This window comes from Tricharina praecox (genome assembly GCF_024521635.1).
Source record: "Tricharina praecox strain CBS 144465 chromosome Unknown BZA05scaffold_19, whole genome shotgun sequence".
NCBI classification, from domain to species: Eukaryota; Fungi; Ascomycota; class Pezizomycetes; order Pezizales; family Pyronemataceae; genus Tricharina; species Tricharina praecox.
In genome coordinates, this window is record NW_026250421.1 from 132,240 (window position 1) to 391,094 (window position 258,855).

A 258,855-nucleotide genomic window follows, 5' to 3' on the forward strand; every position below is an offset into this window, starting at 1 on the left:
TGCTGCCCAGCGTTTCCTTTCCGCCTCATTCTCGAACCTCCCCCGCCTCACTACTCTCCCCATCTTGTCCTCTGCCGACCATTTACTCTCGCCGAGTCTCTGGACGGGGCTGTTGGAAGCCGCAATTCGAAACCTCTACGCAAGAAGCAAACCTCGTCATAAGAAGCAAACCTCGTCATAAGAAGCAAACCTCGTCATAAGAAGCAAACCTCGTCGTACCGAGCCTTCAGGATTGACATCGAGCCATCAAGAATGGCAAGTCCCCAGACAAATCCTCCTCCTCATTCCCCTCCTCCTCTACCCCAGCTCCACGGCTAGCGCCGCTGAACCTTCGCACAGGACGTCCAGCGTTCCCGAAAACTGGCTGGCGGTAATCTACGCAGACTGTGGAGAAGTAGACCAGTGTGCTCGGGCCGCTCGCTAGCTCGTAAAGTGACACATCCCGACCAGCTTCTCAGCTCCCTGTTTCAACCTTCGCATTGGCCCGTTCTGACTTGCTTCGAGAAGGGATGGAGACGTAGCGCTGACCGAGGCGGCGGTGGCGGCAATCCCACTAGTACGCTGCACTCCCGCCATTCGGACACCTCCTATCGTGAGATATCGGAATATCTCCATCGTCGCCTGTTCACTTGCTCGCAATTCTCCGGCCTCTAATTCTCCGCGGGGGGAGCCGTCGTTGTCGCCACCGCCTCTCACCGGATGTCGGCAAACCTGCTGCGGTTGTCGTGCGGGAAGGAGGGAGGTGGCTTCGGTATCCCAACCGCTGCCCCACCGCTGCCCCACGGCTGTGTGGGTTATGATGCGCTAGATGACTTCAAGAGTTGTTAGAGACACGCTGTTGAGGTAGACGAGTGCCTCTTAGTGCGAACCTAGTATGTAAGAGTGCTGCACCTTCAAATCTAGGGCTTGCGAATTACAATCTTCCATTCGCCTGACTTTGGTGGCGGCTCTACCCTAGCTGTCCCGCTGTTTCACCGCATCAACTACATCTCATAGCTGGGAGGTGCAGAATCATAGGTACCTTTCTTCCTTACGAACCATACAGTGATCCCCAATGCCAGACTTCTAGGTAATCCAGGCTCCACTCTACATGCGGCCCTGACACGGATCGGCAGCATCGTCAGCAGCTCAAGCACGTTATATTTATGTCCCATCTGTTTGCCGCGTCATACATATTAGTACTGCAGTGCGCGCATCTTCCACATTGCTTTCCCCCCCATCGACGAAGTGTGGTGGTGGGCATCATCTACATGGTTGAGTCCGGCCGTTACACGGCTACCGCCGCGGTCTGCACGCCACAGGCTTAGGTCTTGTGACCATCTCGACGTCTAGCAGAAATGCAGAAGCTCCCGGGAGGGCTCTTTTTTTGTTTCTTTTCGTCGTCGTTTTGGGCTCGATCCTAAGGAATGATATCCAAGGTAACTCCCCTGATTCGTCACAGCGTAGTGAGCATAGAGATAATTGTGATGCAGGCACGAACCGGCCGACGCATGAAACCAACATCCTGCGCGGCCATCGATAACTAACTATCGCCAACCACGAAAAGTGCACTGCATGTTTGAAATTCCACGGATGACATCTCCGAAATAATACTGACTGCCTATCAGTTGTCCCAGCGGCCCGAAGTCCAACGTCGAACACACAAACGCCAAACATCGTCATGCACGGTCACTCATCCCATCGACCGATCCTCCCCCCACCCCCGGCAACATGCAAGTTTGCGCAGCGCTCCTTACGCGAGCTTTTTGTATGTATTTTCCATCTACATACGCCTGCAACACGTTTTCCCTCTTTCTTTGTCCACGGAACGTGACAGCAGTTTGCCTGTCGAAGAAGGCTTTGAAGTTTGAAGTGTCACATCACATTCTCCGCTCAATCAATCTTGTACACTCACTTCCGTGCGCCAGAAGAATCGTCGGACTGGAGTATGTATGATATACAGTAAATACATATTCCATCGACATCGACCATAGCCGAACCCTCGGAAACGTAAAACAGCATCCATCCTCCCATGGTCCCATGGTTGGTTGGACAGAGTCCAGGAACCGGACTGCCGGGAAGAGGTGGGGTGCGATGGTGTTCAGACCTCCTTGTGGAGTTGGTTGAGGTGAATTTAGACGAGGGGATGGGGAGGGGGGTGGTGGGAACGTGGGGGGTTCGGTAAGTACTCTACTATACACAGTCATACGCTGCCTGGCTGCTATACTCGCGGCGAATATAGTAAATCTCGTCTCGTTTACGACACGACAGAAGCATCAAATTTCTGTTCTCGTTGTGCTTGTGCTTGTGCTCCGAAAAGCGGTTTGCCCGTACGCGTACTCTAGAGTAGAGTACATACCCGCCCGGCCGGCCCGACGCCACGCGGAGGAAGGAAGAAAGCCTCATCCACCGGCGCCGGCCCCACCTGCACATACTCTATGCACACAGAGAGAACTCTGTGGCGTTTGTTTTGTCTGAGGCAAACTGCTGCTGCTGCTGCTGCTGCCCACATGAACTTGTGCCAAGGTAAATCATCTATGTATGATGGTGAAGAACATGTTGCTGATTGGACAGGCTGGATCTAGGTTCTCGGATCATGTTGCTAAAATAAAAACGTGGGCGGGCCGTGCGCGCTGCGCATAAGCAACTCTTTACATACGCTCCAAGATATCTGCCGAATGATATGTGAGAAGTCCATGGCTCACCGCTACATACCTTGGGTAGATAGCCGCCCATTTGCATGCGCAAGTACATACTCTACCAGTACTAGGTATGGGGGTAATTTGCCTCCAAATCCAATATTACCATTACCATTACCATTACATACAGTGGCGGAGGCGGTGGATTCCAAAGGGCGGCGGTGGATTCCAAAAGGCCGCGGAGGTGCAATACATAGCAGAGTTTCCAAGCTGCACCTGAGTCCCGACAAAAGGGCACAGGGCGAGAATACTCTACATGTACTACATATAGAACGATGGAGTTGGAACTTGGGCATCCAATCAGCCGTCGCTGATCTGCGCGTTTGTCGATCTACATATGTGTGTACGCACCTAAGTTTTTGGCGCCCTAAACATGGTACCAACAAGAGTGATGATCTGTGATGGGGGTAAGTGGTTGACCGTATGTAGAGTATGCGAGCATGGTGTTGGGCGGTGAGCGGTGAGGCGGAATAGTGGTTGGTGGGCGGTTAAAGGAAGATATTCCGTAATAGCTAGATAACTGCAACGGAGGCTCGCCGAATAATATCTATTCGAGCTGGCTATTCAAGTCGTATGCGGCTTGAGTAGTATGGAGTCCTGGAGTTAGGACATCAATATCGTACTTTAGTCCTGCACAGAACTGTGTTTGAGTAAACTTTCAAGGTGATAAGTTACCAAAACTCCAGCCGTGATCCGTCCTATGTACCTACATCAAAGCCAATAGATACGCTGGAATCCCGTCGAGTATGAGTCAAGCCTACATACCTGCCCGGAGCTGTCCCCAGAAGTCGCCGAACCCGTGGAGTCCCAGGTCAGCGGGGGTGGATCAAAGTAGGTCCTATGTACGCAGAGACTCTATTCGACGAAAGACGTTCCCTGCGGTGCTGGGAATCAGGGATAGCTTTCGTCCCTATCTCCGACGACCTCTGGCTGTGAAAAGTCCGGGGGGAACGTATGGGGAGATTTCCGTTAAACCTGGGTTCAACCAGCCACCTACTTTGTACCCAGAGGTTGGGTCGAACCTGAGTGATATTCCATGTACCGCTGCCTACCTGCGATAACTGCCACGCTCGTTGCGAGCGGTGAGCTCCGGAGGGCGAGTAAATAGTAGAGATTGGTGCGATAGGTGTCGATAAGCCTTGGAACTCTTTGGGGTAGGGAGTATGTATGCGCGATTGGGATAATGTATCACTCGGGCTTGGAACGGTCTTGGATAAATGGCTGCTTTTTCTTTCAAGGACTTCTGCATTGAGGATAGAGCAGACGCTTAAGGATAAGCTCTCTCTGGGAAGATACCCATTCACGTTATGTACGATGTTTGGTTCACCCCGAATAAAGGCTGAGAGAGAGAACATCAATTTGTTGTCTCATACGACCTGGCCTGTCTAGACTATGGCGACGCCTTATCCAGCCTTTCCCACCAGCTGGCCTTGCAGAGGTCTGGATGAAGACCCCGCTATCTACTTTACAGTTCGTTGCTGTGCCTGGCTTCACTTTGTCCTTTGAGACATGAGAAGTCACCCCGCCAGCCGAGTGAGATTACGTGCGACGATCTACGACCGTGGTATGCGTACACTTAAGCCTTATACAATCAAAGTGAATGGTATGCTCACTACACCCGGACAATACATTTCTCTCCCCATCTTTTCCGGCGGGCTCATCACTGCTGTTATCACTGCATACATATACACTTACGCTCTGCCAGTGCCACAAGCATCATAACTTTACGCGCACGCGTCTTGTGTCACCCGTGACCCACAAGGTACCATGTACGGTAGTTACCGCGGTTAACCCTCGTGCAACGAGCTCACGCACGATGCAGAATTCCCAGCCAGCTCCACCACCTCCTCCACCACCACCGCTGCCGCTGAAAGAGATGACTACCAGCATCACCTCCCCCCGCCAATCCGCCAGCTCCTCCGGTACCTCGTGGCAAGCAAAATTCGCGCAGGGCCTTGCGGCTCGCGACCGCCGCGAGAAGGCGTTCGACGAGATCATCTCCGCTTGTTTGTCCCCGCCCGTCGCTTTCCCCTCCACCACACATATACACACACAGCTGTTAACAAGCTACAGACTCCACGCTCGCGATCCAGCTGCGGTCGTCACAGCCGGCGCGCGCAGACGCGGAACGTGCACGGCTGGAGCGGCGGTGTAAAGACTATGCGGAAGAGGCGCGGGAGAGAGAGAGGTTGCTGCAGAAAGCGTTGGATGAACAGGTCGCCCAGGAGCTGGAATTGAATATGGCGTATGAGCGCGAGAAGGCGCTGAAGGAAGATAACGCCGAGCTCCTCGATCGCTGGATGAAGCTGAAGAAGAAGGAGGCTGATGAGATGAATTTGGCTAGTCAGTGGTAATCTGGTGGGCCCGGTGGGTGCGTATTGTGTAAGTGGTGACATCCGGCGTAGATGTCGAGGGAATGGAAAGATGACTGCGGATCGGTCGGATACGATGCGGAGTGCAGTGCGCTGCGTGAATCATCTGTCTATCACCGATGCAAACTGTTTGCACTTAACTATCATCCAGTGTTCTGGCCACCGGGAGACGCGCCGGCCGCCTATGCCTCGCTTAGTTATTCTCGTCCGCCATGGTGTATAGTTGGTAGCCTTTGCCTCCACGTGGTTATGCTTCGTCCCAATTCTCTTGTACTTTACGCTGTCACCTCTAAACCTCACAAAGCATGGAGCTTGGTAGCATTATCTATCTGGTTGCGGACTTGTCTGACCAGAGCTTCCACTCTCAAGTCTAACACGGCCAAGAAGCTTGAAGTCCACATGAGAAGCTACATACGTAGCAAAAATCCGCGAGTGAAACTCCTCAAGGCTCAGAGACGACAGCGCTATGTATGACTGCTACCTAAAGTTGGAAGGTTAGGCTATAGCTAAGATCGGTCCCGTCAGATAGGTACAAGTGTGCCGTCCATACCAGTAGTATGTACAGGTTTCGGGGTCGGATGCGTGGAATATTCTAACGCCACTACCTATCGCCCGACGGTATGTAGCCTGTAGGGCTGAACCCATCAGCGGAGATCTTTGGCTCTTTGAGTACGGAGGAGGAGCTTGGAAAAGCCAAGTCATTGGCTTCTAAGTTTTAACCCAACACCCTCCCTCCCACTCACTCATCTTCGCCGTCGACATCAACAACAAGAAGAACATCCATCTTCGGACCGCAGCATTGGCCCATCAATAAACGCAACTCACACGGAACTGAAATGCCGACAAGAAGCCCATCCCGCTAGCTCACGTAATGCTGATGATGCCGCCGCCGCTCGCTCACAGGATTCTACGGACTGAGGGCGGGCCCGGCCAGCATCACGCCCGGCCGGCCGGCCGGCCGCCGAGGACCCGGTGGATCTTTCCCTAGGGAGATGGAGGGGGAAATGCCACGTCTCGTTACCATTGCGCAGCGAGGCTATTGTTGGCAGCTACGCACCTAGTCAAGCACGTCGAGATTTTCGTCCGCGACGGCTGTTCTCGCTCGGTGCTGGTCCATGGGACGAACTGCATGAACTCCGTCGAAGACGCTCACCGTGGATCACCTTCGGTTTTTGTGGCTCCCTCACTTCGAACGTACCTACTCCAATCGGAGAATGCCCACTACGGACATTGTATGTAGGAAAGATCAAGCCTTGTGGCCATGTGGCTCTGACGTTAATGATTACCTGCCTAGCTTCATTTCGGGCTTCTGTGGCTTCCACCCCACCCCACCAGCACCACATCGAAGCATGTATCGAGATGGGGGCACGACGTTAAGCAGGACTGCACCGTGTCGTTATGTCGTCCCCGGCAGTCACTTCGAGACGAATAAGCATTACCTACTACACAAGCTTCCAAACCCCACTTCACTCCGAGCCGCCCACTTTCCATCCCATCCCACATCAACCAATCGCTCACAAGTCCTCCAGCGGCCAGCCACAGCTCGCCTATCCGCTATTTTACTCTTGGATAGCCGATGTGGGGGAGCTTGCACTCGAAGTGGGGCAGCTGGGTATGAATGTGGGGTAGTTAGTTCCCTACGCACGTATCCAACATACCTCGTACCTCCCGCCCGAGAAGTACCGACCCCACCCCACATGGGCCGGTACGTAGGGCTGATGCGCTGATCCGACCGTGTCCCTCAGCCACACCCGTATAGTACCTACTCGGTAGGCGTAAAGATAGACGGCCCGGCGTGTCATCTGCGGCTGAGGGCTGAGCGCACGGCGTCGACGGTCGGGGAGTGAGTCTTCGAAGTTCGGCCGAGAGGTTCGGCCGTATCACGCTCTGTCACTCGAGCGGTCCGTATTTATAGTATGATGTAGCCTGCACTGCCCCCCGCACCCTTTCCTGTGGAAGCTGATAATCCATACAGCATGAAACCCTAAGCTTATGGCCGTACCGTGGAAGCTGAGACGCGCAGAGCCAGCCACAACGCAGGCACCCGGCTTGGTCTTGCACCCCCGGACCCATAGTGAAGTATGCACATACATGATGGAAATACATGCATACAAACTTGCATCGCTCAGTGCCCACTGCCCACTGCCCACTGGGCCACTGCCCACTGCAACGAAACTCACCTATCTCCGATACTCTACTCTACCCTACGGTACTCTACCGATAGGTACTCTATCTTCCCATCCGGCGATCCCGGCTCCAGAATCCGGATGGAACCCCTGGCGCAACGCAGAGTCGCAAACGATGGATCATGGATCATGGTACGGACAGCATCTCTTGTGCCCTCCGGAAGTGCCGGGAGTCCGGGACGGGCCCGGGACGGTTCCGTGGGTCTCGGCTCCCGAGTGCCCGGAATGCCGCGGCGATTCCATGATTCCACGATTCCACGGGCTTTACAAGTCTCCGAAGTTCCCACAATATATAGCATGTGTGATAGGGTAGGTACTATATGTTGTATGATATGATGGATATATCGGATGAAATTCAATCCAGCCCAGCCACCCAGCCAAAGTTAACAACAAACTAAACCAGAATATGACCCAAACCAATGTAGCGTAAAAGTGCCCCTCGTTCAGAACGTGTGTGTGTATCGAGCGAGAGAAGAACCCGTAAGGCTAAGTATCATAAAAGAAGAGTATGAAGCGAACTTTAAAAGTAAAGTAAAAAAAAAGATGAAAGAAGCAAATGCCTACGAAAACAGTTTGGAGACTCCGCCCACCTCTCCCGCCTCCCAGACTAGATCAGACTAATTGTTACAGCGAGATACGACTATATCTATCCAATCCAATTAACGCCCCTCCTTGTATGAAATGTGAAAGAAAACGGTATAGTGCGGCAAGTGGTGTTCATGACCACACGTCCTCCTGTAAACGCGGTAGGTTAGTACATGGTTACGTGACGGGTAAGAGTGTAGGATAGTTGAGGGAACATACCTGGTACAAGTTGCTACTCCGCAGCCTCTTGACCAAATCGTGGCCTTGCTCCTCCGTCAATCCCCGCTCAGCAGACAAGATCTTGCCGAGCGTGGAGTTGACCTCTCGCGCCATGTGAGCGGCGTCACCGCAGACATAGAAGAACGCGCCCTGCTTGATGAGCTCGTTGACCTCCTTGGCGTGTTCGCTCAGTCGGTGCTGGACGTAGACCTTTTGTGGTCCGTCGCGGGAGAAGGCAGTGACCAGCTGGAAGGCATCACCTAGTTTTTCGGCGTATTGCTGTCACATGTTAGCTCGAGCTCGAGCGACAACATCTCGGCACAACGGAAAGTTGCAACTTACTTTCCATTCATCCTGGTACAGGAAGTCTTCGCTCTCCTTGCGACATCCAAAGAAGAGAAGTGTCTTTCCAACCTTCTCGCCCTTCTCCGCGAGGGCGGCGCGCTCCTGGATGAAACCGCGGAAGGGGGCGACACCGGTACCGGGTCCGATCATGATGATCGGCTTAGAGGGGTCGCTGGGCAGCCTGAAGTTGGAGCTCCGGACATGGACCGGCACGTGAATTCCATCGTACTTGTTGCGGGGTCCAGTGATCGCGTAAGTCAGTCCGTGGGGATCGGGTGACGGGTCGCCTTCCTGCTTCTGCTTGAGTGCCAAAAGGTAGTTGGTCGTGACACCCTTCAGAACGTGAGGGGCGCCGGGCATGCTGACGCGCTCGACGACGGCGGTGATGGTCGGGACCTTGTTATTGACGAGAGACGAGGACGAGATCGAGTAGTAACGGGGCTGGATGCGGTTGAGACCTTCAATGATGATCGAGAACGGGACCGCCGACCAGACCTGGTTGGGTGAAACGATTTCGAGAACCTGGGCGATGTTGAGGTAGCGCTGAGAGATGAATTCCGAGAAGTAGGCCTTGTCGCCTCCGAGGCGGGTCATCTGCTCCTTGGCTCCCTCGGTGGGCGCGAAAGCGGCAAGGGAAGCAACGTACTGACGGGAGACGGGGGCGCAGATTTCGATGTGGTAACGAACCGCAGCATCGTACGTGGTCGGCGTGGGGAAAGGGACCTTGGAAGTAGAATCGAGACCCTTGACGTCGATGACCTGGTGGCGTTTTTCTTCCATTCCGAGGACCTTGAAGAGCCGATCGACCTCTGCTCCAGCATTGGTGGGCCAGACCGCCAGGTGATCTCCGGTGGTGTAGGTGAGGTTAGAGTTAGACAGATCGATCTCCATGTGAAGGCAATTGCGGCCCTTGACGGTAAAGCATTCCGTGGACTGCTTGATCGGGGCGATGTACGGGTTGTGCGAGTTGTAAGGTCCGACGGATTTGCCCTCGAGGTGGTTCTTGTTGGGTTCTCCGAGGTACACGATGTCGTCTTCGGGGGTGAGGTCGGGGCGCTCGGTAACGGAGAAGACGGCCTCGTAAACTGCTTCACGTTCCTCCAGACCCATCTCTTGCTGCAACTCGGTCCACATGGTCTCCTTCCACGACAGGAAGTCCTCCTCCATGGTACCCGCTCCATCGTCACCTTCTCCGGCAGGACCGATCCTCTTGGCGCCCAGCTTGGAGAGGGACTCATCGATGCGGCGGACGACGGCATTGTAGTGCTCGTAGGTGTTGTTTCCGAGTCCGAAGGCGACGTATTTGAGGTTGGTGAGAGGCTTTTCCGCGTTGTCTTCCGAGAAGGTGGGTTCGCCGTTGTGGATAAACTCGTAAAACTCGACCGCGTTGTCGGTGGGCTCTCCTTCTCCGTAAGTGGCCAAAACGAACACTATAACCTTATCTTCGGGGAAAGTATCGAGGTTCTCGTAATCGTAATCTTCGAGGTCCGCAACCATAGTCTTGAGTCCGAAACGTGCTTGTCCTTCCTTGGCTAACCGAGAGGCGTAATCCTCAGCGGTACCGGTCTGCGATCCGTACAGGATAACCATGTTCTTATCGGACTCGTCCATCTTCTCAATCAAGTTCCTCGTTTTGCCGGACTTGCCGCCGGCACTGAGAGCCTTGTTGTAGGCATCGGCGGAAGAGCCGCCCTTCGACCACAAAGTTCCTTTCGTGAAGTACGCGACTGTGCCGAGAAGAAGAATCGCGAGGACAACAATGTCCAGTGTATCGAGAGGTAGGTCTGCCATCGCTGTGTTTGGAGGGGTGTGAAACACAATGGAGGTGGGGAGGGGGTAGTGGGTAGAGATCAGCAAAGAGTTTTTCTCTCTTTCTGTCTCGGTAGGAGGGCGGAGGTTGTGGTTGTGATGGAGTGCTCAGAGAAAAGGAGAGACGGAAGCAGGAGCAGTCGTAGTTATGAAGACCCGAATCGGTCACACCCAACCGAGGAAAGATTTGAACAGATTGCAACAACCACCAGATGCGCAACCAACAACAACACAAGCCTTCAGGGCAAGCACACACAAATGTATGGACTTATGTACCGTGGAGCTAAGTTGAACCGGAAAGGAAAGGAAGCGATTCCACAGAGCAGGGGAGAAGGTGGGATGAGGGTTTCTCGAATGAGAGTGAGGCGAGGCGGCTTTAAGCGTACAGAGATCGGTGGCAAGCGTCGGGTTCCCGGGTTCGTGCAGTGGGGGGTTGCTGTGGGGGGATGGTTCCGATAGATAATATAGTAGTAGATATCTCTCCACTCACTCGCTCGTTCGCTTTCTATATATTTATTCTGAACCACCAAATCGAGAAGGATCGAGTAGTTATAGTTCTTACTTCGGGTGAGTGAGACGGGGAGGAAAGAAGCCTTGCTTGATGACATGAGATGGGGGCGCGGCTTCGACTGATGGTGGCTCGTGAGTGGCCATCTGCCACCTGCCATCCGCCATCCGCCGTATGCCATCGCTCTGTCTGTGTCTTTCTGGTACCATAGGCCCAAGTAAATATAGAACTGTTTGACGGCCGAGACAAAAGTTCTCATGAGTGCGAAGGAGAGAATACCTGTGCACGTAAAACACGTTCCGCACGGAAAATCCCACTGCCGGAAGAGTGATTCGGAGAAGGCTTATGCTTCCTTGTACATAGCATGCGGACGTGTGTATATAGTAGTAGGCCTCCACATGGTGTTTCGTGGGCCGGGCACAGGCCAAAATAGATCTGCTCGACCTGCTCGGTGGAGATGGGCGGCGTGTATGTAACCACTGCAGAGTAACTTCAAAAATCTTCTTGACCTGCTCGTTGGAGATGGGCGACGCACGACTTCAAAGCTGTCACAATGTCGTTTCAACTCCAGGTGCATATGTTCATACCTATGTACTCAGGTATCCCATAGGTACCGTATTTCTAGACGTTGATCGTCCTGGAATCCTGGATGCGCCGGATGTTTCCAAATACCCATCGCCGTCACAAGGCATCTGTTCTTCTCCCGCCTTCCGCGTCCAGAGATCCGAGACACTCGGTTATCTGGTTGTCCCCCGCCACCTGATGGTCCGATCAACTGTCGAGCTTTCGCCCTGTGTAACATCGTCGACCAATTCAACCGTCGCAAAGACAGCAACGGGCGTGTCGGATGTTTGCGCGGGACATCATCCGTGACCGATTGGTGGGGAATTTTGTGGGGTTGGTTTGCGGGGTAGCTTCTTGGTACTACATATTGTGCTCTAGCCATATAGCTACCGGTACTTGGGTTTGCCGAGACGGCGGTCGGGTTCTCCTCTTGGACGTGGGGATGGATATACGGTTTGATACCGATACTAGCTCACGTGCAATGGAGCCCGGAATGCTTCCGCTGCACTTTGGGGAAGACCCGCTGTAAGGTGGGTCTGTAGATTACGCTTCCTGCATGACAACAGGGCGCGTGCTCGATCTCCTCGCCTACCTAGTAGCTGACCACCGGGCACCGGCTGTGGGATCTTTTTGGTGGTGTCAGTAGCTCTCACTCGTTTCACAATGCCAAGTCTCCCACTACCTATAAAATCCTCCACCCTCCTCCTACTCTCCTTCTTTTCTTTTTCATACTTACCTTGACACGAGCTTGTTGGCTCACTAAGCAGTGAGCTCCGGAAGCGACGACCCCCATTGCACAGAGAGGGTCAAAGCCTTTGCGAAACGTCTTCGGATCTTTCGGTGTCGCAATTTTTGATTTCTTTCTCTCCTATGATGTGTATAGTATTTTTATTGTTGCTTGGGCGAGTCCGAGGCTGCGAGGAAGATACATCCATATACATACCAAATCAGGTAAGGAGGAGATGCACAACCCGTGGTAGATTTCGAAGGAGGCTATGGGTGATCAGTGATTCACTCGTCGTCATAGATGTCACGCGAAAGAGATAACTTGCCCCCGGTTTCAGGCGATCACCGCGGGCCGCTCGACGAGAGCCGGGTCGGACACTGGATGGGAAACGGAGTGTGCGTATTGCCATGATCTAGTTGGGTCGCATGATGCAATCACTGATCAAACAGAACCCGCGGGCCGGAGGTGTCCGACAAAATCACACCCCTTCACCGAGCGTCACCCCCGTTTACGTTGCATTCATCGAATCTTGTCTACATCTTTCCATCCGTACAATGGCAAGAATCGTGAGGCCATTTCCAATCCATCTGCATGTTTCCCCGAGTGACATCATGTGTTTACACTCGCTTTTGGTATGTACCACATACTGGAAACATCTTCTGGAAGCCTGCTCGTACTATATAGGTACTTACTTACCCAGCAGGCACAATCATGGCCTCCTCTGGGAAGCCCCCGATAACCAAGTAGATAACCCAATACTCTCCATCCCACGTGTCACCACTACCTACATCGGCAAACACGTCCCAATCCCTCCCGCCCACTCGCTGCCCCCAATCGACAAGCCCGTACGTATGTACTGGCCTCACTGTACTGGTACATAGCCCACCCACACTACAGTACTTCGATCGCCGGGTGGAAGGGGGTTCACAAGGAAGGCGGCCGGTCTACATACGATGCTGTTTACACCGCCAGAATCCACTGGAAACATACCAAACCCCAACGGAGTCGATATATACCAGAAAAGGACGGCATAGGGATAACTGCAAGATAAAGGGCGGTATCCTCGCTACCGACAACCGCTCGAACGGGCAGGAGTGGATCGCCTGTCTACTACATAGTTATACCGGTAGCCTGGCAACGTCCGACCGAGTGGCGCCGCATCTGGAGGTTTTATTACGGTGGATACCTAGATACCTACTCCGCGCAGGTGCGCGGTGCGATTGTGTCTCTGGAGATTAGGGGAAAAAACGAACCTCAAAATGACCATGTGGCATGAGAATGATGAACCCCCCTGCAATTGCCGTCCGTGCACCCAGCAGAAACTCAAGATTCGGGAGAGGCACCCACGGAAGAACAGCTGAGTGGCTATTATCAGTTACTGGAGTCTGGAATACGGGAGCAGAACTTTGTTGCTACGATAGAACGGCCCGGAAGGTTTTGGAGGGCTTCGATAAGTACAAAGTACCTACTTGCGAGGAGGTTATGGTACCAGTAGTGGAACGACATGTCATTCGTGGTCGTAAGGTGCTCAGGTTTGAATATCCGGCGGAGTCTCACCGTCAGTAGAGAGGAAATGATAGTAATAATGATGGTTAATGTCCACTTCCTACCGGCGGTATGTGTAGTAGGCCCAGGATTGTCTGGAATGTTCCATTTTATCGGAGGGAGTTCTATGAAGTTTGTACTTGCGCTGCACCATGACTCCATAGAAATCTAACAATCTTCTCTCTGCTTAAGAATATTCTAAAGGAATCACTCCATTTCCCTAACCTAACCGGATGCATGCTATAACAGAAAACATAAACGATTGCATAAAGGCATTATAAGAGACACACTCAAGTTGGTATGTACTGGTACAAGACAAGTAGAAAAGAGGGAAAGGGAATGATATGTAGAGCGGAATGGAGAGAAAAAAAGAAAAAGAAGAAAAAGAAAAAGCGCACTCGCGTTACCAGCCGGGACCACCATCATTTCCAGCCTCTCCTCTACAAACCACTCTCCCCCTCCTCCTCCTCCTCTTGCTCACCATCCTCCTCATCTGTAAGCTTTTCCTCCACATCCTCCACCGTTGGTTCCTCCTCCTTACACGAGCACAACGCCGCGATCTCCACCTCCCCCAAACCCGCCAACTTCTTCAATGCAATCTCCGCCGCGGCAACACGCGCAGCTTTGATTGAATCGGCATTTGCCCCTGCAAAGACCTTTCCGTGAACGACAACCGCTGCAAAGTTGGTCACATACTCGGCAGTCTTAACTTGGTCTGAGTCCCAACCCCATTTTTGGCAACCGAGGACCTCAAGTTTTTTGGTTAGGAAAGTGGTCGGATGCTGGCCTGCGAAATCTATTTCTTTGGATTAGTATATCGAAAGCGGAGAGGATCGGGGAAGACATACTATCGTACATGCTCATGTCCGTGAAGAAGTAGCGGATGTGATTGTTGAAAAAGTCTTGGACCAGGGAATAGTCGAACTTGGAGTCGACGAACAGAGCGCCGATGAAGGCTTCGAGAACATCAGGAAGAATCTCTGGAGAATGTATGGTCAGCTAAGCGGGTAGATTAGAGGGTCGGGGTGCCTACTGGGCGGGTCCTCGATTCCATTATCCATCCAGAAATTCAGTTTTGTAGATCGTTCTTTTGCTTCGAGCAGAGTGCTGGCATATTTATCGATTGCACCATCCAGCGAGCCACTCATCTTCCGGATCCTCTTGTGAAAACCGAGCAGGACACAGATGGCTCCTAGAAAACGATTCGAGACCATTGCCATCTTGTGCTCCGTGAGCCACTGGGGATTGGCCTCCGGATGGGCCAAGAAAATGTGGTCCACACACGCCAGGTCGAGAAGCGCATCGCCTATGAGTGGTTAGCGACAGCCAGAGAAACAATATATATGGGAGCAGTGATCACTTACCTAAGAATTCAAGCCTCTGGTACGAAGGCACCCTCTCGAAGGTAAACGGATTGGAGGGGTGAGTGAATGCCGACATTAGAAGCTTTGGCGAATCGAAGCGGTAGCCGAATTGCTCCGCAATGTCATCGGCAAGCTTCGTTTGAATAGCCGTGGGTTTGGCCAATTGATAGTCAGGAATCTTATATTGCTGGTAGTATTGATCGAAAGACTGCTGGTTGTGATGCTCGGTTCTCAGCAGCGAGGTGACCATCTTCGTTGCGCCATCGTGGCCAAGGCCGATAAGCGCAGCTCCGATCAGAGCCTCGCAAACATCAGCAACCGACTTGTCTCCGAGACTCACAATACGTGAGCCCACTGCGTCGAGTCCAGACTTCTTTCCGTGGAGCAGCCTCATGTGAGGGTACCAAGTACGCCTTGAGAAACCTAGAGTCTGAATGAAATCTGGAATGCCAATCAACATCGCTTTCTGGAAGAGATTCTGGTTGCAAATGAGGATCATGCGCTGAACGTGGAGCTGAAACTCGTTGTTCGAATGGGACTCGCAGTACAGACTGATTGATGTGGCGAGCTTAAGATAGCAGTCGCCGAGGAATTCGAGACGCTCGTAATTGGCACCTATGCCTCTACGCTTCTCCACAGTAATTATGTTTGTGTTCTCGGAATCCTTGGTGATAGCTTCGAGTGCCAGATTTAATTCCAGCTGGTCCAATCCCAATTTCATATCCGCATCAAGCCTCCTGAGCAGCTCCCAAGCGTGGAGGTATGCGTCGATGCGCGTGCTGACAGCGGGAAATATGACAGCGGATCTAACCAGGCTTGCGGGTAATATTGAGATCATGAAGTTGGACGGAGTAATGACTGCATCGTACACGAGTGACTTGTCTTTCTCGGTAGGAGGGTCCAAGAAGTTGAGGCGGTGCAAAAGGCGTTCTGCACGAAATACCGGCTCCTTTTCAGGAATATCCCACTTGACACCGCCCCACTTCTTGCGCTTTCCAGCATTGTAGCTGTAGTCTTGGATGCTGTCGAAGTAATCGTGGCCAGTGATCGATTCTGGGACTGCATCCTGGGAATTGAGCTCAGGTATAACCTCATGAGCAAAAAATCGACGTGATTTGTCAAGTTTATCCACCCAGTATCTGTCTCGGATATGGTGGAGATTATCAGCGGTCAAGTCAAGGAATAACTCCCGGTCAGCAGCAACCCGTCCAATCAGCTCCCAATCTAGAACATCGGCCGCCCTCGGCTTTTCATCAAACTTGTAGCCAATCACAGGCGCAAACCAGTATCGAAGAGTTTCATAGGACATTTCAAAGTGTTTGTTGAATACATCCGTGAATACCCGATTGGTGAATGTGGTCAGTAGTTCCACTTGTGCATTTGTGAGCTCGAACGGTTCTTCAAGTCGGGTTATCTTCACCTTTGAATTCCCGCCTCTGGTACCGTAGACATCGAAAAGAGACATTTTGGGTAGTTTTTCTCGGGTTCCGATGCAAAGTGGCTGCATTGCATCGCCTAGAAACATCTCATGAGGCTCCTCAACGGTGATTATTGCGATCCAGAGCTTTGTTGGCGCTGTTCCATCCTTGATGTCCCAAAAAGCGGGCTTTCGACGGAGAGTATATGTGTTTCTCTTTTTTGTGTCGACAGCAAGACGAGCGTTGGCATACTTGGGAAGTATCTTCCGGCGGACGGGGGGCAGAAAGTGCCCATTGATCGCTCTCTGTTTCCGAAGAAGCAGTACTGTCTCGAAGGCTGCTGCTCTCTTGGCGAGAGCTCTCGTCCTTTGGGGCTTGCACTCATACACTCTAATAGGGGAGCCTTCCGGTAGAATCAATTGGCAAGTAAATTGTCCACATCCAGCCGGCCGCACGACATATATTGGTGGTGAGCTGGCTTCGCCGTACCCAGTATTCTGGGTTAAGTTAGCCATCTAGAGACACGAGCGAGTAAGAGGAGGTGCCTTACCAAATGTGCGGCGTATGTCGAGATGAACTGCATGGCTAAACTGTGAGTCAATTTGGCTCCAGTTTCTTCCTCATTATAGTAGAGCTCGTTGCCTGTGTTTCCTTCGGGGACAGGTTCGCTCTCGTCTAGAAATCGATCTGGGGGAAGGCTCTTGCAGAAACTCTTCATCGTCTTCTCGAACGTGAGGACGTCCCTAATGAGGTTGCTATGCTCCAGATTTCCTTTCTCGATCATGTGGAGATACAGAGAGCTACGGTCACGAGCTCGTCCACGAGACTGCACGTACTGGATCATGGTGTTGTATATGTCGAATCTTATCACCAAGTTGCAATCCGGAACGTCGAGTCCTTCCTCGGCAACTGATGTCGCAAACAAACAGTTCAATATGCCAAGCTTGAAGCGATGCACATTGACCATCTGCTGCCGAATCGTGAAGGTCCCGTCACTATCAGCACCAGTCCGACTACCAAGGAGCACTCCTGCACGAAAGTTCTCAGAAACTTGATCTTTGAGGCATTCGTAGATAGTTCTGGCTGCTAAACGTCTCTCGATGAAGATGATGCATTTTGTCTCAGGGTTTTCGTTGTATGCCTTTTGGAGTTGTCTCCAGAGCAGCCAGACCTTAGGGCTGACGTCTCCTTCCAGCATCTTGGGAGGTCCGTATTCGTGTAGAGCAACATAATCCTGGGCTTCACGGATCATTTGGAGGTCTCGCTCTAGTTTTTCCCATCGCTCAGCTGGATCGCGGGTGCCAGCTGCCTCCTCAGATTCTCGCTCGGCTTGTCTCGCCAACTTCTGAGAATGTCGCTCAGACAGTGCAAACGACCAGGATCGATCCGCACACCAAGGGCCTGAAAACATCATTTAGCAATGGACCCATATGCCACTGTTGAATCGGGATAACCTACCAAGCTCGGTACTGGCCTGCTTTGCGAAGGCAAAGGCGCGTTGCAAGCAGGAAACGTTTCCGAATTTGTCGTGAAGCTGTCGGTAAAGATCGGTCTCAAAGGGCTGTTTTCTAGCCCCTTCATAGATCATCACCCTCTCCTGGGGACGAAATTCGCTCCGCTTGAGGAATGAGATGTGCTCCGATGTGTAGATACGACAATACAGGAGCTCCTCTAACTCCCTGGATTGTGTCAACAGTCAATTCAAATTGGCCGAGAAAATGGGGAATCACTTACGATGCCGCCCGATCAACTTTGGTCTTACTATTCGTGTCAATTGGAGATGCCGTCATCCCAAAGATTTTAGGACGGTTTTTCGCTGGCTCGGGGCTGTAAAAGTCCCTCATTATTTTGGCATACGCATGATTCTTCTTTGCATGGTGGGCTTCGTCAAAGCAGATCAGATTGATGTCCTTTATCAATATGAAGCCGCGACTGAGGCAGACGTTCAGCACGTCGGCAGTCATCACGATGACTAGCTCATCGTCGAGAATCTTGGACCAGGTCTCAAGTTTCCACATCTTCTCGGTGTCGCATTTGGCGCCGTAGTACCTTCCAACCTTGGCATCGAGATTGTTGGCCAGGACCGAAGATTGTTGAAACACCAGATTGACAGAGTCCACCAGGAAGAAACTGGCGCGACGATGTCCACCGGCTTTGCGGTTTTCCAGCTCCTCGCTGATCATGTGACGGATGAGTAGGCAGGCAATCAACGTCTTTCCAGAACCTTTGACTTGATTAGCACGACCGTTTGAGTTTACCCCAGGGTGGAACTACCGGTGTCGAGAACAGCCAGCACGTTCATCTGCTTGGCTAGCTCGAAGATCTCCAACTGATACTCTCTCGGCGTTGAAATGACCTCTGCAGCCCCTCTGTTCGCTAAAGCGGCCATAGAGAGCTTGTGATCATCCTCGTCGGCGATTGTCTTCTTGGGACTCTTTTCTTCGAACTTCCTAATTTCTTTTTCGAGCCTGTCCATGTACAAGTGATGAAATCAGTCCCCGACCGACACTTAAGATTGAGGCTGAGTGATTACCAAGCATTGAATCCGGCCTTTCGCTCGAGACGAGCTGCCGACATCTTCTTTTCCTTTCGCCGGTCTAGCGAGGTTTCGGACACACGGAGGGTGAGAATCTCTCGTTCGTCGCCGTTCGACCGAGCATCAGCATTATTTCCGATCTCATGGCCGTTATCTTGGTCGTTTTGGTGATCTTTCGTGAAAGTGTTCTCGTCTTTTGGATCGATCGATGAGGTCTCTCGATCCTGTGCTTCCTTCGCTAGGATGTGATCTAACAAGTCGCCCATGGTAGACATCGTGAATATGCGGTATGCGGTATGCGGTATGCGATGAGCAGTGTCAGCTCCACCTCCGTTGTCGTCTGGCGTGCGAAAGAGTAACTCGTGAGATCGTTGCGGGGGGAAGTCGAGGAGAATGATCGCTGCAGACTGAACCTGTTCAATGTGATGGGAAGTAGAGTGTTGGGAGAGTGAGCAAACAACTCACAGTATGGCGTTACTGGCAGCTTAAATATATAGAGGTTTGGAACTTCGTGTCTAGCCTCAACTCCACGATTCCTGGCGTGATGTAGTGAGAAGATTGCAATTGATGGGGTTGTTTGATGGCACGATAGGTCTACTAGTAATTAGGTCGCACCCCGCTCGCTAGATCCCTGCTTCCGCACTCACATCATCTCTAAATGTGGATGCAGATGTCAGATCAGGGTCAGCGATTCTGCAGTGTGAGTTTGGGCTTCAACCCGTTTGGCCTCTGTCTACTAGAGGGTGCTAGAATAGTTGTGAAGTCTATCTACGGGTTAGGGTTGTAGGGCTGAGGTACTTATTGATAGCTCCTCTAGGTTGAATATGGTTGGGGACTCTTAGAACCGATGGAAAATATAGCCTATTTTCTAGCTCCAACCACTTCACCAAAGAGCTTCTTTTCAACAGAAACTTGTTATTAACGGATGGAGAATCGCATGGCCGACATTAAAATAACGTCCGATTGATCTTGAGGAGTGTGGTTGTGGAGTTTAAGGATTTACAAATTAAATCATTCTGTATGGAGGCGTACTAATGCCCCCTGTTATCGACCAATTCACTTATGTTTGCACCAAATTTACCCATTTTGGGCCTATCTATAGGTAGCCAAATCGGGTAATCTAAGAACAACCATAAGCTGAGAATTGGACTAAATAGGCCTAAAATCGAATTGAAAATCTCTATTTCTTCTAAATAAAAGAAAACTCATAAATTGCTATTTGCTGTAATGTGTGAGGGGGGGGGGGGGTAAAAAAATACGCTTTTTTCCGTATCGGTACGGTCAAAAAGCGCATTAGTACGGTCAAACCACGTATTTTGACCGTATCGATACGGAAAAAGCGTATTTTTTACCCTCCCCCTTCACTATACAGTTACCCTTTTTGTAATTAATTCGATTTTTCAACGAATGTCCCATCTTTTGGTTCAAGGAGTCTCCAACCATGACTCCTCTAGGTTAGATAGCTCCCGGTACGATTAGAAACCTTTCGGGCAATGAGCTGAAGGACGTAGGGTGGTCTTGGGAGATGGGAAGTCACAAAGTAGATGCAAGTACTTTCTACGCCCAAAGGTCGAAGAGCCAGTTCTTTCGGCAGGACTGCTGCTGCAGTATTTCGAGAAAGTGCTTCCACTGAGTCTGGCTTTAGAAATTTAGAAGATTGGTGTAAACGTCTCTTAATTGGTACAGAGATCTATGATTCTCTATGAACGAAGAGCCGATATGACACCCATTTCCCATGCTCCATCACTGCAAAAACTTCCACTTCCTCGCAATTTCGAATCCCTCCGCCAACGTTCCCACCCTTGCATCGATAGCATACCCATCCTTCTCCAACCGCCTACATTCGGTGTAGAGATCCTTCAGTGGCACCGTGAAGCACTCAATAAACTCATTGTCCTCTAGCTGCGGCTTCGGGTTCTTGTTTTCCTCCTTGTCCAAATCAATCTTGACGTGGACCATGTGCAAATTGGTATTGCACATTCCAGGGTCGTTGAACATGAGGCAGCTCTTGTCCTGTTCCGCGATCTCGCCGCGATACCCCGTCTCCTCGTAGAGCTCTCGGAGTGCGCACTCTTCGGCCGTCTCATTGGCGTCGACGAGACCAGCGGGGACTTCGATAGTGATCTTGCCGATTGGCGGACGAAATTGTTTCTGCAAGAGAAGCTCGGGAGAGGAACCGGGGCGCTCAAGAATCGCGACGATACCGACGCCATCGTAGTTGACACCTACAGGACGTGTGCATCGCTCAGCGGACTCCCAGTCGCGCGTGGTGGAGTGCGGGTCAGTGTAGACGGTTCTGCAAGTTATCGACGTCAGCTCTGAGTTGCTGCAGGAGATAAAGCGACACTCACTTGACGAGCTTGACCCATTTCGCATCCCGGAGCATCAACGGCTCACGGGAGACTACCTCGCAGCTTTCAAGAGACATTCTGGTGATGGTTCGGAATGTGTGGTGCGGCACGAGGGGTTGATGTAGTGGTGGGGTGGGGTTGATCGTGTCATCGCTTATTTTAGTGTCCGCCGCAGGCCGATTATGTTTCTTCGCATTCCACACTCTGTTTCAACGTCATCTCATTACCCCGCCAAACCGCTATGGCCAGCTCCGACGACCAACAAAGCTCGATCTCCTCGCTCCTCCGAGAAGCCGACATACTGAAGGATCAGCTCAGTAGCTATCCAGATACCAACGGCGATGAGTACCAGACGAAGCTTGGTCTTGCCATCAAAAAGTACCAGCAGTGCAAGGATCTGGTCGCGCGAGCGTCTCTGCTGAGTTTAAACGAGTCGCTGGAGGATCTGGCGACTTCGGATATGCGGTGAGCAGCTACCGTTGGGAATATGCTGTCGTGTTGTCGCGTTATAGCTTCTGATGTATGCAGATAGATGTCTTGCCATCCCCTTCACCATCGCGGAACTCAACACGCGGGTCAAATCGCCGGATCGGAAGCCTGTCTTGCTGCGTTCGGTGGCGCTCTACAAGAAATTTATCTCGCTCTGCGATGCGTACGATCTTGTCTCGTCAGCGGAACGGACTGCCGCGGAGAATGCGGGGACCGGAAAGCCTGTCTCGGTTCTGCCGACGGATCCTGGAGCTCGTCGAACGGCGAAGATAGCTCAGTTCAAGGCGGAGAAAGAGCTTAAGGCCAAGATAGAGGTATGGAAAAAAATCCTCTCAGGATCGTCTGTTGCTTGGCCCAGCTTAAACTAAGGCTTCTCCGTGTGTGATTGATAGTCGCTAGCAAACCATGCGAGCGCGGACGACGAAGATTTACGGGAATTCCACAAGGCATCACTGAAGCTTGCAATAATGCAGACCATTCAATCACTGGAAATGATTATGATGGAGCTCGACATGTTAGCAAAGGCGCCTCCTCCGTCGTCCGAACCTCGCGCAACACAGGAGGAGGAGGACGATGCCCGGCGTCGTGGGCGCAAAAACGATGGATACAACGAGAAATTGGATTCTATTCCTAGCACAATAAAGGGAGGGAATTTGTTGACCAAGGACGGGAAACCACTGCGGCCTTTCGTGTTGCTGGACAAGCGACAACAGCTCAAGGATGGTGTTTTCGGGTCTGGGCACAATCTACCCACGATGACTATTGATGAGTACCTCGAAGAAGAGAGGAGACGAGGTGGAATCATAGAAGGCGGAGGGTTTGTCCTTTGATTCCATATTTCGCTTCTGCTTTATACTCACAGTGTATAGGGAAAAATCGGGCGAGCGACCAGAAGTCGATGAGGATGACTACGAAGCTGGTGACGCTGCGACCATGAAAGCCCGTGCCTGGGACGAATACACAGAACAGAATCCAAAGTACGTTGCTCCCATCCATCTATATGCTTCATGCACTCGCACCTGACAACGTCAATAGGGGTTCTGGCAATACTCTCAACAGAGGCTAATAGTGGTGGAACAATAATAAAATGATCTTTCCCCACGCCATGCAATTTAATTGAGCTGTGTTTACATACCTAAAGCTCGTCGTGATTCTCAGCACGCTTCTTCCTCTCGAACTCTTTGACTACCTCTAAATCCCCCGCCCAAGGAGCCTATGCCATCACGTCAGTATCAGGCCATGCTGGTCTAATGTGCAAGGGGAGCTTAACCATCAACGGGATATTCTTTGGTAATATCTCTGGCCAGTGGTTTTCCACGTGGACCATGAATGCTCCATAAAGCAGCTGATAACCCTGTCGTACAGCCACCGTATCAATCCCATTCAGACGGAGTAACATCATACTAGGCCACTCAACTCACCTTGGGCCCCAAATGCAGCCCATCAGTCAGGTACTCCCTCAGCGATGGCGATCCTTCGTCATTGAGTGGAGCATTCGCAACCTTCTTCATAAACACAGTATAAAAGTCGAGCACCCCGAGATGGCTGTCGTCCGTTCCCAGGTCCAGAATCAAGTCCTTGACGGCTGCAGCATATTCTGCGGTCACGTCAAATGACCTGTCAGCACCCTTTCGACGATGGTACTTGCCGAGCATCTCTCGATCGATGGGTGGTGGTGTGATGAACAGAATCCGACTGTGCTGGGAGCGCTCATTTTCGCGTATCATCTTGATCATTTTGCAAATGTTCTCCTTGTATCTTTCCAGTGGGACCTGGAAAGCCGAAAGAAACTCACGGGCTGACTATCAGTCTCCTATACCTTGAATATGGGGATTTTCGGAGAAGGAAACGGTGACAAAACGTGCGTGGTGAACAAATTCCGGTAGACAAGCGTCGTTCGTCCCAACCCACACGACCCATAGAAGCACCTCCGATATCTGTGCGGCCAGAACTCTCTCCAACCATGGCAGAAGCCAGTCCGAGTTGTAACCCGAGAGTCCTACGAACAGAGAAAGCCATTCCTTTAGTGCTTGAATTTTCTGGGGAGAGAGAGGATTATTCACTCTCCCCCCCGAGCTCTCTCTCACGTAGAAGCGGGGAAGGGGGAAGGGGAGCTTAAACCTCGGTTTAGAACATCCGCACGCCGGACATATGCATCCGCGAGGGTAGCTCCCGAGCCGTCTCTGCCCGGAGAGTAAGCTTGCTCGATGAGCGAGTCGCCAAAGAGGATTATTGCGGGGAACGATGCTGCTGCTGCGGGAGAAGCCATCATCAGTTTGGCCGACCGGGAGAGTTCGAGCACACGAGAAACGGTTTGGTTAGTGATGGAAGGTTTAGTCCCACTTGTAAAGCATAAGAGGAGTCGGGTAACGAGGGAATTATAATGACCCGTGACAGGGTGGGGGCCGTCTGCCGGAGCGGAGAGCTGAGACATCTTGCTTGCCGTGGGTCATGACTCAAAATATTGGCCGGGGGTTCGTCGGAGCACTCTATGGCGAGCTGGCGGTTTGAATCACATGCATTTGGCCTTGAGCTTGTGGATCGGATGTGGTGGTTCGACTACTCCGGAGCTATGGTGTACGATCATCGGATCAAAGCGAGCAGTCGCAACAAGTTCCTCTCAACCCATGCATCCACCCAGAGCCCCGTCTTGGACCAAAAAATATGACGAGTGATCGCCCATGCGCAGTCCAGCGGAGTCGGGGCCCCGTTCCAGGCACGTAGAGTATAGTGCCGCGGGTTCAGGGACTTCCATTTTGCTTCTGCAGCATTCGCCGGGCATCCATCAGCAATCTAAATTGACTTGACATGATGAAACACAATTTGGAGAAGCTGCCGGGCATTAATTGCAGTTGCTGAGAATATGGGTGGGGCATGGCTTGGCTACAGGGTAGAGAAATCTGAGAACGTCATCTCCACTTCCTACCCACACATTTCCGCGATACTTTCGAGCTCCCCCGCCCCGCCCAGCGTCAACAACCAAGCTTGCACCAATCCATCCCACCACTTCACACTCACTCCCGGGAGTCTTCGATGGCGTCGTCAGCCACTGCGAACCCTGACTCGCGTCCGGGAACTCCAGGAACGACCCGGAGCCGCTCCGCACAGATTCGTACATCGACCCTCCGTTCCACGAGCTCCACATCGTCGCTCAGCTCGCTCTTCTCCGCCTCCCCCCTGAAGGATGGATTGTCGGGAGGCCGAAGATCGGCGGATCAGTACGATGCGCGATCCCTTATCTACCGCGCGTTTGTTCCGCACATCGCCGTGCATGTCTCCGCCGACACCGACGAGCTCGCACGCGAAAAAGGATTTGCGAGCTTCCACGAGATGCTACGGCCCTACGGCGACGACCTACAGGGACGGCTAACGGTCAGGGACTCGGTGGGCAGCAGCAATAGCTTTGATGACTTCGGAGTGAGGTTCGTGGGATTACGGGAGATGGCTGCGTCGGGTGAGAATTGGGAGACAGGAATATCCGCCTGGGCGAATGGACGGGGCACTGCGTCGGCGGGGGAGAAGGGTTCCGCTGGGGGAGCAGGGTCGCAGAAGGTTTTCGTGGGAGGTAATATAGATGAAGTTGAAGAGCTGGCCAATCTACACCTGGAACGGAACGAAGAGGATCTTCTGGAAGCGTCCTCCCCCGTTGCAAATGGTGGTGGCAGCGGTAATGGTGGAGGAGGAGGAGGCGGTGCTGGTGCTGCTGCTTCTCCGCCGTCAGATCACCTGTTCTATCTCCATTTCCTCCGCAGGCTACTCTCGGCAATGCCGGTATCGCCCCACGAAACGTTTTCACATCCAGTAGCATGTGTCATTGCAATATCTTCACGAAACCAATCGCCCATCGAGACTCTGCGCAACCTCTACGCCTCCGGAAACGATGTGAACATGCCGCAATATGTAAACAATGACTACTTGAGATACTACGTTCTGGTCCACGATGAAGATAGGGACGACATTCAGAAGTCGGTTGCATCCACTCAAAACGCAGATCCGTGCATGGCTAACTTGCGGGTGCGCTTAGATCTACAACGTTATTCGACCAGATGAAGAAACACTTTGGCTTGAGCTGTCACCTGTTACGCCTTAGGTCGGGAGGGAAAACTGCGGTCACAGACGACGATGCGGTCATGGTGCCGACAAGTCAATGGCGCTCGGCGGCTGAGGAGCTTGCGAGCATCCGTGCGAAAGGTGGGGATCTTCGGGCTCGACACATCACTGCATTGGCTAACACTCGCTTCCAGATGCCGAGGACACCCCACCGTTATGCCTCCCCGAGACGGACGCATCAGGAATCCAGACGATGGTACGAGAGATGACACAAATGAGCGTAGTGCCGTTCATGGAGCGGTGCATTGCAACATGGAACGACCAGGTCGCATCCAGGCGGCGAGGACTTAGCGGAAGGTTTCTGTCCATGTCCAAGCGGTATTTCGGCAGTACTTCCACACGAAGTTCGACCTCATCTTCAAGTAACTACGATCCCGTGTCGGCATCCTACCCTCCCTCCACGCCCGAGGCTCAGATGCGAAAGTTGGCGGACTTCGCATTCATGCTTAGGGACTGGAAGCTAGCACACAGCGTCTATGACCTCTTGCGGACAGATTTTACAAATGACAAAGCGTGGAAACATCACGCGGCTGCTCATGTGAGGATCCTATCTGCATCACTATCGTACGGAGACTAACAGTCGACAGGAAATGACCGCAGTAAGCATGATCCTAACCGGCACACCCCTCTCGCACAAGGTCCGACAAGAAACGATAGAACCGATGATCGACCTTGCCTGTTACTCCTACGTCGCCCGCTGTTCAGCAACCTACTCCGCACTCCGCTGCCTCCTCGTCTCGGTGGAGCTCCTCCGCCTCCGCGGCGGCGGCGCAGTCGACGAAGCTGCCAAATGGGCGATGCGTGCTCGTGACTCCAGCTCCCTCGGTCCGATCGGCCATGCCCTTGTCACCGAGCGCGTCGGCGATTGCTACGTGATGCGGCAGGGGCGTGGATCACAAGCCCTTGGCAGTAGGAAGCGAAAAGCGGCCATGTGGAAGATGCTCGCAGCTAACGAGTGGGTCGCCGCTGGGAAAACCACACGCGCACGGCATTGTCTGGACGATGCGCTGCCGCGCTACGAGGACACTAGATTCGATGTAATCAAGGGGTTTGCGGACTCGCTGAAGGCACGGACGGGATACACACCCTTGTCTGGGCGAAATGTGGGGAATCTGGTAGATGATGACGACGACGACGATGAATGCCTCGAGCTCGGGAGCAAACGCAAGAGCATCGTCATGTCCCCCAGTGGTGTGGAGGACTCGAGGGTCGCGGAGGATGATAAGTTTGTCGAGAGCTAAGGGAGGCGGGTTTGTACTGGGGCGTAATCACTAATGTTGTTTTTTGTAACGTTGGGAAGTGGATGCTTAGCATGGCGTTTGGGCGTTCCTGGATTGAATGGTTGTCCGTTGGCTTCGAGAGGAATCATGTGTTGTGTATAATTTTCCTACACTAGATGAGAACGCTTAGGTCCAGACTTCGGAGAGGAGAGGAGGATGGAAGAGCGATATTCTGTAGTTATATTCGCAAAGGCAAGGAATTTACGTGCACCTCGTTCATCGTATCTACCATTCCGTCCGCGCCGCTCCACTGGACAACTTCTCTAGGGAGTGTCCATTCATCAATCCACCTGAGATAATATGGCGGATAGAGGTGAGATCATCAGATAAGTACATAACAGGCAAATACTCCACTCGGAGTCCAACGATAAAAATAGAGCTTCTATGTACCCTATGTCAGCGATGACTCCAACTCCATGAGTCGCGACTTGCAGCCGAGTGGACCACGTGCAAAACAAACACTAGCTTGGATATACATGAAGCTGGAGCAACCAGGAAACGCGTAGATAACAACACCAGCTTTCCACTCGAACGAAGCTCTCTACTCCAACGGGGCTTTCTACTCGAACGAAGTTCTCTACTTTACCGACGCGGATCCCCAAAGTTTGCCGGCCATGTCGGAGCTTCTCGCCTTCATTCTCGAGCACGAGCAATTCCGCAAGTGCGTCCCCCTCACAAATGGGTGTAGATAAGATATGTGCTAACACGCTACAGGGCGCGTCTTCCAAGCTTGTACTCCGACTTCCGCAACCTCAAGACCACGAACCTCAACGGCTACCATGCCAACGTGACCGCGTGGAAAACGATCCTCTCCGCCGCCCTCGCCGCGGGCAAAGGTCCAGATTCCAACAAGCTGGTGCTGACCACCAGCGACGACCTCGTATCGTCTCTGCAAACACGAGAATGTGGCCGGCCTCTGGCGCTGGGTGTCGTTATCGCTGAGGCTTTACACAACAAGGAGCTATGGAATCTGGATACATTCCTAGCGCGGCAGGAGAGCATCTACGCGTGGAGCTATACCGGCGCCGTGCTGAACTGGGGGTTGACGAAAGCGGGGATCCGCGGGCAGCCGGTGGATACTCGCGGGATGGTTCACGGCCGGTTCGTGATCGTTAAGAACGTCGAAGAAGCCGCCAAACAGATCACGAGCACGTTCGCCGGGCACAGCTCGCTCACCGACCGGATTTTCACCGCCGACCTCTTCGCGTCCGAACATGCACCCACGCTATCCGCAACCGACCTGAAGGTCCTCCTCCGCCACCTCTCCCGCGACAACCGAGTATGCGCCTACAGCGGCGCCACAGTAAAATTCCTCGCCCCTGGCGAGCCCGCGATAATAACAGAAACCGACACGACAATCGCACACCTCAAGTCGCTGCTGCACTCGCTGAGCACACGGATCGTGCAGCTGAGCACCGACATCGCCGCGTGCACCGCCCGGGCGCAGGCCGCCGTGGCGAATAAAAACCGCCCTGTCGCCCTGGCCGCGCTGAAGAGTCGGAAGACGGCGGAGGGGGTGTTGACTACGCAACTGCGTGCCCGTGGGCAAGTCGAGGAGGTGATGGCCAGCATTCAGACTGCTGCGGACAATATCGAGCTAGTGACGATTCTTGATCGCAGCTCGAAGGTGCTCAAGGGCCTGAATAAGGAGATTGGCGGGGTTGAGGGCGTGGATATGGTTCTAGATAAATTACGGGAGGAGACGGATACGGTGGAGGAGGTCAATAGGGCTATTACTGAGGGAGGTGTGGTTATTGATGAGGAGGTTGTTGAGGATGAGTTGGAGGCTATGATGAACGAGGTGAAGGATGCGGAGAGGGCGGAGAAGGTTAGAAAGGAGTTAGAGGAGATTCCTGCTGTCAGAGAGCCGAAGCAGGACGAGGTGATTGACAGACAGTTGTCGGATTCATTGGAAAGTATGAAGCTAGGGAACGAGGAGGAAAAGGAGGAGAACTTATCGGTGCACGCTTCGTAATTCCAGGCAATTAGAATATCGTAATTCATATTCATCCAAAAAGAATGCCCCGGCCTCAGCCCACCCAAGTGATTTTCCTTCCTTCCCAGCAATGCTTGTCTACTTGCTATATTATACACCAGAAAAAAATAGAACGCCCAAGTACACGAAAGAACGATGTTACTCTGGAACGTACGAAAGAAATAACTATTAAAAAATGATTGCAGTTCAGAAGATGCAACGCTAGGTAAATACAGCCCCTCACGTCGTCCCCGTTAGCGTAGACTCTTCAATGCTAGAATATTTCCGCTTCCCTTCCGTCGGCTGACTCGACGATAGCGGCGATGGTAGGGGCGGAGGCAAACGCCCAGTCTCAACTGACGGCGGTTGCCCATAAACTGGGAATGCGGAATGGAGATAGGGGTGGTCCTGCTGTGCTGTCGACTCGGGGTCCTGCGGACGTAGCATTGGTTGTATGGGGCCGGTTAAGTCTACTGCTGGCGGTTGCGATGCTGGGTATCGATTGACGATTGACGATCCGGCGGGAAACTGTGGCGAGCGTTGAGAATATGATCCGGCGGGAAATTGTGGCGAGCGTTGAGGAAACGACCCGGCGGGAAACTGTGGTGAGTGTTGAGGAAATGATCCTGAGCTGGACACTGCTACCTGGTGTACTGCGTACCGACCGACTTGGGAAGACGAGTCTCCAGTATTTGTCCAGCCGAAGGGTTCTGGCGACGGGGGTTTCTCCATGGGTTTCACCGGTGATGGTTTATCATCTTCACCGCCGCCGGTTTCTCCCTTTTCCTTCTCCTCTCCCTTCTCCTCTCCCTTCTCCACCTTCTGCCTCTTTACATTCTCTCTTGCCTGCTCTATCAACGATAGAAAGTCCTCATCATGCGTCTTTGCCCATTCCTTCGCCGACCAATCCGGCGCCTTGGATTTATCGTTCGCCGGCCTGGTATGTGCCGTCTCCCAAGTAGCCAGTCCCTTCAACAGCTCCTTCTTACTCTTTCGAGACAGCGGCGTTGCGTCACGGTTGGCGTTGTAGATACTGGTCCACTCAGTATGTCGCTCCTGGAGCAATTTTCGACTCCCGTGATCTGGAATACCGAGTTCACGTAGCTTCTGCCGCAGCTTCTTTTCGGAAAGAAAATTATAGGTGAGTTTCGGGAGAGGCTCGATATCTTCTGGAACGGCGGTAGCGGAGCGGGTATTGCTAGGGCTGGTGAGTCTATGACTTTTAAGGGTAGAAGAGGGGGGATGTGTACGTGGTGCGGGCTGGACGATTGGCTGGAGCCAGTGGCTGTGATGATGTCAATGGGGGTGTAGATCGCTTCTTATCGTCGGAAAAGTGGGATTGGTCTAGGTGGGCGTTTATCGAGGCTTCTTTCATGCGTTTCTGGCAGATCGGGCAGGGGACTAAGCCGTCGTCTGGTAGACAGGTGTTAGCATTCAGTTCCCGCCGACTAAATGAGAGGGGATATGCCTGGTGGAGGAGACGGGCTATCTCTATAGGCATCGTCATCATCCTCGCTGCATTCGACCACTGTTCTTTTTGGATGTTGGGGCTGAGGTGGCGGCCGATTTCGCTGCGACCTCCGTGATCTCTGCGAACTCATCTCGATATCTCCATCTTCCGCCTCCACTTCCTGTTCCACTGCCCTCTCCGGCACCTTCGCCTTCGTAGCAAGCTCTAGCAGATGTTGCCTACATCCCACAAACGCATCCAGCGCATCCTGTACAGTCGTATTCTTCCTCAGGTTGAACTCCTGGCTCTGGGCTCGACATATAGGACACTTTCCGTCGCGATGGAATGCCCGCCGGATACATAGCGAGCAAAATGTGTGGCAGCAGTGTGTGATCATAGGCGCGTTGTAGAATTCCTTGCAGACCTCGCACCGAAGCGCCGCATCGAGGTGTTCTAGTGCCTGGAGGGAGGTGCCTTTCCAATCGGTAGGGTCGGTGAGGGTGGTAGCTTCGGCCATGGTGTTTTTGTCGAGTGGTGGGGGTGTGGAGGGTTGTCGTGCGGGGACGCGCCTTTGAGGGGACGCGCTTCGCTTCTGTTCATTTCTCGATCCCGTAAAGTGTAGCTTGCTAACGTAGTGTCTCGCCAAGAACGTACAGGTACCCGTCACCTACATACAAGCTCAACTTCCGGTCCAGACAGCCGTCTCCAGCAACTCGTCTCATCAGCAACTGTCGCATTTCCTTCTCCGGCTCAATCACACAACCTCCATCACAATGGCCCAAGTCAACTACCGTCTAATCGATGTCGACGCTCTCGACCCAGAGAATGCCTTCCCCGCCGAGCTCCTCACCCCGCAGTTCGATCCGGTCGCCATAGGCGACATCCAAGCTCTCGCAACGCAGTGCCGACAACTGCTGCAGCGCGGGGACCAGGAGGCTGCGCTCCAAAGTGCGTTGGAGAATGTTCCGTACGGAGGGGATGACCAGGGGAAGGTAGAAGCAGCATCCACCCCCCACCCATAGCTCGGTGGTGATTGACCCTATCGCGTCACAGGAGCTCCACCTTTCAACCATCCTCGAGATCCTCTCCTCCATAAAGCAGGCCGAGATGACGCCAATCTTGACGCGCATCTACAGCTCTCCCGCGGGGACGGAGCTGCTCGACGTTCTCATGAAGTGAGCCACAGCACGTATGCAAGCTCGCGAGACTGCGGACTGACCGAGTCGGCATTAGGTATCTCTACAAGGGCATGGCCCGCCACAACGCCTCCAACACTGCTACGCCCGGCGTTTCCGTGCACGCTACTGGCGTCTCCTCTGTTAGTGGCCAGGGAGGGGGTGGTAGAGAGTACGGCGTTGCGCCAAGTAGGGGTGATGGAGGCGGGATGAGTGTTTTGTTGAGCTGGCATGAGAAGGTATGGAGCACCGGGGCATCATGTGAAAACCGGATTGACTGACTGACTGAGGGAATAGGTCGTGGATGTGGCAGGCACGGGTTCCATCGTAAGGGTCATGACGGATCGGAGGACGGTTTGAAAGCTGCGTGGACTATACCTTGGATTGTCTTCTTTCTCTTTCTTCTGCCCTGGCATTTTATAGCGTTGAGTTGTAGCAAAAAAGAGGCCGGTTTGCACATCATCTTCTTATCGAGTGAGATTTGGTGGGATAATCTAGACACCCACTTCTGCCCGCTCGAAATCAGGACTCATAATCCGCATTTTTGTGTAGCACCAGGTATCAGGAAGATCGTATAACGAATTAGATCAAATGTCCTATCGTTCGCTCTGGTAAGCTATTATAAAAGTCACTTCAAGATGATTCAAATTTCATTGGTTATTGGTCTAGTCAATCATGGGCGGGACAGATTGTCATGTTGATTTATTAACTGTCATTTAGGCAAAAGGGGATTGAGATGATGGGGATAGTCGGGGGATACCCGCTTTGACAATGCCTATGGGCCGCTCCTACAGACAGACCGCTCCTACTCCGTACCCGCACAAAACAAGGTACCCAACAACTAACTTATAACCCCTTCCCCCTCCCCCCATCTTTCCTAGATACCGGCTCCGACCCGAATTTTTTCTAAAAACTCATGCCGTACTGGTGTCCGTGGTGCGGTTGTTTCTGCGGTGGGTGATGTAGCTGCGGCTGTAATGGTGGCGGCAGAAGCGGCGGTGGTGCTGCTTTCAGCGATACATTTTCTCTTCTCAGGAGCCTTTACGCATCAATTAGTCCACCATTTGCCCCATAAATAAAACGACAGGAAACCGGGAACATACATATTCTCCCTCTTGAGTCTTCCCTGCTCCTCTCGTAACTGCCGCAGCATCTCCAGTACTTCGGCTTCACCCTTGCCCAGCTTGAAGCCGTTGGACATCTTCACGAGCTCCTCGTTAAAACGTTCAAACAGCACGTCGTTCTCGGCGACACAGTCATTCAGCAGCTTATCTGCGCCAGCGAGTTCCTTTTCCTTGCGTGCCAGCAGCGCTTTTAATCTTTCGACATCAGCTAGGCTGGGTGAGTTGAGTATGGGGAAGGGTGCTGCAGGGGAGGACGTGATGCGCGCCTCGAGAGCGGCAAGACGGGCGGAAAGGTCCCGGTATTTGGCGGCGTCAGCTGTTTGTGCCTGTGTGGGTGTGCGGGTACGTGAGCTCAAGTTCATAGCGGAGCTCAGTTCTGCGCCTATCAGATCAATTTCCCGCTGCAGGTTTGAGTCGACTGTTGCAGTGCTAAGGGCTTGTTTTTCGGTGTTGAGGCGCTCACGGAGCTGTGCGGAATTAGTCAGTTATGTATAGTCAATATGTACGATGGAAGTATATACCTTCTGCGTACTCTGCATCTTCAGTCTCTGGGGTACCGGCACCGCCGAAGCCGCACCAAACGACTTGCGGGCATTTTGCCGCCCCGATAATGTCGACGGTGGAGAGTTTTCGTCGCTCTGGTGGCTGTGTGATGAGCCCAGGCGGGATTGCTCTCGGGGGCTCGGGGTAGATCGCTGCAGTTCTAGCGGCGGCGGTGGTGGCGGTGGTGGTGGTAGTGGCAGGGGCTTAGGTCCATCATGGTAGACATCGAGATTTAACTCCGAGTTGCTCTTAATTGGTGGAGTGAGTGTGGGTGCAGGATGCAGTTGACGGTAATCTGGGTGGTTTGTCAGGTCCCCAAGACTACTCCTTCTCTTGCGGCGAGAATTCTGTGCAGGTTCTCCAGGTGGGACTAGATGGATGGGTGATGCGAGGATTGTTGACATTGGCCTCGGGGCGGTCTGAGTGGGAGTTATGGGTCCATTGGGTCCGCCCATGCCGCCATACCCACCGCCGGATCCCAACACTATTGGGCGGTCTCTGGAGCTGGGACGGAGAGGTGGTGGGATTACCCCGGCACGGCCATAGTCAATTGATTTGGAGCGTTCCATTCGGGTTTTGTTGTCCTTCTTGCTCAAAGTCCGCCACACGGAATGGGGCCTCGACATATCGAGTCTAGAGCCCTCACGCACCGATGAGGAATGACTGAGGCCCAACCGTTTCCGGAGCGAAGAGGGATTGGGCACAACGTTGACCGATTTAGCCCTTTTGACTGCACCGTTCTCAAGCCGCGGTGGCGGTGCCTCTGTAGAATACACCGTCAGATACTTTACAAAGTATATCCGTATGAAAGACAAGTACTGACCACTAAACAGGGTATCCATGTCTCCAACCAACATATCAACCAGACCCATGTAATCCAAAGCATTGACCTCCTCTCCCACCAGCAACTCCGTGAAAGCTTTCGTCAACATGCCCTTGTCATCCTCCGCCTCAACCTTCTCTTGCATCTCCTTCAGCAGCACAATGATGGTTCGGAAAGCCCTCTTGTTCTGAGGGGTCCAATCGAGGACGAAAATCCTAAAGAAGTCCTCGAAATCTCCTGGATAAAGTGTGCCGCTTTTGTCCCGTAGCTCCGCCAAAGCAGCTTCACTAATGACAGGGCCCATTTCATCCCTCCAAGGAGAGCTCAGGAATTTCGCAAAGGCGACAAAGACGACATCGATGCCAATGTCTTTCTCAAGGCGACAACTCCGGGGATCCGCCACCAGTTGGCCCAAAAGAAAATCAACCGCCTCGTGGTCCACTTTGTGAATCTCGTAGAGCGGTCCGAGATCTACACCCGAGCTTCCTATCATCCGCATAGTGTTGACGAGTGCCTCAAACGTATCCTCGAGCTTTCTTAGTGGACTTTCAATAGCCATAGTGATTCTATGACGGCCCTCTCCATCCGATGCCTCGCCCTCTCCGGCGAAGCCGATAACGGTTGTGCCGCGTTGGAACATGCTTATAGGCCGCAGTTCTTTGGGAGGTAGCATCTGACTTTGAGTTCGTTCCATCAAACCCACCCTCTGTTTGTTCGGGCTTCCAGGCGTGTTTAAGATGGAGTTGATGAGTTTCACTGGACTAGGTGGTCGCAGCTTGCTGAATCTTCCTTCACCCTCAAATGGCACGCCGAGGGCGCGCAAAAGCTTTCTGTTCGCGGAGAGGAGCGCAGAAGTCAATGGGGGATGTTGAGGTGAGGTGTGAAGGCGCAGTAATGAAGATAACCTCATTGTAAACGCCGGAAGGAGTTCTTCGTAGGAAACGGTATCGGTGGAGGCATATTCGTTCCAACTTCGGCATTCAAGTCTTAGCTGCTTCGCTTTCGATTCCTCAAGGCTGAAGACGATGTCGACACCATTCTTACCCACATCACCCACCAACTGAGATCGACTGGCCGTGGAGCCCGTGGTCCCGATGTCCAGATAGACAACCGTCGAACCTTTCTGTTTCATTTGCGAATACCCGGCTTGACTTCCCCAGACACAGCTCCAGAGAGTCAGTCCATCGCACTTGGTTTCTCGCAATCCGATAACGCCCTTCGTCTTGCGCCCCATCCGTTTCTCCAGTCTCGCCTTCGCAAATTCCTCCTCCACTTTATGGGCACGCCCTTCGTATTGATTCAATAGCCGCATTTTGCGCAGACTCGTACCGCCTGCTCTGATATCCCAACCGTCCTTCAGGTTACTTGCCAAAGTCATCCACAGAACGGTGCCAACATCGCTTCCGGCCGGCTTGACGTCAGCGATGTCAACCCAGCCGATGAACTGCAGGTCATGCCCGCCGCCATCCCTCCTAGCCCCGCTTCCGGCATTTGTAGCAACACCGCCACCTGGTCGATCCACTTCCGCCATGACTCCCCTAGCAAGCACGGATTTCGAACTTGGCCGCCGGAGAAATACCACGCAGTCTGGGAATAGCAGTAATAACGAGGATGCTGCTTCGGATGTGTTGTCGTTGTAAGGAGGCATAATATCCAGGTAATCTATTGCTGTAATCAAACGTCCAGCCGGTTGTAGATGGAGCGGCCACGAAGCGATGAACGACTGAAGCCGTTTAACGGTCGTCGTCCGTTCGGTCGTTTCCGATGATTGAAGGGAACATATCTCCGTTATTATTCCACGGGCGTCGTTGAGTGGCCCCAGCGAAGAATGATCACTTGGTAGGAGGTTGAGCATATTGTCTATCAAAAGCGAATACCTCGGGAGTCTCTGGACAGGCTCGATGATCAATGAACGCAGTTTCTGCTCTCCGGTTTGCTGAATCCTCTTTGAGACAGACGAGTCTTTCTGCTTCGTGAGCTTTGCAAGCAGTTGCGGGAACTCCGCGCTGGCCTGCATGTACTCTTCATAGGGTTTCTTGAAAGAAGGAAAGCTTTCCAGGCAGCATTTGCTCACGTCCTCGATTCCGCCGGTCCTAATGCCTTGCAGAAACCGTGCATTGACTTCGATTATGGTCTCTAAACATGGCGGAAACAGAGTATCCAAATCCTTTGGCGACAGAGTTGATCCCTCGCCCTTCCTCGATGAAGGTCGCCGTTGCTTTAGAGGTTTGGCAATATCTTCCAATAGCTCTCGCAATTTCGCAACATAGTTCTCCTCCGTGTGCCGCAGCTCCTCCAGCTCTCGCTCTAGAGCTTCGGCTGTATCCTTGAGGGACTTAGGTCGTATAATCGTTGACGCCGGTCTACTCGCCGCGCGCTTCAGCTTCGAAAACGGTAGGTACGTCGGTTCACCGAAGCCGCTCAGAATCTTCTCGACGTCCTCGGGAACCAAATCTGGATCGACCGCAAGGTTGCTTTCTGACGACCGCACAACAATGTCCAGATCCACAGCGCCGACGAACCGCTCGGCCAGCGCGCACATCAGATCGGTCGCCAGACTCTCCGTCTCCACCTCCTTAAGTCGTGCCGCCAGGTCCCCCGCATGCATTTCATCGAAGGCTACCGCCTGCGCCTCCCCCGGCGTAGCACCATTGCCCTGGCTCCTCAGCAGTGTTTCCTTGACAGCCTTCGATAGCTCCGAGAAGTACTTCAGCACGGCGATGGCGAATCCGCGATGTATCTCCGAGGTCTGCTTCTGCAGCGGAAGGTGGTTGACGGCGGCATAGAGCGGCGACGAATGTGACAGCGCAAGCTTCGGGTAACTCTGGAAACCCGCACAGCTGAAGATGTGGGCTTCGATCCTGCCGTGGGACACCGATGGAGAGGATGGATGCGACGGAGCCGACGACGACGAGGACAGCGAGCTGTAGAAAACGATGATGTGGCCCAGGACGGGATCGGTTGCGGCGTACGGCGTGCAATTGCTTAGGTTCGGAGGAGGTGCTGAGAGGGAAGCCATGGTCTCCGAGGGCGGCGAGCGCCAAGCGCGCAAGGCTACTCACTACCTGCTTGCGGGGCGGGGCTGCTTGCTTTGTTTCGCTTCTGTTCTAGAGTTGGAACAACACTTTGCAGGCGGGAGAAGCGCGGGGTGGGATGGGATGGGTACAGTACGGAGGTGTGGAGGTGACAGGAGAACAGCAGCAGCAGCAGGAGCAGCAACAGCAGCAGATAGCTCGCGGTGCATACATCCAATTAAGGAAAAGATAGAGTGGGCACCTGTGTCGAGTGACTTTAGTGTTTTTTCCTCAGCCCTTTGGGTTCTCCATCATTTGACAAAGGGCGACGTTCGTCGGACTGTCGGACTCGCGCTGCTTCGGTGGCCTGCTGGGAGCGAACAACAACGCAGCTTCGGGGCATACAGCAGGAACAGGAAGATGTGCGGGGGCGGGCTGGCGACCCGAGGAGAAGAAAGAAAGAAAAATCCCACTTTGTACATAAACCGTCGCCGACTACGGAAGGAACTGGGTGGTGGAGGATTGTCTATTTCGAAGGCGTGAACTGCGGGGCATACTCTATCTACTTGGCTATCCTCAGAAGCTGTCGCGCGGTGGTCTGGTGCGCCACATTGGATGTGGCTAGGTATGGTTGTCAACCCCCACGTTTCCTCATGAAAGCCTGGTTGTCATGCGTGCCAAAGTCGTAGATACATACCCTGTTGACAGGCCCTGCCAATCGAATTGGGGTTCTGTTGTGCTTTTAGTACATCGAGTGGCAAGCCGCAGAAGCCAGCGTGTGATTGGAGCCGCTGTGCCGTGCTTCGAGCTCAAAGGTCTGTTGCTATGGGGTTGTTATGCAGCAGATTGGAGAGAGAGGGAGAGGGGGGGAACCCGCAACGCTGTCGATTGGCGGAATGCTGGTGGTTGTGGCGATTAACGCGCCTCATGAGGTGAAGAGTTTAAACATTCGAAACCACCGCCTCGCTCATGAAGGTCCAGTCCAAGATCTACACGATGTTATCTCCACTGTGGAGTAACGACCCAACTGGAGCATTCGCTCTAGCTGCCGTCCATTCCTAGGCCTAATGCAACAAACAATGACATCAAAAAACGGTCAAACAACATGAATAAACATACAGAAACAGTGTAAAACAGCCAACATCCACATTCCGCACTGTACCTTATAAACCTCCGCACCTCCTCACCCCTTCCCCTCAACCAGAGCTCAAATGGCTAAACAACCCGCTCAACATATAAAATTCATCTACACAACCGTACCCGTATATGGCGTGGGCGTGGGAGTGGTCTCACCAGCGCTGTTTTCTGCCGGGGCAGAAGAATCACCATTTGTCTCCGTGGGCGCAGCTGCAGCTGACGGCCTATCCTTCCGCCTGTAGTAAAGCATCACATCCCCACTCGTCTTCCACACGTATGTTCTCATGGTAGCCAGTGACATAGTAGGCGGGACGACCTTGCAGATGCATCAGCACTGACCTATATGCAAAGACGGGGGACAAACCTGATCATGACAAAGAAGCTCCAACCAGTCCTCTGGTTTTGCGGGTTCTTCTCCCTCGGCGACGGTGGGAAGATAACCGGATGCCATGTACGGTGGTGCGAGATGCTCCGCCACGTATGACATAATCTTTTTGGCACGGAGCATGCGGTTTGCGTTTAGGCGGGCATTCTTCCCTTCGCTGTTGAATTATGAGATTAGGTGTACTTCCAGTGATGATGGGGATGGGGAAGCGCACCTTCCGGACTCGCTAGGGAGTACTGGTAATTCATCTTGCCATGGAACCAACACGAAACTGACCTTCATGGTTTCCTTGAACGGGATGCGGTTGAGAAGGATCAATTCTCCGAGCCACGCTGGGGCAACCCTCTCCAGGAGGTCCGCATCCTCGCCCAGACTACCCACCGTTCCACGGTATAGATCCGCCACGCCGCCAGAATCCGGTTTGTCCTCTTGGACTATTATAGTAGTGTTTCGTGGCGGCTTCAATACCGGTGTTTCAGTCGGCAGACTGGGAGTAATCGCCGTGGTGACCTGTTCTCCATCTCGGTCCTGATTTTCGTACATCGTTCGGATGCGTCTTATCACACCGCCCAGCGTCTCCTCGAGGATATCCGGCTTGTCAATTTCCTCCAAGACTGTTTGTTCCAGTGGCCTTTCGTCAGTGGTTGCCAGCGGTTTGGATCCGCCCATGTCTGTCGACGCGGACCGACCCATTTTCTTGCCCGCGAATGGACGCCAACCTCCGACGTTAAAGCGGGAACCTTTGTCTTCCTTTTCCTTCTCGGCTGAGGGCGACATGGGGACGGTGTCATCCAGATCACCTCCGGGTGTAGTACCACCGTTCTTTGCCGATGTCTGGAAAACACCGGCTCCTGATGAGAAGTAGTCGCCACTCTGTCGTTCGCCTGACCTGTTGCTGTTACCATCGTCCCAGGGAGTCGTAATGAAGGGAGCGGGCGTGGCAACGCCAATTCCCATTCCTGGCGTTTGGGGGAAAAGAGAGTATCCGCTGGGATTCGCCTTCCCTGTTGGGGTTGTTAGGGGACTACCGGCTGCCTCAATCATAGAGAAAGTCGGAGGCGGGAGCGTTAATACATTCTCCTTTCGTAATTTCTCACGGCTTTGGCGCTCTGATTCGAGGATCTTTCGGTGGTCTTCGTCGCGCCGAATTTCCTCGTCGATCAGGTTGCTGAATAGGTACCGCAAGACCCACTTGCCCATGTTGACTTGAATGTATTAGTGATGGAGATTGAATGGAGAGAAGAGATAAATGTACTTCTCTGATCGTCTCTAAACTCGAGCTTTTCCTCTATGGCCGCCTCGTCCACATACATCTCCGCATCAAAGCAGTAGTTCTCCTCCAATACGCATGCCAACCTCCCCGTACGAGTATCAAGCTGACACCAGTTCGCAATGGTGTCTGTGGTATTAACCTCCATGGCCACATCGTCCATGTGTCTTTCTCCGAACGATTTAATAGGCACACATTTCAGCAAGTCCCACATCACTACCTCTCCAGCAGTGTCGACAGTCAAAACCCGCCGTCTATCGTTGAGCAAAAAGTGCTTTACGAGACCCCGCTGGCCTTCGATGGTTTCGTCTGGAGATTCATTGTAGGGCACTGTGCCTCCCGCCTCACCCTCGAGCAAAGTCTCAGCCATCGACGCGTGCCGTACGCTGGCTGCCGAGTAAACGGTTACAGCATCTGGATCGCGGACATTCGATGGGAAGGAAGATGAGGATGACAGGCGCAAAAGAGAGCCAACCGGGATCGTACTCCGTGTTGGAGGCGATGGTGGCGAGACTGAAGTTTCGCTAATACTAGGGGCAGAGAAAGGAACCCTTGGACGAGAGCTTGCAGAGGAAGCCACCCGCGGCCTGCGGATATCTGTGGCGATGTCCAGGTCGGTATCGACGTCCAGCCAGCGGTTGATGCTGGAACTGGATGTTGCCGCCCACAAGTAATCACCTGCTGCAACGACTTTATTGATACCGTCTTTCTCTTGGCATACAGCGACGCATATCCCGTCTTCGATTTCGGCCACATTGCGGACATCCGTTTTGGCAACGAGGCCAGAGCGATCGCTGGAATGGAAGACCTCCAGACGTGGGTGTGAAGAGTGCAAGGACCACACACTGTCGTTATGCATGCTGAAGGTGTGCAGACACCGTCCTGCGGTCATGCTCCAGAGCTTGATGGTCGTGTCGGATGACGCCGTCAAAACCATATTGCCCTGATCACTGACCAAAATTGACCGGACATTGTCCGTGTGGCCGACAAACTTTGTGATCCGTTTTCCAGACCGTGGATCCCAAACCCGCACCACGCCTTCAGGCCCACCACTGGCGAGAACGTTTCCCCCAATTCCCAATGAGTAGATTGAACCTTTCGGGTTCTGGCCTTCGTCCCCGACATCGATCTGGAGCCGCTCTCCGCCTCCGTTCAAGTCCCAGAACTTGATCTTTCTGTCGAGTCCACCACTTGCTACCCATTCGCCATGTTCCTTCGGCGCCGCAAGACACTTGACATAGTCGCTGTGTTCTCCGATAGTGTCGGCCTGCTGACTGGTCGCGGAATGTGGTCTCCAGAGCTTCACCGTAAGGTCGGAAGAGCAGGACACAACAACTTCGTTCGAGTTGCAGAGCGCAAGGTCATTGACCCAATGCGTGTGCGCTTGAATTTGGTCGCGAAACGAATACGGCAAAGGAGTCGGTCGAGGAACGTATTCGGACGGTGGTCGCTTTTCCGAAAGGTCGACACCGAGATTCCATGAGCAGATGACACCGTCTCTGCCAGCCGTGTATCTGCATGACGCGTGAGCGACCCGTCAGTTCATCCCATTTGCCCACTGCTAACGCTTTCTTTCTTTTCCCTTGTCTGCGCATCCATTCTCTGCAGCTTTCCACTCGCACACGGCACTCGCACTCACAGAATACCCTGGCGCCCATCAATGGCAAGACTGTTGACACCCAACCTGTGGCCGCCCGGCGAATTCGCTAGAGGTAGAACTGCAGCGACGCGACGACTCGCGTGTCAGCCAGCCAGCGAGCAGCGATCGCAGAGTGCAGTTCGACAAACCATAGCTTATCCTCTGACGGGCTTTCTTGGCCATTGGGTTGTGGAATAAGCGCGGGGGGCGCGCTGTCAAAACGATAGCGATTAAGTAAGTGCGGAATCGACGGGGTTGACGATAGGGAGGATCTGGATCTCTTCTGCCGTTCTTCTTTTCCGTTGGATGGATGGGGTTTGACAGGTGGACGGTCAGCCCAGCTTCATGCGAGGCTCTGCAGGCTGATATGGTGCTTGTCGGTTCAAGGTTGCGTCCTTAAAGGTGCGACCACCGGTGCCAGTGCTATTTTGGAGTCGGTTAAGCTTGACTCCAGGCTTTAGGCGGAATGTTTGGTTTGCGGGGCAGCCCATGGACGAGGCAGCCCACGGACAGTGCAGACGATAGTGGCCGAGATTAGATAAGATCTGAACAGATTGGACCGAATGCACGAGAGCTCAAAGCCATCTCTTGAAGGTTTCCAGGAACTTCTACTGCATTCTGAACCTCTCTCTGACTTCTTGTTTTGCTGTAGACTCAGAAGGCAAACTTTGGTGCACGATATATCACTCCAATTTCACGCTTGGAGGCTGTGTATCATCTGGCTGATGGAATTTTGGCTGTGTATAAGTAGAAAACTTACCCATGAGCCTTTGGAGTACTTCACATATTGTGTACCTACCTCAGTACTTACTTGTTGCAACCAGGAATGAGGACTTGGAAAAGTGGTTTCCATCTTGGACCAGTGCAAACCGTACCTGGATCACGAAAGCACCGAAGCATGAAAAGCACAGCCTGTGTAATATCGATCACCCAAGGATCCAGAATCAGGGTCAACCATCCTCTTAATCAGTTAATTCAAAGACGGCTGTCGTTGATATCGACTGGTAATGGAGGCATTATGGTGGTCATAATAAGCAGTGATGATCAGCATACCGAGCTGGTGTGCGCTTTGCAGCATGAGGTTCTTCGATCCTCACTCGGATACAAGGACTCACAATCCTGAGATCTGCGGGGTAGTCTGGGTATCCCGTAGCTGCAGTATGTGAAGCCCGTACCAACACCGAACATATGAAGTTCGATATGTCACGCATACTAGAAAACCGCAGACGAACATGCTCTAACCGCCCTCTGCAAGCTGGCCCGTGCGCGGCCCGGGCGCCTATATCGTGGCGGTACGCGGTAAAATTGGAGTTCTGGCGGAAGATTGGTTATCGCCGCCAAGATGTCTTAGCACCAGGATGCCTCTCTAATTGGAGCTCTCTTTCGACACCACGCAAGGTCCCGCAGATGCTTACAAGGGGACGATGCTCGACGAGATGCCTCACTAACGAGCCTCTTCCTCGGTGCATCAAAGCTCACACCAAAAATGTTCCATAAGACGTATATGAAGGCAAATAAAGGGAGTCGCAATGCCTCGCGATAAACCTTCACGTGTGTTGAGAGGCACCGTTACATAAAGCTGCAGGGCAAATGTACCCTGTGCTCTTCTTTTGCTCTAACCCAAACCGTCGCACAAAGTGCCCGTTGCTCCCTCCACCACTTGTGAAATTGCTCCTCGCGCAATCTCCCTACAACACGGCACGATACTCTCTCCTATCACCACCCATCCAGACTCAACCTTCACCACTTCGTTCGATCGTAGGAGCTTCATACCTATTCGCTTTAATCAACCCACCTCGCCTTTCTTTCGACGCTTTCTGGCTTCATCCATGCTCCCAGATCCTACCATAGCTTGCTAAACCCCACCCCATTTCCACCAGCAAACTTACCGAACCGACAGCTGCAATCAAACCGCCGTCATGGACGGTCCGGTGCTGGTTCCCGCCAACAGTGGCCCACCCAATCCTGTGACACCGGGAGCTATGATCAGTGCATTCAATCCCGTTGTGCTTGCTGATTACCTCGCGGAAGTGCTTGCCGTAACTCTAGGTTCAAAGAGGTCGGATCTTGAAGCCCCCGGAAGCTTGTTTCACAGTGACAAGTACCCCGAGACCCTACAGAAACTCTCACGATATGCGACGGAGCCCGTAGTGGCGCTGTATGCTTCAAAAGATACTCTCGAGGCTGAAGAAGCGCTCAGTGATTCCGCTTGTGGGATTTCTCTTCCCGGCCCGCGCCATATCTCAAACTGACCCTGATGATGTAGCATCCCACTTAGGCGTTACGTCCATCCGCCATGCATACTCAATATCATCCGAACTATCGTCGTCAGCGTCGACGGTGGCCTCGGTGGCCTTCATCAAACGGCCGATCCCCCTCGACTCCGCCGTACCGCTACATGTACAGCTACAGATCATGAATCTTCCCGGAACACTGGCGCTCAGTGGTGGCGCGCAGGGCTCAGTGTCTCCTTTCGAAATTCTACATTCACTCGTACACTCGGCTCTTGCTCCGTACTTTGACGCGTACACCAAAGGACAGGAGAGTCAGATTACCGTGCGATCAAACCGCTACGCAGATGCAGAGGCCAAGACAGGTGTTCCGGTGACGAAGAAGAAGCTTGCCGAACTGGAGCTGTCGTTGCTGCATTTGCAACAGAACATCGATATTCCCGAACTCTTCCTTACATTACATCCTGTGATCCAGCAGGCTTTGGACGACGCTGCGGCCAAGGGCTCTCGGGCTTCTCTTGACCTGGTACCGGCAGAGTTGCTGCAAGACAGTTCGTTCCTCAACAATCTGCAGTCGACCGTCAATGCCTGGATCAAATCAATCCAGTCTATAACCAAAATGTCGAGGGACACGGAGAGTGGCTCGGCTACGCAGGAGATAAATTTCTGGCTGTCGATGGAGATGGCTTTGGAAAAGATTGATGAGCAGCTTCGGGGAGACGGCGTCCAGCTTACCCTTGACGTCTTGAAGCATGCAAAACGTTTTCTTGCCACCGTCAGTTTCATTGCTGATACGGGGCTCAAAGAAGCCACCGATCGAGGTCCACACTCCTTCTTTGTACTGCCCTTCTAGCACATACGTTGACTTTGTTTTGTAGTACAAAAATATAACCAGCTTATGCGGGATTTCCCTCTTGACGAACTCTTGTCGGCCACTAGTCTGCAGAAGGTCCAAGATGCAGTCGTTGGCATCTTTTTGCACTTGAACAAGAAACTCCGTATCTCGCCGTACCCAATCCGGCGCGCGTTGCCACTGGTGGAAGCTATATCTGGCGACCTCGACTCGCAATTGCACAGCCTTCTAAGCGGTCGCCGCCTCATGCACCTCGAATACCGCGACTTTGAGTCCCTAATGAACGTAGCCGAGGGCATCTTTAAAACTTGGGATGAAAATGTCAAAGAGTTCACTAACATCGCGAGAGATGTCACTCGAAAACGTTCGGAGAAGTTCATTCCCATCAAGATCCAATCCAGACATCTTAAGACACAGGAGAGATTGGCGTACATCCGTGCGTTCCGACACGGCCACGAGCAGCTGCAGCGGACCATCGCGAATGTCTTAGGACCTCAGAGCGGAGGTCCTGCTTCGGACGCTGCGGCTGTCATGGACGACATAGGAGATGTTGATGCGGTTGATGAAGTGGCTCAGGCTTATGCCGTGCTCAAGGATGTGGATGTTCTGGACGTGTCACCCGAGGGAACTGAGATCTGGATTGCAGCGGAGAACGCCTACAACGAGAGGACCTCCCGAGTTGAGAATTCCATCATCGCCAGACTGAGAGATCGACTGGCGACGGCTAAGACCGCCAATGAGATGTTCCGGGTGTTCTCCAAATTCAACGCGCTTTTCGTGCGGCCAAAGATCAGGGGTGCAATCCAAGAGTACCAAACACAGCTTATCGACAGTGTCAAACACGACATCGCCGCGCTACACGAGCGGTTTAAGCAGCAGTATGGTCATTCCGAAGCCCATGCCATGGCCCAGTTGCATGATCTTCCGCCGATCTCGGGTGCCATCATCTGGGCTCGCCAGATTGAGAGGCAGTTGGTTGCATACATGAAGCGTGTGGAGGATGTCCTCGGACGAGGATGGGAAATGTACCATGAAGGCCAAAAACTGTCAGGAGAGAGCCAGTCGTTCAAGAAGAAGTTGGATACCCGGCCTATCTTCGATTCCTGGTTGGCCGATGTGAACAGGCGCAATATCGCCATATCTGGGAGGTTGTTCAACATCAATCGTAACCGAGCTGCAGGCAACACCCTTGAGCTGGTGGTCAACTTCGACCCCCAGGTCATTGCCCTCTTCAAGGAAGTCCGGAATCTTACCTGGCTTAATTACCAAGTCCCACATGCTATCACCAACATTTCAAAGGAGGCGAAGCGGGTCTACCCTTATGCTGTGAGCTTGATGGAAACCGTCAGGACTCTGGCTCAGACAAATCGTACTATCTCGGAAATGTCAGAAGTTTCGGTCCTTCTCAGTGGCTATCAGAATGAAGTGCATTCCCTCATCATGAAGGGTGTACCGCTCAAATGGGAATCATTTGTACATTCATATGACCTCCATCTCAGACAATTGCAGTACTTGCCGAATGGCGGTGTTGACCCTTCGACTTCCTTGGCTGGTCGGGAAAGCAGGCATGTTCAGTTTGTTCGTGACTTCGCAGCAGCCGTCTCGATCCTGCAGGGCAAGACCGGTTCGTTGGCCACCATCCACGACACTATCCAAAAAGCCATGGCGGAACTTCGGACTTGTCCCTATGATAACAATGCATTCCAACACACCATCGACACCATTCAGGCGGCTGTCGATCAGCTGAACCTCGAGAACTATGTCAACCTGGCCCACTGGGTCGGTGAATTGAATCAGAAAATCGAGATGATATTCCTCACAAGGCTCCAGGAAGCCGTGGTACTGTGGATCGACATATTCAAAGGGGAGAGAGATGATGGTGTGGACAGTGATATCATCCGCAAGCGGATCAGTCGCATTGAGGACACTGGCATGGATGGAATTGTGAGGGATGATGGCGCATACAACCCCAAGATGAAGAGGCTCGTTCACGAAATAAGTATTCGGAACCAAGTCATCTATCTTGATCCTCCGTTGGAGTTTGCCAGGGCGAGCTGGTTCCTGCAGTTGCACCAGTGGCTCGGCGTGGTGTGCAATCTCCACAAGCTCAAGGCCAGTCGGTATGAAATGAACATTAATATCGATGCCAGCGAGGTGGAGATTTTCCATGAATTGGTATGATTCTTGCCCTCCCCGGTGGATGACTGCGACTGATGAAATTAGCCTGCACATTGTGCCCCAACAATTTCCGAGGCCTACCAGGCAGTGGAGACCAAGATCGGCGTGATTGCAGCGTATGTTGAGGAGTGGCTCCGCTTCCAATCCCTCTGGGACTTGCAGTCAGAGCAGGTCTATGACGCTCTTGGAGACAACCTTGGAAAATGGCTCCAGCTGTTGCACGAGATCCGCAAATCAAGGTCCACCTTCGATACCTCCGACGTTAGCCGGTCCTTTGGCAATATCATCATCGATTACGAGCAAGTGCAGACCAAGGTCAATGCGAAGTACGACCAGTGGCAACACGACATTCTCATCAAGTTTGCCAACAAGCTTGGAAACCGCATGCGAGAGGCGTACGCCGAGATTGGAAAGGCGAGAAAAGACCTGGAGGGGCAGTCCCTTGAGGCTTCATCAACTGCACAGGCCGTGGCATTCATCACCGTTGTCCAACAATCAAAAAGAAAGGTGAAGGCATGGGCACCCGAGGTGGAGATGTTCAAGCAGGGTGAAACAACCTTGACTAGACAACGTTATCAATTCCCTCAGGACTGGCTCTATGTTGATCAGATTGGCGGTGAATGGACCGCACTCAATGAGATTTTGGCTCGCAAGAGCAAAATCGTACAGGACCAGACCGGTATGTTATCATCTTGAATCCCAGCGGTGTACCGATACTTACAGTCTCGCAGATGCGCTTAGAGCGAAGATCGTCGCCGAGGATAGAGTTGTCGCGGACAAGATCAATAATGTCGTGGCGGAGTGGAACGACCAAAAGCCCGTATCCGGCACGATCCAGCCCGAGGATGCCTCCGCTACGCTCAGCACATTCGAAACCAGGCTGACGCAGCTCAAGGCCGAGTCGGAGATGGTCTCGAAAGCAAAGGAGGCGTTGGATATTGCTGCTGGTCCGGACAATTTGTTGACAGGCATTCTCGAGGAAGTGCAGGACTTCAAATCCGTTTGGTCGGCGTTGTCCACCATCTGGAAGAGCTTGAACGACCTGCGCGATACCCTATGGTCGAGTGTCATTACTCGCAAGATTCGACAGGGCCTTGAGGGTCTCATCAACATGACCAAGGAGATGCCCAGCAGAATGCGGCAATACGCTGCTTTCGAACACATCCAAAACGTGCTGCGGTTGCTCGTGAAGGTTAATCCACTGTTGTCCGATCTCAAGTCAGAAGCCGTCCGGGAGAGACATTGGACCAAGATCTTCAAGGCACTCAAGCCTGGACAGAGGGTATACCTCAGCTCTCTCAACCTCGGAACCGTGTGGGACCTCAATCTGGTAGCCAGTGAGCCCATCATTCGCGACATCATCGCACAGGCCCAGGGTGAAATGGCGCTTGAGGAGTTCCTGAAGCAAGTCCGCGAGACCTGGACCGGTTACGTTCTTGACTTGGTCGGATATCAGAACAAGTGCCGCCTTATCCGGGGATGGGACGATCTGTTTGCGAAGTGCAGCGAGAACCTCAACTCCCTTCAGGCTATGAGACACTCTCCCTACTACAAGGAGTTCGAAGACGAGGCATCTTCTTGGGAGGATAAACTCAATAGGGTACATGTGCTCTTCGACATCTGGATCGATGTTCAGAGACAATGGGTTTACCTTGAGGGAGTTTTTACCGGTAATGCCGATATCAAACATCTTTTGCCCATCGAGTCGTCACGATTCCAGAATATCAACTCGGAGTTCTTCACAGTTATGAAGAAGGTGTACAAGTCGCCGTACGTCCTCGATGTCCTCAACATCTCTGGTGTGCAAAAGTCTTTGGAGCGACTCGCAGAGTTATTGAACAAGATCCAGAAGGCGTTGGGAGAATACTTGGAGAAGGAGAGGGTTTCGTTCCCGCGGTTCTACTTTGTCGGTGATGAAGATTTGCTCGAGATCATCGGAAACAGTAATGACTCGGTGCGGATCCAAAAGCATTTCAAGAAGATGTTCGCCGGTCTGTCTGGCTTAGTTCTTGACGATGACTCGACGATCGTTGCCTTCACCTCCAAGGAGGGCGAAGAGGTCCGTTTGAAGAAGGAAATCTCTTTGATCAAGACTCCGAAGATTAACGACTGGTTAACGGCACTGGAGACGAACATGAAGTTGACCCTCGCCGAGCTTCTATGTGAGGCAGTCACGGAATTCAAGGCGATATTTGCTGCCAAGGACCTCGACATGGTCGCGTTCAAGGAGCACATTACCAAGTTCCCGGCCCAGATCGTGGTGCTGGCGACGCAGGTTGTTTGGACGACAGTGGTGGAGAAGGTGTTGGAGGAGGGTGGATCGGGGTTGCAGTTTTTGTACGAGCAGGAGGTTAAGGTCCTCACCCTGCTGGCTTCCATGGTCCTGGGTGATATGGAGGCTATTCAACGAAAGAAGTGCGAGCATCTCATCACGGAGTTTGTACACCAACGCGACTGCATTCAGAGACTGGCTGCCAAATCGGCTTCTACCGCGCAAGATCATCTCTGGCTTTTGCAGATGAGGTATCATTACTCGGATGAAGGGGACTTCATCAATCGCCTCTGTATCCGAATGGCAAATGCCGAACTGGACTACGGCTTCGAATACCTGGGTGTACCTGAGAGATTGGTCCGCACACCACTAACCGACCGCTGTTTCTTGACTTTGACGCAGGCGCTATGCCAGCGACTCGGAGGATCTCCATATGGTCCCGCCGGAACAGGAAAGACCGAATCAGTCAAGGCGTTGGGTGTTCAGCTCGGAAGGTTTACGCTGGTGTTCTGTTGTGACGACACGTTTGATTTCCAGGCGATGGGGAGGATCTTTTTGGGTATTTGTCAGGTTGGTGCTTGGGGTTGTTTCGACGAGTTCAATCGTCTGGAGGAGAGGATTCTGTCCGCCGTTTCCCAACAGGTTCAGAACATCCAAATTGGACTCAAGAAGAATATCGAGAATCCGGATGCGCAGATCGAGATGGTTGGTAGACAGTTGAAGGTGCACAAAAACACGGGTAAGTCTAACTTTATTGCGGATTTCTATGGTCACTGACATTTGCCAGGTATCTTCATCACCATGAATCCTGGATATGCCGGCCGTTCGAACTTGCCGGACAATTTGAAGAAACTTTTCCGAAGTGTAGCCATGTCCAAGCCGGACAAAGAGCTCATCACGGAAGTCATGCTATACTCCCAGGGATTCATCCAGGCCAAGGAGTTGGCCAAATCCACAGTACCGTTCTTCGACTCGTGTGCTCTCCGACTGTCAAAGCAAGCCCACTACGATTTCGGCCTGCGAGCTCTCAAGAGTGTGCTGGTCAGTTCCGGTGGTCTCAAGCGTGCAAAGATTACGGATGCTGGTGACAACGCTAGTGACGTCAAGTGGGAGGCGCAAATCATTGTTCAGAGTTTGAGGGAGACCATTGCTCCTAAGTTGATCCGGAGTGATGTTGAGATTATGAAGGAGATCGAACGCGAGGCATTCCCGGGCGTGGAGTATGTGCCAGGAAACATGAGCAAGCTGGAAGACGCCATCAAGAAGATAGCCGCGGAACAGAATTTCGTCGTCACCGATACCTGGATGACCAAGATCCTTCAGCTCTACCAGATTCAGAACATTCATCACGGTGTTATGATGGTCGGAAACTCCGGATCTGGAAAGTCTGGTGCTTGGAAAGTTCTCCTACAGGCTCTGCAACAGGTCGAGGGGCAGGAAGGTGTCCATCATGTCATCGATCCTAAGGTCATGTCAAAGGAGGCGTTGTACGGAAGTTTGGACTCCACAACAAGAGAATGGACCGACGGTCTATTTACCAGTATCCTCCGGAAGATCGTCGACAACCTCCGTGGAGAGGATACGAAGAGACACTGGATTGTATTTGACGGTGATGTAGACCCCGAATGGGTAGAGAACTTGAACAGGTACTGCATTTTCCTTTGTGGCTGGCTGGTGGACGTCTGTGCTGACATTTTCTAGTGTTTTGGACGACAACAAGCTCCTCACACTGCCTAACGGAGAACGTTTGAACCTGCCTACGAATGTGCGGATCATGTTCGAAGTCGAAACACTCAAGTATGCGACGTTGGCCACTGTCAGTCGATGCGGTATGGTGTGGTTCAGCGAGGACACCGTCACCTCCGATATGATGGTCACGAACTACCTAAAGTCTCTCCGCACCGTTGCGTTCGAGGATCTTGACGAGGACAACACTGTCAATGCTGGACAAATCTCGGCCAAGGCACTTCAGACCCAAGGACAAATGGCAAAACTGCTCACGCATCTACTCCAGAGTGGTGGCTTTATCATCAATGCCCTCAACGAAGCGCGGAAGTACAACCACATCATGGAATTTACGGATGTTCGCGCACTGAACACTCTCTTCTCACTGCTGAATAAAGTCGGCCGCACCATGATTGAGTACAACATCCAGCACGTGGACTTTCCCCTGGAGGATGAGCAGATCGAGGCTTTCGTTTCCAAGAAGCTTCTGACTGCTCTAGTCTGGAGTTTCACGGGTGACTGTCCCCTAGTTGATCGTGAAGCCTTCGGCCAGTATGTGAGCGGACAGTCAACCGTAGACCAACCCCCAGTCTTCGAAGGTGGCTCGCTCATCGACTACGACGTGACTATACCCAAGGCCGAATGGAGCAGGTGGCAAGACCAGGTTCCCAACATCGAGGTTAACACGCACTCTGTTACCCAGACGGATGTCGTCATTCCTACTCTCGACACGATTCGCCACGAGGAGATCCTGTACTCTTGGTTGGCAGAGCACAAACCTCTTCTGCTTTGTGGTCCGCCTGGTTCGGGTAAGACGATGACGCTGTTCAGTGCCCTTAGGAAGTTGCCGAACATGGAGGTTGTCGGTCTCAATTTCTCGAGTGCTACCACACCGGATCTCTTGATCAAGACTTTCGAGCAATACTGCGAGTACAAGAAGACACTGAATGGTGTTGTCATGTCTCCCAACCAAATTGGAAGATGGCTGGTGCTGTTCTGTGACGAAATCAACTTGCCCGCCCCGGATAAGTACGGCACACAGCGAGCCATCTCTTTCCTCAGACAGTTGGTTGAGCAGAATGGTTTCTGGAGAACCTCGGACAAGACATGGGTTACTCTGGACCGGATTCAGTTCGTCGGAGCGTGTAATCCCCCGACAGATGCCGGACGTACACCTATGGGACTTCGTTTCCTGCGGCAGTGCCCGCTTATCATGGTCGATTACCCCGGAGAACAATCCCTCAACCAGATCTACGGAACGTTCAACAGTGCTGTTCTAAAGATCATCCCAACGCTTCGCGGTTACTCTGAGCCTCTTACCAAGGCAATGGTGCAGTTCTATCTTGAGTCTCAGAAACGGTTTACCCCTAAGATTCAGCCTCACTACGTCTATTCTCCTCGTGAGTTGACTAGATGGGTTCGTGGATTGTACGAGGCGATTCGTCCATTGGAGACCTTGTCGGTGGAAGGACTTGTTAGGATCTGGGCTCACGAGGCCCTGAGACTGTTCGAAGATAGGCTTGTTGGCGAGGATGAGAGGAAGTGGACGGATGACGCAGCTCGTCGGATTGCTCTAGAGCATTTCCCCAACATTGACGAAGAAAAGGCGCTCAAGGGTCCCATCCTATACTCGAACTGGCTATCCAAGAACTACGTACCAGTCGACCGCGAGCAACTCAGAGACTTCGCGAAGGCCCGCCTGAAGACTTTCTGCGAGGAAGAAGTGGATGTGCCACTCATTCTGTTCAACGATGTCCTGGAGCACGTTCTGAGAATCGATCGTGTATTCCGTCAACCCCAAGGTCATTTGATTCTGATCGGAGTCAGTGGATCCGGAAAGGTTAGTACCCTCCTCCGACTTAATCTTGTATGCCCTATTCTGACGATGGTGCCAGACTACTCTATCACGCTTTGTTGCTTGGATGAACGGATTGAAGGTTTTCCAGATCAAGGTCCATGGTAGATATTCCGCCGAAGATTTCGACGACGATTTGCGAGATGTTCTGCGCCGATGTGGATGCAAGGGCGAAAAGATATGCTTCATCATGGACGAGTCGAACGTTCTGGACTCCGGTTTCCTCGAGAGGATGAACACGCTACTTGCCAACGCCGAGGTTCCTGGTCTTTTCGAGGGTGATGAATTCGCTGCTCTGATGACTGCCTGCAAGGAGGGAGCCCAACGACAAGGTCTTCTGTTGGATTCTCAGGAAGAATTGTACAAGTGGTTCACCCAGCAGATCGTCAAGAACCTACACGTAGTGTTCACGATGAATCCTCCCGAAGATGGTCTCTCGTCCAAAGCAGCTACGTCTCCGGCGTTGTTCAATCGTTGTGTTCTCAACTGGTTCGGAGATTGGTCGGACCAGGCGTTCTACCAAGTTGGTTCGGAGCTCACCCAATCACTCGACCTGGATCGTCCATCGTACCATGCACCCGACACCATTCCCGTGGCCTACAGAGAGCTTCCATTACCCCCGACTCATCGCGAGGCCGTCGTCAATGCGATGGTGTACATCCATTACTCGCTCCACAGGTTCAACGCGAAGCTTCGGAAGCAGCAGGGAAAGGTTACGTTCCTTACCCCACGTCATTTCCTGGACTTCGTAGCGCAGTATGTCAAGCTCTACAACGAGAAGCGCGAAGATCTGGAAGAACAGCAGCGTCACTTGAACGTGGGTCTGGAGAAGTTAAAGGATACCGTCGACAAGGTTCGGGATCTCCGTGTCAGTCTGGCGCAAAAGCAAGGCCAGCTCGAGAAGAAGAGTGCCGAGGCGAATGAGAAGCTGCAGCGCATGGTCGCCGACCAGCAAGAGACCGAGAAAAAGAGGGCCGCATCACTCGAGGTCCAGGCTGCACTGGAGATCCAGGAGAGGGTAGTGGCAGAGCGGAAGGAGGTTGTGTTGGACGACCTTGCCAGGGCAGAACCTGCTGTCGCGGAGGCTCAGCGCAGTGTCAAGAACATCAAGAAGACACATCTTACTGAAGTCAGGGTCATGGGCAAGCCTCCTATCAACGTCCAACTCGCCATGCAGTCTGTCTGCACTCTGCTCGGCCACAAGGTCAACGTTTGGGGCGATGTTCAGGCTATCATCCGTCGCGAGGACTTCATCTCTAGTATCGTCAACTTTGATAACGAGAAGCAGATGACCAAGAAACTTCGGCAGCAGATGCAAACCCAGTACCTGTCAAACCCATCGTACAACTTCGAGGCGATGAACCGCGCTTCCCAGGCCTGTGGGCCTTTGGTGCAGTGGGTGGAGGCGCAAGTCAACTACTCTGAGATCCTCGATCGTGTTGGGCCGTTGCGTGACGAGGTTACCCAGCTCGAGGAACAGGCTCTCCGGACCAAGGCCGAGGCGAAGGCCATGCAGGACACCATTTTCGAACTGGAGAACAGTATTGGACGGTACAAGGAGGAATACGCGGCGCTTATCAGTGAGACTCAAGCTCTCAAGACGGAGATGAAGCGCGTGCAGTTCAAGGTCGACCGCAGCGTGAAGCTCCTTGACAGTTTGTCATCCGAGAGAGTCCGTTGGGACGAGGGAAGTAAGTCGTTCGAGACCCAGATCGGTACGCTTGTTGGCGACGTTCTGGTCTCTGCTGCTTTCCTTGCGTACAGTGGCCTCTACGATCAGCAGTACCGAAAAGCCATGACCGACGACTGGCTCAACCACCTCCACCTTGCTGGCATCAAATTCAAGCAACACAATGCTGTGACCGAGTACCTGTCGACTGCAGATCAGCGTCTGGCATGGCAAGAGAACGGACTACCTGTGGACGATCTTTGCACCGAGAATGCTATCGTTCTGAACCGGTTCAACCGTTATCCTCTCATTATCGACCCGTCGGGTAGAGCTACAGAGTATCTGGCGAACGAAAATAAGGAAAGGCGTCTCACCATCACGAGTTTCCTCGATGACTCCTTCACGAAGCAATTGGAAAGTTCGCTGCGTTTCGGAAACCCCATTCTCATTCAAGACGCCGAGCATCTGGACCCGATCCTAAACCATGTTCTCAACAAGGAGTACCAGAAGACAGGAGGGCGTGTTTTGATCCAGCTAGGAAAGCAGGAGATTGATTTCTCGCCGTCATTCCGTCTCTTCTTATCGACTCGGGATCCCTCCGCTTCGTTTGCTCCCGATGTGTGTAGTAGGACGACGTTCGTCAACTTTACAGTCACCCAGAGCAGCTTGCAGACTCAGTCCCTCAACCAGGTCTTGAAGTTTGAACGCCCGGACGTTGATCTGCGCAGAACGAACCTCATGAAGCTGCAGGGCGAATTCAAGCTCCACTTGCGACAGCTCGAGAAGAGGTTGCTCCAGGCGCTGAACGAGTCCAGAGGAAATATCCTTGACGACGATCGGGTCATTGACACCCTGGAGACTCTCAAGACCGAGGCTGCGGAAGTCTCACGAAAGATGCAGGAGACTGACGGCGTCATGACGGAGGTTGAAACAATCACCAAGCAGTACCAGATCATTGCGAAGGCTTGCAGTTCGGTGTTTGCTGTTCTTGAGCAACTTCACCACCTGAACCACTTCTACCAGTTCTCTCTGCAGTTCTTCCTTGACATCTTCCATTCGGTTCTACACGATAATAAGAAGCTGGACGCTGAAAAGGATTACAACCGTCGTGTGGACATTATCCTGCGCGATCTTTACATTACAGCCTACCAGCGCACTTCGATTGGTCTTCTCCAAAAGGATCGAGTCACTCTAGCCATGCTTCTCGCTAAGGCGTCTACGTACGAGATTGATCAGTCGTTGATTGACAGGATCTTAGACGAGCAGATGCCTGGAGTCGACGTGTCGACTGAGACTGAGCGTAGAGATGAGGTCATGGTCCGTGCTTCACTGCTTCCAATCTTCAAGGACAGGCTCCAGGACGTGAACACCGCGGCGTGGGATAGATTCCTGGAAGAGGAAAATGCGGAAGAATATGTGCCGGTTATCTGGGACGACAAACTTCCAAACATCGAACAGCAGCTGCACAAGCTTCTCGTCATCAAGCTCTTCAGGCTGGACCGTTTCGTCCCCGCGGCCGAGCAGTTCGTTGCCGTGGTATTCGGAAAGGACATTCTCGACACCACTGGAGACTTGAAGGAGGTTGTTTCTCAGGTGTCTTCCGCTACTCCCATTGCTCTCGCCTCATCCCCCGGATTCGACGCGAGTTACAAGGTTGAAGGACTGGTGGAACAAATGCGCGTCAACTGTACAAACATTGCCATGGGTTCCGCAGAGGGTGTCACTGCAGCCGACAAGGCCGTCAGTAACGCTGCCTCGTCCGGATCCTGGGTCTTGGTCAAGAACGTTCATCTCACTCCTACTTGGCTTCAGTCACTGGAGAAGCGTCTCGATGCTTTACGGCCGCATCCGAACTTCAGGCTATTCCTGTCGATGGAAACCTCGCCAAAGATTCCTATCAACCTCCTACGTACGTCTCGTGTTCTCATGTACGAGCAGCCTGCCGGTGTCAGGGCGAATATGAAGGACTCTATGTCTTCACTGTCGACCCGACCTACGAAACAGCAGCCTGCCGAAAAGGCTCGTGTTTACTTGTTGCTCTCGTTCCTGCACGCTGTGGTTCAAGAGAGACTTCGATACGTGCCAAATCTGGGTTGGAAAGGCTTCTGGGAGTTCAATGACAGTGATGTTTGTAATCCCATAAACTCCTTTTGAAGTGTCACATGATTCTAATATCTTCTAGTACGAGTGTTCGGCATACATCATCGATACGTGGGTTGATCAAGCTGCACTAGGACGGACAAATATCGCACCTAGCAAGCTTCCTTGGGAAATGATCCGCACATTAATCACCGAAACATACGGAGGAAAAATTGACGATGAAGGCGATTTCGCGAAACTCCGGTCTCTAGTGCACTCGTTCTTCACTCCGGATGCTTTCAACTCGGACTTCAAGTTAGCCGATACCGAGACTCCACTATATGCGCCCGAGGGCGTCGGCATGGCGGAGTTTATGCGGTGGGTCAATGCTCTGCCAGAGAGAGAGCCACCCACGTATCTCGGCTTGCCGGCGAACGCGGAGAAGTTGTTGCTCGTCGATCACGGAAATGTCATGATCCGGAATTTGGAGACCGTTACCGGGATGTTGGAGGAAGGAGAGACCATGGCGAATGCGGCGTGAGGCGGTGCGTTTGATGCGAGAAAGGGGCAGAGTGTGGCGTGGTAATTCGGAAAGGGTTTCTTGTGCGGAGTAGTGGGCTGTTGGGCTCTGGTCGCTTGCTTTTGGTTCGGGTAGTTTTGTGCCGTTGCTTCTACTTCATTTCTTTCTCATTCGTTTTCTCGTTGCGGATGTACATCTCTTGCTGTAATTTCTTCACACCTTGGAGCTCGGCTGTAGGCACAGTAGACTTTCAAATGGAACAATTTCAGCTTGTAACTACCTCATCCATCCCGTGCCCGTTGTATCCATCATGTTCCATCGTATTCGCGCCGCTTATCTTTCCGGCGCCGGTCGGTCTTGTCCGATCTGGGTCGGACATTTGTCGGACCGCTGTTCACCGGGTTCATGTTTCGGGGGAAGTCGTGTGCTGGCGCTTGGCTTTTGCTCGTGACCGAAGACAAGGTCACTGCAGTATGAGGTAACGGGTAGGTATAGAGAGGACTCGCCACGCTGCCTACGCTATGTACTCTGCCAGACCTTCTTCCCAGAAACTAGACTAAATCTTCAACTTCAAGCAACACCACGCCTCCACCACACTTCTCCACTGCCATTACCAACCATCGACCCCCTATACCAACGAACTCGCCACTCCCATCAGCGAATCTACATACGCATACCACATATCCAGACCGCAAACATGTTGTCCTGGGTTACGAAAGCTGCACAGTCGACGTATGTAACACCCCTCACGAGCTATTGGAGGGGGTGGAGGGGTGTGGTGGCGACAGATAGGGTCGGACAAGATAGATAGCATTCTCTGACACTCGCCGGTTTTTTGTTTGTTGCTTTAGACTATCTGCCGTCGCCGGCACCGCCGAACCCATCTATGGCCCCGAAGCGCTCCAGTCAGTCGCGAAGCAGGAGGACCTGAACCCGAAATACGAGGTCACAGACGACGATGTGAAATGGCAGGCCCTCGAGAGCACATGTGCCGAGACTCAGACTTTCTATACCGAGACCGACGGCGGCCACTTTGTGATGCTTCAGATTATTTATTCAAATGTTTCGTGCGTTCTTCCCCTGCCTTGTGTTGAGAGGGCGAGGGCGAGGGAGCAGTAGAGCTTATACGATGGTGTATGTGCAGCAACATCCACATCAGCGCCCAACTCAACGTCAAGGTCTTTTTCCCCGATGGAAGGGTCCACTGGTCCGCGAAGACCATGACCGATTATGCCTTCGACCCGACGTTCCGGAGCTTCTTCGCCGGCGAGAACGGCGAAGACTTCAGTATTATCCTGAATGAGGCCGGTGACTCGTACCATATCAAGTCCAGGCTCGACCCGGAGGTGCTGGTCGATGTTACTATCGATCGTAAGGTTGCCGGCTTCAAGGTCGGAAAGGATGCGAAGACGAACTACGGAGATGATCCTGCCAACCCGTGGGGTTGCATCCGGCATATCTTCTGGCCCAAGAACAGGGCGTCCGGCACGGTCGAGGTCAAGGGAGAGAAGGTCGATGTCGCCGGAAAGAACATCTTTGTGATGGCACTCCAGGGAATGAAGCCCCACCACGCCGGTACTTCTCTCTCTCTCATCTGGCCGGAATATTGCTTATACTCTTGCCCGTGACCAAAAGCTTGCAAGTGGAATTTCATCACGTTCCAGAGCGACAACGTGGCGGCCATCATGATGGAGTTCACCACACCTCCGTCGTACGGCAGCCAGACGGTCACCGTTGGCACAATCTTCAAGGATGGCGTGCTACTGCAAGGTACCACTACCGGAACCGTGGCCCACACGGCTACCAAGATGGACCCTGTTACGCAGTGGGAAGAGCCTACCGCGTTTAAGGTGGTCTGGAAGGGGAAGACCCAGGACGGCAAGGATACCGAGTCCGTGCTAGAGACCGACCTGAAACCGAAGCTTGACTGTGTGGACATCATGGCGGAGGTGCCGACCATCATCAAGAAATTCGTGGCGGGTGCTGTCGGGACCCGGCCGTACATGTACCAGGTAGGCCCCTCACTTATCCACTCACTCACCCCACCCCATGCGATGTGAATGTGTGCTGACCGACTCTGTAGTACCGGCAAGAGGTGACTCTGAAGATCAAGGTCGGGGAGGAAGTGACTGAGGAGAAGGGAATGATGTTCTCAGAGGCCACTTTCATCTCTTAGATGTGCCGTACGATAGCGGTTTGAACTGTATGTACGTTTTGCTATTGCGTCTGCGCAGTGTTTGTTGTATTTGCTTGCTTTTGCTTGCCCGTCTTTTTAGTTTCCCTCGCTCACGATGTTTTTCTTGAATTGCTTTTTGCAGGACGATATGACGACACGAGTGCTCTACTTTGTTACTCGGCCAATCTAGGCTCATATGGCTGGCTTTGCTTTTTTTTTTGCTTATAGGCATTCTTATAATTGCTACTACACCACTCTTCTTTGTCTGTAACTTGGAAATAATAATTGGATTCATTTTTGCTTAAACTTTGAACAGGAGCGGGCATCGGGAAGTATCTGTCAAAGGCTATCGTTAGTGGGCGGAATGCGGAGATGCCGAGCCCGAAACTCGCTAGGACTCTAGGTTTCGCTCGCTCGTTCGCTCGCTCTTTCGCTATCGCGTCGAAAACGTGATGTTCGCTTAGATATGGTAGCCGGAATCCTAAGCACGTGATCCCACAGGGCAGCGGGACCTCGCGTCGCCTCCCATTTATCCTCTCCCTCCCCCTCCCTCCCCGCGCCACCCCGCAACACGCGACTCACGACATCCACCACCCATCACTCACCACCACCCACTACAAGATGTCCCAATACAAGCGTCCGACGGGCGGAACGATGTTCTCACGCGACCGGCCGGCCTCTGGTAGCGCCGGCGGCGGCAGCGGCCCGACCAGCAGCAGCGCGGCGAGCAGCAGCACCGGCGCGGGCGCCATCACGAGCGCCGGCGGCAAGGTCTTTGGTAAGGATATGGGCCGCGGCTTCAAGCGCGGACCGGTGCTCAAGAGGCGGCGCAAGCTGATGAAGGATACTATTCACGGCATCACCAAGTCGGACATTCGGTGAGTCTTTCCTTCCGTTGCTGGGACCGGTGGGAGATGGGGAAGGTGGGGAAGGTGCGGGCTGATATGGTTGTGGACACAGCCGTCTGGCAAGGAGGGGCGGCGTCAAGAGGCTTTCAGCGGAGATCTACGATGAGGGCAGAATTGCGCTTAGGGATTACTTGACCAAGGTAGGTGTGGTCGCATCGTTGGTTGGTTGGTTGTGAAGAAGGGAGGCTGATGTGCTCCTCCAGGTCCTTAGAGACTGCGTCATCTACTGCGAACACTCTAACCGCAAGACTGTGACGGTGTTCGATGTGATCCACTCTCTGCAGCGCATCGGCAAGCCCGTTTACGGTATGTTACTCTCTTCCTCAGCGAGTGAGCTGCGCTGACTTTGGGGTCGAAGGATTCGGTGCTTAGGTAAACTTCCTTTGTCCTTTCTTGTCTAGCGTTCGGGTCACTCCAACTGCGATTTCTCCTTTCCCCCTACCTTTCTTGAACGGTCCAAACATCTGGTGTGCGTTTTCCTAGGTCTCTACGTGTGTGTCTTTTGCTTGCTTTCTCCATGGTTGCGCTGTTTTGTGGACGAGTTTTCTTGTTCGGTCATTGGCGTTTGCGTTGGTGTAGGTATTGCTTCGATTTCGGGCCCTCCATAAGGAGCGATGGTTCATCTGTTCGCGCATCAGTATGCGGGTGGGTAACGATTGTGTTGGATGATGTCCGCTGCGTGGCCGAGGTTCCGAGGACGGCGCAGCAGCAGGATACTTCTTACCGTACAAATGCTGCTCAACGTGCTGTATGTTGTGAATTTAGCGTGTCACCGACTACGACTCGTGGCGTGGACAACGTTCCCGCAGCAACCTTCGCGACACCTCGCTGCCACGCCCACCATAATCCCGAGTCTCCGAGCTTCCAGTCGAGTTTGGATATCGAGCTCAGCTCAGCTCAGCCCAGCTCGCTATCCTTGCCCGTCAACCTTCCCCACACATACCTACCATACGATGTCCGCCCCACCCGCAGCACCACCCGCAGCACCACCACCAGCACCAGCACTCATCTCTCAGCACACCACAGCATCATCCTTCCTCCTGAGCGCGCTGCACTCTTCCACGCCGTGCACACTGCTAATCTGCAGCGCGCGCGATGTATTCCGACAGCGCCTCTCCCCCTCATTCGCCGCTACGCTCCCAACACTCGCCCACCTCCGCGGCGGCCAGCACACGGCCGTGGTCTTCCTGCCTAGCATTCTGCACGTGCGCACGTACCTCGCCTCCCTCTCCTCCTCCCTGGCACATGGGGCGGGGGAGTTAAGAGTCTGGGGCCTCATCTCGGCGCACGCGGAAACGAGCGAGTTCTCGGCGCAGGGGGTGGGGCGGACACTCGCGGCGCTGGTGGAGGTGGGAAGGCGCGCGGGCGCGGGCGTGGTGATTGCGGAGGAGGGAGAGGCCTGGTGGGAGACGGAGTTGTCCGTGTTGAATGCGAGTGCCAGTGGGAGGCTGGATAGGTTGGGGGTTGTCGCTGGGAGGACGGTGGGGCTGGGGAAGGTGCTGGGGAGGTGGTTTGATTTTGAGGAGGGGTGTGAGGGCGAGGGGGTGGAGGGGGAGGGGGGAGAGGAGCAGGAGGAGTGGGAGGGGGAGAGTGATGGGTTGTGAGGCGGTGATGTTCGTATTCGCGAATCGGGGGGGTGGGACACTCTACTGGTATCTAGCTGTGTAGTTCAGCTACCTAGAGCGATGCAAGGCATGGCGCATGGTTGAGACTTGAGTTCTGGGAATAAATCCCTACATGACCTACATAGACTCGACATAGATTCTCCATGGAGCCTAGAGTACCTGTCCAATGTCTACCCAGTCATGATGCATTCCCCTCCGGGCCCCTCGGGCAGTGGCGATGAATCATCATGAGCTCAGTACATCACAGATTAGGTCCTCCACCAGCCTTCTCTTTACGTCTTTACGTCTTTACGACGAAGTTCGAACATCCGGAGACTCGGACTCTGGGCATCTAGATGTCGATTAGCTGTGGGAATTCCTCAGATATAGTACTGACTTGGGCACCTGGGGCAACTGGGACACCCCAGGCACATGCTACCTATGGTATGTATGATACATACCGTATCTATCTGCGGAGAACAATCGATAGCGATACCCACCTAGATAGTTGCCTCCGCTCTAGTTACTGTTTACAGTAGGTATCTCCCGGCTCCGTTTCCTTTTTCTTTTCTTCACGTTTCGTTTCGCCGCGTTTTCCCCTCCCCCCACGTTACGCAAAGAAAAGAAAGGAAGAAAAGAAAGGAAGAAAGTGAATTTTTCCAATTGATCCGGGGCGGTACGGGTGGGTGGGTTTGCTGCCGGCATATCCGACCCGGTGGGTGGATGTGGATGTTCATGCAAGGAAAGCGGAAAGAATAGAATGCACGAAGCGGAGCGAAGGGAAGGAATATCATAGATATGATCTGTTTGTATGATGGGTACATATAGGTGCACTGCGCGGGCTTGCCCCTCTTCTTCAGCTGCTTCTTCAGCTTCTTCTTTTTTTCGGAGTATTGGGAAGGGGGGAGGGGGGAGGAGGGGAGGGGGATGCCCCACCCTCCCTCCCTGCGTAATGTACCTATGGTAGGTACCTGCTCCATGCGTACATCAGATGTGAGGTCACTACTACTCTACACACCTAGGTGAAACGAGATGGAGAGGGCAGAAATGAATTGAATGGAGATAACTGTGAAGATTCTGGAAGCGTGGCTGATAAGAAGAAGAGGAGTTCGATATCTACGCACGTGTGTGAAGGAAGGAAGGAAGGGAGGAGGGGGCGAAGGGGCGAAAGGAGAGCACAGAGCTTGCGCACGAACACACGCACGAGCTAGAGCTCATCTCTGCTCCCATCATCATCAAACCGTCGTCGCCGTCGACGTCGTCCGTACTTACATTATTTACTGCACATCGACGCTAAGCTGAGCAGCTTGCTCTAGAATAGATATCGTAGCTCTGCATTTTTCATGATTTTTCTTGCTTTCTGTTTGCGGATGATGATGTCTTCTTTGCGTTTCGCCTGCTGTTGTGCTATCCGGAATTAAGGCGGATATAGGTTAGTAGGCAAGAAGGTATTCTCGACTCGAGACCGTTTCCCGCACCGGCAACGGGACCGGAACCAGTAGCGGCAGCCGCGCGTCAATAGGCACCGGTAGTGTGTTCTGGCGTCTGAGTGGTGGGCCGGCGGAGAGAGTTCAGTCCGAGCTTCCGTAAAGTGTGCAGTGCGGTGGCTGAGAGCTTGTGCCTGTGCCTGCCTGTGCCTGTGCTTGTGCTTCTGCCTGTGCTCATCGTGCTCGTGCCATTCCTTGACGGCTGCTGCGATTGCGTGGACTGATGATGATGGACGGATGATGAACGGGTGGAGGGGATGAATTCGGCGCTGGGTGAATTGCAATGGAGGATTTCGAGGGGGTGGGTGGGGAGGGAGCGAAGGCTTTTCTAGCATGACAGTGGTTCGGAGTCGGCGAGACAGCCGGCCAGCCAGCCAGGCGAGGCGAGGCAGCGCTGCATTTCGTATCCGACCCGTCGTATCCGTTCTCCTTCTCAGTTGCGTTGCGTTGTTGCGTTGCGTTGCTTGACTCTTCTCCTCACAACCTCGCCGCCCACCCACCCCCCAAACACCCACAACCTACCACTCCTTCCCGACCCACTCCCTTCGAGACACCAATCTAACCAAACCAAACATTTCCCTTGCTCTCGCCTCCTCTTCTCACTATTCGCGACGATCAGCTCTCCAGGGAACATCCCATCCCCACGCTCCACACTCCGTCCGTTTGTTCATTGGGCCAGCGTGAGAACTACCAGCAGCAGCAGCAGCCCTCTCCTCCCCCCCACACTCGGAAGAAACTGGATCCCTTTCCACCCGCACTTAGTCACATCGATATCACCATACTTTCGCACCTACATACCGAATACATGAACACCATCTTGCATCGCCCCCCCCACACTCCTCACGCATAAGGCTTCCCGCGACTGCAACTGCGACTCCGACACCAATCGGGGATCAACCGCCTCCGCTACTGCCACCACTACTGCCACTACTGTTACTATCACTACTACTACCGCTGTCACAGTCTGCTCAAGACGCCGATAAGTCAGGGATTATACAGCGGGAAAAGCGCGAACGATATTAGAAACGAAAGGAGAAAAGATAGAGAGAGAAGCAATGGCATCTGAAATGAGCAACATCACGAATGGAGGGAGGGAGGAGCTGGCGGAATTGGGAGGAGCTCATAAGAAAACAACCGTCCACTTCAGCAGTGGAGAGCCAGTCCGGATTCCAGTTTCAATCGTTTCGTCGGAGCTTGAACCGGGACCAGATGCAGATGTTTCAGCACAGCATCATCGACAACAGCTAGACAGACTGACGGATAGTTTGTCGGCTTCGCTGCAACAGCAAAGACTCACGCACCCGGACTTTCAGCCTTTCTCCCTGCCGCCGTCCCGGGTGAGTTACTGCACCCCTCATCCCCCTCCACCCCCCCCCCCCCCCCCCCCGCGCCCCTCGTGCTCTCGTATTGCATCATTCGGTGCCGCATTATGCCGGTGACCCATGTGCGTGGGTGCGCGGCGTGCGTGAGCCGGAGTGCGGTCCGGAGTTTGCTATAACATTACCTCCCCCCCACCGTCATCCTATTTGGGATGACTTCAGGCTGACCGTTCGACTCCTCAAAACTCTAGGCTCCCTCAAGAGACAATACCATCACTCCGGATTCACCTCGAAAGAACATGAACTCCCCGCCATTGACGCCCGCGTCGACTCAAGATCGTCCGCCGTTCCGCCAGTCTCGGTCCGATGACTATCGTTCGACGCTCCAACCATCACGGCACCCTGGAGCCGATCCGAACACAATGACCCCTCAGACCTCTCCACCACGGTTGGGCACCGGGACGCTGACTCCCAAAGGCCTCGTGTCTGGCACAAATTCACCTGCCTCTTCGAGACCGGTATCGGCGCATTCCGTGCAAGGCCGAACCCCCACATTCACTATAGGGCCGGCGGACTTCACTGTATCGTCGCCGTCGGAGTACGGAGACAGCCCGGGGGGTACGCCTACCGGATCCGGTTCTCGCTCGGGAGCTACCACGCCCATCCACCATCACCCTCCTTCGCGGCCATTCACACCGGCACCGGACCCAGATGACCCTTATGCGCGACACAAGAGGCCCCCTCAGTCCAAGAGGGTGGAGGATATCGAGCCGCGGTTCAAGTTCTCTAAAACCCGTCAGAGTCACTCCAGCACGAATCTGTCAGCGATGGGCCATGAAAAGGACAAGAAGCATCACCACTCGCACCTATCCCTTACCGCGCTGGCCAAGGGCGAAGACCGTGGTCTCGGATCGAAGAAGTCGTCGATGGGCGATCTGAGGAGGTTCTTCAAGGGTACTAAGAAGAGGTCGTCGTCACCGAGCGCTAGCTCCACCCATAGTTCGAAGAGCTCGACGCCTGGGGGAGCTGCCCCGTTCGCAGACGACCAAGGATTGAACAAGAAATACGGAAAGTTTGGGAGGGTGTTAGGATCGGGAGCTGGAGGCTCGGTGAGACTGATGAAGCGGTCGAGTGACGGTGTTACGTTCGCCGTCAAGGAGTTCCGCCCCAGACACTCGTACGAGTCGGAACGGGAATACGCCAAGAAGGTCACTGCCGAGTTCTGTATCGGCTCCACACTGCACCATGGAAACATCGTCGAAACGCTGGACATTATCCATGAGCGGGGACGTTGGTATGAGGTCATGGAATACTGCCCGTTCGATCTGTTCGCTACCGTCATGACGGGCAAGATGTCGAAAGAGGAGGTGGCTTGCAGTTTCATGCAGATCGTGAGCGGTGTTACATTCCTGCATTCCATGGGTCTTGCCCACAGAGATCTCAAGTTGGACAATGTTGTCATCAGTGAGCATGGCATCCTCAAGATTATCGACTTTGGCAGTGCAAGTGTCTTCCGATATCCATTCGAGAACGGTATCGTTGAAGCACACGGTATGTTTCATCCGTCCACGAGTGCTCGTCAGATACTGATATGTTTCGATAGGCATTGTCGGCTCCGACCCATATCTTGCGCCCGAGGTGTGTAACGAGCTCAAGTATGATCCGCAGCCAGCCGATATCTGGTCCCTCGCCATCATCTTCTGCTGTATGACACTACGCCGCTTCCCGTGGAAAGCTCCGCGCCAATCCGACAACTCGTTCCGCCTGTTCGCCGCCACGCCCGATCCGGTGTCCGCTTCAGCAACGCCTGAGATTGAAGGAACTGCCGCAAACCCGTCGCCGAAAGATGTGCAGGGTGCCGGAGCCGGACCCCATGCGCCCAAGGGCCCCAACCGCTTGCTTAGGATCCTGCCGCGGGAATCCCGGCATATCATTGGACGTATGCTGGAGCTTAAACCGGAGAAGCGGGCCACGCTGGAGGAAATCTGGAACGATGAGTGGATCCAGTCGATCGACTACTGTCGGCAGGAGCAGGCCACCATTATCCGCGCCGGCAACCACACGCACGTCCTCGAAAGCCAGCCTCAAGATACCAAGGAGACTGCGCGCAAGAAGAGCCAGGAGTCTCGCAAGTCGACGAAATAGAATAGCGTTCGGTATTGTGTGAAGGCTCTTTCTCCTTTGTCGTCTTAGAGTTGCAGCGGGTCTCCTTCTCGTTCTCATTTGTCGCTTTCTGGTATGGTCTGGCTGTTTTGGGACGGGGGTTTAGATAATTTTTTCCTTCTCATTTCTCATTTCTCTTGCGTACAACATCTTTGGTATTAGATGATTGGTGCAAATGATGCATCATGGTGGGGGTTTGGTATATGGTACACATTCTTCACTAAGATGAGAACTCTTTTCATTGCATTTCATATCCTAGTGTTTCTGATATCAGTTCTTCTTTTTCTTTGCTTTGATTCTACCACTGTATATGCCGTTGCTTGGGAAAGGGATTTCGTTTTTGTATGTAGATGTGTGTGTGGGTGGGGTGGGATGGCTCGGGATAGAGGAATCTACTATTAGATGGATGATTTCGTGGCGTGGATGTCGAATCATGGAATATCACACTTAGCCACGACCCATTGCCGAAGCAGACATTGGGCCGAACCAGGATCGAACACCAACCGCGACCCAACTGTATCCAAGATGACCTCTCCGCCGCCACGACCACGATCCGCAACACCAGAAGTACAATCGCAAACATGGCCGCACATCACCTCCCCGCCCCGTCTAGTCGCCAGCACGGGCACCACCTACAGCGGCAGCATCGCCGCAACCTCGGACTGTCCCACCCGCCCCGACGCGTCCGAAAGTAACCTGTTCAAGTCGCTGCAATGGTGCGCATCTTTCCCCCGTAACAGCTGGCCGATATAGATATACTGACTTTCCGGGCCACAGGACCTCCGACGGCAGCACGCTGCTCACACACTCCGAGGACGGCGGCCTGCGGACCTTCATCCTTCCACCAGACATCCTCTCGCCCACCCTCACGCCCCTCACCCCCTACTGCACCACCTTCCTCCCGCACCGCATCTACGCGACCGCTCTCTACCCCTCCAGCAGCCTCTCCACGCCGTCGACACTCCTCTACCTCGCCTCTTCTCGCGGGGGTCCAATCCGGCTCCACTCCCTCCTACACCCCACCCTGCTCGCCTCCTACCCGCTAATAAACGCGCACACGGAATCCTACCTCACGCCGCACTCCCTTCTCATCCCGCCGCACCGGCCACACACATTTATCGCCGGCAGCGCCAGCTCCCTTTCCTTCTTCGACCTCCATCGCGCGGGCAGCGCGCCCGTGCGCACGCTGCGCACGATCCCGACGCGGAGAAGCCCGGCGACGACGGTTACTATGAAGGGGCTGATTACAGCGCTGGCGCTGGGGGGTGGGGGTGGGGGTGCAGGTGGGGGCGTGCTCGCCGCCGCGACGAATACGAGGCAGGTAGGACTGTATGCCGGTGATGGCAAGGGGGAGGTCGTCGGCGTGTTTGGCCTGCCCAAGGAGCCGAGGGGGGAGGCCGGTGGTGGCGTTACCCAGCTGGAATGGAGTAAGTGCGAGAGGTACCTGTTCATTGCGGAGCGCAGGAGTGAGGTCGTTACGGTCTACGATATTAGAAACACCGGGCGGCGAGTGGGGAGTCTGATGGGCCGTGGGGCGGCGACGAATCAGAGGGTGGGGGTTAGTGTGGCGCACGCGCTGGGGGGCGAGGTGCTGGGTGGTGGCATGGATGGGATGGTCAGGGTTTGGGAGGGGGAGGAGGGCGGGGAGGCCGTGGGGGGGTGGAGGGCGCATGAAGATGTCGTCACTGCTGCCGTCGTGCATCCGTTTGGTGAGGTCGTCGCTACGTGCTCTGGGTCGAGGAAGACGTTTGGGCTGGGCGGGGGGAGGGGTAGTTGCGGTGGGGGTGGGAATAGTAGTAGCAGCAGCAGCAATGGGGATACAGATACAGACACAGACACGGATGCACCGCCGTGGGACAACAGTCTCAAGATTTGGGAGGTTCCGCGAGCACACACGCACTCGTCACCGGAGGACAGAGAACCATAGCCAGTCGGTGATGGTAGAGCGGGGAAACATATTGTACAGATCTCAATCCAACCCTCTCGTCTCAATTCCTCATCTCCCCCGCCGTGATTTTCTGTACACCCTCCGTCGTCCATCGTCGTCCATCTTACATCGCAAAAGAAACGCCATTCACAAATGCTTTTTTTCCACCTCGTATCCGGTCTGACTGAGTGTGCGTGCGTCTACTCGTTGATCTTGGCCAGGAGCCTGTCGTGTCCCATCAGCCCACCGCACTTCGCCGCACCTCGCTGCACAGGAAGAAGAGGGTACTTACTCGTGGTCCCGGAAGATAGTGTACTCCTCATCCCCAACCTTGACGGGGCTTCCACCGTACTGCCATCACACACACACATATCAGCCTATGCCCTTTCCCACGCCCTTTCCCTTGTCCCATCCCCCACCCATCCCCCATCCCCTCCCCATCCCCATCCCCATCTGCGCCCCAGGAAGTACTCACAGGCGGAATCAACACCCTATCGCCGGGCTTGACGGAGACGTCGATGCGCTTGCCGTCCTTATCGGTGTGGCCGGGGCCGACGGCGAGCACACGCGCCTCGCTCAGCTTCTCGACCGTGCTCTCCGGCAGGAAGATTCCCGACGCAGTCTTGACGTCGGCCTTGACGCGCTGCACCAGGATGCGGTCCAGCAGCGGCGCCAAAGACTTGATGTTGCGGAGGGAGGTGGCCTGGTTGCTGGGTTAGCTGCTGAATGGTGGGAGTGTGAGGCGGGGAAGCGGGGGAGGGGAGGGGTGTACCATTGTGTGTTGCTGTGGGGTGGTGGGTTGGTGGTGGTAATTGAGTTGTGAAGTTAGAGTATGGGAGAGGTAGAGTGCAGATTGGGAGAAGAAGAAGTAGTAGTTCGCTCGCTCTCTCGGACCGAAGGTAGGATAACCAGAACCTCGCATCAAAATATTCTAGATTCTTCCACCTTGCATCCGTGCCAAGACGCCAGTGCATTGCCGAACTCCCCTCGCACTCGTCTCCTGCCGCCGCCCGCCGCCCGCCCACAACATCTCACCACTCTGTTAAAATAAACAAAAACATAAAAGCAAAAAGCAAGGTATCTCATTGCGCATTAAAAATAAAAAAAAAGAGTTGCTCCCCGGAAAAGTACAATAGCGAATCCAGCTGGCCATACATTAAACCCATATCATCACCGAAAGAAGGTACAACCGTTCACTGCGACGCCGTATGCATCATCTGCTCCAGCTTTGTCATGTACAGGTCGATATGGGCGCGCAGTCGGTCGTATTCCACCTTCGCCAAGGAGTACTCTTCCTCCAGCTTGCCCTTGAGCTCTGCCATCTGTGACGGGACCACACGAGTTAGAATAAACAAGTAGTACACATCAGAGAGGCACTCCCGTACCTCTTTCTGCTTGATGTCGGTCTTGGAATTGATCTTGTCGATCTGTCGGTTTGTGGCTGAGCGCTCCTCGGAGAGCGCAAGGTACTCTGCCTTCAGCTTCTCCATGTCCTCTTTGGTTGCCTCCCGCCGAGCAACCGCTTGGTTCCTGGCCCGTGTAAGCTTCTCCTCTGCATTCGCGAGGGTTCTTCGCAGACGCTGGACGGATGGTGGTTAGCCTCGCATGTCTTCAGTAACGTCGGATACAAACACCTCTACCTCTTCGTTCCTTTCAATCTCCTTCACCTCGGATTCCTTGTTGTGAAGTTGTTCCTGATAGCGTTGCAACTTGCGTTGGCACTCCTCCATTCGGATCAGTTCCCTTTGACAATCCTCCATGAGCTTGATGCAGTTCCCAACATCCACCTCGACAATCGAGAAACTATCCGACGACGTTTGTAGCGCGCGGCGCTGTCGTTCCGCCGCGTCCACCGCCTCCTTCTCGCGGTGGAGCGACTTGACGAGATCTGTGATGACAAGCTGCAGCTGTTCCGGTGAATCAACAATGTAAGGCTGAAGCTTCTGACATTCTTGCCGGTTCGCCTGGATCAGGTACTCCTGGTCCTGGAGAGCCTTGACGAGCAATTGCTTCTCGTCCTTAACCTTCGTGACCTCATGTGCCAACACGTTCTGCTTCCGCCCGAGTTCCCGGAGTTCTTCCGTGAGCTGCTTGTTCTTCGCCTTGGCCTGGTCGAGTACGGGCTCCTCCCGCTTCCGCTGCGCCTTCATGTCGGCCACCCGCTTGGCGAGCAACTCGTTCTCGTCGTGCAAGCGCTCGATCTGTTCCCGCGTCTGTTCTCCGCGCAGCAGCAGCGCTTCGGTGTGGTCTGTCTTCCCGCCGCGGTACCTCAAAAAGTTAATCACGTTAGAAAGGATAAACTTCAGCCGCTCGGTCTCGGGCTTTGTCAGGTCGTTGAACGAGAAGTCGCGGACGCCGCACTCGACCATCAGCGCCAGCAGCGACGAGTAGAACGCCGTGACCATGGCCGAGTCGTAATGCGCCTCGGGGTACTCCTGCTCTCCCGTCGCCGCCTGTATTATCGGCTCGACGGACTCCCGGCTGACGCCCATAAGCGAGTTGACGAAGCGCTCGAATAGGTACTGCACTCGCATCGGCGTCGGCTTGTTCAGGTCGTCCATCGTGAAGTTGATGCCGAGCTCGGCGAGACACTCGATGATGTCGTTGGTTTTCTGTAATGGTGAGCGTCCACTCCTCAATGCACTACCCCGAGGAAGGCTTTTGGTCCCTACGAGAATTAGATCGTGCTCCAGCTGCTGCTGCTGCTGCTTCTGCTTCTTGTTCACCATTGACCCCGGCGTCTTGGGATTGTTCCCCTGTGACGACCGGAACATGTTGCTCTGGCGAGGGTTGAAAGCCATCGCTCGTTACTCTCCGCGAGGGCGGCCGTCTCAACAACAAAAGATGGTGGGGCTAAGATTGCAAGGTGCGTTCGGTGTCTTGATTTCGCGGTGTACGGTGTGTAGCTACAGGCTGTCCGTGTTCGCGTTGTCTCTGTCGTGGGCGCGGTAACTATGGTGTAGTGGGGGTCGATCGATTGCGAAGCGTCGTGTCCGGTGGTTGTCCGTTACACACACCTGCACGACCACGCCAAGCGTAAACAAAAACACCAAACCCCCGTCGCATCTGCCATCGCAACCGCGTCGCGGCTAGACGGTCAGGTGACAGCCGATGACGTAATTCGATAACAAGCGGCGACTTCACTTGTCGCATGCAATGAACGACGAGTACCGTAGGTGCCTACCCGCAACCACAGACACGACGACCACGCATTCTCCTTGCGAGCGGGTGCGGACATGGCTACCTACCTGAGTACTTGCCGGTATCGTCGGACAGCTATATGTATGAGCGTCAAAGTGAAGCCGTGATCCTCAGTGGGAGTTACCGGGCGGGGGTTCCAACTTCCGCCTCTACACTAGGTGCATGCGAATACAGGCAGAAGTGGAGGCCGATCTCCTCGCGGCCTTCCCCGCAGATCGCTTCGTACCCGCATAGGGGTGCCTGGTTGGGCTGGTTTCTCTTCTCCACTCCACTCTGTCTAGTGCTGCGCTGTGTCCGGACTGTGGAGTTTGGCTCCCCCTCGGGATCCTGTAATAGATCACCACAGGCACCGGCAACGACAAGGGCTGGACTCGACGGGAACCAGAACTATGCGGCTTCACTCCATTGTGAACACTGAAGCCAACTGCCATGTACCTACTATATGCATATCTGCGGAAATGTCCGGGTCCAACGTGAGGAACAATCACAACGCCGTGCTCTGGGGATTCGGGCTTTGTTCGCTGCAGCTGGCCACCATCCACCAGACACAGCCGAGGCGGCCCGGCATGAGTTCGCAGCGGCCCTTGCTTAAGCGGCGGGATTCGCGCCGTTGATTCGCTATCGGCTTCCTCCGGCTCTCCACGGATGCAGGAGCACTGGCGCGGTGGTGGTGGTGGCTGTGGCCTAGGTAGGTACCGGTATGTATTGCACATAGCAACCCCATGTGGCACAAAACTCCACATGTGGCACAAGAGTGTCCTCCCCAAAACACTGGCACCGGCACTCACATCGAACTGGCAGTCAAACGTTGCACGGAACGTCACGAGGATCAATACTAGCAGTATGATGACCCACCACATAGTAACGATGATGCTGTGCTCTGCTCATCCTGGGAGCTTTCGATCCCAGTCCCGGAAGACACTTACCAGCCTGGTCGGCCTGTGAATGATCAAGGCAAAGGAGGGACTAATCCCCCAATCCCCCCAGTCCTTTCTCCCCTCCCCGTCCCTTCCCTCCTCGTCTGCCCTTTGACTTGTCACCAGCCCCTGCCTGCCTACATCTTACCTCTATCCCGCTACTACTACATACCCCCCATCAAGCCCTCAAAGCCCATTGTCTGCTGTCCTCCAACTACATTCCTCATATTACCTCCTACTGTTATTCCCATATCCCACCTATCCAGCACCTGACTGTCCTTCCTCGAGTCTGACCCACCACCTGATCGAAATGACCGGCTCTCACCTCATCCTCCGTCCCGCCACGACCAAGGAAGTGCAGTACATCCACGACCTCAACTCGTCCGCCTGGGCCGGAGATCTAACCGTCGAGGCGTACCACGCACGGGAGCGGACGCTTGCCTCCACCCCGCTGACCCGCAACGGCGGACTGAGTGCCTGGGTCCTCGTGAATCCGGAAGCTCCGCAGGAGGTCCTCTCGTCCTGTGAAACCATAAAGAAGCATGCTTTCGTGTCGAGGCTGCCGGTCAATGAGGATGTTGTCCCGTCGGTGAAGCAGTGCACGGTCCATGGCGTGGGCAGTGTTTTCACGCCCGTCGAGCATAGGGGGAATGGATATGCGGGGACTATGTTGCAGCTGCTGGCGGAGACCCTGAAGAAGGGGAATGCTGAAGGGTTCAGTGTGCTGTACTCGGATATTGGGAAGGTTCGTTTCTTTGGTTGACCGGGTGGTTGACTGGTTGGCTGGTTGGTTGGAGACGTGCGTGCTGACCGCAAACAGGAGTTCTATGCTAGGCTCGGATGGCTGCCCCACCGTTCATCGCATCTCGAGTTTCCTGCAATTGAGGAAGCCGGTGCCCACACCACCGGTGTAAAGTCCTTGCGGTCGACGGATGTGCCCTCTCTCTGCGTCAAGGACGTTGCAGCCCTCACAGAGTTGCTTTCCCGGCCACACCCCAGCGTCGATACACGGATTGCGTTCGTCCCAGACTACCAGACGATGGAGTGGCACTGGACACGCGAGGAGTTCGTGGCGCCTATGCTTAGAAAACATATGGACATCAAGCCCGAGATCAAAGGAGCCATCACTGCCGACGGTAAGCGATGGTTCTTATGGAACAGGGACTTTGGGAAGGGGACCTCGCAACTGTACATCCTACGCTACGTCAACCTGTCTCGTAGTCTCAGCGACGTGGACGAGGAGAACCATGTGGCAAGACTATTCCGAGCGGCCGGTATCGAGGCTCAAAAATGGGGCCTCCAGAAGGTGATCATGTGGAATCCGAACGAGATCTGTGTCCGGGCGGCGCGAAGGGTGGCTGGGCCAGCTGCGCGGGTCGTCGACAGGGAAACGGACTCGATCTGCTCGGCGATGATGCACTCCAGACAGCAGGGCAGCGGGCCGGAAGAGGTGGATTGGGTTGCCAACGAGAAGTATGCCTGGTGTTGATATTTCGGACTTGCCTCGTCTTTTCCACTGGATGTTCCTTCTTTCATTGCCCCATAGGGTATGGTGTTTTGGGTATCTGGTGTTCTCGGTGTTTGTATTTTGATTCATACCGGTAGATTCATTCATCGCCATGGATCCGCGCTCTTGATCTGGGATCTGCCTGAGCGGGGGACGGGTGGATAATGTGTTCTATTATACCATACTTGCACCGGCGTGGGGTCGAGCGGCGTATTGTAGGCTTTATTTTTCGGGAGATGGATAGGATTGGATGGCGACGGATGAGGGAATGCTCTGGAAACATTGATGCAGATGCAAAGAGTGGCTGATAGCTGAACTTGAGGCAATATATATGAGTACATGTGCCATGATATTGGCTTTATTTGGAGTGTTTTACTGTGACTCGCACTCTCTGCGGTGTTGGCCATGGTGGATAGTGATCGGTTCGATACGACGAGTGGTAGTGGCCGCTGGCTGACGCGGGCTAGCTGGCTGAGAGAAAAGCAGGTGACCAGTGAGGTGGCGAGCAAAGCCGATTATGCCATGCGGGCCCTATATCTTGCAAGGGACTTCACCGCAGATAGGCCGCCCCTCCGCTCTGGACCTCCGAGGTGGCGTTTCTGCTGCTGCTTTAGTGCGATGCCACGCTGCGGCTGCAAAGTCGGCGAGTATTGCGTGTGATTAAAAGCGGTTGTTGGGGGCATCGAACACGAAGATGTGGATGAGTCCCGTCGGTAAACGAAGTCTGCAGACTCCAGAGCAATCTGTTTGGTGGTTGTTGATCCGGCCCTTGCGGCAGTGTTTCTGCTTCTTCTTCTGCTGCTGGGATTCGTCTCTTCTTCTCGTCTCTTCTCATCGTATTTTCTTTTTTCTCTTTTTTTTCCTTTTCTTTCTCTTCAGAAAAGAACGGTGGTTGCGTCTCACTCCGAGTTCGACTATTCTTGTCGCGGAGATTACTATCACTCAGTCACTGCGACTCTATTACTCGATTCCCGGACTCGACACGACAACGACAACCCAACCCAGCTCAGCCCAGCCCGCCCGCCAGACCCAAAAACCACCACCACCACTCCCACCACCACCACCTATTCTGCGTACTACCACTCCACCCAACACCTAAAACTCACTACCACCCCCAAATTTCAAGCTCAAGCCACTCCAGGTTGAGGACGGGAACACACCCCCAAGAAACTCTACCACCCTACATACTCCTCCACACCCTCCCACCCACCCAACCCAAACTCAACCCCAACGGCATCTGATACTCACACTCGTCGCCTTATCGCGCGGCGTCTAGAGTACAGCCGCGTTACTCCAGTCCATCCGCTTCGACGAAGGCATGCCGGGGAAGATCCTTCTTCCTTCCGCCGACGACAACTCAATACGCGATATGTCTTCCACAACCACGAGTACGGCGGCTATGGCCCAGTCGAATCCGCCCACAGATCCGGCGCTGTTGGCGCCGCCGCCCCAGCAGCTCGCAACGTCGGTCGACGCGCAGGATCACGATCGGAAAGATGTCGGCGCTGCCGATTTGGCCGCTGCTGCAGCTTCGTCGGCCGAATTGGTCAGCCGCACCGTCGCTGCTTCCGCCAACGACGAGTTCCTGCAACAGCTTCAGCAACAGCAGCAACAGCAGCAACAGCAGCAACAGCAGCAACAGCAGCAACAACAACTGCAACTGCAACAGTCAGAACCCACCCAGCAGACAGCGCAATCCCATCAGGTCGTGTACATGATGCCACAAGTCCAGAGTCCACAACTCCAACCGTCGTCGCAACCCATAACCCCTTCCGGCGGCGGCCAGGTATGCAGGTAATATAATTTCCCTCACCGCAATCCTCCAAGTCGGGCTCGTAGGTCTGACTTTCGCCGTTTAGTAACTGCGGAACTACTCGTACTCCACTGTGGCGTCGCGCCCCCGACGGAAAGACCATCTGCAACGCCTGCGGCCTCTACCAGAAGGCTCGAAATCAATCGCGACCGACGAACCTGAAGCGACCGCCGCATACCTCCACCATCGCTGCCATCCAGGGCTCCAATGGCGCCACGTATGTTGCGGCTGATCAGGTTTCCTCGGGAACGTGTCCGGGCGGGGGCAGCTGCAACGGGACTGGTGGTGCCGAGGGCTGCAACGGGTGCCCCGCTTACAATAATCGCGTGGCAAAAGCCGCGCAGCTTACGATTCCGCACTCTGGTGGCTGCGGGGGCGGTGGTTCCGACGGAGGTGCTGCTGCTCAGGCAGACACTACGATGCAAGGCACGACTCCAGCGACTGTTCCGTCCCCTTCGCCTCAGCCGCAACAGGTGCAGTCTCAGGTACAGACGCAGCAACAGCAGCAATCTGGCGGAAGGGGCGGATCGCCGACTACCACGGTCGTCGTGGCTTGTCAGAACTGCGGTACCACCATCACCCCGCTTTGGCGTAGGGATGAGAGCGGTCACACGATTTGCAATGCTTGCGGTATGTCCACTTTCTCGACTTTGACTGGTTGCTCTCTTTATTGGTATCAGATGCGGTGCCGTCACCCTTGTTATCGGTCCATAATCAGATGATCGGATGGTGTGGTGATCCTCGCGAGTGAGTTAGATTGCTGACAATTATATCGCGATCCCACAGGCCTGTACCACAAGCTCCATGGAGTGCATCGTCCCGAGGCTATGAAGAAGACCATCATCAAGCGCCGAAAACGGGTTGTTGCTCCCGCCAATGGAAACTTTCCGTCCAGACCGGCCACTGCTGTCGTTACCATTTCACAGCAGGCCCATCAACATGGTCCTTCCGCCGACGGATCCCAGATTGACACCGAGATGGGTGGGATGTCCATTGCTTCGCCCACTCCAGCGCACCGTAGTCAAATCGCTGTGGATTTTACGACCCCACGTCCTTCGGCGTCGACATCGGCGGCTCCTGTGGCTCCTATGCAGCAAAACAAGGAGCCAAACGCGGCTGGAACATACGAAAATCCCCAATCCAGGCAGCGCAAACGCTCCCTGTCGCAAGCTATGGACGCTGATTCCCCAGATGGAAGAGGCCACCAGTCCATCAGCTCGATCCTGAACAACACCCATGCCGGCACTGGTGGGGATGTTCCCATCGAGCCGAGTCTACTTGCTCTCGGGATTGTTAACAGTGCCGAATTGAGCCCGGACCAGAGGCGTCAGCAGCTGTTGGAACGCAAGGCTGCGATCGAAAACGAGGCAAATAAACTCCAGAAGGCGTTGGAAATCTGCAACGCCGAAATCCAGAAGATTGAAGAGAGCAAAGACGCGATCACGGCAACAAATAATGAGATAGTGGCCAGAGCGGTCGCTGCAACTGCCGCTGTTGAGAATTAGGGGTTCCTTGACCTCTGGTATGAGCATCTGCCTGAAAATCTAGGCTACGGAGATGACCATTTCCACCGCCATGCTTACTGATCTCCCACTACCTCTTTTACATTGCATATCTTACTTTTTCGCTCTTGCTCGATCTTCTTCGTTACGTGTAATGGATTGGCGCAATTGCAACCTGACACCACTCTGGATTCTGTTTCTGTTTCTTTTATTGCTTTTTCTTGGATCAATCAGAAAAGAAATGCGGATCGATGGAGGATGTGGTGAAGGCGGAGTTGGCTGTGTTTTTTGCTCTCTTTTCTGCTGGGTGTAATGTTTGTTCTGCGTCCACGTTGCTCTTTTCCTTTGGCGTTTCGAATGCACTTGATATGGGGATCAATCATTTTTTTTGTTTATTCTTCACTTTATCCCCTCATGTTTTCTCGACGATTATCCCTGTGTTTGATCATCCTGTATGTACATACAAACGAGATATTCTTTCTCGGCCGGATAGATACACTGCTGCGACAGTGGTGGTCGCAAAAGACTGCATGGGATATCACTCGCCGTGAAAATCCGTCCGAGACTGGTCTTCCGGCAGCAGAATTACTCTACTCCTTCTTTCCACCCTTCGAGACTTCCATCAATACCCTCCTAGCAAGCTCTTCGTTGCTCGCAAACGGCGCATTAAAAGTACCGGGCAATCCCTTGATCCTGTACGAATCTGTTCCATCATCATCAGCACCACCCTCGCCATCCCCAATTTCCCAAAGAAGAAGAAGAAGAAGAAGTACTCACTCGCATTATCCTTCGCCACGCCCTTCACCCCTTCCTCCCCCGCCTCCTTGACCACTCTCGCGAGCAAATCCCTCCCCAGCCCACTGCGCCTATACCTCAGCAGCACCGTCCACGCCCACAGCTCGCCCTGCCTAACCACAGCGACACCAACAACCTTCTCACCCCACGTGGCCACAACCGTCTTCGTCCCCTCCTCCTCCTCGTTTAGCACCTCTATCCCCTCGCGCCCCATCCTCTCCGCCTCCTCAAGGTACTGCGCGCCCTCCATGCGTATAGCGCTCAGGATCGCGATGCAGACGCCCGAGAGCAGGATCACGGCTGTGGGGATGTTGGTGCGGTTCAGGTAGAAGACGAGAGAGAGCAGGCTGAGCGAGGGGAGGAGGAAGACGGGAGAGGACAGGATTGAGCGGGATAACGTCTGTCGCTGCTGCGCGATCGAGTCGGTTATTAGATGCAGTGCCGCGGCGCGCTCGCTAGCAGGGCAGGGGTGGAGGGAGAAGGCGGGGAGGTTGGACATTGTTGAAGGTTGGACGGTGGATTGGGGAATGCCGGAGCGTAGATGGGAGGGAGAAGAGAGAGAAGAGAGAGAGAAGTTTTCGGTGACGACGTATGGATGTAGAGTAGAGTATGTGTGTGGCCGGCGGTCAGGATCAGGACCGGAGCCAATCCCAGCTGCAGCCTTAAACACAAGCTTTCCAGCCTACCTGCCGGACTCCCGGGATCTTAGTTAGAGTAGATACGGTTGATACACACATACGAAATTCACGCGCGCGTGTTTCCGCCATCCCCCACCACGCTCCCCCCTCCCCACCACCCCACTGCACCACAACCGCCGCAACAATGGTCCGCTACAAAGCCCGCTACCTGCTATTCAACATCCTGTACCCGCCGAACACCATGTCGCCCTCGACATCCACACACATCGACTTCCTCGCGCCGACGCCCAGCGTTTCGCCCAGCGAGCTTGCGGCGCTGATACGCGACAGCCTGCTGCGGGAGTTCGGTGACCACGGCGCGGGGATCGCAGGGAACCTATCCGGTATTGTTTTGTTCCCCCTCCCCCTACCGTACTCTCTGCAAACCCTCCGCCGCTGGGGGCTAATGAGAGAATGAATAGTGAAATACTTCTCCCCCGTCACATCCACCGGCATCGTGCGCGTGTCGCGCGAACACGTCCGCCTGGTCTGGGCGGCGCTGACGTATCTGCCCGAGGTGCGCGGGAAGCGGGTGGTGGTGCGCGTGGTGCACTGCGCGGGGACGATCAAGAAGGCGGAGCGAAGGGCGGTGGGTAGGGCGGGGAAGGAGGTAGGGGTCGTGTTGGAGGAGATGGAGGAGATGGAGGGGCTGGAGGACGGGTGGGATCAGGATATAGAAGAGGAATAATAACTAAAACACCCACACCCACACATACCCCATTTTTGGTGGTGGCCGCGGATTGAATGTCACTATGCGCCAACGTTTGTAGTCCGAACTCCGGACGGCTACCTTCGACCGAGGCCAGCACCTTGATCTCGACTCTATAGATCGAGCATAGGCTTTCCCTTGTACTTTCTCCCCGCCCTCTCCGCCGCGCGAAACATCAGCTGCGACCCGTGGAGATCGAACACCATATCCTTCCCCTTCCCCTTCTCCCCGCCCATGTCGACCACAACTCTAAAAACCGTAAACTCCTTCGGCACCGCTGTTGACCATTAGCCGTATTCACCCCGCATTCACCCCATATTCGTCCCGGGGGTGGGGGTATACATTTAACCGCATCCCTCTCCGTGACTATAACCACAACGCCCCTAGTCTCCTTCACCACAGTCCCCCGAATCCCAACACGATCCACCGCCCTGGACCTAACGATCTCGACAACCGCGCCGTGCAGATCCGCGCCCGCCAGCCTCTGCGCCATGACCGTAGAACCGCTCATGGCCAGCCCGCGCGCATACCCCGTCCACAGCTCACGCAGCGGCGCGAACGTCGCGTGCTTGAGGTCCTTTGGGAGGGCGTGGACGGCGAGCGCGCGCTTCTCGCGCGCCGTGAGCGGCTTGATCCTGTTGGTGTTGGTAGGCTTGGGCGCACGTCGGAGGTCGCGCGCGGTAGGTGTGCTCGTCGTAGGCGTCGGGTGCAGGGCGAGCGGCTTAGGGAGTTTTTCGGTGAGGATTAGCGCTGCGATCGAGGGCGGGTTGTGTGCGACGAGGAGCACGTGCGCGTCGGCGAGGGAGGCGGGGATCGTCGGCTTGGGTGTGGGCGTGGGCGTTGACATGGTTGTGTGGTGGTGGTGGAGGAGTGGAGGAAAGCGCCGGTGGAGTGCTTAGTGCACATGAAATGAGCTATCGTCGGGGCTGACGCGAGTTCACGTGCCCACCTTTATTCTACGCGAAAGGTCGCGGACTCGTGGCCGAGTCATTCGTTGTGAAAAGTTACAAGCTCATATTACCACCATAACCCTCCCTCACCACCACCACTCCGTCCAAACACCTTGTTCGCAGCCCACTCAATGCAAATAACTAGCCCTACAAAAGAATAGGACAAGACACAGTGAAGAGGCATTTTAATCTGGAGTAAACGAACAGAATCGAAAATCCGGACCGTAATTGAAAATGAGAACGCCAATTGAAAAGAAGAAAGAAGCCAGAAAAAGACCACAAAGAACACGGAACCTCAAGCGTTATGGTACAGTACAGTAATGACGGAAATTTGTGCCGTAGCCGGTTATAACTCTTCGTAGTCCATGACTTGGACAACGGAGGTCTTGGGGCTGGGAAACTTCTCTTTCTTCCAGTTCACGTACTTGTCCAGCAGGGCAGGCCCTAGATAAATTAGCAACCCCGTATTCAGCAGTATTGGGGAACTCACAGGCACTCTCCTCAGAGTGTTCCTTCAAGCTCCAAGAAACACCCATATTGAAGTGGTAAAACTGGTCATATTGGTCCCTTGTGATGACAGCCACCGGCCTAGGCTCCGTAGTGATGAACTCGACGAAAGCGTTGACATGTGGGAACTCGCCGGGCGTGGGCATGCCCGCGGCAACGGCTTCGCTCGGCTCCCAGTCAAGATTGTAGCGTTTCTCGTCAAGCAGGACCTTGAACAGCTCGCCGGCAACCTCCACGTCGATGTTCTTCGCGTTCTCGGGGCGGAAATGCTCAAAACACCACTTGTAAAATGGCTTGAAGGCGGGGTTTGGCTCCGGTTTGACGCGTGGGCGGACGGTGTCTAGGAGGGACGGGAGTTGAGCGAGGAGTTGTCCGTTCGACTTGACCCTGTGGCAACCATCGTCAGCAGCAATCCACCCAAAGAGAGGGAAGTGAGAGAAACGTACTTGATGGTATTCATGAACCTAGTAAACTCCTCCTTGGTGATACTCATGGGCGTAGATACCTGGCACTTGTACATGATGAAGTAGAGAAACACTCCCTCTGGGTGAATGCCTAGATCGCTCATCCATTTCTGAGCAGACTCCGGGTCGAGTTGGCCAGAATCCGGATCTTTCGCGCACACCTATCGTCAGCGCAAACACTCAGCAGCACCACCAACTCAATAGATCATTCATACCAGCATAAGTGTCAAACCACTTCTCAGTACTGTTCCCCTTGATCACCACCTTCTTCGTCGTCGTCGACTTCTTGGCAGGCGTCGACTTCTTAACTACTGGCTTCTTGACTTCTACTGCCTTGTCCACAGCATCCATTGTAGCCGCCGTGCGTTTCCGCTGTCCGTTCGTCGCCGTCTTCGGTGCTGTTGTCGGGGGAGGAGTAGGCGGGGGAGCTTCTGCTGCCTTGCGTGCCGACGCTCGTGTGGTGCGGGCCTCCCCAGGCGGGGCGGTCACCTTCGCTTTCTTCTTGGGAGGCATGCTTACGAAGCAGCTGCGGAAGAGGCGGAGGCAGACTATTTTGCCGAGCTGGAGGTGGAGGAAGAGAGGTGTGTAAGAAGGTGCACAACAGAGCTGTAGGTCGTGCTGTGAGGTGAGATGAGTATGGGAACTAGCGGGTAAGTGAATAGCTTGGAAGTCGGAGGAGGGGTCGAGCTGAGCGGAGGGAGAGGAGTTGGGAGCGAGTTGTCGGTGGGCGGGAGATACGTCGTGGTGGTAGGTAGTGGGAGTGCGTAGAGGATGTTCGCGCGTCTCAGAGAAAACACTTTCTACGTGACTGGTGCTCGGAGCAAGAAAACTGACGGATTGGAGGAAACCGAGACAAAAAAGGAAATTATCAAACCGATCAAACACCAACCCAGTCCCATAGATCGCATTGCATACTCCATACGCCAGGTCGATCCTCACGACGCGCCCCGCGAGTCACCCCAGTAACTAGCCTCGGGAGCCGAATCACCTGACCTCGAAAAATCCAGCAGAGCCTCGCTCACTCCCAGTCTCCCACCATGCACGACCCGAAAGCAACCTCACTCACCTCTCACAACCACAACCACCACAATGGCAAAGAAAGCGATCCAAAAGAACCAGATCGTTAAGCTCATCGTCGGCGCGGGACAGGCCAGTCCCTCGCCGCCGGTCGGTCCAGCTCTTGGATCCAAGGGAGTGAAGTCCATGGACTTCTGCAAGGTCCGCTCTCTCTCGCCTTGCCTCGATTCGGGAGTGCTCACCCGCGAATATAGGAATTCAACGCCCGCACAGCCCACATGACCGCCGGCACTCCGATACCCGCGCGCATCACCGTGCGGCCCGACCGGTCCTTCCACTTTGAGCTGCGGACACCAGCAACCTCATGGCTTCTCCTCAACGCTGCCGGTGTGGAGAAGAAGAAGGGAAAGCTGAAGGGCGCGAACACTCCCGGAACCCAGATAGTCGGCTCCGTGAGTTTGAAACATGTCTACGAGATTGCGAAGATCAAGAAGACGGTATGATACCCGGGGAGACGAGGATGGGTCGAGAGAAGGCTGGGTGCTGATACGTGAGGATAGGAACCGAGGTTGGCGGGGTTGTCGCTTGAGGGCCTCGTGAAGAGCATTCTGGCACAGGCGGATACGATCGGAATTGAGGTCAAGCCGTGAATGTGGACCGAAATCGAATGTATCATAGAATATCTCTACCGTACACATCATCATCACCACTCACTCTCAGCTTGAAAGGGCTGGAATGGTATTGGTCTGAGATAGTCTTTATGTTGGCATTCAAGCTCCAGCACAATGTTCCAGCCTGACCTACAGGGCCACAAGTGAAGTGCCCACCCACCCACCGGTACTCCGAGCATCCCCCACCGCTCACCGGTACTCCGAGTACTCCGAAGCAAATCTCGAGCCCCATCTTAATCCGCAGCCCAACACTGATCGTGAGCAACATGGCACAGGAACTCTTATGTCCTCCCTAAATATATCCCGGAAGTCTCTGAAGCCGGTGGTCAAGACGATGGTGCAATGTAACGTATAAGAAGACCATCGTATCTGGTGGGTTTCTATAGGTCAGGGTGATCACTAAGTACGATGTCGAAGACTACTACAGCAGGTATGCGTGAAGAGATCGTGCGTGCAGATGCTTTGTGCGTCGAAGTTGTCGGATCTGATAATCCGTATATACGTCTTTTTTTGTGGGGGAGCGGGGACCAATGTGGTGGGCTGTGGGGTAGAACTCCGATGGCGGATGGAGTACTACTGTACTAGTGAAATCCATATTCACCGGAATCAATTCCAAAGACTAGCATTACACCTTGCACCTATATATTACATTTACGAGTAGAATCCCGGTGACGACATTGCCAGTATCGTCGCCGCGATGAGGGAAGATGCCTACGAATGTGCTATTCACCTCGTCCTCTGGACCTATTTCACTGATAATTACCGTAAATATACTCTAAATTCAAGAATGGAGATAGAGTATAGTAGTACCTAGACCTACACGCCAACCGGGTGGTACCTAAACCAAATAGGTACATCATCGCACCTGCTCACACCACCCTCTACACCCCCTCGCACATCTGTGACCTCGCCATCAGAAGCTTGTACACTGTCACTGCCTGGGGCGGCTGCAACACTGACGTTGCACTAAGAGCTTGGGTCACGCCGTCTGGGGCTAGTTGACTACTGTGGTCTACAATTATTCATCAGCCGGTGAGAACATTCACCATTAAACTTGCAAGGTTATCGGGCGTGCAGTATATGATTGCTGTTGTCGATAGGGCTGGGAATTGGCACGCAGCCTTGGGGTTGATGCAGTTGCTAATTACCACACTAGTGGTGCACTCGCCGCGGTGAAGACTGCTTTCGGGAGGAGTGAAGTGCTTCCGCACCTTCGGTGACATTTCCGAGAACGGCTTGTACTGAGAACAGCTTGTACTGAGAACGGCTTGTACTGAGAACGGCTTGTACTGAGAACGGCTTGTACTGAGAACGGCTTGTACTGAGAATGTGGAGGAGGGGGAATGGTACATAACAGTTATACTTCCAGCCGGGAAGGCGCGAGTGGAATGAGAGGTTTCAAGCCGACATTTGGTGTTGGTTAGGAATGTGATGACTACCAAGATGACACCTGGAACAGTGATCACGGAGAAGAATGGTAAGGACTTTGCGTGTTTTATGACAAGTTTTAAGGTGGGGTGTTGGAGAATAGGAAGGGAACGTGATGGTGTCGGTGAAGGGTTGATGATTCTGATGAAGGGTAGGTAAGTGTGAACAAGTTCGTGTACAAGGTGAAGGAGTATTATGAAGGATTTAGGGCCCGAGGGTATGATGGATTTAGGGCTTCGTGTTGGGGCTTAGGGCTTAGACATGGGGTTCGGATGGTGGTTCTCACGAGGGATGACGGATGTTTCATAGGTGGTGGAAATATTAGGCATCTGCAGCAACAATCTCGAGCGGGATCGACTGACCTTCTTCTACTTGTACTTCATCTCTTCTTGTTGCTGTCGATAAGGTATCGGGACGCCGCAGCAGCGCTGAAACAGCGGATGACAACAATGACAATCACCATCGCCGCTACCGGTACCGGTGACCGCTCCGACAGATCATCGGATCGTCTCCAGAACATCGTTGCCGAATATCCGTTCTTGTACTTCGTATAATAGTGTATAAGTGAGCCTGCCGTGCGCAGAAATCTCATTCTTCAGCTTCATCTGGTCTCTTCCGGGCCCGAGATTCCCTCGCAGGTGATCTGATTGTCGAGTAATGACCAAAAGCATCCTCTTCGGCAGATATAGGATGTGCCTGTATGATATCATAGCGTGGCAGCGATATATTCCGCAGTGCAGTGGGGCATCAATATCAAACCGAAGTGTTGCTGCTTGCACATGGCTACGCTCACGCTCACTGGCCGTGAGAGTGGGGATATGCGGACTGCCGTGGGTGGGGAAGAGCGGCGCGAACACGGTATCGATTACCGCCTGCTATGTGTCGGGTCGGGCCATGTCATGTCATGTAGTCTCCCGCGTGGAGAGGTATAGCGAGTGTTCATGCAGTGGTACCGGTCAGTTATGAAGGTGTTTCATGATATGTGGAAATTTTGCGCCATTGGAACGAAGTGGATCCTATGGGCCGAGGTGAAAATGCCGCTCATAGCTGAATTTATACTGAGAGAATTTGTACCGTAAACACGGATTTGAATGAGCCCAAGCAAACGTGTCCCGTTCCAGTTGTGCCATGCGATTGCATGCGAAGTGGCATTGCTATATGCCCCTTGATATTGTACAATTAACGAAAATATGCCTTGCCCTAAGCACCCTCGACCTTGACCTTGACGTCCATCCTCAACTCACACTCCTCCAAATTCAAAAACCAACTTCCTGCCACTCATTCTCTCTCTCCCCCCTCTTTATCACCCTCTGTTCTCGCCGCTCCTTACTCCCTCAAACTTCTTTCCACTCCACTCATCCTTCCTCCCACAAATTTTCGATACCCAAACCTCCCAGCCGACAGTTTCTCTTCATCTACGCCCCACATCTCCCATTCTGTCCCCTCTTCAAGTCCCCGGATTACAATCGATTGAAACTCCAATCTTCAGTTGAGCTACTGCCAAACTCCAACGATGAAATCCCAACTTCTCTTCGCCCTGCTGGGAGCCACCTGCACCTTGGCCCATCACATGGTCTCCAATGTTTGGATCGACGGCGTGAACCAGGGAGCCGGCACCTGCATGCGTACTCCCCTCGATACTTCTCCCATGACCGATATCACCGCTTCCACTATGGCCTGCAATGTCAACGGCAACAGGAAATTCGAAATCACTTGCCCTGCGAATGGTAGTCCCCACCCCTCCGAAATACGTCCCCAGAATTTCCGACCGAGTGAGTGCTAACGTATCCGTTCAGCTGGTTCGACTGTCACTATCCAGTGGCGTACTTGGCCCGACGGCAGCAATGATAGCCCCATTGATGTCTCTCACCAGGGCCCATGTGCTGTGTACATGAAGAGGATGGGTGACAATGGTGACGGTGAGGTTGCTGGAGGTGGTATGTCTCTCAATTCTTTCCTTCTGAATGATGAGATTCTGATGAATGAGCAGGATGGTTTAAGATTTGGCAGGATGGATTTCGCGACGGAGAGTTCTGTACCGAGAGACTGCGCAAGAACGGTAACAGGATGGTCGTCAAGATTCCCGAGGACTTGGCCGGGTATGTTATTCTCCTACCTGGTTGCAGTGGTGATCTGAGCGTTAATGATGGTGCAGAGGTTACTACACCCTTCGTGCCGAACACCTTGCTCTTCACCAGGCTCAGAGTGTCGGTGGTGCTCAGTGGTATGTTGGGTATGTACATCGAATCTATCCAACCCGGTGGTGGATCTGAAACTTATGAACATAGATGTGCCCAACTCTTTCTCTACTCGACCGGCGGAAACACCAAACCCGGCAACACCGTTTCTATCCCCGGATACGTCTCTGCCCAGCACCCCGGCGTTCACTACGACTATTGGCTCAAGAAGGGTGCTGGTTATAAGATGCCTGGACCTGAGCCATACGTCAAGACCAATAGCGGTGGTGGCAATCCCATCAAGGTCCCCTTCACGCCCCACAAGTACGGCGAGTGCTTGGTCAAGAACGCGAACTGGTGTGCCGTTTCTCCTCCCGCTCACAACAATGAGGTTTCTTGCTGGAAGGTCAGAACCCATTTCAAAGTCATTCATTGGCCATACCGCTAATCGAGGCAATAGGCTTCCCAGAATTGTTGGAAGCAGCTTGATACTTGTTACGCCGAGGCCCCTATCACTGGTAACAAGGGCTGCAAGGAATGGGAGAAGAGGTGTGAGAACTATCTGGTAAGTGAACTCGGTCCTCTTTGGCGTGCACGAGCTTACGTCCAGCAGACTGCCTGCCATAAGTGCACCCAGAATGGCTGTCAGGGCTCTAAGGTGAAGAGGGTGAGGCGTGCCATGCGTGGACACAAGCGTCGCCATACTCACCAGATCGACACCCTTGTCGAAGCCCTTTGAGCAGTCAGTACCTGCATCTCGGCGGGGAATATTGCGAATGTTCTAATCTTACTATCTTTGTTTTGAGTACTTCTTGCCTTGCTGGTTGCTTAAGGGATTAGGGAGGTGCAGAGGAATGGGGATCACGGAGTTTGAGGGATTCCTTTTTTTGTTTTCTGTTTTTCCTTTTCCTTCTTCCTTTTACCCTTTTTTTCTGTGTTTCGTTTGGCAGTGGTTTAGTGCGCAGACTGGACTGGGCTATACGTTAGGGAGAATCATTTCACATTTTCATCCAAGGGGCCCACTCAGGTTGTGATACTATCAAATTGGGCTCCGCACCGCCGACTGTAGTGAGATCACCGGAGCACCGGTACACTATCCATGGCTCCGCAGTTTAGTCCAGAACTTGGTGTTGATAATCATAGACATTGCGAGGTGAGGATCTTTAGATTACTTTTCTATCTCACAAAGCATTAATCCGCAGTAAAATCACAATACTTTGCCAGCCCAAAAATATACGAATACAATATCCCCCATCATCACCTGTCCTGGGTTCATTCCATATCCTGATCCTCATCATCCTCCTCACTTTCCTCCTCGCTCTCACTTTCCTCCCCCTGAGCATCCACCTCTTCAACCTCCTCGTCATCATCCCCCAACGGCCTCTTAGCAAACAGCCCCAGAACCTGCTCAAACGCAACGTGCACAGCACCCTGCTCGTACGTCTCGAAGGCATCGAAGACTTCTTCGAGCTTTTCTCTTGCCACTACCTTCTCAATCTCCGCCTCTCCGTCATCAACGTCCATAGCGTCCACCTCGCCGTTAGTGTCCGCAATGTACATTCCCGAGAGCGCACGTGCAGTTTCCTCATCAGCCGCTTCAACAGTTTGGCCGGAAGCAACGATCGAGGCGACGCTGGCGTGGGAGGCGAAGACGGGGGTGAGGTACTGGATGCGGGCCTGGGTGTCCACAACAAAGAAGCCTTTTCCTGGACCCGCGGAGCGGAGAGCAGAGACTGCGGACTCGAGGTTGTGGATGCAGGCTGGCGTGGGGTCGGCGACATCCTTCCAGACGAGTATTTTGCCGTGGTTGCTGCGCTTATTTGAGATTGTGGCTGCGACGGCGATTGTGCGTTCCTTGTGGTCGACTGCGAGGTGGAGAGTGGGCGCGAACAGGGCGGGTAGGAGCTCGGTTATGGTGTAGGACCATTCCACGCGGCTGTGCACGAGGTTCCAAACTAGAAGCTTTTGGCTGCCGGAGGCGACGAGGTAGCGGTCGATGATGGCGAGGCCGGTGGTACGTCCGATTTGCAGTCCGCCGAGGGTTTGGCGAATGCTGCCGGTGGTGGGGTCGATGAGGTGGATTAGAGAGTCCTCGTGGCTGCCAAAGCCGGCGTCTGGGGAGGAGACGGCGAGAACGGAAGAGTCCTCGGAGAAGGCGACGTTGCCCCAAGATTTTTGGGGTTGCTCGGCTTCGCCAGCGAGGACAAGGGGAAGGGACTCGCCTTCCTCGTGGCGTCTTTTGGTAAAGTTGATGGATTTGCGAAGGCCCCAGGTAATCTGGTTCTCCGGGGCTGCGGTAGCACCGGGTCTGGCACGAACCTTGGGTTTCCAAATCTTGACGCAGCCATCGGCACCGGCGGTAACGAATGTATGGCCGTTCGGTGCAGCGATCAGGTCGAAGATGCTTTCGGTGCCCATTTCTTCTGGAGAGGGATGCGGCGAGTCGACGCGAGTAATCAGTTCCCATTCCTTGCGAGCTTCACTCCATCGCCAGAACCTGAGGAACACCTCCCGTTTCCGCTCCATGTTTAGGCTCTGTGAAACTTCGTCGCGCTTCGAGGGTTGCCACTCGTCCACCGATGCAAGCCAATGGCCGTCACTCGTGGCAGCAAGGAATGTAATGTCCGGCTCTGAGATGAACGCCTTGTCGGGTCCTTGGTTGAGGATCGTAGCATTGGTCCTTGTCAGCGCTTGCCGCGATACGTGTCGGTCTGAGTATGTATCAAAGGTCTGGAGGTAAGGTGACGATGCGTGCTGATCAAGCTGATTCGACGGAGTGGCTATGAGGAGGTTGTTGGCTTTGGTAGGGTGGAGGAGACAAGGAACGACGCGAGACTCCCGGTTCCGTCGTGATTGCGCATGAGATTGGATTCCGGCAATGTTGGCTTTCGGTTTCAACTCTGAAGTCGACAGGACCATGACTGAGTTGTCCGACAAATTGACGGCGTAGGAAGCGCCCCGTGGAGAAACGACGATGCTATTGATACCTGCGCCCAGGTGGGGGAGGAACTGCTTGTGCCCAGTCTCAAGTTGCCAGATAACCAAAACGGTCTCCGTGCCTCCAGAAACGATGTACGCTCCTAGAATTCATGTCAGCGTCAAAAAATACATCGAGTGACTGCCAATGACGGAACAGTGGGGGGGGGGGGGGTTCGGGACGTACCGTCGAGTGCAAACTTCACCGACGAGACCGCCATTCTGTGCCAATGGAGCTTCCTGGGAGTGTGGTCCGTTTCTACTTTACTGTACTTGATTACATCGTGCAACACATATAGGGCACCCGCGTTGTCACCAACGACGATGTCGCCTCTGCGTCGTCCACCATTTTTCTTCGGCTTCTTGCTCGTTGCCATATCCGAGACTTGAATGTCCATGCAAGTCAATGGATTGGCCATCTTGTACACTCTCGGCGCATGCCACTCAGTACCCTCCCTATTGAGAACTACGATCTCTCTCGCGGCAATAAGACAGACGGCACGTCCAGCGTCCGCAGCATGTAATCTGGTAATATTGTTTCTGGTCGAGTAGATCATCGCCTTCCCGCCGACCTTAGGCCCAGACAGCGTAACACGCCAAACGGAATAGCTGTCATCCAAGAGTTGCGAAACCGCGTAAACAACCTCCGATTCGGATGACTCCAGCTTCTGGTCCGGGCAAACACACACATGCCGGAGGGGGCCCAATGCCAGCTTCCACGGGTTGCCGAACTGCTTGCCAGTCGTCAGGTCGTAAAGGTAAAGCTGCGAATTCGAGGTTGCGATATAGACACGGTCATCCGACTTCGGGTCGATGAAATACGAAACAACATGCTCGGGTGTCGTATGGGCCGAGTTTGATGCCTGCACCGTGATCGTGCGAACTAGGAGCGATGTTTTTATGGAGTATATTTTCAGCGACAGCGCCTGGGCCACCAGCAAGTGCCTATTTACCGATTTTATAAGCATAGATTCAACTCAATGACGGATTTAACTTACTTCTCATCTTTGGTAAACACCGGATCGAGTTTCGCATAGCGACCACCAAGAAACGGTGAGAGCTTCCAGTTGGGTGCGGGTGTGGGTGCGAGTGTAGGAAAGCTTTCATTCTTCGTCGCGATCTCTCCGCTCCCAGCAATACCCACTTTCCCTCCTGCTCGAGGGAAAACCTTCCTCTTTTTCTTCTTCTCGCCTATCGACTTCTGTGGTACTGTCGTAATAGGCCCTGTAGGCGCAGCGCTCGCCGAGTTTCTGTTCACAGCCTTGGTAATCTCTGGCTTTGAGCCTACACCGTTGGGAACCTGCGGCTTTGATTTCGACTTCAGCTTCGGCGATTTGGCGGGTACTGCAGCATTATCGGAAGGTTGCTTCTTCTGTTTCTGCTGTTTTCGCTGTGGGGCGGCATCTTTCGTCCTGATCGCCAAAGCCTTTCCCTCTGCCGGCGCGGATACAGGCGTGGTCATTCTGGCTGCCTTCCCGTAGAGCGACAATGAGGGCGGTAAGTGAGAAGCAGTTCCTGGGTTGTGATGGTTCGTCGGATTGGGGGTCGCCGAGTGGTTATAGTTGGTCGCTCAAGAAGGGTTTCAACTTTGAAGGTTCCTGACGACTTGAAATTTTTCGTAAACGCGCTAGTGGGGGGAACGAGTCGAAGACCACGCTACTGCAGCCAAGCCCCAATCCATCCGCCGCTTTTTGTGGCGGCGAACACCAACAACGCCAGAATCGTTTCTTGCAACGAACATCCTCAATTCAACCCACCGAGCGACGCGATTTACGACCCACCACCACGACAAAAACGAGAGAAGACTATCGTTACGTCCGTACCGTATACCTTCGTCGTTCGCCGTATTTCGCCAGCTCCAAAATGATCATTCCAGTCCGCTGTTTCTCGTGCGGGAAGGCACGATATATCCTACCCACCGCCGCAGTCACAGCTTGTGCTAACATGCCGCTCAGGTCGTCGGAGACCTGTGGGAACGCTACTTGAAGCTTCTGGAAGACGGTGTTGCTGAGGGGTTCGCTTTCCGATCCCATGCGACAACGGCGCACTGACTGAACTGAATCCAGCGATGCGATGGACCAGCTGGGTTGCAAACGGTACTGTTGCCGTAGGATGTTGATGACTCACGTCGATCTCATTGAGAAGCTACTTCGGTTCGTACAGCCCCCCTTCAAGCTTTGGAAAGGACAGACGGGTATTGACGTTGCTGTAGTTACAACCCTGCCGACCGAAACCGCAACCGGTGATCACGCACCGGACCGATTTGCTGTACGTTGTTTTACAATAGATGAAATGTCCGAGCGATCATAATGCAATACTAGCCATTGGCTGTCGTTTTCACGCGTGGGGAGGGAAGGTAATCCGGAGGCTAGACGGCATGCACACGATGGTGCTGGGAGGATCCGGTGTTGACAATTCGCATTGTGCCGGGTGATTTGAGCATGACACAGCTACTCTTGTTTTCGGCTTGACTCTAAAACTTCGTACTCCGCTGCAAGAATAGTGGCTGGCAGGCTTTATGGATTAATGCTCCGTCTTCGAAGTTGTGATGCTTTTTGCGAGTGCAAGAGCAGGCAATGGAATGCTCGCAATATGGCCTTGACTCCGCTGTCCTGATACAAATCGTACACCACTTCATGAGCCTGACCCTTTCGAACTACCATCACTCCTTGGATTTCCGCCGATCCAGAGATTCGAGGCTCCCCCTCGCAAAGTCCCAAGCACCCAGGAAGATCGCTCCACCTATCGAGATCCAAATGACTCTCGGAGTGATTCCCTTGAACAGCGCTCCAGTTCCTTCCTCGGCAACGATGTTCTTGAAGGTCCATAAAGCCGATTGTTTCTATTGACGTGCATCATTGGCATTGCGATTATTTCAATTGGAGTTTAAACATACCTGTTTTGCCAACATCAACCTCGTCTTGAGCACGTCCAGCGGCGTGGTGGCGGCAGCTGCGATAGCTCCCGACACGCTCCCAAAAACGGCACTCTCGGCGGGGTTTGCCTTCCTGCCTTTGGCCTCCCCTCTCCACTCTTTCATGGCCTCCCACAGTGGAAACTGAATGACCGTGAACGGGATCTCCCTCATGATCGTGACACCCCAACCCCTGTAGAGCTCCTTCCAGACCATGACTGCCGAAGTATTGGCGGTGAAGATGTGTCGCAATGCCTGCCACGAGCTCGCGAACTGCGACGCCTGTGCTCGCTGCTTGATCACCTCCGTAGGGACTCTAACAGAGCATGCTGCGATCTCACCGATTGATGCGGCAAGCATGTGGGTTACCGCGGCCGAGGATCCGGTTTTCTCGCCGTGACGGAGAGTCGTTTTGACGTGCTCGTAGGTGACAAAGAAGAGAGCTGCGCCCGGAGCCGAGCCTGCTATCACCGAGCCAACGCCTTTGTAGACTCCTGACCAACCGCCATTCTTGAAGAATCCTCCTGCTGATTGTAGCCGCGTCTTGAGGGTGTCGAGGGGGTACAATGACAGATCGACGGCGGTGCCGGCGAAGCCACCAGCCTGCCCCACTAATTTCAGAATCGTGCTCCGGCGGGCCGAGGCGGGGTAGACTTACAATCAGCGAGCGGACGTACGGCGAAGCAAGGATCGAAGCCGGCGACGAGCTGGCGGGGGCGGTCGAATAGTCCATCTCGAACAGGCGAGCAGGATATCGGTGGCAGTTCGGTTTCGTCACAATCTTTTTCTTCAACGGGTCCTGCTCGTGACTCGGTCCCGCTGCCATGCAGGGATCCCAGTTGACATTCGCTTCACCACCGCCGCACGGCTTGCCGAAGCCGGACCTAAAAAGTGACGACCCCGGTTTTTCGTATTTCAAACCCTTCTACCAAGCAATGAAATTCTCTGTGCGACGACGAAGACTACTACCTCTATCCCAGCAAGACGCCTCTCCGACGCATGAGCTTTCGGAATCTCATTCAGCGATTCCTTCTGCCAACAGGGAAGCACAATTGGCAGCAGCTGATGGTGGGAGATGAAGAGTTCCGGCGCCGCTTCTACCACCTGTGGAAATGCTATCCTCCAAGGATTGGTACCTCCCCCACCAACATTCGACCTTGCCTTTTCCTTTTTCCTCTTTACTTAACCAGCTAACAATGGCTTGCGTATGATAGGCATTGCTGTGAGCGGCGGCGTGGACTCCATGGCACTCGCGTGGCTCACAAAATCGCTTGCGGAGGCCGAGAACATGAAGGTCCACGCCTTCATCGTCGACCACGGTGCACGACCGGAGAGCGCAGAGGAAGCACAGAAAGTTGCCGAGATCATGGCCGGCTACAGCTTTCAGCCGCACGTACTTCAGCTATCGTGGGGACCAGAGGGACTCCCAACTGGTGGATTCGAGACGGCGGCACGGACGGCTCGGTACCAAGCGCTTGCGCAGGCATGCGTGGAGAATGAAGTACGACACGTGCTGCTCGGCCACCATTCGGACGATCTGGCGGAGACAGTGATGATGCGGATGATCTGCAGCAGTCGGGCGGAGGGTTTGCGGGGGATGAAGCACATCTCGCGGATGCCCGAGACTTGGGGGATTTATGGGGCGGACGAGATAGAGATCGGACGGCCGTTCCTGAGCGTGTCGAAGGTGACCGACCTTTGCTTCTTGGGGGAGTTTCTACGGTGGGCGAGGACAGCAGCAAACTGACAGCGCACGCAAGACGCGGCTAAAGTGCACCTGTAAGGTGGAGGGCGTTCGATGGTTCGAAGACCCTACCAACAACGACCCCTCGTATACCAGGCGCAATGCGATCAGGAAACTGCTGTCTACTATACCGCCACGACTACCGAAAGCATTGCAGAAGCCGGCATTGGTGGAGATGGCGCATCGGGTGGCTGCTCAGGACGCCGCTGTGACGAGGAAAGCGAGGGAGGTTCTGGCGCTGGATTGCGAAGTCAATGTCAACCAGAGTACTGGCACATTACAGATGATGCTGCCGCCTACCTATACAGGTCTTGGGTTGGGACTGGGTCCGAATGATCCTGCTGGTGCTAGGATCATGCTCCGAGTGTTGACAGTAATCGCGGAACGAGTAACTCCCTTACGGAAGATCAAGCGGAAAAGCATGATCAACGTGCTCGCAAACATCTATGAGAGAAGCCCCCGGGAGCCCATACATTTTACAGCGGCTGGCTTGTCCTGGACGAGAGGAGCGAACAAGTTAATCTGGAGCCTGCGGCGGGTACCGCACACACATCGGGCTAGAGCGGAAGCCACAGTGGAGTTCGACACTGAGCCGCCGAATCAGTGGAGCGAGTGGAAGTTGTGGGATGGGCGGTGGTGGATACGCGTTCAGTCGCTGCGGAAGGAAATTAGAAAGGTGGTGGTGCGGCCACTGGCACCAGAAGACATGAAGCAGTTGCGTGGTAGGGTCGAGCAGATCGGGATGCCGTGGATAATGGAGGAGTTGGCGAATATGGGGCCAAAAGCTCGGTTCACTGTTCCAGTCATTGCAATCGAGGAACGTAGCCCTGACGACTGGGAGGTCATCGACGACTGGCTCCTGATCGGTCTGCCGTCTTTTGGCGTAGATCTGATGAATAGAAACGGGCCATATGTTAGTGATGGAAGGTTGGTGAGATGGAAGATATCATTCAGGAAGCCGATGTGAATCGGGTGGGGAGTGTGGGAGGGTAGGTCTCTCACGCCAAACATTTACACCAGAGCTTCAAATTGTACATAATACCCAGTACTTACTCGAGTACCTACATGCAAATATGGAGAGGCAGGGGAGGTTATCTTGTGATGTGGAGATGTACGATAGAGGGTAAAAGTTGGAAAGCATACCCGGTGTTTCTCGAGAATTGAAACTGCTAGGACATCTTCAACCGAGACATGAGGTGCCAGGCTAGATTCAACGAAAACATCATTGTGATGGTTTATTTCTCGTATGGTATCAATGGAACGTACTTTAGAGTAATCAAGGAAACCCTATTACAAGAGGGGTAAATCTCAGGGCTCGTTTGGATACGCCCGGTTTTTCGAGAAAAAAAACTGAGCAAACAAAACTAAAACTGTACGGCTCCGGCGATGAAACGGGAACTGACCTCTGGTGACCATAGACTTCCCTTAGATGCGGGAAAGAGAAGAAGGCGGGGCTACAATGTGTACTATTAAAGTTCTGGTGAAGCCTATTATTCAGACTTATGGCTGAGCATAATAGTGCTGGAGTATCGTGACCAACGCATTGCTGCGACATAAAGTACACCGTGAACGCAAGTCTTAGACGAGTGGCTGATGTAGGTAGTTATCCATTTACAGTGCACCATAGTAACTGAGTACTGAAACCTCACAGTAAACTCCCGGTATTCGTCTATCATGAAAGCTATCGCTACACACAGTAGATTTTACCCTCCCTTGTTTACCCCACAGCTACAGAATTTAGGTAAGTACTTTCTATTCAGCCGCTTCTGGGAACTTTGAAACGATTGGCAATCACGTGTTGGGCTAGTCCCCGATTGACCTGCCAAGGCGCTATTGCTGCCACAGGGCGTGCCTCATCTTGCCCAAGCTCGCTTCGTCGCGCCAAATGACAAAGACACCTCCAACTTCCTTCAACTCACTTAACCACCTCATACCACCACGCTTTCTGCAACACAAATATAATACGACCCCGTCGCCACCAGAACAACGCAAGTAAACCATCTACATCCATCAATGTCATCGTCAGATCCAGTCAATCCCGACTTCGGCTCAGACGAAGAGGAAGATGGCGATCTTGACACCTCGCGCGACGTGAAGGAAGCCGAAGGTCAACCAGCCGCCACCGCCGCCGCGCCTGCGGATGAAGACGACGAAGAGGATGAAGATGACGAGGAAGACGAAGAGGACGATGAAGAGGACGACGACGTGGTATGCGCGCCTAACTCGCTTTGCTTGTTGTCTATGGTGGTCTTGTCGGGCTCTGCTAATCGCGATTTATTTTCTGTATCTTACAGCCCCAGCGCAAGCGCCGTCGCAGATTGAACCACTTCTTCGATGACGAGGCCGAAGTAGACGACGATGAGGAAGAAGTCGACGAGGAGGAAGAAGAAGGCTTCATCGCCGACGAAGAGCTTCCAGAGATCAACGACCACAGAGAGTACCGCGAAGAGCACCGACACCGCGACCTCGACCGTCAGCATGAACAGCAGCAAGCCGAGGACTTAGAGGCTATGGCCGAAGAATTGAGGAATCGCCACGGTCGATCTAAGAGAGGTCGTGGTCCTGACTCCGGACTCGTACCCCGTCGGCTGTTGCTGCCTTCCGTCCAGGATCCCAACATCTGGGGAGTCAAGTGTCGACCCGGAAAGGAGAGGGAGGTCATTTTCTCGATCGTCAAGAAGATGGAGGAACTGGAAGGAACCAAGCGCCCGATGCCCATCATTTCGGCTTTCGAACGAGAGGCAATGCAGGGATATATATATGTCGAGGCCTATAAGCAGAGCGACGTTCTGGAATCACTGACCGGTATTTCGAATGTCTACCCACGGTCTCCCATGATTCTTGTGCCGATCAAGGAAATGCCGGATCTACTGAACGTCATCAAGTCTGTGGAAATTATGCCTGGTGCGTGGGTTCGCTTTAAGCGTGGAAAGTACCAAGGTGATCTAGCCCAGGTCGAGAACGTTCTTGCGAACGGCCTCGAAGTTCGCATTCGCATGATGCCTAGGCTCGATTATGGCAACAACCTGGACAGAAATCGAGAAGACCCGAATCTGCCGCCTGGCCAGAAGAGGAAGCGAGTGGGTAATTTCAACAAGGCCAATACCGTCGCTGGTAGACCGCCGCAGCGCCTCTTCTCCGAAGCCGAAGCCATAAAGAACCACGGGAAGCACCTGAGCAAAGGAACGACCTCTAATAATGGTCGCAAAAATTTCACGTACATGGGCGACGAGTATGAAGATGGTTACTTGGTCAAGGATGTTCGGCTCACCTTCATCACCACCGACGGCGTCAACCCGACACTTGAAGAAGTTACTAAGTTTGCTTCGACCATTGACGAGGGTGCAGAGACGCTTGATCTTAATGCTCTGGCGCAGTCTCTCAAGACCTCCGTCTCGACGTACCAGGTCGGTGATACTGTTGAGGTCTACGATGGTGAACAGCAGGGTATGATCGGAAAGGCTGTTAGTGTGCACGGGGACATCGTCACCATGGACGTTATCGAGGGCGACCTGAAGGGTAAGAGGTTGGAGGTTCCGTTCAAGGGCCTGAGGAAACGTTTCAGGGAGGGAGACCACGTCAAGGTGACTGGAGGCCGATTCCGCGACGAAACTGGTACGGTTGTTCGCATTCTCGAAGACAAGGTGACCTTGGTCAGTGGAGAAGAGAACATGGAAGAGATCACGGTTTTTTCCAAGGATCTCCGCGAGGCCAATGAAGGAGGAATGTCCACGTCGTCTAAATACGATTTACACGACCTCGTACAGATAGAGTGAGTCGCAATATCCTTTATATATATGCTGCAACTAATAATGTGTAGTACATCGACCGTTGGGTGTGTCATCAAGGTGGAGAGAGCTTCTTTGCGAGTTCTCGATCAAAATGGCGACATGCGTGTTGTTATTCCATCACAGATCGCCGACAGGATCTCTCGTCGTAATGCGGTTGCCACCGACCGCAATGGCTCAGAGATCCGCCTCGGAGATACGGTTAAGGAGGTTGCCGGTAACACTCGCACGGGAGTGGTCTTGCACATCTATCGTTCATTTGTTTTCTTGCATAGCCGCGAGATCACCGAGAACCACGGCGTGTTTGTTTGTAGAGCGTCAAACGTGGCGACGATCGTTGCCAAGGGAGGTCGTGTTGATCAGGCCGCCGGGCCGGATCTTTCGAAGATGAATCCCGCGTTGTTGAGGAACGGAGCTAGTGGTGGTAGCATGATGCCCCCTCCGAAAGTGGGTGGTAGAGACAGAACGATTGGCCAGACCGTCACAGTTCGGCTCGGTCCCTACAAAGGCCTCATGGGAATCATCAAGGACGCCACGGACCATACCGCACGTGTGGAACTCCACACCAAAAACAAGACCATTACCATTGAGAAGATGAAGTTGGGCTTCAGAGAGTATGTTACTATTTGAGCCCTTATTGTAGATGCTGGCTAATGTGAAATTTAGCTCCATCACTGGCTCGATCAAGAGCTACCAAGACTTTGCTCGTCCAGGTGGTCGTGGCGACGGTGGTGCTGGCAGTGGTGGTGGTGGATTCCGGACCCCAAGTGGTGCAAGCACACCTAGCTGGAACAGTGGAAGCAGAACCCCCCAGATCGATCATTCAGGTGGCAGAACTCCTGCTTGGATGGCTAGTGGCGGAAATCGGACACCCGCGTGGATGGCCAACAATGATGGAGGACGTACGCCCGCGTATGTGTCTGGTGGAAAGACTCCCGCTTGGGGTGGCGGTGATGGAAGCCGGTCGGTATACCAGGGCAACCGAACTCCTGCGTAAGTCTCGTCTGCTCCCCTCAATCCTACTTTTTCCCCTAACAACGGTGATAGTTGGAACCCGTCGTCTCGAACCCCATACATTGCGGACTCGGAGCGCAGTGCCTGGGACGCCGGATCCAAGACCCCTGGTCGACCTTCGGTCATCGATTCTTGGGCTCAAGAGTCCAGTAACTCCTCAAGCACCACAGCCCGCACCCCAGGTGCCTATGGAGCTGCGTCTCCAGAGTTCCTTGCTCCGTCGTTTTCGGCCCCAACTCCCGGAAACCCGCTGTCCGCGCCCACTCCAAGCGCACCCACCCCGGGCCCGATTTCGGCGCCAACGCCCTCTGGTTGGGGAGCTGATACGGCCCCCACTCCAGGAGCTAGCGGCGGATATGGACGCGGCGGATTCCCAAGTACTCCTGGTACTTGGGAGATCGACGACGAGGAGTAGGTAGTGTGTGTATGCGCGTGTGTGTGTTTGCTTGTGTGTGTGTTTGCTTGTGTGTGTGTGTTTGCCTATGCCCTGGGCTAGAATTGGGGCGCTTGTTTTCATATTCTTTTTTCTTACATTTTGTTCATTTTCGTGATTGTAAAGTTGGCGCATAATTTCCTACAACCAAAATTCTCTTCGATACGCGCATGAGTCAACATAGTCGTTGGTTCCTATTTCTGCTGCCTGAATGACAAACACACATTGATTATTAACCAGTAAAAGCTTATGGTCTAATGAATATGCAGCCAGACGATGGGGAAGTATAATCATGAGAGGCATAAATCCAGTCCTCGCTGATGTTCGGTCACTTTCACTCTTACTCGGGAGTCAGAATTGGCTTGTCTGTGTCGTGAGACGGGAGGGTTGATGTGTTCTTGGTGACTTGCATCCACATCGTGCCATTTGATTGTAGATGCCAGTCAGCAATTTCTCTCTTCCACCCACTTTCCTTATCCTCCTAACAATATTCACCAGGCTAGAGAGGATTACGACTGATGAGCAGTGAATGAGTGGTTTCTAGAACGGGTTAGTTGATGCTGTTTGTATAGAGACACATGAGCTCGATGGTGAGGTGGGGAGGAGATGGGGTATGATATCAGGGTTTCTAAGGGTCTGTGGGAGATAGAGAACTTGTAGACGCCAGGGAAGAAGGCTGTGAAGACTGGCGAAGATGTAAATGTGAAGAGGCAGAAATGGGCCGAGTGAATGCTCGTGGCTGTCAATTAAGGGCGAGTTTCAACTTGCAAATACACGGTACGGGGACAATACGACGGGGTCAATGGGAAATAAAACGATAAAACACTCAAGGTGGCCATGAAGAAAAATCATACACCGGAGTTCGAATACAGAGGGAATGGCATCTCTCCGATATCCCAATCCTATCTGACCTTGAGTTCCTGGTGGTGTTTTGATCACGCTCCATTGTGGACGTTAGACGACCGTTAAGGCCCATAGATGATAGCCATCCACATGGAAATCACTCGGGTAATCATCACAAACCCCTTGTCTCGGAACAAGCACCAGGGCAGAATGGCAGAGTACTACCATTGAGGTTTCAGAACATCTAACAGTGAGATTTAAGAATGCTTGGGAACAGGCTTGCACTTCACCCGATATACAGTTGACAGTTTCTCCCAGCCGATGATCCGTCGTAGAATGACCTTCACTACCAAACACCCCAGGGTAATCTGTAGATTTTAAGGGTTGGGACCGTCGGGTGATGTAGCATGTATGTCTGTCCCCCTGTTGTGCCATGTATACGTAACTCCATTGACAAGCAACAGTGCCATAGCTATGGAATGACCTAGTCGGCTTCCGAAATGCATGAGGATCTACAGGTTGACCCCAGATCTCGGCAACACTATGCGGTACATATTCAACTACATATGTACGCACCGCAAATTATTAATATATCGGTGACGACAGCCGTTTGACGCGACGGATGGGATGACTTATGTAATATCGACGGTTTGGAGTTGAGGTTCATATTATGGATCGTTTTTACCGGTGCGCTGAGAACGTTGGGACTTGGGAGTTAAATAGGCCCTCGAAGTCGCTGGATTTGGGTGTGTGCAGGAGTGATGGGCAAGTGTTGAAATATGTCGGTCATTTCGGTATTTGTGTTTCTCTCGCTGGCGGTGGGTATCGTGCGTGGTCATGGCTTCATCTCTGGTTTCTATATCGATGGGAAATAGTTGGACTTCTCCCTCCAACATTTACGGTTATTGGCGACTGGATTGCTAATGTTGAGTTCAAACAGCTATCCAGGCTTCAGTCCTTACTTTGACATCGTTGGAAACGAAACAGTACTCCCTCCGTCCCGGATCGCGTACTCGATCGCCGACAACTGGCCAGTCTACGATGTTCTCTCCTCCAACATAACCTGCAGCTTCAATCCCCTGCCAGATCCACCATCACTGGTAGCCCCGGCACGTCCGGGCTCGGACGTATGTAACACCCCCTCGTTCCTTCCTCCCGCTATGTATACTCGTGCACATTCTCACACACACCGGCAGGTAACAATGATCTACACCGAATGGCCGAACAACCACTTCGGCACGATCCAAACCTACATGGCCTCGTGCGGGACGTCGTGCACGTCTCCCACCTTCAACGTTAGCATAGCGCCGTTCTTCAAGATCGCCGAAGACGGTCTTCGCAGCGACGGCACCTGGGCCTCTGACGAGTTCCTAGCCAACAACAGCACGTGGACCTTCAAAGTGCCCACAGACCTGAAGGACGGCTACTACGTCGTGCGGCACGAGATGATCAGCCTCCACGCGGTGGAAAAGTACGGCGCGGAGCTGTATCCGCAGTGCTTTCAGATCCAGATCGTCGGAGGGACTGGTACGCGCGAACCGGACGGAGTCAGGTTCCCTGGTGCCTACGCCCAGAAGGATCCGGGCTTGACGTACAATAGGACGACGGATGCGGGGACGCCGTATGTGAGTTGTGTTTTCCAGGGCCTCTCGCCGGGAATTATGCTGATGTGGGGTAGGTTTTTCCGGGGCCGTCGTTATATAATGCCCCCAGCTGATGGGGCAATCGTGGAGGAAATGCTCGGCACGGACTTGCTGCGCATGTTCACCGAGAAGCTCGTAATGTCACATAGCTGTGTCGCTACATATTTGAGCACTCCAAATTCTCCATTCATCGATAAGATGGATTGTTTGTAAATTCATGTGAAATACATACCTAGTATTGGTTCATAGATCAATACAGAAGGGAAACCCTTCCACCATACACATGACCGTCATGGAAAATCACACGGCCTGTTCGGTGTTCACTATTGTATGGAAACTCACGATACCAACAATAGCATGCCAAATTCTCCGACCTCATCAAAAGCATATATACCCGGTGACTTTTGCACACGTACGTAATCTCTTTATTCCCGACAGCCACTGATCGTAAGTATGCACATATATACGCATTCCGCTCCCGCGGCCTTCCTCAAGCACCTCCCGTGCCGCATCCGGCTCCGGCTCCGGCTCCGGCGGGATCGGAGGGGGTTCGTGGGGACTCTGGGAGGGGCCGGGGCGCCGCCTCGCAGGCCCGAGAGCCCGGATCGGCGGACGACCCTACTATATATGTGTATTACCGTTGATCCTGGGTCGCTGACGGCCAGTGAATCGGGATACCTACGGTCCGGCTGGATTTTCAGCATTTGCTGGAGGCAGGATAATAAACCAACGTACCGGTCTTTGCTCTAGGTACTAGAGGGGAGCGAGAAGCTTTGAGCTGGGAATTTGGAGGTTGGACTGTTTTGAGATTGCTGCCACTTCATAATTGAATTCAACTCCAAAAGGAGAATACATAGGAGAGAGCTCGATGTGCAAGCGGTATGTAATTAGCAAGTTTCCCCAACTCCCTCACCGGAAGGGGAGAGAGTGGAGACCCTCGATTCAACCAGCCGGCTATCCAAGTGGCGAGTGTATGTATCCTTTGAGCGTCTTCTCGAGTGAGCCTGCCTACTTTTTCCATACATGTAGATGTAGCCACGTTGCAACGAGTGATGTGCGTGTGCCGATTCTTAGTCCCTATCATGTTGCGTCACTCGACGGAATTCCGTGTGCGGCCTTCTTCCATCGGATTTGCATCTAATGTATAGCCATGATCTAACTACGTCGCATGCAACTAATTAATGATTAAACGAAAACAAATGATTTGCATCTGATGTTCTTTTTGTTCGCTTAGTGACGACCCTATGTGCAAGCGATGAGTTGGAAGCTGTGGGCGGGGGGAGATCGATTGGATGCAAGTAGCAAGGGTTTTAAGGTATCTAAGGACTTACTTCTTACATACTCCATTCCAACAGTTGATACACAGCGTTTACGCATGATCTAAGAGCATATACACACACATATGGCGGCCAGACTTCTCAACCTCCGACCTTGCACGGTGCACCATCAACCTACATACCGCTGAAGTCTGCAATCGAGTCTCGACTCCACAATCGCAGTCAACGCAGTCACACAGTTGTCGATCGCGGCCTTAGAGCTCCGAGCGGCCGGTCGTCGAGGGGTTGAGGGACCCGACGAAAAGCCGATTAGTCTCTACTAGTACTTCCTGTGGGGCATGGTGGGGGTGTTCTCGATCCGTCTGGCCGGAACCAGGACTCGTGCTGAACTTCCCGTCTTGGACATCACTCTCTCTCTCGAGTTTCGTCGAACTAGACGGATCGAAGGCCGGTCTCATCCGTTGCAAACGCTTCGGCCGCAAGGAACTATCCTCTACATACATTCGACCTACCGGTCTCCAGAGAGCTTCCCTCGGGTCTGTAGGCGATGTATCGAGGCGGATGTAACTATGCAGTTACTCAACAAGATATCGGGATCCACGGCAATAATTTTTACATCGAGCATCTAACCACCTATTCCTTGCGGCGTTGAAATAATCTCTGCGTCTCCATGATTCGGCACAGGCTTGCTGTGAAGGTGAGCCAGCACGCAGGTGCAGATTTTAACCTTGGGCTAACGACAGGATTTTCGACAGGCCTAGTTCTACTAGTACATGGGGAGGCGAAAGATGGCGCACATCTCTGGCTCCGATAGCCACTCTACCGAATCACGACATCGAAATGGCTCGAACACTGCGGTCGAACCAACGACGCTGCCTACGATACATAGCGGCCGACTTACACGGTCACGTTCATCAGACCCAAATGCCCTGCAGCCGGCCGTCGATGTCCCGCGTACCTGCTCCAGTTGCCCTAGGCGTGCGTCGACACGGTCCACTTACTGGAGCAAGCAGCTTCCGACTGCCCACAAATGGCATGTGCAGCACTGTCGGCTACCTACCTGTGTACTGGCCACGTCACGAACATAACGGCTTGCAATAGGTACTACTTACACATGTGTCTACCCACGATAACGACGACGCATCTCGGCCTCGGAAACGGATCATCTTCCCAGAACCAACTACCGATATTGTCGGTGAAAAGTTGCACAAGTACGCACGACAATCGGAAGTCTGAATGCTTCGCTGCAAGGGCACAGCTACCTATCAGCAAATACCCATACCTATCCCTACACAGAGTACATTCATCGCTCGGTTGTGGCTGTACGTAACTGAAGTGCGGATAGTGAAGATACATACATCTCGACTCTAGATAAAGAATATGAGATGCCTCTGAGACAGCACCTCGGCAGCCTAGTAATACTAGTATACATGATTGGTCGCTTCAACTACACTCAAATCCACCACTAGTTACTGCTGGTCCCCAATCCTCTAGCAGCCGGGACAGCGGACGATCACGGTCACTGATTGATGCTGCGGGACACCGTTTTTTTCTCCGTGCATGCGTTGTGGCGAATAACACCGTACCGTCGACCGATGCTCGTCGAATGGAAGCCCTAAGCGTCAATCCGTACACGCTATCTGTAGATATCCAAGGGCCGTCCCGGTGTCATGTGGGCACAACACAAAGGACTCGCGCGAACTTCCTTTCCTTAAAGCTGTCGCAATCGTCCTGACTTTCACGACCTTCTTTTCCGTGTAAGCCCGGTACCCGGATAGATAGTTCATATCCTCCGCACCCCCCCCCCCCGCAGCTCTGCTATCATCAATCACACCTTGTGGAGAAGAGACCGCACCATAGTCCATCATGGCCCCGTCAATCACCCTCGAGAATTCGCCGCCACAGCCGACCGAATCCACAAAGAATACGGTGCCCTCCAGTGCAAAGCCTCGCTTTACACCGGGTTACACTACCCCCGAGCCGGTTCCAGAGAACTACGAGTTTGAGCACCTCACTCCCAGCTTTCCGGATGTCTCGTGGCCTGCGTTGGAAGAGCTCCCTTACACCGACAAAGGTCTCCTCGGTGATCCCGAATACAAGGACCTCCTCGCGGACGCAGCCGACTGCTTCGACTACAACCACAACATCGGCACAGAAATCCACGGCGTCAGTCTCAAGACGTTGACGGATGCGCAGAAGAACGATCTTGCGCGGCTGATCGCGTTCCGGGGGATCGTGGTGTTCCGCGATCAGTTCGACTTCAATGAACACGACCAGCTGGAACTCGGGCGGTACTGGGGCACGCTGCATAAACATCCTACGACTGCGATTCCAAAGTCTGGCCTGGAGGAGGTGCATGTTGTCTATGCGGATGAGAAAAGTACCGATCAACGGGCGCTGTATACGCCCGCCCATCTTTGGCACTCGGATGTGAGCAACCTTCTGCAATCCTTAGAGACTAAAAAAAAGCCTGCTAACCTCACCCTAGGTAACCTACGAGATCCAGCCACCCAGCTACACCTCTCTCAAGCTCTTGACCGGCCCGCCTCGCGGCGGAGGCGGCGACACTCTCTGGTCAAGCCAATACGGCACCTACGACCTCCTCTCGACCGGAATGCAGACATACCTCAAAGGTCTGACAGCACTGCACACCTCCACCGAGCAGGTCAGAGACTCAAAAGCGTTTGGCCGGGCGTGTAGGAGGGAAGCCATCACCACCGAACATCCGCTCGTCCGGACGCATCCAGTCACGGGATATAACTCGTTATTTTACTGTCCGGCATTCATCACGGGTATCAAGGTATGTAGATGGCGTTGCCAGACCCAACTAGTATATGGGTGTGCGCGGAACTGACTAGGTATTGCAATGAAGGGAATCCCGAAAATAGAGAGTGACGCCATCCTGAGGCATCTCGATAACGTCATCGTGTCCAACGTCGACATCCAAGCGCGCGTCCAGTGGCAGAAGGGAACGGTCGTGTTCTGGGACAATCGCAGCATGGTAAGCTAGCACAAGCTCCTCCTCCTCCCACCAGCCAGAACTGATGCTTTCGCACCACCAGAACCACACGGCAACATATGGCTTCGCCCCGCATCGTCGACATGCGATCAGAGTAACTCCTCATGGTGAGCGCCCAACTCTGGATCCGAATGGAAAGTCGAGACAGGAGGAGATTAATAAGGCGCTTGGGAGAGCGCCAATCAATAAGGATGGAACCGGGCAGTCGAACTTTAACGATTGAGATGGACAAAAACGGGGAAGGTACTTATGTAGGAACTTACCATCCGTACTTTGGAAATGCGCTCGTTTTAGGTCATATGGAGCTGCACACGTGCTTTGTTGAGTTTAAACTGTACAACCAAGCAATCGAGGAATGAAGCAAATGAGATGGGAGATGATGGTGACCGCGAATGCGATCGCCGGCTAGTAGATCGGTACATACGCCATACCTTCAATATGGCCAAGTATTTAAACGCAGGTAATACAACAACGAAAACTGGGAGTGCGTCCGCCTCTTCGAAGGTAGATTTACCCTAAGCCAGTGATCGATTATGATCGCAAGAGACACAAGTAATCACTCACGGAAACGTCTAAACACCTTCAGACTTCAGTTATTTTACGGCAGTCTTCGATATGAAATGAAGAAGCATCGCCATACCAGCGGGTCATACTTTCCCATGCCATCTTTTGCACTCACGGCCATGGCGGCTGCCAGAATTGCCCGCAGAATGCTATGCGCGAGTTACAGCTAGGCATGCATAGGATCGGAGTCTGGCAATGGTAAGGTTTGCCTATGTACTTACCGAACATCAAAGTTATGCATATTCCGGACCGGGAGAGGTGGTTAGAACGTGTCCTGGCTCCTCGTTACTCGTAAGCTTATACTTCAGACGGACCTCGTCGTGCAACCATACCGGTATCCCACTGTGGTGAAACTACAGGTATGTAAAAACGCAGGAGAAGTCCAGCGAAATGGAGATTGGATCCTTCGTTCATGTTCTGTTGTCACCACAGAAGGAGGTTGGGTTCATGGTGACTGCCCATAACTCAGTCAGCCCATGGAAGGACTGCAGCTGCAACTATTGTCATGTACCAAGGTGGTATCTGTTTTGTAGCCGCCGCTGCCGCCGGCCAACTCACAGCCCTAACGTCAGAAGAGGGCAAAATTTTTGTAGACATTAGCTCATGTAATTCCTCGAGAATTTTTCCAGGCAAGCGCTGAAAGGATTTGGTTGGTTGCGGAAACAAGAACACCGCCTTCACAAACACAGAAAACACACCGCTTTTGCACCGGGACAACTACCTCTGGGAGAGCGCAAAACCTATCCTCCCCCACCGCTTCGACCTCTCCAAGGAAATCCTACCAGCACCGCAACAATGCCCTTCACTGGCTCGATCCCCCGCCGCCCAACCGAGCTCCGCCTCACGATCAACGACATCCGTGTCGCTCCGGCGATAGACATGACCTACAAGCCGTCCAAGCTAGTAGCCGACTTCTCCGCGCTGTTCAAGAAGCACTACTTCAGCTCCTCTGGGCACCCAATCATCTTCAAGCTGCAGTACACGGCAGCGTCGGGGCAAGGTCTCCGGCGGATCCCCGTTCCCTTCTCGGCGCTCGCCACGTCCTCGGACACACGCACCAGCTGGGCGGAAATGAAGACGGAGATTACGCACTTCGAGAGCCGCAGCGAAGCGCACACTGCGAACCCCGCTACCAGGCGCTGGCTGCTGATCATCTGCTTCCGCGCGTGCAAGTGCTTGGGCTTCGAGGGCTACCAGGTTGCACTGAAGATGCCGCTGATCCTGGGCGGGAAGGTCGTCGACCTCACTGAACTCGACGAGCTCGAGTTTATCAGGACCGTTTTGAACCGGACCCCCATGGGTGGACAACCAATTCCGTCGCCGCCGGTGTTCGCTGGGAGCTTGGTGCGTCGCGCGCCGGTGGCGAACGGAAATGGTGCTCATAACGGAAATGGTACTCACATTGGAAATGGCACTCGCAATGGAAATGGTACTCACCACGGCAGCGATGGAGACGTGTTCATGAGCGATCGTTAGGATGGGGAATAGGGTTCTTGGTGAGATCATGCTGGATGGTACTTCGATAGGATAGTGAGAACAAAGCCCGATTACCTACCATGTGCGGTGAATATTACAATCTGCCCTGATGGAAGCCTTCTGTGATACAGTGATGTGTACTACCTTCAGCGAACGAGCCCCAAGGACAAGAAACCTGCGCCAATACCTAGAGAATTCTATCAATGCTCTAGCCCGGGGATATATACCTCGTACTCCTGTAAATATACATACACCTACTCTTGTAGTTAATCACAGAAAATCAAGAGACTGAAGTCCCGAGATAACGAGTGATTGAAAAAGTAAACCGAGTGATTTCCACTGGCACATGCCGACCTACCTAATATGTACTGCAGCTGTTCGCATTTCAGCGGAACCATAACCCCACACCCCACCACGGCCACCACACCACCCACCATGCTCCCTCTCCTCCGCCGGCGCCATTCCACGCTCACCACGTCGCTCGACCGGGCCAAGCGGCTCGCAGCGACCCGCGCCGTCCGCGAAAACTTCTCGCCCGCGCACAACTACATCGGGATCGGCAGCGGCAGCACGGTAGTGCACGTAGTGTCGTCGCTGCTGCAGGTAGCGACGGCCAACACGACGTTCGTGCCGACGGGTTACCAGTCGCGGAGCCTGCTGCTGTCCGCGGGGCTGCGCGTCGCGCTGATTGACGAGGTGCCGCCGGGGGCCATCGATATCGCGTTCGATGGCGCGGACGAGGTCGACCCGGCTGGAAACTGTGTCAAGGGCGGAGGCGCATGCCTGCTCATGGAGAAACTGGTCGCTGTCAATGCTGGGAGGTTTGTGGTTGTTGCTGGTGAGTAACATATCTATGAACCGGGGAGATGAGGGATGCCGCCGGCTAAAAAAAAATACCGCCCGCGGGGCGGTAAGTAGACTGGACGAAGATCTCAACAAAGCTCGGGGAGAGATATGCTCCTGGCGTGCCGGTTGAGGTGCTCCCTGCCGCGGCATCGTACGTGATGTCGCGGTTAAGAGAGCTCGGCGCAACGCCGGTGCTCAGAAGCGGCGCTAAGGCGAAGGCTGGTCCATGTGTGACCGACAACGGGAATTTCATCCTTGATGCCGCGTTTCCTGGGGGCATTGAGGTGGCTGATGCCGCAGCACGAATACGCGGGATTGTGGGCGTGGTTGAGCATGGTATTTTCTCGGATGCAGATAGAAAGGCGGACGTGGTGTATTATGGGATGAAGGATGGAGAGGTACTCGTTCAAGGAATAATACAGTAGGTGGCTGAAGAGGGAGACATTCAAACAGTAGTAAATGCCTAAACTTGAAGGACGCTCTATTCTGCTGGCGTATAGAACCACAAATATATATAGATATATCCAGTCCAAAAAGTCCAAAAATTAGCCGTTCAAACAGCCGCTTCGAAAGTCTTCCGCTCCTCCGCCAGCTCTCCAGAAACCCGCGCCACAATCTCTTCCGCGATCCTTTTTGTTGCCTCCACATCTTCCCTACTGGCGCCGTGTCTCAGTGCCCCATCGACATGCCACCCCACCTGCAACGGCGACTGAATCGCAGTGAGAGCTGCAATCATTGCCAGCTCGGTTTCCGCAGGCCCCAGGATCCCATCGTAGGCATACACAGGGCCGTAGATGAGTGTCATACAGAAGTAGTCTTTCATCCTCCTGTATCAGTAAATCATCCACACCCAGCAGAGATAAAAAAATGTTTACCGAAGTCAGGATGAAGTCCCTTCAGCAGCGACCTGACCTCTTGTGCCTTGTCTCCATACGTCTCGTCGAACAGCTTGACGCCCTTGTCGTTCAGCGTCTCTGGCGACAGGGTATGTGATCTATCCCCCGTCGCTCCACCCCTCCATCAGCGAACCACCCCGCAGTTCCCCACGAAACCGTTCATACTCACCTCCACGGCTCAGCATCCTTCCCTCCTCCCTCCTCCTCCGGTATAGCCTTCACCACCTCCGCCAGAGCGTTGATCATCCTCGGCATACCGTACAGCACGCCGGTTTTGAACAATGCTTCTCTGAACGCCTTCGTCATCGTCGTAATGCCCGTGCCGCTATTGGAGGAACGGGCGTGCAAATATACAGCCAACACATCTTGTGGTCTACTCTGCGCGGCGAACGCAATGCCGGCTATGTACGCGTACGGACTGTTCTTTGCGAACGCCGAGGCGGCCGGGAAGAGTGAGTGGAGGTGGGATAGGAATTTCGAGGAGGCCATTATGGTGGAGGGGACTCGAGAGCGGGGATCCATCATTCAAGTGATTGAAGGGATGTTTTAATACGGATAGCGGTCGGTTGATAGGCTTACTAAACACGAACCTGGTTACTGACTACGGTATGGATCGTCATTCATGATCCGGGTTTCGGTTATTGGAATGGTTACACAAGTCATATTGGAGACGTGCTGATGAATACCGCAATCACTTATAGTAGAGGCATATCGCGAAGCTTCTGCTTCATATCCATCGCTAAATAGTTCGTAGAACCCGATGTAACACAATAGCATGAGCTCCCATGCTGACGCCCTAGTACTCCTATAAACATGAAGAAAATGGCGATTCCTACCACCTTCTCGCACCGCGTCCTCGTTGAGGAACAAAAGCTCCGGGGCCCCTAGCACCCTGCATCATGTTTTGGTCATAGCCGCCATACGCTCCCATGGCGGCAGAGGGTCCCTGTGGTGGCCTACAAGATCATTAGTCAGCCGAATGGGGCTTGTGGAAGATGGAGACTCACATTCCGCCTCTGCCCATCCCATAAGCTGCATCCTGACCTCTCCCGTCGAATCCCTGGCCGCCCATGTACATACTCGGATCCCCCATCATGTCCATACCCTGAGCGCCCTGCTGGCCACCAGGACCTTGTGGCGGCACTCCTTGAGCGCCAGCACCCGGGCCGCCCGGCGCCTGTTGCATTCCAAACCCGCCCGCGCTCATCATCGCACTCATATCGCCCATCTGACTTGGATCCATACCGGGCATCATTCCCATACCCATCCCCGACATCATCATCATCTGTTCCATCATCTTTTGCGGCGAGAACTCTTCCCGCAACCCCTCCTGTTTCTGGCAATACGCCGTCCACGTGAACTCGTCAAAGCCATAGTTGAAATAGTCAGTAACGTCGGCGCCGGGTTTCCGCCACGGCTTGTCGGTCGGCAATAAGTCTGACTCCATGGGAATTTTGTTGATCGGTGTACCGTTGTAGTTGGGTGTCGCATTGATGTCGAGTTTTGAGGTCGCCACAGCCGGCGCAACGGGTACTGCCGCAGCCGGTGGAGCGGGGGAGGTCGACGGTGAGGGTTTTGCGATGGCGGCGGCAGCGGAGGAGGGTCGCGCTGATGCAGTGCGGATCTGGTTGTATCGTTCAGGTCGTGGAGGAGGCTCCGGCCGACTACCATCTTTTCGTTCGATCACCAACTCGATATCCTTGTCTCCATGTCAGCTCCGGTTAGTCGCATTGGGAGGAAGAGCGGGCAACACAGTACATCCTCGTCATCAGAAACCTCGACCTCCTCCTCTTCGTCCTCTTCACCTTCCTCTAAGTCATCCTGATCGGCTTGCACCGTGGGTACTGGAGTTGCAGTTTGTTCTGGCTGTGCTGGAGGGGGAGCCGCAATGCTGAGCCCGGGAACTGGTGTGGAGGTTTGTGAAGGTATGGTCTGGGCGGGTGTTGACGAGTGATCGCCGTAGAGAAACTCGTCGTCATCCTGATCCATAGCGCTCATCATAGTGTGGCTCCGGTGGTAGTGGTGTTCAGTGAATTGGATGTGTGAGTTGGATCCGTTTTCGTTCTGTTCTGTTCGTATATCGTTCAATGATGTGCTGTTGTGGTAGTTGCAAGGTTGAGGAACGCGTTCTACCCAGGTGGGTTTAGAGCTGGCGTTAGTTGGTTTAGTCAGCCGTTCGTCGCGTGTGCCCATGGCCCGCCTTCTCACTTTCTTCCAGCCGCAGCTCCGCGAAACGCCGCCAAGCCGCTAGAGCCGCTCGGAAAGAGAGACTGACGCCCATTCTTGTCTTGCAACAACACGACCACACCACCACCCAACTACATCCACCACTCTGTCCAGGAAACTGCGGTCCTTGACTGAAAATCAGCCTGCGCGTCGCTCTCTTTCTTCCCCTCCGGATTTTCTAGCCGATTTCCCCTCGCCAAAAGTTCTTCATAGTTAATTATGTCTCTATTCGGAAAACCCGCCGGCACACCGTAAGTACTCAGGCACGAAGCGCGTAAGCTTCACCAGCTAACACTCATCTCAAGGGGGACTCCTGTGGGGAACCTATTTGGCGGGGCTTCGACGACTCCTACTGCTGTACCTACCGGCGGTCTTTTCGGTTCGACGACTCCAGCAGCTCCTTCTGGCGGTCTTTTCGGTTCGACGACTCCAGCAGCTGCCTCTGGCGGTCTCTTTGGTTCGACGACTCCTTCAACTGCGCCTCCTAGCGGCGGCGGTCTGTTTGGGTCTGCGACTCCGGCAGCTCCTTCCGCTGGCGGCCCTGGCGGAGGACTCTTCGGCTCGACGACACCTGCTACTACATCGGCACCGTCGGGAGGACTTTTCGGTGCTGGCGCAGCAACGACGACTCCCGCAGCTCCTACGACCGGGGGTCTCTTTGGCTCCACAACGCCCGCTGCTCCAGCTCCTTCTACCACAGGCGGCGGTCTCTTTGGATCGGCAGCTCCTGTTGCTGCCGCTCCTTCCACAGGGGGCGGCGGTCTCTTTGGGTCGGCGGCTCCTGCTGCTGCTGCTCCATCGGGTGGACTTTTCAGTCCCTCCCAGGCCACCAACACAGCTAACACCGGAAGGCCGGGACTATTTGCTGGCGCTGGAACGACGCCTGGTTTGGGCGGCACCCAGCAGCAGCAGCAGCAAAATATGGTACCCGCGGCAACGATCGACGCAAGCAAGCTCACACCCACCACGCGTTTCGGTGATTGTCACCAGTCGGTGCAACAGGTGCTCGAGCAGGTCGAGTAAGTTTACATGCGCACACCTCCTCTGACTACATTCTAACACCATGCAGAGCAGAGATTGAGAGCCAGATCAAAATGTCGAAAGACCTCGCTGATCGCTTCTCGGCCCACCGCGACGCGCTCGAGACTATCCCCGTCGATGCCAAGGTCCTCACCCATCGCCTCGAGGCCACAATATCATTCCAGACATCCGATCAAGCCGCAGCCGAGCAAGTGCGGGCACAGCACGAGGCCGATAACAACGCCGCACAGCTATCTATCCGCACATTAGACCTTTTCCGCTTGCCGCATGCCCAGCGCTCACAGTACATTCAGCGCGCCTCTACATACTCTGCTCCGCAGCGAGAAAACGAGATCACCGGCAACAAACCAATGGTTGCGTACTTCAACAAGCAGGCGGATGATATGGACCACAAGATGCAAATGATCACTAGAATTGTCAAACAGGTGGAGGAGAGCCTGGGCAGTGTGGAGGCGCAGGCTCTCCAGGGAGCGATGGGAATGGGTGTCGATGGGCGAGACATCACTGCTGTCACTGGTGGTGTGACTGGTAGGCAAGATGCAAGGAGGCTACACAGCACTCTCAGGGAATTCAATGATGCTCTGCGTGGTGTCAGTGGTAGAATAGTCGATGCTCAGGAGGCACTAGAAGCTCTCAAGGGAAGGCGATGAAGTTGTTACATACTGGTAGAGAAAGGGGATAATGATGTTGCCCATGCTGCAAACTGCGTACCAAATGATGGCAGAAGTTGTGCTGCTGCAGTTTCTTCTTTCTCTGATTCTCTTTTACCGTCTTCAGCGTTCCTGCATTTTTTGTCTGTTTACAGCTGGGGTTTCGCATGTTATTTTTCGTATATGGGTTTCTTTGTCTTTATTTGAAGTTTCCTCATAATGTATGACTAGTCTGGAGATGTACAGTACAGTATGCATGTATGTACTTGCTCAGGTACGTAGGATGGTCCGGCAATGTTGCATGGAGATAATGGCCGACTCACGTCACGGGCTGTCACTTCCCGCCAAGACGGCGAAACGCGTAGTCCAGTCCGTCGCGTCTTCCTGTTGAACTCGTATCTCGATACAACCATCCCACGAAACCATAATGTCTTCACAACCCAATTCCACAATCATTCCGTTCTCCATCGCGCACGAGCAACAACCCGTCCGTCTAATAGAACTACCACCTGCAATCCTCTCCCTCATAACCTCCGATAATCCACCAATGTGTGTACACCTTTCATCCATTCATTTCCCCATCCATTCTCATACCTTTGTAGCCTAAGAATCAAAGCCGCGCCCACCTCCATAGCCACCACGCACACTGGTGCAACCGCAGACCATGCCGTCCTCTGCACCGCCGACAAAACCTTCGCTCTCCGTCAAGTCCACAGCTCCAACACATCATTCCTCCTGACGCCGTCGACCTCCGACGGCGGTGGAGTGACCGCCACATCCACCGTAACCTCATACCTCGAACTCCTTCCCGTCACACCAGACACGAAATCCCTGCTGCGGCCACTGCTGCTGCCGTACCCCACCACCAGCAGTGGCAGCAGCAGTAGCGAGGGCAAACCCGGCATGTCAAAACACCAGCTCCGCAACAACCTCCCGGTATCCGACGCCGAGTTCGAATTTGCGTGGGCGGAGCTCTCGGCGTTCGAGTACCACAGCTCCTCGTACATTTCCACAGCCGAAGGCCTCCTTTCCGCGCTGAAGGAAGCGTCCACCAACGCCGCGGCCAGCGGCATAAAGCTCTGCGCGCCGTTCCAGCTCACGGCGCTAATCGACGAGGAGTGCGAAATCCCGCCGGCGCTGGTCGAAACGGTCGTGGCGCGGATCTGTGAGCGGAGGGACGGCGGCTGGGTGCTCATGCCGGAAAAGGCCACGCCGGTCGTGGGCCGCTGGGTCCTCGAGGAGTGGCATGCTAGTGGTAAGACCGATATGCTCTATGTCTCGTTCATGTCCAGGTGGAAGGCTGCGGTGCCGATGGAGTGTAAGACGCTCTGTAAGCTCGATGTCTTGGAGGTCGGTCCTCCCCTCAAAGCGTGAGCGTAACAGGCGGTGCTGATACCCAAGTAGGATTGCCATGAATTGCCGACAAGAAATACCATCCGCTATGTGCCCGCCGGTGTGGTGGCGGCGGAGGACGTCAAGGCTTTTGAGAAGGCGGCGGCACAGGCGGCGGCAAAGAATAAGTGGCATGAAAAGTTTCGGAAGGGGAAGAGGACGTGATGAGCTTTTTCTGCACAACTTGATATTTCTAGGCAATCCAGCACAAATCCTTGGTAACTTACACACACAAATCAAGTAAAATGATCAATTATGAGCGACCCTTGTGTTATGGCCAACTATTTGGTTCGATCGGGACACCGTAGTTATGCATTACCTATACTCATCTCAGCAGAAGTGTATAGCTCCAAGAAGTCCAGCACCCAAGAAACCCCTCCACGAAGCTTCTTGCGTGACGGTGATGAACCACTAAATCTGAAGGACCGACAGTAACGTGAAAACCCTCTGGCCTGTCACAGGTATCACTCGTATGATACCTTCGTTTCGTAGGCTTGAATGGGGTATTGTCATTGATTAGCGCCTTCGAACCTCCATATAATGGGAATCTCAGACATCCAAAGACCCACGTTTTCTGGCTGGTGGCTGACGCCGGTCACTTTCTCGACTCAGTTGTACTATCCTCATTGAGGTACCTACATTTCAATCATTGTTGAACCTAAAAGCTCTTCGTAATAGCTAAGATGTACTTACTTTCACTGGTATGAAATTCCTATGAGCCACTCCAAATTATGTGTCAACAAATTGTTCCTGCACCATCAGCCTATCTTTAACCCTAGCCAGCACCCTCTCACCCACCAGCCCCGCAAACCTGGCCCTCCTCTCATCGTATCCCATATCCAGAAACGCCTGGATCCCTCCTAGAGGCCTACACGTTTGCAGCAACACTTGCGCAGCCATGGCATTGAACCCCACCTTCCTCAGGAACACCTCCCAGCCACTCTCCTCCTCGAACAACCTGTGGCCGTGGCTCTTCATGGCGGCAATAATCCACCGCACCGCTTCCTCGTCAGAATCGCCCACAAGCCGGTGCTCAACTCTGCACACGGCCTCAAGGGAGACGGCGAATTCCACAAACTTGCTGAGCCCCTTGGCCTCGTTGGCACTCTGCGTTTTGGCCGGAACGCGGATCAGCAGCTGCAGGTGCTCGTATCGCTTACTGACCTCGATGATGCGCGTCTTGATGTCCCGGCCGTACTCGATTGGCGGGTTTCCGCCTGGAAGGGGTGAACTTATGCTTAGGCGTCGGAGGGTTGTGAGGATTAGGCCCCTCGTTGGGGACAGGATCATGTCGGCGTCGGTGACTACCATCCGTCCGCGGCTCTGGCCAAGGGTGTGCACGTCACCGATCACGGCTAGGAAGTCTCTCTCGATAAAGCGAGCTGCTGGGTAGAGTGATTTGATGGATTTGAAGATGTTGCGCTCGGAAAGGAGCGTGGTCGAGACTATAAAGTCCGCTGGAGGCAGATTAGCAGGAGGTATTGGTGCTGCTGGGTGAGATAGCTGCGTTGACTGCGGTGGTGCCGGGATCAAAGGTGTCATGGCTTCTGGACGGGGAGCCATTTTGACTGGACGAGGTGGTGGTGGCATCTGTGCGCGAGAAGTATCCACGAGGGGTGCCGGAGTCATACCTCGGGATCTCATGAAAGCGTCCAGGGCGCTGGCAGCAGAGAAGCCATCGAACGTAATCGTATCTGCTGGTTGAGCATCTCGCGTAGCAGCCACTGCTGGTCGATGCTTCTTCTTCTTCTTGAGCAGATCTTGGAACGAATAATCTACTGGTGGTTTCCGCTTTCGCTCCGGCGGGGCCATGCTTTCGACTTCAGCCATCTGATTCTTTTCGAGCACCGCATAGTCCAGTACTTCAACGGTATCGTCGCCTAGGTTCAGCTCCACTAGCGAGTCGAGCAATTCCTGTTCGGCGGATGCACAATCTTCAGTGGTCACCAGGAGGTGCTGTATAGATCCCTCAGTGTCCTCGATGTTTTCACGAGGTACCGCAGCATTTTTTCGGGTAAACGGCGCCCAAACCATGTCGATCTCGATGATTTTGATGCCGCGCCATTTTTTCTTCGCAAGGCCAGCCCAGCCGTCCAAATACCGCATATTCTCCATGTCGTCTCGCGAGATCGCCCACGGCAGTTTTGGGATCGAAAAGTCCATCACAGGCACTTCGATCCGCATCGTCGTGTCCGCTTCCTGCAGTTGCTCTTGGGCCAGCTCTCGCTGTAGCTGCTGGACGTCCGCATGGACAAGGTCCTTAAGTTGAGTTTGGGATGCTGAATCTTCTTGAGAGGGTGGCGGCAAAGGCTGGATATCGGTTTCGAAATTCGATGCGAGGCAGGTGCGTCCCACGGTATGCGGTGGAGTTAGGGGTACTTCCAGCTTGAGGGCTTCGAGACTCGGAGGAGTCTTCAAAGGCGATGAGTGGATTGGCGATTTTTCGACGAAGCGAGACGGTGACGGACTGTGAGGTGTCCTCAGTAGAGAGTCCTCATCCATCATTTCCTTCGTCAAGGAATTCACAAACTCAGCATTGGTCTCTGCAAGGAGTGGCTGAACACCAAGGCTCACCCAATCTAGAGCCGGTAGCTCTTGAATTCCTTGAGCTGGAAGTACAACCAGAGGTGGGCTGAGTGGCTCGAGGATGGGTCGGCGGATACTGGTGTACTAAAGAGTCAGACAAACGACGGCAGAGGAGGTACATGGGTAAATAATCTCACTTCCGAGTGCAAAACATCGTCAAATTCAAGCTGCTTCGGTTTATCACAGCACTTCTTCAATAAGTTCCGTACTTCAGCCGGCATATCTAACTTTTCGGCGCGCAACTTCTTCTCGAACTCCCTCACATCGCTCCGAACCTGTGTTGACCACTTCAGCCCTTCGTCGTTCTCCTCGCTGACCTGAAGTGGCTCGAAATCCTTGATGTCATTTTTGGGCTTGGGGAGGACAAAACCATCCCTCATCAACGGCTCTTCCAAACGCAGGCGCTCCGAGCGACAGAAATCCTGCGAGAGAAACTTCTCGCCTTCGGCCAGACCGAGGGTCGCAAGCTTTAGTGTCGAAGCGATGAAAGACAGCGTCTGGTTTTCGACAGTGATCTTCTCAACAAGAGCACCATCCGGAATCCGGAGCGACTCGATATCCGTTTCCTCGGCGGACGAGAAGTCGAAGGGATTGCGGATATCGGTGACCGGAAGAAGCGGAGACAGCTTGCGGCAGAGCAATTGGGGATCTTGGTCCAGGTGGTTGATGAGGATTTCCTCGTTCCGACCAGCTTCTAACAGACCCTCCACTTCCGCCCGGTACCTTTCCAGCTCGTTGCTCATCGCTCGCGACATTGTGTTTGCGATGGCTTCGGTGACGATTGCAAGTTGAGGGTGCGTGCTGGTAGTGTAGCCCAGCGGGATGGATCGACACGGCTGCTGCAAAGCAGATCTGTGGAGGTGTGTGACTGTGATGGATATCCCCATTACGGAAGAGCGTACAGCGATGTCCGATTTAGTCCATCGTCCCGCAACCCATCTCAGCTTTCCCGTACGCCGGCGAGCACTCTTTTCCTCGGCGTATGGAATAGTCGATTCATCCCCAGTGGTGACACTGCCACTATCACGACGACTATCGCCCGCCCCGTCTGTGTATGTAGAGTGCCTATTCCCCATGGGTACCCCAAGATGAGATCAGAACTCAATATAGTGAATTTACCTACTAAACGAACCAGTACAGCGGATCCGCTCGTTAGACGAGGCTTTCGCTTTGCCTGGGGAGCTACATAGACGATCAGATAGATTTCGTGTCTCTGACCGGTCTGGTGCGATGTTACAAGAACGTTCGCGAATTTTCAAGCAATTTTGTCATCCACGCACCGGAATTCGGCTATGTAGATCTCCCATTGCGCTAATTATGCCGGAAACGGAAACTTTCCGCCTCAAACGTCGCACTAATTACTCGACATATCTCGAATGTTCTAGAGATCCCTGTCACAACACAATATTCCAGCAGCCTCGAGAATACTCCAGTACCACTCGAACGAATTACAAACACGAGATATCACGTCACCTATCGTGACTCCTACGTGCCTTCCGACGGGCATAAATACCCCCCGTTGAGGTCCACAGTTCCATCCCATCATCATCGAAAAACACAAGCATCTCTCGAACGAACAGCGAAAAAAAAACATCCACATCGATTCCAAACCCAAACCAATTCTACAACCTCTACTCCAAATCAATCGCAATGTCTTTCATCAACGCTCTCAACGATCCCCTCTTCCGCCTTCTCCTCGACCAGGACTCCACCAGCAACCGCAAAGCGTTCGCTCCCAATTTCGACGTGCACGAGACGGCGTCCGCGTACATCCTCGAGGGTGAGCTCCCGGGCCTCTCGGACAAGAGCGCCGTCAACATCGAATTCACGGATAGCCAGACCGTGGTCATCGCCGGCAAGGTCCAGCGCTCATTGCCATCCGGCACCGCCACCCCCGAACAGCAAGTCGAGGAGAAGAAGTCCGACGAAAAGAAACCCGAGAACGGCGAGGGTCACGTCAAGAAGCCCGCGAAGAAGGATCTCTCCCCCAAGGTCTGGGTCAGCGAGAGGAGTGTCGGCAGCTTCAGACGCGTGTTCAGATTCCCGAGCCCTGTGGATACCGACGGCGTCAAGGCGAGCTTGGAACATGGAATCTTGTCCATGACCGTACCCAAGAGGAAGGCGGAGAAGAAGAGGATCTCGATCGAGTAAATTTTGTGCGGGACGGGTGGAGAGAAATGTCTTGGACGTCCTTTGTCTGTCTCTGAGGTGGTTGCATGCTGGGTGTTCTTTTGTGCATTGATGGGTTCGGCGTAGCTCAGTATGGTGTTCTATTTTCTTATCTTCATTCCTTAATTGTTCTGTATAACATTAGTATGATGTAGGTACTTCATTCAGAGTACTCTACTGGTGGTGCTTTAATGGAAGCAGTTATGTATCAAAATATGATTTCTACAACTGTGACCCATTGTGAATATAATATCTTCACTTGTGACGCCCTATTCTTCTTGACCAGGCTCAATAAATCTTTTCCTAGCCATTTAATTAGGTCTGCATACATGTTGTAGCCTGCCAGGAAAATCTACTGGTTTATAAATGGGCCGGCCCCTTGGCTAAGTGGCTGGTTATCACACGAGGAGACCTCAAATTCCTGCCGAAAGCTGCACGCCAAGATCTCGCCACATCAGAATCACTCGGGTAGCACGTCATGGATATAGGCAGTTAAGCGCAGACCGGAACGTTTTGCACATGCAACGCGCTCGAGTGCATATACATAGCACTTCTCCACAGCTTCCCCAATATCAACCATCCAAGCCACCTTTACTGCTACCGCCAGAAATGCGCCGATCCGACGAGGCCCAGGCGTTCATTTGGGGCGTGTACATGGCCGTGCAGGTTGGGCTCACCAGAAGTCCATGTTGCTGCTGCTGCTGCGCGCGCGCGATCGGTTGCTGACGTTGGGAAACTCAGGAGATCCCGCATGGTACCTATCCGCGCGCATACACGTATAGTACGCAATGGGATTGATCGCTGAGATGCCTAAAGGCAGAGTGACGACGTACGGCCACATCGCGAAGCTGATCGGAAAGCGTGTGTACTCTACTCTACATACTCCATCCCACCACACGGTCAAGCGGGTCACTTAACATCTACGTGTAATCTGCAGCTCAGTGTCCTCGGTGGGAAGAGCCCCGCGCTCCACGCGCTCTCTTTATTTCGAGGCCGCCACAATCGAGCCGAGCCTAACGTGTGAACCCGCTGCAGACAAGTCGGCCAAGCCCTCAAGCATCTGCCGCCGGCGTCCACCGCGGCCGATAATACGTACCATACGGGCAACGTGCCGTGGCAGAGAGTGATCGCGTCGGATGGAACCGTGCCGAGGCGGTCAGTTGGTGCTGTCCGCTTAGGCAAGGACGAGAACTGATACCTATGAGTAGAGATGACCCCGGCGGCGCAGCAAGGCATGCACAGGTACTCAGGGACGAGGGAATCGAGGTAGGCACGAAGGCGGATGGTAGATTCATGGTCGATTTGGAGGTCGTGGGATGGTTCCCTGAGGTTCTTCCGAGCGAAGAGGACGAGGAGGAGGAAGGGGAAACAGCATGAGGGAATCACAAGCGTCAACCTTAACATACGGCGGGAATAACCCCCAGTGTCCATCCCCGCATCGCGCGGGAATCCTTGGTAAATTGGCCAAACCTGCCTAATGCGCCCACCACTCGATTCCATCCCGCACACACACAAAGACATAAGAAAGCCTAGGACTCGCAACAGAAAAATAACAATTATTAGCCTGCCACTCCACTTCTCGATCGCGACGTCAACCAGTGACCGACGCTGCTTATATAATGCCATGCCGTCCGCGCTATGCTTATTAACTAGCGGCCGTTGAGCGAGTACCTACTCTAGTTAAGCTTATGTCGACGTCGAGTGGAAGCTCTAGCCTTCAGGGAGCTGTGTCTGCAGCGTGTTTCGGCGTGGAAGGCCTGCAGGTATGTAGAGTATTGGCACGCAGTGGGCTTCGGTCGCCGTTTCGACGGCCTCTGTCTATCTCCCTAGGGTACAAGGAATGCGAGTCTGCATGTGAACTGGCTATTAGTACAAAGTGCGGCTCATTTGCACTAGTAATTCAGGCTTCTGCTTGTAAACCGGCCTCTTTTCCTCATGACATACAAGTTGCAGTATTTATTTGGACGAAGCCGGGGCAGTAGGCGTTTAGCAGGACGTGGATTCTCGCCTCCACGGCCGGCAGCGTAAGGCTTGTCACGTGAGACTACCGAGTGATATCTAACTAGTGCTCCCTCGGTCACTCCAAAAACAAAAACAAAACAAAAACCATCACCACCCCCGGTCGGTGGCTTGGAAACCCCAAGAGCCGAATACAAAGGTTTTTCACCCGGGTTGAACCGGGAACTTCCCTTCAACTCCCCTCGCCGATTACATGGCCTAGGTAGACCACTAGACCACGCGGGGTTTTTTCCGTGCTAAAAACATTAATTCCATGCTTATAATCCTCAGTCTGCATGCCAGGAGCAAGTTCTTCGGCCGGCTCTGCACCCCAGATCATATGATGGTATCCGTCCCGGCTAGATACAAAACCATAAAAACCGACGTCGACCATACATACTAGGCGCATTCGGCCACACTGCTCCACGTAAACAAAATTGATTGACAATGCAGGAACGGTCATACATACATATGACGGATCACCGGAGTTGAAGAAGTGATTGCGCACCCATGGGTTTAGCAATAATTATGACCACTGGGCAGGCGGTTTCCTACAAAACCAATCCGCCCACCAGCAGCAGCCAGTCAGCCGTGTTGCGTCCTGGGGAATCACTTCAAGCGAGTTGCAGTAATTTCCTAACTTTCGTTATATCATTCGGAGGCTGTATCTTCCGTCATTATTCTGGAGTCTGTTTTGGAATGTGAACACTTCCCATTTCTGGTTTATTTTTGTTTTTGTTTTCATTTTTTTTGTTCACAAATTCAGTGTGAACATAAGCTGGGGCCTATTTATATCTCTCTTTACATCCCCCTCTACTATATATCTACTTTGCAACTATTAGTTCTAGTTGGCGTATATCCCTAATCACTGTCAGGCGCGCTGGTGAATGCGGGTGCATACCCTGTCACTCGCACGTTGTTTGATTTTTCATGCCGATATCGAACGCTAAATAGTCGGACCTTTCCCTTCTCTACTTCCGTTCTATCACTTTCACTCGGAGGGTTGGGCAGAGAGCAATAACGAACCCGTATCGAGCTCGCAGCCAGTGGTCGGTGACAGCGGGATGAAAACGGATATGTATCTGCGATGATCTACCTATTGAGGTCGAAAGCAATGATGATTAAACAAAAAACAAAAAACCAGTCCCGCCGTAAAAGCTTCCTATTACACATGTGAAAGCAGGATATACTTGGTATTATATTCCCCTGAACCAAAAGCCAAAAAGCATCAAAAGCATCAAAAGCCCAAACTGCATCTATGTAATCGCACACAAACTCCTCAGCATGCTGTCTCCATACATAACATTACGCACCGTCCCTCATCCATCCATCCATCCATCCATCCATCCATCCATCCATCCATCCATCCATCCATCCATCCATCCATCGATATCTACCCAAAAACTGTCCAAAAACCTATATCATCAATCTCCTGAGGCCCTCCGCGCCGCCGAGCAACCTAACACCTGTGACAGGACACCTGCCGACCCTAGCTTCGGCGCCGTCCTCCAGCCCATCCTTCCCGATGCCATCCTGCACCCACCTAAACACGCACGGATAGCAAAAGACGTAGCCCGTCTGCACAGCAGTCGGGTTCGTAATCTCCCGTTCGCACACGGGACACGCGCCCTCGGCCTCGGGAAGGATCTTGACGAGGCTCTTGGCGACGGCGTCGTCTTCGGGGATTTCCTCGTCGACGTGGACCGGTGGGCGCACAGGTTTTGGTGGGGGAAGCTCGATGGACGCGGCGGTTTTGGCAGATAGTTGCCGTGCGAAGTCAGAGGCGTGCCACCATTCGAGGAATTTGAGGAAGAAGATGGATGTTGGGAGCAGGACTTTGAGAGAGTCGAGAATCTTGGGGAGCAGGATGCGCGTGATTATTGACGGCGTCAGGAGCGACCGCGCTGTGAATGGGGCGTTGGAGGATTTTTTGCGTGGGGCGGTGGCGGCTTCAAAGGCGCGCTGTGGTGGGTCAGCATCATGGTAGGTAGTTAATCAGATGGGGGGTGTGCATACGTGGTCGGCTTCGGTCAACCGTCGCATTCGGATGCCGACCAGGAAGTCTAGAGGACTGTGGTATTGCGATTTATCGAAGAGGTAGGCCATGTTGAACACGAGATTGGACCAATAGTATATCGCATTGATGTGGGGGTATACGGCTCGCAGGAGCGCCTTGAGGTAGTAGACGAACTTCTCGCGAGGTGTGGCCTACATTTCCCGTCAGACATCGCGTACACGAAGGAGAATTGAAGGGGAGAGGGGGCAATACGGTATCGGAGAGCTCATCTCTTCGGTAACCCGAGCCCAACACGTTTGCCGCCGCACCACCGGCAAAGTTCTCATACGCATCGTCGAGCTTGCGCTTCAGATACGGCACGCCAACCTACCCGCCCATCAGCATCACCACCACGCACGACGCGTCAAAAGGGAGCACACGTACGACAACGAAAAGACTCTTCCAAACATCGCCCCTCTTCAACCTGGTGCTCTCTGCGACAAGCTGTGGCACAACCCTCTGCGCCCTCGGCACCTGCGCAGCAATAACCCGCTCCCTCTTCAGCCCGTAAAAGTTCTCGGTGAACGACCCGCCCCAACGCGCGAGGTAATGGCGCTCCACGAGCAGCATGAGAAGCGCGTACACCTCATCGTAGCGATTGAAGATGCGGATCAGGTATCGCGGGTGGCGCTGGGTCACGACGCCCAGGAGGTAGCGTAGCGATGGTTCTAGGAGCTCGCGTAGCTGCGTTTCCGATAGTAGCTCGAAGAGCGAGGGCTTTCCCTCGTCGAGGCCGCTGATGTTGGACATGAACTCCATCGTCGTGAGTAAGGGGGACGATACGAGGGGTGGTGGATGGGGACGCGGTTGGGTGTGAAGTGGTCGGCAAGGTCCTACGGTACGAGACTGGGCCACGGGTGCCGAGGTAAGTTGGGGGGGCGTTGCTTGCTTGCTGTCACGACGTGGACGGTGGAATCACTAAAGGCAATGGGAATACTTGGCGCTCAACGTTTCCCGGCGGCACGAGGGACAGACAACGACAAGAGGATCGGAATGTATTGTGACAGGTTACAGCGGCATTCGGGAATTTTGATGCTGCCGTGCCAATCATCACGGGTAGTCGACATGTGTTACGTACAATCGAAGGATTTCCACAACAGACTTACCGACTGCACGCGGCACGTCACTATAGGTAAGTATCTAGTATGCGGATGCCCGGCTCAACCGTGCACTCCTTTCTGCTTCCCAATCCATCAGCCATCACTTTTACGTACCTGTCTGTGTTTCTCCGAACTCCATATCAACAAGATGCAAACAACACTCAGGATTCCGCAGCGATCGATTTAGCCGGCCATCCAACTTCTACACCACCTCTCTGTTCGCCATCCCTCTTTGCTTCGAAATTATTGACTTATGATTTATGTGCTTATCACGTACATACACTTCTATGTAAAAAAAAAACTGAGAATAAAAAGGAAAAAATAAAAATAAAAAATAAAAATAAAAAAACAAGAATTTTTAAAAGTGAAACCAGTTCCTTCTCCAATCCAAAGACGAAAATACGACTGTACAAGAAGTAAGCTCCCATCCCTTCGTATGACTGGCCAACTCCATCTAAGTCACCCCCAATCCACCAATAATCGGATGGTGGAATGGTATCCCCGTATTCTTACATACGCCAAAAAAGACCCACAGAGCGAGTATACCAGACTCACACCAGCATAGTACAGCCGTGACGACCAAAGAAATAGTCAGAGATCTCTAAGCCAGCACTGGCAATTCCTTCTCCCAGCCGTGGTAGGCAAGCATCTCACGGAAGTACTGGCCGTACCACTCGAGGGGCTCCCATTCGTTGCATCCCTTGTGACAGTGTTTGGCCGGGTTCGGCGAAGGCTTGCGCATCGTGAAGTGAATCAGCACTGCCTCATCCCAGAGCTTGTCCCATGTGCTGCGGTGGAATTGGTACTAATCCGGAAGGTTAGCTACAATGTCTTCGCATGTGAATACGCAGGGACCGTCAGGGAGCGGCTTACCATGACCAAGTTGAAATTGTACTTGTACGGCAGACCAAAGTACCTGAACTTGTAGTATGCGTTTAAGAAGGCCTGATCCGCATCGTTGGGCGAGTGGTAGTTGGGATCCGACATTTTGGGGATCATGTCGTTGAAAGTTTCCATGGAGGGCCTGAAGACGACCACACCCGAGTTGAAGCGGTTATCGGTGAGAATATTCCACCAGACGTCGGGGGCCGCAGCGAATTCTCCGGGCATGTCCCACAGCTCGGCCAAACTTCCCTTACACACCACGTCGGCATCGATGAACAGGATCTTCTCGTATTCGGTCCAGCTCCACAGGTGCAGTTTATTGAGATTGTGTCTGTGCCAGGGCCGGATCTTGCCGGTATCGACTCCTTGAAATTCCAGCTCCTTCGCCACACGCACCGTCCACCCTGCCTTCTCCAGTCGAGTCTTGTTCTCCGCCGTCACGCCGTCCTTCTCGTCTTCGCGCACCAGCAGCACCAGCTCCGCATCCATCGCCTTCAGGTCGTTATGCTTCTGAATCGAGTACGCCAGCATCACCGCCAACGACGTGAACGAAGCCGTCTGCACCGATGAAGTGATCGCATATCTCGGCTTCCGCGTAATCAACTTATTCTCCTCGGCGTTAAAGATCTCCTTCGTCCGCGTCACCGAACCAGCGCCATAGTCCGCGATCGACTGTAACGTATTGGCCGAAGATGGTCCGCCTACACACATGACATCCGTTAGAGTTCTTCTTCCTTGCAAGCTCACAACCAAACCAGACCGAGAGACTAGAAGACCGGAATCACGAAGTGGGCGGAATCTCACCGAATACAGTATACAGGCCAAAAAACACTACGACCAGCAGCAGTGCTGGAGCAATGATCCGTACCCGCGCCATCCCTTATGTGTTTCGCTTTTATCGCTCGGCCCACCACCAGCAAGACGGACAGGATCTAACTCGGCCGTTCGTGCCGTGTCGCAGCGGTATAATCTATCGATCGGCCGCACAACGGAGGGGTGCGTAGGTCGTATCGGTGGTGGTGCTTCGAGAGCTTTGCTGTACAGTACAGTACAGTGCGGACGACCCGGTGAAGGAAAAAGAGCGTGGGTTATGGAGTCGAGGTTGGGTGCGAATGAGGTCCAAGGAGACAAGTGTTAACAAGATGTAGTCTAAAACCGGAAAGAGGGAAAAGATAGAGTCAGTCAGTCAGGTCAGTCAGTTGATTCGTGCGGGAAGAACGGCTGTACGTACGTGTAAGTTCCCGACAACGCCGAGTCGAACTTCCCAGAACTTTGTGTGTCTTGGTGGCCAACCAGAAAGGGGGCACGGCGAGGCGCGGCGCGGCGGCGGTTTCGAATGCCTGGATGGTGCAGATCCATCCCTCCACCATCCCCCACATCACTTCGGAATCGCCGCACGACCACCTCCTTCAACCTTGCCGTCGTACCGACAACAAATAAGAGAAAAAGAAAGGAGACTTCTCCTTCGCTCCCGCGATCACCATCGTCCAATCGGACAGCGAAGATTCCCTCACGTTTCGGATAGGTACTATCAATTCTCTTACTTACTCACCTACAACTGCAGCACCGCAGCTTGGCTAAGCGAGGTGACGCGGCTGAAATTTGGATGCCCGATTTGTAACGAGAAGCAACTTCCAGGGGAAGTGCTTATGTGATTACTACACATAGTAGATAGTGCACTTGGCTCACTGCATTCACCATCACTCGAAAGGGATGGCTGGGCACGAACGCGCGCAGGCGCATGAATTCAGAATCCTTTTACTCTACATACTCTAACTGGGGCTATTCTGACTCTTGATAAACATGCTTATCAAAGTACATATCATAGGTAGATCGGAGGATTAAACCTTGATAAGCTTCGCTAGAATCGCTACGGATTCGGACCAGACTCCAAAAGACTTGTGACGATTGAAGCATCCGTTGCAATACCTAGTTTCGTCCACTCTAAAAAGTGCAATACGGAGGGAAAGCTTATATGTACGAGAGTGGGACAGAAGCAGGTAGAGTAGACAGGTTGCGACTATCACCATACTAGGTTATTCACGGGATATCACTCACTGATCCGTACCCTTGTCGATCAATCGAGAGTCGCGATTGAGGAAAATCGACGTTGCGGACTCGCCGAATCACTTGATAGCCTAGTTAAATGAGGCTGTACAATGGGTAGTGGCAGTACCCATTCGCATCCCCTCTACCGGCCTTCATTGCCATCGGTGCGGGTTTGGTATTACCTAGGCGGGCGAGCTTTCCGCCTTGCGATCACAGTTGTTGGCATCATGTCCACTGCCACGATTCATTTTGAGTAGTCGCATACAAACACCACTTGGAAACTATCTGATCCCGCAATATCGAAGTATTACCCCCCCTCAGGCTCATCCTCCCCAAGCCCTCCCACCTCCAATCCCCCATCACCCATCACCCTCCACCGACCCCCATCCTCCCAAAATTCCTCCCCCTTCCCGTCTCCCTCCCCGTCTCCCTCCCCCTCCCCCTCCCCCCACCGCCCTCCTCCTCCTCCTCCCCATTCCCTCCCCACAAATCCTCTCTACTTTCCGCCACGCCCACTCCCACTTCCACCACCACCACGTCCACGCTCCCCTCCCCAGCCGCCCTCCTGCTCCTCATCCTCCCCCTCCTCCGTATCCCCCACCAGACCGCAAACGTTGCCGCCACGCCCACCGCCACCCCGCCCAGCATCACCGCCGCCCACATGTACATCCCCGAGCCCGTGGTTGGTGTTGGCGATGTCATCGTTTGAGCTGCCTTCTTTTCTGGCTGTGAGCTACCTTGAAGTCTGGCTGTGAGGACTCTGGAGCGGACGGAGGATAATTGGGCGGTGCCCCGGGGAGCCTGGAGGGGGGGACGGGGTTTTGTGTGGATGGGATGCGACGGGAAGGGAAGGGAAGGGGAGGAAGAAAGCGAAGGAGATGGGGAGGAGAGGAAAGGGAGGAGAAGTGAGGAGAGAAGGTGTGGTGATACTCACGGACGGGAACGCGCTTCCCCGACACCGTGATGCCGCTATGCCGCGGTAATGGTAGTGGTAGTGGTGGTGGTGGTGCGGAGGCTGCGGTGGGGGAGGTTCCACGCGGCGGTATATTGAGGGGGGAACGGCTTGATTGAGTGTTGGAGATTAATCATGTCTGCAGTACTCTATTCTACCTACTGCCCACACGGGTGGACGGGGAAACTATCGACAGTATACAAACAATACTCAAAGCATGTGGTCTTGGAATAGGGAACATGTTTTATACAGACAGGACGAAGACAATAATGACTGCTTGGCGCAATGGTAGCGCGCGGACCTCCTACTACTGGACAGTCCGAGGCTGTGGGTTCGAGTCCCATGGTGGTCGATATTTGTTTTTGGTGGCCTTGTTGAGCCCGAGCTCTTGGAGGTGACAATTTTTGAGGACGACGTCCCTGATCGATCACTCCGCGGCACCAGTGGGTAAGCTATGGTATAGTATATGGCCGCGAAGACCACGCAAAGTGCCATTTCCAATGTCCATGCTGTTGCAGAATGTGGAATCGCGAAGGGCAATGGCTCTGATTGACATACACGCCGCGCTCGAGTGAGACTGAATCCGTCCACATCAATTCGGTTCGCTACCATCACTCGCCAATAGTCAGAGCCAGAGCCAACGTAAGTACTCTAACTACGGCGATTCGCAAGGCAAGCTTGCACAGCTCCAGCCCCAACTCGGAAGATAAGTAACTCCTGCACCTACCGTAGGTTGGTGGAATCCTCCCTCGCCACGCGGGTGCTGGATTTCGCAAATAGTCCAGAGCCTTCGAGCTCTCGCTCTCGCTGGTGAGTTGTGACGGGTTGAAATTCAATCCGTGCCGATCGCACATATCTACTTTCGCGGGGGGGGGGGGGGGGGGGGGGGGGGTGACTGGAAGTTTCTTTTCTTTCTGCTCTCGCTCGCCGTGCGATTGAGCTCCAGTCTCCAGATCGATCGATTGTTCAAGTTACACACACAGGTCGTCACACACAGGTCTCGTCTCACGAGTCGCATCGGGTTCTCTGGCTATGGCTGGCTATTGCGCACCACAAGGTTTTGTGGCTTTTCCCCGCCACCACCACCACCGGAACGAATATGACATCAATCCACGTTCCAATCCAGAAAGAAGAACACCACGAGCGGCATGCATATTTCGTGGCTCCAGCAGAGTGATGTACCGAGTATGGTAACAAATTCTTCTTACTTACATTAAGTACCGTATCCCCCCCTCGAGTCTCGTCGCCCCCAACGCCGAGAAAAGAACAAAAGCAAAAAAAATAAAAAAATACTGGTAGGCAGCACTGCACTGCACATCGCCCAGAGGGAACGAGGCCAGAAAAAGAAAAGAAAGGAAAAAAAATTTATGCTTCCATCAGTCCGGCAAAAGCAAGCAAGCAAAAACGAGAGAGCGAGATCAGGAATACATCCGGACCACGACCAGCTCCGCCTCCGCCATCAATTAAGTAGAGTACGTGAATACCGGTACATATCACATCACATCATATCGTTGCGTTACTTTCCAGAGCCCACGGCGTCACGTCATGTCATGTCGTGAGTTTGGTTCCGGGCGTAACTATATGCCACCACCTTTCGTCACGCCATCCATCCAATCAGCTCAGCTCACACATATCCCCGTCGACGTCCACGTCCACGGTCCCCACCACCACCATTGAAGGAAGGAAGGAAAAAACATACCACTGCGCTCGGGACTGCCCAAGGCGAAACTCGGGACCGACGCTGCGGCCGCGTTGTTCCGAGGTCGGGTCAGCTCGATGGTTTTCGACAGGACTGTGACGGTAAATAGCCCTCCTGCCAGCGCGGAGAGGATGGGGAGGGTTTTGGAACTGGGGCGCGTGTGAGTTAGCGGAGGTGGGATGGGTGGATGGGTGGATGGGGGGAGCCCGGGGGAGCCCGGGGACGGGGGGAAGCATACGCGAGGGCGGCGGCGGCGGGCATTGCGTTGGGTGGATTCGTGGATTGAAGGGATGGAGGATATGTCAAGTGAAGTTGAGTATAAAGGCGTCTGATCGTCAAGTACTTCTTAAGTATGAGTACGGTGAGTGTGATGTGATGTGATGTGTTGAAGACGTCGAGGACGGCAACGGCAGCGGCCGGCGGCCGGTCTTTAAAGCAGTGAGAGCCCTCGCCTTATCCCGCCCCACCACCGCCAGCAGCCAACCAGTAGTTACGCCAGTACTCTACGCACGGACGCCAACCGCTACATGTATTCATGTAGGTGACACGAGACTTTTTTTCCCTCCCAAACCTGAAATGGTTCTTCTGGGATTTGTGGAGGCGGGTGTGGAGGTGTGGACGAGGTTGAGGTGGTGGTGGTGGTGGTGGTGGTGGTGGTGGTGGTGGTGGTGGTGGTGGTGGTGGTGGTGGTGGTGGTGGTGGTGGTGGTGGTGGTGGTGGTGGTGGTGGTGGTGGTGGTGTGCCGCCATGGTGATCATGCAAGAGCTTCGTCTAGAGCACTATGTAAACTATGCTGCGTAGAGTAACTGGGAATTCTGCAGCCCAGAGTAGAGTGGCTCTGCTTTCTGCATAGGTAGAGGTGGTAAGGTGATGGACGGAGGGCCGGGGAGGTAACTTATGGTGCTTCACACATCCCAGCTGCAAGCAAAAGTACCGACCGACTGCCAGCCTGCCAATGCGCACACGACTCACGCTCCAGGCCCTGCCCCCCTCCCCCCTCCACGAAAACCAATCCGCCTCCATCGCACCGTTCTCGGGATTAGCTCGCTCACAGCGCATGTCCCACCGTCCAGTCACCACCGTCCCACGAACCAGCCATGGCGAAATGCCTTATCGACGTCGACGTCGACGCTCCGTTTCAACATTCCGCCGCAACGATAAGCGATATACAGCACTCTAACTAGGGACGGAAAGAAGCGGCTGGGATCGGCTAACGCTTGTGCGTGCTCGTTTGTTTCCGGACCGTGGTTTCGTGCGGTTATGGCTGCCGATAGTGTGAATATCTAGAGTAGTGTGGCGGGGAGGGGGCGAGCATGGCGTGGACTTGGAGTACAGGTACGGTGGCGCAACCAAGTGCCTACACACAGTAGGGAGGGTGCTAGCCAAGAAGCAACGCCCCATGTGATCGCTGTTGTATAGAAAAGTAGACCACACGAGCGGGCTGCGAGCTGCGCCATTCCTCCATGCATGCAGGTTGCTGGCGCGGAAACAACTTGCAAGTGCTGATTCGGAGGTGGAGCCTCGTTCGTCGAGTCTAATCCGTTGTGATTACTGGCTTGGGCTGCTGTGGGTTAGGCTATGAAGTATATGAAGTGTACCTGTGGCAATAGGTATGACACTCACAATGACAATGCCAGCTCGTATGTAGAGGATTCTCGGGTTCGCCGTGGCGGCTTGGAAGGTCCTTCGCGAATTGAGCGACTACTCTACCGACTGCCGTGCGAGCGGGGAATGGTAATGCATGCATGGGTGAAATGAGTGATGTCTATGATCGTGGGACATTAATGGGTATGTCCGGCCAAAGTGCCAGGCGAAGCGAAGAGAAAAGCCATCAAATGCTCGATTGCAGACTCCAACATACTATGCATCCTCCCACCATAAACCCCCCCCAAGTGCTCAATTACAGACTCCAATCTATCCTATGCATCCTCCCACGGTCCCGCCATCAAACCCCAACCTACACACCAGTACTTCAACTACCACCGCTCATCCCAGAAATAATCAAGATCTGATGGGTCCTCCTGCGATCAACCTCCTTCTTCAACATGACCAGGACCGTCGCAACGACGAGCGCCTCATCGACGCCATCACCGATGACCAGCGCGCCACCATTCCCCGCCCACGTCCCTCCACTCCCCTTCGTCCTCGTCTCCCTATTCCTAACCAACTCAGCGACCTTCCTCCTCGCGGCGCCCTCACCAATGTAAAGCACTAAGACCTTCGTCTTCAACAGCACGCCATCACTACTGGTAACCGCAGGCCTCATCTCCTTCTGGTAGACCCACTCGCAGCGCTCGCCCTTCCACATAAACGTACAGTCCCTATTCATCGTGCAAAACCTGCCCACGCGGAGCGCGCGCACCGTTTCCTCGCCAATAGTGAGGACGGGGGACCTCCTTTTTCCGGGACCAAAGAAGTACGTAGTCCGTGCCACCTCCTCCGCCGCCCCCGCCACCCCCGCCGCCGTCATGGCCGTCAACACACACGACCCCGACGACCGCTTAAACCTTACGGACTGGTATGCGGGCACGGAGTCGCGCAGGATCGTGGTGGTGAGCTCTTTCACTGTCAGCGGGAACCGCAGCCAGGGGATCCCGAGCGCGTTCACGGTCAGCGTCGTGCGCGGCGTGAAGAAGTGCGGGCCGTCGTTGCCGCCGCTAACGGGTGGGTCTGAGGGTGTGCCCGAAGATGGGAGCGTGAGGGGCTTTTCGTCCGTGGTTACGAAGGCGGGGGTTTTGGACATTGGTGGGGGTGAGGGTGGGGGTGGTAGTGATGTGGCTGTGGCGACGATGCTGATGTTGATGTGACTGTTGATGTTGCAGTTGCTGCAGATGTTGCAGTTGTGGTTGCAGTTGCTATTGCTGTCGATGTTGCTATTGATGTCGGTGTCGATGCCGATGTCGATATTGCTGTCGATGTTGCTATTGATGTCTGTGTCGATGCCGATGTCGATATTGCTGTCGAATGTCGATGTTGCTGTTGCCTTGCCGTTCGATGAAGTCGAGATTGCGTTTACCAGCGGCCGGGGAGAGGTGGGGTTTTATCTTTGAACAGCAATGCGGAGTTGTACCAACCCAGGTTACACGGAAGCTGAATAGGAATACGAGAAAGCTGAAGGGAGAAATACGAGAAAGCTGAAGGCAACGCGAGGCAGTGCGAGGCAGGCCGCCGTGTGCGGCAGTGCCAGTGCAGCGAATTGGATTTCGGGAGACGAGATGTAGAGTACTCTACAGTACAGTCAAAGTACCGTACCGTGCCGCGACGATCATTGCGATCATGGCGATCGTGGCCGCGCTCTTTTCCACTTGTTCGCTTGTACAAATGGTGACACTGCTGTTGATATTATACCATATCTCGCAACACGGGGTCAGTATAAGCAACAAAATTAATAACACATTGGCCAGGCTGCCAGGCTGCCAGAGCAATCATGCGGCAAGGCACCTCGCAAGTCTCCGGGCTCCAGTCTGTAGCTGTAGTTATCAGCCAGGTGGTGTATGTAGGAGCCATATGTCTAGAGTAGGTATCGGAGAATCAGTCGGTCGTGTGCATATTCCGATCTCGACTCGCTAATCAGCGTCACCATGCACAAATCACACCCAACGTCGAGTCACTCTGTGTGATCCACATGATCCGTGTGTAGGAATATACGAATCACACATCCCACGGCCCGGGTACCCGTAGAATCTTGGAAAAGAAAAGACACACACACCCGCCAAACGAAAGCAGAAGCAAGAGAGGAAGCCATCCACCGTCCTAACCGACCAACCCAACGCCTCTATCCCATTTCAAAAATTCATCAAATCTGCACAGTCGTAGGTATCAGCATTGTTTCCAAGAACACATCGTACTTATGTAGCGACTTACCTCTCCCAAACAACGCCCTCTTCCCCCAATCCATCGCCAGCAGCATGCGCGTGCGCGCACTCACAGACTGCGCGAAATAAACGCTCCTCCAGAGGTACAGAAAGATGAGTCCGCCGCCGAACGACAGCCCGCTGATCCCGGTATCGAACACGGCCGCGTTCCCGACATACGCCAGACTCCCCAGGTGCTTATACACGAATGCCTTGTATACAGCGTCGTCCACGTCTCCATCAACGATGTCGTTCATTTCCAGTCCGGGCGTGGCTTGCGCGAGCTTGTTGAGTTTACGCGCGAGGTACTGGCCCTGCTGGTGTGCGCGCTGCGCAGTGGCGGGGAGGGAGGTGAGTTTCGAGTCGATTTTCTCGAGTAGCTTTTTGAGCTCGTCGAACTCGAGGGTACCCGAGTTGTCCTCGTCGTATGCTTCAAAGAGCTTGTCGAGGCGCCGCAGGTGGTCCGTGGTCTGCGGGAAGCGCTTGCGGATCCGTGGGACAATCTTGCGCCATTGGTCGAATGTCAAGCGAATCGACTTTTCGTCTTTGATGCCTTGTTCCCATGCCACGTGCTTGAGGAACTCGGTGATGTGGCTGGTGATGTTGTTTTGGACGGTGGAGCAGTCGCCAATCGCGTAGACGTCTCCCATGGGAGTTCCCAGTAGCCTCAAGTGAGAATCGGTCTCCAGCGCGTGCGAGTTCTTCTGCACATCCAGTAATTCGGCAATGCGTTGGCAGAAGTCTGTCTGAGCTACGCCTGTCGACCACAGACATAAACCGAATGGGAGCTCCTTGGTGATGATTTTTCCTCCCTCTTGCTGGGTGAATATCACCTTGTCCTCCTCGATCTTTGATACCCGTGCATTTGTCAGGACGTCGATCTGCTGGCGTGAAAACCGGTCTTCGGCATATCTGCTGAGTGCCTCGTCGTATGTATTGAGGATGTGTGATCGAGACTGCACGATATGCACTGATACCTCGTTTCGGAGAATTCTTGGGTACTATAGTTTACGTCAATCAATAGACACACTTAAGGAAGCATAGGAGACCGTACCCTCAATGTGAGATCCTCGTTCAGCATGTCAAAAAGCTCTGCAGCAAACTCGACTCCGGTAGGTCCACCACCACACACCACAAACGACAGCAGTCTCCGCCGCTCCTCATCCGTAGTTGTCGGCAAGCAGGCCTGCTCAAAATTCTCAATGACCTTTTTGCGTATCATCCTAGCATCATTGACGTCCTTGAGGAAGTTGACATGCTCCAATCCCTCCACGCCGTGAGTCCTTGTCTTAGAACCTGAGCTTCCATCAGCAATAGATCTTTCGCACTAGCATTCGCCAATGTTACCCACCAACTCCAACTATTAGCTTATCATACGGCACGTAAAAGCTCCTGCTCTTCCCATCCGGGCCTATCTGCGAGACCTCCACGAGCTTCTCACTAAAATCCACGCTTTCCGCATTCGCCTTCAAAAAGTGTGCGTTGATCTTGCCCGTGATTGAGCGAATAGGTTCTATCAAGCTACGAACCTCGAGCGTTCCCACCGTCGCACTGGGCAACAGCGGCGTGTAGAGAAAGTAGTTACTCGGCGAGATGACGGTGACATGGTAGTTCTCAGGATTGATGTTCTTCAGTAGCGCAACCGATCCCCACCCGCTGCCCAACACCACCAGCCGCGGCTTATCCAGTAGCTTCTGCGCCTCGTCGCCATCGTCATCGACCTATAATGCCCCGCATCAGCAACCACAACACGGCAACCATCGAAGCACGCTCACCAAAATCTCCGCAATGGGCAAATTCTTCGGGCCGCCCCTGCGCGGACTCAACGCCAGCTGCGGCACCGCAAGATCACTCTCGTCCGCCTCATCCTTGTACGTACTTGCATCGTAGACGAAGAACGCAACGATGGCACCACCGATCGTCAGTGTCGCGAATCCGCAGAACGCAAACGTTTTAAAAAGTGCACGCGCGAGTTTCGAGCGTCGCTTCAGCGGTTTCTCGTCCCCTTTGGTCGCTAGAACTCGAAATTGCGGCTTCGGAGTGCGGACGGCGCCGAGGAGTGGGCTGCGAACGATCGTGGGGCGCAGAGACGACAGCGTGGTTCCGCGGCCGACTGTCGTGTGCACTCGAGCGACTGCGGGCGCTATTACGCGACGGGTGGACACGGTCGTTAGTAGCCGCTGTCGTAACATCGGTGATATCTGCCGCTGTACTGGTGAAAACTGGCAGAGTAACAACGAACGGGCTCAAGCGATTGAATGAACGAGGGAGGAGGAAAGATCAGGTAACTTTGGGCGGGTGGGCGGTTGGACGGCAACAAGCAAGCAGTCAGCAGAACGTGGACGGTGGGACATGATCCAACGTGTGACGTAGTTGGGTTAGTTATGCGCGACAGGGCCATCCATATTCATTAGGTATTCTTCCTTCATGTGCTGCCCTGATGTTGACAACATGAAACCAAAACAGATATGCCGTTCATTTCACTGACCAGTAGAAACAGCGACTGGTAGTAACCAGTGTTCAAACAGGATAGAATCTAGATACTGATTCGCGGGGTTTCACCTTTCCAGCTCAAAGTTCAAAGTTCAAACAGTGGGGTGCCTCTATTTATAGAATTGCTTATGCCCTCGCTTCCAGCTTGGCAATTGGCATGATACCGGTATTCTACTATGCCAACTGGGCTAGACAAAGTGCTTGTGTTGGAATTCGGTGACGATCTGCTGTCCCTAGAGTAGAGCCGCTTTTCTAACTCGTTATTCCATCCAGTGGATGAGGCAGCTGGTGTGGGTAAAGGCGAGTGCATTCAATGGCATGTTCTAGCCCAGTGGTAGAAAATATCAGTCTATATGGGCTGGTCCATCTACTGTCGTAATCCTATGTACCCACTGGATAGAACACATGTTTTATCTGCAACATGACGGGCTATCAGAGACTATGACTCCTAGTAACGCATTTCGATTGAGCGGACACGATTACATAATCTGACTGATCGGCATTGTAAAGAAGTTGTTTCTAAACAACGTGGGCGTCTGAAGATATGTGGGATTAGCGGAGGAGTCTACTCTGTGCAACATGAGTACTGTATAATCAGGAGAAGGGGGCAGGGTCTATGGTATCGATATAGCAGATAAATGGGACTTCTCGGCCCGCACATCAAGAATTATCCATTCGGAAATGCTCCCGAAAGCTTCACAGATGACATTTTTCGTTGACCCCAATGATCTAAAACCCCGCCAACCATGCTTGCTTTTCGTACTCCAACATAAACATCCAAGTATTATACAAATCCAGTCAATTCATCTATCAAGCTTGCTTCGCCTTTTTCTTCAGACTCCGAACAAGACTCTGTAGCTCGTCCTTCTTCGCTACTGGCTTCGCAGTCTTTTTCCGTTTTCTCTCCCGTCCATCCTCGTCTGGTGGCGCACCAGCGGCATCCGTTGTCGCCGAGTTGCTGGCAACCCTCTTCCTCTTCTCCTCCATCAACTGCTTCGTACCGTCTGTCTTTACGAACCGAGGATTGGTAGGATCGATTGCGAAGGCATGCCTCTCAAATACAGCCTTGAAACGCGGGTCCTTGACGTCCATCTGGAAGTCTTCTTGCAGACCTTCAGTCTCCTTTAATGGCTTCCTGTGCTTCGCCTTCTTGACCTTCTTCATCTTGTCCGCCTTGACAATCTGCTTCATGTCAAAGTGGCTGAGCTTTCTGCCGTCAGGACCAAGTACGTCCTCCTCCATGAGAAGCTCCAGCTCAGCGCGCTTGGTCGCCTTCTCTGCTGCCTCCTTCTCCTTCTCTTCCCGACGCTTCTGCTTCTGCGCCTTCTTGAGGGCGGCGTTGGACTGCTCAGGCTCGTCGAAGAATGGATCATTGAAGCCCAAGTCCACTGCAGCCTGATCTGGTTCTGCTTCGGCGGCAGGCGCAGCGGCCGGCTTCTCTGCAGCCCCGTCCTCACCTGCTCTACCGGCTTTCATCTTCTCCTTCCTCGCTTTTCTGCGCTCCTTCTCCTTCCTGGCGTAGGCTTCGATCGTGGTTTCCTGAAGCTCAATCACCGGTTTGCCCTTGTCGTCCTCATTGAGTCCAGATGTAAAGGTGACCTCCACCTCGCCAGTCGGCTCGCTCTTGCCCTTGCCGCCGAATGTGAGGCCGCCTAGTAACGACCGGTATTTTTCTTTCTTGCTCTCTCTCTCGTAATCTTCTGACTCGGAGTCGGAGGACGCAAGGTACGCCTTGAGCTCATTATCCTCAATATCGCGCTGCGAGAAAGCCTTCTTTGCGATTTGTTTCCGCTGTTGGTCGTCTTCGTCCCATGTCAGTTTGACCTTGGAGTGCTGGAGAGCCTGTTTCAACTGTCAGCACTGAGTCGGACGCTATAAAGTTCGACGTGATCTTACATCCGTGACGAATTCGGCAGGTGTGTACTCGGTCGGGTCTTGCGAGCACTCATCGCGTGGTTTGTCGTCTTCGAAAGTGGTCTCATCCGGGATAAATCGCAGGTCAAAGAAATTCGCCGTGGCCTCATACTCGGCGCCATCACAGTTGTCGTAGATGTGTTTTGCCGTACGCTCAGAATCGCACTCGACTACTGCATAAAAATACCTATTCCGCACCTATAATCAGCGCCTCGTCATCCGAATCCGTGAACAGCATGGACCCACCGCAGCCGCTCTAATTGATACTGCCGTAACTTGGTACTATCAAATTCCTCTCCCTTATCCTCCTTGACGATATTTTTCTCGGTAACCTCCTCATCATCGTCGGACACTTCCGCCTGCTTGTCGTTCCGGAAAATTTCCTTCGGCGGCCCTTCCAGTTCCTCGCGCTCCATCCGCTCCTTTCCAAACTCCGAAGGAAACACCGTAACCCTTGTGACTCTTCCACCGGTGGGAGTAAAGCTCGCAAACGCCTTCATGAGATCCACCGCGCGCACATTATCCCAGTCCAAGTTGACGCACGCAAAGCGCTTGCTGACTTCTCCAGTCGGCACCTCCGCCCTCGCCGCCGCAGCAACATCCTCCTCCATCTGCACTTCCAGATCCTCGTCGTCGTCGCTCTCGCTCTCGCTGGACGAGGTATCGACCATACCCTCACCACGCGCTGGATCGAACCTAACGCCGCCCTCCTCCTCCTGCTCATCCACCTCCCCCTCCTTTCCTTCCCCCTCCTTCCCCTTCCCCTCCTCCTCCTCCTCCTCCTCCTCATCCTCAAGCCTATAAAACCTCGACAGTTCCGCCTTGGCATTCTGTTTCGGCAGCTTGCGCCCATACCGATCCACGCGCGCGGTGGAGGAGAACTTGGGATCGCTGAGCACGCGCTTGAAGCGCGAGTCGAGGGCGACAGAGGTGTCCTGGCGCTTTGGAGGGGCGAACCGCGGGTCGTTGTGGATTACGCTGAAGCGGGGGTCGTTGGTTACTGGCGCGGTGTCGCGCGCCAGAGGCCGCGAGGATGAGCCGCGGGGTTTGGATTTGGGCGCCATGTTGTGGTGTTGTTTGTGGAGGAAGTTGCGCAGTTCGATCACTGAGGGATCAGTTGGTGGGTTGGATGAGGGCGGCGGCGGGCGAGGAAAAATTTGGAGCCGCATGCAAACTACTTTACCAGGGTCGGGATTGACTATCGTTAGTTCATTCATAGCGCGGCACTCGACTCTTAGCTCCTGCACGAGCCGGCTTCTTGGATGCTCCCCCGAAGACGGACAGAGGGCTTATAGAAACTAAAAAAAAAATACTCTTTAGAATAGATAAGAGATGCGAGGATGCCATAGAATGATGAGCTTGCGTACAACTTCCATGTATGTACGACTTTTTGTTCCGACTTCGTAAATCTGTGGCGTAAGCAAATCCTATGGTACCCGTCCTGGATAGGATGAATGGGTAACAGAAATTCAATGGAGTCTAACCCCTCTTCCTCCGCCAGCCTCATGAATAGGGAGTGACGAACATCGATAGCCCTTGCAGAGTATGCTGCCGTCTTGATAAACTAACTCTAGGGTAGGGTTAGACTCCGTCACGGACACTAGATTCTTAGAGTACTCTACGATATATTCCACACAGTCCGGTTACGGTATCATTCTTTGAACCGCTTGGCATGTACATAGGGAGGGCTCTGCAGTGTCTCACCGTTTTCGTCGTTGAAGCTGAATGGCGGCTCAAGCTTCACAGAACGTTGGGGTATCCATTGTGCTTCAAACTTTGCAACCATAAAGTGACCGGAAGTGAGAGGGGGAGGGAAAGGGAAAGGGGCGGCAAGATGAATGGCAGTGATCTCGTATCACCCTGTAATAATATGTGGTAGCGATACATACCACCCAAGTGTGTTGGCGTGGATTGTGATATATTAGCTCGTCTCAACGCTGATTCCAGTTGAATATTAACGCGGCGTCACTCCCATTTTTCGGGGTTGATTCCAAGTATGTGTTCCGTCACAGGACTCTGCCACTACCATTCATTCTCCCTCCTTTCTCATTATACAAATTACAGCAGCATGAATGGAACTCTCAAATCCGACTCACACTCGCATCCATTATTCACCCCCACCCCCTTCCAATTCTTTCCACTAAATACCCAAAGCTAAAGCTAATATACACACATATACGCCACACCCAAGCACACCTAAATACACACTAAACACACAAAAACAGACTAAATACACAGATACGCCACAACCTAAAGAAAAAACGCCACTGAAAGAAAAACACCACCCTAAAATAAAAGCCCCACGTAACGCCACACCACCATAGCAAACCATAGCAAACCTTACCCACCCCAAAAAAAAAACACCACACGTATACGCCGACGGATTACGCGGATGAAACCCTGATTTTGTCTAATCTAACGAGTAGGTATCCGGAAAAAAAAAACTCATGGTCACTACCGTATATACCGTCTTTCCAAAGACCGGAGTGAAAGAACAAAAAAGAAAAAACCCAAGTCCATGTACAAAAGAAAACCCCATAAGAAAAGAAAAAAAGAAACCAAGCTTTTAGACGATATGAAAAAAAAGATCAATACTCCATCCAATCCACACACACACTTAGAGCAGGCGGGACATGCCAGCCTAACCCAACACCAAAGCGAGCAGAGCCATGCGGCAGTACAAGCCATAGCGCATCTGTCAAACACCAGTCAGTATGTAATGGACCAATCCGGGAAGTGGAAGGAACTTGCCTGTCTGAAGTACGCAGCCCTCTGGTCAAAGTCGACCTCCTCGCTGATCTCGGTGGTTCTGGGGAGCGGGTGCATAACAATCATGTGGCTCTTGGCGTGCTTCATGACCGAGTTGTTGACGATGAAAGCGTCCTTAAGACGTTCGTACTCGGCCAGGTCCGCGAACCTCTCCTTCTGCACACGGGTGCAGTAGAGCACATCCGAGCGGGCAATGATCTCCGGCGTGAGCGAGCTGGACTCGGCAACCAGCGAACCGCTGCTGACCAACTTGGCACGGACATCCTCGGGCATTCGCAACTGGGGAGGAGACACCAATTGAATGCGAACGTTGTAGAGCTGGAGGAGCTTCGCCAGGGAGTGGACAGTACGACCGTACTTGAGGTCACCCATGAAGGTGATGGTGAGGTCGTTCACGGTTCCGAGCTCCTCACGAATCGTGAAGAGGTCAAGCATTGCCTGGGTGGGGTGCTCGAGACTGCCGTTGCCTATGATATTTGATTAGAATACTGCTAGAATCATTGCGAGAATACCACTTACCACCGTTGATGACCGGAACAGGCGAGAACTTGGCAGCAACAGCCGCACTAGACTCCTCAGGATGTCTGAGCACAACCGCATCACCGTAGCAAGCAAGAGTGCGAATGGTATCCTGCAGGGTCTCTCCCTTCTGCAGGCTCGAATGGGCCGCGGCAATTGCCACAGTCCGTCCTCCCAGACGCTGCATGGCAGCATCGAATGACGCCGAAGTCCTGGTGGAAGGCTCGAAAAACATGGTACAGAGAAGACGGCCCTTCAGGACGTCAACAACACCCCAGCGCTCAACGCCAAGCCTGATCTCGGAAGCCACAGTGAACAGGTGGTGCAGATCACGACGCTCGAACTGGTTGACGGACAGGATGTGCTGACGCTTGAACTTCGAGTCCTTGGAGAGGAGCGCAGCGAGGGCAGGTGACACAGTGGGGTTGACAAACTCCGGGTGCAGCTGCAAGTTGGGCAGCTCCAAGGACGGGGTGAAGCCAGCATCGGCCTGGGCCTGGAAGCGGGTGCTTGCACCGAGTCTGGGGCTCAGAAGAGAGCGGATCGAGGGCAGCTCGGTTTGCGTCTGCGCGGGAGGAGACGAGATCTGGACCGGGAACGAGGCCGACCAATCCTTACCGAGAGTTCCATCGGAGGTGAGGCGTCCATCAAGGGAAACGGTCTTGCCCTGGAAAACAACACGCTTGACGACAGCCTTGAGCTGGCGTCCCGCAAGAGGAGACCAGTTGGCACGCTCCTCCGCAGTGAACGCTCGCCCAATCTCAACCTCGACCGATGAGTCGGGCTGGTCGTGGAGATCGAAGATGACCTTGGGGTTGTCATGAAGGCGGGCGGTGATGTCCTGGAGCGTCAAGCGGCCCTCGGAAACTGCAGTGAACAGCAAAGGAAGGGCATCGGCAATTCCGACGGTTGGCGAGGGCTTCTGGTCGGTAGCGTGCGACAGCTGGTAAGGAAGACTTCCCACCGAGAAACAGTCGATGGAAGCCAAGTTCTTCCAGAGCGCGGCCTGGTCCTCCTCAGTCGGGAGCGCAGTGCACTCAGGATAATCCTTCTGGCTCAAGAATAGAGAGTACACGGCAACATCGCAGGTAACCTTCAGTCCCTTCTCCTTGGCCAGGGTGATCAACTTGATATCATCCTTGGTGGTAACGCTGGTGACATGAACGTTACGGCTGTGGAGGCTGGCAAGCAGCAGGATCGAAGCAAGATCAGTGGTCTTTGCGTCGGTCATGATGGGCTTGTGATCAGGCCAGACGTCGAAGTGCGAAGTGACAGCGGCAACCTTGTTGATGTTTCCAGACAGGTGGTTGAACGGAATGAAGAGAGATCCGACCTTACCGGTAAGCGCGCCGAGCTGCTCCGAGTTGGACGAAGTGGCAGCCACAGAGAAGTTGAAGTCAGAGTGAGCAACCGAGCTGTTCTCGAGGGCAGTGTTGAGGGCAACTGCATCGGTCAAGCTGTTCTCGACACCCATAGGAAGGACTCTGATCATGGTGAAACCCGAGGCAACGGATTCCTTGGTAACCTCATCAAAGTCACGGCTTCCGTCAATCGCTAGTCCGGGCACGAATGCGGCAATGTTAACAAGTCCGGGAAGGATAACAGTGCGGTGGCTCGACTGGGCATCAATGGAAGAGATATTCATGGAGTAGTGTCGGGAGATCGCCTCGATGAGCAACTTGGCGTTCTTGACGTTCGTGACCAGCGGAGTGTGGTAGTCGACAGCCATACGTCTGGTCTGGTAACCTCTGGACATGTACGAGGCCGGGCGCCTGAACCGGTTGGCGGAGGGCAGATTGATGTAGAGATCGATCAAGTTGTTGGCCAAATGCTGCGTCAACGAGTACTCGGACTTCTGGTCATCATCAGAGAGAACCTCGAGGTACTGGACCGGAACTCCGTGCTCCTGGATGAAATCCGCAGTTCCGGCAGTGGCGAAGAGCTTGTATCCGAGCTGGTGAAGCTTCTTGATAGAAGGAAGCAGCTCCATCTTCTCCTTGAAGGAACCGATGGAGAGCAAGATGTTCTTCTTGGGCAAGCGGAAACCGGTGGAGATGAGCGCCTTCATGTACGCCTCGTACTTGTCGCGACCGAAGCAAGCAACCTCACCGGTGGAAGCCATCTCAACACCGAGAACGGGATCTGCACCAGACAGACGCGAGAAACTGAACTGGGGAACCTTGATACCGACGTAGTCCTTGGGGATATCGACGGTGGGGTAAGGGTCAACGGGCAAGCCCATGATCGCCAGAGTAGCCATCTCGATAAGATCAACACCCAAAACCTTGGACACGAAAGGGAAAGATCGGGAAGCGCGGACATTGCACTCGATGACCTTGATGTCGTTGTCCTTGGCAATGAACTGGATATTGTAAGGTCCAGTAACGTTGAGGGCATTTCCAATCTTGCGGGTGGCTTCCTCGATCCTGCGGATGGTCTCCGGGTCAAGATCCTGAGGGGGCTGGATCAAAGTGGCGTCACCAGAGTGAACACCAGCGTTCTCGACGTGCTCGGAAATGACATGCATAATCATCTGTCCGTCCTTCGCAACAGCGTCCATCTCGATCTCCTTGGCGTTCTCGATGTACTTGCTGATGACAACGGGGTGCTCCCTCGAGACATCGGCTGCCTGCTGGAGGTAGCTGGCAAGATCGTCGACGGAGTAGACAGTGTTCATGGCGGCTCCAGACAAGACGTAAGACGGACGGACCAGCACAGGATAGCCAACCTTCTCGGCGAACTCCCTAGCCTCCTCGAAGCTGGTAAGCTCCTTCCAGGCAGGCTGGTCGACCTCGATTCTGTCAAGCATGCGCGAGAACTTGTAACGATTCTCAGCAGAGTCGATCATCTCGGGGGAAGTTCCCATGATCTTGACGTTCAGGCGGTGCAGCGGCAGAGCAATGTTGTTGGGAGTCTGACCACCCATGGAGATGATAACACCGCTCGAGTTCTCGAGGTGGTAAATGTCGAGGACGGTCTCGATGTTGATGTTCTCGAAGTAGAGCTTGTCAGCCTCGTCGTAATCGGTCGAGACGGTCTCAGGGTTGTAGTTGACCATGATCGTCTTGATCTTTCTCTCGCGAAGCGTCCTGACGGCGCGGACAGCGCACCAATCGAACTCAACCGAGGATCCGATTCTGTAGACACCAGAACCAAGAACCATGACTCCATGGTCGTTGAAGTCAATATCGTGCTCGACACCGTTGTATGTCAGGTACAAGTAGTTCGTGTAGGCAGGGAACTCGGCGGCAACGGTATCGATCTGCTTGACGAAAGGCATGATCTTGGATTCAACCCTGATGCGACGAACAGCGTTCTCGTTCGAGCCCCAGAAGTTGGCCAGCTGCTTATCACAGAAACCAAGCTGCTTGGCCTGGACGAAAAGGGAGCGAGGAATGGTCGCATCGGTGTACTTCGTCATCTCGTTTCCGAACCGAGAAAGACCCATGAGCTTGTTCAAGAACCACTTGTCAATCTTGGTCATCTCCCAGATCTTATCCACGGAGTAGCCCTGCTGCATAGCGTTCGCGATGGCGAAGAGACGCTGGTCCGAGGGAGTCTGCAACTCCTGATCGATCGACATGAGAGCGTCGGTAGCGTTGAAGCCAGCATTGCTGGGATCGGTCGCTCGGATGGCCTTCTGGATAGCCTCCTCGAAGGTTCGGCCGATACTCATGACTTCTCCAACACTCTTCATCGAAGAGTTCAGCAATGTCGAGACACGGGTGAACTTCTTCAGATCCCAACGGGGGATCTTGACAACGACGTAGTCCAACGAAGGCTCGAAGCAAGCGACGGTCTTCTTGGTCACCGAGTTCTTGATGTCGTTCAGGGGGATTCCGAGACCGAGCTTCGCGGCAATGAAGGCAAGGGGGTATCCAGTGGCCTTGGAGGCGAGCGCCGAAGACCGGGAGAGACGGGCGTTGACCTCGATAATGCAGTAATCCTTCGAGTCGGGGTTAAGAGCATACTGGATGTTACATTCACCGACGACTCCGAGGTGACGGATGACATTCACGGCTGTGGTCCGGAGCATGTTGTAGTCATCGTCCGAAAGCGTCTGCGAGGGTGCAACCACGATGGAATCACCAGTATGGATACCGAGAGGATCGAAGTTCTATTGAACGAGTGAGTAACTGTGCCACTGTTATTCAAGGGGGAGTGATGAACGAACCTCCATATTACAGACGGTGATGCAGTTGTCCTGGCAATCGCGGACAACCTCATACTCGATCTCTTTCCAGCCCTTCATACTCCTCTCGACGAGGACCTGGGGACTGGCGGAAAAGGCCTTGTTGCAAAGATCCACAAGTTGCTCCTCGTTGTCGGCGAAACCACTGCCCAGACCACCCAGAGCGTATGCAGCACGGACAATAACGGGATATCCAATGTCCTTCACAGCAATAACAGCCTCCTCCACGGTCGAGGCAGAGGCCGATTTGGCGCATTTCTCACCGATCTCGTCCATGGCTCTGGCGAAGAGCTCACGGTCCTCGGTCGTGATGACAGTGTCGATAGGGGTACCAAGGACCTTGACACCAAGTCCCTCAAACTCATCCTTAAGCTCGATACCGACCGACAAGGCAGTCTGACCTCCGAAAGTGACGTAAATAGCGTCGGGCTTCTCGTGGACGATGACCTTTCGCACAAACTCTGCCGTGACGGGCAAGAAGTACACCTTGTCAGCAAGACCTTTCGATGTCTGGATGGTGGCGATGTTCGGGTTGATGAGAATGGTGTAGATTCCCTCCTCCTTCAGCGCCTTGATGGCTTGACTGCCAGAGTAATCAAACTCTCCAGCCTGTCCGATACTCAAACCACCAGATCCCAGAATCAAGACCTTGTTGACCTTCACCCTGGGGTTGACCTTCCTGTTGTGCTCGACCTCTCCTCCGGGAATCTCAACAGGCTGCTTCAAGGCGCTCTTGTCCACCAGTGTCGCGGCGATAGCATTCAAGAACACATTGAACAGGAATTCGGTGTCCCGGGGTCCTGGTGTGCTCTCCGGGTGGAACTGTACACTGAAGAAGGGTCGCTCGGTGTGGTAGATACCCTCGTTCGAGTCGTCGTTTGCATTGACGAAAAGCGGTTTCCATCCGTCAGAAAGACTGTCTGCATCGACCGCGTATCCGTGGTTCTGGGAGGTGATGTAGCATCGGCCCGAGATGATGTTGGTGCAGGGGATGTTGTGTCCACGGTTACCGAACTTCATCTTGGATGTCCGAGCTCCAGCCGCACGGGCGAGCAACTGGTGTCCGAGACAGATACCAAAGACGGGTGTGTTGGCCGCCTCCATGCACTTGCGGAGCTGCTCGACCGTTGTTGACAGTGTGGCTGGGTCACCAGGTCCGTTGGAGACGAACAGTCCGTCGTAACTACCGGCCTCGGAAAGAATATCGTGATTCCAGGGCACAACCTTGACTTCCACACCGCGGCTCAGGAAACACCTGAGCTGGTTGTACTTCATACCGACATCCACACACAGAACGCGGACAGTCTTTCCGTCTGGCCGCTTGAGCGCAATGTTCTCCGGTGGTGAGAATACCCGGGGTTCCCGTATCGACACTTGTTCACCTTAGTCCACAGTCCTGAGCAAGATGAAGAGGAATAGCTGGAATTACCCTCAGCGACGAGATTTGTCTTGTTGGGATCTATCCACTCGATACTCTCAAAGTCCTCACGCCAGTCGCCCACCGGCGCATCGCCAATCTCGAGACTAGTGACCGCAGCAGGCCTCTCTTCCTCGACTTCCTTGCCAACTTGCGGCTTCTGGATCAACAGTTTTCCAAGCATCGAACCCTGCTTCCGGATCCTTTTGGTCAGAGCTCTGGTATCGACACCGTAGATCGCCGGCACGCCCTGCTCCTTGAGCCAAGTTCCAAGGGAGCTTGTGGCCAGGTAGTGACTGAACTCCTCCCCCGCGTACGACGCCGTAACCAGTGCCGCGACATGAATCTGGTTCGCCTCGAAGTAGGCCGGGAGTGACTCGAGCAATTCGTCCCGAGCTTCCCGCGATGGCACACCTGGAGCAACCACGAAACGCCACGGTCAGTCGCTATTCACCCTCGCCCCACCAATCTACCAGGACCGGAAAAAGAATCCCACGAACCATAGTTTCCCACCAAGGGAAATGTGATCACCAACAACTGCCCACGGTACGAGGGGTCTGTAACGGACTCGGGGTAGCCGACCATTCCTGCGTAGCGGAGGAGTAGGAATCAGCAACCCCACACACCCATTGAAGCTTATTACATCGACAGCGAGGAGCATATACCCGTCTGGAACACCAGTTCTCCAGATACGCTCTTTTCCGCGCCGAAAGAGTATCCCTGGTACGCGCTGCCATCCTCCAACTCCAACGTTGCGAGGCGCTCTACTACAAGCTTTCCGTCGGGTCCCACGGGCCTGGCTGTTACGGGTGGGAAAGGTCTCGCCGCTGCCACCGCCGTCTCCGTAGGCTTTCCAGTACTCAATCCGGCCATCGTGGGTTTCAGAATGCGCGGGGGGGGGGGGGTTTCTGAAAGGGATTGAAGCGGAAGGAATGAAAGGTGGGGGAGGAGGTGGAGTTAGGGAGGAGTAGTAGTAGTAGTAGAAGGTTCCTGACAGCGGGGGACCCGGGAGTGAAGATGCGAGAAGGAAGGACCTTATAGCAGCAGCAGGACCAGATCTGCGGTGCACCACGCTCAAGGAATTCGAAGAAGGAATATGTATGGAGCAACCAGTCGGCAAAGGGCGGGGGGCGCAGCAGGTTTGAGGAGAGAGAAAAAAAAAACTACGAAACGAAATGGCGAAAAAGAAGGTATAAAATTTTCTGGTGGGGCAATGATGCCAAGCTCTATGCAACTGGGGTTCCCTTAGTGGCTGGCTGCACGGGTCTCACTTGGGCTTGAAATTACGGCAAACTGCCAAACGCCATCGACGAGCGAAGACATTTTGCCAGGGGCTGTACCAGAAGACGGGGTGGAGATGGGCGATGAGGACGTGAGGTGCGATCTCACGTCCAGCAAGGAAGCGTGGCGTCACCCTAAGAAAATAAAGGTGGAAGTGCAGGCTTGGAGGGGAAGAGTAGGCTGAAAAGATTTGATGCAACGCGATAACTAATGCAAGGGGATCCATCTGATCAGATCCAAGATCTCTTGAGTGATTCCTGGTGAAGCACCAGTCATTGACCGTAGAGGGTGGAGGCACTCGAGCAAGTACAGATGATACTTCTTGGGCGGAAGTAAGATCCCCAGATGTACATACTCTACACCCGGTTGCATTATCCTCTTTACCGCGACCATCACGCAGTTCGGAAGCAAAGGGGTTTCACAGACGCCGCATCAAGTTGGTTTTTCTCACCGTTTCTCAACTTCGTTGGTGTTGAAATCATTGTTGGTTTCTCGAGTCGCCCACTGAGGAGTCACAATTTGTTGCGCGAGTGAGTACATACTACCTAGAAAGTCTAGGTACTCTATTTTGGAGAGAGGGCTCTGGAGTCGTACATAGCCTGTAGGCCGCTCGGTAGGCGGTGCGTGGGGACGGCCCAGATCATGAGCTCCAAGCTTCTTCCTAGATGGCGCTACCATGCCCGCGTACTTCAACGTTACCGTGTGCCCTCAAGTGTCCACATGAACTCAACTGCCACCTGGGCCGCCATATCGAGGCCTTCCTGATTCCTTCGGCGTTTTATATAAGAGCACTCATACATGAGGATGAACCTTGGGGAAAGGTATCATCGGTAGTAATAGCATTTCTCGTCATGTGAAACGGTGTGTAAGTACATTCAGTGGTCGACCACGACAAAGACTCAAGAGACGAAAGCGACGAATGAACGGAGGAGAAAGTGGTGCGGCAAACATGCAGGCGGTTTCGATAGGGTCCCGTGACTCACGTTTACGCCCACGGGCCACAAAGTCGCGGTCGTCCTACTCCTACTACCGGTAGTAGGCACAGTCGGCGTGGATGCCGCGCCATGGATCCATACCTCGACAGCGGAGTCACGACGGCCTTAGTTACATACCTCCGGTTCATCGGAGCAATTGTGCGGGTGCGGCCGCCGATAACTATCCGAACCAAGTATCGACTGCAAGGGCGAGGCTATGTAGCCTGTTGGAACAAGATGTGTTCCTCCGTCAAGCGAGTACCTGATGCTCCCAAAAGTCAGCAGTACCATGTGTGTACAATTCGACCGTAGATTCCGAAACCAGCATCAGTTCAAGGTGTTCCAACTTCCATAGGAGGCTGCACTGCCTTCGCAAGTTCACCATGCCCCGAACTCGAGCAAAGCGTAGGTATCCGGTCTCGAACCGCTACTCTTGGTGTGGATGTACATAGGTGCGGGATGCGCGGAGGTAATGGACGAGGTGAAACCTAACTGCCAGTGTCGGAATTTCGAAAACTCCACATGACAGAATGGCCGCACGTTCTGCTGCTCGCACACGCTCCAAAGTTAGGAGAAGAAGAAGAAGAGGAGGAGCAATCGTCAGGAATAGAGGATGGGTCACGCCGGGCGTTCGTGGGGACGGAGGGGCTCCGACAACGGGGCTTGGCTCCACGGCAGCGCAGAGAAGGGTGACTCGTGGGTAAGACTTGGAGGAGACAAGATTTGGATGTGTGATATGATAGGTAGGTGCCATGATACCATCGATGTTACAGCCATGACCGGGCGGCGGGAACGATCGAACGATCGAATACCGAACACCGAACGATGAAACAAATCTCCAAGTAGATTCCACTGCGAAACGAGGACTCGCTTTTCAGTGATGGCGTGCACATGTAAAAAAGTAAATACCATACCATATGATAGGTGGTGGGGCCCGGGGTGGGGCAGATCCACCAAGCGGCTTCGCGGCTCTGCGGGGCGAGCTGCGAGCTGTGCGCTGCAGCGAGCAAGGAGTGCACAGACCACGCAGCTGCGCTTCCCCAGGACGCATACATACGAATACTCGATACCGATTGGTCACTGGCACACCCGAAGAGTCACTCCCTCCCTCCTTCGCGATCGATATCTAAACGCCTATCTACATACCGTACTCTATATCTATCAGAGTCTGGGGTGGGCCCCGATCAGAAATGGAGATGAAGAAGAAGAAGAGGAAAATAAACAAGGCCGCCGCGAGGTATCGCTCGGAGGCCAGAATGATCACTTAGGGACGGGGTTTCCGCAGCTATGTGCGCACGAGCGGACGAGAGGCCGGCGGGGAAGTACTATACTAAATAGTGTGCTTCGAATCAAGAGAAGCTCGTGGTGGCTGCTACAGTTCAAGAGTAGAGTAGAGAAGCTGGCAACGGGTGAAGAGAAAGAAAATAAAAACCTATGTAGAGAGTGCTGGCCAGGCTCGCCATCGGCAGGTGATAAATCGGTAGTACTGTGGACTTTCTCGAGAAAGAGGGCGGGCGGGCGGGCGGAAACTGTGATACAGTTTGCGAAAAGAGAAAAGAGAGGGAAAAATTGTTGCAAGACCAAGTATTGTCTGTTGGCGAGATGGCCAGCGACAGCAATAACTATCGCAAAGCTGCGGCTCCTGTTCGCGGCCTTGGTGGGTTGGTCGACATATATCGCTCACCGTTGAGCTGAGCCGAGTCGAGGCGCGGGACCACTCGTTTTCGAGCTCGTGAAGGGGGATTCCATCATCCGTAGCTAACAGTTAGGTACATGGCAGCTGCTCTGCCAACGTCTCGAGATCAATATACTTCATACCGATATAGTTGTTAGTTACTCCACACGGTCGAGCTCGCGAAGGCAATGATGTACCTAACTACCACAGGTGCCTATTCCACCCTTGAGGAAGCTGGTTATGATGACGGACATGAGACTTCATTTACTCATGTATGTACTCCGCCTCCGTGATATCCGGGAGCGATGGACGAGGACGAGGGGTGTGGGGGAGCGCCATCGCCTCCGTTGCGGCGACATCTTTCCTTTCCGTTGATCACGGCCGCAGTCGAGGTACTCTAGGTACCCACATGGTCTCGTATCCCTCGAGCTTCCCGTGTTGGGCGGCGGCGGCGGCCATACCGAGGATGTCTCCGGTCGGGCGGTCTGCTGCCGCTGCTGTGCGTCCGCGATACCTGATTTTGTGGTTTTGATTATATGCACGCACGTTCCTGATCTTTGGTTCCGGTGAGTGGAGGCGAGGCGAGCGACAAGGGCTTGTTGCGTGCGGGCGGAGGAGGAGGACGGGGATGAGACGAGGACGAGGGGGAGGGCGTGGACGTGGACGTGGGTGATGGTTGAAACGGCAACGGCAAATGTCGACCTAATGGACTACATCCCACAGCCAACATCTGCAGATGACGCTCACAGCACGCAAGGCGAGAGAAGGAGGAAGCTGCTTTCCGTTCCTCCCGTTGAAGCCGTTCCACGCGCACCAACAGCAGTCCGGCCCACGTCCGTCGTCTATCGCCCGCTCCCACGCCCTCCCCCATGCCCACGCCCCACATATCCAATTAAAGCACAATCATAGCAACAATCATCAACGGCGATCCCCCTTCTTTGCTTTCTCTCCTGCTTTCTTGCTGCCTGCCTGTGCCCAACCATCCAACCCCCTCCGAGCACAGTCGAGCTCCCGCGTTGGTGGTGCGACCCAGCGGCAAGGAAAAAACTCTCAAACTTTCCTTATCGCTCTGGTGGAGTTACCTGTTTCGCTACTCTTCTCAGCGACATTCTTATCGCGGCTACACCGCGCACACAGCTGCAAAAAAGATATCAGAGGAAATCCAACACCGCGGGAGAGAGAGAAAGCAAAGAAAAGAAAAAAGAAATTTGCATCGCCACAGCCTGCCCTGGCCATGGACCAGGCACAGGTACCTACATGGCGTACGTCCTGCCGGTGTGCCTGTAATGGAGTCGAGTCGAGGAAGAAATAAATATCTACAGGAGGGAGGCAGGATATAATCCACTGCTTTTCTTCATCCAGGTCCCCCAATTCATAGCTCTTACATTCCAATATCTCTCTGCTTGCCTGTCTCCTCTTGATATCTCTTCTTGCACCCTTTGCTGTCGTCGCCGTCGTCATCGTCGTGCTTCTCGACAATGTTATCGGCACTTCTGCACCCGCGGATACGCCGCCAACGTTCAAATTCCGCCTTCTCGTCGTCTGGCTTCAACTCTCCAAACGTGAACCGAAACGACTATCAGTCCTTCGGAGAGGAAGAGGAAGAACATTCGGCCGAATATGAAGACAGCGAGCCCGAGCATTCGACAACTCTCTTACCCATCTTCGCTGCCGATCTTGGTATGCATATCAACGGCTACATGATGTACCCCAAACAATCCCTGCAGGAACTGATTGGCTCCGCTTCGCAGAGTCAATACCAGTCTACAACCTCGTGCACACCATAAGGGACGACGTCCAGAGGACGCTGGATACCTCGCTCACATGGGACCAATTGCGGTCGCCGCAGGTTTCGAGCTTCATCGTCAAGCCGGTCTTGGGCCGCCTGCTGCAGATAGAAGGAAGGCTCTCGAAGGGAATCATCTACAGTCTGATGGCCAACTGCCTGCAGTTCAGGAAAGAGGCCGAAGAGAACCCTAGGAATGCCGCGACTTCGAAGACCAGAGCTCTGCTGTGTGAGCTGCTGGCCATCAAGTTCTTGAAGGAGTTCTCGGCGAGAGAATTGGTACATTCGACCAACCGATCTCTGCAAAACGAGGTGCTTCTGGCTAACACGATAACCCTCATAGATCGACGCACTGAGCTATGATTTCTATCCGTTGCAAGGAATGGAACAGACTCTGTCCGCAGATCAAAAATCCGGGGCGGCGGCACAAAAGCGATCACAAACCGCAACTGCAAGTCGTATCTCGGCCTTGGAAATCGCAATACGCGCTCAGGTAAGCCCCAGAACAAGCCCTTCAACGCGAGAGGGATCGCACTGACATCGGACACAGGCAAAGAAATTCATCGCCAATCCGGTGGTCATCCAGCACCTTGAATCCATCTGGGCTGGGAACATCGTATTCCATTCGGCGTACGACCAGCTGCACCGTGATGGAAGGCCCATGGAGCGGAGAACCGCCACGATTTATGATGGCAAACATGCCAGCCTCTTCAAGCTTTCCAGACTGAGGATCCCCCGATATCGACACATCTTCTCGACTTTTTCTCTGGCCATCTTGTTGATTCTGTGAGTAGTATTTTTTGGAGTTGATGAGATATCTGTATCTGACTTTATGCAGCCACCTCAAGGTCCTGATTGAACGATCTTATACCATCACTCCACTAGAAGTGTTGTTTTGGTTATGGTCGTTCGGGTTCATGATAGTATGCTAGCCAAGATCCCCCCATCAGCCGTGAAGGATACTTACAAGTTTTCCAGGATGAAATTGCAGACTTCAACGAGTCCGGGGTCACACTATATTTCCTGTCCATGTGGAATGCCTTCGACTTCATCATCTTCTTGCTGTTCATGACGTAAGAGGCCTCCCACAGACAAATATCGAGGGTTTTGGGGTTTTGACGCTGACATGACTACAGTTTCTACGCACTGAGGATCGTCGGGCTTTTCATGCCGGACGAACGGGACTATATCACCGACTGGAGCTTTGATATTCTTGCTTCGTGCTCGATCTTCTTGTTCCCACGAATCTTTTCTATTCTGGACCATTACCGCTACTTCAGCCAACTGATCATTGCGTTCCGGTTTGTGCTCTCAAATAGGCTAGCTAAACATACGGAAGCTAACAAATCTCCAGTATTATGGCGGCCGATATGATTGCTCTATTGGTATTGATAGTCATCAGCTGCTCAGGTTTCTTCGTGGCCTTCACGTTCAGCTTTGCCAGGGAATATTCGTCGGCACAGGATGTGTCGTACGCTCTATTCCAGATGGTGATGGGATTCACACCTGCTGTATGTGTATACCAGTGCATATTCTCTGGACCATCACTGATATTTTGTGCTCTAGGCATGGGAAACTTGGGACAACTACAATGTAAGATTCCCCATCATTAGACAGCCACTCGGACATTACTGACATGGACCGCAGGCGTTGGGCAAATTCCTTCTGGTGGCGTTTCTGATCATCTGTCATTTTTTGATCGTCACCATCCTCATCACTGTTCTCACCAACAGTTTTGCGCAAGTGGCTGCCAACAGCGTCGAAGGTAGCCTGTCCAGCTCTCCCTGCCACGTGCAATGCTGACTCTGGATTAGAACACCAGTTCCTTGTGGCCGTGAATACCATCACGCTGGTCAAAAACGAGGCCATATTCACCTACCTTGCACCCACAAACATCATTGCCTGGCTTCTTCACCCACTCCGCTATGCCATGCCATTCCGCCGCTTCGTTCGGATGAACAGGACCGTAGTCAAAGCAACACACCTACCTCTATTGGCCGCCATCTACTTCTATGAGCGCACAATGCTGCGGAATTCCACCTTTGTACCTTCGGACGCAATCTCAGGGAGGAACACGGGCTCCAAGCACACCATGACCGCCTTCAAACCGCGCGATGAAACTACCAGTCTTCTGAACCCTGCGGTGAAGCGGTTGCGCCGTAAGCAGTCGGTAGCCTCCAGTACCCAGCAGGAGCGTATTCTCGAGCAGGTGTTTGCGCGGCCATTCCGAGGGACTACGCTGCAAGGCGAACAAAGCGACGTTGACGGACAGGGCGACAATGTGGATTCCTGGATGAACACGGTTCTTGCAGCTTCCCCGCCAACAGAAGCCGAGGGCTTCAGTCGAGCGAACATGTTGAAAAGGGGACTCCGACGAGGAAGGGGAGGTCCCCAACGATTCAACAGCATCCGTGACTATGGCGCCATGGTCCAGCGCACCCATCTTCCTCCTCGGGATTTCTCCATGTCTCGGCCAAAGTCAGATCCCGATATTTCCAAGGGAACCTACAAGGAAACGCTCGACGTCCGCACCGAAGACGATGACGCCGATAATGAAGCCAACTCCGTGGACGGCGACGCCGACGGCAACGAAACAAACGAGGAATCTACGCACGATCGCGACCAAGATCACGACGAGAAGTTCGACCTCTACTCCTCCGAACTTTACAGTATCGACATGCCCTCCAGTCCCCAAGTTTTGGCCCCAGGGCCAGCGGAACACATCGCCTTCCTCGCGCCGCCCCGCAAGCTCCGGCCGAATCGCCATCACGAGCGCACGGGATCCAACAACACTATCCTCTTCAGCCCGACCCCGCTCCTCCGCCGCCGCGACAGCGCCTCCTCCTCGTCCCCCTCAGACACGGAATCATCCTCGGCAGTGGCACAAAAGCGGAAGGCCAGCCCATCGGGCCGGAAATCGCCACCGAAGCTTGCGGTATCGCGCCCGCGCCCGATCCCGAGTTCTTCTAGACGCGATATCCACTCTACGCCTACGCTCACGAACATCGACGCCGATGAGTCGCTGCGCATGGTCCCGTCTAGCTTTGCAACGCAGATGGCGATGGCTACAGGCGCAGACGCAATGCTGAGCAAGCTCGTCCTCGCGAAGATGGCCGCGCTCGAGGAGACCATGAAGGATCTGCTCAAAGAGGGGAGGAAGGCGAGGAAAGCGGGCAGGAGGGACGATTAGATTTTTTTTTCTTTCTTTTTTTTGCTATTGTAATATGTATCTTGGAGTTAGGGGGAGGGGGGGGGGTGTTTACGGGGTTTGATTTCTCCTTCTTCATGCTCACTGTACATATGACTGTATGACTGTATCTATGGAATCTTTGTGGCGTTATCTTGGGTGGGCCGGTGGCCGGTGGTGATAGATGGGATGGGATGGAGTTGTCGAGTTTGTTTTTTCCTTTTCCTTTTCCTTTTGCTTCTCCGTTCCGTTATGTTCCTTTGTTTTTCGGCTGTTTCTTCCGATGATGGTGATGATGATGATTTGTTTTCCTTTGCAATAATTTGTACTCTCGATACATTCTCGCGTGTAAATAGAAGCCGTCCAATCAGTGTCTACTAGAAAGTGTAGAACATCCGTATCATACTTCCTCAAGTCCAGACTCCAGTCCAGCTCGAAATCCCCCAGACGTCCCCAGCTGCCGGTCTCCTCCGAGACGTCGAGCTGTGCAGGATGTCTGACCACCACCTCACCACCTCACCACCGTCGGAAAAAGGGAAAAGCAATATCCGTCGTCCGTCGATATCCCTCCTCCTGCTCCTCCTGCTCCTCCCTACAACTTCCGCGTCCGGACGCCTGGACTGAACTCTACGTCTGAGGAGGCCTCGCAGCTGCCGCGAGAGAACAATCCACTCTGCATAGACACTCTGCATAGATACTTTACTCGGTATACTATCGTATCGCCAGCGCAGCGCGTGCATGCAGATAAAGAGCCAAGAGTGAAGCGGACGGACGTCTCTGACGAAATGAACGACCGACCCAGACCTTTCTTCGCCGCCTTGCATGAATGAACAATCCTCCTCCCTTTTTATGTACATAGACAGTAGACGCTTAGTTCGTTGGTTATTCATATCCCTTATCTATGCTGAACTTATCCTTCCAGAGTCGAGTCAAGAAAGAAAGACCCGCCGCCCTCCCCGCATGGTTATTACATATCCCAGCCCTGCATATGCACCCCGCACGCACTGCGCACCCCGCGCACCCATACACACATCCATACAAACATCCATACCAACAGCAACGCCAGCACTCCGCTTCCCCGCTTCACTGACGGGTGGCTTCTGGCTTCCGTGATAGGCGTGGAGATTGCGGGGATGGGATACGTTTGGAGGTGGGCGGTATGGAGGTGGAGGTGGGCGGTATGGAGGTGGGCGGAAGCGGGTTGGTGGTTGCAATGGGTGGGTGCGTTGGAACAGAGGGATGGAGAGAGGGAGGGAGGGAGGGAGGAGGATAACTATGGGAAGGGGGGGGAGGACGGATGCGCGATGACGGGGTGAGCTAATTGTTAGAGTATCTGGCTCGTTTGTACTATGTAAGATGTAGGTAGGGAGTCTGGGAGTCTGGGAGTCTGGGACGTCGAGCTGGGGATCAGGAGCAGGAGCAGGAGCAGGAGCAGGTTCGTCTTTCACATGTTGAAGGTATGTAGGTAGGTGGTCCACTGCTATCGACGCGGATTTGGATGGTGTCGTCCACCACCACCACCACCACCACCACCACCACCACCACCAGCGTCACTGCGGCCTTCAAAAAGAATAAAGACGAGGAGGAGGAGGAGGAAAGAGGCTGGCTGATGGCTGCTGGCCGAAAGCAACATTCCTTCCACGACCAGATCGGTTCTCCGTCCCCAGACTCTGGGGACGGTAGAGTAGGTGTGGTTCAGAGAAGTAAGTATCTAGTACACGCACTGTGCCCAACTCCAGAGCCACAGATCCGTTAGGTCACAGAAGTCTGAAGTCTGAAGTCTGAAGTCTGCCGGAGAGAGAGAGCAAGAGAGGCATACCTCCCCTACTATACATCCAAATCAAAAGCAGCACCGGCGACAAGCCTTGCCTGCCCTTCTGGCGCGACATCTCCCTGTCCCTCTCCCTCCCCCATCTCCCGCTCGTGTACCCAATGCCCCTCCCAATTCCACTTGATCGCCTCATCGCCAACCGTGTACCACCCCTCGGTCAGCGCGCGCCCAAAGATCTCCGCCGCCCTGTACCCCACAGGTAACACCTCCCCAAGCAGCGCCTTCACGCACGGCTTGCGACTATGAAAATCCGGCACGCCGACGAGGACCCTATCCCTCACTATCCCCTCCCCCGCGCCTACACCCCCACCCCCCCTCCGCGCAATAACAAGAACTTCATACGGCCTCCTCTCCCCCTCCCCCGCCGCGTCCTCCAGGTTTACAACCGGCCTCCCCTCGCCGGTGACCTTAACCCACACCCACTCCGCCAGCTGCGTGCATCCCCAGCCATCCAGCAGCTCGTTTAACCACCTCCTCACGGCAGTCGCATTCGTGATCCACACCGCGAGCAGCGCGCCATCGACGAGTGCGTCCTGCAGCCTTAGCCCGCGCAGCAGCTTCACGATGCCAAACCGGTCCGCTGTGCTGTAGCGTCCCGAGCGCTGCGCGGACTTATTCGGCCACGGGGGGTCGAGGAGGATCAGCTCGCGAGGACCGAGCGCGGCGGGGAGGTCGATGGATGAGAGCGGGCCGAGGAGGAAGGACGAATGGGGAGGGATGTGGAAGCGCTTTGGAGGGGAGGGGTGCGAGAGGGTTAGGGTGGTCCAGGAGGAGTGAGGGTTCGTGATAGGGACGAGGTAGAGGTCCGATACATCGGACAGGATCGTCTCCCCGGCGGAGAGGAGGAGGGGTGAGCCGGGGGCGACGGGGGCGACCGGGGTGAGGTAGCAGAGGTTACCGTGGAAGTCGAGTTCGTGTTGAGGAGGCGGCGCGGTGTGCCGTGGGGCGTGGAAGGTGCTCGAGGGGGGGAGCGCGGCGAGCGCGGCGCGGAGCCGTGGCAGCAGGCGCTGGTGCGTTTCGTCGGGTTTTTGGGGACGTTTGGAGGTGGGTTGCGGGAAGGGATGCGCAGGTGGTGATGAAGACCGTAGGATGTGCCCCAGTGGTGAGCTGTGCGATCGGGGGATGTCGATTATCGTGACCGTCGGCGGGGAGCTGCTGGACATTGCGGAGTGGGGGGCTTCGGCACGTGGGGGATGGCGGGGCAGGGGTGTGCTCCAGCTCTGTTAACTCAATTCTAGATACCCAAAGGACAGGGCCCCAGCTTAATCACAGGGTATCACTATAGTACACCCAACAAGTCTATCCCAACTCCGAACAAAAATACAAAACAAAACAAAGCATTGCAAATGCCAACATCATCCCTCTCCTTGTGGTAGCTCTCTATTTCTTGGGTATCTGCTGGCCCCTCTAGTTCTTACAGCCCAAGCCAAGATCATGCATGATGATTCTGTGTATGGCATGCATATCGGGGACTATGCGGCGGCGCGGAGCAGGAATGGCAGGACTGAGACATCAGTAACATGATCACTCGGATAGGCACCAAAGGTAAGACATTATCATACCGTTCGAAATCCTGGATGTCCAGCTCGGCGAGAGCCTCGCGGAGATCGTCTTCGTCTTCGGTGGCCGTAGCGGCGTCCTGGGGAGGGAACTGGGCTCCGTCGTCGTCGTCGTCGTCGTTGTTGTTGTTGTTGGCCGTAGGCGAGTCGGCGGAGCTGGATGGAGAAGTATGTACATATCAGCAGCAAGGGAATAGCAAGATGGAGGGAGAGAGAAACAGAGATGCCGACCTCTTCCTGTACTTGTCAATTTCGTCGATCTCGGGCTTGTCGATAGCAGTAGCCGTAGTACCAGCGATCCCTCCACAACCCCTCTCACCATCCTCACTCGCCGTAGCAGTATCCACGGCCTTCGCACCTTCGCACCTTCACAAACCCACAATCAGCCATCACCATCACCGCCTGCCACAAAAGCCGGATGCACGCACTTCTCTCTCGGGGCCCTCTGCACATCAGCTTCCGCCAAGGCCACCTGTTTGCGCTCATACTCTCTGTGCTCACGCAGCCTGCGCTCGAGCTGCTCGCGCAACGCCTGCGCGCGACGCAACTTGTCCTGGAAATTGTCCTGGTAGATCGGCTCATGTTCGGACTGCCTGGAGGAGATGTGTAAGCAATAACAACAACGACGACAACGTCTCGGGCTGCGGGCTGTGGGCTGTGGGCTGTGGGCTGCGGGCTGCGGGGCTGTGGGGCTGTGGGGCTGTGGGGCTGTGGGCTAAGGGCGCACTTCTCGTCGGCGGACTTGTCGAGCTCCTGGGGGGCTTCGTTGGCAGCGTCCACACGAGGCGGCGGTGCATCTTCGCACGTCGTGTCTTCGTTTGCTTCCGTGGGCGGCATCGTGGTGGGTAGTCAGCATGAGCTGTCGGAACGTGGAAGTATATACCAGGTATGTATGAGGTATGAGGTATGTAGCGGCTTGCGTGAGAAGTGGGTCTACGTTCTGGAAGGCGGCGGACACGGGAAAATACCTAGCTAAGACGAAGTTGCGGACCGCACACGACTCGGCGGTCCCAGGACGGCAGGAAGTGCGGTTCTACCACCGTCCGCCGTTTTCCAACACCGCGCATTTTTGCGAATGTGTAGGACCCGAGGTGTTCCTCTCTTGTTTGATCGTTTGGGTAAGTGGGTCGATCTCAATGCACCAAGTTCTGGTATTGGAGTTGGGCATTGCCAGCAGAAATGGCGGCGGCGGCGGAGCGGAGGGTCCGAATTCATGTGATATGCGCAACTGTACTATACTCATCGGCCACACGTGGAAAGCTCCTGCTGCGGCTGTGCCATGCACTGCGGCTGTGCCCGTATAGTTATGCCCGGCTACGCTACACCACAGTGAGGTGACGAGGCAGAACGGGCGAAGCTCAAGCGTATGACAAGGCCCGCGAGCCTTCTCGCTGCTCATTCATTGTGATACATACCTTGAATTAAACCCAATGCTGTACTTCCAACCCATACGTTCGGAATCACTCAACAACTTGTGCCTCTTCCAAAGCTGGCCGCGCCATTGATTGAATTCTGAGGAGTTCTGCGCCTCTCGGTCTCGGATCGAGTGATGCCACATATAACTAGGAGCGTAAACATCGCCTCGCCGAAACAGCCGGCCCGAGTATGCAGAACAGACTTTCCACGGCTGTGTGTAGCTCTCAGTCAGAGAACTTTCTCGTCGGCCCTCCTCCTTCTCCGTGCGATGTGGTGGCTTAAGTGAGATGCACACCACTGTGTCTCAAGTTGATGTGGCTGCTGTGACGGAACTGGCATTGCACAATGCACCGCTTCAGGCTAATGCGATCTTCTTTCATTGCTCCTCTGGCTGGCTGGCCCGCGTACCGTTCATCGGCGCAGAAGTAGTCAGTATGATATTACATACTTCGTGGAAAACATGACCGCTCCTGTTCAGTCTTATACGATGCAGGACGAGTGCAGGATTACTATCACCGTCAATCACCCGCCGATCACCCCGAAAATCCCCCCCGCCAGCCCGGAATCAACGGAAGTTCTACTTCTTGTTTATACATTATTATGCACACTTATACACATTAACCCTACCCTCACCACCTCGGCCGCTGCATTTCCGTCACGTTTCTTTGCGGCAACATAGCTCCGACAGGCCTCTGCATCGCCTCCAGCTCCAACGGGTTTACATCCAGCTCATGATGCCAGGTTTTCGTTTCTAGCTCATGTCGATTCTGCACTGGGGTTCCCGCGCACTCCGAAATCGCCACGGGCGGCCAGCCCTGGGGGCTCATCAAGCCGACTGACGGATCGCCGCCCACGCTGCCGCCCGCGACCTTTTCGCCGCCGTCCTCCTCCTGCCGCCGCCGCCGGCTCCGTCGCATCAAGCAGAATACCCCGACCACGATTGCGATGAAGCCGAGCACGCCGCCGACCCCGGCGCCGGCCGCGGCCCCCGTGCTGATCCCCGGCGAGGCGGCCGCGCTCGCCGAGGCAGCTGCGGATGTGGCGGATGTCAATGTTGGCGCCTCGGAGGACGCCGGGCGCTCTGTCGATGTTGGGCCGGAGGAGCGGGTGATGGTGGAGCGCGACGACGCCGTGGCGTCCGACGGCGCGACCACCGCTATCGCGGTCACTTCGATGGTCGCCGTGAACCTGGTGGAGCTCATTGTCGAGTCGAGTGTCGACGGCGAGGCGCTCAAGGGGTTCGCGAATAGCGCGGTCTTCAGGAGGCACAGGCTCACTTTGTTGAACTCGAATTCGCAGTCCTCGTACACTTCGTCGCAGCACCACTTGATGGTGCCGCTGTTGCACTCTTTCTTTCCTGTCTGGCACGCTTGGCCCCAGCCCCAGCAGGAGGCGTCTGGAGGCTGTTAGCACTCGCTCACTCGCTGCCTGTGTCGAGGATGGTATGATGAAGGGGCGACATACCGCCTGGAGGACAACACCACACCATGGGATCGGCGGCGTTGGGTGCGTATGCACAACCACCGTACGTATCGTCCTTACCGCCTACAAAACGAACAACGCACACGCCGTCAGTGCCGATCGCTTTCGCATTTTGATTTTCCACCAGCAGGAGTGAGAAGTGGGGAGGGGGGAGGAGGGGAACCAACAATCATTCCGCGTCAGATTCAATCCTTCGTACTCCATCTTGCACGTGTACTCGGAGCCCGGTTGGGACCAGTACTCGATATTCTGTTTCTCTGCTACGGTGATCCATGACCACCACAGTATCGCGGCCGCTGTCGTGGTGTAGAATTTGAGGAATGCTGGCATCGTTGGGCTGAACGCAGAACGCAAAACGGCAGAACCTTGGGTTCGATTGTTGATGACGGGGGTGAATAGCGCTTTATAGCGACGGTACTTTCCTTCCTTCCTTCTTTCTGTCTCTGGTGCCTGGAGAAGGGGGGGAGGATTCTGTGTGGGATCGATAGATACAGTAGGGAGAACTAGGTAAGTAGGTAGGCAAGACATATGTAGGTGAGTGGTTAGTAGGTTATTAATATGCAGTTCATTTGCCGCCGTCCCAGACTCGCAGCACGAAGGGACGAAAGCACGAAAGCACAAAAAGCCTTCTTTCTTTCTTTCTTTCTTTTGTGCACTCCAAGGGATCCCTATGTCTCACCGATGCGATGCGCATGTGTAGTGCGATCGTGGCTGGAGACTGGGACTGGAGATGGGTAGAGTATTCCGGGTATGTATGATATGTACCACCACTGAGAATTTGATGTTGATTCCGAGCGCACAGCCTGTCACTGCCACTCCCCCCCCCTTAACCCACTGCTTGAAGTCTCATTTTGACTTGGATTCCTTCGCGTATGATATTACCTAGCTTACCGCGCAGCATCTCCTGCTTCATGTCGCGAAAATGTTCTCGCTGTGTCGGTAATTACTCTAGCCCACAGCCGGGGGGGAGTTCCCGCCATGAGTGGGAGTGTGATGTGAGTGTGTTGGACCTTGGTACAACTAGTAACATAGTATCTACATACTACCTACCTACATAGATGATAGTACAGACATACTTACAGGCCTCTTGGATTGCTATAAAAAGACTCAGGGCTTGAGCGTTTCTGCAGCCGCCGCTGTGTCACAGTGTCACTCTGTGGCTGCTCTGCGGCATGGCATGGTCGGTTGGGTGCAAAGTGCAAAGTGCAAAGTTCAAACAGTGCAGTGCAATGCAGTGCTTCCCCCACGATGAAGTTGTCCGGCTCTTCGCCACGAGGACAAACAAACTACATATCCCGTTGAATACACACTTACCCGCAGACTGGTCAATTTTCCTACGTGCGGGGCGGGGGCGGTCACGGTGGCTGGCTGACCGCTGGCTCCCCTCCTTATCGTGGACGGTGGGACCAAGACTTGAGGATGCAACTACAGAACCCCTCCAGAGTCTAGACAGCCACGTCGATCGGCTGGCGAACATCACTCCGCATGCAGTCAAGCGTTTCAGCATTTTTCTGCTCGCGTAAACTGCTAGAGCGAGTAGCAGGTCCTTGGTACATGCTAGGTACATACCCTACAGAATCATAATAACCACCACTGGGATCGCAGGTAAGCGTATCTAGAATTCTAGGTAGGTACTTGGTTAACCGTGAAGAGGAAATGCCATGTTTAGTATGTACATTCTGAGTATAGTACTTGGGGTCTTGGATCATAGTAGTAGTGCCTTGCAAATTACAAGCAGCCGAAGTGGGCCAGGCCTGGGGGATGTGTAAGGGATATCTCATATTTAGAGTAACTTCAGACATGTTATCGGGAAGCAGAGAATAATAGTAGCAGTAGCAGTAGTATCACGTCTACTCCAGCACGGCGTACAGTACTATACAATAGTAGATACTTATAGTAAGTAGTACGGTACTAGGAAGTATCTAGGGTGGTACAATGGTAAGTAAGGTACTCGGCTCCCGATCGGCCGAACGCATAGCAAACCGCCCGCAACTGGTGTCCAATCTTTCTCATCGCATGACGAACGAATGCCCGCTCGGCCACCAAATACGGTACAGTCATCCCGAAGTATGTACATATCTACCCGGAAGCACATGCCTATGTACCGTACGATGTCGTCCTTCCAATTCCCACGGCATCTCCACAGTAATCCTGCCGTGCGCGGCGTGCATACATATCCACCTACATATGCTAGTATGCAGTACTAGGAGTACTAATGCCGAAGGTGCTCGCAGGATATATATGTAGAGTATTACCGTAGGCAGTAGATATCTCGTGGAAAACACGGCACAAGCCGAAGTGCCTTCCCTCCCGACTCCGGCAGTGGATGGGATCGATCAGGCCTCCCACCATATGTATGATTCCACCCCTAATTCCCAGCGAAAGACATTTTCACCCCCCCGTCCCTGTCGGCTTGGTTGAAGTGGGTGAGTGGGTGAGTGGTTGCCTGAACTACTAGTAGGTACTGCGTCTGGAGGCATTTGCTTTTTTCGCCTATGAGTGGAGGAATGGAATTGTCCTTTGTACATAGATACAGTACTTACCAAGCGCCTTATGTTAGGGGTCTGCTTCAGCCATCAGCGCGTGCCTGCAGCTATAGTAGAGTACTGGTACACCTAGTACACCTGCATACACGCAGACCTTACTCTAATCTAGCCCCCGCCCCATCAGGTTCCCACTCGCTGGGGGTGGAAGGGATCGAGTTGATCGAGTTGTGGTTACCACTGCCGCCACTGCCACCAGTGCACCCCCACCGGGCGGTCGAAGAAGGAGGGCGGCCGGCCACGATGGACGCCAATATGTATTGTACATAAAGTGCATTGCCGCCGCCTTCTGCCTGCGTGGCCCTCTGCTCGACACAAGCAAATAACCAACCAAGCAACCAACTAGTAACCACTCTTTACCGAATCATGTACGCCAAAACAACCTTTTGGACTGCGGCCGCGGCGGCGCTCTTCCAGCTCGCCATCGTGAACGCTGAGAAGCAGACGATCGAGTACACCTTCACGCCCGGCGGCGAGTTCGACTGCAATGCGGGAGCTCTGAACAGAACCTGTACGTGTACACCGTGTTGCTCGAGGCCTGTTCTCTGACTGACTGACTGACGTGGTATAGGCGGTCCAGGAGATCCGTACGGAGGCTGTGTCTACGCCCCTGAGGCAGAGACCCCGAGCTTGTGGTGCTGTCCTGCTGGCGGTATGTCTTCCTCCCACCATCATCCGCACATTTTTTCTCTTCCGACAGCCGCTAATACTGACTGACTATTCTAGACCTCTCCTGCTGGGGCTGGTCCACCGACTGCAAGTCCGGATCGAAACAATGCAAATCCGACGGGAACAGTAAGCCCTCCCGTCCTTTCCCTCCCATCCCTTCCCATCCCTTCCCCTCCTTCTCCTCCGGCACTAACCCCCCTCCCCCTTCAGCCTGGTGCTGCGACGCGCAATACGAAGAATGCGAATACACGGGGGGCAAGGTAAACCTGTGCCTTCTCCGTCAGGACGTATTCCCGAACCCGCAGGCGGAGCTGCCCGCCAAAAAGGAGTTCGGCGACAAGCTCGACGCAGTGTCCACCAAGATCGTAGTCGACGTCGCCGCGCAGACGTCGAAGCCTTCGGCGAGCTCGGCGTCGAAGGGGAGTTCGGCGACGGCGACGGCTACGAGGTCCGGCGCTGTTGCGAGTGCGAGTGCGAGTGTGAGTGTGTCTAAGGGGGACGATGAGACGTTTACGAGGACGCGTTCCACGTCGTCGGCTCCGGGCAGCGCTGAGGCGACGACGGAGGATGCGAGCTCCACGGCGGCTGAGGCGACGAATTCTGCGGCCGGCGAGGTGACTGGATCGGCGGTGCCGGAGGTCTCGACTGGTGCCGGCGGCAGGAACGGTGCGCAGATGGCGATGCCCGTGGGTGGTGTGCTGGTCGGGTTTGTTGTTGCTATGCTGGGTTGATCGGAGCAAGTACGGCCGAATGGCAGGACTGGACGGGACTGGACGAGTATGTAATTTGTAATTGAGAGATGTGTACTTAGATAGCGGTTGCTCTGTATTCTACATTCTGATACTTACTATACTATATACCTATACGTCCGCGCAATGGCATACCTAGGATGCAGTTACCGGTACTGCTCGCGCATGTTCCGAGTTGTAACACGCATAATGATGCCGATGGCGCAGTTGGGCCGATCCCCATCCCATCCCATCCATCTATCTACAAAACATCCAGGCCGACCGTCCCAGTGCCCACAACTCTTTTCCCGATCCGGTCTTCGCTATCACATGCGGTAGTAGTGGACATCAGTAATCCCATACATAATGTATCACTCGTCCCCACCACCACCATCACCACCATCACGAAACAAAAACAAAAACTAGGTAAGTGACATCTACTATAGACCGAGCTCCATCGAAATAGAACAGATGTTTGCGGCGCTCGAGCATCGAGGGGGAGTTGAGATAGCTGCAGCTGCAGGATCGGAGTGGGGTGTCTTCACTTCACTTCAACGGACAAACCCAGGCGAACTGATTGATGTTGGAGCTGGTGGCCGGGTCGGGTTGAGATTATGTGCTACATCACTCACTATAGTACTCAACAACCAACCGAGCACGGCGATTTGGCACTATGTATGTGCGGCTTGCATCTTTGCCCCCCCTCCCCCCCCCCCCCCCCCCCCCCCTCAGGGTGATGGAGCCGGCCTGGGGATATAATTGGTGGTGGTGGGAGGAGAAGTGAGCTTACAGTGGCAAACGACTCACCACGGCCTGGTTGGGTCTGACAGATGGAGGTATGTAGCCACCGTGAGCGCACTGTATGTAGTGTGTGTAGTGTGTATGTGCGGAGGTTCGAACTCCTACATACATACAAGCCGAGATAATAGTTGAGGAACGCAGAATTGCCAAAGATGGAAGCAGAAACTCCAAGAGACTCTGGGGAGGGGGTAACCCTGTGGACCTGAGATGGAATTCACGTACGTACGTACCGAGGAGGAGGGTGCATGTAGCTATATATGTGGCTATGCTGTCGCATGGAACAACAATTCCGGACTGCGGAGAATGGAAGGGACACAACACAAACACAAAGTACATTTGGGATACATAAAACCAGGCAGGAGGAGGCCTATGCACTCTACGATGCAGAATGTGCTGCTCATTGGATTGTAAGGGCACTACACTACGTATTTGTTGGTAGTGTTGGCAGTGAACGCCGGAAACAGCATCGAGTGTTTAACGGATGCGCACTGTGGCTGCAATCAAGACTCAAGAGGATGGCAAACCCAAACTCTGGCCACAAGTCGGCGGCCCCCCTCCCCCCCCCGGGCAGATCTTCGCCCTTCCGGCAGGCAGGCAGGCAGGCAGGCAGGCAGGCAGGCAGGCAGGCAGGCAGGCAGGCAGGCAGGCAGGCAGGCAGGCAGGCAGGCAGGCAGGCAGGCAGGCAGGCAGGCAGGCAGGCAGGCAGGCTACTATATATAGACGTATTCTAGCAAAAATTGACTAGTCTAGTTGGTTGAGTTGAAATCCGGTGGTGCCCTCAGGCCCTGCCCTGCCCTGCCCTGCCCATGAAGGAAGGAAGGAAGGAAGGAAGGAAGGAATTGAAGGCAATGAGAAGGCAATGAAGGCAATGAGACTTGAAGGCAGATGAATGGGCGAAACTGGCAGCGGCGGTTGAACTTGACCCCCCACCAGCCACCGGCCACCAGCATGGCGGGCGTGGAATGGAATGGCTTATGTACTGTACCATTGACAACCCACCACCCCACGACACATGCTCACCTATATACCTGTCTCATTGGGCTCATCTGATCTGTCCAGGCATCTGGATTGCAGAGAATAAGAAGACGTGGAAGGAAGTAAATGCTTGCCTAGGCATATTTACGGATAACCAACCCAACCCAAATTCCAATTTACAATGCCAAGTCAAGTTGCCGCCGCGTGCAAGTGGCGTAAAAAAAACCCGGCCTGACCCCACCCACTATAGTCGCATCAAAGTCAAGTCAAAGAAGTTTACTGCATCCATATAGGTATTGCATACTATATTTGGTGTTCGCCGTGGTCTACAATGGCTCATAGATGCGAAATAAAATTGATGACCCCCCCCCCCCCCCCCTCTACATCGAACCAGACACTTACAGCGTTCGAGCCTCAAATGAGAGCCTTGATATCTGCAATTGCAGGATCGGGATCGGGATCGGGGTGTCTTCACTTCACTTTCTTCACTTTCTTCAACTCATCAAGAATCAAGATCTCAAGATCGGCCATGGGTTCGGGGCCCGGGGCCGAATGCAAAACGATGAAGCTCCACCTGAAAAGAAAAGAAAGATGAAAGGAAAAGGAAAAGAAAGGAAAAGGAAAAGGAAAGGAAAGACGAGACGTCGGGATACTCTACCATGTAATACCGTGTCGTACTTACTCAGGTACTAGCTACCCCATGCGCGGATGCTGCCGGAGGTGGAGATGGAGCTGGAGGTGGAGGTGGAGGTACTCTATCCACCCCTGACCCAGAGCTTGAGGTCCGGGACAGCCCATCATCGTGGCGGTTTTCTCCGCAGCTCCGCATCTCCGGTCGGGTCTCCCGAGTCCCGAGTCCCGTATGTAGTATGCATCCTCCGCCCCGTATCCTCTGCCCGGTATCCTCCACCCGATATCCCGAAGAACCGCTTCCTACATAGGGTAGCAATCGCATCTTGAAATGCTCCGTATTCAGACCATTCAGTCGTGTCGATACCTGATCACCACCACCGTGATACTTACCCCGAGTGCGAGCCTGACGGATTGACAACTACTCTGCTTACTTGTAGTGTTCAGATCACTCAACCCACCTTCATACCTTCATACCTTCATACTACATCTGTCGTAACCCCAACGAGCGCCACAACACACAACACACCACGACGAAATCACCATTCACCAGTCACCAGCACCCGTCATCCACAATTCGAAAAAAGAACGCCACACATCCATGAATTCCGCGTGCCTCCAATCCTCAAATCGTCGGCCCCCCTTCCCCGCCCCCTCCCCCAGCCGCCATATAATATAAGTAATTTTCCCCTTACACCATCCATCACACCCCTCCCCCCTCCCCCCGCGCCCCCAGTCCAGTCCAATCAAATCCTCATCCTCGCCGGAACAAAAAACACAAAAAAACAATGGAGAGAAAGAGAGAGAGAGAGAGAGAGAGAGCGAGCTTCATCATCGACATCATATGATAGTAAAGTGTGAGTACAAGGAGCAAGATGCAAAAGGAATCACAATCACATCATGTAAAGTTGTTAGTAACAGGAAAAAGAAAGAAAGAAAAAGAAGAAAAAAAGAAGCAAAAGCGTAATATAGCAAGCAGTTTGCAAACAGCGCATCCAAGAAATGCAAGTTAAACACACACAGCACAACACACAACACAACACACAAGATACACGGAAGAGACGAACAGAATACCAAATAGTGTCGTATCATGTACATACCACCGTCGCTATCCGCTCAACTCTTGACTTTCTGGCAGCCCATCAAAATAGCAATACTTTAAAACGAGATAAAGCAAACGATTTAACGCTACAGGCCACTTGTCAGTTCGCGTTCGCTGCTACGCCAGATGGTCCTGCTGGTAGCACTCACCCGTCCACCCCGTCGACCACCACCGTGTCCACCACCGCCACCCTGCTGCTGTTGCTGCTGCTGCTGTTGTACTTGCTGCTGCTGTACTTGCTGCTGTTGCTGCTGCTGTTGCTGCTGCTGAGGGAACAACGGCATACCGCCGTATCCATATCCGTTCATCAACTGTTGAGCGACGAGGGGATTGAATCCTGGCGTGATGCCCATTCCTCCGAGCATTGGGCTTCCCATTCCAGGTGGCGGCATGGGCGAGTTTCCTTGCGCTCCCCGGAACTGATCACCACCCTGCTGACCGTTGAATCCGGCTACACCCGGCATACCAAAGAACCCAGGTCCTCCACGTCCGGCCGCCATCTGCTGCTGCAAGAGCTGGTACTGGAAGGCCGGTGATCCGATGCTAGGTGCGGCAGCTCCATACATGGAGTTGAGGTTGATCTGTTCCAAGGCCCTCAGAGTTTGCTGATCCAACTGCGAAGCCTGGGGAAACTGTCCGGCCGCGGCCGAGGCGAGAACGGCAGGATCGTACATAGCCGGAGAACCACCGTAGAAACCCTGTGCCTGGACGCCATTGTCACCCATGGTGCGATGAGTGGGGGTATTGGCGTTGCTGCTGGTCTGCTGAGAGTGCTGCGAAGAGCGGCGTTCACTGGGAGTACCATTGGCGCTAACATCACGCTCCTTGCCAGGAGTGGCGTTGTTGGCGTTACGGGTCGACAATCCAACTTCATCCATCAAGCGCTTGTATCCCTGGGGCGGGGAGGCCTTCAACTTGAGCAAAACATTTCGAACGTTCTGTACCACTTCCGTGCGCATCGATTCCTCGAAGAACGGCGTGGTGAGAACCTTGAAGATGAGGGTCGCTCCGCATTGATGGTCCTTGAGAATGTCCTCCAAAACCTTGTCTCCGGGAGAGAAGAAAAGGGCCTTGAGGATGGTATCGCGAGCCTCCGGTTCGTTCTTCTGGTTGATCACCTTCAGGACGGTCAGGTAGGCTACCTTGTGCGTGCAAAGATGGACCAAGTGAGGGACCAGACGAGGCGCAAGCACGGTTCGACGCTTCGGGAAGTTGCAGGTGTCCAGGAACCAGGTCAACAGCAAAGCACCGTTGGCGTTGGTCGCCAACTGGACACTGTGCAGGGCGATGGCGGCCGCGAGCATGCGTTGCTGAGTCTTATTGGCATGGTGACTCTCCAGACAAGCGCGCATGGCCCTGGATCCGAATCGGCCCTGAGAGATCTCCCATATGCGACTCAACATGGTCTCAAAGATATAATCGTTGTACGGAGTACCAAAACGGAGACAGCACTGAAGAACATAGTTTCCATACTGGTCGAGGAATAGGGCGACCGTGTAGGGCCTGAGGCAGTCGGTAATTTTATTCATCTGTGCAGGCGTCTTCGCGACATCGATGATCTTCTGACCAGCCCAAGTACCATTCTTGTCTGCAGGGAAAGTTAGCATCAGACACTCTAGGAACAATATACAGAGAAGCACTTACGAACACCTATTTCAGCTAGATGGGGGCCAATCTCGACGAGCATCGTCTCTTTAATCTCCTCGGAACAAAACTCAAAGAGCTTCTGAACCACAGTGTTTCCAAGGTAGTCGCTAGACAACTCTGCAACCTCCGGCAGCATGGCAAGGGCAATTTCCTCAATCTCGGATTGAGAGCAGTTGCCGTTGTCGATTCTCTTACGAATCTCGCGCAACTTGGGTGCATCGTGTATGCGATTGTGGCTGGGCTCGGGGATAGTCGGGATCTCGGGCGCGAAGTCGTTGAATCCAATGGCGTTTTCGATGCATTGGGCGATCTTATCGACATCCTCCTTCTCGGCGCCAAATTCCTCGACAATCTTGAGGATATCCTCCTTAAGGTCCTGAAGTCTCGGCAACTCCAACTCCATGGTCCCGGAACCACCATCGGTGCCGTTGACGCCGGTGCTGCTAGCTCCCTTCGACAACGGGATTCCGCCTTCGTTCGAGGCCTCCGCATTGGGGCCCGGACTCGGCGATCCATAGGCTCCTCCATTGGGAGTAGGGGTTCCGTTGCTTCCAGAAGACGACGGCTTCGCAAAACCGATACGAGTAGGTCCGGCACCGGGGAAGATTTCTTTTCCGTTCAGCGCAATACGGGCCTGAATGGCGTGTTCAGTGGTGGTATAATTGATAAATCCACAGTTCTTATGGGTCAGGACACGAGCCGACTCGACGGTACCGAATGGCTGGAAAATATGGACGAGCGAAGTCGTAGTCGTGGAAGCCGGGATGTTGCCCAGCCATAGAGAACGAGTAGGTCCCTCGAGCTGAGATTCTTCGATGGAAGCAAGTCCACCTTCTCCACTCGACGGCCGTGGGTTCATGGCAGCAAACTTCAAGGCCTCCAAGCTGCTCGAAATATCAAAGTACTCGTTCCGAAGATCCGAGGCACTCGTCATGGAGTCAAGCTTTGACGGTGTAGCGAGGTAGCTCTTCAGACGGTTGGCGGGTGGCGAATCGAGAACACCGGCGGTACGAGCTCTGGGTCTGCTTGGAGTCGGCAGGCTGTTCATGCTGTTCATACTGTTCATGCTATTCATGCTGTTCATGTTCATGTTCATAGCGTTCATACTTTGCAAGTTACTAGCATAAGCGGCGACAGCCAATGCATGTGCATGCGCCTGGGCTTGAGCGGCCATGGCCCCAAGGTTACCACCCTGAGGAGTGGCAGTGCCGCTGTGCTGACCGCTGTACATGTGTCTCGATTCCTCCTCTTCCTCTTCGTCGGCAGCATACTTCTCCTTCGCATTGACGGAGTATGAACGCATGCGGTTGAGCCGCTGCATTCCCGTGAGGTCGGTAAGGAACGGTTGCATCGCTGCCGCGGCACGCTGGCCCTCCATCAGGATATCCAAGCCGGTAGGTCTAGCCATAGTAGCCCTCGAGGTCTGGGGGGTATCGACGAGTCCAAGATAGTCCAGCGTCCTGGGCGCCATATGAGAACCTTCGTCATCCTTGGAGAAGGACGAATGAGCGGGCGATGATGGAATTTGCGGCAATCCCGAGTTCGTGTGGCTTCGTTCGCGGGTCTGGGACCAAGAGCTGGCAAATATCGAGGGACCGAACGGGTTAACGTAATTAGTACGCGGCGGGATGTTGAGCGATCCGGATCGGAGCCTCGACTTGGTCTCGGTGACGGATGGCTGCAGTTCATTGATATCGGTGGTCTGCGGAGGATTGGCCTTGAAGGGACTCGGCGCGGGCGACGGTCGGCTCGTGGAGGGAATGCTTGCGATCGACGGGGGAGTGGTAGACATGCCACCGGGAGAGAACCTCGATGGAACCGTTCCGGCGCGAGCACGGCGGATGACAGGTGACTGGAATTCTGTGTTCGTTACGGGGGTTGGTTCGGGGAAGCCATTAGACTGCGGGGACTCGGGTATGATGTTCTCGCGATCGCGGAGCGACGAGGACGAAGTCCCGGTTGACATTGGTCCCCAAAGACTCGGAGGCGCGACACCTTCTTCCACCTGGATCTCGCGAGCTCTATTGCACAATCCAAAATCACGTCAGCACAAGTCTCGTCATCCGCGTCGGACCGCTGGCGCGGAAACCCTACCTTTTGGAGAATAGCCGACTGCCAGCCGAAGCCTCGTAAGAAGGGGAGCCTGCCCCCATTCTTCCGTTGTTCGCCGTGTTGCCCGCGTTGCCGGCGTTGCTCATGATGCCGTTCGAATTGTAGCGCGAGGGGTTCGTCGAGGAGGTCTCGGTAGGGGAGGAGTTGGCGGTGTTTCTTCCGGAGGACGGAGCGGAAACGTTCTGTGGTGGTTTCAATTTACCCGAACTGAAATCAGAAGTAGTCGACATTAGGAATTACACCTGTTTTTTCGTTGGCACGGCCTCAAAGTCAGCACAATGACATTCCCGATATTGTCGCCACTTTCACATCCACCACCACCGCCGTCTTTTCTTCCTTCCTTATCTTTTCGACTCTCGTGAGGGAAGCGATGACACGGGGCAGAGGGGGGAAGTGTCTGGAAGGGAAGAGGGATTGACAGACCAGTAGTAGCCCCGCCAGGAGGGAGACTTGCTCGTGGAGCAACGATAAGATCGAGTACCGGAATCGAGATGTATCCCCTTAAGAAGAAGGGATATGTGATTTTGTTCGAGCGGGAAGGACAACCTACAGCGCCAAATTCGGTTGGGAAATAGAGAAAGAGAATGGAGATAGTCGTAGATAGTCGGGAGGGGAGGAGGAGGGGATGGCGGTTGTTGTTACGTATGGGAATAGTGTGTTGGGGTGGATATTGGGTAGCGGTGGTGCGGGAGGGCGAGAGAGGGAGAGTTGAGTTTGGCCTCGTTGCTCTCGCTACTGTTGCTGTGTCCGGAAGTGTCGCCGCTTTTCCTGGCAAGTACCGAAGTCGTGCGTTGGGTTGCGTGAAAGTGAATACCTTCTGACTTCGAGCCTCTTTCTCTTACAATGGGGCCTCAACGACTTTTTCGACAACCAATCAACGGTCAGTCTATCACTCCGACAATAACCAACCAACAGTTCAACGCTGGCTCTCCTCTCGTCGCAGATTATGTGAAGGTGGATGTGTGCTGATTAGATTCCGTGAAAACGCAGCTAGGCGTGTGACGCTGATTGAACGATTTCTTTAGTTATTACGGCTGCGGTCGGGGCAAAGGTCGTAGAGATTTGGCGCTGAGCGGAAGTAATAGAGTGAAGGAAGCAAGTAACTACGCAGCCGATGCGGGATGGACCGTTAGACAATGATTGAGGCCCGGCAGATGTCTATATTGTGCGCGAATATGGAATAGAAGGAAGGAGAGGAAGCGGAGCGGGCTTGAGGAAATTGATGGGGGGAGGTGGGTGGAGGGGGAGCGAAGAGGGGGGCGCGGACGGGGGGAGGGAGGGGAGAAGAAGAAGAGGGAAGAAGAGTGGAAGAAAGTGATGGGCAGAAACTACCCATCTACTTTACACAAATCATCTAAGCGGCCAAGGGTTCTCCGCGTGTCGAGTAGAACAGGTACAGTAGAGTAGAGCACTGTACTCTACTTCCACTGTACTCTATCTACAGTACGGTACCGCAGGTACATACGAACAAGCCACTTTCAGGTACGGGTGGAGCACAGACACAGTGAGGATCTTTGAAGAAGCACATGTGTCCCCGGGGCAAGGGAGGAAGAGTGGGGTGGACAGCTTATGCGTCGATGGATATGTATGGAGGTATTGTTGCCGGGACGATGCGCGTGACTTTTGAGCAGGAACGACAGCAAGACTCACCTAGCAGATTCCGGGCTCTGTCGAAGATAGCGGGATCGGGTTCCAGAGAGCCGATAAAGAAGGGACGTCGTGAGTGGGGCAGCAGGAACGATACGAAACGGCCGCGGCGTAGGCGGAGGGAGGAGTCACAATGGTTGCGGATTGAGCGGGGGATGTGGGAGTGCGACTGCGACTATGTAGATATACACACAGGGCCTTTAACGGTGAATTAAAAGGGTGCTTTTCGTGTGGAATGAAATGCTCCGCCGAATATGAAGAGACAACTTGAAGGTGTCAACGGCAACGCACAAGATGGCACTGCTGCTGAAGAGACCTGGGCCGACGAGAAGAACGGAGAAGGGAGAGGGAGGGAAGAAGGGAGGGAGGAGGGGAGGGGAGAAAAGAGGACGGAGTTGAGGCTGGAGGGGAGGGGAGTAGAGTAAGAGGGGAGGGGGTGGAAGGGGAGGAAGGGAGGGGGAGGGGAGGGGGCCGTCCAGGAGTTCAGGGCCGGCGGAAAGAGATATGGTGGTGGTGGGACGGGGGCGACGGGGATGAACGGCTGCACCGTTTCGGGGTGCCACTGATTGCAGAGTACTGGTACTTGACTTCCACCCGGTCGACATCCCCCTCCCATCCAAGACAAATCATTCGCCTTCTAGAGCATCTCCCCACCCACCGCAAGACCGCCGCTGCGGCCCGCAATGATTGGGTTGCATCCAACCCCCTGCCGAGAGGGAAAGAGACACCAGGCCGAAGAACATCGACGAGAGGTAAGCACAAGCCCGTTGGATTGGGTTGGATTGGATTAGGTTGGGCTGGGTGGAATTGGGTTGGGCAGAATTGGGTTCAGCAGAACGCTGATGTCCGCCTCGCGGGGATGGAAGTGGAGTTGCTTTGCGTGCCCCATGTCCGTGGGATCTGTCTGGTTGCCGATGCACGTCGTCCGCCCGTGTCAGGGCGCAGGGAGCGAGGCAGTGGCGTCGGCGGCACTGTACCTGAATATGTAGAGTACGTACTCCGTTTCCTCTGCGAACGTTTATTCCTTCTGACTTTTCCCGCGTGGCGATCCGGAGACTTTCCGTGCGGAGCAAAGTATATTATTGTGCGGAGTAGGTAAAGCATAGCATTTCACGGTGCGAAGCATAGTTTCCACCCATTTCACGGTAGTATTGCCTTCTACCGTTCGGAATCCAACCCTGACCTGCATAGAGTACAGATCGAAGGTTTGGTCCACCTAACCCTTCTCCACAGCCCCCATTCGAAGCTTCAATACGCATCCAGGGTCTTCCTGTCAAAATTCCGAAAGTTTAGCCACCGGAAAAGGTGCAATGCCCAACCGTCTCGCGCCGAATGGCGTAGCGGAAGCTGTATGTGTCCCTCCGCATCGTACTCGGGAGCCGCTCGGTCGAGTCGTCAAAGCTTGAATATAGTACAATACATAAAGTGTCCCCGCTCCACGGCCGGCCATCCACTACCTCGCATCCGAAAGTTTGACATTTCGATGGGCAGGCTCTGACTCAACCGTGCCGGCAGTGGCCCCATCCGCCCGGCGCCCGCCCACGTGGGGAGTAGTACCTGGAGTTCGAGATGGATGGATGCGCGTATCATGTGTTTGGATGGATGGGTATCCCCAGGGAGGAGAGGAGAGCTCTGCTCCCCAAGCAGAGTACCTCGAACGGTGAAGTACGTACCGCGTACGCACACTTACGCCAGCGCACAGCGACGGGCGAATAAGGCTGCAAGGAGTGCTTCGCAGCCGCTACATACATAGTAGAGTCCTTCTCCAACTGGGATTTCCCATTCACCCACACCCGACCCCGAGCGAACACAGAAGTTCTGGCGTTTCATTGGTAGCCAACTGTGGACGCGGGGATGGTGGCGGTGGTGCAGGAGGTCCTCAGATGTTTCAGGTTTCAACCAGAGGGGAGGGAGGGAGGGCTCATGGAGGGAGTTCCCTCGATTCCTCGAAGCTCCTCCGAACGAAGCGGATAGCCGCATTGCCTGATCCTCGGCTGGCTGGCTGGCTGGCTGGCGGTGTGGCTGCGCACCCAGCGTTCGATCGACCGTTCGTTCGTTCGTTCGCCCAAGCCAGCCAGCCGGATCAAGCCGTCCTAAGTCCTAACCTCTGCTTGAAACGCAAGTGCTCGATCAGCCAGAGTGGCCCCTCGTGTGTTTTAAATAAACAACTGCCCAATCCAATCCCTCAATTAATTGGCTGTAGGCTGTCTGTCCGTATGTAGAGTATGCTGAATGGTAGGTAGAGTAGGTAGCACCGCCCTGGGACGTTTCCCTCCCTTGCCCTTCCTTGCCCCACCCCGTACTCTAGGTACCTAGAGCACCAGTGGTGGTGGTGGGTCGCAAGCCTCGCTTCCACTTGCATGCTCACTCGGCATCGCGAACCGGCAGGTCCCCCGTCCCAGTCCCCGTCCCCTTCCCCGTCCCCCATCCCCCGTCCAGCAAGCAAGCGCCCACTCGCCGCAGGATCCGCAGGGCCCGCCGTGTCTCACAACCTTCCTTGTCGTCGTAAGCTTTCTTTCCCGCACGAATGAACGCAGGCCCGGCCGGTGAGGGTTCCGTAGGTGAGGGCTCCGTAGGTGTTCCGTGAGGCTTCTTGCAGATGGGGGGTTTGTTTTGTTTTGTTTTGTTTTGTTTTTTCGACTGCGAGCGAGCGAGTGAGCCCGTTTGGTGCCTTACATAGAGGTACATAGAGTAGAGTAGAGTAGAGTACTACATGGGGGTTGGCTGACATGCATTTTTTATTCTGAGTGCCCCACGGGCAAGCAGGCAAGCAGGCAAGCATACGCGTCCCAACTCCCCAAGCTCCCAAGTTCCCAACCGTCCAACCGTCCAACCGTCGCGAACTTGGAACTCTAGAGTCTATGTACGTACATAAGGTAGTACGTACCGGCGACCGCTGCTAGTTATGCTAAACTGTCCGCTGCTAAACTGCCCGCGCCGCCGCCGGATCGATCGGTCCGTAAATAGCCTTTTCCCTCCCTCCCTCTAGAGTTTAGATACCTAGGCTCTGAGCCTGAGTCTGAGTCTGAGTCTGAGTCTCTGCACTCTGCAACTATGCACCTCGCAACTCTGCAACTCTGCAGCCGGAAGTCAAAGTTGGAGGTCAAAGTTGGAAGTCAAAGTTGAAAGTCAAAGTTGAAAGCTCCCACCCACAACCACTGCAATCGAGCCGGAAAGTGCCGGCCGAATGCCGCAGTCACGGTGTTCACTCACTATTCGTTAACTTACCCTGAAGTTTGAAGTTTTAACTCTGCGCTGAGCTGATCCGCGCAGGTCACCGGCTGGCACTCGCGACGACTCGAACTGTTCGGGCCAATTTCCAGCGAGCGAGCCGGGAGGATATCTGGGTAAGTATACATATACAGGTAAGTATAGGCTGGATCACCCATGCCCCTGCAGTAAATCATCATGGTCCTACAGTTGGCGAGTAAGCGGAATTGAAGGTGAGGGCTGGAGGCAGATCGGTGGTTTTGATGGTATCGTGTGGGCCCGAACCTGGCGGTTATACAGGTACGTATGCCTCTCGACTTTGGCCCGTACACAAAACATAGGTAGCTCCACACTTCCAGTCTGGTTCGTGTCCTGAACGGAGTACGTACCTGAGTTGCCAAACATAAGGACTTGCCTGAAGACAGAAACCCCGTCTTGAAACTCGAGATGGTCCCAGGAGCTCACCACCATTACCACCATCGCCCCAGAAACGTCTATGTATATCTATATGATTTCGTTGCAATTGGATGGTTCTTGAGATGCTTACTATTCGTAGGGATCCTGCTGATATATGAGGTAGGTAGTACCTACTCTAACCCTGGCGATTTCTCGCGGCAAAATGTGAGCTACTACGGTAATAGAGATGGTGGAGATAGTAGAGATGGTAGAGATGGGAGAGATACAATCCCTACATAAGTACCGAAAGTTTGACTCCGTTCTATAAAGTAGTAAAGTCAAAGACTCAAAGCTTTGCAAGCAATTCGTGGATGGATGGATTTGGAGGCTGATGTCACGTGAGTAGAGTTTCGTCTGATCTGTAGATGCTCAGTGGCAGTACATAGACGGGGTTTTCAACGAGGAGTTACGAGGCAATTAACTAACTGCTATGGGCGAGTGACTTTGATATGTCATAGTAACCCCAGGGCGCCACAATTGACTCCACATTTGCGGCACAGCGGAGCAGGGTTCAGCTTTGAGGACATCGAAACGCCTGGTGCAAAACAATCCGGCCTCGTGTGTATCATAACTACCCTTTGATTACTATTTCGCACCTACCTACTCCAAATAAGTAGGAGGTATGTAGGAAGGTAGGATGTAGGTGGGATGTAGGTAGGATATAGGTAGGATGTAGGTAAGCTCCTTGTCAGGATGGAAATCGGGACTCGGGAGTCCTACGTATGTATGGAAGGTATTTTGCTCAGTCATAACCACGGCTCGAGGATTTTTCGAATAGTGTGTTTCCATATCAAGGTGGAAGTTGGCGCGCCGCCGCCGTGATGGGAGTTCAAGCTGGGACCTTTGTGTACATAATCCCGTCCACGGGCTCACACGTTTTTTCAGGCTCAACTCGTTACTCGATCCCGTTTTCGGGCCGGAGGTCGCAAGCCAGTTCCGAAAACTTTCGTATTTCCGAGAGCCAGTCCGCGAGATGAGCAACAGGCTATTGGGCAATACGGTCAGAGCGAAACCGCGAAGGGCTCTGAGGCTCAGACACGGAATTGCAAATACCTATCGTCATTGAAATTTGGAACAGCTATCGATTGAGGAAGAAGCGATGGCAAAGTGTATTGCTATTCTATCTGAGAGTTAAAGTACAAGAGAATGGTTAAACATTTCCGGTCTTGGTGGGAGCGGTGGGAGCTGTAAGAGTCCCGTCAAAACCAAAATTCAAATAATGACCTTTTCGCCGATTTAAAATTGAAGCTTTAACGATGATACTATGTTAAGTCGCTATACATGGAGGTTCAAACTTCACAGGAATCTTTCGAACGTGTGTATAACTATCCGCGAGACGGATCATCGGCCAGTTGAAGGTACGCCGCAAACGCGTGGCTTATTAGAGTAGCCTTTCCTGATAACGGCGAGAAGCAGACTCAAAACTTCATCAGTAGGTTTGATCCTTTAGAAGGGAAAGGTCAAGAGACGCACATATATATTTCGTCAGTTGGACGAGACTCATCCCCCGGAAAATGAGAACACAAGCGGTACTTCTGATTGACTTTCTCAAGGGATGATATGGCTACTTTCTCCGCCGCCTTCTATTCTTCCCTCCAGAGTCCCTACTAGGTCGGTAGTCCTATGTACGGCTACGGAGAAGCCCAGCCTTCGCACGTTCCAGAGCAATGCGCATCTGAGGTGTGGAAACGACCAGGGCACCAGGGACTGGTAGCTCGATCTCGGATTTATATGTATAAAAGCTCTCGCGACCAGAAAACGTAACCAACGCGGACCAGGTTACCGTCGTAAAACGTCTGGACTGCAGTGCTGGTAGCACATCCCATCAAATCCCAGCAGATGAGCGGGTTTCCGGTGACGGCAACTCTCGACTACCTCTAACTATGCGGCAACACCAATGCGGAGCGCCCCGTCGGAAAGCGCAAATTACTTTTAGACGGCACTCACGGGCAACTGGGACTGGATTCAGTGTTCGCCATAGTCCAGTCCGGACTGCAGTCGGGACTGGTCGGACTGTTAACTTCTAAGATCTGGCCCAGTCCGGTCCCTTGGATGAACTGCGTAAAAGTAGTCCGTCCATCCGTCCTGTCCATGGATTTCGTGGACTGGGTACGGATTGCAATCGACTGCAGTCCGTCCTGTCCTCGGTTTTTTTGGAATAGTCCGTCCGAACACCGCTCCCGGATGGGCTGCCAAGATACAGTCCAATCCAGTCCAAGGCTCGGGACGGAGGGACTGGACGGGATTATGGCGAACACTGACTGGATTTCAGTGGATAGGTACATCCGTGTGGTGGAAGTGTTTGGCGGCATCGTCTGTCACTCGACACTTTGGGGCCTACGTAGCCCGTCAAGTCCTGTCCTGGTCGCCGGAGGACTACCGGTAGTAGGTAGTCCATCCGGTCAACAATACAAATCTCTGCCCGATACTTCGCAGTCCAGTCTACATAGGGCGATGCTGAAGACAATGTAGCGAGGTAGCGCGAGCGGGCTTTTTCGTTCGTACACTGTGTGTACGCATCCTCTGCTCTCCAAACTCCAAGGTACATAGGTAAGTAGCGAAGGTAGCACCCACCCGGCAAGTGCGACAGATCGTGTCGAGCGGAAGGCGGCAACCGGCAGCGGTATATAAAGCAGGACAGTTTCGTAGGGCTGGACGGTATGTACATGTGTAGGGATGTCGGAATGCGGCACCCAATCGGGGACATAATAGGTGGTGCTGAAATATCGGTACTTGTTGGACTTCCCGGTGGCGTTGGGCCTAGGTCTGCATACATAGAATTGAAAAATCCCGTGCATGGTGTTCGTGGTTTTTTCCGCTGACGAGAGGAGGGTTTTCGCGATGAGCGGCGGCGGCGTTGCAACGTTCGGCCAGTATTCTACATAGTCCGGTCCAGTCCGTCCAGAGCCATAGACGGGGCTGGAATACATACATCTAGTCCGTCCGGATGTGTGTGTTGGACGGACCAGTCCAACACACCAGTAAGGTCGAACGGGACGGACTGCAGTCGACTGCAGTCGGCTGCCAAGACTGGTACAAGGCGACAGGAATCACAAGAGAGAAAGCTCCGCGGCGGATTATCGGTGGTTTTAGTGGTTGATGGTTGAGGGACGTATGAGTATAGTAGGCACACTGGATGAAGATGCCGCGGCGTTGCTGGTTCTAGAGTCTAGACGAAGATTGTGGCGTAGCTTTGCTGGTACTGCAGTGGACGAAATTCAACACACGATAGTGGGAGATACTGTCATATTTGATGGGGTAAGTGCTGGGAAGAGTGGCACTTTTTTTTTCAATACCTGACTGCAGTCGACTGCAGTCTAACCCCGTCCAGCAAATCGGCGGACGGGACGGACTACTTTCATCGCATCCTCCAAAAGGCATGGGCGGGACTCGGTCTTGGCAGCCCGGCCCGTCCAGACTGCGGTCCGGACCGGACTATGGAGAACACTGCGTACGGCTCGAGCTAAACAGTACAGATCGTTGGAGGCAAGCGAGATATCTCATCCATCATGCGGTAGTGACATAACCACAGATATCACTCGGCGACTACCCATGCTACCTAGAATGTGGTTCTTTGAGTTTGGATCTTCCGTGCCATTACCGCCCGCGATAGTGTTAGGGCTAACAGTTCTCCATTTGATCAGGCCATTCTCGACAATGGCCGGGAGATCTTCAGACAAAGCCGTTCTATCTCCCCTCGCACCGACTAACCCCCGGTACCGCATGTTTCGAACCAAGCAGTTTGAGAGTGCATATGAATGTCTTCGGGATACCTTAGGCGATATTTACTATAGTAGCAATTCTGCAGCAACGATATTTGAATTCTGAACGCTCCCGGTCGAAGATAGCTCAGGCCCTATGGTCAGCGGTCACGTTTCCGGTTGTAGTCAAGTCACTGTCATATCACTCGCTCGCTTCTCGACCCCCGCTAAAGTTGCAACTCCGCCCAAAGCCAATCTCACTCAGTCTCTCAGAACGTATTATGCATCGAATTAAGTATCGAAAGCCACCCAGTATAAGCCATACGCAAGCCCGCAAGGCGCCAATACTTTCGTTGGTGCATAGTACCAGAACCTCCTCCGAGCTCCCGATATACAAGATACACAAGTACGCATGAGCCTAGACCATGCCGGGCCTCCTACAGATACGGATCGTCAGCTGCCATTTCATTGCATTCCCACCACCACCAGCAGCACTCGCTCCTTTGACCGTGCTGGGTGCAATGCTTATGTATATACATACCTCGTCGAGGGTTGGACCTTGAAGATAGTCGAGGGCTGGACCTCGAAGATAGTCGGCGGCATCCAGGCTGTGGGCGGAGGCGGAATCGCGTAGGCAAGCTGAGCCGGAGCCGGATCCGGAACCACGCAGCTGCAGTTGGTGGAGTCGCTGATGCTGTCGTATTCCATGGTCTCCTCGTAGACAATCGTGTCGCGGACGGCGTTGCGGCAGGTGCGAACGTAGCGGATGGCGGCCCACAGCATGAGGCCCACAGCGATGGTGGTGAAGAGCAGGATGAGGAGGATGCCTTGGTTGGATTTCATGGTCGTGGTTGTTTTTGGGTGGTATATATCGTGAGGGGAGATCGTGGGAGTGTAAAGCGGGATGATGAATGTTGCGGACGGAAGAAGAAGAGTTGTCGATGGGGTGGGATGGGGGAACCTTTGTGTTTGTGGATTCTTGTCCGTGCGGCGTCTTCTGTCGTTCCCCGTCACAGACTTCTACCCAAAGTGTTGGCACTACCGTACCTCCTCTCACTAGCCCTCACCGTTTTCCATTCGAAATATTGACGTTTCCGAGGAATGATCTCCGATAGGGTAGGGCATGAAGTCACACAGCTATCCATCCAGATTTCACGTGCTCATATTCTCAGCGTACACGACAGAAGACAAGCGTGGAAACAACACAACATACTCGCTATCTAGCATAAGTCTCCCGCCGGCAGTCGATACTAGTTAAGGGCGGTGACGAGAGACCTAGCACGTCTCCATGACTCGGTAGTCCGGTTTCCTCGTGGTTTCAAGTTTGCTTCCATCCTCCCCGGACGTCGTGGACGTCGTGGTTTCTTGTCCGCTAGAAGCTTCGATAGCGGCGAGAGATAATAGCCATGTGTTCCTGATATCTGCCAGGCATATCCCACGTTCCAAGCTTCTGTTTCTTGTTTGATCAATAACTACATGACACCCGTCTAGATCATGGCAGTATACCGCATTTCAAGCGATTTTTGGTTTTGATCATCATTGAATTCGACCTTAGTAAATCATGGTAGATTACATATCTGTTTCCACCCAGCTTCCACGAGGTCAATACCGATTCCCCATTGTTCTCCGTCTCGGGTCTGAGTCTTATAGCGGCACCATGCGCAGCGGGCGTCTGGGCGGCTTGTCGTCCACTGGAGGCACTGGTCTGTCAGGCAGTGTCCTCTCTTGAGTTGGTTGAATGTGGAGGCTAGGCGCTTGGGGGCCATCGCTGGAATTGGGTCAGGTCTCGATTGTTTGCTGGTGGTGTTGAGGAGTGATAATGCATGATATTACTACACTCAATGCGTCTGCCAAGCCCCGCGTGAGCACACAACCTGGCAGCTCTAGAGCTTTTCTTTCTCGTCGTTTACACTAACTCGACACACCTCCAACACACAAACGAAGAAAAATGTCGATCGCCTCCTCCCTCGATGACGATGATGACACTCTCTCCTCCGTCCCGCCCTCATCCCCACACTCCCCCGCCTCCCACGCCTCGCATCCACCCTCACAATCCCCAACAACAGCAACACCACACATCTCCCCCGCGGCGCTCCCGGTGCAATCCCTCGTAGCCGGTCGCGAGCGCCGCTCCAACGCCGGAAACCTCCTCGCGAAGCTCCTGACGCAAGAAGCGGACGCGGACGACACGCTCTTCCTCGAGGACGAGGACGACGTCGAGTTCTCTGTCAAAAAGGAGGATCGCGGGGACGACGACGATGTGCTCATGGACAGCAGCAGTGACTCTGACGAGGACGCGGCTGAGGGGGGGGAGGAGGGCGAGGCGGAGGGCGAGCGGGAGATTGTGCTAGCCGAGAAGGAGGCGCGCAAGGCGCGCAAAAGGAAGGCGGACGATGCGTTCATGAAACCCAGGAAGCAGCCGGCGCCGAGGAAGGAGCGCAGAGTTACGATCCGCGAGGGCGTGGCAAGAGTCAGGCTGCAGGATGAGGAGCTGGAGGAGGCTGCAGCGGAGGACGCGGATGAGCTCGGCGATGCGCTTTCCCGCCCGCGGAAGAAGAGTGAGCGCATCTCCTGGGTGCCCGAGTTCGTGGCGACGAGGGCGTCGTCGCGCACGCTATCGCTACAGAACAGGAGCGAGACTATGCGGCGCTTGGAGGAGAGCGAGAAGCGCCGGTTACATACGATCGCGCTGATGGAGCGTGCGGCGGCGAAGAAGGAGAAGGTTCGGCCGAAGCGGGAAATGACACAGGAAGAAAGGTTGGAGGAAGCGAAGATCACGGAACGACGGAATCGCAGGAGTCTCTTTTCTTGGGAGGAGACCGAGAAAGCGAAACTTGAGGAACAGCGGGAGAGATTGGCGGCACTACAGAATAGGAAATTGGCTGGGCCAGTGATTACATATTGGAGTGGGGCGGCGGAGTGGAATGCGGAAACAGGGCGACTGGTCAAGGTTGGGAGAGGGCTGGTGCAGGAAGTTGTCGAGGTTGAGGCGCCGGTGAAAAAGAAGCGGCTGACGAAGAAGGAGAAAGAGGAGAAGGAGAAGGAGAAGGAGAAAGCAAAAGTACAGGCCGGGGACGAGAAAGTTGCAACACGGACTGATGCTACAGCATCGTCCGAAAGTGCAACAAGAATTGATGCTACAACATCGTCCGAAATTGCAACACGGACTGATGCTACAGCACCGTCTGAAAGTGCAACAATAGTGGTGAAGGGTCCATCATCACCGATGACATCAGCACCGCCGATCATAAGGGCGCCCGATCCGGCTGCGAGTACAGTTACGGCAACGTCTACAACTACAATATCCCCGAGAAAGGCCGCCAGTAATTTCCCTGTATTTGTTGACGGCGTTGCCGAAGTTGTTGTTAAAGAAGATCCCGCCCTTCCGGAAGCGGTTCCTTCGGTCCCTTCGATCCCCCCTCTGGAAACAACCACCCCTCTGGAAAAAACCACCTCTCTGGAAACAATCACCCCTCTGGAAACAGCCCCTTCAGTGCCCGATGGTAAGACTCACCAATCATCACCACCACCACCACCGCAAGGGATACCCGGAACTCCACCACCGCCTCCACCACCCAACCAAGTATCGGCGCGCAATTTGATAGTGCTCGAGAACTTTGAGCCCTCAACCGTAAGAGACAAGGCCAGTCTCGTCAAGCTCCTCTGGGGCGAACAGACCAGGCGACTCGGTGCGTTTAGCTCTTCCCTTCTCTTTTTTTCCCATCCATAGTTGCTACTCCGTCTCCAGTGCATCTCCTCGCTCTTTGATCCCTTCCGTGCATCTCCTCACTCTTTGATCCCTTCCGTGCATCTCCTCACTCTTTGATCGGGGCATCCCATCACTCTTTGATTCCCCTTCCATGTCTCATCGCTCTCTGTCCTCACTGTCCTCCTGTTCCTTGCAACACTCCTTCCCATTCTCTCCGTCGCTCTTCTCCCTCATCACTCTTCTTCCTCCATCACTGTGCCCTGCCCACACCCGATGATAGTTGCTGATTCGATATATGATGTGCAGCCACGGCACGCCCCTACTGCTTCATCTCGCAACAGCCCGCAAAGTTCCGCGACCCAGCCACGGGCATGCCGTTCGCCAATCTCCACGCATACCGAGAGATCCGACGGCTACTGCACGGCGAGGTACGGTGGAGCCACCTTCTGGGCGCGTACGTCGGCGAGGCTGGGGCCGCGGCAGCGGGAGTTCCCGAGGGATTTTGATCGAAACGGGGATGTTGTTACCGGCAGGGCTTGTGTAGGAGGATGAGGAGGAGGGAGGTCCTTGACTTGTGATGTGCTTGTGACTGACGGACTCGATCATGAACCATGGGGATCGTCGATCACAGCGTGAGGCAGCGACTGGCAGCGATATGCAGCTGAAGCAGGCGGAAAGATGGTGTACATGAGATCTGGATCCGAACTGGAGCAGCGGCAACATATCATCAGCAGACAGGCCGGGATTCGGAGGGCAGGACAGGGAGTGAAGCAGCGAGCGTTATATTTGTGTTTATTCTTGGAAGTGCTTTTGAGTTCGTTTCTTGTGATGGGCTAGGAATTTTCCGATTCGCCCTGGAGCTTTGGTGGTGGGGTTAGGTATTAGGTTTAGGTTGAGTACAAGCGAAAGAAGGAAGGAAGAGGACGGAGGAGGGCAGAAAGGGCGAAGGGGGCATGTTTAATATCCATAGTTAACCCGAAGCTTTCTTTGGGGGAATGATGCCTTGCCCGTCGGCGTTGCTATCTGCTGCTTTCTCTCTATCTTTGGTGGTGGTTGGGGCGCGGCAACAGAGATCGAGGATTGATGGGTATCATCGGTGGTAGGACGTCGATGATCGAGATCGCAATACTTCGAGCGACGTTTCGATTTGACTTCCCTGGAACTCTGGCATCTGCCAACTCTACTCGACCAGGCTGAGCTGATCTGACCCGCCAGTTCTGATCACATCCACATCCACATCCTCTCCCCTCCACCCCCATCTGTCACCGTGTGCCCGGTGCGGTTCGGCAATCTTCCAACGATGGTGCTGCTGCTGCTGCTGGTCCTCGCTACCTACCTTACAGAGAAAAGCCCGATTCTACAAATTCCTGGATCAGATCTGTACGCGTAAGATGTCTGATGGAGAGTTATTTTGGGTGCTGGCGGTTTCTGCCTTCTCCATCCTGCTGGGTGTGCGTGATAGAGTACATAGCAGTTAGTTGGGTAGTTGGGTATTCCATCGCATCAAGTAGCATAGGCATGTAGGCAGCATAGCATAGCATAGCTAAGATGTAATTATGTAGGTATTTCGCGCAGAGCTCAGCTCGAGCTCAAGCTCTTTCCTTTTTGTCTGTTTCTTTTGTTTCTTTTGTTTCTTTTGTTTCTTTTGTTTCTATCTACAGAGTCGAAACGCGAATCCCAAACCTAAACCCATAAACGTATGCATGCAAGCACGCGCGCGAACGCGACTTGGAGTTGAGCTCAAGTTGAGGTATTTCGTTTCTGTTGATGCTATGCTATTAGTCCCGCCCCACCACCTCCACCACCGCCACTACCACAACTGTTTAGTGAGCACCTAGTGACTTCCCAGTCCCAGTGCGCTATTGGACAATTGCCATTGCCATTCGGCCTGCGCGAGATTTAGTACAACGTGCGCGCGCCGTGCGCCACAAGGCGCAATGGCGGGGAAGGGGGGGGGGGGGGGGGGTTCATCCTGTCCAGCGCCGAGCGCCCGGCGCCGGCTCGTTGGAACTTGCGTGTTGCTATTCTTGCCACCCCGCTCCGTCCCGGTCCCGGCCCACGCCGTCGAGCTCGAAGGTCACGATGTCGGCGGTCGCAGTAGTACCTAGAGTAGTAGTAGTAGTAACTATTACCTACTAGAGTATAGTGGTAGTAAGTTGTAACTACTGTGGCGCCAAACCAGGACGGTGAAGCCCTACATGTGTTACTACGTTACTACTACCGTGCGTACGTACGTGAGTACATACGCAGCGCTACTAACTACATAGTAGGATGTAGGATGGCATGTGCGAGAGCTTGCGAGTCGCGATAGATGTACTCGTACATACAGATAGACGGATATACAGATGTACAGACAGACAGACAGACAGACGGAGACGAGCAACGTGAATGTGAACGTGAACGTGAACGGGTATCCGCAGCCCCCAGTACAGCCCCCAGTACACAGTCCAGTACACAGTCCAGTACAGTGCGCCCCCCCTCGTTCGTTTGTTTCGCCACTGCCACTGACACTGGGGCGTTCGTTTGTTTGGCGGGAGCAGCGGGGAGAGAGGGGGGATGGGGGATGGGGGGGTGAAGGGTGAGGGGTTTTGGCCACACACACACCACCAATCCCTCCCATCCCTCTCATCCCTCCCTTCTTACTCACACTCACACACCACCCTTTCTTACTCACATTCACATTCACTCTCTCACATATACGCCATTCACTCTCGAGTAGGTATCACACTCTCGAGTCTCACACTCACACCACAGCTGATCAGTAACTCTAGTCTCCGGATGGACCATCTGCTTCCGTGAAGTCGTGCCTCCCGTTCTAGTGTATAGTATTCGCCCTACGCAGTTAAACCGGACGCCTCAGGAAGAGTGTATAGTAGACAGCAGTAGACAGCCACGGAGTTTGCGGAGACCTCGCGGGTGCTCTAGGATGGGATGGGATGTGGTGGGAGCCTGGGGAGGGGAGGGCAAGCTGACTCCTCCTGCTTGCTGCTGCTGCTGCTACTCCTGCTCCTGCTGCTGCAGAGGTCGGGGCGGAGGTCGGGGCGATATCCCGTATCCCGGGTGGTGCAACTACCTACATACAAACCGTACATACATGAAGTACATACACACATTAGGTACATAAATGAAGTACTCTACTCTCTACATACTCTGGCAGTCTGGGGGCGGCGGTGTGGAAGGAAGGAAGGGAAGGAAGAGTCATGGTCACCATACCGGTACCGGTATGTAGCTATCACGGAACTCTTGGTCGCTCGTCGTGCTTGCTTGCTTTCGTGCTTTCTTGCTTCCCGGGAAAGAAAGAAAGGAGAAGAAAAGAAAGGATACGACAGAAGATACTGCACTGCACTGCACTGCATTGCACAAGCACAGACACAGGACAAGCGCAGGACAAGAAGGACAAGATGTGACATCGCCCCTCGGCCTGGGACTGGTCGCGATAACCAATAAATCTAACCGACTGACCGCCTGCCCGCCCGCCCTTCCCGGAGCAGGAGGAGGACGGGAATCTAGCTTCTCTTACCTAACTATCATGCCTGCCCGAGTACCCGGCTGTCCATCGATGATGAAACGTGCGCGCGCGCGTACGGTATATCGTGGACATTATACATATATTATACATGTGCACTTACTTACTTATGGTAGGGTACGGCGCGGTACGGTACGGCCACATAGCCGAGGTCTCTCGACGGGATGGAGAGGGATTGAGTGTACCATATGTGTCGCGGTGCTGGTGGCAGTGGTGTTACTGGTGGTGTTACTGGTGAATTGTATCTTCGTATCTACTCTACAAACCTACAGCATCTATCTACTATCACGGTATCACATCACGGTACCGTACCTATCACGGTCTTTCCGTCCGTTGCGCGCATCACTGCCATGTACACACAGACATACATACATACATACATCTACCCTACTCTACTCTACTCTCTACTCCGGAGTACTCTGGAGTACTCTCCCAAGTGAGGTTCGCCTCGGATGATCCCCCCGGCTGTATCGTGTGTATCTATGTACGTGGGTGAGTGTGGAGTGACTTTCCCGGTGTTCCCACGTATGTACGGGTTGTCATATCGCGATTGCGGATGTGTCGCTGATATAATGTGATGTGATCTGACGGACATCCCCCGTCCCCCGTCCCGGTCGTACCCATCCACCCATCCCTCATGTATGCCGAGGTAGCGTGACTAGGCGGGTGTGCGGGTGGAACGGAACCAAAGAACGTCACAGACGCGCTCATTCGGCGGCAGCTTCGGAGCTTCCCCCCTTCTCTCGCGTATATATCTAATCGTATATGATCCGATCGTGCGAGCGATCGTGCACTCTAATAGACGTCTAGAGTAACTAGAGCCAGAGACGCACAGACGCACAGACGCATCGCGGGGTACTGTATATAATAGTTACCTGGCTTATGTAACTTATGTATGCACTGCTCAGAGATCCCCAGGCCCCAGCACCGGCAAAATAAGGGATACCTGTCCTTACGGTTATTGCAAGTACTGCACGTACTACAAGCACTGCAACTATGTATATAGTAACGCGCCGTGACGTCGTGACGTCTGACGTATCTGACGTATGTATCTAGAGCCCATACATACATACATACCATATATCTGGCTTTAGGGTACATCACACATCATACATCACACATCATACATCACACATCATACATCATACATAGCCAGGTATGTAGGTGCGTAGGGGCGATAGATGTGACGGATGTGCGATCGACGCCGCATCCGGGAAGTGCAGAAGTGCAGACGTCGCATCCCTATCATACATAGATGTCGCATCCCTAGGCGTCGCATTCCTAGGCGTCGCATCCCCAGATGTCGCAGATGTCGCGCGTATAAATACATCTGCCTCTGCGTCGACGACGTCTGCGGCGCTGCGTGTGCGTCTGCCTGTGCTTGTGCGTGTGCGTCCCCCGCAAAATCGGATCCGTGGAAACGTCTCGAGATGCGTCCGTCCGCCTACATATCCATGCCATCCATGACCATCCTTGACCATATGTACCTACCATCGGCCATTATTTTTCCCCAGACGTTACCATAGACACATAGACGAAGGAGGAAAGACGTGCGGTGCGGTGCGATATCCTCGCATCGTATCGTATCGTATCTACTCGACTCCACTCTAACGCGCATGTCGCATCGAAGCAATACAAGGCAGGGCGTGCTGAGTTTAGCTCGGTTGGTTGGTTTGCTTGGTTTGGTTTGGTTGGGATAGGGTAGGGTAGGTAAGGTGTTCCCGGTACAATCCCACCACTCACCACAGCATCACCAATCTCCGCCACCAGCGTGCCCAGTGCCAGGCAGTCAGTCAGCTACATACAGCAAAGAGTAACAGAGCGAGAGAGAAAAAAAAACTTGATACATATTACTCGAGGAGGGAGGGAGGGGGCGAGGGGAGGGGGCGAGGGGGGGGGGCCTGTCAGAAAGGAAAGAAAGAAAGAATTGCCCAGCACAGGACGAGGCCCCCTCGACCTCGACCTCGACCTCCTTCCCTTTGAGAGGGGGATAGCGAGGGCCCTGGGAAATGAGGATTCCACATGGTTTGTACTGTATGTACATATCTTCGACGAAATTTTTTTGCGCGCTGCGACCGGAGTAACTATCTTTCGTTGCGTTGCGTGTCTCGGACAGAAGAGAGGGGGGGGGTCGAGGGGCTGTGAGAGCGAAGTGAAGTGAAGTGTGCGCTGAGCTGCATTACGCCTTTGCTTGCTTGCTTCCTGCTGTGTTCTCTTTCGTATCTTCTGTTGCAGTTCTTCGATGTGCTGTTCTCGTCATCCGTCCATCCATCGAAGGAAGAAAGAAAGTCGGGGGGGGGGTCGGGGTCGGGGGGAGTTGGGTGGGTATCTCACAAATGTCCGGTCTCTTTCCTGTACTGTAGAGTCGACTCTCTCTCTCTCTATCTATCTTCCACCATATCGATGCAATGCAATGCGCGCCGATAGCCCCACCATCATCCAATCCCCGTCATAATTTTCCGCCGCCGCCGAGCCGACAACGACAACAGCAACAACCACCACCTCGAGCACCACAACCACCCAACGACCAACGGGTGTCCCATCCGAACTTTTATGGGATACCCACCGCACTCGATCTCCACCACTTTTCAGGCACCGGGAAAAGGAGGGGTCATGTTTCTGTTTCTAATCCGGAGTTGTGATGCCGGATGCTGCTGGAAAATAGAACAGTAGTAGAAGCAGAATCAGCAGCAGCAGCAATAGAAGCAGCAGCAGAAGCAGCAGCAATGAATGAAACGTGTATGTATGCATATTGATTGTGATTGAGCGTGAGCTGTATGTGTATGTATCAACAGCCGGCACCGGCGCCTCGCAGCAGCTGAGAGGTGGAGGTAGGTATGATATGTAGGTGCGGTAATGATGAGCAGAGGGAGCGCGAGAATTGCGCCTTCGCATCTACCGTACCCAATGCGCTGTCTGCAAAGTGAGAAAACACGGGTGGGCCAGCCAGTCAGTCCAGTGAGTCCAGTCAGTCCAGTCTCTCTCCCGGCCGGTGTATGGCGGTATGTTTGTACATATCATATGTATGTACGAGCGTGCGTAGTAGGTAGTAAGCTGTAGATATGTAGTGTGCATATTTTGCCCTTTTGCTTCTTCCTTCCCATTCCCCGGATGTTCGTTTTTCCTTCCCATTCCCCCGATCACTTGGCTTGCCCTCCACCATCTTCTTCTGTCTATTCTTCCTTCCTTCCTTCTTTCTTTCCTTCGCTCCGTCGTGCCACCCCAGTGAAGGGTGGGTGGATGGATGGGTGCGGTGCGTTCCGCTGTGGGTTGTTGGGGAAAACCCGGGTGCGGTATGCAGTGGAGAACGGGAAGATGGACGAGGGGGGTAGGAAGGAGGGGGGGAAGGGGGGGAGGGCGTGCGAGCGGACTGGGTGATCAATGGCCGGTACGGTAATCACCTACAGCGCTTGTTCGCCTGTCTTTACGCTACAACAACGCATCTGCGAACAGAATAAGACCTAGGCAGGAAATCTGCCGACTTGCATGGTGTGGGCATGGGGATTGTAGGCACATAGTTCGCAGCGCATACACGCCTAGTAGGTGTGTCTTGGTCGCTCGTTGGCTCGATGGGCCGCAGCTCGTTTGTCCCATGCCTGGGGGAGGGGGATGTAGAATGGGGGAATAGATATCTAGCGGGCGAAGGAAGGAATGGACGGGGAGGGGGGGTGGAAGAGAAAATAATATGGTGCAGGAAAACCGCGTAGCGTACATACAAGAAACGACAGAGTGATCATGAAAAACGTGCTGCAATTTATCCGGAGAGTACCCCAAGTAGGATTGTAGGTACTTACATGTGAGCGAGATGATATGGTGATATACCGCATAGCGTGTACTCTCCTCGAGCGGGACTAGGTGTAGGTGTAGATAGAGTAAAATGTGCAGACTCTGCGCCAGAAAAATTCCAGACTATCTTTCGCTCGCTCGGTACCTCCTCCGGTCGGCCCGCAAATAACTAGGGCCCCGGGTGAGCAGATTAGAGGCGCGCTCTAGGGTGGCGGCCACTGGTCATGGTGCGCCAGAGGTGAGAAGGAAGCTGTGCGAACCACGTTGGACTATTTTTTTTCCCGTTCGTTTGTGAAGATTAGTCGTGCGAAAAGGTACGAACGAACTGCCTATGGCTGGCCCCCATAAATGTACCGGCTGCCCACGATGCCTATCACCTCCGACTTCATCGTATGTAGCTGGGATAATAATCAATAAGCCTGGGCAGGCGCCTCGTACCGCAGCTGCATACCGGAATAACTTTCGGGATGTCCTAGACGAGGAAACGCATAAGCACTCGGAAGGAAGATACCAGCCAGCAGCAAGATAGCAGCGTTGGCGGAAAGAAGGATGTGGAAGGATTTGATGGAGTGACATTACCCACCCACAGTACCCACCGACATCCTCTCGACGGAAAATTCCTGCTCCCTCCCCCCCCTCCTTTTGCGGGTCGTTCTCTCAGTGGCCATTTTCTCCCTCTCCAGTTCCTCCCGCCTTCGAATCTGATTCCCATCGTCCGTCATTGCTGCTTGTGGACATCATAGCGACGATTGCTGTATGCACTCCGCTTTTCCATCAAGCCGCGCAATCGTCCCAGATGTGAGCAATAGAAGGCCGAGACAGATCCATCATATAATTCTCGGCAGGCCCCGGTGGGTAGGTATGTATGATATGGTACCACACAACGTCTGACGAGGCGTTTAAGGTACTTGTACCACACACGCACCCACACACCCACACATCCACACGCCCGCTTTGTCTGGCCGAGGTCGTCGTCGTTGTCGCATTAGCTTCTCGGCCCCCGACGAACCAGCATCCAGGGCGCTGGCACATCTGTCTTTTTAGTATGGATTTGTTTCGATTGCCGCATGGGGGAACTCCAACGCCGCAGGCCTTGACAGTGTTTCCCCCCGTCTGTCCGTGCGTGCGTCGCGGTTCGAAAACTCGCTCGACAATTCAATTCCACCATGACCACCATCGGCCGCCGCCACCACGGCCACTGACCACCACGGCCACCACCACAACCATCACCGCCAATGTTGCTACCCCCTCCCCACTTCCGACTCCCACCCCACTACCCTACCCTAGGGTAAACGCCCGCCCGCTCGCCCACATTCTGTAACCAGATCCGAAGCGAGCGAGTCCGAGTCGACTCACTTGCAGCGGTGCAGACGGTCGAAAGTGCGTTGCCAGATCCCCACTCCTTCTGTGCATCCGGACGGGCATTCCTTATCGCAAGCAAGCAAGCTCCGTTCGAGTTTCATGCCCTCCCTCCCTCGGCAGGATGCTGTAACGTTCCGGAAGAGTCTATCAAGTGCAAATAGGTATGCAACCGCACACCACCATCCGTTCGCACTGGATGAAAGAGTAAAGTAAGCACATGTCGCGATAGCGACGGGCGATGAGTGTGGAGGTGGCGGAGGTGGAGGTGGTGGAGGCGGTAGAGGTGGTGGAAGTAGAGGTGGGTGGTAATTGCGGAGAAGATGGTGGTGTTGGTGGGTGACGATAGTACGGTGCGGCCCCTCCACGACCTCCGCCGCTGCTGTTAATTGCTGCTGCCGCTTGGTTGCAGCTGCATAGTAAAGTACAGGCTATGCTATTCGAGCAGCGTCTCGTATGTCCGATGATGATGACGATGAATCCCAAACACATTCCGTTATCAAATGCACGCCTTCTTTTCTTTCCTTTTGATTATTTTCTTTCTTATTATCTTTTTCTTCTTGGGGGGAGGGGGGGTTGAACTTATCGCCACGGCTCCGAGCAATCTGTGTGTGTGTGGTGGTGTGAGTGGCCCGGGTCACAGCCTTGCGTGCAGGCGAAATGTATTGGTGTGACGAAGACCCAGGGCGGTTTCGAGGGCGAAGAGGGCGCGCGCGCAAGGCTGGGGGCTGGGCTGGGCTGGGCTGGAAGGGTAGGGCGCGGGGGGTGAGAGGGGGATATGGGCGTTATATGGGGAGAGGCAACAGCTTTCGAATGAAGGAGGGTGTGGGTGTGAGGATTGCGGATTGCGGATTCCTTTTGTGCCATTGATGTTGATCGAGATCGCGAGATGGGAATTGGACGGGTACTCGATGGATCGATGATCGATTCAATCGGCCTTACGCGGCTAACGGGGGGGAGGGTGTTCGCTTTGGCTGGATGGCTGGATGGCTGGCTGGCTGTGGCTGGCTGTGGCTGGCTGGATGGCCTGGTGCTTGGCGAGGGTACACTGGGGAAAAAGGCACAGGCTGTTGTGCACATGACGATGTCTCGATCTGTCAACCATATGCGCGCATATTAAATTTCTGTGTTTCAACAGAGGCTGAGAAGAACAAGGTTCCCCCGTTCCTAAGCGGATTGGTAAACCAAGGATTTGGAGCTGTATGTAGCATCCGAGTCCACTGGCCGCTGGTCGATACGGGCTGGTGACTTACCACTGACCAGCACTGCGGCGGCCGCCGTGTTCGTGACCCGCCTCGGAAGTAGGCTCTCTTCGTTCCCTTTGACTCTCGGAGGAGCGCCGATTGCAGCACTGTTCGGAATGTCGGAGCTACGGGCTCCATCGTCCATTCTCCATGCTCCATCGATCCATCCAGGTCAGTGCTTGTGGGGGGAATTCCTGGGACTTGCGGAATAGAGTTCACGCTTCACGCTTCACGCTTCACACTTCACACTTCACACTTCACACTTCACAGAGCACCTTCGCCCCGGAGCCAAGTGCACTACTACATACAGGTATGTGCTCCAGCTATTTGCGGAAACCCCCAAGTTTCCAACTCTACCACTACTGACGCTCTGACCATGATGCTGTCGAGTTTGAATTCGGACTTGGAATACCTGCCTCAGTACCTTGTCTGGTCTTGGAGGTTTTCTGTCTGTCTGTCTGGGAAACTGGAGCCCCCAGGACCTGGTATGATATGGCATGGCGTGGGCGGAGTGGGATGGATGGTGGATGGATGGATGGTGGTGGATGGATGGATGGATGGGCCGTGGGCGCTAGGCTGTCGGAGTCGCTCGTCAAAGATCCCTTCCCGCCAGTACTAACTGCTCTACTCCAATTCCTCTGTCTGCCCTACTTGCTAGCGAAGACTAAAATCCGTTGGATGGTCACTGGTGAGCATTGGCGTAGGCAAGGGGCCGAGTGGCCGACCAAGGTGCAGGCGAGAAGTACACATATCACATCTCCATACCGGGCTCTCGCTCGCTCGCTCTCTCTCGGCTCCGTCAAAGTGCAGAATGGAACGTCAGCATTGGTCCCAGAGGGCCAGACTATGGGGTGTAGTTACTCCTCAAAGCCGTGGTGTTTCGCGTTTGCATATCCGCATAAAGGCTGTCGACAAAAATCTGGTTTTGAGAGTCGGGGGCGGTTGCGAGCAGGATTCCGCAACTCGTCATGGCTGCCATCACCGTGCCGGAACCTTGAGGATGTGTAGTGGGAATGTACGGGTACCGGTATGCTACTTGAGCCGAGAAGGTGCGACGTGAGTGCCTGGTCTTTACGGCCAGAACCGGCGGCCCGAGAAGGCTGGGATGGTATGGGCCACTGATCACTGGACTACAGCCGGTCGGCCAGCCAGTCACAGCCCGGCCGAGAAGGCTATGGTACCGGTAGAATGGCCACTGGTCGGCCAGTCAGTCAGTCAGTCAGCCCGCCACCAGCCCGCTCGCCAGCCCGCTCGTGACTCCCACAGAACGTGACAATAATGAGTGGGTCTCCATTGCCGTGGCGCTTGCCGATGAACACTAAACGTCCGTTCAGCCCTGCCTCCACTGCAGTCAGCCTGCCTTTTTGCTTTTTGGGCTGGCCTTGGCTACGAGCCTGCGAGAATCTTGACCTTTTTTTCCGAATCACAACACCCGATAACTGATCCTGGGAACATTGGCCGCGTATTGCTTTTTGGACCCCCCCACCAGTGACCACCACCACTCTCGCTCTCACTCTCGCTCACAGCCGGCGTTCGCTGTCATGAAAATCTCGGGACTCCACTGAGTTTTTTTTCCTTGGACGGCCGGGGGGTTTTTCCTCCTCCTCCTTCGTTCTCTCCATGCATCACACCCAGAGCAGAGAGCAGGTACTATCCGGGGAACAGAAGTGTCCAGAGCTCGCGCCGGTAATATAGACCCGGAGGCTACTACGCACCGACATAAACCTACAGCTTTGGTGCAGCAATCGCCATGCACGTGGGGAATGCCGACAAGATGGTGAAGAAGTAGCAGCTACACCAGCTACACCCACCCTCGTTTCTCGTGGCTGGCTGCCGGTCGGCCGTTCTGTCTGTCCCAGCCAGGCGGCCGTTATGGTGGTGGTGGTGGTGGTGGTGGTGACCGCGCAGTCTGCACCATTCTGCAACCAGTGCTCCCACTACACTACCATGGCCGGCCACCACCACCATCTCCACCACCACCACCCACACACCACCATCCCACCCCCGCGAAAGTCAAACAAAAAAAAAGAAGGTCTGTAGACGACAAGCACGAGAGAGGGACAGGACACACCTTCTCTCCCACTCACACACCCTCCCCCGACACCCCCCGGCAGTTCACCAATTGCCGGTCCGTCGCGTTATACTACCTACTACCCAACGCCTACACTATCCAACACCTACTACCAACTACTCACCCACCGCAATTCGGAGCTTATGGCGATCCAACTACAAAGACCCAGGCCCCTCCACACTCCTTCGACTTCCCATTCCTAGCATCTCGACTGGCCATCAGCATCGGACACCTCGAATTCAAATCACCATCAGCTTCTCAGTTTCCCTTCTGCCTCCTCCCGTCGCCAATCCCACCACCCCAGCAGTCTCACTCAACCCGCCGGCCTCCACATTCCAACGCTGTCTCAATACATACATAACCAGCCCGTTCCCGCAACACCGTCAGTTCGCATTGTCAGCCATATCGCCACTCTCGTGCCCTCCACCCCCCAGCAGTCTCACCAGAACTCGTCAACTACCGTGCAATTCAACCTGGCATCGTTCAAACAATTCTCCCGGTTCCGCCTACGCCCCGCTAGCTGCCACTTTCGGATCGGTTATTTCCCAACCTTCTGGAAGGCCTCTCCCCAAACTACTCCGTCAACCAGAGTCGGAGCCACGAGTTTCAAGCGAAATCCACCAGGCTTGCAAGGAAAGAGGATCACACTACGACACTTTAGAACAGACTGAAGGGGACCGAGGAATTGCAATCCGCTTCTTTGGCAGCCTTCGCAGCTCCCTGGCCCGCTCTACCTAGCTCTTTCATATTACCCCCCGTGTCAGAGACACCAAAACAGAAACAGAAAGAACCGAAGCCCCCGACACCAACGAATGCCCGCGGCATAAGTCTGAAAAGTTACCGAAGGAACGAATACACTAATTCTTTCCACGGAGCTTCGAGAAGGAAATTAGTTGGTTTTGGCTGTATATCAGCTCGGACAACCCCCCTCGAAGAACGCAATAGTTGGCTTCCAGCTCTCTCTCTTCAACTTCCCACTTTCAACGGATTCGTTATCTCGTCCCAGCTACGATCACCGCACGGAGCCCTTATATTTCAAGGAACCCGCAGCTATCTATCCACCACCGCCGCCTATCCGACCGCCGACCGGCCTCCAGCAATCCGCCGACCGACCAATTATAGAACCCGCTTGAGGCTTTTTCTGGTCTCGACTATTGATTGAAACCGCCCAGTCCATCCGTCCCGGATTATTTATCTACCTCCACGTCCCCGTCCCCTTTCCAGATGGCGAACCACAAGAAACCGAGAGGCAACCGTCCTCAGTCCGCTCCCCGAAGCAACAGCAATAGCTCCCGACCGCGAGGCCTCAAACCACCGCGCGACAACAGCAACGGCGCTGCAGCAGTTAGCGATTCGGATCCTTCGATGGCGCAGAGCTTCCTACCCTTTTGGTATGTACCATCTCCTGTTCTAATCCCGTCGCTTGATCTCGCCACTTTCTTTTCCCGTCGCAACACCACCACTACTGCCCCATAATCATCCCTTCCTCCCCGCTCTGTCGCAGGAATGTGTGTGTACTCTATATTTATTTATTGCACACCCTCATCGCGTCCCCGTTTTCCTTGCCTCTGGCTGCGTTGCCTTGCGCTTCGCATGTGCGCCAATGGCGTTCTCGTTTCGTTCTAGGCTCGTTATCTCCCATTGGTGATAAGAGAGTTTAGCCAAGCAGACGCGCAGCTGGTTGCTGCTCTTTGACGTTGCTCGCTGCATAACTACCCCCCATTATTGCTTTTTAGCAGTAGCTGGCTGCAGCTGCCATGCAACCATCAATCCTTCATACTGCCTCGTGCGAACAATTTGATCGACCACATCGCTGACAATGATTTCCATTTGCAGCGCGCATTGCGAAAAGCAAATTGTTGTGCCAAACACCAGCATTCTGTTTTGCTCCGAGAAGTGCAAACGCAAGGACGAGGCCAAATCCCCCGGCCAAGGCTACAGCTACACTTCGTTCGGCATGACCCCTCCCTACTCTGCCGACCCCATCGAGGGCACCGCTCCCTCGAGGAATTACGTCCAGCCCCTCAGCCCCACTCGTCCCGTGCGGGGCTTCGACGAGGACTCGCTCTCGAGATCCATGGTGTCGATGAACATCAACACATACACCCCCGAGTCGTCACGACCAAACTCGGGCACGACGTCGCCAGTCGACTGCACTCCTGGTTCGCCCACCGGCAGCACCAATAGCTCCAACATCTACCAGCCTCCCCGCCGACCACAGCACCTGAGAGCTATGACCTCAGGCGCCATCTCCACTCTCAGCAGCATCTCGACCACGTCTCACGCCGTCCCCGTGCCCACGCAGTACCAGTACGGAGGACAGCAACGCCCCTTGCCTCCCCTGCACCGGCCACACCCCTTCTCCACGTCGCCACGATCGATCGATCTGGTCACACCTTACATGTCGGGGCCTGTGTCGCCACGAGCCGAGCCCATCACCACCCAATACCGCCGCAGCTCGCACCACGGAGAGGACGAGCGCGCCCACCGCGAGAGGAAGAACAGCGACGTGGCTGCTGCTGCTGCCGCTACGGCCCCACGTGGCAGTCTCCGGACGCTATTCAACTTTGACGCAATCCGCGGCGAGCCATACGTGCCGGAGGCGGCGGCGACGAGCCCAGAAAAGTACCTTACGTACAGCAATGGCACACCGATACTGGCGAGGATGAGTCCGACTGCTGTACATTTCCGATGAGCCCCTCAGCCCGATCGCTCGAGAGGGGGTTGGATGACGTTTCGCATCCATCCATCGGGAGATCCGCATTGGCCGGCCGCCTGGTTTCGGACTCGTGACACTTGCGGATCATTGTTACACTACTACCACACACTCACAACCTGACATCTGCCGAGCGGGGGTCACGGCGGGGAGCTGGACTTTTTCTTTCTTTTACTCTTACAACAACACAACAACACATCAATCATAATGGATGGGCAATAGAAGGAACTGGATGGGGATACGGCACGGGCACGGGTCTTTTGTAAAGGAGGATGAGCAGGAGGAGGAGGAGGATGAAGGGGGGGGTGGGGGGGGGGGGGCGTGGGATCAAAAGTTAGGGGAAGGTCTAGACTTCTCGGGTGTTTTTCGGATTTTGGTTATTCTTTTTTTATTTCCTTTTCTTTCTCATTTTGTCTATGGTGTCTTTCTTTCGGCCTTGAAAGGAGTCATTAGGGGTTTTTTTTCTTCCTTCTTTCGTTCATATCCTACCTGCACATGGCTTTTTTTTTATTTCGTTTTATTTTATTTTACTTGGGAGCGGGATGGGAAAGGAGTTTGCTTTTCTGGGGGTTTTTTTACGGCTGGTTTTTTCTTTCTCTTTTGACGAGCGTGATGCCGTTTTTTTCCTTCTTTACTTCTTGTATAATTTTGCTTTTTTGGAAGGCTTCCTTTTCTGTTTGGGTGTTGGGTGGTGTTGGCTGGGGGGGGGGAAGGGAAAAGGGTTGCCGTGCCATGCCATGGTGGGATGGATTGGATGTTTTTTTTTGTTTGTTTGCTTTCAACGGGGCACACACACACATACTTGCATATTTGCACACACAGCAGCGCAGGATCATCATCATCATCATCGTTTCTTGGAGTTGGCAACTTTCTTTGGGTTCACTGTACTCTGGTCACTGGTTACTGGTCGTTGGGAGTCTGTCTGTCTGTCTGTCTGTATCATGATACTTCTTTACTCTTCTACTTCTACAAATTCTACATAACATAACTTAACAAAACAAAACAATTATTCAATACTTGCTGCGAACGTGATGGCTTGTTAACTGGTTTGGGTATCGTACTTACTCGGATTTCGGATTGAATAGCTCGCCTCTCTCCCTCTCTCTCCCCCTCTCCATCTCTTGCTCCCTCTCTTTCTCTCGCGAGCGTGAGTGTGTAGATCAAACAGTACCCTACCTCCGCTACCTCCCCGACACCAAGTGCGAAATTTAGGATTTAGGCATTTAGGAATTTAGAGTTTTGAACGGTGACTCTATTTGTTCGATCGCGATCTGTCCGCACTAGTCTAGTAAGGGTGCGACTCACGAGTCGAGATGGATGGATGGAAGGGAGAAGCGGAGAGAGGGAGAGGTGATGTGTTGCTGCACTTTTGATTTCCTTACTTTTTTGAGGGAGGAGGGCTTCGAACTTGTTATTTCGTAGGTTTGGAGGTAGCTGGACGGGTAGGTAAGGTATGGACGGAAGGGCACTTGGGGAGGTAAAGGGAGGGAGGGAGGTATGTAAAGGGAAGTAAAGGATTGGCCAGTGCTCGGTGATGCGGCGTGGGTGGGTGGGTGATGAGATGCATGATCGGGCAGTGGGCTGTGTGAAGGGAACGAAGGAGGAGGGGAGCTGGTGATGTAGCGAGCGAAAGAACGTCATGTGGTATTGTTTTTTCTCTTTTCCTTTCTTTTGTAGAGTTATGTGGGTTCACGGCGATGCTATGCTATGCTACGTACGTACGGTCTCGAGTTGGGGGTTGGATATGTTGGAGGGTTGAAGGTTGGATGTTTCCCGGCTTGGGATTCGTTGGATGCGATTCGGGAGTAGCTGTTAGAGTAGAGCATGAGGTAGAGGTGAGGTGAAGGTAGTTGACGATAGGTAGAGAAGGTAGGTATAGCAGCGGTAGCTTGCTTGTACCATGCATACCACCCACATACACACATACATCCGACATACATGCATACATCTTACATAGCTCTTACACAGCTCTGCTATGCCGAGCTTTCATTCAGCTCACGAGTTTTCGAGGAATATAACAGCGCTCCCGAGTCCCGCGAGGATCAGGATCGATCCGTCAGGCTTCGGGGGGACGACTGTAGTCTATAGCTTCCCTTTGTGTTTGGTGTTGTTTCTCCCGCACCACCCAGCCCTGCCCCGCGATATCGATATCGATTCACTCGGTATATAAGTGTATAATTCTATAGCTGTATAGGGATATAGGGATATAGGAAGCATCGAGACGATATCCACACGCGTTAAGTAGAGTGGTTAACCCAAACGCGGCCCACCCCCCCTTCCTCCCCCCCCCTCTCCCTCTCCTCCCTCGAAGCCCTCCCTCCCTCCCTCCCTCCATTCCTCCCGTACATAGAGTAAATTACGCTCGCTGGCAAACCACGTATCCCCCCCCTCTACCCATCCCTAGTAGTTAGCCCGTGAGTGGGTGTGTGGGTCCGCATTCCACCCTCCCTCCGCACACGCACAATATTTCCGGCTCCGACTCCTAATTAACTATTCTACATACCTACTCTACATAGGTAGCGATTTCAGTAGCATCGTGAGATCTGGGGTTGGCGGTGCATGAGGAGAAAGTTGGGATCCCTCCCCCTCCACCCCCTCCACCCCTCCAACAAGCTTCCGGTGTATGGGGCATGCGTTATGAGGTAGGTATGGGTTGGCTGGGTTGGCTGGCTGGGTTCCCGTCTGGGGTACGTAAGTAAGTGGGTAGGTAAATTGTTTAGGCGGGCTTGGGGGCTTGGGGGCTTGGGGGCTTGGAGGCTTGGGGGCTTGGGGGCTTGGGGGCTTGGGGGCTTGGGGGCTTGGGGGCTTGGGGGCTTAGGGTTGGGTGGAGTGGGTGGAGGGGACGGAAGCGGTTATGATAGCTATGGTGCTGGTGGTGCTATTGCTGGTGGTCGATACGTAACCAAAGCTCGAGCTTAGAGCTTCGGAGAGGTCGCGTGCAACGGTGCAACGGTGCAACAGTGCATGGTTTTGGTTTTGGTTTTGGGGCTGTATAGTACCGTATACTCTACATAGAGTATGTAGGAGAGAGAGGCTACGGTATGGGCTGGTAATGATTGGATTGTAGGTATATATTGGATTGGATTCGATCGGATTGCTATTGGGCGGGAGTGTGCGTGCAGTGTGTCGTGTGTCGTGTGTCGTGTGTATATTGTGTGTATTGTAGTGGGGGATTACGATGTTGATTACGATGATGATGCTGCTGCTGATGCCGCTGGTGGTTGTGTGTAGTCCTCGACAGGAAGGGGACGGGGACGAGACGGGATCGGCTGGGGCTGGGCTCAGTGGGTTCAGTGGGCTCAGTGGGCTGGGTGGGCTGGGTAGGCTGGGCGGACCACCACACCCACTGCCCAACTGCCCAGTCTCCCAGACGAGACTCCAAACTCCAGACTCCAGTTGACCGCTGGCGGACACCCCAACAGGACCATCAGGACCATCGTGATCATCAGGATCACACCACAGACCACCAGCATTCGTCTAAACCTCCCTCTATATGAGTCCCCCAGTCCCCAACACTTACTTGGGAGTTTAGATACCGGTATTCCTCCTCCCCAGGACCCCCCTCCCCTGCCCTCCCCCCGTCTCTCCCCTCCAGTTTCACCCCCAGTCAATCGAACATCGAACATCGAACATCGTGAAATCCCCCGATCTCGGTCATCTTTGCCGGCGAGCGGCGAGCAGCGGCGCGCTTGAGACGGTGCGTACCGTACCGTGCCTACCTTACCGTGCGTACCGTGCGTACCGTGAACCTGGACACGGCGGGGGCCAGCATGGTTAGTTTGGTGTAGTGTACAAGCTGCCGCCGCCGCTGATGCTAGTTGCTGCCGCCGCCGCTGATGCTGCTGCTGCAGTAGTTAGCGGAGGTTAGGTGAGTGCACTGCAGTAAATGACGATGGCATCGTCGGCATCGGTGGTTTTGTCGGTTCCGTCGGTTTCGTCGTCGCTCTCGTCGTTGTCGTGGTGGTGGTAGGGTTTATGCCTTGATTTTTTCTCGAGAGTATGTAGGGTGGATGGGACTTCCTCTTCACGATGCTTCAGCTTCACCGGGCGAGGCGAGGCATGACGGCGTCGTCTGCGTCGTCGTTGGGGTCGGCGTCGGCAGCGGGCGTATGTACAAGACATAAAATACATATGATACACACATAGGCGCGGCAACGGGCGCGGTAGTTACATACTTGTCACTTCCGGGGGTGCACCCGGGGGAGCTTCCGGAGGGGAGGGGGACATCATTGAACGTCATGTCTCGTCATTGTCACAGATTTATGTCGGTACATTGACGTCCAAAGTACAGTATTTTAATGTTTTTATTTTTATTTTTATATACAAAAGTCCTACTTGTGTACTCTACATACCTCAGTTGGTTGGAGATCAACCAACACGACGGGATTGACAACACATGAGCAAGTTCCCGCGGCCATCCCTCGACGGAAACCGCACGCGAGCAGGAATACCGTAGATATGTAGCTAAAGTAGAGTAGAGTACGATGGGATACATACGGTATAGGGGACCCAAAAAAATAATGAGGATTGTGAGTAATTACTCTACCTGGGGAGGTTAAGGCTGTTCGAGTCCCGGGTGGTCGGGGCGCGGGCGGGTGGGTTGCCCCGGGTGTGGGGAACGGTACTTTAATCAACCTGCCGTGGGTAGAGTACAGCCTGGAACTCTCGGTGTGTGGGGAGCATGAGCATATACATAGTAGAGTTAGCATTGCTGCCTCGAAAATCTGGGGAACCCCAGCTTCCGCCCGCACTCCACACCCTTCTTTGCTCCTGTGTTGGCGTCCGCGTCCAGGCCATTGGGAAAACGCGGGGAAGGAAACTGCCGATCGAGGGTGAGGTGGAGGGAGGCAAGCTGGCCCAACACAAAAATCATAAAATAGGGGTGGGTGGGTGGTGGTGACGGATCTCACGATGGTGGGAGTTGACGATCGGAACTTTTGCGGGCGGATCGGGATGTGATGCTCACGTGGTGAAATTGTGAAAGATGGGACATGGGGGGTGGTTAGGCGGGTGAACCAGAGTCTGAGCGGCGCGCAGAAATTCGGCGGCGAGAAAGAGAGAGAGAGAGCGAGAATGGCAAGTAGAAAAGGCGGTTCTTTCGACGCTGTTGGGAGTTGGGTTCCCGCAAGTGACGTTGTGTCGAACGCTCCGTCGGAGTAGGGATGGATCGAGTACCGCGAGTGATTCTCTGTGATGCGCGCTGACTATTTTTCTTTCTTTCTTTCTGTGGTGGATGATGGTCATGGGACCGAACGACCAGGAAGAGCGGCAACGGAGACGGCGGCGATGACAACCGCCATCGTCAATCAGCAAAAGTCAGCACCGACAATCGGTCAATCGTCAGCCAATTGCCAGCGAACACCGCCGCTCGTCATCGGTCCACGCTCCACCGTCGAAGCAAAAATCGCTCGTCACTTGCACGTCGTAGTGTTCTGCTCCCCGTCCGATCTGTAGCCGCAACAACCAAGAGTGTGGAGAAACGAAAAGGCTGGGTAGGCGAATTGATTTTTTGCTGCGGCGGCGCCGAAGGTAGGAAGGAGACGGGTTCATCCTTTCGATCTCCGATCCAAGAGTGTAGGGGAGGACTATATTCCAGGTACGCAAACGGCGTTTATTCCGCTCTTTGTTCCTCATCAGTCTCCCTCTATGTTTTTTTTGGTAGTGACCTGCCCGGGGTTGGTGGACGATGATGGAATATTCACCAGGATATGGTGATACGACGAAAGTCCCCCGCCATGGGAGCGAAACCTTCGTACTGCAGCGAATCTGTGCGTGGGGGGAGGAGGGTGGAGGTCCGAGGAATGATAAAGATCGTAAATCGAGATTGATGGAGTTGGTGTTCCGTTGAATAGGCTTTTCGACACTTTTGACACTTTCAACTGGTTCGGCCGTTTCCGTCGATTGTTTTCGAATCGGAAGGAAACCGAAGCTGAAGCTTAAGCTTCGCAGGTGCTCCGATGATGGAAACAGCGTCGTCGGCGTCGGCGGTGTACAGTCCGTGTAGGTAGGATGATGCTGCTGCTGGTCATTTTGCCGCACCCTCAAAGAGCAATGCTGTACTGTGCGGAGCGACTATCGTCCGTCCGCTCGCAGAAGGGTGTGTGTGCATTGCCGGCGGTGATGATGATGATGATGGGGCCGTATTCGAAGCTCTGTTCTAGAGCGTCCGCCAACCTTCTTCTCCCGAGATCTAGGAGATAGATTCTCGATGGAAACTCCCGTTTCTGCAAACAGGTAGATTCCCTAGCCCAACACGAGACACCACAAACGCAAACGCAAGCTGGTGCTGCATCTTTCGCTTGCCTGCCTGCCTGCCTGAACGTCTGCCTGCTTGTAGATTGATTGATTGATTGCTCCGTGCTGGCTATCTCCAATAAACGGACGACGTCTGCCCGCGCCGCCGCGGACCCCACAGTGCCAACCCCACAGTGCCCCCTCCCCCGCATCAGAATCGTAAACCGCAGGGCGAGATTGATCCACGGGGTTATTGTTGGGGTGGGTGTTGGGTGTTGTCACGTCAACACGTCCCGTCCCGTCCGTCCATCCGTCCGCCTCCATCAGTCCGCCTTCCATCCGCAGATACTCCACTCTCCCACATCCCACATCCCACATCCCACATTGGAATTAGGAATTCGCCCCCCGCGGCGAGAAAAATCTCTTCATCGGCGTCCGTGAGACTGGCGTGCGTAAACGACCGCCAGCGTGCTGTATGGAGCTATGAAAAAAGGAAAGAAAAAACTTCTCTGACGATTGATTGATGCTTGGCAGCGTGTGTGGGGGAGGGGGTTTCTTTCGCCGTGGACTGCCCAGGTAGGTAGAGTACCATCCATCGCCGTCCGGACCTTCCCCCCCTCAATCAACAGCGGAGAACCCCAGGCTGCCAGGATGTATGTAAGCCAATAATTCCTTCTTCTCCATGTTCTTCTGCATCTTCTATACTTTTCCTGCCCTGTCCTGTCCTGTCCTGGGGAAGTAACGAGACGGTGTGTGCGTGCGGTGTGTGTGTGCTGTGTGTGACGGCCAGATCGGACCAGAGCAGAGCAGAGCAGGCACCACCACATCCACATCGGAATCAGCGATTCCTAATCCTTCGCACACAACGGCGGCGGCTATGCCCGTTCCAGAATTTAGAGTTTGAGACCATTATGGTGCTGGTATTAGTGCTGGTATTAGTGCTGGTATTGGTGCTGGTAGTAGTGATGGTATTGGTGGTGGCCGCGGAGGGCTGGCCAGCGGAGAGCCCGTGTCCGGTGTCAGACTCGAGAGAGAGAGGGGAACCGAGATACCTCAATCAAAGTAGAGTAGGCAGAGAAAGCTTCAGCCGCTCAACCTCTGTCCGTCTGTCATTCTGTCTGTCCGTCTGTAAGTCCATCGGAGCGGATGCCACCGGTCACCGCCACCGTGGCCGCCGTTGCCCACCTCGCAAAAAAATAATCGTGTGGGGGCAAGACGCGTCTGCAGAGGTATAACCGTACCGGCGTCCTCCCTCCACCTCGTCCTCGTACGTCGTGCGGGCTGCTGCTGCTGCTGATGCTGATGCTAAGGCGGCATGCAGGGTAGATCACTGGGGTGAGCAAAAGTGGAAGGGTTGTAGAGATCAGAAAATCGTGTGTGGGATCGGGGCGTTTTATAGTCGAACGAGACGGGGTCATGTAGCTATGGGTGCGAGTGAGCGGCGATGAGCTTGCGGTACACTCGCTACGTGGGTATGTGGGAGTATGTATGTGCGTGGGAAACCCCCGCACCACCCACCACCCACCACCCGCACCCCACGCACGCAAGCACGCACGATGGAGATGGAGATGAGTGCACATCGCCACCCCGTGACTGCCTACCTGCCTACCTGCCTACTTGCCTACATAGATACGTGGACTGGTGCCCTCCAGTACTACTAATTTAGTAGTCCTCTACCTATCCATTTTCCGTTTCTCGCTTAAGGCGGGTGTCCTGGTGTCCGGACTCCGGGGTCGGGGGGGTGTTTTGGGGGAAACCATCACAAAAAACTCTGCCCAGCAGCAATTGTTTCCGACAATACGACGACACGAGGGGCCACGCAACAGCTAACTAGCCCGCTGGAGTAACTGTCTGCCATGTCGTCTGCCATGTCGTCAAGGATGGCGGGGGGCTGGCTGGCTCGATGGTGATGGTGATGGTGATGGTGATGGTGATGGTGATGGTGATGGTGATGGTGATGGTGATGGTGATGGTGATGGTGATGGTGATGGTGATGATGCACATAGCCGCGGCAGGCGGGTGTTGAATCGGCGTAGAGACAAGCCGGAGCATCGCCAGCAGCATCGCCCACAGTAGCAGCAGCAGCAGCAGCAGCAGAAGCGGAAGCGGAAGTAGATTGTGCAGCTGTTTCCGTTCCGTTCCCCAAGAGTATGGTACATACCGTAGGTACCTTGACTGGCGTTTGCGGTTGGATATAGAGTAGAGTAGATACCGTGGATATGTACCCCCGAAGCGGGCTGGCCGTCCGTCCGCAACAGTCGTACGCTTCGTCCGGATCCACGACCACCACCGCCCACGGTTACTCTATCCACCAGCAACCAGCATCAGCAATTAACCAGCAACCAGCAATCTACGAACCTTAGTCGGCGCCGCCTTCCCCATTCCCCAACCCCTCCCTCCCCTCCTCCCCTCCGCATCGCCTCTCTCTTCCCCCACGGTCACGAGAAAGCGAAAGAGAACGCAGCAAAAGTCTATTACGCATGAGCAGAAAAAAAACCCACCACCGCCTAGATATATAGATGGAAAGATGGTGGAGAGATCGAAGAAAAAGGGGGAGATCGTGTTGCGATCGCTGGTAGCGCGAGTTGGGTCACAAGGGGGCGAGGGAGGGAGGGGGGTTTAAGGTTGAGCGCGAGAGGAGAATTGGGGAATTGGTGATTGGGGATCGGATGGATACCCGCCATTCATCCCCCCATTGCGCGATTGAATGGTCCCCATGCTGCCATGCATACACACTCACGCTCCATGTTCATCCGGTGTTTGGTGCGGTGTTTGGTCGGCGTGCGAGTGAAGCTTTGTGATGGATGGATGGATGAGGCAACTGAGGCAGGCCGCTATACTTAGTAATTTCATCCGAGTGCCAAGCGGACGTGTTCGGCTCGCCTCAAACTTCTTAGCAAGCATACGGTACCACAGTTACCCAAGTATGGTGGGGGACTCCTAGTCGCGATGTAGTGGGACATTCGTGGAAAAATCGAATTTAATTTCAAAACGGGTAATAAAAAGCGATTTTTGAGATTTATTTTAGCAAAAAATGGCATTTTTAATTCCCTTTTCAGCCATATTTAGTCCACATTTCGGCCTATTATGGTCCTTAACTCACCTGATCGGGCTGTCCATGGGTCCAGGCACACTCAATGATGCTTATGAAATACAAAATGACCGTGATATGTGGCTCATATGTGGCTCATATGTGGCTTCTTGAGCTAGCAGCTTCCTAATCCGGAATTCGGCAGGGGTTAGGGGGTTAGGGGGTTAGGAGAGGGACATTCGGGGGAGCGCCCCACCAAAATCACTTTTTTTTCTAAATTCAAAGGAAAATCAACCACGGTTTCTAAAATTCAAAACTCGTTATTAAGTGGATCTAAATACCCTGGTCTATCGACTAACAACGAGCTTTAAGAATTTGGAGTGGTTTTGTGGGAGGAGATAGGTGTCAAAGTTGGGGGTGTTTTTGCATCGGGACTAGGCGTCCCCCACCATAAGTACTACTTACAGCTCATTAGCGTGGGACGCAGCCATGGTTCCCGACTCTCGGGGGTGAGTGAGTGAGTGCGTGAGTGAGTGCTGCGTTAACGGCGCCGAAGTCTGTCTGCCTGCTTGTGTTTTCCCCACTCCACTTCACTCCCCTCCCCCCCGGCCCCCTGGTACAAGCGAGGTTTGGTTAGCTGAGCAGCAAGGGCATGTACCCCACACGGAGTGGCATATGCAAGCCTTGACCGGCGAATAAACTAAGTAAGCAGCCGGCGAATACATAACCAAGTAAGCAGCCGGCGAATAAATCAAGCAAGCAAGCAAGCAGCCGGCGGTAGCAAGAGCCGTCGACACGCCCCCAGAGTCCCGTGTCCAAGCCACCTCCGCAACTTGTTATATGTATGTACAATACGTCTGTAGAGTACGTGCGGCAAAAGGCAAAAATTCCAAAGGCTGAAGGCTTGCATTGCGGAGAAGCAGCCGCAGCAGCAGCAGCAGCGCGGAACTTCCAAACCGCAGAACGCCGCGAGGAAAAGAAGCAATCTAGCCAGCCATTCAGTCAGCCAGCCAGCCAGACGTGCAGCACGCAAGCGGTCTAGTCTCCCACCGACCCACGGCCATGATAGGTTTGCCACTAGTTAGTTAGAGCAGTTATGTACTGTACTTTTTAATATGTACTCCGCAACAGCTCGAGGTATGTATGTAGGTATGCATGTGTGTATGCTACATAGCCAGACCCTGCGTTCCGCTTGCAGCGGAAAGTCGAGAAAAAATAGCTGGTGGTGCACGCCCACCACCGACCGGCCCTGAATGAGTGAGTATGTAAACTGGTATGTAGGTATGTACAGTACATACCGGCAAGTCTTTGCCTCGATCCGGGTGGTCTCAGCGTCTCACCGTCTCAGCCACGTCCCAGAATCGCGAACTGGGCCTTGATCCTTGGATGTCGATGTCGGACGTCCGTATGCAGGGTGCGGTGTGTGCGGTGTATGGAGGTGAAGACTCCAGATGGCCAACCAGTTACCAACGCGGCGCCGCAGCAGCAAACCGGCCGCCTTGGATGCTACTAGGTAGGTTGGTGAGCAGGTACTGGGGGAAAGGTAGCACGTCGACGTCCGACCCCCCCCCCCCCCCGCCCCCCGACCCCACCACCAAAACCAGCACAGAAGCCTGCGGATGAGCCTGCGGGCGGAGGACGCAGTCGTGTCCGAGAATGGACTGCTTCCCACGGAAGACTCGAGACGGCGCGGCGCGGGTGGCGAGTTGCGCGAGTCACGGGGCACTCTTTGTTTGTTGAGATCGTTGCGGCCCGCGAACATTGGCTGATGCGCAGGGAGCCGGTGGTTTGGGGGTATACTACCTATTAACAAAAGTTAGTATGTATTGTACATAAGTAGATTTCGTGCTTTTGGTAGAACCCAACAACACGGCAACATGTATGATTGTATGATACACGAGTGCATCTTTGGAGTCCGAGCTCTGGAATGCGGGGGGTGGGGGGACGTGCACGCAACGTAGTCGGATGCCTATGGTACGTCGGAGACGCTTTCCGGACTTGGAGCTGCGTGTGCTGCGCGCGTTGGCGGCACCGTGGTGGGTAGTACGGTCGTATGGCCGTATGGTACCTAATAGTAGGTACCGTAGTAGCTAGCCCACACGACACGACCGACTCGCCGAAGACGTGTATTGCTTCTTCTTCTGCTTCTTTTCCTCTTCTTCTCCTTGGAGTAATTCACTCATTGGCGCTTCTCGAGGTATTCATGGCAAGTCGCTGTCGTCGTGAGATGTATTCTGCACCCGTGGCCGGATCAAGAGGTTGCAGACCGTACATCTCGTACCTACCAACCCACATCAGAGACGCCCCGTCATGCGTCCCAGTCGCATCCCTCCGGAAGCCTGCAATTAGCTAGAGCTTGCAGGCATTCCTCTCGTTGTCGATACATGGCATTGTTAGAGGGAGGGGGCACGAGACTTGCGGCGCTGGAGTGAGGCCAACCAGCCAGCCAACCCAGGCAGGATCCAACTCCAGTGTCCAACGTGCAAGCTCCATCCATTGAAAGCTACCTAGGTATCCGAGCCGCGCGCACGCACACACGCAATCCACACTTCTGCGGATCCCATTTCAGACGTGGATGGGTTTCTTTTTCTTTTTCTTTCTTTTCTTTCCCATTAGCCATTACTTTTATGTACCCATGTTTTTGGCCTTCCCTTCTGGATCGAGACGTGGAGACATCCCGGACGAATTACTCGCACCAAGCTCTGATGTCTGGAGGGACGCACGCATGTAGGTACCTACTTGCTCGCCCCCCTGCGTGCTGGTCAAACCCCACGATGAGACCCGGCCTGGATCCAGCCGTGGCCTGGGACCGAGAAGGTCAGAGTCAATTTCGAAATAGGGCTGAGACTTGGGGGTTCAGTCACTATCCGGGTCGTAGACCTGGGCTGAGGCCACTGACTCGCCCCCTCCCCCCCGCGGCCGAGGCTACAATGGTTCCCGATCGATGGTCACAATCCCCCCCCTCTCCCCGCCTTTGTTGTACTGCGTAAACACTGCACCTAGTGCGTTCGAAAAGGCTGACATTTCCCTGAATCTTGTTAGTGGCTGGTGGAGCAGCCATGCTACTGCTAGTAGGAGCTGTCATGTTTGAAGCAGCAGCGGCCCGCATTGTTTGGGCGATGGTGATGAAGCATCGACGTCTCGACCTCGCCATTGGGCAGTAAGTACCGTATCCGCTTGTCCGGCCAGGCGAGCAGAGCAGAGCACGCAAGCCGGATGGCGGGCAATATCGCCGATCCGAGTCGAAACATTGCCAAGAACGTTCCACTAGCTATGGAGGAAACGCAAAGGCGCGATTCTCGCACCCTCTGCGTGGAGTTAACGCGGGCCGGCCCACGTCGTCAACCATCGCGATTGACGTCCGTCGCGCGCGTTGTAAAAAGACGATAAAGTTGATATCACCTTTGATCGGTCGTGCAAGCTATGTAGCTAGCGGATAGTTAATCGCTCGTGTGATATGGTAGACGTCCACTGCTAGCAGCTGTGCGCTCCACCCGCTGCGGCGGAGAAGAAGCAACCCGCCCGGAGATCGGGGTGCAAAGTGATCCGTGCACCGACGCTGCTCGTAGATGGCGGATGGAAACGCGTCCGTCACCCCCCCGGGTGCCAGACCTGTTTGGGATAACTACCGACGGAGAGAACGATAGAGATGTGGCTGGTTGGCTTGTTAATATTGTTGTTGGACCTGACGTGCCGAGGGCGCAAGCGGGAAAGCAGCGGTTGATAGCAATGAAGCATGATCACCGTGCTCCAAAGTGATTCGGCGCAATGTCGACAGTCGAATAGACCAACCTGGTGGGTTTCTTTGTGTGGTTTGGGGCATTCGCCGCCCTCACGAGCTCTGATTCGCCTTGCAGTTACCTGCAGTGCTCCGAGTTACTTTCTCACACTGAAATCACATGACTCGGATAGGTAGGGGATCCTCTCACTCGGTATATAACGAGCACCGAAGGGGAGGCATTCCGACGCTTGAAATGCTTGGATGAGAAAGAGGATACAGGACGAATTGGGAGACGGCCCGGAAGACATAGTTGAACTCCCGGGTGGTAGGAACGAGGAACTGAGTTTCTTGGTTGAGCTCATAGGAGGTAGAACGGGACGAGAGCTGAACTAACGGATACCTTCATTCATTCTCTCTTGCCTTATTTCTCTCTTCCGTGCTGGTGTTGAGCGGGGATAGTTGAATGAGGAGAGTTGGGCGGGGGTGGTTGAATGGGGAGGGTTGAGCGGCGATGGTTGAATGGAGAGGGTTGAGTGAGGATGGTTGAATGGGGAGGGTTGGGCGGGGAGGGTTGAGCGGGGAGGGTTGAGCGTTGAGCAGGGAGGCGCAGGGAGGGCTGTGGGGAAAGCAATAGGGAACCTGTATCGAGCATGCGGCCAGCTGTCGGTGACAGCCGAGTGGAAACGGAAATGTAACCCGCCATGATTTACTAAGGTCGAATGCAATAATGACTAAACAAAAAAAACCGCTTGGAATGCGGTACACTATTATGATCTCGACGGGTGGCATGCAGTTAATGGTTAAACAAGAAACAAAAGCTTGGAATGTGGAAAAAGCCTGACGGATATCAGAAACACATAGCTATTGTCTCTCGCCGCTATCGGAATTGCCAGCGGACGAGAAACCACGAGGAAACCGCACTACCGGCTTGTGGAGACGTGCTAGGTGCCTCGTAACCGCCCTCATCTAGTATCGACTGCGGACAGACGGATGCCAGAGGCCTTTGAGGAAGATGCAGCGAGTGAGGTGTCCGAGTGGGAGTTCAGGGAGCGGGAAGAAAGGAAGGCAGGGCTTAGGCGGGAGGAGCAGGAGGAGGAGAAGGGTGTTGAGGTCGAGGAGCCGGGGTCACGCCCGCTGTTCCTTCCCACACCTTCTCCGAATACTCTGTGATGGAGTTATTCTGGCAGACGCATTGAATGTAGTAACATCATATATTATCACTAAAAAATACAACCCAAAACTCCATCCTCAACACCACAAGCAAACAATCGAAGCGCTGTCACAGACACCATTGAACTCCCGCAATCAAACGCCTAAAACACATAACCCTCCTCTGTTGTCTTCAATGAATATGCTCCGAATACTCTGTGATGGAGTTCTTCCGGCTTCCCTCTCCTATGATGAGGCCGACAGAACCGACAGCTTCCCGCAGTTCCGCCGCATGCTCGTTGCTCCAGCTCTCCACGTACTGAGCATTCACAAGCATTACGGCCCTTCGTATTAGTTCATCGATTGAGAATGGCTTGGATATAATCTCATCCTGTAGTTCTATTAGCACCGACAGTCGAAGGAAAGGGTACATAGCACCTACCATTCCGGCGTCTTTCATTTCTTGCACTGTAGGAAATGGGAATTAGATATATATCCGTCTCGTCTCAACAATAGACCCTACCTTTGGGACCCCTGACGTTCGCAGAAACACCCAGTATGGGCAGGTGACGGGATACAACCCCCACAGCTTGCATCCGCCTGATCTCTTTGGTCGCGTCTATTCCGTTCATGATAGGCATTTCGCAGTCCTTTAGGATCGCATTAGTGCCATATATCTGCAGGGAAGGAACGCCTGGAAAGCTACCATGAAGCATATCTCCACCTCATGCGCATCTGACCCGGCGCGCTGCTCCGATAAAGATTTCCGAACGAAATCAACCGCCTCCTGTCCATTATTGGCAGTAAATCTGTCCGGGATTAGTCAGGTACAAACATTCAGAGCGAAGAGTAACTGACACAACACATCCCCTTGCCTCGAGCTGCCTCCTCAGCACTTTCTGGTTGATGACATTGTCCTCGACGACGAGGATCTTAAATCCATTGATTGCCGAAGATCGTCTCGAACCCGGAGAGGCCGGAGAGTGCTCGGAATCCTTAGCGGGTTCCTGAGATGTATTCCGAGAATTGCGTGGGGAGTTCGCCATCCTTCCGGACAATTGAGCAAGCCATTCTGGTTCCATTTCTGGTTTCGTACCTCGTCTGGTCGCCACATAAAACGAAAATTGAGCGCCGCAGTCCTTGTCCGAAGCCACATCTATCGATCCGCCCAACAACCTAACCAGGTTCTTGCATATATATAGCCCGAGACCTAGGAGAAAATTCAATACGTGAGAAAAAAGTCTGATAGAACGAAGATGGAAATCACAAAACGCACCTGAGCCACCGTACTTCGTCTCTGTTTTCGGCGCTTGCTGGAACCGTGAGAAAAGAATTCTTTGGAAGTCATCTTCTATACCGATGCCAGTATCCAGAACGGTAATTATCAGATACACAATCTCCCCATCACCCCATTGGGGATTGTCAACGATGGAAGTGGCTGCGGAAATGTCTTCTGAATGATTCTTGTCGAACTGGACTTCACCAACCGATGTGGGCTCTTCTAGGGACACTCCCACCATGACATCCAGCTTTTTTGTTGCCCGTCCCGACATGAACTTGATGGAGTTGGTGATCAGGTTGCTGAGGATTTGCATGATTCGGGCTGGATCTCCCTTGAGCCATTTCACATTCAGATCATTGAAAGACTGGTCAACGATGAAGGACATTTCGATCCCTTTCGATTCGGCGTCGGCCTGGTACATCCTCACCGATTCCCGCAAATAAAACTCGGGCTGGAAATCGACTGGTTCGACGTTCACCAAGCCAGAATCCAGTTTGCTCGTGACCAGGATGTCATCAATGATACGCCTCTGGTGAGCTATACAGAGGATGATGGTATTGCAGGCCTCCGTGATGGTGTCGGCCAGGTCATCGATGGTGCTGATCCCCTGGTTCTCATGGTCGTCCATGCGATCCAAAATGAGCTCGGCATACTGCAAAATTGCGCTCAGCGGGTTGCGAAGCTCATGGCAAGTCATGTCGATAAATCGCTCTGCCACCTCCGGTGTCAATAAATAGCATCCCCAGGTCGAGACAGAAGGTGGGCATCCACCTTGTTGCTTCGTCCTCTCCAATGCTTCATCAGCTCGCATCTTTTGCGTCGTCTCAGCGAGCTTCAGTAGAGTGATGTCTGTCAAGGTAGAATAAAATCCATTTAAGACCTTACTATTGTCGTCGTATACCGCCAACACCTCGCTTACGACCCATTTCACCTTGTGCTTATTGAAGACACCGTCTGTCTTTTCCATGACTCTATACTCGATTGGCAAATGGCCACGACTGCTAATGGTGGTGTAGTTAGGTGGCCAAGCGTGTATAAGACGTGAGCACCTTTCCCGATCGTCTGGATGAATGGACTCGCACCACGTTGTCTCATAGCCTTGCTTGGGTACCCCCATTATCTCGTGCCAGCTGCAGGTTCATCATCAGCGTAAGACGTCATTCCGAGGGGGAAAAGGAGTGGTTCATACGCAGCGTTAGCAAGGATTGCGGCTCCGTCTCGGTCCATTTCGAGGAGACCTACAGGAATAGACTTAAACAACTGCAAAAGACACTAGGCGTCAATGGTTAAATCCTGAAGAAAAAAAAAACTACCGAGGCGGAGCTACTTCTGTGAATCTCAATTCATTCCCTCGAAGCCGAGCCTCAACCTCACGGAGCTTGTCAGACAATTCGGATGCTCTCCGTCTCTCGACGTCTGCAAAATTATGAGAATCACTCAGTACGATATGGAGGGTATGCAAACCAGCCAACTGCTCTTGCATCGCCTGCTCCACCAGTATCTCCGCATTTCGAACCCCTGCCAGATATTCGGAGATATTGTCCTGGATTTGGTCGATCCAGGTCTCATAATCGTCGTCCATTCGCCTTCTCGGGTTGATGCCTAGGATAATGAAGGCTTCCGAGTGAAATGACTCGGAATCGCACACGGATGTTATTGGGATAACCACTGCTGTGGAGCACGGGGCTTTGAAGCCGCGGCGTGCCAGGAGGCGCATACAAGCATACTCCAGGAGATTATTCTTCACCTTCTTTTTCCCATCGAGGAGAGCCTCTCGTATTTCGCTGGCGAACAGCCCCGCGTATGCCGGAATGTCGATGACCCGTGGCGCAACAGAGTGACCCGACGGGATGCCCCTCGTTCCCAAATTTCTGGCTTCGTCTCCGACGATCTCGTATAGTGCCACAAAAGGGGTATCGATGGTGTTCGAGTCAAACGCTTCAAGCACCGCCGGCCAAAAGTCGACTGTTCTCCGTGCATTGGCGGTAGACTGTCGAAGTAATCGGAGCATCTCACGACGCCTGTCTTGCAGAATGCGTGCAGTACCTTCGTACTGTTGCCAGAGGACCCCTCCGACATTGCCTGCCTTTTCCAGAATCGGCGTGAGCGTCCAGTCAAAGTAACACTCTTCGTCCACGTCGACTCGATCAACAGGGGCGCAATCCCCACTCCGGATGATACTGATGCCTCTTCGGCAGGAATCGAGATGTTCCCGAATCTTGTCGTAGGCTTCTTTCCAGCCTTTTGCCAGTTCCTGACCGAGTAAGTGTGGATGTCTCCTCCGGACACAGTCTTTGTACGATGCATTGTATATAACGACGTATTCTTTGCCCCAGTACAGCGCCATCTGATAGGGGTGGACCATGATAGTATTTATGACTATTACCACATTCAGCAGGTGTCCCCAATGCAATCTCTCGTCGTGAAAGGTCGCGGCAAGATGACGACCTACCTGTTCTCATTGAACCCGACCAACCGCTCATCTCTCCTACAGCCGTATCTTTCCAGTTCACCGCTTGAAATTCGGAATAGTGCTCGGGTACCCACGGTGCCGAAGATTTGCGTGTCCAGTCCAGCACTGGATTCGTCGGGGGTATCGAGTCACGTTTGATCACTTCGTACTTCGAGGTTTCGGTCTGAACGTATTGAAACAGATAGCTTGAGCTCGGGGCTTCGGAGGGTCTCCAGCCTTCGGCCGGCGTCCAATTCAACGTCTCCTCGCATTGGGCAGCCTCACTCGTGATAACGATGTAGTTCCCATCTTGGAGAACATAGTTCCCCCACGTCTTGCCGGACAAATGCAGCGGCGAGGCGGGTTTGGCGTCCAGCACCTCCCGAAGGAACCCGCTCACGTCCATGCACGCAGCTATCCGATCGAACGCCTGATTCTTGAAGACTATGGATTCATAGATGTCCGAGTTGTAGCGGTTCGCGATGGCAATCTGCTTATCCACGATCATGAGCGGCCGTTCATCGATAGCAAGGAAGTCCCAGAGGTTGATGGATTTCCGAAGATCGCTCGTGACATTCTTCGGTCTGATCTGGGGGGCTACGGCCTCTCGAAGTCGAAACAGGCAGCCTGCTTTCAGATTGGCCACGCCTGTGACCATTGGAGCAGCAACACCGGAGCCGAGAACGGGACGAGGAGAGACCGCGTGGAGTATTATGGTGGAATATGGTACGTGGATAGGATAGTTAAGATTGTAGATAATCGTGGCTTTGCTTGGTGAAGATGAAAGTTAAAGATTCGAGTTGAGAAGCGCAGTGATGGACGGAAAGTGCGGGTTGCCAGCCAGGTAGTTAGCGTTGAATTTACGTCATTGCCACTTATTGCTGTCTCGGCTCCCGTCCCACGGGACACAGTGTGGCAGCTCGCGATCGGACGCTATCGGAGGGCATGTGCATTCTACCGAAACATTGTCCCACCACTGCTGCCAGCCAAACTCCGGCCCCCCTCCGAATGGAACCGACTGATCATGATTGTTTGATGAGATAGCCGTACGGAGTGCCGATCGCCGTAATCATGTTTCTCGATGAATTGAGATCTTTGATGAAGCAATTGGGAGCACATACAGACATACTACCGTCCTCCCTGTCCTCCCTGTCCTCATTATTCCAATTTTTGTATATTTTTCGCACCGGCAGATACATACATTCGCCGACCAGGGCGCTGCCGTTAAACCGGCCCAAACTACGCCAAAAGTCAACAGTCCGTCTGGCTGCCGAGGGTACTGCCGCGAGTCACGAAGAGGAGGTTTTCTCACAAGTATGACATGTATCGTACCTACTCTACATGTGCCTTCACAAATATTAGTTAGCATGAGGATCACAGCCGTCACTCGCTCATCGGTCTCTTTGAATTGATACTGTTGGTCTGCGGTTCTCCGCTGACCAGCAGCATAGAACGAATGATCATCACTGGAACACTGAAGTGTCATATGACATGGTTCGATAAAAATGAAACTCAACCACATTAATACATACACCCCGTAGATAACCCCAACATCGGCTACTTTATGACATAAACATACAGCAGGCAACTACCGCCAAAGACACAGACCACACGGGCGCTTCCCGAAGTGCTATGGCAGCACTGGGGCCGCCGCTTGAGCCGGTAGTGCTATTCTGATCGCCAGAGCCCTCGTCCGTCGCCAGCGTTCCATCCCGATTCCTCCTCTCGGTAGACTTCGCCAACCCCAGAGTATCGTCCTCGTAATCGACCATCAAGTACACGTCAAGCAACCAATCGGGTCCGATGATCGGCAACCCCGGCTCCAAGCCGAACGGCGGTTTGGTGGCGAGGTCCGTGTAGATACTTGGTCTGGTGGAGAAGACATCGATGGTTGAAATTCCGGTAGACTCAAGAGCGGTTTGATCTTCGTTCAAGACTCGACGTTCGAGCCGGATATCCTCCTCCTTGACGGTGAAAACGAAGTCGTTGTCCAACGTTACCGTGATGGTGTAGTTGGTGCGCGGGTTCTTGGAGTCCTGCAGTTCAAGGGAGCCTTCGATTATGTCCCACCCAGTGCCGATGGCGGAGAGAAAGTTTGCGTAGACAGACTCGGGGAGGTGGGTCCCACGGGCAGTATAGGACTTTGTCAACCGCGCATCGAAGCTACCGGTACCAGGCTTCAGTAAGGATTTCCCGCCCAGGGAGATGTCCTTCACCCTGACCATCAGCGCAGACGAGTCCTTCGGTAGGTCGTACTTGTAGACGGAACCCGAATAACGGCTCTCGACTACACCGCCGAAATCATACGTGAAGTTGTGATTCGCCCACAACTTCTTCTCGATAACGTTTTCCTCCACCACGGCCTCGAGGAAAGTCGAGTCTCGACCGATACCGATGAAGCCCTGTGGCACCGTGACTCGGCTCGGGTCCCCTGCGACAGTAACGAACGGATAATCATCCAGCGAGAAGTCCGCGACGGTGAGCGTATCGCTGCCGCGCGCCAACGATGTCGCATTCCAGGGCCCACCCGTATCGTCCGCGCCGAGGTTCGCAGCTGTAAAGTCTGCAGTGAGGTTCAGAGCGCCCAGCGGCTGTGGCTTCCATGTGCTGCTCTCATTAGACGCGAGCAATCCTCCAGCCTCGGCTAATTAAGGACTCGGAGAACGGCCTCTCCCGAGTCTCGGGTCTCGACGTCAGTTCCTATTCGCGATTGGACAAGATATATTCCTGGCTCTCTGTTCGTTGAGGCGCAGCCAACGGTCGTGATCATCGTTGCACACAATCCACTTTAAAGTTTTATCTACCTACATGAGTTCGAACTTCGCATCCATCTTCGAGCACATGTTACGTGGGTGGCCTGAAGCGAGGCGCGCGATGTAGATACGTAAGGTGCATATGAAGGGCCATTCAGGGAGGCGGTTATTGGCTCTACTCCGGGCACTAGACGTTAGGCCCGGGAGCGTAGGTCGTACGGAGAATTTTCGATGTCGACTCATGATAGGTGCACAGCTTCAACCCGAGTGGTACGTGCCGTAGAAGAAAACTACACGACTCGGTGAAATGCACCCGGCTTGGCATCGGAACAGCATTGGTGGGGCGAAGGCTCCGTCAGCTTGTAACCTATAGCGTCGGGGTGCATACACTGGGGTTTAGGTCTGTGTGAGTATGTATGGTTGTGGGGGTACCTATGCAGCTCCCAGCAAAATTCGGATCAGTTTGGACCAGTGGTAGGAAATAAGTATGTAGTTAAGTTGCGGCAGAACAAAATATCCATAATCCTCTGCCTGGAACCTGATTATAACCCTGCAAGTCATAGTGGTCGATCCGGAATTTTGAACAATATCCCGCGCGAGTCGCTAAGTACTGTATATTGAAGGGGGGGTAAAAAATACGCTTTTTGCGTATCAGTACGGTCAAAATACCTATTTTGACCGTACTAATACGATCTTTGACCGTACCGATACGGAAACAGCGTATTTATACCCTCCCCTTCACTATACAGTACGTAGTACCGTAAGGCTGTCAAATATTTAGATATTGCATCCGTTGACCTCCCTCCCTCCATCCCTCCTGGCCATCGAAGGTACATACCAAGTATGCGTATTCCTACTGCAGTGGATAACCCACTATGAACGAAACAACAAAAGCCAAAAACAAAAACCAGAGGGAAGGTGGAACTACTCCACATCGTCCACTGCGAAGGGGATGGGTATTATTTACTCTACTCTACCATCCGGTGGCCAGCCGCGACTCGCGGGGGATCGAGCGATCCTTGAGCTGTCATCTTCACACTCTCGACAGGGCAACTAACCGTCCCGTTTCTCAGCATGGCAAGCCATAGAAAGCTGTCCAGACCAAAAGTGCTAGGATTGTGAGCAGTGTTCGTTGTGCACGACACCCCGTGCTGAAACCATGGGGGTTGGGTTCAATCCGTACGAGTATGTACTACATAACAACACCAACATGCGGAGGGAGATGTGTAGAGTAGGTATTTTGTTTTCTGGCCAAGCACGGGAGGTAAGTACGGACTTACATGTACTTACCTGTGTACTTACGTTGAGTAAGTAAGTAAGAAAGCAAGAAGTAGGTCCCCTACCTAGCACTCTTTCCCAACAACTTCCGTGAAAATTGAACCACATCTTTCCGCTGTCGACTGAACTGTGCGAAGCTGTTCTTTCACACGCTAACCAATCCAAAGAAAATGACTGGGCAGTTTTTCGGTAGGGAGGGTGGTAGGTGGTCCGCTCGGATTACTGAAGCCTAAGATGGAATTCCATTCGCCGCACTAGATCCTCCCGCATTCAAGGATACCCACAACTTCTCGTTCTTGGGGCTAATGTGAACACTGACCACAGTTTAAAAGGTGGAAGCATCCCACCAACTAACACCGGTCGTCAGCCAGCTCTCCGAAGCATAAACCAAAACTTGGAGAGGCCCAACACCAACACTTCGCTAGAGAACCTACCAGACTTATCATACCGGACCGTTCGAGGGCTGCTCGCTGTCATGAACATTCAGCCCACAAACGATAAGTTAGTACCCTCCTCACCCGCGGGGGCTAAGTTAGGTGAACGTTGCAATTGAAGCTGATATTCTTCAGCACTTTTTCGGATCCGATGGCACCTCAGCCAAAATCCTCCTCCAGTCCCGTCAACACCTCTTCGAATGCAACAACCCAGAACAACGCTCCTGTAATCCTATCGACTACAACATCAACACAGACGTCCACGACGACACAGACCGGAAGTCCCTCCATGGCCGATCCCCTTATGATCTACGAGCCTCCGTGGTCATCAGTGGAGGTCAGAAGATCCACCTACCGTGTCGACTTGACGAATCTGGTCACAACGGCTGGGAGTATCCTTGAGCAATGATCCCGCCCCCGCCCCGCCTCGCCTTTCCCCAGATTCACATGACAGTATAGTACCGCATAATACGGACCGTGTGTTGAGCCCAACTCGTCCGAATATGCATTTGTTAGCTTCGCAGATGCAGACTTTGGCCAACCAAATGCTGATACGAGGCTGAAGACGTTGTTGTGTACGAATGGACCGGGGTTTTGTTCGGTGGATTTCGGTTTGGGCTTTCTGTAGAGGGCCTACTACTAGTAGAGGTACCGATGGATGGCATGATGCTGTGTGTCTTTCTTCTGTACATGGTTGCTTCCTTCTTCTTCTCTTGCGTGCCGTCGTGTTTCTGTTCGTATTCCGATTTTCCTCTCGTTCTGTGTGCCTCGTCAGTGTGTGGGTTTGGAATGGATCTGGGTGCATAAAATACAATACTCTTTCTTCGTTCTGTCTGTCGGAGTTTCTGGCACTGCTGCAGTTACCGGTTTGCTGCAGGGCGATCCGGCTGAAGCTAAAGCTTTTATCTGTCTGTGTTACTCTGTTTGTCCGTTGCCCCTCAGAATTTTCTGCATCCATTCTACCTGCTCCACGTCCACAACGCGCTAGACTCCTCTCCATACCGTCCGCAGAACCCCTAGAAGTCACTCCCCCCTCGTGACCCTTTCCCTCTGATCGCCGCTTTCCGATGAGCACTGGGCATGGGCTGACGGGCGGCCTGATGTCGTCTCTATGATAGTGTGTACGGTTGGCATTACTTCTTCTTCTGCTTCTTCTTCCTTCCTCCGTTAAAGTTCTCGCCGGCCAAGCATCCGACGGCGAGCGATCTGGCCGCACGACGCAACACTCCCCGATGATGGCAAACGACGATGGATGCCACTAATTTCGAGTGGCGGGCGAAACGAGGCTGGCTCGAAAAGCCACCTCTCCCAGCCGACGGGGAGAGGGCACGGCTCACGTCTCCCTTTCCTCCGTCGCCCTCCCCGAGACCATACCAACACCCGTGAACGACGTGCATAGCCAGCGCTTCCAAGAATCGTGAATCCGGTGAAAACGTATCTCACTGAATTCTGAACGCAGGTGTACAGAACCGGGAATGTCGATCATTACCAGCCATCGTTGTCGTATATACCATACGTTCCCAAGGGCCAAACAAACAACATTTGTTCGAAATAACCGTCGACTCTTTCTGTATAAAAGAGTACTAGAAGCAAGAAAACATTAGATATTAGTCGTCAATCATATCGATGAATAGAAATATCTCGTCACCCAAGTACACGACTTCCGTTGCTATCTGCTGTGTTGACCAAACTCCACTCTCCATCAGATGAACACTTCGGAGCGGGGGCCCGCCAGCAATAACTGCTTGATGAAAATTTTTGAGCGACTGATATTTAGACCGAGCGCGCGGTCATCATGCATTTCTGGACCCCTGCAGGGCAGCGTCCTTAACAGTACCACTCTATAGTTCATCGTCAGTGCTTATTCTACATGCGAGATTGTCTTCGCTCTTCGAAGCCAGCTCATTAACACCCACCATGGCTCGTAAGTATTCGTGAATATCCCACATTAGTACTGCTAACCGATAGCCACGCCCAGGCCTTGAGAAAGTCTGCAGCTTTGAAGGTTGCCCCGCTTGAAGCTTCAGTCGGGAGAGGATTCGGTCAGTAAGGGTAATGGGCGCAAGATATCCTCAGCCTCTCGACTCCATTCACTGTGCTTGTGGATTGTACTTTGTGGCCGGTGCGAGTTGTGCGCTTTATCGAGGTGTCCGGCTGCGGCATCCTTGAATCGTGCTGCAACCTGTTTGCATTCACCTTTCTTTTTTTGCTACCTCATAAGCACGGCTCATCCGCAGCGGACTCTCGAGTACGTACCGACAAGTTCCGCCTCTCGCGTTATTTATTTCTCGTTTGACTCGCGGCAGTTTTCTATCCCTCGTTCGTTCGTTTCTCCTTTTCTCCCTTTTCCGTTTCCATTCGTGCCGTGTCTTTGATGGCTTCGGTCGCTATCAGAAACCTTCCTCCACCCCACTCGATCATGCACGCTCTGTGGCTCTGCTGGATCGGCTTTCAACAAATGTTGCACACTGTCGTGAGTTTCTTTGCCATAGAGAGCTCTGCTGAAGAGGAGACGAAACCGTTGAGGAGAGTACATACGAGTCAAAAACTCCCGCTTTTCTTTGAGGCTCCATGGCACGAGGTGACGGAACATGCACCAGGCCCTAGTTATAGTCCATACGGTTGAGTCTTCATGAGCTATCAGCTCATGTCCCACAAGGGTGTTTCGGCCAATATCATCAACCAACTAACCATGTGCACGAGCAGAGCACTCACATACATACCCACTAGGTACTCTTCAGCTGTATCTTTGCTCACAACCTTGAGCTCCGAACAAACGTCATTCATTCTGCCTCGGGCACTAGCATCTCCGCGAGATTGCGGGCCACCGACGGTCGATGTCCGAGTACTGGCGGAAGCGGATATAACACTGTGGAGCAGGTGTGCTTCGCATCTCGTTTGGCCATGATGAGGGGGACGCGTATGGAGCTCTTCATGCTGGCTACCTTACTCATATGTACAGGGTGCGATATTAGTCATGACTGGCTCTCTCCCAACTGGTGTGCGGCGAATACTAGGTACCTAGCTCCTAGCCAACAGACGCCATGAAACAAGCGCGACACGTCGTTCGATCAGCATCTTCGGAAGACCTCTGAGACTGGCCGAAGTGGAGAAGAATATGCATCAAGCATCATCAAGTAATTCGAAGGAAAAGTGAATCGAGGAAAAGAACAACAGGTGATGGCCAAAGCTTTAACTAAGCATGGGGGCGGCACCAGGTGACCTGAGGTCCGAGCCCTCAGGTTGCACGATCGGAATTGGAGGATGGGTCCTATGCTAGTTACTAGTAGTTACCAGTTCCGAGCCCAGGCTCCAGCCGCCACGATTATGCATCCCGATGCTGACGGCGCATATCCGATGCACAGTTCCGTAGGTGGCTTTTGCGGCCAGCGTTCGAACATCGAGTGCGACTTCAGAACGAGCAGCCCAAGCCATATATCTATAAGCAAATGGAGGTTTCGCTGCGACTACCTACCTACAGGGCGCACTTCTTTACGAATACTCGCGGACCGGATTGGACGTGGCACAAATATCTATAGCTACCAATCAAAAGCAGCCGCATACACAGAGACAGTTAGGTAACTCCGAGCCGGAGATGTTCGTCTACGATCAATTCATGTACCGCGCTCGCCGCTCGGCATCTCAAGTTATTGACCTCGTCACGTATGTGCGTGACCTTCTGCACTTCTTAGTCGCAGACAGTTCCTTTCCGAACATGCATCATGCAGTCACCATATCCGAGCTTTGCCAGTCTCGCGACCGGAAGACGGTATCGGGCGGTATTTGGAAGTATCCAGCCGGTAATATAGTGTTTCGAACACAGCGTATGATACGACGAGGACAGCTTTGTTTGCTTACAGCTGAGAAGCGGCTGGAAATCGAACCCGGGCTGAAACGCGCACGATGATTGATTGCCCATTGAAACGGATTATCACAGCCTATCACTCAGGCCCAGCCAATGATCTCGATCACTGGCTAGCTCTTCGGGTCACAACCTAACGAATGGCAGACCGTGGTAGCGGTGCAGGTGAAGTCACCTGTGTACGTCTCAAGCTCCACCAACCCTGGCTGTCGAATGACAGCCCATCTCTACCACCATGAGAGAATGTACTCAGACTGTCCCTCACTTCAGCCAAACCTTCGATCCTCCCGACGCCCGTGGTCTAACACCCCTTAACAATCGGCCTTCTTCTCTTCGTCGACAAGCACAATCGGAAAATCAGAACAGGTATCAGGAAACAACTCAGGCTTCCTTATGCGTGAACTGCCACCACCACTCGGTACCTATCCAGCGGCGCAAACCCCGGCTCCGCCTCCGCCAGCAACTCCCTACCGTGTTCTCCTTCCGCACGTCTCGCACCCTCGTATCGAAGCGATCATACCCAGTGGCCATATACACATTGTTATCCAAAAACCTCTCATCCGCCGTACACGCCACCGGCCGGCGGTTTCTCGCCAGGCGAACGCCGAATACCCCCTCGTTCGCCTAGGTAGGCGGCAACCGCACGATCGTCACGGTACTAACTACCCCTTAGACACCAAGAGCCGCGAGTTGTCGACAGGCAGTCGGATAAACCTCGGCGCATCGGCGAATCGTTTACCTACTGGTATATCCCCGGTCCACCGGACGAAATGGGAGACTGCGTGCTGCAGCCCGGCCAACGGTCGTGAGCTTCCAGTGTGTACGATGTACTCGTGACGGACTGAGAAGCGTCCGCTGAGCGAGTTGAGATAGGTGCGCAAAGGCTCTTCTCTTCTCTTCGTTGCAATGCCGGCTATCGGTGTTGTGTGCCTGTGAAGTTACGCGGAATCATAGTATCATACACCGGACCTCACGGAGGATTGTCGAGTCGATGTTAGCTAATTCTGCGGGGGCCGTGAGAGCGTGCCAAGTCGCCGAGTGCAACGAAGACGCTGAGAATTGGCAGCCTGGCAGCCTGGCAGGAATATTGTGCTGATCCGCCGCAGATCCAAGAACGGAACGGGGGGGGAATACGGGAGTCCGCAGCGGCAGGCAGCTTTGTCGTTTTCGGTGACTTGTTCAGTGACCGGTCCTACGAAACCAGTTACCAGGTGCATACATACGCAGAGTTCACCTTTGGGGAGCGTTGCACTTCTGTATCGATCCGTAAGCCAACCTACACTACACCACACCATTTCCACCGGTCGAGCTTCCGGTGTGCCTCCGGAAAGGAAAAAGCGGGAGGAGGAGATATCAAAGGCGAAACCTCGAACCTACGGTACAGGCCTTGCGCCGCTCATCTACCTGCCCTGTCCATTGTACCTATCCGCCTATCTCCTCCCTTCCCGTGATTGATCACTCGGGTAGACACGACGGAACATTGCATTGTGTGGCACCAGGCAGATTTCCTGGTGGATGTCACGGCGTCCATCACTCCATGCAAGGCGATACCTACTCTACACCACACAGATGTTCGGTTGTACAGTGGATCATATGACCATACTATGTAGTATTCCTGCCAGTGGCGAAGCGCCCAGGCACCTAGTGGGGTATCAAGTGGCCAGTTGACCACGCTTCGCAGTCTTCATTTTCTCCTGGTTCATCAAGGAAGACCCGTTGCCTAGGTATGTAATTACTTACACACGAAACCCTCAGAGGGAGCATCGCCGCTGTTCCCGATTAGCTATATACCTGCAATATACCTACAAGATGTCTACATGCCTGCGCTCTCGCGCGCTTCCTCGACCTCGCGGCGAAGTCCCCGCTATTCCGTCCGGATGAGTTCCCAAGTCTTCGACCCACGTCAGTCCATAAATCACGGATCAGCTCGACTTCATGTAGAGTAGCTGTGAACACTTCCATCACCTATATGTGCGCCAAGATCCCATACTACATAATAGGAGGGAAAACAGCAAAAAGAAGTCCCTCCGACCAGAGTCGAACTGGTGACCAACGGATGACAACCTTGCAATTACAGTCCGGTGTGATACCAACTACACCACAGAGGGGTTCTTGTGTCACACACCACTCCAACCGTATATATACTATATATAGTATGAGTAGCTGCGTACTCGCGTTGGCCGAGTGATAGCGGTGCATTAACATCTCCCCTGGCCTACTGGGGCTGTTAAGATACACGCACTCACGCACGCACACACAGTACATAATACCTTTGTACCTCCAAACCATCGTGGCAACCAATAACCCACCGGGTCGGGATGAGGGGGGGGAAGTAAAATGCCGTACCCGCGCACAGCAGTGGGCACGCATGGGATTCCGAGAGATGGCAACTGAGGAAACATGCCAAACCGGCGATATCGAAGCGGGCGGCCTTATTTCTGGACTCTAGAAGTTCCGGAGTAGGATGAGGATGAGAACGTGGATGGCTGCCGGGTGGTGGCTGGGAGTGGCTGGGAGTGGCTGGGAGTGGTGAGGGATGAATGCTGCAAGCAACCATGGCGAGTTGGTGTGTTGGTGGCGCGAACTGGTGACGGTGTGATGTGCCATACTGGGCGAGGTAGAACGTATGGAAGTTACCTACCTTGTACCTACCTACCTATGTGAATGAGAAGACGAGGAGGAGTTGGAGCTAGGTCGATTGGAGAGGGAAAGAAATGAATGGGGAAGGGAGGGAGGTTGCTGTCAATGAATGGGTGATGTAAGGTACGATGGTTGTTGTGGCTGCTGGTGATGAGTGGGAGCTATAAGTTACGATGGTTGTTGTGGTCGCTGATGATGAATGGGAGCTAAGTTGCGATGGTTGTTGTGGTTGCTGTCCATGAATGAGGGGTATGAGTTGCGATTGTCGTTGTGGTGCTGTCTATGAACTGGGGATGTAAGGTGCGATAGTTGTTGTGTTGTTGTGGGTGAATAGGAGGTTCAAGGTACGATGGTTATTGGGGGGGGGGTGGGGGGGTCATGAAGGATTTCAAACAATTGCTGCCGCTACTAGTCCCGACCGCGGCAGTCCGTCACGAATACTATGGCAGCTATTATGACATCAACCAGTCCTCGATAGAGCCTGAAGTGTTTACATTGTACCATAGCCATCGCTTCACTCCAAGTTCCAAATCTCAACGAAGGAGCCACACTCGTCAATAGCCGGGTGAGAAATTGTGAATGGCTACTTTCAGGTTCAGTGAGGAACTGCATGGTAAATTGCAGTTCATCGTTTCATGGCTTGGAATCTGTATCTCAATTGCTCAGAGACTTGGAAAGTATGTACGACGGCCGCTACTAAGAGCCATATACCCGCTCGCCCGCAAGATGCGCTCTCCCTCCCTCTGGCCGGTTTGGATGTAGGAGGAAACTCGGTGATCATTGTGTTGATGCATGCCAACGCCATCCTGCCAACAACCATGTACACCATGATCTACGGGTTCGCTCAAGTGTATAGTAAAGAAGAGAAGCCACAGCCCCAGACCACCGCCTGCCCATAGGCTCGGAGCCTTGAGAATCCCATCTCCGATTTCCGTCACTTGTCACCTTTGTGATCGATTCATCAAGTTGTAATTGTGTTTACGTGTAGTCTGATATCTAAACAAAATCGTAAAGAAGGAAAGAAAAGAAATAAAGGAAAGAAAGAGAGAAAAGGAAAGAAAAAAAAAAGAATCGTCAAACATAAATTTTTCACATTTTCCGTAAAAGCGCCCAAAAAGACGCGAGAAGAGGAGGTGGAAGGGGAAAAAAAAGATAATGAAGCCTGAATGCAACGCTGCAACGCAGTTTGCACAAATCCCTCCCTTGTACCGCTGCAGTAAGTGAAGTAGGTAAAACAAACGTCAAACGTCAAAAATGATAACCCCCTTCTACTAGAGAGATAACTCCGTGGTAGTAGTAGTAGTAGTCTAGTCGTTCCCAATCAAGATTGAGCCTTCTCCAGCTCCAGCTCCAACTGTCGGATTTTCTCGTCCTTTCTCCTACCCTCCTCCTCTAGCTCCTCGTTGCCCACTATCACAGTAGTTCCTCCATCGACGATCCTCTCCTTGAGGGTATCCACCTCCTTGGTGAGCTCACGGATCTGTGCGTTCTGAGCCGCGAGCGTTTCGTTCTGGCTTTCGAGCAGGGTAGTGATCTTGACGAGCTGGTCGGTAAGGATGGATTCAGCAAAAGAGGGGGCCATGGGGGCGAGAGGAGCAGCAGGGGTAGGTGCCGCAGCAGGTGACGGCGCGAGACTAGCTGCCGGGGGAGTGGCAGCCCTGGGAGACGGCGCGGTGGTAGTCTTGGTGGGAGACTTGGGGCGGAATGGCAGCTCCTTCTCGACCGTGGGAGTCGCCGCCGGCGCCACTGCTGCAGGTTTGGGGGTCTCCTTGACCGGGCTGACTGGAGACCTGAAGGAGTCCAGGGCAGCAGTGATGGAAGGCGAGGGTGTGTGCATGTGCAAGGTGTTCTTGCGCGTCGACGGCGCGGTAGACAATGGAGGCATGGGTGTAGGCGCAGGCGAAGCACCAGGCTGGTACAGGGTCTCGAGATCAAACTGCGGTGCCTCTGCGTCGGCACCGCCGAACCACTCGCTGGAAGAAAGCGCGGACACTCCCGACGATGCCATTGGGTAGATGTCGGACTGGTAGGTTTCGGCCTGGAAGATCACTAGTTAGCGGCGAACTATGACCACGGTTGAGGATTGCAATTTACCCGTCGGGGAACAATGAAGGAGATGGGCTCAATGTACGCGTCGTTGACAGTCTTGAACGCCCTCATCACCTCGTTGTCGTTGACCTGGATTCGCTTAGCAAACACCCCTCACATCATCAAACTGGTACAATACCGAAACACCCCTCTTGGGCAAGAATGCGACACCACGCTGGGGTTCGCTGCTCTTGTACTCGGACAAGGGGATGAACTCGCTGCCGTCGTACTCGTAGTACCGAATGTTTCCATCGCCCTTTCCGGCCAGGTACAAGCACTTCGTGCCCTGGTCCCAGAACGGCATGCACACGCCCGAGATGCTGTCCAACATCTCGAAGCCGCCAACAGGCCCCTCCGACAGAGTTCTCAGGTCCCAGTGACCAAGCTGACGATCGCTCATCTTGCTGAAACCAGTGGTCGCAATCTTGTCACCACCGACTTCTCCGGTCATCCATACAGCCCTGCTGTTCTTCGCTCCAGCATGTCCGGCAACCTCATGCACCGCCTTCTCCTGTCTAGGGTCCCAAACACGGAGCTTCTTGTCTCGACAAGTCGTAACGAGCATGGATCCGTTCGTCGACCAGGACATACACTGCACAATGTCACCGTGGGGCAACTGGTGAACCGCCGCACCGGTGTTGACATCCCACAGCTTGATCGAATAGTCCCCGGAACTAGTCGCGAGCACGTTCTCCGCCGACGGATGGAACAAGACATGTCCGACCTTCCTCGTGTGTCCGGCGAGCTTCAACACGGGGGCAACATCCTGAGGGCCCTCTTCCTCATCGTAATGAAGCGAGAAGTTTTCAGGCACACTCCAGATGAACACCTTCCCGTCATCAGAGCCGGAGGCGATGAGCGAGTCGTTGAACGGCGACCAGTCGGTATCCAGAACCGCGGCAGTGTGTCCTCGGAATAGGGGGATGAGCTCCGGCAGTCTCCCGCGCTCGGATAAGGGAATGACGGCGAAGGCGCCGCCTCCGCCAGCTTCCCAGTTCACCGACAGGTACGACGGATTGACCTGGTTCCGTCAGAATCACTATTCTCCTTCCACCTCATCGCCATCCGCCCACGCCGATCGACCACTTCATTTTCGACGGACGACGACGGATGATCGTATAGTGTAGCACGTACTTTGATGATGTTGCTGTCCCAAGCATTCTTTGAGATGTGGCTGTGGGCTGAGGTCAGATGGGTGATGGTCCGAGTATGTACTAATAGGGGATTCGGTGGAGGAAGGGAGCGCACAGGTTATCGTAACATAGCTCCTGGAATAGCGGAACAATGTTAGCATTAATCCGCAACCTAGCCATAGCCGAATCAACAGAGAGCGAAGCAACAGACACATACCTTCTTTGTAGACCGACCAAAAACGTGTCCTGCAGGATGGAAGAGCTGTCAACAATGGAACGGAATAGCTTGGGGGAGGAACGGCAAGAGAGGCTCACGGTATTTGGAGGATCGGACGAAACGGCCAGCCATAGCGAGGTCGAGCGGGTGTAGGTAAGGGACAACGGATAGGGCGAATCTGGCGATGGATTGGGAGATGGAGGAATGAAGCTCTTGGGCAGAGAGGGTTCTGTTGGAAATAGCAATCTTGAAGAGAGGGGGAGAATTGCGAGACACGAGGGGTGAGCTGAATCGCTTTGCCAAGCGGAACGCACGTGCCTCCCGACTAGGGAGGTACAGATAGAGTAGGTAGTAGAGTTATCTGCCCCTGCGGACCTCACCCTGTCACTGTCGACCTCTCGAACTTTTATTCATAGATGCGACATCGCGAAACTCTGAATTGCATCGAACTTGATATCCCATTTACAATACACCCCTTCTTCCTCCTCTACTTGTTCATCATCATATTCTTCTTCTTCCTCCTCTTCTTCCTATCATGATACAGAGAACCCTTTAATAACGGATAAATCAATAAAGATATTAACGCCACCCACCCGCCCACACGTGTAGATAATACATTTTATCCCCACCCATCACCCCGCCCCCCACCGGCAACACTAAAGCCAACACATTCTACTCCCGGTACTCCTTGTTGTCGTGCTCCGGCGCCGCCAGCTTCTCCATCCATCCGCGGATGTACTCGTACACGGTAAAGGTGACAGCCTGCACATCTCGGTCAGCAATCGTTCGTATTTCCATGCAACTGTCAGATCAGCTTGGTTTTCTTTCTTACCTGTCCGGGGGCAACCCTCATGACGCGCGGCGTGATTCCCTGGTAGAATGCCCGGAATCCCTCGTGCTTGAACATGTCCTTGCAGATGTAAATTATTCTCGCCATCGCCGACTCTCCGGGCTTTGCCGAGCTTCGCTGCAATCGAGTCTCTGAAGTTCGTACGCACATCAGCGACGGCTCCGAGCACAACAAAATGATGGGAGGAAAAGACTCACTGATGGTATCGATGGGAGCGTTAGAGAGCGGTCCCATGGCACCAGAGACCAATCCGAGCAGCATGTGCTGGTAACTCGGCAGCTCCTCCAGGTGCGGCTGGTATTTCAGGGCAGCCTGCTTGAAGTATGTGTATGCGGTGAAGTTGACGGCCTGGTTGGTGGACTGTCGTAGGGCGGTGAGCGAGACACCACGGTACAGCGTGCGGAATCCCTCCTCGCGGACGACGGTGTAGGCGGCGTGCGCGGCGTTCCGGTATCGGGGCACGTCGAGCGGGTCGGACATGGAGTGGTGCTGGGCTTGTAGCCGGATCTTGACGACTTCCATCGGAGTCACGACGGCGACGGCTTCTGTGGCACCGGCAGCGAGACCGGCTATCCCGCAGAAGGAATGTCAGCGAGGTTGCACTCCCACCTACCACAACCACCACCACTACCACCACCGCCCCCACGCCGGGAATTGGGAGACCTACAAAAAAAAACACCACTCGCCCCGATCTTTCCAGTCTCGGGGTTAATTGGCGCAAGGGACTTGTAGAACTCGAAACTCGAAAACCGGATGGCCATCTTGGGCACGATTCCGGTAACGACGGCACCCAATCCCTTGTAGAGCGCCAGCGGGCCCTCCTTCTGGATGATGTCCTTTCCAACCGTGAAGAATCCCTTCCGCTTCACTCCCGGCGCCCTCTGGCGACGCGACAGTTGCATCCGCACCTTCGCGTTACGTCAGTCACATGTCGGCCGGCGACGACGGCGGCGAGCGCTCGGCATCGAGAAAGAGGGAAACTCCGTACCTTGATGGTATCTGCGCGCACACATTAGAAACCTCCTAACACCGAGGGAACACGAGCGGGGGAATTGAAGATATTGAAGAACTCACCTAACGGATGACATGCTAACGCCTCGCACATACCAGCTCCTCCACCGGCTGCAACAATCACACCCCGCGGTTAGCAGTCCGCGCCGCGCAATTGCAACTACAAATTGCTTCCCCGGATTGACGCCAAAAGCATACCGATCAAGTGAGTGGCCATAGTGGCCGGCTTCTTCTGTTTATCACCCATGACGTGTGTGTTTAGTGAGGCCGATGAGTACTACTCTCTTTTTTTCCTTCTTTCCCGGCGTTGCAACTTGTCACCGTAGATCACACCTTAGGACAACAGCGCGCAACAAGTGACGTCGAAGAGGGCGACGAAGAAGAATAAGAATATAATAGAGGAGTGGAGATGTAACAGACTATTGGAACTGTCGACAAAGGAAGAGAGGAGGAAGAAGAAGGGGGTAGGAGAAGAAGGTCGGAGGACGAGGAGGAGGCACGCGGGAATGGGGGATTTAGACAAGACATGTGGGCAGAAGAAGTTCGGTTGTCCCAGTTTTTGTGTGCGGTCAAACGGAAACACCGAGCCAAAGGACCTCGGTGCTGGTGTTATCCCGTAAACTATCTAAGCTGGGCTCATATGTTATGCCTCCCCCCCCCCCCCCCCCTTCCCCCCGCCCCTCCACCGGCCGAGCAGCTGCCTTGAACTTTTTGTTCCCATCCACACACGCGCCCCCATCGATCCGGATCATCCTCAAGGCTCATGGCTCATGGCTCATGCTCATGCGTCGTGCCCTCCCACCCGCCCCTTGCTTCATTATGTGGATGCGGTCCGGGGTAAGCTCTGTGGCCGCCGCTCGCGCACTCGGAGCGGAGTGGTGCGGTGCGGTGCGGTGTGGGAGAGCGGGGGGCAGCGTCGTTTCGAAGGGTGTACGGAACTGCCCCACCAAGCAAAAAATTACATCATATCGTGGGTTGCCGAATTGTCCCGGAAAAACCGGGTAAGAGACTGCTGGCTGTACCGCAGAGTAGAGTACAGGAGGACGGGCCGAGGTTATCGATTGTGGCTTGGCCATGTCAGGTCCCCCCGGGTCCCGGGTAAACAAGGAAGCGATCGATGCGAAGCGAAGTTGAGTGACAACTGTCAGCGCTTCCGAGGGGACGGGGGACGGCAACGGAATGCAAGGCAAGGTGGTGTGTGTGACACTTGGAAACACACACCCACACCCATCACGAGGAGAATATAGGATTATCCGTTAATTGTCAATCGTCAATCACTCCCATAGTTACCTGGGAATCTCTATTCAGATAGGTAGATATTCATTCCGCCCACCCAAACGCCAAATTCAATGGCAAATCTAGATTCTACATACTCTTGCACCATGATGTTCTCACCGAAGTTCAAACCGTGCAATCTTGAGTTTCCACACATCCGCCTCTAGAAAATGAAATTGTTCCTCTATCCCGCCCGCCCACCCACCGTCTCAATATTTCACAAACTCCGCCGGTCCCGGAACTGTCACTCTCGCAGCGCCCCACTACATACGCAATCACCACCTGCAACCGTCCCACAAGCGCTCTCTCCAGCCTCTCCCATCCTGAGTTCTCCAACGCCGCGCCCACCGTTTCCACGGTGCAGCACCGAGCATATGATCCGCAAGCTGGATATAGAGTACCCGACGGGCCGAGTTTCTCACATGCGCACTGGAGCACCGGAGCGCTTCCCGTCCCGTCCGCCAAGAACCGGAGGCGTGTAGACAGGTCCGGCGAAGGTTCGCCGGTACGACATAGTATTCATAGTGTAGTCCCCGCAGTTCCACGATGGACAGTGGACCTCCGGGGGTGAGCGTATAAGGTGTTCACGCATGAGGAGTATTGCATTGTATGCGCGTCCTCCGCGTCTCCGCCCGCGATGCGCGGGAGCGGCGTGTAGCTAGGGCCGCGCCGCCATCATCGCCGGCGGGTGCTTGATCTAGGTGGGTGAGCGCAGGACGGTGGTGGCGGCGGCGGTGAGCGTGAGAATCGAGGTGCGCGTCGAAACGGCGCAGGTACTATAGCTTTATGCTCGGCGAGTATGTAGAGCGTAGAAGTTTCGGGAGTGAGACGTTGTGCGGGTGCGGGTAGTGCCGTGTAGTTATACTAGTAGTTGCACGCTGCGATGCCCGTGATGGTGGCGACGGTGAAGGTGGATGCGTAGAATACTCTACGCGTGAGCGGCGAAGGAGTACGACGAGGAGAGCGTGGGTGCGCCGGTGCGGCCGAGAAGATGCCACATTGGATCAGTCTGGGGAGGAGCCATACAAGCTGACTGCGGCCGTGGTCACTGGTCGTGAGGCATAAACGGAGATTGCCGAAGTTTCGTTTTGGTATTGCGGCTCGAATGGGGGATGCAGGAACCATACAGATCGGAGGGATATAGGCTTTGAGGACCAATAGAGACCCTCACACAACACCGGCGTCCATCGTCCACGTGGAATTTTCCGCGATTTCGCCCCAATGTCAAGCACCGCCATAACGGAACTGACTGTTTGGCGGTATTCGAACGGTTGAAGTTTTGGTAAACACGTTAGATAACTTCCTTCGTCAGCTCGCCTTTCGAGACTCGGGATTTCTAGAGCACTGAAAGTAGCACAAAATTGTAAACGCCCCCAGTTCCGGACGACGCCGTGCCGTGGCCCGTAAGCAGTATCTAACGAGAATATAACCACTCACCAACTTTGGAAGCTGTCAAGCTGTCAAGCTGATACCTACCGTGCGGGACAAGTTATTTTTCTTTTTTTTTCCTTTTCGTGCGAGATATGTAAAGTATTGTCTGGGGGCGGTGAGATGTACCGAAAGCCGAGCTGAGCACGAGAGAGCTCGGGGTGGGCCTCGTTGGATCTCGATTCCCCCCCTCGAAACGAGAAACGAGAAATAACCGCCCTCATATATATTACCTGACTTTTTGATCATGGCTTATCACTCGTGGATCGTCACTGGTTAAACAAAACAAAAACCTCAAATTCTGGCTAGGAGATCGATTATCCAGTAGCCATCTCACCTCACACCTTCCCTCCAAGATGAAAGTGTAGAGCCCCCTGCAGCTTATGAACCCTGGAAACAACTGTACATAGCGGCCGCTCTGCCACATCTCGCGAGCTATGTAGGCGGCGATTACTTACCTACCGCATGCAGGGTGTTTGGGTTGCGTCTCTACTTACCTATGCGAAACAAAGAGAACGACCATACTGCATATATATATTTCAGAAAGAGAGGGGAGGGGGAGATCAGGATCGATTTAATCTGTAGCATATCGATCGATCGATCCCCGTGTGGCAGCTGTAGCTTCCGTAGTTTCCGTGGAATTCCCGAAAACTCGGCCTCGACTCGAATTTCGATGAGCGTGCGATGGCGATGGGGTATGGGGCGGTCAGCAATCTATCTTTGCTTCTGCACGAAGCCTCTGGGTTACTATAGTCGAGCACGTGGTCGACGGTCGGTTTAGCCTCTATTTGGCTGTGAAAGGCTGTGAAAAGAAATCGGAGAGAGCACGGATTTTGGAACGCCTGCGTACATTCCAATTACGAACCGAACAGCGACACAAACGGTTGAAGATGCAAGTCCAGAGACACCAAGTGGTTGCTACCAACGACGCCCGACTCCGACTGCGACTCCGACTCGCTAGGAGCCGTGACATGACCTATCACTCGTGCCAGTGTTCGGATAAACTCTTGAGTTTTTTTTCCTTTGGTCCGGTGGAGGGTGTAGGAGCTGCCTACGTTGTACCCAGCCAGCCAACCAGTAGTCGGAACTGTAGATGGGATGTGTAGGACGATAAGCTCCATAGGTAGAGGTTAAATCCGATTATGATAGAGCAAACGCCAATTGGGTACCACCATCCCTGGCGCATCTTGAAAGTCAATCCCGCCTCACTCGCGGCGACCGCATGTACACACTCTATGATGCGTATCCACGATTCGCCCGCTCCCGTACCGCAGTTGCGTATTCGAAGTTCGAACTTTGGAGCTCCCAGTGACACGCCAGGCCCTTGCGTCGGACTAACTATTATCCGGGATATCCGGGAACCGGGAGGATACAGTGAGTCAGTGACTCGTCCGTCGAGCTCGAGCCTTGTCCGCAATGTGCAGTGGGCTGTCAGAGTGCCCTGTGCACGCGAGTCTCGCAAACCGCAGCTTATACATCACACATCATGCTGGCCACGAATCATTGCTCACTCAGCAACAATGGCCGGTACAATGGCCGGTACATACAACTGCAAGTGACGACCTGGCCGGCCATACTGATACCTAACCTTGGAGTTCCATGCTGTATGACTTACCAAGCAAGCAAGCACCGACCGGCAGCGTAGCCATGGCCGCAGCGTAGCCATGGCCGCAGCAAAGCAAGGCAACGCCCGTCGCCTCGTCGCCTCCAAAACTCCAAGGCTCCACCAAACACCAAATCCCAAACCCCAAACACCAGAGTTGAGGCAAATACAGGAGGCGCAAGCCCGTCCCATGATCTATGATTCTGTGCATATCATTTCTCAAATTCTCAGCTGTGCTCGCCTCAACTCAACTCTGGAGTGCGCTGCCTTGTAACCAGGCGCAGTACCACCGGTACCGGTATCTATCCAGTGGAGGATCAACTCCCAGAGCCCAGACGAATGCGTCGCACAGGGGTTTCAGGTTCAGCCAGAGCAGAGCAGAACAGAGCAGACACATAGGGGGCTGTGGGTTTCCGATGTGCTGGATTGTTTGGAGGATTGGAATTTGGGGGAATACATATTGGTCCGTTAGAGAGGTTGTGTGACGAGAAACACTCAGTTGGTATGTATCACACTGCTGAGGTGCGAAGGGCAGATGGGCAGAAGGGAAGAAAGGAAGAAGGGGGGTGGGAGGGAAATCCACCCACCTCAGCTCGTGGCCTCACCCACTCCCGGAGATCAGCCAGCCTCGGGGTGGTGGTAGTGGTGGTGGCGGAGACGAACAACTGACAGGACCCTGAGCCTGAGCCTGAGGGGCTCCCGGCTCCGTAGGGAAGATCATAGCAAGTAACCGGAAAAACATACCCGAACTCCCGCAAAGCGACGCAGGGCCCTCCCTCATCCTTCCTCACCCGTTAGCCCTGCCCAGCTATGTACACTACATACAACATCCGAAACTCGACTTTCTGGGGCCCCATGAAATGTATCCGCAGGGCCGCGATCGAATTGAGCCAGGGTCCAACACCGCACCGCACCATGCCATCATACCGTAGTTACCGAACGCAATCTTCACATCTCAGCCTCCGGCTGAATACATACAAAGAAAAAGACGTCAAAATGGGGTGAGTTCTTTTTCCTTTTTTTTAAAAAAGGTATTTGATTTCCTTTTTACCGCTGGGGGCGTTTATGTTTGCAAGGGTGGTGAGTGGTAGTGGTGAAGGATGCCCAGCAGCTCCGGTAAGAAACGCGTGTGTGGTAGGTATGTAGGTGTAAACAAGTACCCCGCATTCACTCCATTTTGCTTTTGGCGGTGAGCGATCAAACCATGGGCTGGCTGGCTGGCATCTGCAACCGTTTGTGGGGGGGGGGCAACAATTGCCGTTGAATAGGCGGCAATGTGTCGATGTTTTGTGAAGGGAGGAAGGAGGGAGTGAGCACTGAGGGCTGCAGGTGGAGAATGTGTGTCACTTTTCTTTTCCCTCACGAGGAAACGGATTGCTACCCTTTTCCTTCCGAGGATCCTTTCTTCATACGGCCATGCTTCAGCCAGCTACGCTGACTAGCGACCTGCCTATATTGTTCGGCGAATTCATTTCGAACACATAGCAGCGGTTGCCAGTTGCCAGTTGCCAGTTGCCGTCGCCGTCGAAAATCTCACGATGTCTAGTACCTAGGTGGAGTACTATAGGCAGTCGTCAAGCGTATCGGATGGGGGTTGTCGGGGTGGACGGTCCGCGAGTCGAGCGAGTCGAACAGACAGGCTCCCGCAGCGGGAGGCGTTTTGGAGGCGGCAACCAACGAGACGCTACGCACGAGTTTCTGATGATGGAAAGGAAAAGAAAAGAAAAGAAAAAAAACAATCCGTGCAAGAAGATGGTGCGCGTGATGTCTTTTGTGGGTTTTCCGTTTCGCGGTGTGTGCCCGGTTAGCAGGGTCCGCCGCTAAACAGGCCATCCATAGGCCTTGGCCCTTCCCTGTACCGTATGTGTGCGAGGAAATCCCAACGAACCCGCAGTGCGGAACCTAGAAGCGGTGGACTTCTCCACAGAAGCCCGCCGCCGCCGTTGGAGGCAATTCGAGGCGGTGCCGTCTGTATCGTGGGAAAAAATAGCACGCACATTTAGCGTCCAGACTCCAGACTCCAGAGCTTTCCGGAGCCCAGGGAAAGAGGAATGCACTCCACTTTCATCGTACATGCCTACGGAGGGCAATTTGTTCACCGGCAAAGTCATATCAGGCAGAATATTCCATCGTCACGCCCATGCTGCTGTAGCCACGGTTAGAGTAGAGTATGTAAAGTAGTACCGTAGAGTAGGTGGTACCATAGAGTACGTACCGTGGAGCACATACACACATACGTGATGGCGGAGGGCAGGTAGGTAGGTCGGGAATAAAAACCCCGCCCATCTCCCATCCGTTCCCTTGCCCATCTGCTAGTATTTAGAGTGGTTTCAGCTGCAGGGTCCTCATTAGTGGGGCAGGGAGGGAGAGAGGGAGGAGGGGAGGTCATCAGCATAAGCATCATCATCTTTGGCGTCTTCTCTTGTCGGTCTGCGCTGCGCTGTACTGTGCTGTGTTGTGCTGTACTGCGCTGTGCTGTTTCTGCGGGATACCGTGCGTGTTGATCGGGAGAGAAGCACGATCGGATGCAGAGGAACAGCGGGCACGAGACGAATGGAAGGCTGGGACCGGGAAGAAAAGGGGGGGTGGGGAAGAAGAAGAAGGACAAGACGACGAAGCAGAAGAGCCCCCCCCACTTGACTAACTACTCTGGTTCTCGTGTCCCTGTTAAGCTCTAACTCTGTACGCACAAGTGCAAAGGAGGCCGACGCTAGCCGCTACCGGTCGGTCCGTCAACGACGGCGACGGCGGGTGTGGTGCAAGATTCACTTCTCGTTTCTGCACTGCTGCTGCTGCGCTGCTGCATCCTCTGCGCCCGAGCAGCACAGAGTCGAAGTCACACATGGCGGTGCGCACGCCCCCGACGGCTCAGCTGCGGAGGGAGCGGTCGGCGGGCAAGCACAGGAAGGATACGAGCACGTAGATACTGTACGCACATACCTGCTCCCCAGATGCTGGCGAATGCGATGGATGGATGGATGGATGGATGGATGGAAGGCTGGATGGAGGGATGGATTGATGGGTGGATGCACATTATTCGAATGGATTCGATTCCACGGCGGGTTCGTTCCACGGCAGATGGCCCGGCCCTTCTGTGCTTGCATGTGTATTGCGGGGTTCTAACCACATACCTTTCCGCGAAAGGCAAGACAACTGTCAGCTGCCACCGAGCCCGGAGAAGTGAGCACTGGGCAGAAGAAGCAGAAGAAGCAGAAGAAGCAGAAGAAGCAGAAGAAGCAGAAGAAGCAGAAGAAGCAGAAGAAGCAGAAGAAGACGACGAAGACGAAGAATAAGCAAACATTGGGGGACCAGGATAGCCAGCCGCTGTCGGTTGAAGCAGTGCACCCTCGCAGCTTCACGATGTGCCGAACCAATTGCTGAGACGGCCGGCCAGAAGTACCGATTCACCATCCAACATCTCGATCTCGGTTCTCGTGAGCGTTTGCACTGTGTACATGGAGACGATGGGGGTCGCCAGCCGAATAGCCCGAGGAGCGTCCTTTCAGATGCGCCCATTGGGACTAATAATGGCTGGCCAATTCGCGAGAGGGATGGCTGATGAGGTTGATGCCAGAAGAAGAGTTAGGGGAAGAGCTAGTGTTTTTTCTTTCTTTCTTTCTTTCTTCTTTTTCCTTATGATTTTTATTTGCATTGTAGAGTGTTCTATGGGCTCCAACTGACTCTGACTCTGACTCCATAGTCTACGCGTTTTCGCTGTGGTGTCAACGTACTGCCAAAGGAATTCGTTAGTTTTTCGGGGAAGCACAGCGTGGAGGAGCACAGCGTATGTCGAGCTGAATACAGCTGGTTCCCAGTCGATGCGGCGGTCGTGGTGGCGGTGATTGCTGTTCCCGTGGGGGATGGTCTTCTCTGGATTTGTTCCCACTACCGAATGGCGATATGTTGCAACTCGCGCCAACCTCCAAACTCACGAATTTTATGCCGAAACGGTTCAAGGGCCACCGGCGGCACCTAGAACCCAGATCGGTTCGAGTGAACGGGCGGGCCAGAGCAAAAACTCCGAGAGTAAATCTCGTATAAGGCAATAGATAAATATCTCGTATCCCCCCACTCTCTGGGCCTTTTGATATTTTTTCCCTTTCCTGCTTACAGTACCTATTCCCATCCACACTCACTCACTCCCTCGGATCCGTATTCAAGGTGCCACACAGTCGGACAGACTCACCTCCATTCCACCACCACCACCACCCGTCCACTACTACCACTACCACCACCACCACCGCCTTCAGCACATCCACCACTCGTCTGTTGGCCTGTCATTCGGAACCTGCGTCTAACGAGATAACCTTCCTCAAATCAGTCACTCACCAAACACCGCAGTGCGGCCGCCACCACTACCACCACCATCACACGGCCCGTCCCATATCATACATACCGATCATTTACGTGCCGCACCAATTATATATATAAACCTGCCCTTATATAGGAAACTTGCGGTTTATACATCGATACATCTGAGCAAGCATTTGAACTCGACTCGACCGAATCTTCTGGCCTTCATCCGACCCTGCAACTGAGTCGCTCGCTCGCAATCGCCTCCCGCACATTCCTTGCCTTGTGGCAACCATCAGGAAAGAGGAAAACCAGCCAATCACCGATAGGAGCCCAAGCGTCCTTTCTCTTTTTCTTTTTCTTTGCTTTTTTTTGCGACACGTCTCATCAAACTGCGGCCATTCTCGACGGCGAACATCTCTCGAAACAGACGACGAACGAGCAGCTTCTCTCATTGGATTGATTGCTCTACTCCGCTCGAAGGCAACAATATAATCGGGCTGTGAGGGCTGTTGCCAGGGTCATCTCAAGCGGAAACGCAGGGCACAGGGCACAGGGAAGCGAAACAGGAAATCCACTGGGGTCCTCCCCATACTGTCCATCATCCATATATTTACCCCCCATCACTTTCTTTCCGCTCTGGGAAACGGACCGACGGACAAGACAGACCGCAACAACGTCAACGTCGTAGATCCGCCTACCTGCCATTTCCCCCCCCAGACACTCGACTTCCTCAGGCTCCGCCGAGAGAAACCTACAAAAAGGTGACCGAGGTACTCGAAATCAGTTCGGTCTTGTTTCTCCGTTCCTTTTATTCTACTCCAAGCCGCATCCGCTGGTCACCCATCTCACAACCGACGCACTTGCTACCATCACTTCCACTCGCACTCCACTCCCACTACTCTACCCTTACCGACATCGACCCACTCTCCCGGGCCCCCCCGCGTTTGAAGCAGTGCCGAAGCAAAGCATACATAGAGTGCCTGCACGCCTTTCGCATTAAATAAATACTGCCTAGGACCGTCCTACAGACCTCCCCATTCCTCCTACCGGCTAGGGCTTGCATTGCTCCATCTATCCGGCCTACATCGCCGCCTCGTCTCCGCCCCGCCACGCAGTTCAAAGACCGCGTCTGCGCTCACTGCAGCCCGATTTGAGCTCCCCACGCAGTCAATAAGAGATCCCTTTGAGCCCGCCTCAACTCCTGTGTCGCACAGAGCCTTCAACTTACGGCGCTCCCCACGCCGCATTTCGCTTCGCCCACATCCACTCATCCACTCGCATATTCTCTCTCACACACACCAAACTCACACAAAAAATAAATAAAATCTAACCCCCATTATACCCTCTCATTAGGCAATCCCACCGCTTCGAATTTCACCCGTAACACCTTAAAAAAAAAAAAACAGCTGCTCCGAAATCTTCGCTAGCCCCCCCCGTTGATCGCTGCGGTGTATGTCGCTCGGGTCTCGATCACGCAGACCGCTACAGCCGCCACCATTTCGCTCCTACCCCCTTCCTACTTGTGCGCAACTTCTAGCTCCCTAGAAGGGAAACCGGACGCAATTTTTGCCCCCGTGGACGAGTTTGTTCGTGACCCGTTCCTTCGGCGGCATCAATTGCACCAACCCCCTCACCCCACCTCCCTCGTGGCTACCACAGACTACCTCCTCTCCCGACATGCAAACCATGCGGAGGCATTACTGTCGAAGCTCCGCATCTCTCCGCTCTCTTTGTCAGGAACCACCATCAGCACGTCGTTTCCGATCTTCGACCACTCCGCTGTCGCTCAAGACGACGATACCTACCGTATGACGAGCCCTTTCGCATCACCTCCACCCCCTTACTCACCGGAACACCCGCACGTTATCCTCGATCACGAGAAACTGCCTTCCGTCATGGCCGACCTTCCTCCACAGTTGCCCAGCGACTCGCCCAAACCCAGAGGCATGCGAGGAAAAGACGGCGATATCTTCCACCTCGCGCCGTCCGCCGCGTTGACTCTGCTCGCACGATACACCGAACTGCTGGTCAGCATGACTGGTGATGTCCCACCGACGCCGCCGCCGAGCAACCCTACTACCCCTGGAAGCACAAGTCAGGAGCGACGCCATTCCGAGGGCGGATACTACTTTGGCTCCTCCGCCAGCAGTATCGTCGACGGCATTCGGATTAAATCGGTTTCTCCATCGGAGACCGAAGGCGATGATATCCTAGGGGAGGGAAAAAGCATCATTCACCATGGAGGTGTGGATGACATGATGCACTATGGGACGATCGCACGGAAATTTTGGTGCAAGACCGCGCCTCAGGTTCCCATCGAGGAATATCTCTTCAGGTATGTCACATCTCATCACATCATGATGCGTCTTCTCGCACAGCACTGCAACCAAACCCCTCCAGGCCTTCCCCAGATTTTCTCTTTCTGGGTTTCCCATGTTTCTTTTGTTTTTTCTCCTAGTGGTGGTGTGGTGTCCCAACACAAATCTCCCCACCGCGCATATGCCGCCAAGCCCTCCTAGAAGCAACCCCCCCTTCGTTTTTTCGACTGGCCTCCAACTGACATGTGATGTTTCGTCCTGCAGGATCCACCGCTTCTGTCCTCTCTCCACTGCCGTGTACCTCGCCGCGTCGTATTACCTGCACCGTCTCTCCGTTACCGACCGCATAATACCCCTAACGCGATTAAACGCCCATAGGCTAGTGCTGGCCGCGCTGCGAATAGCGGCAAAGACACTGGAGGATCTCAGCTACCCCCACAGTCGATTCGCCAAGGTTGGCGGTCTGACGGATCTCGATCTCTCGCGGCTGGAAGTCAGCTTTTGCTTCCTGATGGACTTTGAGCTCAAGGTCGACCGTGCCATGTTGGAGAGCCATGTCGAAATATTGAGGAACAGTGTGGAGGCACAGGTGATGCTGGGGAAGGACGCACTGGTGCCTTCGCGGAGACATTCGGATCCTGCATGATTTTTCGGCAGTTATTTCTTCGGCGATCATTTCATTTGTTGCTACCTACCACCCCCCTCCCGCAGTGTGCCTCCACCGCTAAACACCAACAGCGATATATCCATCCGCGGTGTCCATCCCAAGGCAGTGGATCCGTGTTGATCCCAGGATCGTTTTTGTTTCTATGTTACCGGGCCGGTCAGTCAGGCTCGGAGACATCATTTTCAAATATTGGCTGTTTTTTTCTTTCTCTTTTCTCTTCCACTCATCTCGGTTTAATGTGGGCGTTTTTTTCTCTCTTCTTTCTATTCGACATTTCTCTTCCGGTGCATCATGCATGTATTGGGGGAATGGGTATTCATTTCCTTTTCGGTAAGATTTCCTTTGGGGTAGCGACTGCTGCATTCTGGGGCTGGGGGTTTTTTCACGTTGATTTTTTTATTTTCATCATTTTTTCAACATTCTGCATGTATTGGACTTGGGGACTCTGGGAACTCGGGGAACTCTGGGCCTCGGAACCAATTCGATATCCCAGACAGACGGATGGGATGGGACGGGATGGATGATACCAATTGGGAATGTGAGTTGGAGGGTGAGGTGTATTATAGTTTCTCTTGTTTTTTTTTCTCCTGTGGGGACGCGGGGAAGGGGGAGAGAGATCGGCTTCATACATAGCGTACTCACCTACTTATCTAATGTGAGATGGCGGTGATGAGGCGATGGACTCGGAGCGATGGATTTCAATGGATTGGATATGCATTGGAACATTCAAATTGAACCCGCACTCGATTGATCCCGCACTCGATTGACTCGTCTCGACTGTTCATGTGACCACCCGCTGATTGATTGTACCATACATAGGAGTGGGGTTGCTGCTGCTGCAGGTGAATGCAAATGCAGATGCTGGCGAACTGCTCTGCTCCATGTAGAGTACTCTATGGACGGGGATGCTTTTCCGCCTGCTGTGCGGGCTTGTCTTGCTTGCTTGTCGTGCTTGTCTTGCTTGTATTGCTTGCGCCGTTCCTGCAGCCCGGATGGGATGAGGTTGGTGGGCGCACGGCGTACGGCGTACATACCGGTGGATGGTGGTTGGGCGGGTATAAGCGGGGGGGGGGACGTGGGGGTGAGTCAGCCGACCTACTCTACAGACCTACCTACAAACCTACAGACCTACCTACAGCGCGGCGGGCACGCAGACGAAAGGGGGGGGGGGGGGGAGGGAGGTGTGCATTGTGCAAACGAATCTCATGATTCACAGTGCTGCTTTTGCTTTTGATTTTGCTATGTTTTCCTTTCCCTCCCTCCATCTCTCTTGCAGGCTTGCAGCTGCTGCGTTACTCTAGATACTCTACTAGTATCTAGTCGATGGGGATGTGGATGTAGATGTGGGGTGCATATGGCTTGGGGTTTGAGGCTTGGGACTTGAGGCTTGCCGCCGGCTCGAGGAGCTCTTTACGGACTCTTTGCTGACTTGGATGGGATGGGGATGGGGGGAAGGTGGATGCATGGATGTGGAGGTGGATGGACATGGATCGTGGGGATTCCGTTTGTTTTTCGGGTTTTATTTCGGGGTGGGAACTGGGTGGGCACCGGGGAAGTCACCGTGGAAGACACCGGGAGTGTACATACATAGATGCGGTTCTGGGTGAGATTGTGTTTTGTGGGGTTTGTGCTCTGCTCTGTTCTGTGGGGTTAATGTTTGGTTGGATTGAGTTGGGCAGGTCTTGGCTTCTGGTGGATGGGGGCTTCCCGTTTCAGCTCGGGAGTGTCGAACGGCGGCGGCGACGGCGGCGGCGCGGGAGGATCTAGGCAGAGTACCGGTGGTTAGGGGCGACACACGGACGGATATCTCAATCTCATTCACATCTGTGGGGGGTTGGGCAACTCAAGTGTGGGGTTAGCTTTCCGTCGCTGTTGCTGTTGCGATTGCGGTTGCGGTTGTGGTTGCGGTGGAGCAGATCGGAGATCGGGATCGGGCGGCGAGGCTCGAGCGGGCCGCCGGCGGCGTGGCGTGGCGTGGCGGCGTGGCGGTTGTGGGGGGCGGGGGGATGGGGGGCCGGTTGGCGGTGCGGTGCGGTCCGGTCATGTGCTGCGTCGTGATTATGTGCGTGTGCGTATCGAACGGGGGAAGTTCTACCGTGGAAGCCTGGAAGGAGGTCCACAGGAGGAAAGTGCACATGTGCCTACGTTGCAGCTCGGGCTTTGTTTTCTCCGAACAAGTTATGTACAAGGGCGGGAATGTGCGGTTCTTCACCGGTGGCTCGGCAGAGCAGCAGCATCCTGGATAGAATGAAGTAGGTAACGTGTTCTGGCAAAGTCGGTAAGTATTACTAAGTCGCTGAAGGAAATGAGCAGCCATTCTCGAATCTCGAGTTTCGAGGAAGCTGCCGATTGCAGGTGGTGGTGGTGGGGTGGGGGGAGCTGTTTAGATAGATAGCGGAACTTCCCGCCTACGGAGCTTCACTGTCCAGGGATGCGCACTAGCGCGGGTCACCGAGGTGAGGTCGGTCGCAGTCGCAGTCGCAGTCGCAGTCATCACTTGTCAACGCCGAATCCCCCGCTCCATACGGAACGCGACACCACTCTCCCGCCCACGCACCCACCACTCCCTCCCTCCCTACCAACGCACGCAATGGTCAAGAAACACAAGCGCAAGACGTCGCGGTCGAAAGCGCACAAACACACGCCGTCGAGCAGCGGCAGCGGCGGCGCGGCGGCCGTGCACGAAGTCGAGCGGATAGTCGCCTCGCGCGTCGACGAGGCCGGCACCGAGATGTTCCGGCTGCGATGGAAGGGCTGCGAAGCTGCAGATGATAGCTGGAGGACGAGAGAACAGCTTGATGTCGGCGACTGTAAAGAGGCGCTGCAGGAGTTCCTGGATACGGGCGTACACGTGCTCAAGAAGGTCGGCTTCAAGGAGACGGCTACACTCAAGAGGGTCAATGCTGCTGGCAACTCGATTGTGGAGGAGGTGGGGCTCAAGGGGTAACGACGGTGGCGGCGGTGGGGGGAGGATGGATGATGGATGATGGGTGATACGTTGGGTCAAGTGAGATCAGATGGGGTAATGCGTTTCTGCTTGCTTGCTTGCTACATACCTACCGCGGCTAGTTTTGGGTTTGGTTTGGGTCTGAGTTTTTTCTTTCTTCGAAGGTCTGGTTTGGTTTGGGGGTTAGCTATGGCGAATGGGGGTTCCTGGGTTTTCTTTCGTTTGATTGTCTACTGCTAGATAGATGAATACATAGACGGCGCGTGGCGTCGCTGCGTTGTGGGGTTCTGGCAATGCCCATTTTTACTCTAAGTGCTCGGATGCCCACCTTCTAAGGCCTTTTGGTGATGCATGAGATAGACTGGATTGATGCAGGTACATTGTACAAGCTGAAGCTTGATGCGTCATCGACGCGGGGTGGTTCATTGAATCTCACTCGGTATTCCGTCCGGCTGTGCAATTAGGGTGCAATTGATAGCTACAAGCGGGTTGCTGCATCGAGCCGGTTATACAAGAAAACAGCTGCGATGGAGTGTGCAAATCATCCGCGTGATAACTTCTGTACTCAAACTTCATTTCCGGAAGTCGTGCCTCGGATCTCTGTGGTCTTTCAGCCGCCGCTCTATCTGCAACTTGCTTGGATGGGGCCTGGATCATTCTTCAACTCCGGCCAGGCCCAGAACTGTAAAAGGAGGGCCGGAACTCCGCAGTGTTCTCAGTACATAGTCCGACCAAAGATGGGCTGGCTGGGCTGGCGCGGCGCCCAAAGGCGCTTGGGCGGGAGGGCCAGGCGCTTCTGGGCTCGTGCCTACAATGGTTAGCCTTAGTAGCCTGCAAACAGTTGAGGATACACAATATACAGTAGCAAAAAGTAGGGTGCGATTGATACGGGGTGAATACCGCAGTCATTTGAATACCGAAGAACCACCAGGTTTTTACTGACCAGGCAAAATGTAGGCGGAGCCTTTGGCATGGGAATCCTCGGCAAACATACCTGGGAAACATTGGCCGCCATCAGGAATACCATGTGAACAAAGATAGGCTAGAAAAGCCACGTTGTTGGTCTGTCAGTCAGGAACGCGGGCTAGGGAAGCGCAAGCGGCCGAAAAGCGGCCGCGGAGAACTTTTGACGATAGTTAGAGTGTAGGCGTAAGCTAGAGTAATGGAAAACCGGTGTTAAAAGCATTGGCGTCCTAACAAAAGGGTGTCAAGAACGTTGACGGCTCGATAGAATTGAACTGCGAAGTTGATGGGCTTGGATGGCTTGCACGGAGTCACTAGACCGCTGGTGGATGGATTTGACGGGGGACTGAATGAGCAGAGCTCTGGAGGATAGTCGGTTGTTCCGAAGGACTCGATCAAGGTGTCCGACACAGCAGCGTCCTCTATGTGAATGTTCGAACGTTTGATCGCCGCCGCCGTTGTCTCGTGGTCGTCTTCGTGGTCGTCTTCGTGGTCGTCTTCGAGAATACAGCCCGCACTGGCTACAGATCGTTGTCCGGCTTGAGGGTGGGAAATTCTCTGCGGTGAATGTGGTGGGAGATGTCACCTTTCAGAAAAAAGGGGCTATGATTTGCTTGGAGAAAGTACAACCCAGGAGCTGCGCTGGAGTTTTCGATCGTAGGAGGCGCGGCATCCAAAGAAGTGACCGGAGGACAACGAGTTCGTTGGATGGTTCCGATCGGATTCCACCTCCGTAACGCGGTAACCAGTAACTACCGCCAGCTGACACTTCCCCCTCGGCCCAACTATCCTCTAACCGTACTGCCGTGGAACCAACTAGCAGCCGCCCCGTATGCACAAAGGCTTAAGGGCGGAACCAGTAGGTCAATCCTTTTGTTGTTTTTTTCTTTTCACGACAGCTGGCAAGAAATCTTGCAAACGCACATTATTAATATCGGCCCCGAGGGGGGCTGGGGTTCAGGAAAGAAGCAAAAGTTGAATGAGGGCTTTGGGAGAGTTATCGAGGGTGATGGTGATGATCATTTGTTGGCAGTTGGCTCTGGTGTCAGCTGCCATCACTCCCAGGACGAAAAGAAAGACGTGGAGGCCGTTCCTGCCCTGATTTATCGTTGTGCACAAGCGGCGTGATGCGATGCGCATGCAATAGGATAAAGTTTTGGGATCAATCAGTATCTGCCGTGGTGAAAAGCTCTGCGACCATGTGAAGCCGGATGGAATGGCCCCCCCTCCCCGTCCAAATCCTTTTACTTCAATCTTGCGGGGAATACGTTTCCATTACCCATCACCAAATGATTGGAATGACGACATCTGTTTTCACTTAGGCGCCTGAGGGTTGACATGCGGGGAATCCACGACATTCGACAGTGACAGTTATTTTTACACATCGTAGAGCTGTGTACGTCGGAGGAGTCCCACGAAGTCTCTCCGTGCACCTTGTTGGCCGCGCGGTGTCGGCATCAGTGAAGCACCGACGAGCTTAGTTTTTGTTTTCAGAGTCCGCAAAAAGAACATGCGTGTTCGGAGGGGGTAGATGCCTGTCCGCTTGCCTTCGGTGGCGGGTGACACTGGATGTAGAGCATGCATCAACCAGAGTACTTCGGCGGCCGCAAAGCCTTCGGACCTACTCTACATGACTGGATGGGAGATCTACCCACGAAAAAACTCTTGTTTGACCACAGACTACAGTTCTCTGATCGTATTACATCTGATCACGAGGGTCCAAAGACCTTTTTGGCCGCCCGAGTGGATGGAAGTGGGGCACCACGACGAGGAGCTGGCCCGTGGGGCACGCAGTGAGATTAGACTTCGGAGTACGATTCAGCATACGAGCTAAAGGACAGACGACAGCTGTACTATAGTTAGTAGATACCGCTCACGGCAGATGTGGGGATGTGTCAAAATAGATGAAGAAATAAAGGCTCCAACTTCCGCATGATGTGCTAATCGGAAGATTGTGGATCATGTTTGCCTCGTGGGTCCGTTCAAAGTCTCCGTTGTCCATGTTTTCCTGTTTGCGTGTTTCTCTGCCTTTCCGAACTTTGGGGGTTTGGTGCGGTGGTTCCGGTTCAGCTTCTCTGTTTCGACAGCTGAGACTGGTGGTTTCACGTGTGTATTGTACCGCGGCTGAGTGGTCGGGGAGATTGTGAGCCCCGACGTCTTTGCACCTCGCCAATGCAGATGTGAGCGTGGCTAAGAAGTGCGGTTCCAGGCCCGCGTGTAACGGCCTCAGCACACCAAGTACTAGTTAGTGTAGTTATTGTGTGGATCAGTCCACTTTCTACCCGTTGCACTAGGCTTCTTTCACTCTCACGGCCTCGTGCTTCGTCGTTCCACGCCCAGCAAGAATTCGGCTACATCGCATACGATATCCGCCTCGCACATGATGACGTAGGGGGAATTGGTCGAGCGCTTTCAGTTGGGGATCCGATCCAGCCAGTGTTCGTGATCGTGCTGCGAGGGGAGCATATCAGTCTCCCGGCCGATCTCAGCTGTGAGGGTGGGTGCTAGGTATGGACATACCATGGTTGCCTATCCAGTAGCACGGACACCCGATTATTGGGGTCCCAGCAATCTCGCCAACAGCCAACGGCCACGGATTTCAGGAGACGAGAAAAAACTTTCATGCTGCCAAAACGCTGTTGGGTAAGTATGGGTGAAAAGCAGTTGGTGTTTTCACGGATCCGTTCGCGCCAGTGATGACCTCACATGCATTGCACGCATTGCATGAGGCTTGCCCACCCTAGTCCGCCCAGGATTGCGTTTGTGGAGTGTGATGTGAGTGGTTATGGCGAGGGTATGGTGAAAAGGATTGATCCGGCGTAGAGAGGTGGGATGGCTGTCGAACTGGCCTACCTGTCGAACCCACTCAGACGCCAACCAACCATCCATAAACTCCTCTCCTAGCGACTGAGCGGGTTCGACAGGTAGGCCAGTTCGACAGCCATCCCACCTCTTTGTTGAAAGTCACTGGCCCTCATCTACGAGTGTAGTCGTTGACTGTGCACACACCAAACGTCGTCAACACAGTCATTCGCCAGCCCCGTATGCAAGAGAATCTTGGCCGCCCAGATCTAGGTAAGCTTCATGCGAGCTCATCCAACGAGGCCAGGGCAACTATGGATGGCTGTGTCGATGTTCGGTGCGGCAATGCGGCGCCGTGTGCTTGATTTTTCCTCCGAACCAATCTCCACGGTCAGCTCGCTGTGCAAGGATGAAGATATGAAAATGCAATGGAATGGAATCGTCTGTAGGCTCCATCTGGCGCTCAAATCGGCGATTGATTGCTGGCGATGTGGACGTGGGAAGCTATAGGGTTGGTACACTACACAAATATGCAGTGGGGCCTGTGTCCTTCATCGATCGTCGATATCAAACACCGAAGCATCGGAAACTCCCGTATGCATCATATCCATCTAGCAGTGTCCACTATCCTCCTATAGACGCTATGTGCGGTAGGAGCCGGCGCAATTAACGCCACTTTCCCCGCGTACTAGCTCCGTTAGGCCGCGGAGATATGTATGGTGTGTACTGAGTATCACCGCTGTTGGTTGGAGGCACACTTCCGATGGCTACTGGGAAAGTAGACCAACGAGACTGCGTGTACTCTATAGTAGAGCATGGTGGCTTGAGGGACGCCGGACGGCGGATCTGCTATAGGGGGCCGTTTGCTTGCTACCCCGTTCGATACCCATTCCTGCCAACGATTACCCGCGCTGTCGGTAAGCGTGTTTTCGGCGCTTAACATCCGGGGTTCTTCGAAGCGGGCAACAACGATCGGCTTGAACGGCTTAAACGGCTCCATAGATACGTCAATAAAATGATTCCCCCACCCAACGGCTTGAACGGCTCGAGCGGCTCGGGGGTCGACTCAGTCGAGAGAGATTATGTAGGCCACTTCTCAATAATGCTCCTGAGACGGGGCTAACATGTGCACCTAGCGGAGGCAGAAGCTTCGTGTCATCCACATGATCGCCTGGGTAGTTGATGCGAATGCGCAAATCTCTGCAGCTGCAAAAAAAATTACGGCGTCGCGGACGGAGTGAGGGGTAGAGTAGGAATGCCCCCAAGTGGGTAGGTATTTCGGAATAGATGCGGCGCGATTCGTCAAGCGGATAGATTGAGTTGCGGCCGGATGCGTTTATCCCCTAGGGTACAAGCAATGCGTTAATCACGCATTTATTGCATCCGGATTGTCGCAGAATGCGTTGCACATCGGTTTTTGACAGATACGCACTGTGATAATTGCGTTGTTGCTAGTAAATGTGTGAATTCTGCCCAAAGCTTTACTCGCAGGTGACACGTTGTCTGGTCTAAGGTAGATGGGGAGTAGCGTTGAGAAGGAAAGTTGTTGTATTGGTTTTTGTTACGTGCAAGTGTCATCCGGAAGAGTCAATCAACCCACACAGTTCGAGTCATTGCTGGGATGATTCTAGTAAATTAGTAGGAATGACTCCAGTCACCGAGTAGGAATGACTGAGTAAACCTGACTCGACTGCCAACCACAAAACCTTATTTATACCAACATCTCCAGACGTTCAAAGTTTAACACCTCCTCTCTCTCTCATCATCATCATCATCATCATCATCTACAGGATAGACAATCATCAACCCCTCCCTCCTCTCTCTCTCGTGATCACCATTATCTACTCACACGGCCGGAAATTTAGGTCCCCCCCCCACCCCCCCCCCACCCCCCCTCCTCCACCTTCATCTCTACTCTACTGCAGGTTATTATCTGAGGTTGGATCTGTAGATGAGAATGAGCAGTTATCCTATGTGACGACGTTGAGCAAGCCTCGTTCATGAGTGACTATTTAAAGGGCAAGGAGGTGGTGGTGGTGGGGGAAGGGGGGGGCCCTAAATTTCCGGCCGTGTGAGTAGTGTGTAGGTTATGATGTCGGCCGATGTCAAGTGGTATGGTAAGGCGACTGTGTGGCCAACTAAGGGATACCTCTACTGCCCGCCGCGCAACCATATACACGTCCACAGAACCTTATTTGTGCCAAAATCTCCGGGCGTCCAAAGTTTGACCCCTCCTCTCTCTCTCAGCATCATGATCGTCTACAGAATAGACGATCAACCTCTACCTCATCCCTCTCTAGAGTACCTCATCCCTCTCTAGAGTACCTCATCCCTCTCTAGAGTACCTCATCCCTCTCTAGAGTACCTCATCCCTCTCTACCTCATCCTCTCTACCTCATCCCTCTCTACCTCATCCCTCTCTACGTAGTACCACTGCAACGAGAGTACCAGATCCACGGCGAGGATATTCGATTATTTAGTCTTGCGAGGGCTCTTTTGTTGAAGCACCGGCGGCGGTAGGCCGCATTTCCTCTCGCTGACAGCTCCTCCATCACTCCGCCACAACGCCAGCGGGCTATTCGCCGCGAGGACAGTGTAGGAAGACCAACTTAGCTGACATAGGACAGCAAGGACAGCGGGGGCAGCGGGGGCAGCGGGAGAGTGTGTCATCTACGGTGATGGAACCGTGGTATCTGGGGAGGGAAGAGTGTGGGAAGACCAAAGGCTGACAGCCAGCACAGGACAGCAAGGGCAGCGAGGGCACCAGCGACGAGACTGTGGTATTCGCGGCGATGGGAATTTGGTATCCATGGCGGGGAGAGTCTGCTATCAGCGGTGGGGAGAGTCTGCTATCAGCGGTATGCAGCGAGGCAACTGTAGGAAGGCATAGGAGGACAAGGCACATATGTATCTAGTACTATCATAGATTAATGCAACGCATTTGATAAGATTGTAAATTACCTAAAAGAACGCATTATACACCAGCCCATTTTGCGACATTGTGGACTCCATTTTCCGACACCGTGGACTGCATTTTCCGACACCGTGGACTCCATTTTGCGACACCGTGAACTTCATTTTCCGACACCGTGGACTCCATTTTCCGACATCGTGAAAACAGATTTTGCGACATTGTAGAATCACATTTTGCGACATCAACGTACATCTCGGCGACAACGCATTCCTTGTACCCTAGGGATCGTCCCCGAACTGGCTGCATCCAACACCAGCAGCAAATCCGAATCTGTCAGAATAGTTAGATCAGCTACCGATTCGACGATCCCCAGCGACACTATTCTAAGCGGAACTTTCACCGTATAACCTGGGATAGGACGTACGATAGTACAATAGGTATAACCCCCAAAAAGATCAGCCTGACTCTGGGTCGAGTGACAGCTGGAGACAAGGGACCATAGCTTCGACCACTAGCACGGTGGGGGGAGAGCCGAAGTTTGCGTGGTGTCCTCCGCGGTGTCCATTATTGCGTGTGTAGGTTAGGTAGGTATAGGGAAGTTGTATGTCCGCTCTCCATTGAAAATGTGCATCGTGTCAGCTGTTGTGCTCCTCACGTGATCCCAGGTGCCAAGACTGCACTTTACCCCCGGGGCTGTTCGTGGGGCCACCAAACGGGGGATCACCTTGTATGTATGTACGAGGAGAACCTCTTATCTACATACATAGGTACCTACTTGGATTGTAAGGTACTTAGGTTCTCTCCAGAGACCGCTTCCGTCCTGCGTTTCTCCCTGTGGTACAAGGAATCGGACAAGTCGCAATTATAGTAAAAGAGCACGGTGTTAGAACGGCTATTTTCCGGACGCTCTTCCGGCTCGCTTTAGGTTTAATCCGGCGCTCTTCCGGCGCTTTGACGGCGCAGTTGATAAACCGGCGTGTGTAATAATTTGACTGGGACGGTTATTATGTCCCACGCCGCTGAAATGGACGATTGGGTTATTATATATGGCTTGCACTGCTGATGTGGCTATATGCTACTAATATGGCGTGCCCAATTGGTTCTAGCTACTGCTGCTCGCCCCATAGATATATACACATATATATACTCTACCTTCCCCCCGCGCCTAAGCAAGCTTTCCACAGCTTTCCCCGCTCCCCAGCCTTCACCCCGCTCTCCAGCCTCCACCCTGATCGTCGGCATTCACTCTGGCATCTTAGCACACATTCATCATGATCGACGTTCTAGAAAGTCTACTAGATAGTTGTAGTTGTATCTAGTGCGCGGAATCTGCAGAACCTCCCTATGATCGTCCCATTCCTTGTACCC

General features: G+C 53.8%; 71 protein-coding genes and 2 non-coding genes across 73 annotated transcripts; 37 read left to right on the plus strand and 36 right to left on the minus strand.

Moving 5' to 3' along the window:
* Positions 1–4,474: 4,474 nt before the first annotated feature.
* BZA05DRAFT_403475 (uncharacterized protein) lies at positions 4,475–5,153 on the plus strand. Its single transcript, XM_051484210.1, has 2 exons — positions 4,475–4,684; positions 4,752–5,153. Exons 1-2 carry the CDS (start codon positions 4,495–4,497, stop codon positions 5,030–5,032), a joined length of 471 nt encoding a protein of 156 aa, XP_051337699.1. The 5' UTR covers positions 4,475–4,494; the 3' UTR covers positions 5,033–5,153.
* A 2,620-nt stretch (positions 5,154–7,773) lies between these two features.
* Positions 7,774–10,304, minus strand: BZA05DRAFT_93016 (uncharacterized protein). Its single transcript, XM_051488807.1, has 2 exons — positions 8,383–10,304; positions 7,774–8,319 (listed from the first exon to the last, which is right to left on the minus strand). Exons 1-2 carry the CDS (start codon positions 10,174–10,176, stop codon positions 7,999–8,001), a joined length of 2,115 nt encoding a protein of 704 aa, XP_051337700.1. The 5' UTR covers positions 10,177–10,304; the 3' UTR covers positions 7,774–7,998.
* A 3,395-nt stretch (positions 10,305–13,699) lies between these two features.
* Positions 13,700–19,479, minus strand: BZA05DRAFT_355877 (uncharacterized protein). The gene is made up of 9 exons (XM_051481397.1): positions 18,854–19,479; positions 18,595–18,788; positions 18,055–18,544; positions 17,779–17,999; positions 16,871–17,721; positions 14,903–16,817; positions 14,572–14,844; positions 14,387–14,518; positions 13,700–14,334 (listed from the first exon to the last, which is right to left on the minus strand). Exons 1-9 carry the CDS (start codon positions 19,129–19,131, stop codon positions 13,979–13,981), a joined length of 4,710 nt encoding a protein of 1,569 aa, XP_051337701.1. The 5' UTR covers positions 19,132–19,479; the 3' UTR covers positions 13,700–13,978.
* Positions 19,480–20,491: 1,012 nt separating this feature from the next.
* Positions 20,492–21,406, minus strand: BZA05DRAFT_355880 (NUDIX hydrolase domain-like protein). The gene is made up of 2 exons (XM_051481398.1): positions 21,208–21,406; positions 20,492–21,152 (listed from the first exon to the last, which is right to left on the minus strand). Exons 1-2 carry the CDS (start codon positions 21,282–21,284, stop codon positions 20,600–20,602), a joined length of 630 nt encoding a protein of 209 aa, XP_051337702.1. The 5' UTR covers positions 21,285–21,406; the 3' UTR covers positions 20,492–20,599.
* Positions 21,407–21,448: 42 nt separating this feature from the next.
* On the plus strand, positions 21,449–22,762 carry BZA05DRAFT_446556 (TAP42-like protein; the record flags this gene model as incomplete). Its single annotated transcript, XM_051487085.1, has 5 exons — positions 21,449–21,672; positions 21,740–22,010; positions 22,089–22,513; positions 22,566–22,673; positions 22,732–22,762. The coding sequence occupies 5 exons, from the start codon at positions 21,449–21,451 to the stop codon at positions 22,760–22,762; spliced, it is 1,059 nt and encodes a 352-aa protein (XP_051337703.1).
* Positions 22,763–22,909: 147 nt separating this feature from the next.
* BZA05DRAFT_340095 (SGNH hydrolase-type esterase domain-containing protein) lies at positions 22,910–23,965 on the minus strand (the record flags this gene model as incomplete). The annotated part of the gene is made up of 4 exons (XM_051480955.1): positions 22,910–23,050; positions 23,118–23,468; positions 23,553–23,695; positions 23,818–23,965. 4 exons carry the CDS (start codon positions 23,963–23,965, stop codon positions 22,910–22,912), a joined length of 783 nt encoding a protein of 260 aa, XP_051337704.1.
* Positions 23,966–24,607: 642 nt separating this feature from the next.
* Positions 24,608–27,294, plus strand: BZA05DRAFT_437507 (ER-golgi trafficking TRAPP I complex 85 kDa subunit-domain-containing protein). Its single transcript, XM_051486452.1, has 4 exons — positions 24,608–25,661; positions 25,721–25,887; positions 25,941–26,344; positions 26,394–27,294. Exons 1-4 carry the CDS (start codon positions 24,730–24,732, stop codon positions 27,045–27,047), a joined length of 2,157 nt encoding a protein of 718 aa, XP_051337705.1. The 5' UTR covers positions 24,608–24,729; the 3' UTR covers positions 27,048–27,294.
* Positions 27,295–27,492: 198 nt separating this feature from the next.
* Positions 27,493–29,085, plus strand: BZA05DRAFT_375979 (uncharacterized protein). Its single transcript, XM_051481804.1, has 2 exons — positions 27,493–27,747; positions 27,801–29,085. Exons 1-2 carry the CDS (start codon positions 27,701–27,703, stop codon positions 29,059–29,061), a joined length of 1,308 nt encoding a protein of 435 aa, XP_051337706.1. The 5' UTR covers positions 27,493–27,700; the 3' UTR covers positions 29,062–29,085.
* Position 29,086: 1 nt separating this feature from the next.
* BZA05DRAFT_93259 (uncharacterized protein) lies at positions 29,087–31,166 on the minus strand. The gene is made up of 3 exons (XM_051488809.1): positions 30,530–31,166; positions 30,312–30,474; positions 29,087–30,259 (listed from the first exon to the last, which is right to left on the minus strand). The coding sequence occupies exons 1-3, from the start codon at positions 31,026–31,028 to the stop codon at positions 29,302–29,304; spliced, it is 1,620 nt and encodes a 539-aa protein (XP_051337707.1). The 5' UTR covers positions 31,029–31,166; the 3' UTR covers positions 29,087–29,301.
* Positions 31,157–32,172, plus strand: BZA05DRAFT_93252 (actin-related protein 2/3 complex subunit 5). The gene is made up of 4 exons (XM_051488808.1): positions 31,157–31,503; positions 31,565–31,686; positions 31,745–31,925; positions 31,984–32,172. The coding sequence occupies exons 1-4, from the start codon at positions 31,285–31,287 to the stop codon at positions 32,044–32,046; spliced, it is 585 nt and encodes a 194-aa protein (XP_051337708.1). The 5' UTR covers positions 31,157–31,284; the 3' UTR covers positions 32,047–32,172.
* Positions 32,173–32,364: 192 nt separating this feature from the next.
* BZA05DRAFT_93298 (uncharacterized protein) lies at positions 32,365–37,276 on the minus strand. The gene is made up of 3 exons (XM_051488810.1): positions 33,332–37,276; positions 32,790–33,277; positions 32,365–32,725 (listed from the first exon to the last, which is right to left on the minus strand). The coding sequence occupies exons 1-3, from the start codon at positions 37,193–37,195 to the stop codon at positions 32,593–32,595; spliced, it is 4,485 nt and encodes a 1,494-aa protein (XP_051337709.1). The 5' UTR covers positions 37,196–37,276; the 3' UTR covers positions 32,365–32,592.
* An 896-nt stretch (positions 37,277–38,172) lies between these two features.
* Positions 38,173–42,102, minus strand: BZA05DRAFT_403516 (uncharacterized protein). The gene is made up of 6 exons (XM_051484211.1): positions 41,771–42,102; positions 41,622–41,700; positions 39,968–41,496; positions 38,927–39,917; positions 38,692–38,869; positions 38,173–38,643 (listed from the first exon to the last, which is right to left on the minus strand). The coding sequence occupies exons 1-6, from the start codon at positions 41,802–41,804 to the stop codon at positions 38,437–38,439; spliced, it is 3,018 nt and encodes a 1,005-aa protein (XP_051337710.1). The 5' UTR covers positions 41,805–42,102; the 3' UTR covers positions 38,173–38,436.
* Positions 42,103–43,252: 1,150 nt separating this feature from the next.
* Positions 43,253–57,287, plus strand: BZA05DRAFT_93336 (dynein heavy chain, N-terminal region 1-domain-containing protein). Its single transcript, XM_051488811.1, has 9 exons — positions 43,253–43,832; positions 43,888–44,673; positions 44,731–46,880; positions 46,929–47,562; positions 47,615–49,894; positions 49,943–50,801; positions 50,857–52,720; positions 52,776–56,531; positions 56,587–57,287. The coding sequence occupies exons 1-9, from the start codon at positions 43,541–43,543 to the stop codon at positions 57,022–57,024; spliced, it is 13,059 nt and encodes a 4,352-aa protein (XP_051337711.1). The 5' UTR covers positions 43,253–43,540; the 3' UTR covers positions 57,025–57,287.
* Positions 57,288–57,471: 184 nt separating this feature from the next.
* BZA05DRAFT_403522 (oxidative stress survival, Svf1-like protein) lies at positions 57,472–59,486 on the plus strand. The gene is made up of 5 exons (XM_051484212.1): positions 57,472–57,735; positions 57,855–58,070; positions 58,148–58,578; positions 58,639–59,015; positions 59,087–59,486. Exons 1-5 carry the CDS (start codon positions 57,701–57,703, stop codon positions 59,177–59,179), a joined length of 1,152 nt encoding a protein of 383 aa, XP_051337712.1. The 5' UTR covers positions 57,472–57,700; the 3' UTR covers positions 59,180–59,486.
* Positions 59,487–59,490: 4 nt separating this feature from the next.
* BZA05DRAFT_93381 (histone-fold-containing protein) lies at positions 59,491–60,606 on the plus strand. The gene is made up of 4 exons (XM_051488812.1): positions 59,491–60,057; positions 60,140–60,227; positions 60,291–60,393; positions 60,446–60,606. The coding sequence occupies exons 1-4, from the start codon at positions 59,801–59,803 to the stop codon at positions 60,457–60,459; spliced, it is 462 nt and encodes a 153-aa protein (XP_051337713.1). The 5' UTR covers positions 59,491–59,800; the 3' UTR covers positions 60,460–60,606.
* A 434-nt stretch (positions 60,607–61,040) lies between these two features.
* BZA05DRAFT_446567 (uncharacterized protein) lies at positions 61,041–61,691 on the plus strand (the record flags this gene model as incomplete). The annotated part of the gene is made up of 1 exon (XM_051487086.1): positions 61,041–61,691. The coding sequence occupies one exon, from the start codon at positions 61,041–61,043 to the stop codon at positions 61,689–61,691; it is 651 nt and encodes a 216-aa protein (XP_051337714.1).
* Positions 61,692–64,048: 2,357 nt separating this feature from the next.
* BZA05DRAFT_93435 (kinase-like domain-containing protein) lies at positions 64,049–66,852 on the plus strand. The gene is made up of 3 exons (XM_051488813.1): positions 64,049–64,515; positions 64,749–66,048; positions 66,101–66,852. Exons 1-3 carry the CDS (start codon positions 64,234–64,236, stop codon positions 66,640–66,642), a joined length of 2,124 nt encoding a protein of 707 aa, XP_051337715.1. The 5' UTR covers positions 64,049–64,233; the 3' UTR covers positions 66,643–66,852.
* A 333-nt stretch (positions 66,853–67,185) lies between these two features.
* On the plus strand, positions 67,186–68,587 carry BZA05DRAFT_420167 (WD40-repeat-containing domain protein; the record flags this gene model as incomplete). The annotated part of the gene is made up of 3 exons (XM_051485628.1): positions 67,186–67,376; positions 67,438–68,369; positions 68,490–68,587. The coding sequence occupies 3 exons, from the start codon at positions 67,186–67,188 to the stop codon at positions 68,585–68,587; spliced, it is 1,221 nt and encodes a 406-aa protein (XP_051337716.1).
* BZA05DRAFT_403535 (10 kDa chaperonin) lies at positions 68,450–69,995 on the minus strand. The gene is made up of 4 exons (XM_051484213.1): positions 69,360–69,995; positions 69,063–69,290; positions 68,880–68,938; positions 68,450–68,812 (listed from the first exon to the last, which is right to left on the minus strand). Exons 1-4 carry the CDS (start codon positions 69,507–69,509, stop codon positions 68,788–68,790), a joined length of 462 nt encoding a protein of 153 aa, XP_051337717.1. The 5' UTR covers positions 69,510–69,995; the 3' UTR covers positions 68,450–68,787.
* BZA05DRAFT_93494 (Nuf2 family-domain-containing protein) lies at positions 69,645–71,638 on the minus strand. The gene is made up of 3 exons (XM_051488814.1): positions 71,260–71,638; positions 70,228–71,199; positions 69,645–70,167 (listed from the first exon to the last, which is right to left on the minus strand). The coding sequence occupies exons 1-3, from the start codon at positions 71,386–71,388 to the stop codon at positions 69,781–69,783; spliced, it is 1,488 nt and encodes a 495-aa protein (XP_051337718.1). The 5' UTR covers positions 71,389–71,638; the 3' UTR covers positions 69,645–69,780.
* An 880-nt stretch (positions 71,639–72,518) lies between these two features.
* Positions 72,519–74,610, plus strand: BZA05DRAFT_403540 (uncharacterized protein). The gene is made up of 2 exons (XM_051484214.1): positions 72,519–73,450; positions 73,526–74,610. Exons 1-2 carry the CDS (start codon positions 73,016–73,018, stop codon positions 74,192–74,194), a joined length of 1,104 nt encoding a protein of 367 aa, XP_051337719.1. The 5' UTR covers positions 72,519–73,015; the 3' UTR covers positions 74,195–74,610.
* Positions 74,611–75,195: 585 nt separating this feature from the next.
* Positions 75,196–77,921, plus strand: BZA05DRAFT_403543 (uncharacterized protein). The gene is made up of 3 exons (XM_051484215.1): positions 75,196–76,006; positions 76,072–76,655; positions 76,812–77,921. The coding sequence occupies exons 1-3, from the start codon at positions 75,531–75,533 to the stop codon at positions 77,528–77,530; spliced, it is 1,779 nt and encodes a 592-aa protein (XP_051337720.1). The 5' UTR covers positions 75,196–75,530; the 3' UTR covers positions 77,531–77,921.
* Positions 77,655–78,114, plus strand: BZA05DRAFT_93552 (uncharacterized protein). The gene has a single exon (XM_051488818.1). The coding sequence runs from the start codon at positions 77,779–77,781 to the stop codon at positions 78,076–78,078; it is 300 nt and encodes a 99-aa protein (XP_051337721.1). The 5' UTR covers positions 77,655–77,778; the 3' UTR covers positions 78,079–78,114.
* On the minus strand, positions 77,922–79,083 carry BZA05DRAFT_403546 (uncharacterized protein). The gene is made up of 2 exons (XM_051484216.1): positions 78,305–79,083; positions 77,922–78,230 (listed from the first exon to the last, which is right to left on the minus strand). The coding sequence occupies exons 1-2, from the start codon at positions 78,819–78,821 to the stop codon at positions 78,118–78,120; spliced, it is 630 nt and encodes a 209-aa protein (XP_051337722.1). The 5' UTR covers positions 78,822–79,083; the 3' UTR covers positions 77,922–78,117.
* Positions 79,084–79,144: 61 nt separating this feature from the next.
* On the plus strand, positions 79,145–79,687 carry BZA05DRAFT_420172 (RNase P and RNase MRP subunit; the record flags this gene model as incomplete). The annotated part of the gene is made up of 2 exons (XM_051485629.1): positions 79,145–79,343; positions 79,422–79,687. 2 exons carry the CDS (start codon positions 79,145–79,147, stop codon positions 79,685–79,687), a joined length of 465 nt encoding a protein of 154 aa, XP_051337723.1.
* On the minus strand, positions 79,639–80,779 carry BZA05DRAFT_93537 (Rof/RNase P-like protein). The gene is made up of 2 exons (XM_051488816.1): positions 80,051–80,779; positions 79,639–79,985 (listed from the first exon to the last, which is right to left on the minus strand). Exons 1-2 carry the CDS (start codon positions 80,553–80,555, stop codon positions 79,822–79,824), a joined length of 669 nt encoding a protein of 222 aa, XP_051337724.1. The 5' UTR covers positions 80,556–80,779; the 3' UTR covers positions 79,639–79,821.
* Positions 80,780–82,550, minus strand: BZA05DRAFT_93536 (Cullin binding-domain-containing protein). The gene is made up of 4 exons (XM_051488815.1): positions 81,845–82,550; positions 81,612–81,777; positions 81,149–81,552; positions 80,780–81,102 (listed from the first exon to the last, which is right to left on the minus strand). Exons 1-4 carry the CDS (start codon positions 82,140–82,142, stop codon positions 81,005–81,007), a joined length of 966 nt encoding a protein of 321 aa, XP_051337725.1. The 5' UTR covers positions 82,143–82,550; the 3' UTR covers positions 80,780–81,004.
* Positions 82,551–82,656: 106 nt separating this feature from the next.
* BZA05DRAFT_93547 (60S ribosomal protein L19, mitochondrial precursor) lies at positions 82,657–83,307 on the plus strand. Its single transcript, XM_051488817.1, has 3 exons — positions 82,657–82,847; positions 82,901–83,143; positions 83,207–83,307. Exons 1-3 carry the CDS (start codon positions 82,719–82,721, stop codon positions 83,294–83,296), a joined length of 462 nt encoding a protein of 153 aa, XP_051337726.1. The 5' UTR covers positions 82,657–82,718; the 3' UTR covers positions 83,297–83,307.
* A 2,951-nt stretch (positions 83,308–86,258) lies between these two features.
* BZA05DRAFT_455623 (glycosyl hydrolase family 61-domain-containing protein) lies at positions 86,259–87,661 on the plus strand (the record flags this gene model as incomplete). Its single annotated transcript, XM_051487540.1, has 7 exons — positions 86,259–86,472; positions 86,542–86,682; positions 86,736–86,844; positions 86,901–86,978; positions 87,034–87,328; positions 87,383–87,487; positions 87,536–87,661. 7 exons carry the CDS (start codon positions 86,259–86,261, stop codon positions 87,659–87,661), a joined length of 1,068 nt encoding a protein of 355 aa, XP_051337727.1.
* Positions 87,662–88,104: 443 nt separating this feature from the next.
* BZA05DRAFT_376011 (WD40-repeat-containing domain protein) lies at positions 88,105–91,503 on the minus strand. The gene is made up of 3 exons (XM_051481805.1): positions 90,897–91,503; positions 90,086–90,843; positions 88,105–90,002 (listed from the first exon to the last, which is right to left on the minus strand). Exons 1-3 carry the CDS (start codon positions 91,358–91,360, stop codon positions 88,195–88,197), a joined length of 3,030 nt encoding a protein of 1,009 aa, XP_051337728.1. The 5' UTR covers positions 91,361–91,503; the 3' UTR covers positions 88,105–88,194.
* A 258-nt stretch (positions 91,504–91,761) lies between these two features.
* Positions 91,762–92,055, plus strand: BZA05DRAFT_317166 (DNA-directed RNA polymerase, subunit N/Rpb10; the record flags this gene model as incomplete). The annotated part of the gene is made up of 3 exons (XM_051480396.1): positions 91,762–91,824; positions 91,854–91,912; positions 91,965–92,055. Coding segments are annotated over 3 exons (213 nt in total), but the record flags the coding sequence as incomplete, so codon positions are not given.
* A 505-nt stretch (positions 92,056–92,560) lies between these two features.
* BZA05DRAFT_426385 (mitochondrial carrier domain-containing protein) lies at positions 92,561–93,545 on the minus strand (the record flags this gene model as incomplete). Its single annotated transcript, XM_051486008.1, has 3 exons — positions 92,561–92,740; positions 92,795–93,415; positions 93,471–93,545. 3 exons carry the CDS (start codon positions 93,543–93,545, stop codon positions 92,561–92,563), a joined length of 876 nt encoding a protein of 291 aa, XP_051337730.1.
* Positions 93,546–93,721: 176 nt separating this feature from the next.
* On the plus strand, positions 93,722–95,801 carry BZA05DRAFT_403560 (PP-loop family-domain-containing protein). The gene is made up of 3 exons (XM_051484217.1): positions 93,722–93,944; positions 94,027–94,499; positions 94,573–95,801. Exons 1-3 carry the CDS (start codon positions 93,812–93,814, stop codon positions 95,521–95,523), a joined length of 1,557 nt encoding a protein of 518 aa, XP_051337731.1. The 5' UTR covers positions 93,722–93,811; the 3' UTR covers positions 95,524–95,801.
* A 619-nt stretch (positions 95,802–96,420) lies between these two features.
* Positions 96,421–99,832, plus strand: BZA05DRAFT_355933 (uncharacterized protein). The gene is made up of 5 exons (XM_051481399.1): positions 96,421–96,764; positions 96,851–98,328; positions 98,377–98,958; positions 99,011–99,337; positions 99,392–99,832. Exons 1-5 carry the CDS (start codon positions 96,570–96,572, stop codon positions 99,771–99,773), a joined length of 2,964 nt encoding a protein of 987 aa, XP_051337732.1. The 5' UTR covers positions 96,421–96,569; the 3' UTR covers positions 99,774–99,832.
* Positions 99,833–101,413: 1,581 nt separating this feature from the next.
* BZA05DRAFT_475364 (glycoside hydrolase) lies at positions 101,414–102,413 on the plus strand (the record flags this gene model as incomplete). Its single annotated transcript, XM_051488184.1, has 4 exons — positions 101,414–101,508; positions 101,575–101,761; positions 101,831–102,259; positions 102,313–102,413. The coding sequence occupies 4 exons, from the start codon at positions 101,414–101,416 to the stop codon at positions 102,349–102,351; spliced, it is 750 nt and encodes a 249-aa protein (XP_051337733.1). The 3' UTR covers positions 102,352–102,413.
* A 2,903-nt stretch (positions 102,414–105,316) lies between these two features.
* Positions 105,317–106,935, plus strand: BZA05DRAFT_430912 (uncharacterized protein). Its single transcript, XM_051486168.1, has 4 exons — positions 105,317–105,984; positions 106,043–106,354; positions 106,427–106,555; positions 106,617–106,935. Exons 1-4 carry the CDS (start codon positions 105,421–105,423, stop codon positions 106,794–106,796), a joined length of 1,185 nt encoding a protein of 394 aa, XP_051337734.1. The 5' UTR covers positions 105,317–105,420; the 3' UTR covers positions 106,797–106,935.
* Positions 106,936–107,833: 898 nt separating this feature from the next.
* BZA05DRAFT_455637 (uncharacterized protein) lies at positions 107,834–108,936 on the plus strand (the record flags this gene model as incomplete). Its single annotated transcript, XM_051487541.1, has 1 exon — positions 107,834–108,936. A coding segment is annotated over one exon (780 nt), but the record flags the coding sequence as incomplete, so codon positions are not given.
* An 83-nt stretch (positions 108,937–109,019) lies between these two features.
* BZA05DRAFT_403568 (ribose 5-phosphate isomerase A-domain-containing protein) lies at positions 109,020–109,980 on the plus strand. The gene is made up of 2 exons (XM_051484218.1): positions 109,020–109,451; positions 109,532–109,980. The coding sequence occupies exons 1-2, from the start codon at positions 109,049–109,051 to the stop codon at positions 109,882–109,884; spliced, it is 756 nt and encodes a 251-aa protein (XP_051337736.1). The 5' UTR covers positions 109,020–109,048; the 3' UTR covers positions 109,885–109,980.
* Positions 109,981–110,961, minus strand: BZA05DRAFT_403573 (AhpD-like protein). Its single transcript, XM_051484219.1, has 3 exons — positions 110,525–110,961; positions 110,335–110,453; positions 109,981–110,275 (listed from the first exon to the last, which is right to left on the minus strand). Exons 1-3 carry the CDS (start codon positions 110,878–110,880, stop codon positions 110,013–110,015), a joined length of 738 nt encoding a protein of 245 aa, XP_051337737.1. The 5' UTR covers positions 110,881–110,961; the 3' UTR covers positions 109,981–110,012.
* A 21-nt stretch (positions 110,962–110,982) lies between these two features.
* Positions 110,983–112,521, minus strand: BZA05DRAFT_403577 (Fip1 motif-domain-containing protein). Its single transcript, XM_051484220.1, has 2 exons — positions 112,114–112,521; positions 110,983–112,054 (listed from the first exon to the last, which is right to left on the minus strand). Exons 1-2 carry the CDS (start codon positions 112,354–112,356, stop codon positions 111,359–111,361), a joined length of 939 nt encoding a protein of 312 aa, XP_051337738.1. The 5' UTR covers positions 112,357–112,521; the 3' UTR covers positions 110,983–111,358.
* Positions 112,522–112,589: 68 nt separating this feature from the next.
* Positions 112,590–114,616, plus strand: BZA05DRAFT_355947 (nucleoporin FG repeat region-domain-containing protein). Its single transcript, XM_051481400.1, has 3 exons — positions 112,590–112,832; positions 112,887–113,600; positions 113,651–114,616. The coding sequence occupies exons 1-3, from the start codon at positions 112,801–112,803 to the stop codon at positions 114,270–114,272; spliced, it is 1,368 nt and encodes a 455-aa protein (XP_051337739.1). The 5' UTR covers positions 112,590–112,800; the 3' UTR covers positions 114,273–114,616.
* Positions 114,617–114,636: 20 nt separating this feature from the next.
* BZA05DRAFT_93749 (sister chromatid cohesion protein Dcc1) lies at positions 114,637–116,111 on the plus strand. The gene is made up of 3 exons (XM_051488819.1): positions 114,637–114,821; positions 114,875–115,622; positions 115,677–116,111. The coding sequence occupies exons 1-3, from the start codon at positions 114,700–114,702 to the stop codon at positions 115,827–115,829; spliced, it is 1,023 nt and encodes a 340-aa protein (XP_051337740.1). The 5' UTR covers positions 114,637–114,699; the 3' UTR covers positions 115,830–116,111.
* On the minus strand, positions 116,112–119,005 carry BZA05DRAFT_455641 (uncharacterized protein; the record flags this gene model as incomplete). Its single annotated transcript, XM_051487542.1, has 2 exons — positions 116,112–118,334; positions 118,388–119,005. The coding sequence occupies 2 exons, from the start codon at positions 119,003–119,005 to the stop codon at positions 116,394–116,396; spliced, it is 2,559 nt and encodes an 852-aa protein (XP_051337741.1). The 3' UTR covers positions 116,112–116,393.
* Positions 119,006–119,639: 634 nt separating this feature from the next.
* BZA05DRAFT_403585 (HSP20-like chaperone) lies at positions 119,640–120,617 on the plus strand. The gene has a single exon (XM_051484221.1). The coding sequence runs from the start codon at positions 119,901–119,903 to the stop codon at positions 120,399–120,401; it is 501 nt and encodes a 166-aa protein (XP_051337742.1). The 5' UTR covers positions 119,640–119,900; the 3' UTR covers positions 120,402–120,617.
* Positions 120,618–120,831: 214 nt separating this feature from the next.
* BZA05DRAFT_403586 (6-O-methylguanine DNA methyltransferase) lies at positions 120,832–122,283 on the plus strand. The gene is made up of 6 exons (XM_051484222.1): positions 120,832–121,085; positions 121,161–121,173; positions 121,236–121,280; positions 121,357–121,369; positions 121,455–121,574; positions 121,628–122,283. Exons 1-6 carry the CDS (start codon positions 120,939–120,941, stop codon positions 121,794–121,796), a joined length of 507 nt encoding a protein of 168 aa, XP_051337743.1. The 5' UTR covers positions 120,832–120,938; the 3' UTR covers positions 121,797–122,283.
* A 1,527-nt stretch (positions 122,284–123,810) lies between these two features.
* BZA05DRAFT_430917 (Pex12 amino terminal region-domain-containing protein) lies at positions 123,811–125,559 on the minus strand. The gene is made up of 4 exons (XM_051486169.1): positions 124,858–125,559; positions 124,687–124,800; positions 124,434–124,625; positions 123,811–124,379 (listed from the first exon to the last, which is right to left on the minus strand). The coding sequence occupies exons 1-4, from the start codon at positions 125,230–125,232 to the stop codon at positions 123,834–123,836; spliced, it is 1,227 nt and encodes a 408-aa protein (XP_051337744.1). The 5' UTR covers positions 125,233–125,559; the 3' UTR covers positions 123,811–123,833.
* Positions 125,560–126,083: 524 nt separating this feature from the next.
* Positions 126,084–127,402, minus strand: BZA05DRAFT_93844 (nucleotide-diphospho-sugar transferase). The gene is made up of 2 exons (XM_051488820.1): positions 126,447–127,402; positions 126,084–126,378 (listed from the first exon to the last, which is right to left on the minus strand). Exons 1-2 carry the CDS (start codon positions 127,167–127,169, stop codon positions 126,175–126,177), a joined length of 927 nt encoding a protein of 308 aa, XP_051337745.1. The 5' UTR covers positions 127,170–127,402; the 3' UTR covers positions 126,084–126,174.
* Positions 127,403–129,730: 2,328 nt separating this feature from the next.
* BZA05DRAFT_t227 lies at positions 129,731–129,811 on the plus strand. Its single transcript has one exon. It is a non-coding gene; the product is annotated as a tRNA-Arg (tRNA).
* A 796-nt stretch (positions 129,812–130,607) lies between these two features.
* On the minus strand, positions 130,608–131,824 carry BZA05DRAFT_403602 (uncharacterized protein; the record flags this gene model as incomplete). The annotated part of the gene is made up of 2 exons (XM_051484223.1): positions 131,397–131,824; positions 130,608–131,307 (listed from the first exon to the last, which is right to left on the minus strand). Coding segments are annotated over exons 1-2 (247 nt in total), but the record flags the coding sequence as incomplete, so codon positions are not given.
* Positions 131,825–132,804: 980 nt separating this feature from the next.
* BZA05DRAFT_403604 (uncharacterized protein) lies at positions 132,805–134,122 on the minus strand (the record flags this gene model as incomplete). Its single annotated transcript, XM_051484224.1, has 1 exon — positions 132,805–134,122. A coding segment is annotated over exon 1 (767 nt), but the record flags the coding sequence as incomplete, so codon positions are not given.
* A 713-nt stretch (positions 134,123–134,835) lies between these two features.
* On the minus strand, positions 134,836–137,559 carry BZA05DRAFT_93910 (uncharacterized protein). The gene is made up of 5 exons (XM_051488821.1): positions 136,788–137,559; positions 136,364–136,733; positions 136,067–136,308; positions 135,023–136,013; positions 134,836–134,960 (listed from the first exon to the last, which is right to left on the minus strand). Exons 1-5 carry the CDS (start codon positions 137,202–137,204, stop codon positions 134,944–134,946), a joined length of 2,037 nt encoding a protein of 678 aa, XP_051337748.1. The 5' UTR covers positions 137,205–137,559; the 3' UTR covers positions 134,836–134,943.
* A 632-nt stretch (positions 137,560–138,191) lies between these two features.
* Positions 138,192–140,483, minus strand: BZA05DRAFT_455647 (uncharacterized protein; the record flags this gene model as incomplete). The annotated part of the gene is made up of 3 exons (XM_051487543.1): positions 138,192–139,347; positions 139,402–139,606; positions 139,666–140,483. The coding sequence occupies 3 exons, from the start codon at positions 140,481–140,483 to the stop codon at positions 138,316–138,318; spliced, it is 2,055 nt and encodes a 684-aa protein (XP_051337749.1). The 3' UTR covers positions 138,192–138,315.
* A 1,422-nt stretch (positions 140,484–141,905) lies between these two features.
* BZA05DRAFT_93957 (uncharacterized protein) lies at positions 141,906–149,386 on the minus strand. Its single transcript, XM_051488822.1, has 7 exons — positions 148,982–149,386; positions 148,817–148,903; positions 148,329–148,730; positions 146,882–148,272; positions 142,708–146,824; positions 142,171–142,655; positions 141,906–142,114 (listed from the first exon to the last, which is right to left on the minus strand). Exons 1-7 carry the CDS (start codon positions 149,187–149,189, stop codon positions 142,061–142,063), a joined length of 6,744 nt encoding a protein of 2,247 aa, XP_051337750.1. The 5' UTR covers positions 149,190–149,386; the 3' UTR covers positions 141,906–142,060.
* A 4,255-nt stretch (positions 149,387–153,641) lies between these two features.
* On the plus strand, positions 153,642–157,277 carry BZA05DRAFT_93998 (putative integral membrane channel protein). Its single transcript, XM_051488823.1, has 11 exons — positions 153,642–153,926; positions 153,998–154,311; positions 154,376–154,525; positions 154,583–154,818; positions 154,871–154,955; positions 155,011–155,105; positions 155,169–155,333; positions 155,387–155,543; positions 155,599–155,625; positions 155,680–155,797; positions 155,847–157,277. The coding sequence occupies exons 1-11, from the start codon at positions 153,725–153,727 to the stop codon at positions 157,220–157,222; spliced, it is 2,925 nt and encodes a 974-aa protein (XP_051337751.1). The 5' UTR covers positions 153,642–153,724; the 3' UTR covers positions 157,223–157,277.
* Positions 157,278–159,046: 1,769 nt separating this feature from the next.
* Positions 159,047–161,446, minus strand: BZA05DRAFT_420197 (MT-A70-domain-containing protein; the record flags this gene model as incomplete). Its single annotated transcript, XM_051485630.1, has 5 exons — positions 159,047–160,202; positions 160,613–160,765; positions 160,841–160,975; positions 161,038–161,202; positions 161,337–161,446. The coding sequence occupies 5 exons, from the start codon at positions 161,444–161,446 to the stop codon at positions 159,047–159,049; spliced, it is 1,719 nt and encodes a 572-aa protein (XP_051337752.1).
* Positions 161,447–162,338: 892 nt separating this feature from the next.
* On the minus strand, positions 162,339–163,696 carry BZA05DRAFT_403625 (uncharacterized protein). The gene is made up of 2 exons (XM_051484225.1): positions 163,490–163,696; positions 162,339–163,421 (listed from the first exon to the last, which is right to left on the minus strand). The coding sequence occupies exons 1-2, from the start codon at positions 163,512–163,514 to the stop codon at positions 162,655–162,657; spliced, it is 792 nt and encodes a 263-aa protein (XP_051337753.1). The 5' UTR covers positions 163,515–163,696; the 3' UTR covers positions 162,339–162,654.
* A 2,406-nt stretch (positions 163,697–166,102) lies between these two features.
* Positions 166,103–167,607, plus strand: BZA05DRAFT_403631 (uncharacterized protein). Its single transcript, XM_051484226.1, has 3 exons — positions 166,103–166,561; positions 166,622–166,702; positions 166,777–167,607. Exons 1-3 carry the CDS (start codon positions 166,417–166,419, stop codon positions 167,448–167,450), a joined length of 900 nt encoding a protein of 299 aa, XP_051337754.1. The 5' UTR covers positions 166,103–166,416; the 3' UTR covers positions 167,451–167,607.
* Positions 167,608–170,583: 2,976 nt separating this feature from the next.
* On the minus strand, positions 170,584–171,127 carry BZA05DRAFT_403634 (uncharacterized protein). Its single transcript, XM_051484227.1, has one exon. The coding sequence runs from the start codon at positions 170,949–170,951 to the stop codon at positions 170,694–170,696; it is 258 nt and encodes an 85-aa protein (XP_051337755.1). The 5' UTR covers positions 170,952–171,127; the 3' UTR covers positions 170,584–170,693.
* BZA05DRAFT_94218 (uncharacterized protein) lies at positions 170,931–174,872 on the minus strand. Its single transcript, XM_051488824.1, has 3 exons — positions 174,697–174,872; positions 172,600–174,636; positions 170,931–172,543 (listed from the first exon to the last, which is right to left on the minus strand). The coding sequence occupies exons 2-3, from the start codon at positions 174,566–174,568 to the stop codon at positions 171,042–171,044; spliced, it is 3,471 nt and encodes a 1,156-aa protein (XP_051337756.1). The 5' UTR covers positions 174,569–174,636; positions 174,697–174,872; the 3' UTR covers positions 170,931–171,041.
* Positions 174,873–184,146: 9,274 nt separating this feature from the next.
* Positions 184,147–184,571, minus strand: BZA05DRAFT_446605 (uncharacterized protein; the record flags this gene model as incomplete). The annotated part of the gene is made up of 2 exons (XM_051487087.1): positions 184,147–184,165; positions 184,270–184,571. The coding sequence occupies 2 exons, from the start codon at positions 184,569–184,571 to the stop codon at positions 184,147–184,149; spliced, it is 321 nt and encodes a 106-aa protein (XP_051337757.1).
* A 1,014-nt stretch (positions 184,572–185,585) lies between these two features.
* BZA05DRAFT_94279 (YL1 nuclear protein-domain-containing protein) lies at positions 185,586–187,611 on the plus strand. The gene has a single exon (XM_051488825.1). The coding sequence runs from the start codon at positions 185,677–185,679 to the stop codon at positions 187,456–187,458; it is 1,782 nt and encodes a 593-aa protein (XP_051337758.1). The 5' UTR covers positions 185,586–185,676; the 3' UTR covers positions 187,459–187,611.
* Positions 187,612–200,216: 12,605 nt separating this feature from the next.
* On the plus strand, positions 200,217–202,199 carry BZA05DRAFT_94418 (uncharacterized protein). Its single transcript, XM_051488826.1, has 2 exons — positions 200,217–200,814; positions 201,260–202,199. The coding sequence occupies exons 1-2, from the start codon at positions 200,648–200,650 to the stop codon at positions 202,116–202,118; spliced, it is 1,026 nt and encodes a 341-aa protein (XP_051337759.1). The 5' UTR covers positions 200,217–200,647; the 3' UTR covers positions 202,119–202,199.
* A 240-nt stretch (positions 202,200–202,439) lies between these two features.
* Positions 202,440–203,146, plus strand: BZA05DRAFT_403657 (uncharacterized protein). The gene has a single exon (XM_051484228.1). The coding sequence runs from the start codon at positions 202,635–202,637 to the stop codon at positions 203,082–203,084; it is 450 nt and encodes a 149-aa protein (XP_051337760.1). The 5' UTR covers positions 202,440–202,634; the 3' UTR covers positions 203,085–203,146.
* Positions 203,147–208,691: 5,545 nt separating this feature from the next.
* BZA05DRAFT_94482 (uncharacterized protein) lies at positions 208,692–209,344 on the minus strand. The gene has a single exon (XM_051488828.1). The coding sequence runs from the start codon at positions 209,204–209,206 to the stop codon at positions 208,799–208,801; it is 408 nt and encodes a 135-aa protein (XP_051337761.1). The 5' UTR covers positions 209,207–209,344; the 3' UTR covers positions 208,692–208,798.
* BZA05DRAFT_94481 (uncharacterized protein) lies at positions 209,345–210,100 on the minus strand. The gene has a single exon (XM_051488827.1). It carries the CDS (start codon positions 209,951–209,953, stop codon positions 209,483–209,485), a length of 471 nt encoding a protein of 156 aa, XP_051337762.1. The 5' UTR covers positions 209,954–210,100; the 3' UTR covers positions 209,345–209,482.
* A 6,240-nt stretch (positions 210,101–216,340) lies between these two features.
* Positions 216,341–220,841, minus strand: BZA05DRAFT_403673 (uncharacterized protein). The gene is made up of 11 exons (XM_051484229.1): positions 220,009–220,841; positions 219,021–219,935; positions 218,884–218,972; positions 218,746–218,816; positions 218,328–218,686; positions 217,551–218,267; positions 217,133–217,484; positions 216,981–217,083; positions 216,798–216,924; positions 216,717–216,742; positions 216,341–216,665 (listed from the first exon to the last, which is right to left on the minus strand). The coding sequence occupies exons 1-11, from the start codon at positions 220,664–220,666 to the stop codon at positions 216,468–216,470; spliced, it is 3,615 nt and encodes a 1,204-aa protein (XP_051337763.1). The 5' UTR covers positions 220,667–220,841; the 3' UTR covers positions 216,341–216,467.
* A 9,516-nt stretch (positions 220,842–230,357) lies between these two features.
* Positions 230,358–230,443, minus strand: BZA05DRAFT_t230. The gene has a single exon. It is a non-coding gene; the product is annotated as a tRNA-Tyr (tRNA).
* Positions 230,444–231,892: 1,449 nt separating this feature from the next.
* BZA05DRAFT_403692 (uncharacterized protein) lies at positions 231,893–234,759 on the minus strand. The gene is made up of 7 exons (XM_051484231.1): positions 234,512–234,759; positions 234,414–234,442; positions 234,312–234,331; positions 234,198–234,237; positions 233,203–234,084; positions 233,070–233,153; positions 231,893–233,013 (listed from the first exon to the last, which is right to left on the minus strand). Exons 1-7 carry the CDS (start codon positions 234,543–234,545, stop codon positions 232,297–232,299), a joined length of 1,806 nt encoding a protein of 601 aa, XP_051337764.1. The 5' UTR covers positions 234,546–234,759; the 3' UTR covers positions 231,893–232,296.
* Positions 234,760–235,035: 276 nt separating this feature from the next.
* Positions 235,036–236,927, minus strand: BZA05DRAFT_403693 (mitochondrial carrier domain-containing protein). Its single transcript, XM_051484232.1, has 7 exons — positions 236,473–236,927; positions 236,338–236,385; positions 236,252–236,262; positions 235,931–236,171; positions 235,461–235,832; positions 235,246–235,394; positions 235,036–235,175 (listed from the first exon to the last, which is right to left on the minus strand). Exons 1-7 carry the CDS (start codon positions 236,519–236,521, stop codon positions 235,086–235,088), a joined length of 960 nt encoding a protein of 319 aa, XP_051337765.1. The 5' UTR covers positions 236,522–236,927; the 3' UTR covers positions 235,036–235,085.
* Positions 236,928–239,834: 2,907 nt separating this feature from the next.
* On the minus strand, positions 239,835–240,626 carry BZA05DRAFT_420210 (uncharacterized protein; the record flags this gene model as incomplete). Its single annotated transcript, XM_051485631.1, has 5 exons — positions 239,835–239,953; positions 240,033–240,064; positions 240,210–240,315; positions 240,525–240,560; positions 240,593–240,626. The coding sequence occupies 5 exons, from the start codon at positions 240,624–240,626 to the stop codon at positions 239,835–239,837; spliced, it is 327 nt and encodes a 108-aa protein (XP_051337766.1).
* Positions 240,627–240,698: 72 nt separating this feature from the next.
* On the plus strand, positions 240,699–241,128 carry BZA05DRAFT_403700 (uncharacterized protein). Its single transcript, XM_051484233.1, has one exon. The coding sequence runs from the start codon at positions 240,778–240,780 to the stop codon at positions 241,063–241,065; it is 288 nt and encodes a 95-aa protein (XP_051337767.1). The 5' UTR covers positions 240,699–240,777; the 3' UTR covers positions 241,066–241,128.
* Positions 241,129–246,302: 5,174 nt separating this feature from the next.
* BZA05DRAFT_94845 (cyclin-domain-containing protein) lies at positions 246,303–247,879 on the plus strand. The gene is made up of 2 exons (XM_051488829.1): positions 246,303–247,211; positions 247,459–247,879. Exons 1-2 carry the CDS (start codon positions 246,685–246,687, stop codon positions 247,838–247,840), a joined length of 909 nt encoding a protein of 302 aa, XP_051337768.1. The 5' UTR covers positions 246,303–246,684; the 3' UTR covers positions 247,841–247,879.
* A 2,366-nt stretch (positions 247,880–250,245) lies between these two features.
* BZA05DRAFT_403708 (uncharacterized protein) lies at positions 250,246–251,120 on the plus strand. Its single transcript, XM_051484234.1, has one exon. It carries the CDS (start codon positions 250,293–250,295, stop codon positions 250,806–250,808), a length of 516 nt encoding a protein of 171 aa, XP_051337769.1. The 5' UTR covers positions 250,246–250,292; the 3' UTR covers positions 250,809–251,120.
* The last annotated feature ends 7,735 nt before the right edge of the window (positions 251,121–258,855 follow it).

Coding starts and splice junctions, on each gene's coding strand:
- BZA05DRAFT_403475 (XM_051484210.1), top strand. CDS start 4,495: ATGCAGAATTCCCAGCCAGCTCCACCACCTCCTCCACCACCACCGCTG. Junction 4,685..4,751: donor CGACGAGATCATCTCCGCTT/GTTTGTCCCCGC, acceptor AACAAGCTACAG/ACTCCACGCTCGCGATCCAG.
- BZA05DRAFT_93016 (XM_051488807.1), bottom strand. CDS start 10,176: ATGGCAGACCTACCTCTCGATACACTGGACATTGTTGTCCTCGCGATT. Junction 8,320..8,382: donor TGTACCAGGATGAATGGAAA/GTAAGTTGCAAC, acceptor AACATGTGACAG/CAATACGCCGAAAAACTAGG.
- BZA05DRAFT_355877 (XM_051481397.1), bottom strand. CDS start 19,131: ATGTCTACCATGGGCGACTTGTTAGATCACATCCTAGCGAAGGAAGCA. Junction 18,789..18,853: donor AAGGCCGGATTCAATGCTTG/GTAATCACTCAG, acceptor GTACATGGACAG/GCTCGAAAAAGAAATTAGGA. Junction 14,845..14,902: donor CCAGAGGCTTGAATTCTTAG/GTAAGTGATCAC, acceptor AACCACTCATAG/GCGATGCGCTTCTCGACCTG.
- BZA05DRAFT_355880 (XM_051481398.1), bottom strand. CDS start 21,284: ATGTCTCTTGAAAGCTGCGAGGTAGTCTCCCGTGAGCCGTTGATGCTC. Junction 21,153..21,207: donor AAATGGGTCAAGCTCGTCAA/GTGAGTGTCGCT, acceptor GATAACTTGCAG/AACCGTCTACACTGACCCGC.
- BZA05DRAFT_437507 (XM_051486452.1), top strand. CDS start 24,730: ATGGCGTCGTCAGCCACTGCGAACCCTGACTCGCGTCCGGGAACTCCA. Junction 25,888..25,940: donor TGCGAGCATCCGTGCGAAAG/GTGGGGATCTTC, acceptor ACTCGCTTCCAG/ATGCCGAGGACACCCCACCG. Junction 26,345..26,393: donor AACATCACGCGGCTGCTCAT/GTGAGGATCCTA, acceptor AACAGTCGACAG/GAAATGACCGCAGTAAGCAT.
- BZA05DRAFT_375979 (XM_051481804.1), top strand. CDS start 27,701: ATGTCGGAGCTTCTCGCCTTCATTCTCGAGCACGAGCAATTCCGCAA. Junction 27,748..27,800: donor GAGCACGAGCAATTCCGCAA/GTGCGTCCCCCT, acceptor AACACGCTACAG/GGCGCGTCTTCCAAGCTTGT.
- BZA05DRAFT_93259 (XM_051488809.1), bottom strand. CDS start 31,028: ATGGCCGAAGCTACCACCCTCACCGACCCTACCGATTGGAAAGGCACC. Junction 30,475..30,529: donor TAGCCCGTCTCCTCCACCAG/GCATATCCCCTC, acceptor CCTGTCTACCAG/ACGACGGCTTAGTCCCCTGC. Junction 30,260..30,311: donor AATCGTCCAGCCCGCACCAC/GTACACATCCCC, acceptor CACCAGCCCTAG/CAATACCCGCTCCGCTACCG.
- BZA05DRAFT_93252 (XM_051488808.1), top strand. CDS start 31,285: ATGGCCCAAGTCAACTACCGTCTAATCGATGTCGACGCTCTCGACCCA. Junction 31,504..31,564: donor GAGGGGATGACCAGGGGAAG/GTAGAAGCAGCA, acceptor ATCGCGTCACAG/GAGCTCCACCTTTCAACCAT. Junction 31,687..31,744: donor CTGCTCGACGTTCTCATGAA/GTGAGCCACAGC, acceptor AGTCGGCATTAG/GTATCTCTACAAGGGCATGG.
- BZA05DRAFT_93298 (XM_051488810.1), bottom strand. CDS start 37,195: ATGGCTTCCCTCTCAGCACCTCCTCCGAACCTAAGCAATTGCACGCCG. Junction 33,278..33,331: donor AGATGCAGAGTACGCAGAAG/GTATATACTTCC, acceptor AATTCCGCACAG/CTCCGTGAGCGCCTCAACAC. Junction 32,726..32,789: donor AGACTCAAGAGGGAGAATAT/GTATGTTCCCGG, acceptor TGATGCGTAAAG/GCTCCTGAGAAGAGAAAATG.
- BZA05DRAFT_403516 (XM_051484211.1), bottom strand. CDS start 41,804: ATGGCCAAGAAAGCCCGTCAGAGGATAAGCTATG. Junction 41,497..41,621: donor GATGGGCGCCAGGGTATTCT/GTGAGTGCGAGT, acceptor CGCGTCATGCAG/ATACACGGCTGGCAGAGACG. Junction 38,644..38,691: donor AGCTTCTTTGTCATGATCAG/GTTTGTCCCCCG, acceptor TGCATCTGCAAG/GTCGTCCCGCCTACTATGTC.
- BZA05DRAFT_93336 (XM_051488811.1), top strand. CDS start 43,541: ATGGACGGTCCGGTGCTGGTTCCCGCCAACAGTGGCCCACCCAATCCT. Junction 46,881..46,928: donor TGGAGATTTTCCATGAATTG/GTATGATTCTTG, acceptor TGATGAAATTAG/CCTGCACATTGTGCCCCAAC. Junction 47,563..47,614: donor AATCGTACAGGACCAGACCG/GTATGTTATCAT, acceptor ACAGTCTCGCAG/ATGCGCTTAGAGCGAAGATC.
- BZA05DRAFT_403522 (XM_051484212.1), top strand. CDS start 57,701: ATGTTGTCCTGGGTTACGAAAGCTGCACAGTCGAC. Junction 57,736..57,854: donor ACGAAAGCTGCACAGTCGAC/GTATGTAACACC, acceptor TTGTTGCTTTAG/ACTATCTGCCGTCGCCGGCA. Junction 58,071..58,147: donor ATTATTTATTCAAATGTTTC/GTGCGTTCTTCC, acceptor GTGTATGTGCAG/CAACATCCACATCAGCGCCC.
- BZA05DRAFT_93381 (XM_051488812.1), top strand. CDS start 59,801: ATGTCCCAATACAAGCGTCCGACGGGCGGAACGATGTTCTCACGCGAC. Junction 60,058..60,139: donor ATCACCAAGTCGGACATTCG/GTGAGTCTTTCC, acceptor TTGTGGACACAG/CCGTCTGGCAAGGAGGGGCG. Junction 60,228..60,290: donor TTAGGGATTACTTGACCAAG/GTAGGTGTGGTC, acceptor GTGCTCCTCCAG/GTCCTTAGAGACTGCGTCAT.
- BZA05DRAFT_93435 (XM_051488813.1), top strand. CDS start 64,234: ATGGCATCTGAAATGAGCAACATCACGAATGGAGGGAGGGAGGAGCTG. Junction 64,516..64,748: donor TCTCCCTGCCGCCGTCCCGG/GTGAGTTACTGC, acceptor TCAAAACTCTAG/GCTCCCTCAAGAGACAATAC. Junction 66,049..66,100: donor CGGTATCGTTGAAGCACACG/GTATGTTTCATC, acceptor ATGTTTCGATAG/GCATTGTCGGCTCCGACCCA.
- BZA05DRAFT_403535 (XM_051484213.1), bottom strand. CDS start 69,509: ATGCGAGGTTCTGGTTATCCTACCTTCGGTCCGAGAGAGCGAGCGAAC. Junction 68,939..69,062: donor ATAGGGTGTTGATTCCGCCT/GTGAGTACTTCC, acceptor GTGTGATGGCAG/TACGGTGGAAGCCCCGTCAA. Junction 68,813..68,879: donor ACTATCTTCCGGGACCACGA/GTAAGTACCCTC, acceptor GGGACACGACAG/GCTCCTGGCCAAGATCAACG.
- BZA05DRAFT_93494 (XM_051488814.1), bottom strand. CDS start 71,388: ATGGCTTTCAACCCTCGCCAGAGCAACATGTTCCGGTCGTCACAGGGG. Junction 71,200..71,259: donor TGGAGCACGATCTAATTCTC/GTAGGGACCAAA, acceptor TCACCATTACAG/AAAACCAACGACATCATCGA. Junction 70,168..70,227: donor AGATTGAAAGGAACGAAGAG/GTAGAGGTGTTT, acceptor CCATCCGTCCAG/CGTCTGCGAAGAACCCTCGC.
- BZA05DRAFT_403540 (XM_051484214.1), top strand. CDS start 73,016: ATGACCGGCTCTCACCTCATCCTCCGTCCCGCCACGACCAAGGAAGTG. Junction 73,451..73,525: donor TGTACTCGGATATTGGGAAG/GTTCGTTTCTTT, acceptor GACCGCAAACAG/GAGTTCTATGCTAGGCTCGG.
- BZA05DRAFT_403543 (XM_051484215.1), top strand. CDS start 75,531: ATGCCGGGGAAGATCCTTCTTCCTTCCGCCGACGACAACTCAATACGC. Junction 76,007..76,071: donor GGCGGCGGCCAGGTATGCAG/GTAATATAATTT, acceptor TTCGCCGTTTAG/TAACTGCGGAACTACTCGTA. Junction 76,656..76,811: donor CACGATTTGCAATGCTTGCG/GTATGTCCACTT, acceptor GCGATCCCACAG/GCCTGTACCACAAGCTCCAT.
- BZA05DRAFT_93552 (XM_051488818.1), top strand. CDS start 77,779: ATGGAGGATGTGGTGAAGGCGGAGTTGGCTGTGTTTTTTGCTCTCTTT.
- BZA05DRAFT_403546 (XM_051484216.1), bottom strand. CDS start 78,821: ATGTCCAACCTCCCCGCCTTCTCCCTCCACCCCTGCCCTGCTAGCGAG. Junction 78,231..78,304: donor CGTGGCGAAGGATAATGCGA/GTGAGTACTTCT, acceptor ATGATGGAACAG/ATTCGTACAGGATCAAGGGA.
- BZA05DRAFT_93537 (XM_051488816.1), bottom strand. CDS start 80,555: ATGTCAACGCCCACGCCCACACCCAAGCCGACGATCCCCGCCTCCCTC. Junction 79,986..80,050: donor GGAGAGGGATGCGGTTAAAT/GTATACCCCCAC, acceptor AATGGTCAACAG/CGGTGCCGAAGGAGTTTACG.
- BZA05DRAFT_93536 (XM_051488815.1), bottom strand. CDS start 82,142: ATGCCTCCCAAGAAGAAAGCGAAGGTGACCGCCCCGCCTGGGGAGGCC. Junction 81,553..81,611: donor AGGTTCATGAATACCATCAA/GTACGTTTCTCT, acceptor TGGTTGCCACAG/GGTCAAGTCGAACGGACAAC. Junction 81,103..81,148: donor ACACTCTGAGGAGAGTGCCT/GTGAGTTCCCCA, acceptor TAATTTATCTAG/GGCCTGCCCTGCTGGACAAG.
- BZA05DRAFT_93547 (XM_051488817.1), top strand. CDS start 82,719: ATGGCAAAGAAAGCGATCCAAAAGAACCAGATCGTTAAGCTCATCGTC. Junction 82,848..82,900: donor AGTCCATGGACTTCTGCAAG/GTCCGCTCTCTC, acceptor CCGCGAATATAG/GAATTCAACGCCCGCACAGC. Junction 83,144..83,206: donor TTGCGAAGATCAAGAAGACG/GTATGATACCCG, acceptor ACGTGAGGATAG/GAACCGAGGTTGGCGGGGTT.
- BZA05DRAFT_376011 (XM_051481805.1), bottom strand. CDS start 91,360: ATGACCACGCCTGTATCCGCGCCGGCAGAGGGAAAGGCTTTGGCGATC. Junction 90,844..90,896: donor GTGTTTACCAAAGATGAGAA/GTAAGTTAAATC, acceptor ATCGGTAAATAG/GCACTTGCTGGTGGCCCAGG. Junction 90,003..90,085: donor GGTGAAGTTTGCACTCGACG/GTACGTCCCGAA, acceptor CATGAATTCTAG/GAGCGTACATCGTTTCTGGA.
- BZA05DRAFT_403560 (XM_051484217.1), top strand. CDS start 93,812: ATGAGCTTTCGGAATCTCATTCAGCGATTCCTTCTGCCAACAGGGAAG. Junction 93,945..94,026: donor ATGCTATCCTCCAAGGATTG/GTACCTCCCCCA, acceptor TGCGTATGATAG/GCATTGCTGTGAGCGGCGGC. Junction 94,500..94,572: donor CGTTCCTGAGCGTGTCGAAG/GTGACCGACCTT, acceptor AGCGCACGCAAG/ACGCGGCTAAAGTGCACCTG.
- BZA05DRAFT_355933 (XM_051481399.1), top strand. CDS start 96,570: ATGTCATCGTCAGATCCAGTCAATCCCGACTTCGGCTCAGACGAAGAG. Junction 98,959..99,010: donor ATGAAGTTGGGCTTCAGAGA/GTATGTTACTAT, acceptor TGTGAAATTTAG/CTCCATCACTGGCTCGATCA. Junction 99,338..99,391: donor CAGGGCAACCGAACTCCTGC/GTAAGTCTCGTC, acceptor CAACGGTGATAG/TTGGAACCCGTCGTCTCGAA.
- BZA05DRAFT_430912 (XM_051486168.1), top strand. CDS start 105,421: ATGGCCCCGTCAATCACCCTCGAGAATTCGCCGCCACAGCCGACCGAA. Junction 106,355..106,426: donor CATTCATCACGGGTATCAAG/GTATGTAGATGG, acceptor ATTGCAATGAAG/GGAATCCCGAAAATAGAGAG. Junction 106,556..106,616: donor TCTGGGACAATCGCAGCATG/GTAAGCTAGCAC, acceptor TCGCACCACCAG/AACCACACGGCAACATATGG.
- BZA05DRAFT_403568 (XM_051484218.1), top strand. CDS start 109,049: ATGCTCCCTCTCCTCCGCCGGCGCCATTCCACGCTCACCACGTCGCTC. Junction 109,452..109,531: donor GAGGTTTGTGGTTGTTGCTG/GTGAGTAACATA, acceptor GGCGGTAAGTAG/ACTGGACGAAGATCTCAACA.
- BZA05DRAFT_403573 (XM_051484219.1), bottom strand. CDS start 110,880: ATGATGGATCCCCGCTCTCGAGTCCCCTCCACCATAATGGCCTCCTCG. Junction 110,454..110,524: donor AAGGATGCTGAGCCGTGGAG/GTGAGTATGAAC, acceptor GACGGGGGATAG/ATCACATACCCTGTCGCCAG. Junction 110,276..110,334: donor GGGACTTCATCCTGACTTCG/GTAAACATTTTT, acceptor GGAGGATGAAAG/ACTACTTCTGTATGACACTC.
- BZA05DRAFT_403577 (XM_051484220.1), bottom strand. CDS start 112,356: ATGATGAGCGCTATGGATCAGGATGACGACGAGTTTCTCTACGGCGAT. Junction 112,055..112,113: donor AGGTTTCTGATGACGAGGAT/GTACTGTGTTGC, acceptor CATGGAGACAAG/GATATCGAGTTGGTGATCGA.
- BZA05DRAFT_355947 (XM_051481400.1), top strand. CDS start 112,801: ATGTCTCTATTCGGAAAACCCGCCGGCACACC. Junction 112,833..112,886: donor GGAAAACCCGCCGGCACACC/GTAAGTACTCAG, acceptor ACTCATCTCAAG/GGGGACTCCTGTGGGGAACC. Junction 113,601..113,650: donor CAGGTGCTCGAGCAGGTCGA/GTAAGTTTACAT, acceptor AACACCATGCAG/AGCAGAGATTGAGAGCCAGA.
- BZA05DRAFT_93749 (XM_051488819.1), top strand. CDS start 114,700: ATGTCTTCACAACCCAATTCCACAATCATTCCGTTCTCCATCGCGCAC. Junction 114,822..114,874: donor ACCTCCGATAATCCACCAAT/GTGTGTACACCT, acceptor ATACCTTTGTAG/CCTAAGAATCAAAGCCGCGC. Junction 115,623..115,676: donor GTAAGCTCGATGTCTTGGAG/GTCGGTCCTCCC, acceptor ATACCCAAGTAG/GATTGCCATGAATTGCCGAC.
- BZA05DRAFT_403585 (XM_051484221.1), top strand. CDS start 119,901: ATGTCTTTCATCAACGCTCTCAACGATCCCCTCTTCCGCCTTCTCCTC.
- BZA05DRAFT_403586 (XM_051484222.1), top strand. CDS start 120,939: ATGCAACGCGCTCGAGTGCATATACATAGCACTTCTCCACAGCTTCCC. Junction 121,575..121,627: donor GATGGAACCGTGCCGAGGCG/GTCAGTTGGTGC, acceptor ACCTATGAGTAG/AGATGACCCCGGCGGCGCAG.
- BZA05DRAFT_430917 (XM_051486169.1), bottom strand. CDS start 125,232: ATGGAGTTCATGTCCAACATCAGCGGCCTCGACGAGGGAAAGCCCTCG. Junction 124,801..124,857: donor GGAAGAGTCTTTTCGTTGTC/GTACGTGTGCTC, acceptor ATGGGCGGGTAG/GTTGGCGTGCCGTATCTGAA. Junction 124,380..124,433: donor GGTTGACCGAAGCCGACCAC/GTATGCACACCC, acceptor GACCCACCACAG/CGCGCCTTTGAAGCCGCCAC.
- BZA05DRAFT_93844 (XM_051488820.1), bottom strand. CDS start 127,169: ATGTGTGTAGGCGGACCATCTTCGGCCAATACGTTACAGTCGATCGCG. Junction 126,379..126,446: donor ACAATTTCAACTTGGTCATG/GTAAGCCGCTCC, acceptor CTTCCGGATTAG/TACCAATTCCACCGCAGCAC.
- BZA05DRAFT_93910 (XM_051488821.1), bottom strand. CDS start 137,204: ATGTTACGACAGCGGCTACTAACGACCGTGTCCACCCGTCGCGTAATA. Junction 136,734..136,787: donor TGCCCATTGCGGAGATTTTG/GTGAGCGTGCTT, acceptor GGGGCATTATAG/GTCGATGACGATGGCGACGA. Junction 136,309..136,363: donor TAAGCTAATAGTTGGAGTTG/GTGGGTAACATT, acceptor ATGGAAGCTCAG/GTTCTAAGACAAGGACTCAC.
- BZA05DRAFT_93957 (XM_051488822.1), bottom strand. CDS start 149,189: ATGGCCGGATTGAGTACTGGAAAGCCTACGGAGACGGCGGTGGCAGCG. Junction 142,656..142,707: donor TGTTCCGGTCATCAACGGTG/GTAAGTGGTATT, acceptor CAAATATCATAG/GCAACGGCAGTCTCGAGCAC. Junction 142,115..142,170: donor GGGCTGCGTACTTCAGACAG/GCAAGTTCCTTC, acceptor GGTGTTTGACAG/ATGCGCTATGGCTTGTACTG.
- BZA05DRAFT_93998 (XM_051488823.1), top strand. CDS start 153,725: ATGTTATCGGCACTTCTGCACCCGCGGATACGCCGCCAACGTTCAAAT. Junction 154,312..154,375: donor AGTTCTCGGCGAGAGAATTG/GTACATTCGACC, acceptor TAACCCTCATAG/ATCGACGCACTGAGCTATGA. Junction 154,819..154,870: donor CTGGCCATCTTGTTGATTCT/GTGAGTAGTATT, acceptor GACTTTATGCAG/CCACCTCAAGGTCCTGATTG.
- BZA05DRAFT_403625 (XM_051484225.1), bottom strand. CDS start 163,514: ATGGTGTGGTGTTGTCCTCCAGGCG. Junction 163,422..163,489: donor GTGGTGTTGTCCTCCAGGCG/GTATGTCGCCCC, acceptor AACAGCCTCCAG/ACGCCTCCTGCTGGGGCTGG.
- BZA05DRAFT_403631 (XM_051484226.1), top strand. CDS start 166,417: ATGTACGCCAAAACAACCTTTTGGACTGCGGCCGCGGCGGCGCTCTTC. Junction 166,562..166,621: donor GGGAGCTCTGAACAGAACCT/GTACGTGTACAC, acceptor GACGTGGTATAG/GCGGTCCAGGAGATCCGTAC. Junction 166,703..166,776: donor GTGGTGCTGTCCTGCTGGCG/GTATGTCTTCCT, acceptor TGACTATTCTAG/ACCTCTCCTGCTGGGGCTGG.
- BZA05DRAFT_403634 (XM_051484227.1), bottom strand. CDS start 170,951: ATGTACATGATACGACACTATTTGGTATTCTGTTCGTCTCTTCCGTGT.
- BZA05DRAFT_94218 (XM_051488824.1), bottom strand. CDS start 174,568: ATGTCAACCGGGACTTCGTCCTCGTCGCTCCGCGATCGCGAGAACATC. Junction 172,544..172,599: donor TCTAGCTGAAATAGGTGTTC/GTAAGTGCTTCT, acceptor CTTTCCCTGCAG/ACAAGAATGGTACTTGGGCT.
- BZA05DRAFT_94279 (XM_051488825.1), top strand. CDS start 185,677: ATGTCGATCGCCTCCTCCCTCGATGACGATGATGACACTCTCTCCTCC.
- BZA05DRAFT_94418 (XM_051488826.1), top strand. CDS start 200,648: ATGGCGAACCACAAGAAACCGAGAGGCAACCGTCCTCAGTCCGCTCCC. Junction 200,815..201,259: donor CAGAGCTTCCTACCCTTTTG/GTATGTACCATC, acceptor TTCCATTTGCAG/CGCGCATTGCGAAAAGCAAA.
- BZA05DRAFT_403657 (XM_051484228.1), top strand. CDS start 202,635: ATGGCTTTTTTTTTATTTCGTTTTATTTTATTTTACTTGGGAGCGGGA.
- BZA05DRAFT_94482 (XM_051488828.1), bottom strand. CDS start 209,206: ATGTGGATGTGGTGGTGCCTGCTCTGCTCTGCTCTGGTCCGATCTGGC.
- BZA05DRAFT_94481 (XM_051488827.1), bottom strand. CDS start 209,953: ATGTGCACTCATCTCCATCTCCATCGTGCGTGCTTGCGTGCGTGGGGT.
- BZA05DRAFT_403673 (XM_051484229.1), bottom strand. CDS start 220,666: ATGGTCACAGGCGTGGCCAATCTGAAAGCAGGCTGCCTGTTTCGACTT. Junction 218,817..218,883: donor ATGAATTGAGATTCACAGAA/GTAGCTCCGCCT, acceptor TGTCTTTTGCAG/TTGTTTAAGTCTATTCCTGT. Junction 217,084..217,132: donor GAGGCAAGGGGATGTGTTGT/GTCAGTTACTCT, acceptor AATCCCGGACAG/ATTTACTGCCAATAATGGAC.
- BZA05DRAFT_403692 (XM_051484231.1), bottom strand. CDS start 234,545: ATGGCTGGCCGTTTCGTCCGATCCTCCAAATACC. Junction 234,085..234,197: donor GGGACAGCAACATCATCAAA/GTACGTGCTACA, acceptor TGACGGAACCAG/GTCAATCCGTCGTACCTGTC. Junction 233,014..233,069: donor CCTTCATTGTTCCCCGACGG/GTAAATTGCAAT, acceptor GTGATCTTCCAG/GCCGAAACCTACCAGTCCGA.
- BZA05DRAFT_403693 (XM_051484232.1), bottom strand. CDS start 236,521: ATGGGTGATAAACAGAAGAAGCCGGCCACTATGGCCACTCACTTGATC. Junction 236,386..236,472: donor TATGGCCACTCACTTGATCG/GTATGCTTTTGG, acceptor TGATTGTTGCAG/CCGGTGGAGGAGCTGGTATG. Junction 235,395..235,460: donor CGCTCCCATCGATACCATCA/GTGAGTCTTTTC, acceptor TACGAACTTCAG/AGACTCGATTGCAGCGAAGC.
- BZA05DRAFT_403700 (XM_051484233.1), top strand. CDS start 240,778: ATGATTCTGTGCATATCATTTCTCAAATTCTCAGCTGTGCTCGCCTCA.
- BZA05DRAFT_94845 (XM_051488829.1), top strand. CDS start 246,685: ATGACGAGCCCTTTCGCATCACCTCCACCCCCTTACTCACCGGAACAC. Junction 247,212..247,458: donor ATCGAGGAATATCTCTTCAG/GTATGTCACATC, acceptor TTCGTCCTGCAG/GATCCACCGCTTCTGTCCTC.
- BZA05DRAFT_403708 (XM_051484234.1), top strand. CDS start 250,293: ATGCGCACTAGCGCGGGTCACCGAGGTGAGGTCGGTCGCAGTCGCAGT.